The sequence below is a fragment of the Rhinoderma darwinii genome, chromosome 13, assembly GCF_050947455.1.
Source record: "Rhinoderma darwinii isolate aRhiDar2 chromosome 13, aRhiDar2.hap1, whole genome shotgun sequence".
Taxonomy (NCBI): Eukaryota; Metazoa; Chordata; class Amphibia; order Anura; family Rhinodermatidae; genus Rhinoderma; species Rhinoderma darwinii.
In genome coordinates, this window is record NC_134699.1 from 21,605,551 (window position 1) to 21,849,343 (window position 243,793).

Consider the following 243,793-nt stretch of genomic DNA (forward strand, 5'->3'; position numbering starts at 1 on the left):
CAGGCTCTGTCGGCTGGTTGTGTAGTGTCAGCCTCCTCTCTCTGCAGCCATAGCGGGTATATAGTGAAACTTTATCCTACAGCTCAGCCTCTCTGTCGGTACCTCCCACAGCTCCCCACCCCGTAACCAGCTAGACCTGCCACCCTCTATCTTAACCTTTCCACTGCCAGTCAGGGCACACAACACCGCCTGCTCGGTGACAATGCAGGGGTTAAAAGACAAGCTACAAAACCTACTGGCACCTCCAATAGTATAATAGAGACTATGTCGCTTATACATTATACATCAACCCTCTTGAAGGAATGACACCATCTCTGTCAGTACAAGGGTTAAATGCACGGCTTTAACCCTTCTATATCTCCAGATCTGGAGTGTTTGTTATGGAACAGTCAATATTCAAGTAACCCTTTCAATGGCGACTAATTATCTACATGAATCGAACCGGCCTGCAGAAGCCGTAAACAGTGAGATTAATGGCCTTTGTCTTGTTTTGTAATCATTAGTCTGTTTCGTCAAGTCCTGGCAACCCAGTGACTCTATTAATTTCAGTCCCCCCTCACCCACCATGCCATTATGTAAAGCTGGAGAAAGACATTTTGTATTAAAATAAGATATATTTTTAATAATCTCTGTACAGCGCCGTGGAATATGTTGGTGCTATATAAGAAATGGGTAGTAAATAAATACAATTCATTTTTAAGCGGTTTATGTTCTACTGAACATCCCCGACCTGTTCAGAACTCATCAGATTGCCTAACTGAAGGGCTTTTTGAATGGGGCGATTATTGTGTAAAATATTGTAGGATCGGGTAAAAGTTTGCAATCCTTGCCCAGTGTAAACGTGTTCAGCGATTACACGATCAGCGAGATACTGCTTACTTGATCAAATCTTTACGTCATATCTCCTCGTGTAAACCGGAATCTGCTAGTAGTTCGCGGACGAGACAGGAGGAAAGACAAAAAAGCGATCTGAGTTATGAAAAAAGATTTGATTATAAATGCATGTCTTCCCAATGTTAATGACTCGCCATATCGTTAGTAACAATTTAGCTCCACGTGTAAAAAGACCTATAGTCCTAACATAGACACTATGCGGATTATAGGCCATAAACATAAGAGGACCAACAAAAGTCCTTGAAAGCCACCAACCAGACAAGTTCCTAGAAGTGCAGAAACATAGAAGCCGCTGGTTTATAATCAGTAGCAAAGTTCACTGCATATTTAATAAAACCTCATAAAGATCAGGCAGGTAAATTGACCTGCATGTAACTGGTGATGGGGGCCTGAAGGTACAAACAAGAAGGTTAATACAAATGGGTTAATGCTGCTGGACAAAAGCTGCATAGAGAAAGACAAGTATGGGAGGGTATAAGGCAAGCATGGGGTAACGTGGAACGTTGGCTGCTGACGGATTGTGTTTCTGCCTCTGTGGCATCACTTTACAGCTATCCATAGACAGTAGATAACTGCAGGCAGATCTCACGTTAATGGGGGAATCATCCTATTTTACGGTCAGCCATAAGATCTTTTATGCTGGCCAAGGTATGGAAGAATGGTCAGCCAACTCAAGGTATGGAAAAATGGTCAGCCAACTCAAGGTATGGAAGAATGGTCAGCCAACTCAAGGTATGGAAGAATGGTCAGCCAACTCAAGGTATGGAAAAATGGTCAGCCAACTCAAGGTATGGAAAAATGGTCAGCCAACTCAAGGTATGGAAGAATGGTCAGCCAACTCAAGGTATGGAAAAATGGTCAGCCAACTCAAGGTATGGAAAAATGGTCAGCCAACTCAAGGTATGGAAGAATGGTCAGCCAACTCAAGGTATGGAAGAATGGTCAGCCAACTCAAGGTATGGAAGAATGGTCAGCCAACTCAAGGTATGGAAGAATGGTCAGCCAACTCAAGGTATGGAAAAATGGTCAGCCAACTCAAGGTATGGAAGAATGGTCAGCCAACTCAAGGTATGGAAGAATGGTCAGCCAACTCTTGGTCTGGACAGTAACTTTTAGGGTAGGGTCACACGGAGTGGCCGCTATCAAAGGTGCCCATATGCAATTTTACCGCAAATCGGCACGGTTTTTAAATTGATTGTTATCAGGTGCACAATTTTTCCACTAATCAGACGTTTTACCTCCACATCCGCACAGCCATTAACATTAAAACTGCTGTTTAGCTGCAAAATCATGCAGCCATTATCTATTTGAAAACCGTGCCAATTTGCGGAAAAACCACATCCCGGCGTGGTTTTCGTGGCCGCAGCTCCGTGTAGCCCTACCCTCAGTTATTGGTACAGTCTGACAACCCAAAATTGCAGGTGACTTCAATAGACTAATATGGGCAATTATAGCGATTGACTCATTTGTGCAACACTAAAGCTTAAGGCACACTAAAGTATTACACATTCGCGTTATACGGCAGCCATAACATGGTTTTCTACTATATCTCTAATTTATAGTGTGGCATGCTCCAATGCATGCTGTATTAGAGAGCTATTGCTTCAGGGAGGCACCAAATGGACCCGTAGACACTTTGTGTGCAGTTATACAGGGTCCCTGCACATGGCTTTGTTGTGTGCATGAGCCTTAAAGTGACTTGAGTTGCATTAATAGCATGCAGATGTAGCATTTCATCTAAAAAAAAATAAAACCAAAAACAAAACATGTGAATCCAAGACTGTTCTATTTCTGTGTTACTGTAGCTTTAAGGAGACCTTCTATTAAGATCTGGCACATAGATGAATATCTGCTCTGATCCTTCCCATCCTCACCTGTTACACAGACAGGGCAGGTATGTGGGCAGGCCCAGGGGCCCAATCAGCCAATTGGTCTGGTTGGCAAGTAGCCAAGTCCTGCCCATCCAGACATGGTTCAGATGTAAGAACTCAACCAGCTCATAGGAAGCGGAGCATACGAACAATACATCTATATACAAAGTCAAACAGAATTATGGAGCTGACAGAAGATCCGTCTTTCGCAATCAGAGATGAGCTCTTGCTCTATATTTTACATGGTTATCATCAGTCATTGGAAACAAAGTTATGTATATGACGACATTTTCAAAGAAACAAAACTGATTACTGTGATAAAAACATCAGTACTTATATAAACTTCAAATTATGAAAAAAAAATTCAGACGTTTCACATTTATAGCTCAATCAGGGACAACTAATACGGCCTCCATTACAGCTTTTACTGGGGTTATCAACCAGCTTTACAAGATTCCTGAACGGCAAATTGACCTAGTATGAAGTAGTATGTCCTACGCTCCTATATTTCTGCTTAGTGCGACCGATTAGCCATTTAGAAGTCTGGGAAAGCTGGGTGACAACACCTCTTGGCTGTAATGGTAGCTATATTGGTGGTCATCCAGCTTTCTTTTCCAACTTTAGCTTGTTACCACTAATGCACAAGTCGTTCATGTGCCTTGCTGCAAAAAAATGTTTGTACTATAGATAAATAAATGCTACCCGAGAAACATTTGAAACATGTCCTAAATCTGATAAGATCAATGAAACAGTCATCTATCAGTCTTAATAACACATAATGATAATATTTAAAAGGGGCATTGCCAGCAGATGACATCTATCATCTACCCACTGGATAGATGATAAATGATAGATTAGTTGTGGTCCAACTGCTGGGACCCTAACGATCACTAGAGTGGGAGATCCCAGTATGCCCAACGCACCCACAGTGAGGAGGGGTTTGCATGTCATGACTGTCTAGCATGTGCGCTGCTGCCCCATACAATTGGGAGTTACGGAAATAGCCGCTGCACTGGAATACCCATTTAACAAATGTTTTCCAGTCATATCATTAAAGGAGTTTTCAGAGGATAAAAAAAAACTAACTTCTAAATATATTATATTCTTGAGACTTTTATAATCTCTCTCTCTCTATACATATATATATATTCTTACCTTTAGAGTTCTTCACTGTTCTGTCGCTGCTACTGTTTGGGCCCCCCCTCTACAACAGATCACCTGAGTGGGTTGACCAGTCATGGCCCACTGTAGTGACGTCACTATGGTTGACATCATGGTTAGCCAGCCCACCCATCTGACGGTCAGCAATCTTGAGTGCAAGCAGATGCAGTGTGGATAAAACCTGTAGTGGCGATAAAATGGTGACAAATTCCATCATTGATTGACTCTAGGTAGGGACGGGATGTCCCCTTGGAGACAGGAACCAGAGTAGGAGCATTCTCTGTATGTTGGAACTATACCAAAAAGGCCTCATGCACACCACAAAGTTGCACAGACCTATATACGGCGGCACAGAAGCCGTATAGTGCCTTAATGAGAGGCATTGCTTCTAGGAAAGAATACCTCCATCATACGCCATGCGATAGAACTCTTTTTTTTCACAGATTCTGTATGAAATCAGAGGCTTACGTAGGTACCGTATGGGAAAACAGATTTCTATGGGTGCTGTATAACGGACAGGTTCCTTTTACATGAAACCTAATGTGAAATATTACAGGGGTTCTTCAGGAAAATCCTTAGAATAGGAGATCAATGTTTGATCAAGCTGGAGTCTGACCTTGAAGACCCCGGCTGAACGGCACAAGTTCCCCTTCAGGCGAGCCGCAGTGCCTGTGTAAACAATGAAGGGAACAGGACCTCCACCTATCAACCATTGATGGCCTATGGTAAGGATAGTCCACCAATGTTTACATCCTGAAGAAATCAGCCAAATGATCTGTCCATCTATGGAAGCATTTCAGGCAATTTAAGGATAAGGTTGTCAGCTAAATGGTTCCTTGTGCTACTGCTGCTACATCCGCCAGAGACACCCTCTTACAATTCGACCCGTGAAAAGATGCTTGCTGCTGAAATTCAATGGAATTCTTTGTTAAAGACATTAGGAACAAGTGGTAAATCCCATATTAGAAACAATGTCTTCAAGAGCAGTCTCGATAGAACAATTGTAGTGGTAAAAATAAAGAAAATACTCTTCACTTTAATTCTACGAGGGCTCTTAGGAATGAAGTATGAACTAAGATAGCCTTTGCCGAAGACCACTTGTAGAAAATTGAAGACATCACAAGACTCAGAGTCACATATATTTTAATCTGATATTACTGTGGAGATGTCCTATCAGATCTTACAGTAGATGAGAAGAGTACAAGACTCCTTAAATAAGAGGTCAGAAGAGGCTTAGATCAAAGCAGGTCCTACAAAATGTCCTGTAACAAATATAATGAGAACATACGCTAGGAGGATTGTCTTTTATGGGCTACTTTACTGCGTCGATCTCTTCTCCACCAGGTTCCAGTAGCACAAACGTGTTACCTTCTGAATAATAACTTAAGGGGATAAGCAAGGTCATTCAATGTATAAAATATGGCATATAGACAGGCAAGCTTCCTTAAGGGAGAGAAATTACTCATTCAAAATTTATTAAGCCATCTTGGTGTTCGAGCTGACAAATGACTACCGCCTATCTCCGTTCTTCACACAAAATCTTGTTTTATACAAAAATCTTCACTTAAAAAATGTAAATACCTTCCAGAGAACTCAATAAATATCTTCAGATTGATGGAATAGGAGGTCAATCCAAAAAGATTAAAGCATCAATTTTGTGGATAAATAGGATGGTAGACTCCCAAACAGGATGGGTGGCTGCAAAATAACTCTTGTATTACTATTATTTCTCACTGTCTAACAGGAAAAATCCAACCTGACTAGTTTATTATCACTTCAACATGAACCCCCACCCCATAGATAAGGTCATCGGTGGATCCCAATGACTTCCACAAAGCCCGCTGACAAATATCTAACGTCAATAGCCAAAAATCTGCAATCATTGACAAATGATATCATTAACAAAAACTATACGGATAGGCTCTTTGGCTTCTTATGAAATATTGTCTTTAGTGTGTATTTCTGAAATAGGGGAATTGGATTGTGACATTGGGGACTTGGACTGACGAGCATGATGACAGCTTCTGCAGAATATGTTGGCGCTATGTCAGCAACTGGAAAAAAATAAATACCAAAAAGTAATAAGCAGAAACTGCCCCAAGAACCGCTATTACCGCCGTCTATGAGCTAGAACTAAGAGCCGCTACAGCTCTGCCGGACCTGGTCCGTTCTTGTAGGACATGGTCTGCCATTCATATGAATAGCTGGCATGTAATACTACAGTTCCCTTGCAGCAGTCAATATAGGGTTAGATACTTCCCCGCCGGCAATAACAGCTGATCACCAGGGATTTCGAGGGCCGGACCAATGTGATCAGCTGTCTTTAGAGAATTACTATTTTTGTATTTTGCTCAGCATATTGCATCAGTGCTAAAACTACGATGAAGAAAAAGTGTAATGAAACGATTTGCACTTTTTCCGTGTTTTGATCCACTCCCGCTTTTGGCTTACAAATACTGAAGCAAAATACTGACGTGTGAAAGTAGCCAAATATTCCAGCTAGCCATACACTCAAATTTGCCAAAATGGCAAATGTAGACCATTTTCTAACGAGTAAACCCGACAAACACCAACCAAAGGCAGATAGTTGTGAAAAAGTATATCCGATGAATGGGATTTTGGGTGCAGCCATCGACATACTTGGAAAGTCGTTCATGAAAAAATACAGATGTGCACCCCATCAATAGAAGCTCAGGGCCCAGGTGACATATCAAGGTAGAGATCGATCTGCCAATTGTAGGCGATTTATTGTTTTAACTTGATATCGTCGCCCACCGAACGACAACCTTCACAGACTAACTGTGAATGACAAGTCATCCAGAAACGGGCGCTGTGAAACCTGTAGTGGAAGGCTAGCTTTACATTTAGCTATTACCTTTAGGCAACTTTATCAGCACTATCACCATACCAAAATGTTTTGGAACATGTTGATTGTTGGCCTACGATACGGCTGGCAATCCGTATATCTCCCAATATGCTTTCAAATTAGTCAATCAGTCGTACAGACTAGCTTACTACTATAAGCAGTGAAAAAGTGCGCTCAAAGCCAGCCATGAAAATCTGCTGTTTATACTGCTATCATAAATAACAAGTACTTAATATGGGCCCTAGGAGGTATCTGCCAGTAATCCTTCTCCAGTCCTACTACATGTGCAAACATTTTAGGAAAAGTAGCAGGATTTAGGCAGCTCTTATTCCTGGCTGGGAGGCAGCTTGCTGCATAAGTAACCTCCCCCACTTCTTTGTATGCAATGGATGCCTGGAAAGGTAAGCCACTTATATGCTCTCTATGTCCAAAGATGCACAGACCAAAATAAAATGAACCACTGTTCTCTCTGCTAGATTTCTACAAGACTGCTTATTTCAGGAAATTGCAGACTTTATCTCACTCCAATGCAATCCTGATATCCTTATACTAGAACATAAAATAAACATTATTAAAATGTCAGGGGAAGATACCAGTTCATTTTAGTACTGGGTTTACCTACAAAGGAAATGGCTATAAATCTAGCCCATTGAATCAATATATGGAACGACAATTACGGCATACTCTACCAGTAATAAAAAAAATAGCCATTCAACACCAGTAGGTAGATATCAGACAACACGGGAAAACTTTGCTCATTCATTACAATGTTTATACCAGCATGTTTTATTTTATTAATCACAGATTTTTTTTTACTTGAAAGGACAAAATATCCGCTCGGCTTATAAAGAATAGATAAAAGATTTCTACAGATAGAGCTTTAGTAACCCTCTAGGCCGTGATAGATTGGCAGCACATAAATCTCCCTACCCCTCTTCAGCGCACACAATATATGTCTAGAGGGTGTGAGCTCTTGGCAGATCTTCTCTCAAGTGACCACAGAATAGACCAGTGACCCATAAAAAGACATCAATACTTTTCTCACTTTAGTTGCCAATTCTGGGTTCTATAAAATCTACCGTTCTGGCTTCCCCATTAATTTCATGTATCTGCTGCCACTGGAAATGAAATATTATGGTGAATTAGTGACATTTCAGTACATATGAATCGTTTGACATTGTAAAATGCTTCCTTATTGTCGGGTTATTGCAGGTAACAAAAGAAACAAGTATAATAGATCGGTCAAAGCAGCAATTATTTTAAAGGAATTCTTTCATCATTATTGTCGCGGGTTTGGTGCTCTATATCGTTGGCAAACAGCTAAATTTGCAGGGGTGACTTGCAGTTGGCGGCTCATTTTCCCTGCATTGGCCGCTACAGGGAAAATGTAGTATTACATGCGGCCATTCAAATTAATGGCTGTCCATATAATACATGGATGGACCAAGTCGATCAAAGGGAAAGGCACTTTTGCTCATATAAGAGGGTCCTGAGAGGGGAATCACCTTCTATGACATCTATATGCCCTAATACTGAATATGAAAAGGCGTGGTTCAAAACCTTTTAGGCTGGATTTTCGCACTGCAGTTCTTTGCAACGATTTCGGCTTAGCCTTACTCTTCTAGAAGTTTCAAAGTTGAATGACGGAAACAGGTACCGGTGGCGGTTATTTTCTCAAAAAATGTTGGTAAAATGTTTTAGAATTTTGGCTCAGAGATACAACCTAAAGTAGTCCAGGACTGAACTCGGTTATTGCCCCTGTATAAACATGATTCCCAATTTCTTATACCTTAACTATGGCATCTTTGTGCAGTGTTAGTCTCGGGTGCTCTCTAAGAGCACTCCTTTAGGCCAGGATCACACATACAATTTTGATGGAGTTTTTGGCTCAGTATTTTGAGTCAAAACCAGTAGTGGATCCAAAAGGAAGGAAAGCTATAAAGAAAAGATGGATGCATCTCCTTTCTTTTGTGTCCACTTCTGTGTTTGGCACAAAAAAAAAAAAAGAGCCAAAAACTGCCTATAAACTGTGTGTGTGATCCTGGCCTTAACTATGGGCACGACTGACAGCCACACTGCCTATGTATATTAGCTAAACATTGCGGTGACATTTATAAAAATTCTGGTCTGTCATTCGGTGACAGCTCTAGAGTACAATGCCTCTCCACCTTCTGTCTGCTTGTGATTCAGCGTAGGGCAGAGCTTCCCATAGAACTGTTTCCTCCGCTTCCTGCACAACCCTTGGATATAGAGGCCTCTTCTTGTATAAATATCACATCTATTTGCATCTTTTCTTTCTTTTTGTTGGTGAAGGGATGTGTTTGTTTTGGGTTAGAGCCAGAGAGACACACACCAAAAAAACCCTCAGAACTAGAAAAATCCAGCTACATATTTAAACGGAAATGACCCAGAATGCCTTGCTTGGCAGACCGATGATATCAAGGGAGGGAGAAGCAAAAGAATAAAGATCCCTGACAGCACAAAAGAACTTATCGCTACTATACACCGTGCATTCCTATACGCTGTACAACGCAAGGACGAATCGCAACACTCCAATGTATTTCTCTAGAAAAATAACAAATGTATTCTAATTTTTGCATTGTGATTCTGTTCTTTAATATTTTGCTTATCTTTTTTTTTTTTTTTTCATGCGTCACTGTTGTTACTGTAGCAAATTACCATTTTGTATTCTTAGCAGCCTTAGGATAGGTTTGTGGTATGTTGCATTTGTATTTAGGGGATGGATCCTAAAAGGAGGTAAACGTCCCATTTGCATACAGAACCTCAATGAAATTTGCCAAATTGCCAAATTCAAGTTTTTTTTCCCCGACCTTTTATTTCCGTGTAAGCAAAAATAATTAACGAACATTCCACTGTTAGTAGATTTGGTTGGAGTATAGAAGTCAGGAATTATCAATGAACATTTACAGATGGAGTCTCAAAGTCAAATTTCCCAAAAAAGCCTCCAATAGCAAAACATATAGACAGGGAAACGGCCTGTCCTCATCCATGTATTTGTTTTTTCGTAGGGGAGTAGAACGATTAGAACAATAATGAAGACATGAAACAAGTTGGTTTTGTAACAGTTCAAGAGATAGGACAGAAACCCAAAAGGAATAAAGAGACCCTTACTGCTCATCTACTAAAGTGGTGTCCTTAGCCAGAACGAGAGGTGAAGACTTGGGTGGAAATGCCAACAGGAGTATATTCCGGTGAGCCTAAGCTCTGATACAAAAATGGGCACCTAACACAACAGGGCCGCCAAGGTCAACCAGATGAAAACCATTTATAAGTGACTTTGGAGCCAATCACTTGCTACTAGGATCTATAATTTATCGGTTGATTCACAAATAACCCAGTAGACCTCATTGATAAGTCCTGTGCTGTGTGTGCAATGATAAAGTTTACAATCCAGTGAGAAATGGTCATACACATGGAAGGTGGGCTAAAGAAACCCTAGCCTGACTCCTGGGAAGGCCCACAGGATGGCTGACCAACCTATCGGGAAATCTTTTGGGGTGGCCATTGAAAACAAAAGAATAATGCAGATATCAGCCAAGTAGAGGAGAGGAGGCCTGCCTAAGAGACCTGGATCGTGATTCAGGTGAATATGGAATCTGCCCAAGAGAAAGGAAAAAGTCTGCAAATGAGTGGAGCAGAGCGCCCGGTGGAGTGTTAGGGTACGTTCACATGGAGCTTTTTGCCGCGGAAAAAAACGCTCGCGGGAAAAAGAAACGACATGACCTTTCTTCGGGCGTTTCCATCCCTGACCTCCCATTGTCATCAATAGGAGGCAGAAAAAGCATTTTTTGCTGCGTTTTTTTGCCCACGACGCTCAATGGCCACCGTCGAAAAAACGCGGCAAAAAACGCGGCAAACAGCGTGCAGGCAGCTCGAAACCTGCCTCAAAATGCCTTCAGGAATTTTCAGGCAGATTTTTCACCTGCAAAAAACTCTGTCTGAAGAGGGCCTTAGAGTAGTTTCCACATTTTTTGTTTCCTGTGTTAAAACATGGGAAATCAGACGTCACTACAGATGAGAAACTGCATCGTGGGCGAACTCTTCTTTCTGAATGCCAATGTAATGTGGAGTCTATTGTTAGGAGTCATTCACATCATTGAGGGTAACTAAAAAAAACTACTGGGCTGTGTATGCGTGGAACAAGCAAGAAAATATCTGGCTCCGTTCCTACTGAAGTCAAAAGATGTGGATCTCATGGAAATAGGATCACTATAGTTTGCATGATGTAGGACAGGTGTTTTATATATTCTATCATTAGCATGTTCATTCTGGCTATGGATCAATTCATATTATTATTGTAATAAATTGCATTATTGGAATGATATTGAAAATTGTTCCCATAGTTTCTTTGCACCAAAATTCATGGACAGTTGCTGAATAATGGCTGTGATGAGAGGAATATCTTCCGGTCAAAAACTATTTTGAAGCCCTTCCGATACATATTTCAGTCGATGGAAGAAATTCTCATCAATTTGGTACCATAGATGTAACAGGTACTGCACCCACTGCTTGTTACTGGTCAGTTTGGTAGAAAATTCCTGGTCCGTGACATCTTAAGAAGTTTGGTGTCTTGCACAGATTAATCTGGAATCTCTCAAGACCAGAAGAGAGGAAGACTGATCATAGATAATCAATAATAACATCACTAACTAAACATGTGAAAGTGCCAGTAACAGATTTATAGCCCATGCATATTACCGTATTACAGCTCTGTACAACCTCTGTACTGTTATTACGGTCTAGCCTTAGGGCTAGTTCACACAGAGTATTTTTGCGCCGTTTTGGACGTGGAAACCGCGTCGGAAACCGTGCCAAAAAACGCCCTTTATTTTGAGTTGTCCTCTTGGAGGTCCACATTACAGGTGAATTTTATATATGGGTGAATATTATATATTATTCTATAACTATTCAATAATCCATCACCTCTCATATCCTGTTCATTCTATTTTTTTGCCTTTCATACAGCTTGGATATCACCTCCCTTGCAGATACAGTCCATATTCTATAAAGAGGATTGCCAGCTCTCCGGACAAGTCTGTTTTAATAAATACTTTCATTACTAATGAAATAAGAATGCTAGCTCACTATTTCTTAAAAACTCTACGCTGTCCCGCTCCTGGTATTTCTCCTCGAAATGTATAAGTAAATTAACAACTGGGCATTACTATTGCCCTTGTCAATAGGATGTGTCCTTACATAGTTTGACACTGTTAAAGTATGTAGGGACACAAGCCATCGACAAGTGGAATGGTAACACCCAGTTGTCAATGTATTCATTTCCAGGAGGAATAACAGAGGAACGTCACAACACAGAGTTTTAAGAAACAGTGATCTGATATTGTAATTTCATGTGGATTGCAAGTATTTAATAAAACAGACATATCAGGAGAGCTGGTGGGTCCTCTTTAACCATTTTTCCTGAAACCGCCTCCATGTTGTTTTATTACCCACCAGGGCGGAGTTAGTGGCAGATGAAGCTGCCATCATTAAGAAAATAACAGTGAGGGATGGTAAGGCATCCTATTGTCCTATTTTTTTCACGCTTCACGCATCCCTCCAGTCCTCTAGTCTATGGGGGATGCCCGATATCACATCCCGCAGCGCAGAGCACGGATGCACCTCGTCCGAGATGCACAACGCCCGTGTGAATCCGGCCTTAGTTGTATGTTTGAGAGCAGATATGGCTGATCTATAGTTAGTTGAAAGATGTGAAACTCACCAACCTCGATCCAACATCAAAATGGCAACACCCAGATCATGAGGTCATTTTTCTTACAAAGGAAGTATTTTTGTTGGTAAAGGAAAATGTATCTATCATACTACCAAAAACCACACTGGTATCCCGAAAAAGTCACCCAGCGATGTATCTTACTTATTGCATGCTATAAGCAAAAAATGATCTTTCGATTTCGGTCCTCATAATACATATTGTTTTAAGGGTGCCCTAAAATCCCACAAAATAAGAATGCTTTGTGTGAATAGAAATTAATTTTTTTCCATTCACTCAGATAACTGGCTAGTTCATGGTCAACTAAAAGATGCAATAAACAAAAGAAAAAAAAAAAAAAGACAACGCAACAAACCCATGTCACACTCGCAACCAAGGCAGGTAAATTGAATAAAATGATGAGAAACAAAATCCTTCAGGGATAAATGTAAGTGCTTGTTTATAAGGACAGATAGAATACGCTCCCAGGGCCAATGCCTTCATGTGCCTGCAGTTCACGTGCTGAAAACACTGGAACATTTTTTGTCTGACTCAATGGCACAGAGAAAAGTGAACCCGGTGGCCGCAGTACTCTTATTTTTAGGCCGGGTTCCCATGTAGCTTAAACGCTGGGGAATTTCTGCAACTGAATCCTGCGAGGAAATTCTGCAGCATTTACTGTAGCAGCAACATAAATGAGAATTAGAAAGTCTCATGCTCACGCTAACGGAGCCTCCGACGCAGATGTGAACATAGCCTTACCAGCGTTTTTGAGATTCCGCTGCAGAAAATCTGCAGCGTATCCTGTGTGGGAACATGCCCTTAGGCCCTATTCACACAGAGCATTTTGCAGGGAGGAACAATTTTAACCTGCCTGCACTTTCTTTTGGCGTTTTTTACCCGCAGCCATTGAGCACCACAAAAAACGCCTTTCTGTCTCCTATTGATTTCAATGGGAGGTCAGAGGCAGAAGGACATGCCGCTTTTTTTTTTCTGCAAGCGGCTAAAAGAGACCGCCTCCAATTGAAATCAATGGGAGGTTATTTCAGACGTCTTTTGGGGCTGATTCAGATACGGCTTTCCTGTGTCAAAATCAGCGCCAAAAAACTCAGTGTGAACTGGGCCTTAGAGAGCTCTGCCTGTATTATGCTCTAGTCACAGAAGTTTCAGTGCTTAAAATGCAATAATTTGGCTGCTGTAGAAACAAAATGTCAGATTACCTGATTTTTTGGGGAAACAGTAGACCTACACAAGCATTTCTGGTGTTTTACCAGCCTGTGGTTGATACTTCTAAAAATATAATTAATTGTTGGCAGATATAGATCTGACCAAAGGGTGACCATAGGGTCACATTTTAAGAGCTTTAAGATGTGGGTAATTTTATAATATATCGTTATTGGGGCCAGAACTCTTTATATATTTTTCTGATATAGACATCTCTGCAGCCGCCACTAGGGGGAGCTTATCGAAGACAGCTCTCTTTGAAGAAAAGAAAAAAATTTATAGTTCATTCTCAATTAGTCATACTGGTTTTAGCTATAAAAAAACAAACAAAAAGAAAAGAGGTGATCACGCTGGATATCCACTCTTGTATATTACAGAAGTGACACAATTTAACGCCACCAGTGGAACACCCAAAAAATATTTTTTGTTTTGTCTAAAAAGTTGGACATACCCCTAACCTTCAGAATTATTTTAATGCACCTGGATCTCCCTTTTCCAAGATATAAAAGGGAGCAATGTGCCTGTGCCTTTCAATTTAGCGGGGTACATCACTTATATATTACTGTTATTGCCTCATACAATGTATGACACCCTCAAATCATGACTGCATAAGTTGAAAGGATAGAGGGTCGGGTTCATCACCCCTTCTCAGGGGGAAATGCCCAACTGATTTATTTTTTATGGTATTTCTTTAAAAAATATATTAACATTTGTGATCGTTAATCACTCCTCTACAGTAGGACCGTCCGTCTTTTAGGTTAAGAGTCTATTTAAAATGGCAATTGGGAAAAGCTGAAATGAGCTAAAGAGAGCAGCTGTGTAACTGGCGGTAAAGTGGTTAATTCTCTGTTGCCATAAATCGGATGTTTTTATTCCTCTTAAATGCTGTAATTATCACCCAGTGCCGCAAAGCTTCAATTTTAAGCAATTAGGGCCAACTGAGTCATATCAACACCAGTTTATTCCTATGTGCTGAATAATTACTTGATACCTACTTAGAGGTAATAATGCTTATTCAGTGTTTGCCCCTAGGGAATGTGGATTTCCCAGTGCACGTGCCAGAGGTGGAGCTTTGTGTTCCTGGTGCATTATGGGATGTGTAGTTAATTGAGTGTTTAAGTTGAGTTCAGCTGGATGTCGCTGTAGATGTGCGTTGAAAAGAAAAGTTTGATTCAAAATGAATTCACTCCAGCCATTATAGATCAAGTTCCTCTGTCATCTGCATTTGCTTAAGTGAATTTGAGCAGTATTTTTTATTTCTGATCATTTATTTTGATAGACTAATAGTTCTCTTGGTGCCCAAAGTAAGGAGTTTCATAATCACCCTTGGTTGCTGAAGTTCAACATGATAGCGGCCTTATGGACAGTCATAAAATAAATTGCCCCCTGTTGCCTCTATTCACCCTGGTCCCAATATAAACAAAATAAGCACTCGATCTACATACCTATGTAGAAGCAGCTCTGCAGAAATAAGGGCCTGTTCACATCTACGTTGGAGGTTCCGCTAAGGGCCTCCATCACAGATCCGGCCGAAAAAAAACACCAAACCATAGCAATGCAGCATGGTGCGCTATTGTTTCCAGTATAACGACCAGCAGCCTGACGGAAACCCGACAGAACTCATTCAAGTCAATGGTTTACGTAGAGTGCCGATGGTGTCCGTCATACACCGGTACCGATGCACCCGATATTTTCGTTGTTCCGCTCTTCTGACGGAGCAGAGCGACGAAACCACCAATGTAGGTGTAAACCGGGTCTAAGCCCAAGCAGAAGAGCAAAGAAGTCACGTCTGTAGATCACACGACCACTTAATTCTGCGCAGACACATCTACATAGACGTGGAGACTGGGCGTCTGCTTTGTTTCGATCAGAACCAAGTTGACGGGGTAATACGAATAAGAAGAATAATTTCTGGAAAAACGCATTAGTGAATTAAATATCTACCTATTTTTGCTCCATTACCTATATAATGGTCACCCCCTTTAACACACGCCGTGTGTGTAATATAACATGTGGGATGTGTGTAACATACATACCAGTTTCAGATCTTTATGCAACATAAAAACGAAATATTTATTTGTATAGTGAGATTGTTCTATGTAGCAAGGCACCACTGGTCTTATGTGGATAGGCGGCCTGTAGCCCCCCATGTATTGGGACCTAGCTGCAATTGCAAACACCGCAATCTCTATATTTCTGAGAGATGGCTGAGCGAAGGATAGCATGTGGGTGCAATAATCTACACATATTCAGGTGTTACAATGATTCTAGTAATTTCTTTGAAAAGACTATAACATCACAGTCTATAAACCAGGGTGACGGCTCTGATCTGCCTGACACATTACTGAAGAACAAATAAACATTTTGTCTACGTTACCAGAATATGTTTTAGACTAATCAGGAACTCACTGAGCGATGGGAGAAACTTAGATTCTCTCACTGATTGACTGCCAGGGAGAGGTATCCTGAGTGTGACCCGGTGACAGACAAACAGCTACATGAAAGTAAATATGGCTGAGAAAAAGTACCAGTCAGACAGCTACTTTCTGACCCAGGCAGGAGAAGTCTGTAGAACAACCAGCTGAACTTACAAGAGAAAGCCGGCACACATTTACTACACATAAGGATTCAGGAGCACAGTCAGGTTTTCACTTTTGGCTAGAAGTATGCTTTATTAACCATTGTAAATGGCTTTCGAATAAAGTCCTTCTGCTTAATGTCTCACTTACCTTAGAATGTAAGCTCTAGGGAGCAGCGTCCTCGGAAACGGTTCTGCTCTTAGTTATTGTATTTTGAAACTTGATATGTTCGGATCGTCATCCTGATTATACATTAGTCCTGAGCGTCTGGCTTCTAATTAAAAACACACAGCGAGCAACCAAAATGTAATATTTGATCTCTGTTGTATCCCGATCCTTCACTGGCAATAGAATTACAAGAAAAAGAAATTCATTACATCTATGGCAATATAAATCAAAAACAACAGTTAGCCGCAGATCAAGTCAGTTTTCTTACTACAAACAATAACAGGTTATCACATAGACTTACTGGCATAAAAGACTCAAAGTACAGCGGGATTTTAAAAGAGCCCTTTCAACAAAAAAAATCACAGGTAAATACATGACCTTGTGGTCTTCTATTAAGCTGCCTCTTATCAAAAAAGACCTAGGAGCTCTCCTGACATGTCTAGTGTAGCAAATACTTGTATTCCCCATAAAATAACAATTTGGTATCATCTTGTCTTAAAACGCTGCATTATGCCATTCCTCTGTTATTCCTCCTGGAAATTTATGGGGGGGGGGGAAATTGGACGATGGGGTGATACCATTCCCCTTGTCAATTGAGTGTTTTCTTGACACTGTCCAATCAGTGCGGACACAAAGACAGATGCAAGTTATGAAGTGATACATTAAATGCTCCCTTATTGTTGCTTGACTAGGTAGATCTGCCATCAGGACTTTAGCAAAGCTGGGTGACAACCGATGTAATGGTCGCCATATAAGCCGTTACCCATCTCTCCTGGAAACAGAACTGCTGAATAGGATGTTCTAACGCTTTACAGAAAAGAAAAACGCAAGAATTTTTTTATTTTCAAGAGGAATGGTCTTTAAAGGGGTTATGTGGGGACCAAAATGTATTAGGCATCTATTCACGGCAGTATGTTCGTACACTCGCTAATATACATTCCGGTCCCCGATGCGCTGATTCTGAAATTTTCATAGCGCTGCCGGGGGATCAGAAGTCTAGTTTCTTTAGTTGACTTCTTTGATGACGATACGACTATTCGTCATGTGACCAGCACCGCTGTAATCCATGTGCAAGCAATAGCAGTAGTACAGCGATTACTTAGAGTACAGCGGGGCCAGTCACGTGACGAAAAGTCGTATCGTCATCAAAGAAAACTGTGCAACTAGACTTCCGGTCCCCCGGCAGTGCTCTAAAAATCTGTGAAAATCTCAGAATCAGCGCGGCGGGGGACCGGAATGTATATTAGCAAGTGTCCTCACATACTGCAGTGAGTACACCGCTAATAATTTTTGGTCCCCACATAACCCCTTCAAATTGATCCGTGGCTAAATAGTAGTTGTCAGCGGAGTTAAGAAAACAAGAGCCTGTTAATACTCAATTATCCAGCAATACAACTGAGGCATGAGGTACCTTATGTCTCTTACCTCAGTCACATTGCCGGTTCTTTGTGAATATGTCTGCTTCCGCTGTGTGTAAAAAGGTTAGAATGGGTTAGATAAACTGTTTTCTCATTGGTACATCTATGTATTTATCCCCAAATTCCTAGGCAGCGAGGAGGTGCAGGCGGTGAAGAATGCAGGAGGATATGATTACTGCGCCCCTAAAACTGAGAACTGTAGGATTGAAAATCCCCTTGAAGCAGCTGAGGGATATTACTGGTACTGTAGCAGGACAGCTGACACACAAATCTGATAATCCAACACCCCCCCCCCCCAATCTATATCAAGATGGTAGTCTTATGTTACAAAAAGCGCTGTGGCAAATGATAGGCCTTCACCCCAGTAATAGGTCAGATTAGAGCAGAGACTGCGTATTGTACTAACCTGCCTATACAGTTACATACGTCTGCGTTTGATTCCCATTCTAAAAAAAAAAAAAAGTATACAGTGCAGAATTATTTTTCGAGGGATGCCTTTGTATTAAAAAGCTATCAGACACGTGCCAAGAGGACATACCTTTGGCAAATAAAGTCTATAGGCATACCAGCCTATACATTAGGAGAAATCGGATTGTGAACAGAGCCTAAGGGTCTATTCAAACGGCATTTGGGACATCTATTTGACATATACGTCTGGGAATACTCCCAATATATACGTATACCAGCTTGGCAGGCCCATAGGTCTGTGGACATGTTCACATTTTAAACGTTGTAGAGTCATTTTTTAGATGTTGGATAAGTCCCTTATTATCATGAACATTCAACGTCATTCCAAAAGCGCAGGGGGATAAGCAGCTGCCAGACTCTACTGGCAACACCTATCTGTGGGCAGAACATAAAATTAGACAGGGTTTCCCCCTTCAGTACCTATAGACAGTAGATATTCAGTTAGATTATCACAATTGGCAGGATATGAAAACCAAAAGCGAGCCATGCGGATTAAATAAAACACACCTGGCACAGGGTCAATCAGAGGTAGGCGAATGATCCCCTCAAAAACATGCAGCATTTTACAATTCATACATGGATTAGCTTTCAGCTTGGTAAAAATTGGCCATTTTGCCCAATTTCTATCTAATACCTATGGCCAGCTTAGGCATTTTCTCAACAAATAGGTACAAAGAAAGGGTCTGTTGACATCTGTGTCGGAGTCTCCATGACAGAACCCATCAAAGTCAATGGGTTCAGTCAGGCGCCGTTGCTTTCCATCATATGACGAACCTGGTGCTTCCCTTATTTACGTTGCTCTGCTCCTATAACAGTGCAGAACAATTTGAAATAGCGACGCAAGTGTGAACAGAGCCTAACTGAAATATGGGAATGAAATATGTTTAAGCCAATCAGAGAGAAGACATCTTTTATTTCATCTCCGCGTGTTACTGCTGCTAGGGACATCTTTTATTTGCATAAAAGCTTCGGTCTTGCCGTCTCTTCATGAAAGCCTGGAACCTGATATATGTCCCCTAAATGCATGGCTGAGTCTATCTAGCCATCTACATAGTGAATATTTCCCCACGTGCTTAGACTGACTAATCAATGGACCAGTCACAAATCCTCATGTTTCCTAACTATTCATTGTGGATGGCTGGAAGGATAACAATCTCGGAGGTTCATCTCATTGAGAGCCGCACTCCATGAAGATGGCAGCAAAGTGATTCATTTCTAGCCGCACATATAACTGTAGGCCATTCTAATGACAGATTGGTTTTTAGGGAATAGTATATGTGGGAATGGTGAAAGCTAAAGAAGCATAAGCTCAGGCAAAGGGGAATAAAACAAGTGGCATACTGATTTTATACCAGCTTAGCATAGTGTTCAGGTTCCTATAAAGAAGTGATATTACTGCGGCATGAGGTAAAATGAGTGGCCGTACAAGTGGACGCGGTAACAGAAGCCATATTGGCTGTAATCAATGTAAGAGTGGTCACACATGGTGTAACAGTACAGCACAAACTCTGCAACAGTTATTCGCAAATTCCGAAAAGGAATTACTGATGTGTATTTTGTGGCGTATTTGTGTTGCAGATTTTGGTACGGAATTTTACATAGCATTGAAACCTATGATGAGATTCTGCATCCAAAATTCGCAAAACATGCAAAAAACTGTAAATTGAAACCATGTACTGTTATGGGTGGAAACAAAATCCGCATAACAGTACATGGTGTAAATTTCCGCTTCGAAAATGACGGCATGTGTTTTTGCACCCTAATAAGGCTGGGGCTACATAGACTTTTCTTACATCTTGCTTTCGACCTGCGTCATTCTACTTGATATTCTGTTGTAAAACCGCCGCATGAAAATCTCAAGAACGTTACATGTACCTGCGACCCTTCCTAGAAATTCTTCCTATAAAGTGCAGCTGCCGCTCGGTGCAGCCCCGGCCTAAACAGCTGTGAAAAGCTCGATCATCACATTTACCGTCTTTTATGAGCGGCACCATCTACACTTACGGCTTTTCCTAGGTTCAGATGTTGCGTCACATGCTCTTTCCTAGAAACAAAGCTGCAATAACTTGTGTCACAACGGTTACAGTACAGCTGCTTTTTATTTGCACACATTTCCCCAGACATGTCCTCCTTCTCCCCCATCATTCACACTCTCCTCTACCCTTCAGATTGATTCATGTCTCAGTGCCCCCCCCCTTTCTATTCAATTTCCCCCCTCCCTTCCAGCTGCTCTCCCCTGGAATGCTGCAGATTGATTCATTTTTCAGATAAGCCCTCTGTCTACCCCCATGTCTCCACCTCCTTCCCCAATCACTCACAGCTCGCCCTCCTCTGTATTGCTAGATCTCCCCTTCTACCCCTTTATCTCCTCTCCCTCCCGTCAGTGATTCCTCTTCACAAATGCCTCCCGCATTCCCCATGTTGTAACCTCCATGGAATGTTTAAACTGGTTGCAGATGTGTTCCCACTCTTCCTGCCTGGCCATAGGTTTAACCCTTGCGGCCCCTGGACAGACTACGTACACCGTCAGTCCACGCCAGGCACGAGCATAACTATATCTGCAACATTTAACCTCCTCCATAAGAAATACCTATAGGGCATCTCCTCCAAGGGCACGGTGGGCATCCATACACACTGGCCCGATGCGGGTTAAATCCCAATGTGATACCAGTAAAGCAGCATGTGCCTTGTTGAAATTGATATCAACATAAACACTTGCAAATATTCATGTTGGAATCAGATGTTTTAAATGGGGGATTTCAAAGCTTTCCTTTCTCAGTAGAAAGCGCAGTGGGATACTCCTCATGGGGCGTGCATATTAGGGCGGCGTCATTAACAGGGGTTAGCCTATGCTTCCTGTAGGGACAAATAAAGTGTGTTTTGGGATGTGTAGTACAACTTCTGGCACACATGCGGAATCCCTTTCTCATCCTCGTTGTTACACGCTAAGGACACGTCCCGTCCAGATGTAGTGGAGTGTGCCTGGTGTCTGCGCAGCACAGGTTAACCCTTAACAATCCAAGACACTGCTATGGGGGGTACGCAACAAATACACAATATGAGTATATTAAGTCACAAATATAAAAAACATAGATAGATAGATATATATATATATATATATAAAACTTGCTGCATGTTGTACCACTGCCTATAAATCCGGAGTAGTTGGATTATTAGTTTTAAGAAAGATCTACAGAAATTCTTTATAAAAATGACAGAAAAAAAATCTGTAAAAAAATAAAAGATGTTAAAATTGTTTTGAGCAAAGATAGCCCTTAGGCTGGATTCACACGAGTGTTGCGTTTTTCCGCGCGCGCAAACAACGCGGCGCTTTGCGCGCGCAAAAACCATTTGACAGCTGCGTGTGTCATCCGTGTCTGATGCGCGGCTGCGTGATTTTCGCGCAGCCGCCATCATAGAGATGAGGCTAGTCGACTCCCGTCACTGTCCAAGGTGCTGAAAGAGCTAACTCTTTCAGCACCCTCGACAGTGAATGCCGAACACAATATCGAAAAACCTGTTGAAAAAAAGAAAAAGTTCGTACTTACCGAGAACTTCCCGGCCGTTGCCTTGGTGACGCGCCTCTCGACATCGGGCCCCACCTCCCTGGATGACGCGCCAGTCAATGTGACCGCTGCAGCCTGTGCTTGGCCTGTGATTGGCTGGAGCTGTCACTTGGCCTGAATTGTCATCCCGGGAGGTCAGACTGGAGGAAGACGCCGGGAGTTATCGGTAAGTCAGAACTTCGTTTTTTTTTTACAGGTTCATGTTTATTGGGATCGGAAGTCACTGTCCATGGTGCTGAAACAGTTTAACTCTTTCTGCACCATGGACAGTGACTATCTCCTGACGTCGTGTACGATAATTTTTTTGCCGGGTTTGGCCAAATCGAGTTCGGCCGAACCCGGTGAAGTTCGGTTCGCTTGTCCGGCTTCGCTAATCGCAAAGACACTCCGTTTGGATGTTCGGAAACAGAAAAGCACGTGGTGCTTTTCTGTTTACATTCACCCTTTTGACAGCTGTTGCGCAAACACGCAGTTCGCACGGAAGTGCTTGCGTGTGCCCTGCGTTGTTTTCTCGCACCCATTGACTTCAATGGGTGCGTGATGCGTTGAAAACGCTGAATCAACGGACATGTCGTGAGTTTTTTGCAACGGAGCAACGCTGCGCAAAAAACGCTGCCATGTCTGCACGGCCCCATTGACTAATATAGCTACGGGCAACGCACGTGAAAATCACGCGCGTTGCACGCGCGTATTTTACGTTCGTCTGAATAAAGCCTTAGACACAACTATTCCCAACCCAACCATAAATGATGAATGCTGATAGTCGCACTGCAAAAAAAACAAACAAAAACTTTTTTTTAATCGACCCATGTGAAGGAATATATCCTAATTTCTGTGGTGCTGAAGTGATTCCAATCGCAAGTTAGGTCCGGAACAAATAAAGGACGGCTGCGGCCTGAAAAAGCACAGTGGGGGTAATGGTAACAACATTAAGGGTACGCTCCAACGGCATTCCAAACAGTATCCCATACACACACATAAATTTACCTGCGGTGTGGGTTATAAATCCAGCCGAGAGGCTGCGCATTTGTTGCAGAATTTTCCCTCCCACGGAGTTAAATTTTGCAACAAATAAATTCCACAGGTTAAAAAAAAAAAAGAAAGCATAGACTCACCTTTTCTGCCGCGGTCAGGAAACTGCGCTGGTTGGCCGTTTTCCATATGGGACTATTTGGAAGAATATTGGCACCAAATGAATGCAACATTTGGTGTGAATGTTCGGCAGGATTTCCCTGCAGGTTCTGCATTGGATACACTGAAGTCTTTTCCGAGGCGTATCGGACCCGTGGGAGTATACCCTAAAGGTTAGTGTCCCACGGTGTCATGAAGTTGCCCTTGTGATAGTACAGATAGGGGGGTCCCCCTGTACATATTATTCACTAGGGCCACAAAGCTTCAAGCAGCACTTCTGGCAACTAGTCTTTCTCCAACCTGACCCATGGGACTACCTTGCAACAATTACTAAAAGATTAAATATTTTAAAGTGAATATCCACCTTTTTATACCATGTTTTTTTTTTCACCATTCCTTCCATAATAAAAAAATATATGAAAGTCAAATAATAAATGTTAAGTACCCCAAAATAGTGCCAAAAAAACTACAACCGTCCCACAAAAAAAGGCTACGTTGATTGAAACGTGACCAAAAACGTCTGAAAATACGGAGCTGTTTTCAAGGGAAAACAGCCCTTGATTTTCAGACATTTTTGAGCAACTCGCGTTTTTCGCGGCGTTTTTGGAGCTGTTTTCATTGGAGTCTATGAGAAAACGGCTCCAAAAACGTCCCAAGAAGTGTCCTGCACTTCTTTTGACAAGGCTGTAATTTTACGCGCCGTCTTTTGACAGCGACGCGTAAAATGACACGATGTACTATGCCGACGACCTAAGACCCATTGAAAGTAATGGGCAGATGTTTGCCGACGTATTGGAGCCGTTTTTTCAGACGTAAATCGAGGCGTAATAAAACGCCTCCATTACGTCTGAAAATAGGTCGTGTGAACCCAGCCTTAACGTTTTTATTCACAAAAGTAGTACATAAAAAAAACAAAAACTATATTAATTTAGTATTGATGTAATCATACCAACCCATAGAATAAAGATAACATTATTTATACTGCATGGCGTGAAGGAAAGATGCAAAAACAATGGCGGCATTGCTGGGTCTTTCTTCCCATTCCCAAAATTATTTTTTATAAAAGTTACTGAATTATATGTACCCCACTTTTATTGGTGCCAATAAAACTTACAACTTGTCCTGCAAAAAACAAGCCATCACACAGCTTTATCCATGAAAAATGTAAAAAGTTATAGCTCCTAAAAAGCATTGATGGGAAAAAAAAAAAAAGCACTCGAGCCTTAAGGCCCAAAATAGGCAAAATTCACACATATTTCCCATTCATTTTGAAACTATTTCTGGTTTTGGCTCAAATATATGCATCAAAATCTGCAACAAATATACGACATGTGAATCCAGCCTTAAAAGCCACAGTCAATAGCGATGGCTGCATCTATGCCGTTAGAAAGAGGGGTAAACCCCTCGGCCCCCCATAATGCGATTGCAGGGTGCTGATGGCTGTCATGGCAGTCTGGGGGCCTAATGAAGGCCCCAGGTCTGCGATCTTGATCCTCCTATTAAGGCATGCCTAATAAAATTATTATTTATTTATTTTTTTTTAGAAAAAAAACCTTCTCCAATTTTTCCTCTAAAGTGATGTAAAAAAAATAAATAAAGAAAAACAAATGGTATCGCCGCACCTGTAAAAAGTTCAAACTATTACAACATAACATTATTTATCCTGCACGGTGAATGTCGTAAAAAAATAAAATAATAAATGACACCAGAATTGCAGTTTTTTTTAAATCACCGTTAACAAAAAAATAGAATAAAAAGCACCCTCAAATGGTACCATTAAAAGTCCGCTAAAAAACAAAACCCTCACACAGCTCCATTGATAAAAAATACGATTATGGGTCTCAGAATACAGCGACATTTTTTTTTTTTTTTACGGCACGGACAGGCAGCGGAGTTTCATCCGCGGGCCGTCTGCAATCACGGACCGTGCACACAAAATATGTGCATTCATTTCAATGAGCCCGGGCCACAATTCCGGATCGTATAATGACATGTCCTATTTTTTTGGGTTCCAGGCTCCGAGCAATGCACGAACAGTGGAAACCACAGCCGTGTGCATTGGCCCATAGGTTAGCATGTGTACTATCTGTAATACTACGGTCGTGCGCATTGGTATCTCCGTAACTGTATCTACCAGCAAAATAAAAGTTAACATGTAATTTTTACCACACTGAACCTTGTAAAAGAAAACCCAAAAAACAATGGAGGAATTGCTTTTCTTTTTCCCTTTCCACCGCACAAAGAATTTTATATTCAGTGTCTTAGTACATTATATTGTACAAACGGTGCCAATGAGGGCTCTTGGAATGCAGGGAGAAAAAAAAATGAAAAAGGAAGATGGCTGCGGCTAGAAGGGGTTAAAGAACTGACAGAGGAAACAGTTGTACAGGTCAGAAGCGGAGTTTTGCTTACATGTGCTTTCCTTGTCCATATATCTTGTACATGGTCACCTGTCGTTATCCCATTAGCGATCCTCCTTTTGTTACCCTGGGATATAACACAATATATCAAAAATATGCTGAGCACAAAGTGGAACAAACCCATTGTATCCCAGCGTTATAAAAATAAAAAACTCTGCCTGATGATATAAAGACGCGTCTAAAAACGCAAAACAAAAAGCACTGTTTTAGTGAAGTTGAATAATATTGAGTTCTAATACAATGATGTTGGGGTTCTTTCACACTTCCATCAGAGAGGATCGAAAGATTCAACGGGAAGCAACGGTTCCGTTAGAATTACCATTGATTTCGATGGTAATTATTTTTGTTTCAATTGCTTTTCGTTTGTCTCCGTTCTCTAGGTTTCTGTTTTTTTTTCACGGAAACAACATTTCTGCAGACTGCACTTTTACTTCCGTCCAAAAAAACGGCAAACGAAAAGCAACTGAAACAAAAGTACCATTGAAATCAATGGTAATTCTTACGGAACCGTTGCTCTCCGTTTAATCTTTCGATCCTCTCTGAATCTGACGGAATGGTAAATGTATGCTAACGGTCGTGTGAAAGAAGCCTTAGGGCATGCCCACACGTAACGGAATTGCTGCATTACTGTTAAAACTAAGACTAAAACTCAGATGTGGAAAAAACGCACCATTTCCTGAGGTTTTTACTACAGAAAATGGCACGGATTTTGATGTTTTTTTTCAATGCTGTGACAGATGGTGACATCTCCTCTGAAAAACACAGCAATTCAGTTCACTTTCCGCAGCAGGAATTGACATGCTGCGGTACGAAAAATACGCACTGCAGGTGAATTTCTGCTCAGAAATTTTACGCAGCGTGTGGATGAGATTTGTTAAATCTCACCAACTTTGCTGCTACTATGCCCTGCTTTCCGACCGCATTTCCAGACGGAAAATATGCAGCAATTCTGTTGCTTGTGGACAAGCCCTTATATGGGAAGGTGTATTATCTGTACCCATTTGTATATATATCTCCTATCTCCATAGATTCTGGTTTCCTATCCATGAGCAGTATTTCTGTCTCACTCTGTCCCCTCCTTCAGCGTGCATCACACAGCTGGAGGGTCAGTCAGTGCACCTCCAACATCAGCATGCTATCTATGCACGTCATAGAAAATTGTCTATGTGCTGGGGCAGCTGCTTTGTAAAATTCAATCAACAGAGTCAAGGATAGATACAGAGTGTCTTACCATTGCCACAGCAATCATACGGAAAGTAGAGAATTAATAACATGAGTCAGATTGACTTAGAGTAACTAAACTTTTTCTTTTTTTTACATAAATCAATAGTACAAGCGAATATAAGAAAGTTTGTATACCCCCACAACTGTTCACGCTCAGAATTAACTGATAAAATATACACACACACACACACACACACACACACACACACAGAGACCAGGTTACAGCTGCTACCCATAGAAGTCTATCGAGAGGGGAGGAGGGAGAACGAGATGTTGCTACTTCTAGTGTTATATCTCACTCCAGTGCTGGATTCACAGCTAAACTGCTAATTTCTGCTGTATGATGTCCTCCATGTGGTTTTTAAATATGTGTGTGATAGATAGAGATAGGGGAGCAGGATCTCATGGCAGACATGATAGCAGCAAGTCTTCTCCCCATCTTGAGCTGTTCAGGGAAAACGGACAATTAGAAAGAGAGCCTGCAGAGGGGAAAAATTGCTGTCAAATGCCATATTCATGTAATAGATACAGTGAAGGAAATAAGTATTTGATCCCTTGCTGATTTTGTAAGTTTGCCCACTGTCAAAGTCATGAACAGTCTAGAATTTTTAGGCTAGGTTAATTTTACCAGTGAGAGATCGATTATATATAAAAAAAAAAAAGAAAATCACATGGTCAAAATTATATATATTTATTTGCATTGTGCACAGAGAAATAAGTATTTGATCCCCTACCAACCATTAAGAGTTCAGCCTCCTCCAGACCAGTTACACGCTCCAAATCAACTTGGTGCCTGCATTAAAGACAGCTGTCTTACATGGTCACCTGTATATAAGACTCCTGTCCACAGACTCAATTAATCAGTCTGACTCTAACCACTACAACATGGGCAAGACCAAAGAGCTTTCTAAGGATGTCAGGGACAAGATCATAGACCTGCACAAAACCATAAGTAAGACGCTGGGTGAGAAGGAGACAACTGTTGGTGCAATAGTAAGAAAATGGAAGACATACAAAATGACTGTCAATCGACATCGATCTGGGGCTCCATGCAAAATCTCACCTCGTGGGGTATCCTTGATCCTGAGGAAGGTGAGAGCTCAGCCGAAAACTACACGGGGGGAACTTGTTAATGATCTCAAGGCAGCTGGGACCACAGTCACCAAGAAAACCATTGGTAACACATTACGCCGTAATGGATTAAAATCCTGCAGTGCCCGCAAGGTCCCCCTGCTCAAGAAGGCACATGTACAGGCCCGTCTGAAGTTTGCAAATGAACATCTGGATGATTCTGAGAGTGATTGGGAGAAGGTGCTGTGGTCAGATGAGACTAAAATTGAGCTCTTTGGCATTAACTCAACTCGCCGTGTTTGGAGGAAGAGAAATGCTGCCTATGACCCAAAGAACACCGTCCCCACTGTCAAGCATGGAGGTGGAAACATTATGTTTTGGGGGTGTTTCTCTGCTAAGGGCACAGGACTACTTCACCGCATCAATGGGAGAATGGATGGAGCCATGTACCGTCAAATCCTGAGTGACAACCTCCTTCCCTCCACCAGGACATTAAAAATGGCTTGTGGCTGGGTCTTCCAGCACGACAATGACCCGAAATATACAGCCAAGGCAACAAAGGAGTGGCTCAAAAAGAAGCACATTAAGGTCATGGAGTGGCTTAGCCAGTCTCCAGACCTTAATCCCATCGAAAACTTATGGAGGGAGCTGAAGATCCGAGTTGCCAAGCGACAGCCTCGAAATCATAATGATTTACAGATGATCTGCAAAGAGGAGTGGGCCAAAATTCCATCTAACATGTGTGCAAACCTCATCATCAACTACAAAAAACGTCTGACTGCTCTGCTTGCCAACAAGGGTTTTGCCACCAAGTATTAAGTCTTGTTTGCCAAAGGGATCAAATACTTATTTCTCTGTACACAATGCAAATAAATATATATAATTTTGACAATGTGATTTTCAGTTTTTTTTTTTTAATATATAATCTATCTCTCACTGGTAAAATTAACCTAGCCTAAAAATTCTAGACTGTTCATGTCTTTGACAGTGGGCAAACTTACAAAATCAGCAAGGGATCAAATACTTATTTCCTTCACTGTATAGTATTATTTCTCATTTACACATACACACATCTTATTGTGAAGTCACCCAAAAGGTTAGATATGCTTTAACACAGGGGTCTCAAGAACGCGGGCCGCATGTGGCCCCTAAGGCTGTCATCTGTGGCCCACAGTCGCTAGTATAGGCTCTGCTCCGGGACTCTGTGGGATACCCTGACATCGCTGTCCATATATGGACAGTGTTGTCAGGGTCTTCCCCAAAGCAGAGTCCCGGGCAGAGCGCTAGCATAGCGCTGTGGAATCCCCTGACATTGCTGTCCACATATGTACAGCGATGTCTAGGGCTTCACCAGAGATGGACAGTGATGTCAGGAGCACAGCTGGAGTCCCAGTAGGAGCGCTACTAGCGGTCTGCCAGGGACCCCAGGTCTGGGGTTGCCCCTAACATCTCTGTCCATATATGAACAGTGATGTCAGAAGCAGAGCTGGAATCCCAGGCAGAATGCTAGAAGCGGCTCTGCTCCGGGACTCCAGCTCTCGGCAAGCCCCTGACATCACTGTCCATATATGGACAGTGATGTCAGTGGCTTCCCCAGAGTTTCGGAGCAGAGTGTATACTAGTGCTCCGCTCTGGGATTGCCCCTGACATCACATTCTGGTCCAGGAGGATCTCCTGACGTCACTGTGTATGGAGTGACGACAGGGGCTGCTCCAGCGGAGGAATCCCTGGCCAAAGCATCGGCAACGCTGTGGCTAGGGATTCCACTTCCAGAGGGAGCCCTGATGGCGCTATCTACTGGGGGTGTGTGGCAGCATCTGCAGTGGGTACTGTGGCAGGATCTGCAGAGGGCACTGTGGCAGCATCCACAGAGGCCATTGTGGTATTATCTATAGAGGGCACTGTGGCATTATCTACGGGTGGGTGGCATTATCTGCAGAGGGCACTGTGGCATTATCTACAGAGGGCTCTGTGGCATTATCTAAGGAGGGGCTGCCCAATCGTGCCATTTGTGTTTGCTAAACGCTGCCAACTGAGCCGCCGGAATACATTTAGCAACACAAACTGTAAAACGATATTACTATAAACTATATATACTGTATTGTTGAAATAAGCACGTGGAGAAATCTCACAAATTTCCGTTAAGTTTAAACCTAGAGGTATTATTATAGTAATGTAATGTAGTATTATAGTAGTTCAAATAAGTAATTGATTAACAATAATTTTGTATTGTATCAAATTTGAAAGTAATGCGGCCCGTCAACTTCCAATTTTTTCTATATGTGGCCCACTTACCTGGCCAAGTTTGAGACCCCTGCTTTAACAAAAGCAAAGTAAAGATAACCTATAAAGGAGCAGGCACGACCACAATCTCTATGTGTATTATTGGTATAAATGCAGTACAGTGTTTAGAGAAACGTCGCTTTATATCGGCACTCATGTCAATTAAAGGAGACAGTACTGTTGAAAAAAGAAAACATTTCTTGGGGGTATCCAAGTGTTAATAAGCCAATTTGACCCAAATGCATAATTTGAACATTGTAAGCAACCTGCTGTTGATGGATGTTCCCAGATTACAAGATACTTTGTCATTGGAAACACTATTGTGCTGGCTTCTAAAGGATATTGGGAAAACTCCAAAATTGACGACTGTCACCAAGTCAAGGATTTTGAATAGTTAGGGTATGTTCACACGCTTAACAAAAAACGTCTGAAAATTCGGAGCCGTTTTCAAGGGAAAACAGCCCCTGATTTTCAGCCGTTTTTTGCGGCGTATTATACGGCCGTTTTTGGAGCTGTTTTTCTATTAAGTCAATGAAAAACGGCTCAAAAAGTGACATGCACTTCTTTTTACGCTCCGTTATTTGAAAATGAGGCGTAAAATAACGCCCCGTCGGAACAGAACGCCGTATTTCCCATTGAAATCAATGGGCAGGTGCTTGTAGGCGTTCTGCTTCCGATTTTTCTGCCGTTTTTTGGGACGTTTACGGCCCGAAACACAGCTGAAAATAGCCCATGTGAACATACCCTTAAGGCCTTATTCACACGGACGTGTCCGTTTTGCGCGCGCAAAAGCGCAGTGTGGCATCTGTATATGGTGCGTGACTGCGTGATTTGACACTGACATTATGACACTGTTTTTAGGTTTACAAACAGAAAAGCACGAGGTGCTTTTCTGAATTCATTCATTCATTCTTTTTACTATTGTAGCGCGAATCACGCGCGGCACCCGGAAGTGCTTCCGTGTGTCAAGCGCGATTTGCACGCACCCATTGAATTCAATGGGTGCGTGCTGCGCGAAACACGGGAAAGTATAGGACATGTCGTGAGTTTTACGCAGCGCACAGACACTGCGTGAAAATCACTGACAGTCTGAACGGCCCCATTCACTTAAATAGGTCCGTGCGAAGCGCGTGAAAATCACGTGCGTAGCACGGACGTATAACACATTCGTGTGAATAAGGCCTAAGGATGACTGCAAATTTTAGAAGTTTCACTGTTATGCATGATTTGCAGATCATAATCAGATACAATTAAAATAGAAAAAAAAATAACGAAATAAAGTAACTTTGCAAATACGGTTTTACTTATCTTGTATCACTTCAGTTACAGTATGTATTATACAGTAATATCACCCAGCGTAGCATTTGAATACGGATCTCTATATTCACTGCTTTTCCATTGTCTATATAACGCTAGATTATTTCATTACAATGGCACATGTCAAGGGTTAGTATATTAGGCAGCAAGTGAACAGCCAGTTGTTGAAATCGATGTGTAGGAAGCAGGAGAAATGGGCAAGCGACTTTGACAAGGGCCAAATTTGATGGCTAGGCTACTGGGTCAGAGCATCTCCAAAACAGGTTGTGCCTTGTAGGATGTTCCTCGTATGCAGTGGTTAGTGCCTACCTAAAGTGAACCAGTGGCAGGGTCACGAGTGCCCAAGGATCAATAATGCATGCAGAGCTCTTGTCTAATGGTATGTTCACAAGAAAAACGGTTGTAAAAAAACAGAGCGGTTTTCAAGGAAAAACAGGCTCTGATTTTCAGCCGTCTTTAAATGTGTTTTTGGAGCTGTTTTTCTATTGACACAATGAAAAACGGCTCAAGAAGTGACATGCACTTCTTTTTACAGGGCGTTTTTTTTATTTTATAACTTTTTTTTAAAACAGTCGTGCAAAAAACGCCCCGTCGGAATGAAACGCCGTTTTTCCCATTGAAATCAATGGGCAGATGTTTGGAGGTGTTCAGCTTCCGTTTTTGGCCCAAAATAAACCAGGTGAACATACCCTTACCAGTCTGGTCCAATCAATCAGAAGAGCCAATATAGCACAAATTGCTGAAAAAGTTAATGCTGGCTATGATAAAGGCGTCAGAATATATGGTGCATTGCAGCTTGCTGCGTTTGGGGCAGCATAGCCCCAGACATGTCAGAGTGCCCATGCTGACCCCTGTCCGCCACCAAAAGTGCCTAAAACGGGGCTATAAGCATCAGAACTGAACCATGGAAGGTGGTGGCCTGGAATGATGAATCACGTTTTCTTCTACATCATGTGGACGGCCAGGTGCGTCTTTTAGCTGGGGAAGAGATGGCACCAGGATGCACTATGGGAAGAAGACAAACTGGCGGAGGCCGGGTGATGGTCTGGGCAATGTTCTGCTGGGAAACCTTGGGTCCTGGCTTTCATGTGAATGTTACATAGACATGACTCACCTACCTAAACATTGCTTAGACCACGTATCCCCTAATGGCTGTGACCTTTTTCCGCAGGATAATGCCCCTGCCACACTGCAAATATTGTTCAGGATTGGTTTGAAGATCATGACAAAGATTTCAAGGTGTTGACTTGCCTCCATATTCCCCAGATCTCAATCCAATTGACCACGTGGGATGTGCTGGAAAAACAAGTCCGATCCGTGGAGGCCCCACCTCACAACTTACACGACTTAAAGGATCTGCTGCTAACGTCTTGGTGCCGGATAGCACAGGAACCTTCAGAGATCTTGTAGAGTCCATGTCTCAAGGGATCAGAGCTTTTTTTGGTGGCACAAGGGGGACCAACACAACATTAGGACGGTGGTTTTAATGTTACGGCTGATCGGTGTATGTAAACTGCAGAATGGTTTTGAAAGGTTAGCCTTAAAATGAATTCATAGATGTATATGAGATTTTTACTACCTTGGTCAAAGTGCAGCTAGAAATATGCTCCCCCATAGATGAACTATTGTAAAGTGCAAAGTGCATCTCATTAGGAACAGCCCTTAAGGAGGTTATCACATGAATCCTTTTCATACCAAAAGTCCAGAAATGCTGTTAATATCAGAGTAGATTGCTTTGTTTCCTCGGATAAAAAAAATAAATCTTCTTCTCAAAGTCCTCCTTCGTGGTGCTGTTGCGGCTAATCTGTGCTGTTGAAGGAGGAACTCCGAGCCAAATCAGTGTTCTTCCCCCTCTGGCAACTGATAATTAAGTCCGTTCTTACTTTCCAAACCTGACAAGCGGAGGAGTCTTCTCAGCTATATTGCCATGTTACTGCAGAGACTTCTAGGACAAGCAGAAAGCTATTTCACTGTGAAAAGAGGATGACTATTCAGGCTCTGGGGAGAGTGACTGGGCATGCTCGATCACCAGTACTCAGCTCATTAGGTGAACGTGCAGATTGCTAAACACTTTGGACACCAGGTGGCACCATATTATGTAAGTAAATTTAATAAAACTCCTCAGCGGATAATTTTTTGAATGAGTTTAAATACAAAATGTACTTCTATTTTGGTGCTTTATTTAAAAAAAAAAAAAAAAACACCATTCTTTGTGGAATATCCCTTTAAAAAGTGGTAAAGAATTTAAACAACCTTAGGCCAAGTCACATCTGCGTTCAGTGTTTGTTGCTCTGCTCTAAGAAGCAGAATAAAAAAAAAAATACCAGAAGCTCGGGATCCGTTGCATGACAGAAACCATCAGCGACCGATGGAACCCATTGACTTTAAGGGGTAGCGTTGGGTCTCCATCATGGTTTCTGTCATTTTGCCATACACAGTAGCCCAGCGCAACAGAAACTGTGACAAAGGTCCCTAACAGAGCCTTCAACCCAGATGAGGACACCCCTTATACGGATATACCCCAACTCATTACTAGGAGTTATACATCAGATTAGAACAAGCAAAGACTTGGCCGCAATTCAACATAAAAAAATGTTTTGCTTCAATACTTCCCATGGGAAAACCATTCCAATCATAGCAAAGATCATCACAGTTTAACATTTGCTTTGCTCTAGATGGGAAATTTGCAGCAGATTTTTGTTCAACACTATAGTCAGTGTGCTATTTTCATACAGTTGCACTGGACTAATGTTGATCAGAACATTGGGTTCGTTACCAATTATCGTTATGTTCATTTTCTGCGAAATCCCACATTTTGCTGCCCCCCCCCCCCTCCCTCAACTAGATGGTCATGTTTTAGTGCACAGGATAATAGTGTTATATGCAGTAGTGACGTCATTGCCTGTGGATGCTGATCAGTGATTGTCGTTTATGTAGAGGAGTACACAGCAGTGATAGGAGTGACAGCCGAGTGCAGCTGACTATGTGTTTCCTGCCTTCTAGCTGGGAATCTGGCACTGGACGCACAAGCCTCAGATCTCTTTTTGGTCCAGTCCCCCCTTCACAATCTTTTCTTCCTCCCTTAGTCGTGTTCTTATTGGGCCCCCACCTCACACTTTCCACCCACGCCTGGCAATGGATTCACACACATGGAATGGCTGTTTAACCTATTTCCTTAATGGTTTATCCCAGTCTCCTGTGTTTTAAACTGGGACAGAGAGCGAAGGAGGGAGGGAGGGCGGTGGAAGAAGTCTCATACGTGTTTGCCTGTATATATACTTCCGTCTGTAGCAAGGTCTCTGCTTAGCAAGTCTCCGATTCCCATCCTTGTATACATCCAGTGTCGCTCTCCGTATACGCTACATATATACGTATGTAAACTCCATATGATGTGAATTGAAATTGATTGACTTACTATTTCGATTCTCAAACAAGTTTTTGTTGATATATGAAGAAATTAACGTAAATCAAAAACCCTGGTTTTCTTGTTCCACATTCACACACTCACTAAAATATATTGGGAGATCGGATAGAGAGAGTTATTCCATTCAGAAAAAAAGCATTTTAAAGCTAGCCATACATAATGCAGTCTCTTAGCCCAATGGGAATTCATATTTTCCTATTCACTCAGCCAACAAGCACAAAAACATCAGGAAAAGAACGCATTAAAAAAAAGCTGTGTGAATGTGCACGTAGACCAGCCCTTTACATATGCCCTATTAGTCCGCTCTGGCAGACTCAAGCAATTCATCTATTTCATGGACAACCATTCATCTGAATGAGCTCCAAGTAATCCCACTGCTGGGGAGGTCTGGCTGGCCACAGGGCCCCCCCTCCAAAATGAACTCTTTGCAGGAGGTTCTGGGAGCAGGTCCTGCAGTGATCAGCTGATCGCCGCAAAAGCTCACCTACAAAAGGGGTTGTCGGTGGTTAAACCTGTTTAACTACGAAATGTCTACCCAGATCTCGGAACCGGTTGCCAAAAAAAAGGGACAACAGCTACAGGCAGCCATTATCAGCGCCTTTTGTGATTGTCACTCCCCTTTATCCTCATCGGAGTCTTTAAAGGAAAAGACTGGGTTAGTCTTAGACCTATGGACAGAATACAGGTTGCAATAAACAGTAGCCTGTAATCTGCTAATGGATTTGCAGCTCAACAGAGAGAAATATCAAATTACCTGTAGCCCTCCTAAAGGAAGAGACTCCAATAGGAACATTATAATAGGGAAATATACTTCAATGTCTACAAATGGCAGCATAAAGTAGTGACAGACACGCTGATTTCAGTGGTCTGTCACTTATAAAATGTAAGTTCTCCAAAAGAGCTGAACGTTACTATATGCGGCGTTAGTCCGGCGCTGCAGCACTTCAGACCAATGATATTTATGCTCCCCCCGCCCTCCAGGCGATTATTAACACATTTTAACCTATTAATGTTCATAGGGAAATTCATGTCAATCAGCGGCCAGAGGGAGCGTGAATATTATTGGACTCATCACCTGCCGCAAAAATATTATGTAAGTTCTCCTAAACTACTACACAGTAATAGGTGACAGACTAACTTCATCCTCTTGAACCGTAAAATTTTACATGTAGAGAAATTGGGATTGTGCAGCAGCCATTTTTTTTTTTTTTGCAAAAGTGTCAGAGAACGGACAATCTACGGTCATTGTATCATGTTCAGACTAACGTGGCTGCACTTCCTGTTACTTTTGCAAAAATGGCCGCCGAAACAAAGCAGAAAAAGGTCAATATTTTGGTAAATAAAGATGATAAAATCTAGAAAACCCCGTCAAGACAACCCTTTGAATTTGGCAAAGCGATTAGCAGATTGACGCAGATTCAAAAACTGAGACTGGATACAAGATATTTCATGCTGGTCATTAAAATAAATGGTTGACCATCTAATACTGTATAGGGAAAGGCCGGGTCCGCCAGAGCCTCCGCTTACCAATTCAAATACATAATGAATGGATTGTCAAACATTAATGGGGTATTCCCCCCACCTTAGACTTTTATGGAATATCCATGGGATAGGCCATAAATATCTGATAGATGCGAATCCTAGCTCTGGAACTCACACCTATCCGGAGGATGGTGGTTACCTGACCTCTATCCCACCAGGTGAGGCGGCCGCTGCATTCAGGCAGAGAATGAATGGAAGCGGGCTCGACTGTTTCTATAACTCCCATAGGAATCAATGGAGAGAGCCGCGCACATGCACAGCCACCACTCCATTCATTCTCCATCTTGATGTGGCGGAACAAGGGTGGGGTGACCCCCGTTACCAAGATAGGTGCTTGTCCTATAGCTGGGACCTGCATCTATTAAACATCTATGGCATATCCTATGGATATGGCACAAATGTCTAAGGTGGGAAAACAAGGTTAATTTCTAAACACCGCTTTATGTAAACTGTGTCTAATATACATTAAACTATACTCCGATAAGCAATCCTGTCCAGTCCACTAATCCAGAATCGTATCGGTTTCAAGTGTATAAAGGCTTTGTTATTCTGTAACAATGCAATCAATACTGCAAATTCCAGTCCTGCCGTGCTACCAGCTGCAGTCTATGATAACCAGCAATCTGGTGCACAGTTATTGAGATAAAAGCAGAGCCAGCAGACCCGGGTGCCCACTTTCCATCGCATTATATTTGGAGAATGTCAACAGAGCCGTTTCTTAAACTTTGACTTCAGAAGATGTAATGATTTTCGACAGACTGTGGTCACCTGCCCCTACCCCCCCTTCTTCCTGCTAACCCACACCCACCCTGCAACTCACACCCCCGCTCAGCCCAGCCATGTGGAAGGTGAACCTGTCATACCGAGTCTGGATAAAGAGTCTGATGCTTATATAAGGCAAGGATGAATATCAGGACACTGCTGTAAACATTGCAAAGCCTGTAAGTATGAGATTGTGTGATACACATTGCTATACAGACCTAGAAGTATAAGAAGAGTTATTCAGAACAAGTTATTGCATGTATATAAAATCACATGTCAATAAACGATAAATAGTTATACAGCGACAACATATTCCTCAGTGGGAATGGGAATTATAATGACGTGACTGTAAATTCAGATTGATCCATCTTTTTAAGGGCATGAGGACGTCATAGAACAAGGGGTTCCCCGCTATGAGAAGAAGACATAGTGGCAGTCCTGGCCCATCGATGTATTTCATGAGCGGCCACTGCACAGTAAATGTATGGCTGGCCGCAACTTGCCCCAGCGGTAATAGGAAAATACACTTCTGGCCACTTTCACACGGCAGTATTATGCATCAGTTTTTGAAAGCCAAAACCAGGGATGGAAAATAAACAAAAAAAAGTACAATGGAAAGATTTGTACCTCGTGTTTTAGACCCACTTCTGGTTTTGGCTTACATATACTGATGCAAAATAATGCCATGTAAAAGGGGCCTATGGAGGAGCCTGCAGACATAGCTGGAGTGCCAATAAAAATAAAGGGGGTTTTACAATGAACGATTATCGGGCAGATGAGCGATCACAGAACGCTCGTTGCCGCTGATTGCCAAGTGTAAGCAGGGGAACGATCAGCAGATGAACGAGCAAATGATCGATCATCTGCTGGCCGTATCGTTTTAAAAAAGTGAAATATAATCGTTGGCGGCAGCACATATACTGTGTAAACAGGGAGACGTGCTGCCGACAAAGTATGGCGACGAGCGATCGGAGTAACGACCGCTTGTCACCATCCATAGCTCCGTGTGACAGGAGCAAATGCGTGCCGATCAACGATGTCTGGTTGATCGGCGCTCGCGGCACTGGCCGCTTATCGGCCGGTGTAAAAGGGCCTTAAGGCTCTGTTCATGCTCGCGTCGACGTTTCCATTTATAACAGAAAGACGACATGCAAGACAGACACCATTGACCTTGGGTTCCACCGAGGTGTCTGTTGTATTGACAGGAAAAGTAGCACTGCTCAAAGGCCCAAGAAGAGATGGTAAAAACAGTGGCATTGCTATAGTGGGTATAAATTTTACTATCTGTCCTAGGCCTCCGTCCATAGGCCCATTTGCCCCATAGGTGACCGCAGTACTGAAAATAGTAAGTAATGGTTGGGAGATCCCAGGAGCTTTAATCGTCTCTTATAAAATGACTTACCAGTCACGTGGAATAGTAAGCGGGGGCAATAAAGAAACTTATGTGGCATGAGGGGAGTTTACTGACCCAAAAGGGTTACATCTCAAGCTGCTCTTTCCTTCCCGCTAGGGTTGCCTGTTTAAAAGGTCAGGTAGAAGAGACAATAATAGTGTGTTGTTCAGTTCCAGGAGATGTTTGCAGAGTGATCAGGGAAAAGAGCAGGTGTGTGTGAAGAGCCCTGTACCTTGCTGACCCCCTCATTGCGCTCTGGCCCCCAAATATCTAGAACATGCTGTACTGTAGAGAAAGCGCTCGCCACCACTGCGTCCTTACCCATTCTCCCCCCTAACTGAGCGGTGCCCTCATACGACCGATTAAAGAGGAAGAAAATAAGTCTCTCTGATCCTGTGCTGTGGATACTGTGGGGGTGGGGGAATGGTGAGCTGGAAAAAATAAAAAAAGATACAGGGGAGACAAAAGGTGCGTGGGTGGGGTACGGAAGCCGGGTAATAACGGACACTAGAAACAAACAGCGGGTGAAGGAGAAATGAGAAGACAAATTCAGCATGGAGAGGAAGAGAGCAGCTGAGGTACACTCAGAGGAATGTTAAAAGCATTGGTAGGTTGAGTGCTTGGCAGGAGGGGCGAGTAGGGTCAGCGAGTTCTGCAGAATGAAGTGGCACTGCTACATGTTTGTCTCCATCAGTAAATGCACCGCTCTGCTTTCAGTAGTGGGTAATAAGTAAAGCTTGTTTACCAAAACATGAAGCGCGGACATGAAAATTAACCGTATAGGAGAATATGTCAGCCTGCCTTTATACATGCGGTCAGATAACCCGCTGAAAATTCCCATCAAACTTCAGTGGTGGCACTATAGAGTAAATCCATTTTGGACTCCTTAAAAGGAACGCTATAGTACTCAGCATATAAAAGTAAAACCTATATAAAGATCAGCTAATATCATCCACACCTATGTATGTAAATGTTTAAGGGACTGAACGACATATATGGGGATGAAGTAGTGACCACAAAAACATTCACATAGGGAATTTCGATTGTGAGCTCCAATGGGGGCAGTGAGTGAGGATAACCTCTGTGCAGCGCTGCAAAATATGTTGGCGCTATATAAGTAACAGAAATAAATGGGGGGGGGGGGATATTTTTTTGGACTTCCTGTTCGTAATCCTATTGAAGAACACTACCAGTCAGAAACAGGATATACTTTAGGTTCAGTGTACTTTTAACATTGCAGGACAACGAATATGTCAATGCAGAAAATCACTGGTGACCACCTTGTTCTGTGTCAGAAGTAGATCCAGGAGTCAGAAGTCAACCAAACTCTTCCCTATGTCCCAGCTTCCTGGACCTATGACTTGGGAGGGGGGGGGGGGGACGGGACGGGGGTATGGCTTGAATGAAAACTTGTTAACCTCACCGTTTTGGTCCTTGTTGGAGTTCGGTGCTTTAAAGTGACCCATACTACTTCTACTGTCTCGCTATGGGGTGGCCGTTCCCGTTTTCCAAGTGATGTCCACTGGAGCCTTAGTGCTTGTCTACATGGTCATTCTTCTAATGGGATATGCTGCAAATTACTTTAAATACAGCACTCTTTATTCTAACAGACCCAGTTACGGGCCTTTTACACTGACAGCTAAATTGCCTGTAACAAGCGGTTACGTGATAGCAAGTCAATCAGAGCACGTTTACTTACATACATACATTACAATAAATCGGGAGTTGTTTTTCTTGTCCGAAAATACAATCATCTCCCCCCTATGTTTACAAAGGAAGTGCTGACGAGAAATTTTTAGGTCAGCATAAAAAAATGCTATCAAGAACAAATTATTGTTCGATGCCCGAACATATTTACACTGGGCAAGGATTGTGAATGATCGTTCAGGTGATCATCAACCCCTGTAAAGGTCCCTTTAGTTAATGGGGCAATTAGAGGGTGATAACTGTCTGCCAAGCAATTTTTGCCTGGTTTTCTAATATCTATAGTAATCTTTGCAAGTAAATTGAAAAGGGCATTTGTACTTTTTGCCACCTCTCAATTTTGCCATATGAACAATTGGAAATGAAATCGGTGAATGGCCGGTGACAAACGCTGCTGCCACAGACATGCGTTCACAATCCATCCTTTGGTCCTGACGAAGATAACAAGTCTATTGACAATCACAGACATGAAAGCATGTTATTTCAATACAGAAAAGGAGATAAGCAGGTTCCGGACACTGATGATGCCGCTTCTCTGTAGGGGAAACAAAGGATTAGATGGGTTAAAATCTTACCTGTCTCATCCTGGTTTCCTCCAGCCACCAGGAAAACTCTTATGTCTATTGTTAGCTTCAAGCTAAGTGGCAATTATTTTCACCAAAACTTATAGAAGATCCAAACACGCTGGAAACTTCTGCGTTAAAGTCGCACACACAATTTTCCCCATAGCCGCAATCGCCTGCAACTCGCAGGGGATTTCTATTATTCAACATGGAGATTTTTTTTTTAATGAAACTTGCAATATCAGAAAAGGGAAACATGATGGTTAGTGACAAAAACTGTGCAAATTTGCATGCAAAGCAAGTGTAAAAAAAAAAACACACATGGGCAACTATTTTTTTCATTTTTAATTTACTTAAAATCTACCACCTTGCAGCCCTAGATACACCTCACATTTACCAGGACCGTATTAGCAATTAGTATGTTATATGTTTCACAGGATTTAAATTGTTTTCATTTCCAGTTCCACCACATCTTATCTGAAGATATTTGTGTTACCTCACACACATGCAGGCACTACATTATGCATTTGTTTGGGCAAGGGGTGGGCAGTCCCTCTTTGTGCCCCTTGATGAATGGGTCCCCATGTGTGACCTGTGGCCCTGCCTCACTAAATCTTCTCTTCCAAACATTCACCTTTACCAGATAAAGGACCAGTGAAAGGGGTGGGGGTCCTGGGCCTTACAAGATGATTTCTTATTGGGAGGAGCACATGTGGGGATATGTCTGGGAAAGCCATTTATCCCCCCCCTCCCTGAGGACCTCACAGAACTGCAAGACGTTAACCCCATCACAATCACAAAATGTAATCACATCCGCTACGTCCTAAGAATGCAGAAATACTGACAGCCATCTCTGTTACCTCCTAACATACGGCCACAAAATTGGGACCACTCAATGCACAGCCATCAAGACAAGTATTCCCCAAATTATAATTAATATATATATATTATCAAGACGTCTAGATCCTCCTAGCACACACATTACAGATGTTAAGACCCTCACATCTTCCCAATGTCAGATCAAGACCCTCGCATTTTCCAAATATAGATATTCCAGAACTTATGTGCTCCTAAGATCAAGATATCAAGAGCCTCATATCCTAATATGCAGATGTAAAGACTCTTATACATTCTTCCACAGCATCTGGCCATATACATGAGATAGGTGTCTTATGACAATCTAATGTGTATGAGGGCAGTCTGACAGACTAAGGGGGGAATCTACATGCTTTATCCATTGCTCCCCCAGGAGATAACTACTTCTAGAGGTGTGAGCCGCATTAACAGATTTCTAGGAGTATTGGCTCTGGGATTTCCCCAGCCCTATCCTAATACACAAACCATATGATTTCAATGGGAGGCGGAGGCGTGTTTTTTTCCCGCGAGCGGAAAAAACGGCTCACGGGAAAAAGGAACATGCCCTATCTTCGGGCTTTTACGTCTCTGACCTCCCATTGTATTCCGCTGCGTTTTTTGCCCGCGGCGCTCAACGGGCGCGGGCGAAAAACACAGCGAAAATCAGCGTGCAGGCAGCGCAAAATTTGCCTCAAAATTCCAAACGGAATTTTGAGGCAGATTTTCTGCCTGCAAAAAACTGTGTGAACCCAGCCTAATAGGGACTCGTAAGAACTCTGTGTGCCATCATACAGGATCCATGCACATAGCTACAGTATATAATATGCATGACGCCTTATACGCAGATATCAAGATGCATACTACTCCCATCCTCCTAACACACAGACAAGATACATACTCCTTCCATTCTCCTAATACACAGACATTAAGATACATCTCTCCCATCCTCCTTAGGGTCCTTTAGCACGTGAAGAAACTGGTAAGAACTAGCGCCGATCGACAATATAGCGACGCATTTATATGTAACAATAATTGTATGTTCTTTCATAACTTCGATTGCTTTTTCGATCTGCTAATGACTATAAGATGCCGGTTTACACAAGGAAATAGAACGCCGACAATCGATAATTTTTAGGCCATTGTAAAAATTAGATCGACGGCAAGCGAGAAATTTCTCGTTGGTCGTGCAATCCTGCAAACTTTTACACGATCATCGCCCGTGCAAAAGGCCCTTAATACGCAGACATCAAGATACATACCCCTCTCATGCTCTTGACGGACAGAACACAAACACAGATCTCATTTCTTTAACTTGCACACGGCAGACTATGTATTAGCTCCTCATAACATAGCACTACAATATCATAGCAAGGGGTTAATGAAAACGCCAGTGGCCTAAGACTTCTTGATAAAGAAAAAAAAAAAAAAAAGGGGAGCCTTTTATCCCCCCCCACCTCTGAAGTAATTTATATCAGTCAGAATCGCCTAAGCTGAAGCCCCATAAATCTTTATAAACTAACTTAAAGCAGACAATAAGCAGCTCCCCCCTCTCTCACTTCTGTGCTGTGATTAATGGGGAGAAACCCCCCCAGTCCCTGCCACAGACACACATTCCTCACTCCCTATACTAACAGCGCTAGACTGTGCCTTTAAAGGGCCAGCTTCCTGTGTGCAAACACCAGCACATATGAAGAGGGTTCTTTTATTTTTCCCCGCAAAACACTTTTCTCTTCCAAAAAGGTGAATCAGCCTCCTCTCATTTTTCCTTTCTTTAAAACAATATTATTTTCATTTCATTGTCTTTTTTCTGGAGCAAACAAGTCTGAAAATGAAATAATAAAAAAACATAAACAAAATATTTAATGTCTATGTTATGTCTAGTGCATAAAAAAAGGAAACGCGCATGAGATCAAAGCAATGGCAATTGCCGGGTTCTATGGTAACCTAAGTTCGGTTTAGTAGAACCGTGGGAAGTCCAGTTATTGGGAGTCATAAATACGGACGCTAAAATGCTTCAGTGTTACAACCATCTGCCTTACTCTAAGGGTATGTGCACACGACCTCTTCTCAGGCGTAATGGAGGTGTTTTGTGCCTCGAATTACGTCTGAAAAGACGGCTCCAATACGTCGGCAAACATCTGCCCATTGCCTGCAGTGGGTCTTACGATGTTCTGTGCAGACGGGCTGTCATTTTACGCATCGCTGTCAAAAGACGGCACGTAAAATTACGGCCGCGTCAAAGAAGTGCAGGAAACTTCTTGGGACGTAATTGGAGCCGTTTTTCATTGACTCCAATGAAGAACAGCTTCAATTACGTCCATAAGACGCAGCGAAAAACGCGAGGACTTGTAAAAACGTCTGAAATTCAGGAGCTGTTTTCACCTGAAAACCGCTCCGTAATTTCAGACGTATTTTCCGTTGTCATGTTCACATACCCTAACTCTTGTTAAACTGCAGCATGCACATGAAGGGACTTGTACCCAGTATAATGTAAGTACAGTTCCCATAAGGGCACAGTCACATGTGGCGTATTTTGCCTTGAATTTCCACAGCGTAATGATATGTTGCGGAAGACCTTGAAGTGTAAGCCTAGAAGAAAAATATTCCGTAACGCAAACAATTCAGAAATTTGAGTTGCAGACATAGGATACCATTGTAAAGTATTCCACAGCGTATTTTTCCACTGCAGAAATTCAAGGTAAATATGTCATGTGTGATATCACCCTAAAAAGCCATGATGCCAGTGTGAACAGAACTTTACATACTTGACAGACTCAACTTATAATGGTTCTGCCAGGATTCCGTCTTTTTTTTTTCTAGTCTTCAAAGAGCGACGGAAACCTGATGGGAAAAAAATAAGGCAAGTGTGAACAGAATAACTAATCCGGTAACAATTGTCTTAAATAGGCCAAAGACAATGCTTGCAATAAAGACTGGTAGAGAGCGAGCACTGGGAAAGATTTACTAAGCAAAATGCGACAATTCTTTCGCAAATTGTGAAAAAGAAACAAAGAAAGAAAAGAAGTGTATTGATTAGATATGCGATCATTAAATGAGCATTAGGACTCCCCCTAAAGTCTAGAATTGCAGTCTCCCCACTACCGTCCAGACAGTGTGTTGGGTATTGCAACACAGCCCCCTTCAAGTGAATGGAGCGGTGTTTCCATTCTAGCACAGCGCTAGTTTTGGTGACTCTTCTTGGCACAGCTGACATGCATTTGCAGTCCATGTGTATGGGTAGATTAAACATCAGACGTACACAGTTGCAGAACTAAATATATATATATATACACACACACACACACACACACACACACACAGTCCTCAATGAATGACATCAAAAAGTAAATTTCAGTAGTTCAATTCAAAAAGTGAAACTCATTCTATAGATTCATTACACACAGAGTGATCTATTTCCAGCATTTTTTCTTTTAATGTTGATTATTATGAACAGTTAATGAAAACTAAAATTTAGTGTCTCAGAAAGTTAGAACATTATATAAGCCCAATTTCAAGAACAAATTTTACCGAAATGTTGGCCTACTGAAATGTACAGTATCTGCCCTCAATACTTTGTCGGGGCTGCGACTCTACATGAATTACTGCATCAATGTGGTGTGGCATGGTGGCGATCAGCCTGTGGCACTGCTGAGGTGTTCAGCTCGTCTACATTGTTGGGTCTGGTGTCTCATCTTCCTCTTGACAATACCCCATAGATTCTCTATGGGATTTAGGTCAGGTGAGTTTGCTGGCCAATCAAGCGCAGTGATACTGTGGTTATTACACCAGGTATTGGTACTTTTGGCAGTGTGGGCAGGTGCCAAGTCCTGCTGGAAAATGAAATCCGCATCTCCATAAAACTTGAGGAAGCATGAAGTGCTCGAAAATTTCCTGCTAGACGCTGCGCTGACTCTGGACTCGATATAACACAGTGGACCAACACCAGCAGATGACACGGCCCCCAAACCATCACTGACTGTGGAAACGTCACCCTGGACCACAAGACACTTGGATTGACGCCTCTCCACTCTTCCTCCAGACTCTGGGACCTTGATTTCCAAACGAAATGCAAAATTTACTTTCATCTGAAAACAGGACTTTGGACACTGAGCAGCATTGTTGGTCCACTGTGTTACATCAAGTCCAGAGTCAGCGCAGCGTCTACCGGGACATTTTCGAGCACTTCATGCTTCCCTCTGCTGACAAGCTTTATGGAGATGCTGATTTCATTTTCCAGCAGGACTTGGCACCTGCCTACACTGCCAAAAGTACCAATACCTGGTGTAATAACCACAGTACCACTGTTCATGATTGGCCAGCAAACTCGCCTGTCCTAAACCCCATAGAGAATCTATAGGGTATTGTCAAGAGGAAGATGAGACACCAGACCCAACAATGCAGACGAGCTGAAGGCCGATATCAAAGCAACCTGGGCTTCCATAACACCTCAGCAGTGCCACAGGCTGATCGCCTCCATGCCACGCCGCATTGATGTAGTAATTCATGCAAAAGGAGCCCCGACCAAGTATTGAGGGCATATAATGTATATACTTTTCAGTAGGCCAACATTTTGGTATTAAAAATAATTTTTGAAATTGGGCTTATATAATATTCTAATTTTCGGAGACTACATTTTGGGGTTTTATTAACGGTTAAACATAATCAACATTAAAAGAAAAAAATTCTGGAGATAGATCACTGCGTGTAATGAATCAATATAATATACGAGTTTCACTTTTTGAATTACTGAAATAAATTTACACACACACACACACACACACACACTAAAGAAATCGGCAGCACTCCATAGTTCGTGTTAAGATCAGGCTTTATTACCCTCAGTGCAGCATTTCAGGTCCTTAAAACGGAGCCTCTCACGCCGTTGTGTGGAGCTGAAAAGTTGCACTGAGGGTAATAAAGTACCCCCTTCTCTTCACTTGAACTATGGAGTGCTGCCTATTTCTTTGGTAGATACAGTGCAGCAGAACATAGGACAGCTCACCATTTCGTCCTCAGTGGGCCCTGAGGTGGGCTTAACGCACAACGTTCTGTTTTCACAGCTGCAGTAAAGTGGGACCTTTTTATTATTTTGATTTCTGGGAGTTTTGGCTTATTCTGAAGATCCGTCTCACATAGTACACCCTTCCACCTCCTCCCTGCATCCCCCAAACAGAGCGGCCTGCTGCAATGTGTAACACGAGGCCGACTGGTGCACAGAGGATGGGGGCTGGGGGGGGGGGCAAAGGTAGCAAGAGTGATCAGGTGTATGGGTGGGGTCTTTAAAGAGGCTGTCACCAGATTTTGCAGCCCCTATCTGCTATTGCAGCAGATCGGCGCTGCAATGTAGATTACAGTAAAGTTTTTATTTTTAAAAAACGAGCATTTTTGGCCAAGTTATGACCATTTTCGTATTTATGCAAATGAGGCTTGCAAAAGTCCAAGTGGGTGTGTTGAAAAGTAAAAGTACAACTGGGCGTGTATTATGTGCGTACATCGGGGCGTGTTTACTACTATTACTAGCTGGGCGTTCTGACGAGAAGTATCATCCACTTCTCTTCACAACGCCCAGCTTCTGGCAGTGCAGCACTGTGACGTCACTCACAGGTCCTGCATCGTGTCGGCACCAGAGGCTACAGTTGATTCTGCAGCAGCATCAGCATTTGCAGGTAAGTAGCTACATGGACTTACCTGCAAACGCCGATGCTGCTGCAGAATCATCTGTAGCCTCTGGTGCCGACACGATGCAGGACCTGCGAGTGACGTCACAGCGTGATCTCTCGAGAACACGGCTGTGTCTGCACTGCCAGAAGCTGGGCGTTGTGAAGAGAAGTGGATGATACTTCTCATCAGAACGCCCAGCTAGTAAAAGTAGTAAACACGCCCCGATGTACGCACATAATACACGCCCAGTTCTACTTTTACTTTTCAACACGCCCAGTTGTACTTTTGCAAGCCTCATTTGCATAAATACTAAAATGGTCATAACTTGGCCAAAAATGCTCGTTTTTTAAAAATAAAAACGTTACTGTAATCTACATTGCAGCGCCGATCTGCTGCAATAGCAGATAGGGGCTGCAAAATCTGGTGACAGAGCCTCTTTAACTATTCCATTTCCAGAAGCAATGTGGCTCTCTAGCTATCCCCAGCATGCCCTGACCCCCCCAGACTGCTTTAGAATACCATGTTCTAAAATCTTAACATGTCTGATAAGGTTAGCGTAGGACAAACTCTCCACGTCAGTCTGTCTCAGACTCCTAAGGCAATATCACTATAAGAAGTTTTTTTTTTTTTTTACTAGATAATGTCACTTCTCTATGTTCTCTTTTTCCTGTATGAACCGTGCTGCCATGAAATGAATTGAGAGAAAAGGTCAATTTTTAACATGCCAAAGGACGTCACAAAATGCCAGGCGCCTGAACTACCCACGCACATCTCAGAGCCCACCCCTGTGCCAGCAGCTGCAGTAAAGAGATGCATGGTCCTCTACCTTTACTCTGACAATAAAGAGGGCATTTGACACTCTCCTATTCATACCCCGATAGAGCAGAGGGAAAAGTGAGCAGACAGCTCAGAAACAAACAGACCACAGACGGCAGGAAGAAAGAAGGGGGAACGGTAGAAAATAAAATCAGATAAAGGGAAGGCGACACTGATGGAAAAAGATCAATTCCAATTTTGGTAAATGACGGAGAAGATATTCAAGTACAAGTAAAGAGAGGGGGTGCCGAGGATGAGGGGAGAAAAATGCACCAGGGGGATAGAAAGATGAAAGAAAAGATTACTACAACTCCCCCGCCCTTCTCCAAACTACTGTCCTCATGTGCTCTCGATCACAATGCCTCGAGTAGGATGGCATAATGCGCAACAAAGGGGGGGGGGGGATTTCCCTAGCACCCGTGGGTGGCAGGCAATGGGTGCTGCATGTGATTATAACCCACCACTGGTAATAGGGACGTTTCTCTGACGTTGGTAGTTCCTTCTGTTTATTGCAAACCACAAAAAGCGGAAGTTGAAAGTGGGGAACCTGTGGTGTTAAAGGGAAATGGTCCTCTGGTCTAGAAACATTATTCATCATATCATTAGTCGACGGGAACAAACCTCTCACTACATAATTATATTTAGTTTATAATCTAGAGAGTAATGAGACACATGAGACCACGATCTAATCATAAATAAGGTTCTGTTAAAGAAACTCGAGACGTCCATTTTAGTAAATACTTTGAATTGTATTGAATTCTGGGAGTCCTCCTTCGGTTATTTCTCCTGGAAATGTAAGAATAGCTTGAAAACTGGGCGTAACCATTACCCATGTCAATAGGGTGTGTGTGACACTGACAGCACGGATTGGACAGGGTCAGTGTGTAGGGACACGCCTCTAAAACCTGGAATGGTAACAGCCAGTTGTTGATTTATTCGTACATTTCCAGGGGGAACAACAAAGGGTCGACAGAGTTTTATTTAAACAAGGTTCGAGAATTGTTATTTTAGGTGGAATGCAAGTATTTAGTAAACTTTTCACACATGCTTGATTTAGTGCTATGGTTAGTCATTATATTTTCTTTTCCAACATATTCTACGGCCCTGTTCAAATCTGCATGCGGGTTTCCATTGTTCTGCTCCATCAGGGGAGCAGAACAAGGGAATGCCAGATGCAACGGTTCCGTTGCAAGTCACCACCGGCGGAACCCATTGACTTTAACGGGTTCTGTCAGCTTTCCGTTAAGGTGCCCGTGGTTTTAACCGAAACAGCACAGCATGCAGCGCTATTGTTTCCAGTAACCTCTGCCGGATCTGTGACGGAGGCCCCTAACAAAGCCTCCAATGCAGGTGTGAACAGGACCTTTTTTCCTAGAAAGGTTTAAGAAAAACCGCAGAAGCCAAATGCAGTGAGGAGTGTTAGATACGGTAGTGGTGCAGCTCCCCATCCTTAGGCTTCATCACACCCTATGGCTACAGCACGGCTTTGTTCCATTATTCAACTTTTCTGTGTACACGATAATCCCATGACCCCATACGTATTGTACGTCTGTAGATCTGCCCATCTAATGTGTACGAGGGGCTTCGCACTTGTGCACATATAAGGGGAAATTAATTCAGACCTGTTCAATTTTACTGGCCAATTTTATTGTCTGGTAGCCACTCACACTTGATGAACTAAGGTTGATCCAGTACAGTCACAAAAAATAAAAATGCTTTTCTTTGCTACCACTAGGAGGCATCGTTGTCCAAGAGCCGAAGACATTGATGCCACATCTCTCGACCATATTTCTTCCTACATTTCAACAAAGTTCCTTTGCCTTTCTTTCCTGTCTACACATAGAATATATCTCTCCTCCTCCATAGCACGTGCAATTCCACAGCTGTCAGTCCAAATTATTTTCAGCCTGGTGTAGGAACGGTTGACACGAATGTGTATTTTGGACTGTAGGTGTGGGGGGGGGGGGGGGGGGGGGGGGGGGAGAGGGAGCATGAATAACTTGCCTCACACAGAGAAAGTATGTGTATTTTTATATCTGGCTACAAATAAGCATGTGCTCGTCACTGGAGTAGGCAGGACTGGAATATAGTGAATAGGCGCAAATATCTTGCCCAAAATGCTCACAATCTACTTAGTCATCCTAATTGACATATGCATGTAATATATGGGTATGCCCCATCACCTTCACACATCACCTTCATGGCACAGACATTATCGTTCTTTAAAATACCTAAATGCAGAAGAATTTCACCCACAGTGCATTTACACGGATGCAGTCAGAATCCATACATAGAGCATGATTGGCGATAAAACCAAGGTCATGAATTAGCAGCATGATGCAGTTAATCTAAGCAGCAAAACCAGAAATTTTTTTAGGGTGTATTTACATACGGCAGCTCTTCAGTGCACGGTTTTTACAGGGGAAATGTCAGACATATCACGAGTAAAAACCGTGTGGTTAAAAAAAGCATTGTAAAAACCAAGGCAATTTGAAGTAAAGCGCGTGCCGTTTTGGCGCGCATTCAAAATCCGTGACAAGTAAATACACTCTTAAGTCCCTAGCGGTCATTGAGGTAACGTGAGGTGGAACTGCAGTGAAACTCCCTTCCGGAAACAGTTAACTAACAAGTAATTAACTTTTACTTTACCCATACTACTTCCTTTACAAAGCGGAGCCCTTAACACACTGTGACAGCCCCCCTACTCTTTCAAGTGAGAAGAATCCTGCCAGAAGTTATAGTGATCGCAGCCATGAAGGATTCCCAGAAGCAGCACAGCTCATAATCCGAATCATTCCTGCTCTTAAAGTGACATTGTCATCAGCTCTTTGTCACATCGATTTCAGAAACTTGCAATCAGAGGTGGTAGTTGCAGCGTCAGACAGACAGAAGGCTTTTCGTGCGTCATACGGTTGCCTTAGCAACCAGACCACCTGACACGGCACCACCTGCAACTTGCAAATTTTGGTGGGGATGCAGCTAGGAGCTAGTGTCACTTTAATTGTATGAACAGAATTTTAGGGATCTGTCTGACAACAAGCTTGTAGTCTGTCTCCAATGGCAACCAGAAAAATTAAATACAGGCTAAAATCAAGGATCAGTACAGGATAAGTAATGCATGTACAAAAGTTACCTAAAGCGATTGTCCGGTTTCAGCAAATTAATGTTATTCCAGTATACTTTCTGTATTAATTTCTCACAATTTTCATAATCTCTGCTTGTTGTTATTCAGTAGGAACAAACATTGTTTACTTCCAGTGGATAGAATTCTATCCACGGTCATGTGATGGACACAGGTGCTGGGATCGTTACAGTATATGTGTATCACAGCTGTGTTTTCACCACATGACCGTGGACAGAATTGTATCCACTGGAAGTAAAACAACATGAATGTACCTATTGAAGAACAGCAAGCAGAGATCTTGAGAACAGTGAGGCACTAATACAGAAATTATATGGAAAATTGTATAACTAGTTATGTAAAAGGTAACATTACTTCGCAGAAACCAGACAACACCTAACTTTTTAGGTTTTAAATGAACCAAAAAACAGGGTTCCAGAGAGATATGCCAGCGTGAATTTGCTAAATGGGTATGAAATGCTTGACAAATTTTATGAATTAGAAATCTTATAAAAATCTGCCTGCCCTTCTTAATAGCTCTACCTCCGTGGATCAACCCTTCGCGAGTCCGGCCCATGTGTGAGTCTAGTTTCGTCCTTCCATCCACTGTTAATCCAACGTTTCCCACCATTCATGTGTGATTCTTGCACTTTTAAGAAAGAATTCGGGCCCTAAAATTTTTGTACAATCAAATTTTGTTCGTCACCATTCTTCATGCTTCCCAAACCCCCAGGAAATCATGACCGTCAGGTGCCAGATTAAAGAAATCTTTCAGTCTAATGGCAGCTGCTTGTTCCCACAAACAGTGTACCAGCAATTCTATCCCGAAATCACCCCCTGGGAGGAGGATCAGTTTATCTGTGTCTCTGTGTGTGACCTATTTTTGGTTGGAGATGCAGACTCTTATGAAACAAGTGCAGTCAGCCTAGAAAGGGGGTCCTGTAAGGGGGTGGGGGAACTGCAGGTATGTTTAACCCTTCAGTTTCTGCACAGATGCAGCCAAAAGAGCTGCAATTAAGATATGTGGATAGTAAACGATGGTTATTGGCAAATTCACCAATGGTTCTCCAGCGCTACCTTATCTCCTTTTGCTGTGGAACTAAATACGATCTATTGTTCCCTGTGATCAGCCAATTTAAAGCTATTGACAGCTAATTGTTGTGTTTTGCAATTGGATTATATTATATTACACCCAGTAGCATAGCGTACTGTTCATTAAAGCGATTGTCTCATCATACTCCTTGGTGGCATATCACTAGGCTATGCCACCAATGTCCGATTGGCATGGGTTTGAGCACGGTGACCTTGCCGATTCCTAGAACAAAAGTGGCAAGTGCTACATCGTCCTGCTCAAACTATCCGGGGTGGCCACATGAATAGTCAATGGCTTTGTGTGCATTATTGGAGATTACTCTATACAACTCCACGCTCAGACCTCAACCAATCGAACGTTTATTACTTATCCTACAGATTACGCTGAACTACACACGCCCAGGTATTCCCTCCTAAATTGAATCAAGATAATACCGGGACATGTAGTTCCTCACAAACGTAAACCAGTTTGTAAAAAGCCGGCATTTTAAAGGGAAATTTAGAAAAACTGGGTAGATCCAAAAGGGATCATGTTTCAGCAAACCATAACCATAAAAACTCATTTCAGCTCTTTACCTTATGTTCTCCCACATCAGCTCCTGCCAACACGCTTTAAGAGGGGAAAAAAAATAAAGTTACAAGAGGCAAGGCTATCCAAATGAACAAGACAATCATGTACAGACATTTAACGTTTTAGATCATGCTGAAATCTTGCCCTCACCCACTGGCATGATAGGAGCCAGCTAAGCAAGAAGACTGACACTCTGCTATTCTGAGCGGTCTCTTACAACAGCTGGATTGCTCATTCCCACAGGGTTGGCAATGAGATGCAGCAGGAAAGCAAGGCTGGGTTCACACGAGCACATTAACATCCGTAATGGACGGACGTATTTCGGGCGGAAGTCCCGGACCTAACTCAGTACAGGGAGCCGGGCTCCTAGCATCAGTTATGTACGACGCTAGGAGTCCCTGCCTCTCTGCAGGACAACTGTCCCGTACTGTAATCATGTTTTCAGTACGGGACAGTAGTTCCACGGAGAGGCTGGGACTCCTAGCATCGTACATAACTATGATGCTAGGAGCCCGGCTCCCTGCACTGAGTTCGGTCCGGGACTTCCGCCCGAAATACGTCCGTCCATTACGGACGTTAATGTGCTCGTGTGAACCCAGCCTAAGACTTTACCCTGGGACATGGATTAGCGTAGTAGAGATCCCCAGTGTTGCTGTTTAGGGAACAACATTTTTAAAGCAGGACTTTATCGCCACCATCTGGTCACATATGAGTACTACAACAGCTTTATGACTTGGTAGTCTTACATTGCTTGTTTACATTATGAGCTATGAACTTGTAGTTAGACTTGTGCTTTACTTATACTGTATAGTTAACACATAGCCCTCCATTTTCTCAATTCGGTGGTGTAAAGAAAGTATACATTTTCTTGATGCAATGCATAGAAGGCACTGGATTAGGCTCCGTTCACATGACGTTTGTGAAATACCTTTGGGGTACGCGCTGGGAGAGCTCCCAGCACACACGCCGAACATATTCATAGGCCCCCAACTATCCGGCGTATGCCAAGAGGATGCATCGGCTCGAAGAGTGCAAAAATTAGCTTGGATAGACTATAAACATGCAAAATAGTGATGACTATACATCTAGGTTTAGAAGCCAAGGCAAATTAAATTTGATAAACGGCTTAGTGGCCTCATTCATCAAGCCAAGATAGTGTCTTGGATCTTTCAGGCCAATTGCCAAAACGATTCTACAGTAACATTGTAAATACATAAATTGTCTTGTACAGGTACTGAGTTATAGATCATATAGTCAAGAGCTCCATTCAGAATTCTGCAGGCTTCAGAGTAGGAATTACCAAGCACCCCCTGCTTGTTCAGTGTCTGCACAGAGCTTGTCGGCTGATTTGCATTCTGTATAGTAATATTTACACCACTGTACAGTAGTCTCATGTGGCAAGAAGCTAACTACCCCCCCCCCCCATCATAGATGCTAAGCGGTCAGAGGCATGTCTGTTGGCAAGCTTGCGGACTGTCTCCAATAACAAATCAGCGAAATTATGAGTGCACATCTGGGCTATAATACAGGTTAACTCACAATCCGTACTAGTTAACTATAGAACACGTACTATATATATATATATATATATATATATATAGTAAATCAGAAGTGTCAAGTTTCTTGCAAGACTGCGAACAGGAAGTGCAGCCATATGGTTTGACACCTTTCAATTTAGAATTTGCAGAAACAGATGGTAAACCCTAATTTTGAAAGCATGTTTAATCAATAACAGAGTTTTACCAGCTGTCCATGCAGCTAAATCAGGTCCTCTTCCCATCACATTTTTCCTTCTGTCGGAAATACACATATACCTCGGACAACAAATAGGTGTATTGTGTGATCTGTTTCCACCCCCCCCCTAGTGCTCCCTGAAGCGCTCTGCCCAGGGAAGCTGCAGACCTCAGTGACATCAGGAAAATGGCACACTCGCCAGGTAGAGAACTACCTGATGCTCTTCCCATGACTCCGACCTTAGGAAAGTTCCCCGATTTATACGTTTAACCTGTGACTGATGCCATACAGGTATACTAACATTAGTCAAACAGAGGCGAAAAGGAGACTATTAGCCTCCCCCTCGGGCTAATGGAGCCTTATAAAACAGATGATCAAACCCATTTTTTTTTTTTTTTTTAAAGGGCCACATTTATAAAAACCTGTCTACATGACCTCTTACCAACCAAATAAGAGCTCAGCTAAACAAAGTAAATAAATAAAAAAAGCTGATTGGTTGACTATGGTGATAAAGCCCAAATTTGGCTATGGTGATGATCCAATTGGTTTACAGCTTCAAAAATGTTTTACGTTTTTGTGGGGTTAATCATTACTACTATAAAAACAAAACATTTGACAATAAAAAAATATATTTGCATTTTGGCCGTTAATGTAAACACCTCAATATTGGAGAGATCGTTCATCTGATCAGGGAGAAAGGATCTTATACCTCTATAACTTAAGCTGTTGCTTGCAGTTGTCATCTGATTGATATTATAAAGGTCTCATGCACATGGCCGTGTTACAGCTCTGTACAACCTCAAATGTACTGAGCTGTAATATGGCGTCCACGTGGCTGTACTGTATCTCTATACGTCTCGGATTTCATAAGGAGGTTTCTGTATAAATCCAAAGTAAAAAAATTCCCCTAGAAGTGTTGTAGTACACGGTCAGGCGAAGCAACATATGGGGGGCACATACAATGCCCTGTTCATGAGGCGATAAGCAGGAACTAGGGCACTATGGAGAAACCAAACAGGATATTTGTATGTATAAAGTTATATGTTCAAGGAGCAGAAAGACTGTTATAAAGGGAAACAGACACTTGAAATTTTCATAGTTTATTAAAAGATGACAAATAGAAATCGTAAATGCAGACTTGCCTCTGTAAAACCAGGACGTACCTCATAGTTACTAAAACACGGATCAACATCTGCCACATGACGCAGCAAACCATCATAACAGATATTAACAGTATTTCTGTACTAATTAAAACAATATGTACAAGTTTAGATACAATTTGTGTCACAGTTTAGTAAAACGGTTGAATAAAAATAGCAACAGCGCCACATCCCATAAAAGAAAAAAAATGAAGTAATTTGCTGGGGATACAAAAAATAAAATCTCATAAAACCCCTTCAAAGCACAGCGTGGCAGTTTCCGTAACGCCTATAGTATATAATGAAGAGATAAATGTGCACATGTGGCCCCACATCTATCAGACATTTAGGGCATTATTCTTCGGATATGTTTAAGTTGGGAGTACCCCTTTAAGGTTCAGTTTAAAAAAATATATATAACTTAGCATTTTACACATAAATGATCAATAATTCAGTATGGTCTTAGTAGCTAATAATGGAGGAGATGTGCTTAAAAGGCTTCATTGTTCATGTGATTGTGTATGGTTATACTTTGTACTGTTTGGGATTTTGTTTTTTAAAAAAAACCCTAAAAAAAACCTTCATAAATAGATGCAACTAAAATGTCTGTTTAAGAAAACAAAGTATATTGAAAAAAAAAAATAGATTTAAATCCCTGCACGTAAGACGTTTCCTATTAAAACCTTGTCCTTGAACGCGTGCTCTATGTCATGCTCCTCGATCTTCAAAGAAACCTGAAAAAGCAAAAAAACAGGCAGGATTTAACCAATATGGAAAGAAATAAAGTCAACAAAAACGTAATCTGCACAATCCTTAGGCTGGGTTCACGCGGCCACATTAACGTCAAGTCCTGGACCGAACACACTGCAGGGAGCCGGGCTCCTAGCATCATAGTTATGTACAATGCTAGGAGTCCCTGCCTCTCCGTGGAACTGCTGTCCTGTGCTGAAAACATGATTACAGTACGGGACAGTTGTCCTGCAGTGAGGCAGGGACTCCTAGCATTGTACATAACTATGATGCTAGGAGCCCGGATCCCTGCACTTAGTTCGGTCCGGAACTTCCGGCCAAAATACGTCCGTCCATTACGGACGTTAATGTGGTCGTGTGAACCCAGCCTAGCAGATCACCTTACATGCAAAAACAACGTGGAAGGAGTACACACAACAACCACATCGGACATTCACTCACCTTTGTGAGGCGAGCTTCCTTAGCTTTCTTGAGAGCCAAAATCCCTCTAGTTTCCAGAAGCTGGCATAAGGACAGGCATTCTGACTGGCCAACTATGGTCATTTGCTGTTTTCGGCATACCTTGCTGTAAGTCTCATAAAGCTGGAAAAAAAAATAAAAAAAAAATAGTCTGGATAAGTGCAAACTGAAAAATATTAATAGGGGAGTAGGAGTAGTAATAGTACAATAAAAGAAACAACTGCTTTATGGGGAATTAAGGTTGTAAACTCACTTTGCCCATGGTCACCTCCTTGTTTTTGCTCTGTTTGGTGAGCAGCAAGAGGGAGCATACTACAAATTTCTGCTGCAGAGGAAATGTCTCGCTCCCTCCGCTGCTTGCTGACATTTTGTCTCCATATACATCAGAGATGACGCGAGAGATGTGCGGCAGGCTGACTTTCTTTGGCACAGGAGCACACCGCGCTTCTTTAGCTGGTGAAGCGGCTAGAACGCAAGAAAATGTGAAGCTACATCAAAGTTAGAAGAATCAGCCAAAAGCAGTGAAAAGAATAAATTCTAATAATTCTATTAGAGGACAAAGCAATAAAACGTCTCTGGAGCACCATTCATCCCAGATTGCAGTTTTACAGCGACACCCATGCAGATGACAAGATTGTCACAAAACAAGAGGAGGAACTGGGCAGGATACAAGCAGCTGTCAAATCCTGTCCAGCTACCATGCTGCACGCACTGCGAGGGGAGATAACCATCTACTTACATTCAGATCGTGGCTTCAGGACCGTCTGGCTCCTCACATCCGACTCCACTATTTCTACAGCGCGTCTGCAAGTCGGAAATACACACTTAACGAATATATACACAGTTTTTTTTGAGCCAGACAAAAGGAGTCCACCTCGGTCTTTAGATCAAATAACTGAGCCAAAAACTGCATCAAAACTGAAGTCATTTTTATTTTTTTTAAACCGCGTATAACCGCCAAGCGTGCGTCCAAACAAGCGAAGAAAACGGTAATTACCTGCAGATGTCCAAAGCTTTCCGAGCATCTCCAGAAACTGCCGACACTTTTCTAGCACAAAACTGAATTGCTGCATTATCCAGAACGGCGTCACCAGAGATCTGCATAAAAATAAAAGTGGCGTCTTAAATAACTAAATCACCTTTCAGAACGAGAGAGATAAAGGGGTTCGAGAAACAGTAGTGATCGATATTCAGACAAGTCTCCAATTAGTGAACCACATAAGGGCTCACCGACCAAGCAAATTTTTAATTTTTTTAACATGGCCGGATTAGTACTCCCTGAATTCACGTCATAGTAACTGACAAACAGCAGAGCACAGGGCTTGGCTGTTTCCCTCAGCTTCAGAATTAGATGGAGCAGCACGGCACAAGCTCAATCTCCGCTCTATTCGAACGCCACCTAGCAGCAGTCTTGCAGCTTGGGGGGGGGGGGGGGGACGGGACCAGGGTACCTCATTCTGGCCATTGGTGTGGCTCCCAGCGGTCAGACCCCCACTGATCTCGCATTCTTCACTTATCCAGTGGATAGGTGAAAAAAGCTAAAGGTTGGAATACCCCTTTAACTGCCAAAAGCTTAATCTGATGCTGAATGAATAAAAATTTGGAGGAAAGAAGAGTACACAGGCCGTATAGATTATTGCAAATCTATTCTGCAATCACTCTTCTTCAAAGTAGGAAACTTAAGGGGTATCGATCACAAGACCCCCAAACTCAGAGAGAACTTTATCCTGCCAAAGAATCAAATTTCCACTAAGGCCAAGGGCTGGGAGATTATGGCCTTAAATCGAAATCACGATTAATTTAACATGTAACCTCGATTACAATTAATGAACGATTTAGGCCACACTTTTCTCATACCACACCCGCTATTTGCATGCTACACCATTGAACTTATATTTCACTCGAGCCTGCTGTATACTACTGTATATAATATACCCCCTGACAATGCCCCCATAGCGTTCATCACACCATATAATGCACCATAGCTGCCCCAATATACCACCCCTGCAGCTGCCTCCACACAGTATAATGCCCTCCACACAGTATAATGGCCCTATAGCTGCCCTCCACACATTATAATGCCCCTATAGCTGCCCTCCACACATTATAATGCCCCTATAGCTGCCCTCCACACATTATAATGCCTGGGAAAATGAAAAATAATTGAAAACCGAAATGCACAAGAGGACGTTGATTAATTGTGCTGAATTTTAGTTTGTTACTTTTCGATTTAATTGCCCAGCCCTATTCATACAACAGGGATTGTTGGGCATGTGATGGACGTTTGATTAACGGCCGTCACACGGCTGCATTAAAAATGAATGCACGTATATGGGGCTATCCATATGGTCGTTCTTTTAACAGACCGTGTGAACGGCTTGGGAAAAAATAAGACGTATTATTTTTGCCTGTTTTCCCAGCTCCCTTAAGTCTGAGGGATTCGTGAAAACAGGTCACGCACAAGTGCAAATAGGCCGTGAAAAACTACCAATTTGACACTCGGTCGTCTGAATAAAGCCTTACTGAACGGTTAGCCAAAAAAGGTTTGACAAAGTCAAGGGTAATAGAGCACCATAATATTTGAAAAGGTTTTGTGTTAGAAGAAAGTGTGGCACATTCATAGCACACGTCAGGCATCCTTCTCATGGCCACGGTTCGTATGAATGCCAAAGACGGGACCAAATCTGGTCAGAAGAAAACATTTCTGGCACAAAACCAACCCATATGAATGAAGCCTCTACAAGATGCCGCCGTTGTGCGTTTCTTACCTGTGTAAGACGGTCCTGCAGGATTGTGGCTATCTGGTCTTTTGTATATGGAGAGAAATTGAGTAATTGTGGCTTGCACTGTGGCCGTGCCTGCAGCCTAGGCAGAATGCGGTCTGTTAAGTCCAAGGCATTTGCAATCCCTGGAAAAACATTACACATGATCAAACTTTAGTTTTAATGAAAAAACAAAAAACCCTGTTTGCAAGCCACATGAGGACAAAGCTTAAAATAAACTACTTACCAATAAGAACAATTCTAGAGTTAGCCAGCCAGGGCCATTCAAACACTTTGTATAAGACATCATGTCCTTTGCTGTCCAGGTGATCCATCTCATCCAACACCAGAAGGCTGCAAAAGGAAGAAACATGAAATCAGAAACCCATTTTGCAACACCTTTAGGGCTTATTTAGACAAACGTGTAATACGTCCGTGCAACGCGTGTGATTTTCACTCGCCTCGCACGGACCTATGTTAGTCTATGGGGCCGTGCAGACTGTCCGTGAGTTTCACACAGCGTGTCCTCTGCATAAAACTCACGACATGTCCTTAATTTGTGCGTTTTTCGCGGATCACGCACCCATTGAAGTAGCATACCCAACAGCAGTAAAAAGGATGAATGAAAACAGAAAAGCACCACGTGCTTTTGTTTACAAATATACAGAGTGTCATAATAATGGCGGCTGCGCGAAAATCACGCAGCCGCGCATCATACGCTGCTTACACGGAGCTGTTATGGACCTTTTGCGCTCGCAAAACGCACACGCTCGTGTGAATCCGGCCTTATATGCACAGAAAACTAAATAGCAGCTAGATACAGCTAGGACTATAACAAGATCCAGTGCGGTTTACCAAATTAGATCAGCAGCATTTGGGAATAATGATTGAGCCAGGAAACGGACTGTCCTGTAGGAGACAGATAATTAACAGGAGGCAGATATAATCGGAATACGTACATCATTGATCCCTTTGAGGTGACCAGCTTTTCTAGTTGCCGGACTACATCTTTCCCAGGTATTGAAGACTTTCCATTTCCAGAGATCTCTTCTGCTATGGCAGGGAAGATGGCTTGGGAGCTGCGTAGGGACATGCAATTAATGTAAACAGTCGTGCAGTCTTCCAGAAGCTCCTGAAATATAAAAACCACCCAAAAAAAAAAAAATCAGAATGCATCTATTACAAATTTACACACACAAAAATATAAAAATATTCTACAGGCGAATGCCAAAACATGCGTGTCCAAACCTTGTTCTCCTGTATTAGCTTGTTTAAGCAGGCAGTTTTCCCTGTTCCTGGAGCTCCAGAGATGTATAGGCTGCCTGGTTTCTCTGAGGATACATGGGCCTTCAAAAAGGAAAGGATGGCTGCAGTTTCCTTCTCGCGTGCCAGCAGACGTTTAGGCACAGCCGTGTTAAGAGCGCACTTCACCCGCTGATAACATGATGCTGTAAAAATGAAAAAACAGAACATTAATATCTTACTGAAGTTTGCAGCAATGCAACCTGGAATAGTGATTGACTCAGCACCAGCAATGGCATCACCATATTGCTTAAAGAGGATTTGTCACTAGGTCATAATTTGAACTGGTTATCTGACCTGGATAGCGATGTCTCCCTGATTCCAGCGCAGTTTTTTTCCTGGACACCCCTGTTCCAGAGATCTGGCCCACTGTAATGTTGGCTCCCTATATGCTAATTTACTGTAGTTAGCCAAGAGGGCGTGCACTATCCTCAAGCCGCCTCACGCTGATTGGTCATCAGGGGTAGGGAAGCTAGCTCCAACCAGTCGGCTAACTACAGCAAATTAGCTTATAGGGAGCCAACGCAACAGTGGGCCACATTTCTGGAACGCGGGGTCCAGTATAAAAAGAAAACCCGCTGCAATCAGGGAGACAGCGTTATTTAGGTCAGATAACCAGTTCAACTTATATGACCTACTGAAGAGGCCCTCTTTAGGCAAATGATAGCATGGTCGTCCTGAGTGGAAGTTCTACCAATTGCAAACGGGAGAGGGCAGAGAACACCATCTTTACTTTTTGCATGAGCCTGGAATAAATCAATCAATTTTAACACTACCACAAATATTAATTAAAAAAGGAGTCTGTCACCACTTTTATCCCCCCCTCCCAAACCCCCCAAAACTAGGAAAACTAAGTTGTAATCGCTCACGCGCTGTATGCGGAGATGTGAAGTGTCCGCCGGTGAGGGATGTGTCCTGGTTTCTCAACTGTAAACTCTCCCACATTTAAAATGTAGATATTTTCCAGAAATAAAATAAATAACCTTGCACAGTGAGTATTTATAGAGCACCATTAATAAACAATTTTGCATTGTAAGTCTTTAAGCAAACTGCTACTGAATAACCACATACGATGACCGAATTAATGACATAAGTATACCCAAGATGAAACTCACCTTCCTGCTTGAACAGGCAAGTACCCACACCCTTCCTCTCATGTAACCCACGTTGGGCTGAGCTGGTTGGGGTTTCTTGACCACTTTTATGAGGAGATAGCACAACAGTGTATTGCGTCTTCTTGGTGGGCGACAAAGGAGTTGCGGCAGCCTGGTTGTCCTCAAAAATAAGTCGCCTTCCCTTGGCTGGACTAAGTGGACCATCATTCTCACTGCGGCTTTGTTTAGGTGGGGAACATCTAAGAGTCTGAGGGATGTTACAAAGGTTATCGTCACCTAATAAGAAAAAAAAGGAAGAAGCGTAAGATGCTGGTTTGTAAAGGAACAATCTACACAAACGGTCCCAACATGTGGCTCTCCAGCTGTTACAAGACTAACTCTTTGTATGCTGGGGAGCTACAGGTTGGGGACGACGGATCTTTTCCATCGGCAGAATAAAAGTTTTTTACCTAGCCTCTTCCGTGGGCTGAGTGGCAACTCCTTGGAAGCAGGTGACAGCGTCGCGGTTGCTACAGTTTCTGATTTAGAACGAACACGCAGTCCTGCTTTAGCTGGAGTTTTAGCTGTTTTTGTCTTGGGGAACTGAATGGAGCTTTGAAACTGGGATCGTGTGCTTGGCATGGCTAAAAAAAAAAGTTTTTTTATAAAAATTGAGGATATACATTTTTTCACAGAAATTGACAAATCACCTGACGAGGAGGGAACAAACGAACAAGTGCGCAATGCACAGAATTAAAGACGCAGACCGATGGCTCTTTCCAGAAGATTTGACCAGAAGACCTTTAATTACTCGAGGCAACACGTACAAAAGGACACTTATTTTCAGATATGCAATATTTATGATATACAGGTTAAATGTGTAATGTGCAGATAAAATAGAGATAGACAACGTGGCTCTACAGCTGCCAAGTCACAGGTTGCCAATATAAGTCTGGAATCAACAGTGATGCTTTGTATTTGACGGTACATTCCCGAGGCCGCGCTACTGTAATGAGCCCAGTTTTCTCATTAACAAGCTTCTGGGAAGCTCCCGATTAAGACATCAACAGGGAGCAGTTATAGTTTAATGAATGAGACAGGCAGGGCAGCATGCAGGTTAACAAGTTTAATCAGTATTTAGCCAAAAACCAGGCGGCAAGGCTTAACCCTTCCAGCATCACCCAGGCACAACTGGAAACGTTATTTTTATTATTTAAAAAAATTAATTTCAGCACCAAATTCTGCATTTAAATACATTCTAAAATCAGTGGTTTTTGGAAAGAAAGCTCCGGTTGAGAAAATATAAGAGAATCTGATAATTAGAAACTCTACAAAAACCATCAGAATCTGCGCAAGCAAATTAAAGGTTCAAATGGCCATATAAGGGCTCGTCCACACACTCCGAAATTACCGCATTTTTTCCGGACGGAATTTCGGCCAGAATGTACGCAGCAGCAGCGGCATAGTGGAGGAGATATAACAAATCTTATCCACATGCTGCACAATATTTTTTGGACCGCAGAACGTCAATACCTGCTATGGAAAGTGTGCAGAATTGCTGCGTTTTTCAAGAGAGGTCTGCATCTCCTAACACTGGAAAAAACGCAGCCATTTACTGCCGCAAAAAATGCAGGAAATGATGCGTTTTTGCCGCAGCGGAAAGACTGACTTTCAACCGAATTGCTGCAGAAATTTTCTGCAGCCATTCCGTTGTGTGTGGACAAGCCCTATTAGTAAATCAAAAGAGCCGTAGCCAAAGTTTGATACATGGCAATATCTCTGCTTATTACCAGTTTTATTGCAACGGCCATTTCTACAGAGACAAGATGAAGTGCCGCCATACCGGTCCTTACGTTTGAATCACCTTCTCTTCAAAACTATCACTTTGTTATGATAAAACATGGGAACAGATTGAAATCAGGACATTAGTTCCAGAAAAGCCAAATTAAAAAGTGAACCAATAACACCGGCTGCTGCTTCCGATTTAGGCCCCTTTCACATCTGCGTTGGAGCTGCCGTCACAGGCCCGATCAAAAATCCCAGACAAAAAGGGGAGCATGCTGCGCTTTTTATCCGGTAAAATGACTGACACCATGCCGGAATCCATTAATGTAATGGGTTCCATCGGGGGCGCGGATGGTGTCTGTCATGCAACGAATACGGTGCTTTCTGTATTATTTTATCATATGGCCATTTAGATGTTTTGAGTGGAGGTGCTCTTTTAGGCTGGGGCTCAGTGACAGGTCGACCTCAATGGTTTGCAATGCAATCTTATTTGATATGTAGATTGTTTCACGACTGCATGAGGTCACATGTACACACGCAACGTGATGCTCCCCGATAAACCTATGTTAGAGATATCATCGCACTGCGTTCTAATGTGAATACGATTGTGCGATTATTGAGTGGAGCAATGGCCTAAGGACCAATACATGGGGTAAGTAAGATTGTGTTTATGGATTTAGGTCTACTATAGGGAGCGTTTTTAATGCCTCTGTCCACAGTAGACAAGAATCACGAGCACAGGTAACATCGGACTCAATCGTCTGAAGTGGTTTAAGTCGGTAATACACAGGACGCCGCATCACCAATACGGCGGCGGCCGCCGACCTTGTCTTGAAGCGCGATGTCACCACGAGGGTCCAAAGCTTCGTTCCTCTGCAGTAAAGGGAAATGATTTGACAACATGTTGAGAGTTTCTAAAGATCCAGAAGCTCCTTTTGACAATTTAAAGGGTTATTTCCATCTTACAAAGTGATTGCATATCGCTTAGATAACTGTGACCAATGTTTTTCCCTGCACAGCGGCGACCGGGCCACATGGTTATATTTCCATGAACACGAGCGCTGATCAACAAGATAGCTCGTTGATCGGCGCTGGTTTGCTCCTCCCACAAAGAACTATGATCAGTAACGTATGGTAACAAGCGCTCGTTACTATGATCGACAGCCCTCATACATTTCCATCATGTCAGCAGCACGTCTGTTCACACAGGGAGATGCGCTGCCGACTACAACATTTAGTGCAGCATAAACCTGCAGATCAGTGCTAAATCAGCACGGCATAACCCTCATTCTCAGCGTGGTCCGAGAAGATGGACCCCCACCGATCATAAAGTGACGGCATATCCTACCAACATACCATCACTTTATAAGATGTGAATAAACCCTTTAAGCCTTCAGAGTCCCTTTGGTTCCATATAACAGACAGTACGGCTCGGTGAGATTATGTGTATTATCCACTTGAAGCCTCTGTAACAAGGTACGCATTGGAATTCGCACGGATCCTATATGAATTAGTAAGGGGAAAAAAACAAACATGAAAAACCTATGTGCCATCACCCATAGCAGACTATAGGCATAATATCATGGATCAGCACAACATGGATATACAGTACAGCCGTGTGAACGAGACCTAAAGTGCAGATATGTCATTGTGATCAAATCTTCAGACACTTGAAGATGCACAAACCCCATGTGTCCTGCAGAAAAGTCCGCTGATCACTATCCGGGAGGGGGGAGGGGTAGGAGGTGCTAATAGTCACTAGCACAGCCATGTAACACATATGAGGCACAATATAAAAAAGGTCACCAAATGAAAAAAAAAAAGCAAAATATCACTGCATTTGCGTCAACTTCTGTATACAAGAGAGAAGTGTAAAAATAACTTCGATAAGGGCATTGCACATTTTATGCATTCCCCATACATTTGTCGTTTACAGAGACTTAATGCATAAGGAAATTAGATTAATAGGAAAACACCGCGATCCCGGTGGCCCAATAGACAACTGAAACCGTGACTACAGCCACATAGGTATGTTATACAATACATTGAATGCAACCGGCTGGTGTTTTGCAGGGAGAGCGCTTCTCTCAAACATAAAAGAATTACAGAATAAAACATATACATAAAATACAGCAAACACTTACCGTAATATGTTTGACCCAACTAGTCCTAGACGAATGACCTGACGATAAACCCACACCGACCGCCAGCTGCAGAATGAACTCAGCGCGCCAAACTCTAGAACCTGGTTGCAGAGCGCGCTCAGAATCTGGCGCCAAGCTTTCTGATTGGACAACGTTCTAGTCTAGTAATGGAATGATTGGTTGCTTGATAGTGACGAGAGTTTGCTGTTCTCCCGGAGACCGGCGTCAACATCCCGCCTACTATAAACCAATGAGATGGTTGTAGTGGGCGGATCTAATGACGCGTTGGTTTTGCTTCTACCAATAAAAATCCGTTATTAACATGTCGCAGGGGCAGCGAGCGGACATTTGTTTGGTGGTGGTAGGAGAATTATCGACTTTCTATCTAGACAAACAATCCACAAAGCTTTTCACGTGTAAACGCCGCATATTTGCGTCAGTGTACGTGTGCACAATACGTGGCCAGCAATGGGAGTAATGTTATGCTATAAGACATGGATGTTATGTCGGTTTACGGTTACTAATGTTTAGCATTGTAAGATGACGTGTGGCAGTGAGGACACCGGCTAAAATGCATTTGTATTTCACCACCCTCCTCCCCCACAGGCGTACATTGTAGAAGTACCTAGTTTCTCATGTTCCCGCCTCTTTCAATGCCCCCATAATTGTGCCAGGCACACTGCCCAAGCCCCACAGGTGCCGGTGTTAAAAAAAAAAAATTCTATAAGTGCCACCGTTTCCTGTGAGGCAATGTATTCTCCCCAACACCTCTGCCCACTATACATAGAAGAGGCACAGTATGGGCCTATGTGCATATTACACGTAGAACGGGCACACGCATAAGTCCTAGGGCCACATTCAGATAGCCGTAATACAACTATATGGGGGCTCGGGATGGAAACCAGCTGTATCCCCAGCCCACCTTATGAACAGAATACATGGCCAAGCATTCATTTATATTTTTATAGCAGGTTGTCACCTCGCACAACAAAATATAGGGCATTGAATTACAACATGCCCGATCCACGTCTCCTGCCACAGCTGCCATTGGGTAAATAGTTGTGATCTGCCAACATAAGCGTTAGGCCGGGTTCCCACACAACGTAAATGCTGCGGAATTTCCGCAAAAGAATTCTGTACGAAAATTCTGCAGCATTTACAGCAGCAGTAAAACGGATGAGATTGTGCAGGTGTCAGGCCCACACTGCGGAAATAAATCGCGGAAATGTCGTGGGGAAAATATTTTGTGGGGCACCTTCCACATCATGTCAGTTTACGCTGCGTATTCTGCGCGGAGAGGCTGCGTGCTTGGCTCATAGACTTCAATGGGGAGATTAAACTCCACACTAAAAATCGCATCTTGTGTCGTGTTGTTTTTTTGTACAGTGATTCCACAGCGGAAACGGAACTGCTGGAAATCTGCCGGATTCGTAAAAATCACGCGTGTCCGTCCTGGAACCTGCAGTACATGCCGCCCCAAAAATCGAACGTCGTAGGAGTTTTTCGCACAGACTATCCCCTGCGGAAGAAACCCGGTCATAGTTACTCCCTCCCTCCCGACATCCGTTCCGGACTCCCTGCATGACGTTGCAGACCATGTGACGCTGCTGTGGTCACATGGAATGCCACGTTATCTGAGGAGGCCGGAGTGCAGGAATAAGGAGGGCGTTTCGGGTATGATTTTATTTTTCCTGTAGTTGCGATTTTTTGCGGCATAATCACGGCGAATACGCCGCAAAAGTCGCAACACTTGGCTTTATGTTGCGGGCTTTGCATCCCCATTGAATTAAAAATGGAAAATCTGCAACGGAAAATCAACAAAAACACAGCATAAATTGACACGGCGCGGAATTAAATTCCGCATCGCAGTTCAATTTAACGTTTACACTGCGGTTTTTTTCCCGCAGTGCCCTAGCCATTTTTTTTTTTAAGAGTTGAGGATCAGATTAAATTCTGACCTGCGAGAACAGGAAAGCCTTTCCTGATCTCATAAACCGAAATCCAATCCTGTCCTTGGCTGTAAATATATCGCTAACGCAGAGTCGTAGTAGGCCTACGTCCATGACTACTAAGGCCCGGTTCCCATGTAGCGCAAACGCTGCGGAATTTCCACAACTGAATTCTGTGCGAAAATTCCGCAGCGTTTACAGTAGCAGCAAAGTGGATGAGATTTTCTAAATCTTCCCGCGTTTAGATGCTGCTGCGCATTTTCTATATAACATTCGCCATTATTGATCATTTCTATACACATCTCAAGTAAAGGTGAAACATTCCAATAAGAGATAATACATTATTTTATATAGATATATTTATATTTTAGTATTTTTCAACCGTTTTCTCGTAGTACTATTTTACAACATACAAAATAGACTTCAGTATCTATAAGTTTGGATTATTTCAGAGTAAAATATACATTAGAAAAGAATAAGTACCAAATTTGCTCAATGTTTACCCTTTTCTTGCCAATAGAGGAAGCAAAGCATTGCGGGCTAGAGCAGTGCATCCTGGGAGATGTATGCTCGCCACTCTAGGCTTCACAGTAGTGGAGTGTGCATACTATTGATGCTTTGCAGACCACCGCTATGTGTCCCATTAGCGGTCTTACAGGTGGAGTAGTGTATAAGTAAGGGGGGTCTCAGCTCGTGCCTCCATCACAGTTCACCGACTTGGCTCTTCAGGACATTTTCACTTTAGGCTACAGTTATAAGAATTTTTTTAAAGGCTCTAGAGCATTATTAAAAGAGTTTTCCATGATTACTTGGTCCCTATGAAAATTTACCTCAAATAAATTTCCAGCTGCCCCAAAATATGGAATAATTTAGCATTAAGAGTATCGTACGCTTGTAACGGAAGCAGGTACATTTAAAGGGGTATTCAAAGTTTTATCATTGATCCTTAGGATGGGCCATCAATGTGTAATCTGCGTGGGTACACCCAAAGATCAGCGTCACAGCCCATTTATTGTACGGACCAGTGATAGCCCCAAGGGCCAGCCCTTCACACATTGATAGCCTGTCCCAAACCCATTTCCGAAGCCATTTCTACGTTTGCCACTTAGACCAACCTGGCCTATCTGATGCATTTAGCATAGTAAAGGCCCTTTAACACGGTCTAATGATCGGGAAAACAAGCGTTCGTATGAATGCGCATTCCCAATCATTACCCTGTGTAACACAATATCATCATTCTCAGCACCACATCTCCCTATGTAAGCAGGGAGACGTGCTGCCGACATGATGGAAACGCATTGGGACGAGCGATCATAATAACGATCACTCGTCGCCATACATTACTGATCATAGCGCCTTGTGAAAGCCGATCAACAAGCTGTCTTGTCAAAAGGTGCTCGTTTTTACGGCCAAAATTGGCTAGAGTAAGAGGACCCTTACCCTATACATTCATAGTAAGGCTGGGTTCACACGAGCATGTTACGTCCGTAATGGACGGAACGTATTTCGTCCGCTAATCCCAGACCGAACACACTGCAGGGAGCCGGGCTCCTAGCATCATAGTTATGTACGATGCTAAGAGTCCCTGCCTCGCTGCCGGACAACTGTCCCGTACTGTAATCATGTTTTCAGTACGGGACAGTAGTTCCATGGAGAGGCAGGGACTCCTAGCATCGTACATAACTATGATGCTAGGAGCCCGGCTCCCTGCAGTGTGTTCGGTCCGGGTCTTCCGGCCGAAATACGTTCCGTCCATTACGGACGTAACATGCTCGTGTGAATCCAGCCTAAGTATGTATAGGAAGTGTTGCCACATTCCCAATGATTGTACGGACCTATGCTGGATACATCCATGGTGGATCAGGTATTATTATGGCCATTTTACTCAAACAGGGTTATCTAATCTGTCAACACTTGGCATAAGAGACCATTTAGGAAATCACCCCAGTATAAAATCTATCCATGTGCCTGATATTATTGAATTACTTTAGCATGAGCAATCTTAATACATTAAATTGCAGTTCCCTTTACACTAGTGGTTTTCCATAAAGTCCTCTTATGGTGGAAGTGCAAAGAACGGACACCCTTGTGATAAAACCTTCCTCAAATAACCACAGATGGAGTAGACACTGAGATAAAGCAGAGATTGGACCTGCAGCTGTATACCACTAGTGAAGATATTCCACGAGCAGAGCCCACGTACACCAATCACTGGCCCAAACTGTGAACCCCTGATATAAGGCAAATGAATCCCCACAAACCCAAGCAGCATTGGGGGTGTTGGCAGCCATAAACATGCCGCAGCTTAGTGTTGCCAATATCTCTATACACAGATGATGAACGTGCCGCAACAGAAAATGACAGTGAATGTCCCTACACAATGCACTGTATAACAATGCAGAATATCTCTGCACTGGCGCTATATGTGCTTTTCTAACTACACGCTAAAAACGTCCAATACCCAGAGGGTGGTCCATTATAAACCTTAGTATTGTCATAGCTCGTCTACACATAACCAGAGAGGAAACCGGTAACCAGAGTGCGCTTCTGATATATACGGCTGGCAAGGGATTAATACTACAGTCATGGTTATTTCAATATTGGAAAGCATAGAGAAAAGTCAGGTAGGGTATTTAGGATCTAGGCATAAAACATAGGGTACGACCAAAGTTAAAGGTGGGGGGAGGGGGTTCCAGTGACCTAAAAATAAAAAACACCACTTATGAATAACCCTCCTCTCATCATCTGCATAGACAGTGAAGTGCATAACTACCAAAAAAAATAAAAAAATACCGTTCCCATCACCGTATTAAACACAAACCACCTCCGCTAAAACAAGTCACACTTCAGAGACTCTTTGTAATCCGGTTCGCCGTCCTCGGTCTCCGTGCATGCATCTTCTCCAGCCATGTTGCCGAAGATTGCGGTATGCATCAAACACGGTCCCAGTTTCCAAGCTTTAACCGTTCGAGGTCAACAACCCAAGTCCGAACTCCATTGCCCTGACCTCGCAGCAGCCTGGAAATGGTTGTGCCAGGTCTATTGGGTAACAGTTACAAGGTGCATTCTGTGGAGTAGGAGGCCTGGGCAGCGCTGGGCAGCTTGTCATCCAGGGAATTCTTATTCGATAGGTTATGTAATCCTATAGTATTTAACAAGTGTTTTCCCTTATAGTGTCTACATTAAGGAGTTTTTACTTACCCCGAAAAACCTACAAATGTATTAAACTATTCAGTTTCTCATGGCATTAGCAAAGTTAACCATATTTTAAGTCTGACAAATATAGAATGGAAGGATCATAAGTTTCTTGATTAGACCCAGGCGTTGGAACCGTACAATGCCCCCTCCCGTGCAAGGTATGGAGAGGGCGGTGTCGGTGGCAAGGATGTGGAATGCATAGACAGGTAGCAGGGGGTCACCCAGCTCCTTTTTGTTCACAAATGTTGTCATGCGGGAGCGACCCACCCCACCCTGTATAGGTGGGTGGAGAGGAGTTGGGCTGGGGTGAAGAGTCCAGGCAGCAGAGGCTGGCAACATCTTCTCACCTCGGAATAGGTGGCAAAGGAGGAGCCCCGCGGTTTACTAGAAGACAAAAGGTAAAACTTGTCAAAATAAATCTTCAAGAATACACACTTGACTGGTTTTAAAAACCCATTTTCAAACTCTTGAGGAATTCTGTATTAATGGGGCCGTTTAGGACGTTCATATTTTACCCAGAGTAGCAAACAGCTGCAAAATTTGACTATCACTCTGGAGTACCCAGCAGGTTTATGCATTACGCAGCCGGACCAGATTTAAAGGGGATTTCCAGTCCCAAAAAAAAAACAAAAAAAAAACAAAAAAAAAAAAAAAAAAAAAAAAAAAAAAAATCGATGGCCTATCCTCAGGATAGGCCATCAGTAGCTGATCGGTTAGGCTGGGTTCACACGACCACTTTAACGTCCGTAATCGACGGACGTATTTCGGGCGGAAGTCCCGGACCGAACTCAGTGCAGGGAGCCGGGCTCCTAGCATCATAGTTATGTACAATGCTAAGAGTCCCTGCCTCTCTGCAGGACAACTGTCCCGTACTGTAATCATGTTTTCAGTACTGGACAGTAGTTTCACGGAGAGGCAGGGACTCCTAGCATCGTACATAACTATGATGCTAGGAGCCCAGCTCCCTGCACTGAGTTCGGTCCGGGACTTCCGCCCGAAATACGTCCGTCGATTACGGACGTTAAAGTGGTCGTGTGAACCCAGCCTTAGGGTCAGATTCCCGGGACCCCCGCCGACGAGCGCTGCACCCCCTTCAAAACAGCTGATCGCCAGGGGTCCCGGGAGTCGGACCCCGACCCGTCCGCTATCGATGGCCTATCCTGAGGATAGGTCATCAATTTTTAGGAACCGGAAAACCTCTTTAAATTGGAACGGTGTAATACTTAATTTGCCCTGCAGGTCATTTGAGAACCTACTGCTGGGTTCCCCCAAAGCCCAACATAGACAACCCCTTAAGCAGGCCACACATTGTTCTGATGATCAGGTCATATACGGAATTCTCTTTCCTGCTTAGCGTTCAGAAAACGCATGGTATTTAGTGCTTTTCTGTCATTTTTTTTTAAACTGCATCATGCACTATGCATTTTATTTCGTTTTTTCCCTCAATTAAAGGCAAACAATTGCAGCAGGAAAAAGGTATGTAAAGAAAACTCAATACCAGTTCTTGGAACTTATATATTTGATATCAGAACTTCGGCTGGCCATACACTTTAGCTGTCATTCGGCTGACATCTATTCCTTCCGACTCCCCCATACTCGTACACGCTCGGCTAAAACTAATAACTAACATCCTTCTCTCCCCAACATCTGTCGTCGGGGTAGAGCCAGGACATATGATGGTAGGCTGGTCCCGCCGAAAATCAGCGAGTTCGGTCGAAGTACATCTAATGCGTATGGCCACCATTAGTAATTTCGTTGCTTTGCTCCTCACATTACACAAACCCTCTCTCACTCCGGCGTAGTTTCACATGTCATAAAGTACACAATTACTGTAAGAAGCGCGTCACGTGAATGTGCGTCTCATGTTTCTACTACTTTGCACACACATTTGCACTCTGTTGGGTAAACTACAAACAAAGTGGACTGTCCAAAGTTTGTTCGCGACCGAGAATTACCTCTGTTTGTTTTACTGGGGTAGACTTTTTGGAAGGGTCTGTAGTCCTCTGGAGCAGGAAACTCATCCACCGAATGGAAGGAATATTTTGATTCAAAGTCGTCTACAAACAAAACAATTTACAAATAACTGGTAAATATAGAGGACATACATAATAGAAGAGAAGAGTTTAGCTGCTCACAGTACATGAAACAAGGGTGAGTTTCCAAAGTTGCTCGACCAATCACAACCAGTTAACCGGACAGGTGGAACAACAGAGATCAACATCGATACCACGTATGTTGCAGTATAAGCTGGTTTGATTGATGGGTACAGTGTATTAACAGGAATTTTGCATTGCATTTTGTAGGACGGAAGTGGCCGCCAACCATTAGCATTGACCCTTTAAGGCTCTATTCACACGACCGGGTCCGAGTGTCAGCCGATAAAAACGTCCATTTTGGTCTATTTTTCTCAGCCGTTTTGAATCCGTTTAGTTTCCGTTCCAGGCTGTGTTTTCGTTTTTAACGGACGATTTTGACCCGTTTTTTTTTTCCCTGTCCGTTTTAAAAAACAGATGAATTTCATTTGTAAATTTTCTGCCACACACTTCCCTCTGTATTTAATGCCACAGACCCCCCCCCCCCTTTGTAGGTAGTGCCACACAGACACCTCCCTTGTAGGTAGTGCCAGACCCCCCCCCCCCCATCGTAGGTAGTGCCAGACCCCCCCCCCCATCGCAGGTAGTGCCACAGACCCCCCCCCCTCGCAGGTAGTGCCACAGACCCCCCCCCCCTCACAGGTAGTGCCACACAGACCCCCCCCTCGCAGGTAGTGCCACACAGACCCCCCCCCCCTCGCAGGTAGTGCCACACAGAACCCCCCCCCTCGCAGGTAGTGCCACACAGACCCCCCCTCGCAGGTAGTGCCACACAGAACCCCCCCCCTCGCAGGTAGTGCCACACAGAACCCCCCCCCCTCGCAGGTAGTGCCACACAGAACCCCCCCCCCTCGCAGGTAGTGCCACACAGAACCCCCCCCCTCGCAGGTAGTGCCACACAGACCCCCCCTCCTCGCAGGTAGTGCCACACAAACCCCCCCCCTCGCAGGTAGTGCCACACAGAACCCCCCCCCTCGCAGGTAGTGCCACACAAACCCCCTCTCGCAGGTAGTGCCACACAAACCCCCCCCCCCCTTTGCAGGTAGTGCCACACAGACCCCCCCCCTTGTAAGTAGTGGCACACAGCCCCCTCTTGTAAGTAGTGTCACACAGTCGTCCCCCCTTGTAAGTAGTGCCACACAGACCCCCTGTAGGTACATGACAGTGAAGTCAGGGAATTCTCCTGGAGCGGAATCACCAGCCACAGCTTCGGCCGAAGCTGTGGCCGGGGATTAGGGATTCAGCTCCTACAGGGAGCATCAAAATACCCTCCTCCTCTTCCTCACATGCACTTCGCACTGTGTGGAGAAGAGCGCGAGTGTCAGAACGCACAGCCGTCACGCTGATCACACCCAAGTGACAGCCGTGCTTTACACGGCCCCATAGACTTCTTTGGGAGCCGTGCGGCCGGGAGAACGGCCCAAAATAGGGCATGTTCCATTTTTTGACAGCCCGGATTACCGGGCCGTCAAAAAAATCGGCCATGTGAATAGCCCCATTTGGGGGCTATTGTTCCTACTGCGGCCGTTCAAAGAACGCCTGCCACACGGCCGAGAATCCATGTTGTGTGAATAGGGCCCAAGTACCCTCCCCTCCGTCCAAGAGCAAAAAAAATTTTTTTTTTCTGGTGTCAGTCATATGAGGGCTTTATTTCTTTTTGCAGGACAAGTTGTAGTTTAATGGATCCATTGAGTACATTTATATGGTACATTCAAAATTTATTTTGTAGGGTTGAATGAAAATAAAATAGCAATTCCTCTATTGTTTTTTGTGCTTTGTTTTTATGGTATTTACCGTGCGGTAAAAAGGACTTGTTAACTTTCTTCTGCGGCTCAATACGATTACGGCGAAACCAAATGTAGATCGTTGTTTTTTTATGTTTTACTACTTAAACAAAATAAGACCTATTTGTTAAAAAAATAATCTGAGACTTATCACTTATTTTTCCATCAATGAAGCGGTGTGAGGACTTGTTCTTTGTGGGGCGAGCTGTAGGTTTTATTGGTACCATTTTAGATGCATATGACTTTCTGATCACTTAATTTCTTTTTTTTGGGTGGCGAGATTACCAAAAAACAACAATGGTAGTGTATTCTTTTTTTTTTACATTTTTTTATGTCGTTCACCGTGCGGGATGAAGAACGTATTTTATTATCTCGGATGGTTATGAATGTGGCAATATCAATTGTTTATTTCTTATGGAGTCCATTATTTGATTCAAAATATGGGACTTTAACGGTTAATATTTTTTGTATATTGTTATTTTCCATTTTTAGTTTCACTAGGGGACCTAAACATTGCTTGACCGCAGGTACAACACGATGCAATACTTGTGCATTGCAGTATATAGTGCATTTATCGGTCTCCTACTTAGCCCGACCATGGCAGACCTGGGGGTCTTCACTAGGCACCCCGACTGCCATGACAATCCATCGGCACCCCATTGTTGTCGGGGCAATGGGATGAAAGAGGGGGCTCCTAACAGCTTCGATGCCGAGGTCTCTATTGACCCACGATCTAAATGATGAATTTGCCGGCATTATACTATAACGTACATGTACATCATGGGAGGTTAACAAGTTAATGCAAGGAAAATAAAGGAAAGTTTATTTTTTTTTACTAGTTTGATAAAACCGAGGGGGGGGGGGTTGAGGTGACTGGCAGAGATATTGGGGGACACATTTAAAAACTGGTGCAAAGGATTAGTAAAGTAGATGCCCATTGCCAACCAATGAGATTCCACCTCATTGTTTACAGGTAATTTGGAAAATAAAAGAAGCAACCACCAAATTTTCCTTTGCACCAGTTTAGATACATCTCCTCCATTGTCTCCTTTCAGATGTTCATTTGCAGTACACAAGGCCGGGAATGACTTATCACTGCCCCCATATTGATAAAAAGGTATGGAATTTAAGATCATGGCATACCCCCCCCCCCCCCAATCATTATTCACATTTACGGCATTTTCATCACTGCCAATACTGTAGATAGAATATCTATGTGCACAGCTCCCTCTGCTGGTTGCTGTGTTTCTAGCACAACTACAAATTAAATTGGCTTCATATAGGAGTTACAATAAAGTGCAGGGCGTGATATGTCATTGTCAATCAAAGCAAGAGCCCCTAAGCTGCAAGCAGCCATGCAATCGCCTTACACTGTCATGGTCAACCTGGTCCTATAATGTTTTTCGTCATGTAGGCAGAGGCATAGATATTTCATATAAAACGTCAAAAGTTTTTCCCTGCGCAGCGGTGCCCCCGACCTGCAGCACAGACCTATTCATTTCATTACCCAAGAAATATGACATTCCTTTCATTGAAGAGTCATAATTCAAAGAAATGTTATATGTTGCATGTCACAGATAATAAAGACATGCATTTCAAATGTCAAGCACAGTGGAATGTACTTATGGGAAACAACAGTAAATAGTGTTGGGGTGAAAGATATAAAGGGGACAAGACGAGAACATACCGGATCAAGACCAGGTTATACCAGACACACAAACATTACATATCACAGTAGGCCGGTGTAAGAATACAGCTGGTGCCAGTCTTAAAGGTGTATTGTCATCTTGAACATTTATGGGATATCTTTAGGATATGCCATAAACGTCCGACAGATGTAGGGCCCATCTCTGGGACCCGAAACGCTCCCTAGAACGGGGCTCCCTGACCCACATCCTACCTTGTCAGGATCCTGCTGCTCCTTGGCCACTGTCTGATGAGGTGGTCAGGATTATGTTAACAGCCAAGCTCACTGAGCAACGCTGTTTCCATGGTTCCCAAGTTCCAGAAACGACGTAGCTCGCCGGGGTGTGCCGTTACCGAAACTTCCATTCACTTCTATGCAAGTTACAGAAATTTTCCGTACGTCCGACCACCGTGTCAGACAGTGGCTAGGGAGCATGGGGCACCGGAGAAGAATATGCCATAATTGTCCAAGATGGAAAAACGCCTTTAAGTTGAGATATTAGGGGGTGTTTTCTTACACTAGAAGGTGAGACATGAACTCCATCCAAACAGCAATTAGAGCTGATCTTACCTGCGAATGACCTTCCCACAGAAATCGATTCTCTGTGTCCATTCCTAACAGGGGGTGGTGGTGGTGGAGGTCCAGAAGGAGTTCGAGACGGAGGAGGGGGTGGCTTAGCCCGGTTCGGTGTTGTATCACTTGTGCCATGCATTCGGTAAGGAGGGGGAGGCGGAGGTGCATCACGGCCACCATTACGTATTATGGGAGGCGGTGGAGGTGGAGCTGCAAGATGAGGACGTATTAGTAATCAGAAAATTAAAAAGCAACATTAAATCCATAAAAGTTCTTAACACGAAAAGGAATACAACCACTACAATAAAAATAAAAGCCAAGTAATGCCTGCAGTGCCTCACCTGCTCCCCTAGAAGGTGGGTCTCTTGCTGGGGGTGGTGGTCTGTTACCACCTGGAGAAAGATTTGCTGAAGGTGGTGGTGGAGGAGCCAGTCCTCGCACCGGTGCAGCCTGCTTCCGATGGAGAGAGTTGTGCCGCTGTGGTAGTTCTGGAGGTGGCTCATTAATGGGGCTAGGTGGTCCATTCACAGAAGGAGGGGGTTGCCTATAAGGTGGCGGTGGAGGAGGCTGTCCCTGAGAATTAGGGGTCCGCATGTTGACAGGAGAGGGAGGAGGCTTTACTGGAGGAGCAGCAGGGGCCCGATGCCCGGGGGTTGGCGGTAAGGGTTTATCCCTACTGTAGGGTTTGGCGTTCTGAGCAGGAGACGGTGCTGCGCTAGCATGACGTCGCCCAGGAGGTGGTGGAGGAGGGGCAGAGGAACTGTGCTTCATTCCAGGACTAGTGGTATTAGGGGGGCGCGTAAGATCTGGTAAGGACGGCCTGTGTGCTCGTCCCATTTCCGGAGGGGAAGAACGGTTACTGCTGCTGTCAGAATCATCCTGGGGTCTCCCTCCTGAAACTGGGGGACGGGGAGCAGCTGATCTGGTTGATGAACCCTGAAGAGGAGACCGACCAGATGGGCTTTCTGAGGAATATAAAAATCATTCATTGCTAAGTATACAGCGACACTACATTCAAAAAGTAGAAAATAGTAGAGACAAATGTTGAAGACTTTGAGCCAGTCAGACTAGACATTAATAGTGCACCTGAGCTATCCTTGGTCCCCACTGGCCTCAGTCTGGGAACGCCTCCCTGGAATAGGCCTCCCTTTGGTTGCATTGCTCCTCCGCCACTTGGCCCAAACCCAGGACCACCACCACCGCTTGAACCTTTAGATTCTGCAAAACACAAAATTATATTATAGTCAAAAGACAGAAATTGTATCCGGTTGAATAATACCCAACTGGCATGACATCTTCCTATGGCAATAAACACAATCAGTCCCTACTCGTGCACCCACCAACACCTGCTCTGTCTGAACCTCTGAAATATTGAGGAAAGGATTTCAGGGCAGAATAGAACTATTCAGCCCTGACAAAAGTGACCGTCACACGGGACACCGGCTTTAATATATCCACATGAATAGGCAAAAGGTCATGCATCTTTCAATGGGGGGGATTTTAAGAACGACTTTATGCCAGTTTTCTAACAGTAACAAAATTATCGCGCATGCCATATTTACACAATTCGCCCAAAGATCGGGCAAGACACTTCTTTTTCCCGCTAGTGAAAGAAATCATCCAGAAAAATCAGTGGAATCCGCAACAAAAATTATGCCGTGTGAACAGGGCCTAAGACTGGCGTATGAATTGCTAGTATTAGTAAATCTGCCCCATCATTTCTGTAATATTAGTTGCATGAAGAAAAGTACAAAGTTCATTTCATTGTATTACTTCAAACACAGACCATTCACATCAGTCAACATTTATATAGAAGGGGAGTGCCTTGATATTACATGAATATTTCCTGGACTTGAAGTTCATTACATACATGTCACAGACACATACTTTCCAACACTGGGGCACTCCGGTCATTCACCGTGCCGGCCTTCTTTAGTCTTGCTCCCTTACAGATATCGGTGAGAAGAGCCCCCCGTCCTCTCTGCTCATCACGGGAAAGCTTAGGGGCCTCAGTGTTAGCCTGTGGTCAAAGAACAAATGTTGTATGGAGTCAGCAGTAACCAAACTATCCTCATATTCTGGATGACAACAAGCCACTTGCCTCATATTAAGGGGACAGGGCATGCAGGGAGTTGTAGTGTCACAACAGTTGGAGTGCCAAAGGTTGCTGACCCCTGCGCTAGCAGCTTGCCCTGCAATACCTAGACTGGCAAGTATGGGGACATTTTCACAGAAAAGCAGCATGTGGCACAATCCACCTTTGACAACCCTATTATAAAGCTTCATTAGCGGACAGAAAAAGAGGCGCAAGTTACATCTAAAAATTGGGTTAGACAAGCTCCCAACAACCAACGGTGGATACACCCCCCCCCCCCTCTGGACCTCTGCCCCAATTATAAATAGGCCTTAATGGAACTACAGAGGTTTTCGGAGAGTAGTAGAGGATTATGAAATACACTGCGGTCCTGGATATTAACGTAATGCCGGTCATCAATATTTTCCCACTTTGCTGCCAACACTTACCTGGGAAAAGGTAGGAGGTGGAGGAGGTCCCGGTGGGGGTGGCGGAGGGATAGGCATCTTTCTTGATGATATAAACGACTCTCCGCTGGCTCCTGCAACCAGCCCCTAATATGGGGTGGGGACCACACGAATCCTGTATTGAAGAAGCAGTAGACTCATTAGACCAGCCTGCTGTGGATAGAAGCACCCGGAGCCATTCATTTCTTTGGAGCCATGAACACGACCGTTATGGTCACGGATCCGTGTAGGGGCTACAAAAACTCAGGACAAGTAATTTTACAGTCCGGATTTGCAACTTGATAAACTGGTGACATCAATTTTTTTTGTTGCCAATCCGTGAATACCGACCAATGGACCACAACGGATCCGTGGTACTGCAGCCCACAAAACCACTACGGTCATGTGTATTAAAATTCAACAACTCTGTATTTACCTTTCACACTCTGGTCTGCCCACCGCTACCGGTCCCCACAAGTCTCGACCACTCGCGCTTAGAATTAGGTAGGATGATGTAGCCATTGTGGTCACATGACATGAAACGTCACGACTCCATGTTCCACACAACGAGTAATGGAGACCGGCAGCAGGGGAGAGGAGACGAATTTAATACAATTATATTATTACAGTTTGTTTCTTTTGTATGTTGGGCACACACAAATCCCAGAAAATCACTAACATTGCTGCAGTCATTACCCTACGTTCACCAGAATTGTAAACAGGAAATGGAGCAGAGAATAAAAATGAAAATTCCTTCCCGACAAGCTCCTTGAACTTTAGCATATGTGACCACAAGATATCTGTGAAGTCAGGGAAACCGTAATATACATATAACCCAAAATCATCATATGTCCTATAGGACATGCTGTGCTTATACACCTACTTGGGACCCCAAAAAGATGGACAGAATCCACAGCACTGGACCAAGTGTGGGTGCACGCCTCAACAGGACCTGGTCCACAGTCCCTTGGAGTAGGCACTACCAATAGACCGAGAGGCAGCACTTCCAAAATAAGAATGGCTTTGCTTAATAAAGTTAATAAACACAGCCATTTTTATTTTGGAAGTGCTGCCTCTCGGTCTATTGTTTGTGCCCACTTGGGACCCCATCTATTAGCTACTGCTTTGTTAACAGCAACACTTGGCTGCCGAGGACTCCAGACATCTTCTGAACAGTGGATAGAAAATTTATTTAAAGAGGACCTGTCATCTCTCCTGACAGGTCCATTTTAGTAAATACTTGTATCCTTCGTAAAATAACAAATCTGAAGCAGAATTTTGCATTGTACAGTTCCTCTGCTATTCCTCCTAGAAATGGACTAAACTGACAGTAGGGCTGGGCGATTGAATCAAATTAATTCGATTAATTTGCCCTCAAGGACTCTCACAATTATGTTTAACAGAATGGTAGAATCGATTCTTTAGCGGCGCCGTCGTGCCAAGCTGCAAGGGGAAGCTCCGCCCCGCCCAGTTCTGTCCCTGCTTCCCCATGAAACTGCTGTGCTGTACTGAACAAAATGACACAGTACGGAACAGTAGTTCCGCGGGGAAGCAGAGACTCCTAGTACATAGCCACACTGCCCTGTTGATACTGCCCCGCTGTAGATAGCATCCCCTTGCAGATCGCACCACCACCCCCCCTTGTACATCGCAACACAACCCACCCTTATAGATCGTGCCACTGTAGCTCCCACTAGGAGCTGAATCCCTGGCCAAAGTGTCGGCAACCTCTGACCAGAGATTCAGCTCCTAGTGGCAGCTACAGCGGCGCGATCTACAAGGGGTGGGGAAGCACTCTACAAGGAAGGCGGGTGGTGAAGCGATTTGCACGGGGAGGGGGGGGATCTACATGTGGGGGTGCTAGATATAAGGGTGGGGGGTAGTGCTGCGATCTACAAGGTGGGGTACGATCTACGTGGGGGTGCTATCTGCAAGGGGGTGTGGCACTGTCTACATAGGCATTGTGGCAAAATATTAGGGGGTGGCACTACGTGGGCACTCACTACATGTGGGCACGGTGTCACTATATGTGGGCACGGTGTCACTATATGTGGGCACGGTGTCACAGCTTAGTATTGTAACACATGAATGCAGTTACGCACGGTCAGCATGTTGTGATGCGGCAGGCACAGCACTAATGAACGCCGACACTGAAGACAGAGAACATGGCGGGCGCATTGCAAAAGACCCCCATGTTCTCTGCTTCAGGGCCGCCGCTCATTAGTGCAGCGCTGAATGTGTGCACTTGTTGTCAGGAGTGGGACAATGGCTGTATTACACAGCCTTAGCCCCGCTCTAACGGTAGAGATCAGAGAAACTTCTCATCTCTGCCGCTATTCCCTTGAATCATTGTTGAGCGCAGCATTCAAGGGGAAAATTAAAAAAAAGGGGGGATGCCCCTTGGTTTGCATCAAAGGGAATCCCTGTGATGGACATACCATATATGGGCAGACAGCTCAGGGTCGTCTGAAGGACCCCAGGGCTGTCTGACCATTTCCTGTTAGGGTATGTATATATATATATATATATATATATATATATATATACATACATACATACATACATACATACATACATACATACACACACACCAGTACATTAAAGTTTAAAAATAAAAAAAACTACAAAAAAATAATGTTGAATAAAATGACTACTTTTTTTTTTTTTTTTTTTAAATACAATTTTTTTTACAATAAACATTAAATTAAAAGTCTCAAAAGATAAAAAATACACATTCGGTATCGTCGCGACCGTAATAACCTGCACAACAAATTTATAGCGTCCTTTATGATGTTTACGCTGTAAATAAAATAAAAACCTGCTTTCTTTCACTTATTAATGTGAGGCACGAGATATTATGAACTTATTATCTCCATGTGCTTCACATTAATAGTCATTAACCCCATCATGTACCTCACACATTAACCTAATGTTGTCCATTATGACTGAGAAACATGATGGGGTTAAATACTATTAGCGAGAGGAACATGGGGGTTCAAAATTCATCACACGGTAACGAAGTCCAAATTCTGGTATTGTGACAACCCTACTTCAGAGTTATTTCATGAGGAAGTCAAGTATTTACTATAATAGACAGGTTAGGAGAGGTGACGGGTAATGCAGCCCCTCTTTAAGTGGGTGCATTGAAATGCCTTATATTTCTAGCAGCTATTAGTCTGACTCGGGAGGGGGGGGGATTATGGGCACCCACAGTCTGAGCTGGTGAATTTCCCGGTAATGATAGAGTTAGGCTCCATGCACACAAACGTAAAAAACGGCCGTAATAACGGCACGTTTTTACGGGCCCATGGACTTCTATTGGCCACGGGTACCTCCCCGTATGGTTACGGGAAGGTGCCCATGCCGTTGAAAAATATAGAACATGTCCTATTTCAGGCCGTAATTATGGCACGGGCTGGCCCATAGAAGTCTATGGGGCTCCCGTAATTACAGGTGACTACGTGTGTGCACCCGTAATTACGGGAGCGTTGCTAGGCGACGTCAGTAAATAGTCACTGTCCAGGGTGCTGAAAGAGTTGAACTATCGGCAGTAACTCTTTCAGCACCCTGGACAGTGACTGCCGATCACACTATAGATCAACCTCTTAAAAAAAAAAAAAGAAGAAGACGTTCATACTTACCCAGAACTCCCTGCTTCTTCCTCCAGTCCGGCCTCCTGGGATGATGTTTCAGCCCATGTGACCGCTGCAGCCAATCACAGGCCAATCGCTGGCTGCAGCGGTCACATGGACTGCCGCGTCATCCAGGGAGGTCGGACTGGATGTCAAGAGAGGGACATGTCACCAAGACAACGGCCGGGTAAGTATGAATTTCTTTTACTTTTTCTGCGGAAAGGGCTGCCCCTTCTCTTTATCCTGCACTGATAGAGAGAAGGGCTGCCGATTACTGCAGTGTAATTTTGCGAAAACGTGCCCGTAAATACGGGTGCAATATGGGTCGAATACGTGTGACCAAGGACCCGTATTTACGTCAGTATTTACGGGAGGACAAAAATAAGTTAGTGTGCATGAGGCCTTAGGGTATGTTCACACTATGGAGCTGTTTTCAGGCGAAAACAGCTCCTGATTTTCAGACTTTTTGTACAACTCACGTTTTTTGCAGCGTATTTTACGGCCGTTATTGGAGCTGTTTTTCAATGGAGTCTTTTAAAAACGGCTCCAAAAACGTCCCAAGAAGTGATATGCACTTTTTTGCGGGCATCTTTTGACAGCAACACGTAAAATTACACCTCGTGTGAACAGAACACCGTAAAACCCATAAAAATGCATGTATTTCTATGGGGTTATTCACACGACTGTTTTTGTCAACGGACCCGTCGAACGGTCCTTGAAAAAAATAAGACATTCTATTTTTGCCCGTTTTCACGGATCCCTCAATACACTCAAGTCTATGAGGGATCCGTGAAAAAGGGGTCCTGCATGGATGCAAATCAGCTGTAAAAACTGCCTTTTTTCACGGCCTCAACAGCAAAAGATGCTCTTTACAGCAGAAATTGCCAAATGCAGCTGCAGGCAGACGAAACGATGGCCAATGCCTGCACGGATTTGCCGGTAACACTGTGAATCCGACACGAATACCTACATGATCAGCAGATCCGCACGAGGATTAGCCCAATTGTAATTCAATTGTACTAATTCTCAGAAGTTTTTTGTGCGAAATCCACAGAAATAAAAAATCATTTTGACACAATTGTGATTTAAATGACTGTACGGTCACATTTCACCCTCTTCTATGTATTTCTAGTTACGAATATAAACAAGGTGGGAGAGGAATACGTGCAAATAAGTTAGTAGACTGTAAAAAGGGGGTGGATATAGGGCCTCACCTTAAACACACAGCAACGAGATCAGGAACATGGTCTGAAAGCAGAGAACAAATGAAAGGATTAAAAGAGACATCTAAAAAGGTGACAATGACAAAAAAGGGTTTCCTATAGTACATATGGGACGTATTCACATGACAAAACTTGTGACCAAGGGAAGAATTAATAAAGTTTACATAACGGTCTAATCATTTCTACAACATTACCTACAATACCGTTTGTCACCAGAACCTTCGAAGAAGCTGGAAATTGAAAGTTTAGCGCTAGAAGACCATTTTCCAGTAGCCCCTACTTAGAAGGGTCAGTCCGACTATCACTACTTTTCTAAATGCGAACCCATTGGCAACCCGCTTATCAATGCAAGTCCAGCTGCTAAAACATCAGCGACGGGCCGATATTACCGGGAAAGCTGCAGGCGGCCGCAAATAAAAGGCGAAATGTAGTAATACGCAGCGCCTAATCATATCAATAGGCAACATGTAATACGTGGTCAGACCAAGTCCTGCAGAGAAGAAGCCATTTGCAGCAACAGGTTCCATCGGGTTTCCGTCATGGTGTCTGTCGTTTTACCAGACAAAATAGCGCAGCATGCGGCTCGATTTGGTCCGGCATTTTTCATCGGATCTGCGACTGAGATGTGAACGGAGCTTAACCCTGTGTTTTGGGGTATTTCTCCATTCCTCTACAGATTTGAGGCCCGGACGAAGCAGGGATGGGTATCGGACCATACATTAGGGGCGCATGCGCGCTTTCAGGTAGGGCCAGTTTTCGGCGGTGGGCGAAGAAAGAGAAACAAACGAGACTGCCGGATTATTACCAAAAAAGGCGCAAAATGTTTGCAGACCGTTAATTACAGTCGGAGGAGGGGATAACGCCAATGAACTTTTGACAGCAGCGGTCCGCGAGGGGTGAGTAGAGTTCAATAGGAGAAATGATGGTCACAGGTTCCCTTTAAACAAGGAACTGCCGCCTAAAGGCCCCTTTACAGGGCCAACGATCAGGCAAACGATCTTTCTTCGGCTAAAAAAAACGGTCGCTTGTTGGCAGCACATCTCCCCGCGTAAACATGCGCTGCCGATATGATGAAAAAGTATGGGGACGGACATTCCGATTTGCGATCATTGCTCTGATTAAACAGAGCTAAACGACCATCAATCGACATGCCGCATGGCAGATCGCACTTGTTTAACGGGCAGAATATTGTGGCTGTCGCGGTTATTAGGAGGTGCATGTACCGTAGCCGTCACCGTTAACAGTGGGTTGGACACATTATTGGCACCATTGTTTGGGAATGAAGGAGACGCCATAGCTGCCTCCGTTAACGGGAATATTATTTATCTTTATTTAAAGAAAACTCTTTGAAAATACTTTCAAAGTAATAAAAAAACATTGCAAATATATAAATCACAATATTTAGCTCCTCTATCGCGATGGTCATAAAATTGTGACATCCGTGTGGTCATCTTCCTGGAGGTGGCAGCTACCCATCACTGTGCCAGGACACTTTTACATTACAGATGCCATTACAATCTAGGTGCCCGGTGCACATACCACACTATGATTTCACCATGTGAGTATCACACACTGGACCTATACACAGGTAATGTCATCATGCCAGTCATTGTGGTCATACTACACATACCAGGCTACCTAACTGTGACCTCCATCTCTCCACCTTTCCTGCCTTCTGATCTCCTCATTCAGGAAATGATGAAAATAAATTCCACAAATCTGTATCAGTCGGGGAAGAATCGCACATCGCTGTGGTTTTGCGATGCGGCTCCCAGCCCAATCGCTAGTACAGGTAAAGCACATGCAAACCGAGCCGCACAGGCCGAAAACCGCTGCAACTCGTGGAAATATCGATGTGTCTTCATCACACGACCAGCGCAGATTTTTATCCCCAGAAGTAAACAACAAACGTTCCTTTTGAAAGGACAGCAAGCAGAGATCTTGAAAACAGTAAGAAAACACATTGAAACCAAGACGGACCAAAAAAAAAAAACGCATCGCAAAACAGCAACAATTTGTGGAAAACTCGCTGGGAGTCTTCATCACCTGAACCGAATGTTATCCCCTGGGAGTAAATAACGAACGTTCCTATTGAATGATAGCAAGCAGAGATCTTGAAAACAGTAAGACATTGAAGCAGAAAACATATTGGAAGATTGTATAACTTTTAATTCTACAAATAACATTTATTTGCGGAAAGCGAACAACTTCTTTAAGCACTCATGGGATCTCAGGATGAATCTATGGCATAACTACATGTTCAGGACTTTAGGAAACTTGTGGGATCGGTATAGACATCTATATTGTCACCCAGAAAAAAAGCAGATGTGACTAATAAAGGGCTAAACAGACTTGTTTTTTTTTTGTTTTTTTTAAACAGGGTTGCAGAAACAGCGCCACCTTTCTTCATGGGCTGTGTCTGGCATTGCAACTCAACCATATTAACTTGAATGAGGCTGAGCGGCAATACCACCCACAACCCAACAACCTGACATAGGAGGAGAACTCGAGAACTTATATTTACTGGTGGGTTGTTTTTTTAGGTTAGAATGTGCTTTAAATATAGATGCATTAGTATGGGTTTGTCCCGGGGCAGCGGCAGATCTAGACAGCAGTTCTGCAGATATAGCCTCGATTTTTCTGGATATTCCACATTTTTAAAGGTTTTGTACTGGCCTTCCAGTAAGGTATGCAGCGGAGCTATGTAGTCACACCCCGGGGCTCCTGCTCCCCTATCATAATTTACTAGAAAGCTGGGTGAGGCAGCACAAACATGATTTATAACCAAAAACGGTCTTTATCTAACCCAGTGGTCTGCAACGAGCAGCTCTCCGGCAACCACAACTCCCAGCATGCCCTAACACAATGCCATTACAGTTAAAGGAATTGTCCAACTTAGAAAACCCATCTAACTTATTAGGGAATTCTAAGAGAATAGTGCTCCCCTATTCAGGATCCTCATCTCTGAAGAGCGTCTCTGGCTCTGGAGGACCTGTCCTGTCCTGCATTACACAGACAACACATTGATGTGAATGGGCACTGCGTAATACTTAATTTCCCCTGTGGTGGCGCTGAAGGGAAATTGAATACTTACGGACAGCTGATCGCTAGGGGTCCCAGCAGGGGGAAACTTTGTGATCTGTTTATTGAGAACCCCTTTTAGGAACTCTTTACCCCTCTATAGAACGGAAGTTGCAACAAAGGTTTTTCCCAAAATGGGATACGACCATCATGTCAGCTGCATGTTTTCATTGCTATTGTGGCATGACCGAAGTGAGCCGCAGTGACTAATGCATTCCTATGGCAGTCACCTGATTTCAGGTGTCACCATTTTACCTGGTCACAACATTCGGCACGCTGACTATTGCTGACGGCTCATAGAGCGGAGACTGTATTTTCCATGACTGGTTGTCCCCCTGGATTTCTCAACCTTTTAAAGGGGGATTCCATCCTTAGTCACCTTCTGCCATGTCTCTATCATTGGCTGACATTCATTACCCTGGACCACCAAAAAATTCCCAGAAGGGTGGGTGGCGGTATAACATGTTTGGGGCTGTTCACATCAGCTGCAACACAGACACCGCCGGCGGCCGACGGAAACCCAATGACTATTTTGTTGCGTCCGGTTAGCATCGGGGTGTCAGGAGATATAGCGGGAACAATAGCGCAGCATACAGATCTATTGTTTTTGGTAATTTCTGCCAAATCTGCGACGGAGGCCCCTAATGGAGCCTTCAACTCAGACGTGAACAGCCCAACAGGATAAGTCAAAATGGTTTTTTTTCGGCTTTGCATCTCTATTTTAATTTATTATTTTTTATTCCTTTGCATTTTCAAGGTCTCTGCTTGCTGTCAGCGAACAGGAACTTTTATCTACATCGAAAAGCTAATACTTCTCACAGCTGATTGTTTGCTACAATTGTATCTAGTCTTAGCAATTCTCTGCACTAAACAGCCTGGACTCCAGACTGATTGAGCTCCGTGTCAGATTCTGCGCCAAAACTCGCATAAAATCCCATGCCAATTTGTATCCAATGCATGTGAATGGGCTTTCCACAACCTTGTTCACCTTACAGAAAATTTCTGCACAGATTTTTGTTCACACCGAAAAAAAAGAAGAATCGGACTAAAAAATAAGTAGGTTGCCATTTATTGCCATGGATTCTCAAGCGGATCTGCAAAGCAGAAATTTGAGTGACGCCTCTAAGATACACGACAGATCCAATGCCGACATGTGAACGGGGTTATATCTTCACCTGCGATGTTGCATTGAACCAAACTATCAGACAGTAGAGATTTGTGCTTCTGCACTGCACGTAATTATAGTAAACGTGGCCGCGTTGCGACCCTCAGGTTGCCATGACTGCGATCCCACAGAGAATTGTCTAGACTGGATGCTATGGTAGACTAAGCCTGTAGGGTTTTTTTTTTAAGCCTCTGGATGTAAACAAAAATATTCCAATTCACTGACCGCAAGCAGAGATCTTGAAAATTACAGACTTGAAAAAGTATATTAGACAGTTGCGTAACATTTCACTATAAAGAAAGGTATACAAAGATAAAATGCGAAACCCCTCGTTTAGGTGAAATACCCCTTTACGTTGGACATACGCCAGCTCAAACCTATTAGCGCACGGCGACGACGACACGAGGATTTCAACCAATGGAAAAAACGATTGCAGGGATTTTTCTAATAATAAACCTTAAGGAAATATTGTAACGGCTGATAACAGGGAACAATACTGTATTGCAAGGCAGAATACAAATGCACACAATTTAATGCAATGGTCTGCAACCAGTCACTGTTTATCTGTGAAAAACTACAACTCCCAGCATGCCCTGGAGAGCCACAGATTGCAGACCACTGATATAAAGTTTATTATATGTTGGAAGGGCTTGTAGATATTCTTATCACTTCCTTGTTAATAAATAAGACGGCAACAGACGGCTCATGAGTGGAACTACAAGTCCAAGCACAACACCCCCAGGCTGTAGTTGCCAGGCGATGCTGGGACTTGTAGTTTCACAACACTCGTAAAGCACCAGGCTGTCAGTGACTGCAGTAATAGTGACATATGACATGTAGGTGTCGTGATTACAAGGAAGGCGCTGCTTGTCACCCACAATGTGTATGCACAGAGCCTGGACACGTCCCACACTCCAAGTCACTGCACTGCTGCTTTAAAAACCTCTTCTCTCCCACAGGACGCCCGACAACAGCGCTGCGGGTCTCTGAAGTGCAGTGCTCAGCCCTCTTACCCTCTCTCCGCTGCTCCCTCCGGCTTCCGGTCTCCCCGGTCTCCGACAACCCGGAAATACAACCAACAGCTCCTTCCACTAGCACAAAATGGAGTCACCGCAGGGGGCGTGGCGACAAGCTGAATGACGCCATTACGTCGCACGTTTGCGGGGGAAAGAGTACGGCCATGTTGGAAAGGTCAGCGTTGTGATACCAAGCAGCTGCCATGTTAAGAAGGTCAATTGTGCTGCCATGGTGAGGAGGACACAGCAAAAGTGAGAATACGTGAAACATATGATGTTACTGTTCTACATTGTGTAGAAAGTTAATAGGGAAAATGACATTTGTGACGTACTAGCATTTGGCAACAGTCTATAGCTATACAAAGGCTATGGGGCCCCCATTTATTAATAGAGTCATGAAAACAACACATAAAGGACAAATGAGACGCTTATGATATTCCAATTTCTTCAAATTGTTCAAAATGGCGCACGCTGCATAATGCCTGCGGCGTAACTCATGACATACTAGACATACTCAAACGTGTCTTCGGGTGCCACGTCCTGAGGACCGGCCTGCGGTATTAACATGTAATGACAGAGCAAATTTTTCAGTTTGTCGCATTTCAAAAGCCGCGACTTTTTTATTTGTTCTGTAGACGGCCATGTAAGGGCTTGTCTTGGCGGGACAAGTTGTATTTTTAATGGCGCCATTTTGTGGTATATATAATTTACGGATTACGTTTTATTAACTTTTTTTGGGGGGTAATGGAAAAAAACCTGAAATTTTATGATTTCTTTTTGCGTTCAAAATGTACGACGTTTACCGCGTCGTATAAATGACATAAGTATTCTGTGGGTCGTTACGATTACGGCGATACCAAATTTGTATTGCTTTTTCTGTAAAATGATTGAGTTTTTTTGTGTCGCCATATTATTATGTCCACATGTAACGGAATTGCTGCGTATTTTCCATCCGGACTTGCGGGAGGAAAACACGCAGCAGAATACAGTAGCGGCAAAGCGGGTGTGAATGAGCAAATGTCACCCTCACGCTGCGAAAAATGTCAGTCCTGAAATTGACCTGCGGTGCGTATTTTTCGTTCCGTAGCATGTCATTTCCTGCTGCGGAAAGTGGACTGAATTTATCAGTTTTTCAGAGGAGATGTCACCGTCTGTCATCATCTCACAGACCTGAAAAAAAACGCACTATATTCTGCGGTAAAAAACGCAAATGGTGTGATTTTTTTCTGCAGCCATTACGTGTGGACAGGCCCTAAGAGCAATAACTTTTTTTATTTTTCCACTAACGGAGCTGTATAAGGGTATGTTCACACACACACTAATTACGGACGTAACTCTGGCGTTTTTGCCCCGAATTACGTCCGAAAAATGCGGCTTGAAAGTGTTGACAAACATCTGCCCATTGAAAGCAATGGGCTGACGTTTGTCTGTTCACACGAGGCGTATATTTACGTGCCGCTGTCAAATGACGGTGCGTAAATGGACGCCCGCGTCAAAGAAGTGACCTGTCACTTCTTGGGGTGTAATTTGAGCCGTTATTCATTGACTCCAATGAAAAGCAGCGCCAATTACGGCCGTAATGGACGCGGCGTTCAAAGCGCCTGCACATGCCGTTACGGCTGAAATTACGGGGATGTTTCCTCCTGAAAACATCCCCGTAATTTCAGCCGTTACGGACGTTGTCGTGTGAACATACCCTAAGGGGTTATTATTGGCGGGACAACTTAATGTTTGTATTGGTAGCATTTTGGGGTACGTATGACTTTTTGAACGCTTCTAATTTGTGATTAAACTGGCGGGATTAAGGCTGGGTTCGCACGACCTATTTTCAGGCGTAAACGAGGCGTATTATGCCTCGTTTTACGCCTGAAAATAGGGCTACAATACGTCGTCAAACATCTGCCCATTCATTTGAATGGATTTGCCGACGTACTGTGCAGACGACCTGTAATTTACGCGTCGTCGTTTGACAGCTGTCCAACGACGACGCGTAAATTGACTGCCTCGGCAAAGAAGTGCAGGACACTTCTTTGCAATGTAATTTGAGCCGTTCTTCATTGAACTCAATGAAGAGCAGCTCAAAATTTACGAGCGTCACAGACGCCTCGCATAATACGAGGAGGAGCATTTTCTCCTGAAAACAGTCTGTCATTTCAGCCGTAAAAGCCTCTCATCGTGTGCACATACCCTGAAGGTAACGTCGATCCCGCCCGTTAGATTATGAGCCAGACACCCGCTCTAGCTGGCACGGGACAGCCGGGCCTATAACACAGTGCTGTAAAAGGCGGCACTGTTGGATAAATACCCTAATGATCGCCATGAAAAAGCATATGAGTGGTCACATCCGACGGAGTAAGTTACGGCGGGCGGCACACGCAGTAGGACAAAGCCACAGTGGACTCCATGTGCAGCGCCTCCTGCACACCGCTTAGACCTGATGCTCACAACCGTATAATGAATCCGTATCATACAGATCCCAAATACAGCCCTAATAGCCTGCTATAGGCCCATACTGTATCTCTGCATCTCCACCTCTATATGGAATCCATGATTGACAATTCTGCAGCCTTCAGAGCAGAAATCTACTAAATTCCCTCCAATGACTGCACAATGTTTTTTCACCAGATCATCCTTTTTCCCTGTCACAATCTTTACAAATCTTAAAGCGTCCACTCTTCTTATTCAGTGCGAGCGCTTCTTGTCATTAGACGCCATATTGCAAGGAGAGCTCCTAATAAATACAGAAACCAAGCAAAGTATTAGGATTTTTATTTTTTGCAGGCTACGGGAGGCGACGGAAGGATCTGCCAGCTGTGGAGCAATGTAGCTTAATGAAGTATATTCCAGATTTACTAAAGCAAGTTTTACTTGGTTTTATACATTGCCTCCTATGAGATGTATGTGCACACGAGCATATTCGCTGCAGATTTTCGCAATGGATTTCATTCTGGAAAATCCGCAGCGTCTTACAGTAGCCGCAAAGTCAATAAGATTTCCACAACTTTTATCCAGACGCTGCGTAAAAAAATATGCAGAAAAGAAGTGCGGAAATTGCCATGCGGTCAATTTCTCTTACAGGAACGCTGCGGAATTTCCGCACAGAAAATGAGGTTGGAAATTCTGCAGCTAATCCGCCCTATGTACTCATACCCTTAGAAACGACATAGTGACGTCCATCTCTCACAGCTCTACTCGCAGCATCACTACCATCTGTTTGGCTATTTCAATCCTGCAATATATGTGTTCATTGTTATATACAGTCAGCTGGACCAGTCCTGAACAGTCCCGTCACCACTGTATTGCAGCATACCCATGTACCAGTCCCTCACAATGGGTATGTGTAATGGGTACATTTTCCCCTAAATCGAATTCTTGCAGCGTTGCTGATTACCCCTGGCGAGATGTTGCTGATCAGCAGAACGTCCTCGGCGTTCTCTGTACGGTAGCGGCAGCTTTATGTGTGAAGTTCTCTACTTCCTGCTGCTCATCCATATTTAAGATGGCCTCCCCTGCAGTTTTATGGCAATTAGCTGTATAATCTGCTTTCTCTGTTCCTCGCCATGCGTGTTTTTCCTCCTAACATGTCCCCAGAGGCTGTCGAACTGAAATGTAGACTCACAGGAGATTTGAGCCTTCTGGTTCAGTGAAACCCTCAGTGTGAGAGATATGAATAGTAAAGGAGATGATCTGTAAGGCCGGCGGCACGCATGTGTGACAAGGGGGGAGATTTGAGGGGTTAGGTTCTCTTTTTTTTTTTTGTGTACAATTGATCCAAACGGATTGGAAAACAAATGATAATTTCAAGTTTTTAAACGCAATATTGATAGTGTCGGTGGCACTCTGAGTAGATGTCGGGTGCTGTCAGTAGGGTTTCCACCCCGTAAATCATAAGAAGATAAACTTGAGCACTCCTATTCGTTTTTTAAATGCGTTTTTTTAATCTGTAAAACATAAAGGAAAAATAAAAAATCTTGACCCTCTTGAAAAAAAAACTAAAAATTACATTTTCCTTTCTTAAGTCAATGGTGACCAACATAAATATACTTCTTGATCAATTTTCCATGACGTGAGAAAAAAAACAGACCTCCAAACCAATATATTACTCGCTCATCTGTAATATGGCCACATTTTAGGGGGATACTCCCAACTTAGGCTATGTTCACGCGGAGTATTTTGGGGGAGGAATATCTGCCTCAAAATTCCGTTTGGAACTTTGAGGCAGATATTCCTCTCCCTGCACGCCGATTTTCGCGCCGTTTTTCGCCCGCGACCATTGAGCGCCGCGGGCATAAAACAGCGAGAAATACGCTTTCTCCTGCCTCCCATTGAAGTCAATGGGAGGTCAGAGGCGGAAGCGCCCGAAGATAGGGCATGTCGCTTCTTTTTCCCGCGAGGCAGTTTTACTGCTCGCGGGAAAAAGACGCCGACGCCTCCCATTGAAATCAATGGGAGGCGTTCTCGGGCCGTTTTTGCCGAGTTTTGCGACGCGGTTTCCGCGTCAAAAAACTCGGCAAAATACCCCGTGTGAACATAGCCTTAGACATTTATGGCATATCCACAAGATATCCCATAAATGTCTGATAGATGCGGGTCCTACACCTATATTGGGATTGGGGGTCATCTGACCCTGTTTCGCCTGGTGCGGCGGGCGCAAGGTGCCGATTCAGACAAGGACTTGTGGAAATATGATCGTACGGAAACAGCCCTGCAGCATTTGCTCTACTTTTTCTATTACTCCCATTTAACAAATTGGAGATAGCTGCACGCAAGCACAAGTCCCCACCAGGTAAAACAGGGTTCGTGGGTGACTCCTGTTCTTGATCTATATCAAGAGCTGGGACCCGCATCTATCAGACACAGAGGTAACACCCCCAGAAAACAGTTGATTTTGCTGGGAGAAGTTGGTGTTGGCAACTCCTCTCCCCTGCAGTAGCAGTAGTATTACATAAGGCCATTGAAATAAATGGCCGTCCATGTAATACATTGACAGACCATGTCTGCCAGAGTGAGACCCACTACTTATTAGGCTGGGTTCATACGACCTATTTTCAGACGTAAACGAGGCGTATTATGCCTCGATTTACGCCTGAAAATACGGCTACAATACGTCGGCAAACATCTGCCCATTCATTTCAATGGGTTTGCCGACATACTGTGCCGACGACCTGTCATTTACGCGTCGTCGTTTGAAAGCTGTCAAAGGACGAAGTGTAAAATGACTGCCTCGTCAAAGAAGTGCAGGGCACTTCTTTGAAACGTAATTTGAGCCGTTTTTCATTGAAGTCAATGAAGAGCAGCTCAAGATTACGGGCGTCAAAGAAGCCTCGCATAATATGAGGAGGAGCTTTTACGTCTGAAATGACGCAGCTGTTTTCTCCTGAAAACAGTCTGTCTTTTCAGATGTAAAAGCCACTTATAGTGTGCACATACCCTTAGTGTCTCTTCTCGGGGACCACCCTCTATTATATCCAAGTGCTCTAATAGGACATATGGAAAGGGTTTTTTGAGATGAGACAGCTCTTTAATTATGGTCACACAATAAGGCTGGGTTCACACGAGCATGTTCGGTCCGTAATGGACGGAACGTATTTCGGCCGCAAGTCTCGGACCGAACACACTGTAGGGAGCCGGGCTCCTAGCATCATAATTATGTACCACGCTAGGAGTCCCTGACTCTCCATGGAACTACTGTCCCGTACTGAAAACATGATTACAGTACGGGACAGTAGTTCCACGGAGAGTCAGGGACTCCTAGCGTCGTACATAACTATGATGCTAGGAGCCCGGCTCCCTGCAGTGTGTTCGGTCCGGGACTTGCGGCCGAAATACGTTCCGTCCATTATGGACCGAACATGCTCGTGTGAATCCAGCCTTCGGGAGATATATCAAAACTGGTGCAGAGGAAAAGTGGAGTAGTTGCTGTTACGATTAGGCCAGATTCAGACGAACGTGTGCGTTTTGCACGCGCAAAAGGCACTTGACAGCTCCGTGTGCCCTGTTCATATGGATGCGCGGCTGCGTGCTTTTCGCGCAGCCGGCATCATTATGACATCCCGTTTGGATGTTTGTAAACAGAAAAGCACGTGGTGCTTTTCTGTTTACATTCATTCTTTTACTGCAGTTGCGCGAATAACGCGTGTCCCACGGAAGTGCTTCCGTGGGGCATGCGTGATTTTCACGCACCCATTGACTTCAATGGGTGCGTGATGCGCGAAAAGCGCAGAGATATAGAACTTGTCGCGCTTTTTACGCAGCGGACAAACGCTGCACAAAAAACACGGACTGTCTGTACTGGCCCATAGACTTCTATTGGTCTGTGCGTGGCGCGTGAAAACAACGCAGGCTGCATGGACGCAAATCACGTTCGTGTGAATCCGCCCTTAGCAGCAGGAATGCTGCTAATTAATTCTATTATCTCTGTGTTTTGACATTTCTAGGCAAAGTTTTTGGTCTCAGTTTGGATTTGTTCATCATTCAGCTTTACCTGGTTAATTAGGGAGGATTGCTTTTCTTGGGCTTATATATACTTCAGACCTGGATTACTCAGGTGCTGGTTATACTGTTTCTGGCATGTGCCAAACTCTTTCCATATTCTAGTTGGTGACTTTGTTCTTGTCTATGTGTTTGTTTGTACTATGGGACCTGTTGGTCCTCTGAGAGATCTAGTTTTGTATAGTGGTTTTATTTGTATCCAGGGATCAGTAGTTCCACTAATGTGTTTGCCTTTCCTGTGCGTTTGGCCTGCTGCCAAGCTGTTGTCTGTGGGATAGTATTTAGATGGGGTCAGTGAGTGCTGTTAATTCTTGTCCACTGTCTGTTCATCTGTTTACTGCTTGCATGCTATTCATCTGCCATCCACTCTATTTATGCATCTTCTACTGCCTTCAGTATTCGGTTCTGGTCATCCACTGGTGAGTTACTTGTGCCTTCTGTGAGCTGTCAGTGTTGATGCGTGCTGGTGTTGCGGTCTTGAGCACCACTAGCAGCGTAACAACCCATTGCAACCAATTAGGTTGCTGCTTTCATTTCCCAAAGGTCCTCTGAAAAATAAGAGGAGGAATCTGATTGGTTGCCATGGGAAACTACTCCACTTTTCCTTTGCACCAGTCTTGATGCATCTCTTCCATTATGTCTGGAGTAATCTTATAAATTCACAGGTTATGGTGTGCATTGGTCCTACATATAACAATACATCAAACATTGCTGGTAATGGGTGCTAACCCTTTAAATGGATGCACATTATTATCTGTATTTGTTTTATTGTACGTCTTTGGAATCCTTTTCCTATTGTGGCATGCATTCTTGGGTTTGAATTTGACCAGGCAGCGTGGGAAAAAAAACCCAGAAGCCAGTAATCTGCAAGTGATTTTGTCTTCTGCAGAACCTTATGGACCATGTTGTGGCTGGGCTTTGTTACGGTTTCAGGACCTGGGCCCATAAAGTGATCATCTTGTTCTGGGCTAGTGCAACTCGGGAATGAGGGCACCATCTCCATCTTATTTCGTCACACAAAATCATAAATGTCATTGACTTCCTGTACAATTGTCCTTAGCATTTACATTTTGTGTTCTCAAGATAGAAATAGTGAGGTACTGAAAAGAGTGAATATGTTGGTGCTATATAAATAAAGGGAGAATGACTTAAAGGGGGTTTTCCAGAATCCTAAATTATCATCTATCCACAGAACCCCCACCGATCGTGAGAACGGGGGTCCCTAACCCCCAGATCCTCCTCGCTGCACCCGCTCCATTCAATGTCTATAAGAATGACGGAAGGTGCTGAGTGCTGTACTCGGTTGTTTCCGTCATTCCCATAGACATTGAAGTGTATTGAGGAGGTGCAGTGAGAAGGATCTGGGACCTCCATTCTCACAATAGGCGATAATTTAGGATTCTGTGAAATTCCTTTAATGAAGAATTTCTTAACTTGCCTTTGATTGCGAGAACTTGGCTACATTTCCAGGAAATAACATACTTCTTGTTTACCCTTATCCACAAGGAAGTGAATTTCTGAATTTGTTTTTTTTATTTATTCATAGACTCGCAGACTTAATAAAAAAAAAAATGAAAAAAACACTAATCGGTAGTGATGATTTTTTATTTTCTCTTGTCTAGACCCCTGTTTGCGTCATTCTCACTGGTAGAGAGTGCTGGATAAACTTGCTCCAGTGGTGATCTCCGTTGTTACCCTCCAGCTGGCGGAACGGCAGGGGCCACTTATTCGGTTCAGTTCTGTCATGGTTACATTGTACCTGTAGGGAAACGTTGAGTGGTCCGCTGTGCAATTCTACCTGGTCAAAAAAAATAAAAACCTTTTCCTGACGTGTCTGATTTAGTAAATACTGATATTCCCTGTGACATAACAACTCTGGGGCATCTTTGCTTCGGACTCTGCATTGAGCTGTTCCTCTGTTATTCCTCCATAAAATGTATGAAACAGTTGACATCTGGGCGTTACCATTCTTCTTATCAATAGGGTGTGTCCCTACATAGATTGATATTGTCAGAACTGATTAGAGTATGTATGGATACACCTTATTGACAAGGGCAAGGGTAACAACTGATTGACAATTAATTCATACATTTCCGGAAGGAATAACGGAAACGGCACAAAGCAGAGTTATTTTATGGGAAATACAAGTATTTATTGAGAAAGAGATTTGATCCATCATATTCGACAAGATGTTTTTTTACGTGGCGCGTAAAAAAACGCCCCGTAAAAAGAAGTGCATGTCATTTCTTCAGCCGTTTTTGGAGTCGTTTTTCATTGTGTTAATAGACAGAATAGCTCCAAAAACGGCCGCAAAAAACGTTTGATGCTTTAAAAACGGCTGAAAGTCAGGGGCTGTTTTCCCTTGAAAACAGCTCTGTATTTTACAGCCGATTTTACTTAAGCGTGTGAACATACCCTCCGTCTATAGGACCGCAGCCAGCACTAGCATTGAGATTTTTTAAGCCAAAACCCAAAAGGAAAAATCAATAGAGAATTGGTGGAAAAACTAAAATATTACTTTTATCAGATATGTCATAAAAAATATAGCGGCATTCAAGGTGCACTGTGACAGTTGTGCAATAGTGGACTATGCTATTGATTCCGTCATAACGACGGAATCCTTGCACAACCGAGACAAACGGAAACCATTGGCACCAGATCCGTCACCATTGAAATCAATGGTGACGGAAACCTATGGTTTCCGTTTGCGTCAGTCAGGGCTCTATTCTGACGGAAACCTCAGACGGAACGTCAGAATAGAGCCCGAACGGATATGTGAACGAAGCCTAACACTGACTCACTGTTTAGATATGTAGTCAAGGCAGATAATATGATATGCTGCAAAGTGTAGCTCCAATCATCAAGAACAACACGCTATAAGATTATGCTGCAGATATTATAGGCGGCTAATCTAGATTGTTTTCACAATGTTCCATTGGTACAATAAATATATTCTTTTCAAGAACTAGTAGTATTGCGCTAGATGTATGTAGATGAAAACACTGTAACCTTTTTGTCTATAAAACATTCCCTTGTAGAGTAAATGAAAATAGACAAATTGAAATGAACGGTAGTGAGTGAGCAATACAGTAAAAAAGACTGCAGATTACCGTAGATACTCAAAAGTCTACCATTTCCTTCAATTAGATACATTGTATGCACAATGTTAGTAAGGCCCCATGCACACGACCGTATCCGCAAATACTGACAGTAAATACGGTTCCGTATTGCTTTTATAGTCATCAGCAACGTACCCATTTCTCCTGAATGGTATCCGCAAATACTGTCCGTATTACATCCGTATATACGGATCCGCAAAAAAAGAGGGCTGGTTGATGGGAAATCCCCTTTGTGTCGCTTAGCAACACTTCTGTATTTGCGGATGGCTATCCGTATTTGCAGACGCACCTCCGTAGCCATCCGCAATTTTGGCTTCCCCCATAGACTTCTATGGAGGAGTCCGTGCCGCAATTGTGGACCAAGAACAGACATAATCCCCGGCACAGTTCTGCGGAACGGACATTTATCCGTAGCGATACGGAAAGGTGTCCGCGTTCAATTAAAGTGAATGGGTACGTTTTTGCGGACCGCAATTACGGTCCGCAAAAACGGAGGTTTTTTTTACGGTCGTGTGCATGGGGCTTAACTAATGTAAACATTTAAACTCTACGCGTTTCTCCCTTCACTACATGAGGCCCCATGCACACGACCGTGCCCGCAATCACGGCCCGCGATTGTGGGCACGGCCGGCCGCTGACTGACAGCCGCATTTTCGGGCCGTGCTCCCATACAAAGTATGGGAGCACGGCCCGCAAAATGCGAAAGAACGGACATGTTCCATAATTCCCGGAACATTTCCACGGCACTGACACCGTTCCGTAGTGCTACGGAAAGGTGTCAGTGTTCAATGAAAGTGAATGGCTCCGTTTTTGCGGACCGCAATTGCGGTCCGCAAAAACGGAGGTTTTTTACGGTCGTGTGTATGGGGCCTGAGAGAGGGATCATCAGGAGTATGTGATGCTGAGATAGAATATAGTTTACAGCTAGATGCTCATTGATGCGGCAGGAACGCCAGCTAGAAGAGCATTAGACCCCATTCCACCCGCCACACATCCCCTTCAGCCACGTTATCAGGTTTCTGATTGGCCTGACGGATCGTGGGTGTGTGTAATGCATGACGTGGCTAAGCTCAGAATAAAAAAATATATATTTTAGTTTTTCCACCAATTCTCCAGTGATTTTTTTTTTTTCAATTTTTAGTGGATACATCTTATTGATTCTTCAGTGATATAGAAAACCCAAAGGGGCATGGTTCTCTGGAGAGTTCTGGGGGTTCTTTTATTCTAGCAATCATGGTCTGAGAGCGATAGATTATCTATGTAAAATTCAAAAAAATAGCATATAATGTTCCTTTAATGTCTAAAACAAAACTCCTGTGAGGAAATCATCAAATATCCTGTGTGGTAGTTGCCAAGGGAGAGATCTGTCCAGACTCCAGTTTCCCCAGATTGATGATACTGCAATAGAAGATGAGCCAGAGACTGAGTAAATCCCAGGCATCCACTTCACTATATGTCTGTGCAGGAGAGCCTCTTTGATGGGGGGAATGGATTGAGAATCAGATTTGATTTGATTTTTTTTGCTTTGTAGACAAATGAATCAGATTTATCCATTACCCTGTTAGAAACTTTTTTTTCTTGCCTTGGATTTTCACTGCATATCTTACCCTTTGCAATGCAAAGTTGAGTAACTTTGTAAATACATTGCATTAAATATCATGGTTGAATTGAGTTACAGCCTGTATTAAAGCCCAGAGCTGTATTCACTTTCCTGCTGGTCGTCACTGGAAATCGTCAACAAGCTTGTTGACAGACACGCCCCTAACAGCTTAGCTGAGCTCCCATAATGTGGTGGGACAGACAGGTTTTTCCATACATCAGATTTTAAGTCGTACATTATACCATGGCCTAGGTTGTCCCACATTGTGGCATCATTGCTTTCTACTGATTGGGGTATCGGTCAGTATTTCACCCTGTAAAACGAGCTTAACCGGATAAAATGGTCTAAAGATGTATACACCAAGCTCATATACACATCCTAGCATAAAACGCATAGCCTAAGCAACACATAGGCACATAAGAAAAACATAAATTGACCACAAAGCATGTTGTAAACGCAGTTTAATGGCTGAGTGCTTTCTCTATATGGCCTTTCCAGTGTTTCTACCCTGGGTCTCTTTGCCCATTTAAGTGCTAAATTTCTGCAGTTTGCCATAATCTTAAAATAAACAGATATAAAACATTTATACAGCTCCTCTCAGTACAAAAACCTTTACACGAACTCCAACATCATACATGAACCCGTCCAGACGAGCTCTAACCTGATCACGCTATACAGCTTGCAAGGTACATACATGCCTTTGGGCTTCATAAGTGCACAGGTGTCTACGTAGACTTAGGGTATGTGCACACACACTAATTACGTCCGTAATTGACGGACGTATTTCGGCCGCAAGTCCCGGACCGAACACAGTGCAGGGAGCCGGGCTCCTAGCATCATAGTTATGTACGATGCTAGGAGTCCCTGCCTCTCTGCAGGACAACTGTCCCGTACTGTAATCATGTTTTCAGTACGGGACAGTTGTCCGGCAGCGAGGCAGGGACTCCTAGCATCGTACATAAGTATGATGCTAGGAGCCCGGCTCCCTGCACTGTGGTCGGTCCGGTACTTGAGGCCGAAATACGTCCGTCAATTACGGACGTAATTAGTGTGTGTGCACATACCCTTACATGAACATGAATACTTGCACACGTTACACCTATATACATATATAGGTCTATATGTACAACAGTGGGTGTATGCATGCTTACATCGGCTTATCTCACGATATTGCTACGTCTAGAAAAGGGTCAATATCCATTGCAACCAGTTGCACCATTTTATTCAATAACCTCGTTGGATGTGCGCTATTTATATTAGTTGTGACATGGATCAACAGATAACTGGGATTATACTTTCAGGAGGAAAGTAAAATTATCTGTAGGTCTATGGCCAGCTTGAACCTTACCTACAATGCCAGCATCCGTATATTCTAAAAAATGAGGGCTACTTTTCAGCCAGTGGCTGCATCTGTTGGGAAACTACAACCCCAGCATAGTTAGAGCATGCTGGAAGTTATAGTTCCCCAACAGCTACAGAGCCACAGGTTGGTGACCACTGGCCTAGTGTTTAGCAGATGAAAGTTGGCTTTAAGGCCTACAAAAATGGCTCCCTGCGTTTTAAGTAAGGTATAGGTACACTTTTAATTATGTAATTATGCCGAATAAAACAATGTATGAGTGTTTAAGGGTGATATTCACGCTATGATATCTTCAGCAGGGATAAGGTTTTGGTCATAACGCCCATGCCATACATTCATTTTGGCAGCTCTTGACCATGTACCTCAGGGAAAAATGGGGGTAGACACAAGCACTTGTCACTGATTAAAGAAAAACTCCACCCAAAAACGATTAAAAAAAATAGATTTGACCAGAGTTTATAGGGATATCCTACCCCACAAAGTCGTTCACCTCATAGATTTCCAGCTGTAGGGATTATTAGGGATGACGTCTTCATTTGAGAGATCTCCTGCAGTGGCCATACAAAACCTACTCCTCGCTCCACAGAGTCGGCCATATACACTACAGGTTTTGGACAGCCAAAAAGGCAGATTTGGACCATTTTCATCTGACCGCCAGCATCTTTTCCTCACACGAACGAGCGTGAGAGACATCGACCAAAGAAAGATCTCTGTGGAGAAGTTGATCCGCCATGTTGGATTTTTTTTTCAGTCGTTGTCGGTAGTCTTATAAAGTCCTTCACTCCAAACGACAGATTTGCATCCCATCAATAGAAGCCCAGACAAGTCCACAGATCAAGGCAGATATCAATCACCCGTTTGTCATGTTAATTTATGGAGTTGTCGCCCAGATTGACAACTTTCACAGACGTGTAAAATCCCTATTGTATGGCCAGCTTCAGTGACCAAGAACTGTTTTGAGTCGGGGAAACCAAGTTTTCTTGTCATTTCCAGTCAGCTAATATGGCTACCGTGGAGAGCTCTTAATATGGCCGCCGCAGTGAGGCAATGTACAGCCTTGCTTATATCGTGGGTTATTAATCATTTTTGAGTGGAGTTATCCTTTAACTCTCCCTTACCCTTGTCCACGTTCTGACTTTCTCCAGATGTCATATCCTCGTGTACTGCCACATATATATATTTATATTACACACACATTTGTGAAGCGCGTATTTTAGCTGCACAGGACAGCAAATCTCTATCATTTAAATATACCCACTATACACCCGAAATACAACACATACTATATACAGCGAGATTTGTATGTTCCCATGAATACTTATGTACATAAACTTGTAACCCATGGAATGTCAAATGCAAATTATATATATATAATGTGTGTGTGTATGTATTTATATATAATTATTACCCTTCTGATTCCCCCAATAAGAAAATAGCACAAAGTAGATTGTACATGTCATCTTCTTACAAAAATATCTCATGGTCTATAACCAATTGTATGACACCCATTCTTCTGTCTGCAGTCCTAGCAGTATGGCGGGGTGTTAGAGGTCCCCCTTATTAGTGCATAAAAGCAGAGGCGGATACTTATGTCCATTACTGACCAGACCCATGCAGCAAAACCTATATAATGTCTTCAGTAGCATTTGCAATTCTCACAATTTATCCTCACATAGCTATATCTGTATTCCTTTTCCGAGTACCAAGCATACAGAGCCCCGTCGTGCCATACATTTTCTGATAAGCATACAGTGCTCCGGTCACTGCGCATTGGGTTCCAGTTTGTAGGACAGCTCAAAAAGCAAGTTCTGATTGTCGATGACTTGGAACTGGCGCACATAAGCTTTGTTCTGCAAGTGCGTCGGGGAGACATCTATATCCAGCCCTACAGCGAGATTAGAGGTAAAATTAGAAGTACAATTAAAATGAGGACTACCAACAGTGGATGTCAAGGATCAGAAAAAAAAATCAACAAAAGTGCAATACCTAGTTTTACCACATGGTGGAGCCAAAATAATTTACCGGTATATCTATATATTAATTGTGGACTAGGAATAAGATGTGTAGCCAAAATCTGATGGATTTGACCACTATGACTATTTATACATAGCGGTTAACTTTTTCCTACAGACTATAATAGACAGTGAGCACGCATAGGCAGCCACCTCTACGGTGCAAAAAGAAGACACTCATGGTAAATGTTAATGTGCAGCCTATGGATGCGACCACATCTGTGGCCCCTATATTACCCAAATCCCAATGCTCTTATCCTATAATAAATATAGTAACCTTGGCTAATCAATTAAATGGTAACAATATGGATGTGTAAAAAGTTGTATAATGGATCAAATAAATGTTATGTTTTTCCATGTCATTCAGGCGTCAGGGCAGTTGCACGTGACATCGCCGAACTGCATAGTCCCCCAACTCCTTATAGCCGCGCTATGTAGAAAACTGGACACTGGTGCCGGAAAACCCAGCGCTTTTACCAGGTAAGTACATTTTTGTATGTCACGCTGCAGTGTGTTCTGTGTGTTAGGGCACGTTCACACGTGGCGGAATTGATGTGGAATTCTCTAGCGGACGTTTTTTACATTTGTTTCAATAAATTTTTAGGCAAGTTAGTTCAGACGTTGTGGGAAAACTCCGCCGCGGACCTTAGGCGGCAGTGTGGCATTTTCCCTCCGCAGCATGCACTGTCTGCTGCGGAGAAGAAGCGGAATTTCACTGCGGATTTCAGCCTTTGCAATGCAAAAACTGAAATTTGTGGCAAGTCCGCTGTCTTTTCTGCAACATCTGAATTACCTGTCAAATATGCAAATGTTGGTGCAGATTCGTTGCGTAATTGCCCCAAATCTGCACCAACATTTGCAGCCGAAAAACTCTGCCACGTGTGAACATGCCCGTAAATACACAACCAAGCGAATCTGAAGCGCTGGAGATCTTAAGTCATTATATTTCCGATTGATATACCCAGTTAGTGTGTACACAGCTCCGACACCAAGGTGCAAAATGATTTCACACGTTAATATAACCCTTTCACGCACGTACTCATTTGGCTGCTCCGGTATTTCCGCACAGTCCTCACTTTCTCTGCTATAGCGTGCTGTGAAGTGAAGAGAGAACAGTCACCATGACAACCCCACACTCCCGTATCATTAAAACAAATGTTCTGTTACTTGTACGTGATATTTTTCCAAGTGAAAATCTTGTTTCGGCAGGATATTTTTAGGGTAAGATTCTCAGAGGATCCTAGTCTATAGCAAATCTTATTCTGCTGCCTGGATTCTCTCAGGGGACACACAGAGCCTATAGAAGAGAGGCCGATCTCTCAACCATAGGCACGACCGCCGCATTTTTTGCCATAATACTGCCAAATTGGAAGCAATAAAGGGCAGGTTATTGTAGTGGACCTCACCATTTTCTCCACGTTTACAAGTCCATCGTTGAACGTTTTGCTTCCCTCATGTAAAAACGTAAGATCTGTGGGAGAAGAAACGAGGGTCAAAGACAGAAGGGACAACTACATAAAATATTACTAGAGGAAGGCATGATGATATTAAGCTATACTCTCCCTAGCGTCATGGTTGCCGTTTGTAAAGGGAGCCGAGACTTTGTAACAGATCCATCATATGATGAGCCAAACGGTCACCGGCAGACTCCATTGACTTCTAGTGGGGCACATCAGGGTATTGTCAAGGTTTCTGCAATTTTGGCGGCAAGAATAGCGATGTAGGCTGCGCTATTCTTGCTATCAAAAGTGACGGAAACCCTGATGAAGGCCCTGAACGCATAGGTGAGCATAGGGTAGCAGTTTTAGCCGATGCTATGGGGCTCAGCAAATAAGGGGCCTCATCTCACAGTTACATGTTACACCCCTGTAAAGAGCTTTAACACCCTAAAATTAAAAGAAACCGCAAATATAGGTCCTTGAATTTTCCGTTTCTGTCCATCCAGCTTTCCCAGGCCTCTGAATGGCAAGTCTGCCTAGTTATGTAGCAACAAAGGATTGGGATATGTATCACTTTATTAGCTGCGATTGCAGAGAGAACTGCTGTGTAATTGATCATTTTCTCGATAGTATTTACACAGCCCCCAATGAAATCATCGAGTCTCCATTCTTTTCAGTGGACGCCGGTGCTCCTCAAGATCTGAGAGCCGCACTTGATGCGCAAAAAAGGAAAACCACAAAGTGAAAGGATGGAGACGAAGACATCTACAGAATTTTCAGGAACTTGAAGTAGGTTTAATTATATGTGGCTTTTACATCTGCTTACCTTTCAAGATAAGGGGGATAAATGGGATTACAGGGGGTCGCATACGAGACACCATCTCACGATATGACTTGTGATTCCTGCAAGGGTCCTAGGGAAGGAGGATAGGGGTATTAATGGATTGCAGACAACCTCTCAAATAGGAGCGTAGTTACTGACATAACCGATGCATTTTGTAGATAAGTTATCCAGACGCTTCCCATTAAATTGAATGGCTAAAAAGCAAAATCCTGCGGTTTTATACGTCATTGCAAAGTTTATTTCCCTATACTTCAGTATGAAAGAAAAGCAATACATCAGAATAATATCATTGAAACTTTGCGAATCAATACTTTTCTATTCTAAAACGCTGTGGAAAGACGACCGCCATATGGTTAACATTATTAGTCATATGTGCAAAACGGCTAAATCTCAAACAATATGTTTACTTACATGAACAATTAAAATGGCTATTCAGGACAACCCATGTACAGAGGAAATGCCATATTAAAGCATATGGACCTCAAAGAGTAGGGTCCTCATCTTGGGACAGCCTGTACAAGCCGGAGCAAAGAGCCGCGGAAAAGTGTAGCGATGTATTACATGGTAACCCTTTCATATCAGTGGTGCGGCACTGTGGAGCATGCTGGAAGTTGTAGTCTCTCTGCAGCTGATCGCAAGGGATTTCAGCAATAAGAATGCTAGTGATAAACTCTGCGTTGGAGAAGCTCATTTATAAAAGTGGGTTGTCCTTTGGGGTCACCAGGGCCAGCAGGCAAATCAGTTGGGTCACGATTATAGGGGCAGGTGCTGCTCTATTCATTGCAAAGTATAGATACAGCAATGATATACCTCACCCTACTGGTAAGAATATGAATAGGAAATCTCATTTTCAAATAATTTGTGTGTGTGTGTGTGTGTGTGTGTGTGTGTGTGTGTGTGTGTGTGTGTATATATATATATTCTAGATAGACCAAAGCCATCCGCTACAAGATACGCAATACACACTTCCAAAACTACTGTAATGTAGGGAGCCTTCTCCGGCAGTGGGGCCTATTAGTCAATTACAATGGAGTTCCCCTTTAGAAATGCTTTGATCTAACAGATGCAAAGATAAACGTCCACCGGATAAAGCCTAAAAGTCTTGTCCAATAGCCAAAAAACTTGTCTGTAACTCACTGTTAAATTTTCAAACTTGCGAAAGAGATGCTTAAACTTTCCAGGTAATTTCTAGGAAAGAAAAATAATTTATTAATACACATTTAGCATACAAAGTCAATAAATGAAAGAAGGCGAGTGAATGTATTTAAAGATTCATTACATCTATCCGGGATACTTGTGATTATTAAATGAAGAAGACGACCAATTAGAAGGTCTCTATCCTAAAAACTTCCCTTGAACGCATGTAGACGTATACTTGGGATTGAATATAAATAATAGGCAATAGAGGATCTCCCGGGTGAAAGCAATTTGTCCTACGCCTATTGGACTCTCGGGGCAGGTAGACACTTCCATTGTAGAAGTATGTAGGAAAGTAGTTGCCGGGGTCAACAAAACACTATACTGGACTACCTCCTGGTTGTATTCCCAACCAATAACCAATATCCTCAGAACAAATTCCGCTTTTGTTGAACGGGATCCAGATTTGTATAAAGGACATATATAATGCCATATACAGGGCAAAGAAAATAGTGTAGGGGCCTTCAGAAAAAGTAATTTTCCTTATAGTAACCCGTAATGAGGACAAGGATACCAAGGCAATGGCCTTATGGCTCAATTAGAATAACCATCATTTACATGATAGATACCAATAAATGATGACACAGAATAAAATGTTCCCAATCTACTGAACCCCCAAACATAGATGGCTAATTTTGATATAAGTGCCCAATGTTGCCCTTTTTGGTGTTACTTTTGTACCTGATGTATGATTTGTGAGTATTTTGATTGCGTTGTGCCTGTCCTACAACGGTCATACTACTGAGAAGCTCCTCTTACCTCCCATGTCACACGTAGGCGGCTCACAGCACCATTGTCCAAACCCATGACTATAGCAAAAAAGGAGAGGAGGTCCTGGTTCTGTTTACAACTGTGGAGAGTCCAAAGAGAGTTCATGAAAGGAGTGTGTAAATATACATAGCGTTTGCTAGAAGGTTCAGCAAATATACAGCAGGATTAGAGATCTTTGGTGGCACAGTGGTGACGTGATAGAGATGACTAGTCATGACCTTCTCCAAAGTGGCCACGCTGGCGCCCTACTACATGTGCCGAGGTGGAATAAGTGCCATGACAATAATTGCGTAATTCTTCTATATGGACTATCTCGTTATTTACTTAAATACTTCATTTCCATAGTGGATATACAGTAGCTTTCAGAAAATGTACTGTCCTCACACATGGTGGGACACTGGTAAGGTGGTGAACTCATACACTGGAGACGAAGAGCTTCCAGCTGCAATTACAGTAGGACAGATATATATATATATACATACAGATGAAAGGTGGTAATCTGGGAACAGATAGAGGGCAAGGAACACACTTACATGGCTGCTGTTTTGATGAACTTCTTGAGGAGTTGAGTGCGTCTTGCTGGTGCCTCACAGAGCAGAGTCTGAGTACTGACCCAGTGCTGTACCTCACTACACCGCTGTAAGAGTAGCTCCAGATTCGCTGTCTCCCTGCGTCCTCTCTCCACGTGGAACACGTAATCCACAAACTCCAGCTGTGGAGACATAACAGTTTTTAATGCTAAGGCCTTCTGCTACGTGAAGGATATGTTCACCTTTGCCACAATGATCTTTATAGCTCCAATGATTTTATAACATGATTAAAAAATGACATCCTTTTTGTGTCCTATGCATCACCGTAGTAAAAGACTACAAACAAATTCTGTGTAGTCTGATCCTGTAGTCGTACTACTCCCATCCATCGCTCCCCTACTCTACCAAACCTACCAAATGTAAGATGTAGGGGGGAGTTGAATAACTTCTGCTTTGCTTATTCTGTTGTTCAGTTTTATGACCTATAGAGTTCTATAACTTTTTCTACTCCGTTCACATCCAAAGTTGAAATAAACATTATTTGGCTAGGTGACCTACCATCATAGCACAGATTCATTTTTAATTGTGCTACCATAGTGCACTTCTTCATGGTAAAAGGAAAACAGTAGAAGTCCAAATTTAGCTTTAGATGTGAATGGAGAAGAAACCCCACAATAAAGTCTGTACAATATGTTATTCAACTACTTATTCTTAGAATTGCACTTTGAAATTATTCAGAAGTGGCGTTTCCTTTTAAGAACATGGCAAAGATGAACATGGAGTCTCGTTGAGGGAGGCGGCAGCATGAACATGTAGGTGATCACGATCACACTTTTTTTTTTTTTTTTCCGTCCTTGGGTAACATTACCAGCAGGTTATTTTGTGATAAATGTCTTATTTAATACTAGTGATTGTTCAGAAACTGATTTTTTTTATTTGCAACAAACCAAAATAACCGTAGTACTCCCCGCTGTGAAACAATATGGTGTCTGACTAAATCACTCTCTAATACGCTGAGTTACCAGTGCCCCCTCCCAGCATCTTCCAGAAATTCAGCATTATATGCACCGCTAAACTACAAATTATAGGTCTCAGTTAATTTTCCATAGTGTTTGTTGTTTTCTAAATTTCTTAACCCCTTAGTAACCTGAAATGTTCTTAATGACCAGATTTAACTTTTTCCCCTTTTGCTTCTCTGCTTTACAACAGCCATAACTTTTTTTTTCTTTTTCTTCATTGACGTGTCTGTATAATCCGGCAGAAATGGGTTTTGTTTTTTTTTGCGCAGTTTCGGAGTACAAAAAACGTACTGTGTAAATTATGCAATTTTATTTTTGCTGCGTAAATATAGGAAAAAGCAATTTTATGCATTGTTTTTTTTTTTATACCGTCCATGTTTCATGCTGAATAACCTGTTAAATTAATTCTTCAGCTTGTTACGGACGCGTAGAAATCTAATATGTGTAGGTTTTTTTGTAATGTATGGGCGATAAAGTATATTTTATTCTTAGTAATGACTTTTTGGGGGGGGTTTCTTTATTATTATCTTTTTGTTACAATTTAATCGCATGAGGGGATAACTTAGGCCTCATGCACACGAACGTGCTTTTGCGGCCGCAATTCCCCCGAAAATCCATGGGAGAATTGCGGCCTCATTCATCCCTATGGGACCATGCACACGACCGTGGTTTTCACGGTCCGTGCATGGCCCAGGAGCCCGCACCGCAGAAGGAACTAGCATGTCTTATTACGTCTGTGTTCTGCGTAATTAAAAATAATGGCCGCGGCCATGTGCACGGCCCGCAATTTGCGGGCGGCTCGCAGCTGTCACTCCGAGGCCGGCCGACCCGAAAAACAAGGCTGTGTGCATGAGGCTTTACTGAACAGACAGCTCTGGGGTCCTTTTAGGTCGCCATGGATGACAGCAGAGGGTTACCCCAGTCTCCAAGCGTCAACAGGTTTCTGGTAATGCGATCGAAGAGGGGAGTCCCTTTGATCATGCTAATTGTCTGAACGGTGGAGGCCCCACCGCTGGAACCCCCACTGATCGCCAGAATGGAGGTCCAAAACCCCTATTCCTCCTCACTGCCCAACCGCAGTAAGGATAACATTGTATAGAGTGGCGGTCAAGCACGCGAGCTGCCGCTTCATTTAAAGTCAATGGGAATGACGGAAGCAGCAGAGTACTTTTTTCGGCTGTTTCCATCAGTCCCATAGACATTGAATGGAGTACCAAGCGCATTCTCGATCGCCGTTCCATTCAAGCTCATTCTTACTGCGGGGCTAAAGTGGGGAGGAACGGGGAGTTCGGGGACCCCCATTCTCGCAACCAGTGGGGTTTTAACAGTGAGGCCCCCATCTATCAGACTTATCACATACCTTGTGGATAGACGATAATTGTCCATTCTGGTACAATCACTTTCTGGAGGCAGAAAATAAAAAACACTAGGAACAGGTTAGTCTCCTCTACAATACCCTGTTACTAGTTTAATACGGACGTTCTGGTGACAGACTCCCTTTAAGCCACTTGAAAGATTATATTAAATCATTGCTTAAATAACACCATTAGAATCCTTCCCTTTACATAAAGGGGTTTTCCAAATCTAACTTGCTAAGAGGAACTATAAATTTCATGTTGCGTATAGCAGAAGCGGCCAGCAGAGTACAGACACTATTTACAGCAGCCTGAACTTTCTGCGCTCACAGATCAAGATCTGCTGACAGGTGTTTCATCACTTGTGTATGCTGTACAGGCTGTCATAAACAGCAGCTGTATTCTGCTGGCGGCTCCTGTAGGGCTGTCAGAGAGGAAATGTTAGCTCTCCTGACATGTCTGTTTTAGTAAACACAGTGGTCCCTGAAGTTATAATATTCGTTCCTGGTCGACCGTTGTAAGTTAAAAACATTGTAAGTTGAGACCATAACTATGGAAAATTAACAATTGATTCCAAAGCCCCCAAATTCTCAACTAAAAATAAGATAAAATTAAAAATAAGCCGATAACGAATATCCATAAAGTAACTCCATATAAAAGTCAGAAAGCGGTTCTGGATTTTGTAAGTGATTTACATAAAACAGGAGTTTCTGCTGAGTCGTGCAGTACACCGTGTACCAGAAAAACGCCCTCACCTGGTGTCCAAAGGAGCAGCTCATCCTGGCAAGTAAAGAGAAGTTTAGGACATGTAGTACCATAGAGAGGCGCTACGAGGCAGCCAATTAGTACTTACAGTAATCCAGGTGTTTTACCATTAAAATGCCCATGCTGATTGGCTGAATGTTCCAGCCAGTCCCATGTGCCGCAGATGGGCAATGTCTGTGGCATTGAACGTAGTTTAGACACAATGGCCCAGGGGGGATCATGTTAATAATTTTGTAACCTATGACCACTGTTCTTGCATTCCCCATAAATTATCAATTCTGGAGATCTTTTCTTCGAACTCTGCACTGTGCCATTCCTCTGTTATTCCTCTTGGAAATGTATGAGCAAATTGACTACTAGGCATTACCGTTCCCCTTGTCACTGGGGTGTGTCCCTAAACCCTCTTGCACTGTCCAATCAGTGCTGACAGTGGCAGACTATGTAGAGACACATCCTAGGGGGAATGATATCACCCAGTTGTCAATTTATTCACACATTTCCAGGAGAAATAACAGAGGAACCACACAATGCAGAGTTCTACGAAAATATGCTCCAGAATTGTTATTTTATGGGGAATAGAAGTATTTACTAAAACAGACAAGTCAGGACTCAGGAGAGATAACAGATTCTCTGGTGCATCGCTTGCATTTAGAATAGTCCTTTATTGGGCTAGTGCTTTGCATAGTCATTTACTCTATAATTTGTAAAGCTGTCACCAAGTCTCATTGTCTATATGTAGCTAAAATGTATGGAATAAATACATAGAATGTAATTTGACGGTGATTTTTAAAAGGGTCCAGGAATCAGAGCGTTGTGTGGTATCGACTTCTTCATGGGAAGATACATCAGCGTACCAGATGACACTTTCATCAATAACCCATCTTCCTTGAGGCCATGAAGACTCAATAACCACACGACCAGGCTTATTTAATAAGGGAAGCTAAATGCCGTGTGCAGACGTGTCCCATCTTTGCTCTTTTGCAGCGTTTGCAAGATCTCTTCCATTTCCATTTAAAAATAATGCATGTGACCACCAGACCACAACTGCGCTGTGTGAACTGCTGTGACATTAATAGGGCATTTACACATTCTTACTGCACCAAAACAGAGAAAGTGACACCTTGCACACAGGCTTATTACATTTCATACAAGTCTGCTCCTGTCCTCTTCATTCCATCTCTACAATATATTATCAGTGAGACCTGGGCGGACAAGAAGCTTTTATTAATAGGTCAGGGTGATAGGAGAATACACACATATAATGACCACAGTCAATCTCCGGTAAATATAAGTTCTTGGGTTGTCTTCCGTCAGGCATATTGTCCTGGAGACATTGTGACTGATACTGGATGGCATACTGTGACTAGCACTGTATGGTGGGACACACTTTGGCTGGCACTGTATGGGAATATATGTAGCTGGCACGCACTATATAGGAGAACATTGAGGGTGGCAAGGTGTGAAGGCCGACACTTTACGGGGTTGAAATAAAAATAAGTCTCCTGCATTGAGAGCCTGCGTTCCGTTTTCTCAAATGCACAGTGATTCCAGCCCAGGTCAGAATGTGATCATGTGGGCGGCGCTGGACCCGAAAATGACGTGATGCACGAATCGGTAAGTATTTCTGAACACAGCACCCCACTGAAACAACAAAGTACAAATGGAGGGGGAACTAAAAAAAAAAGAAAAAAGTGGAGTGCTCCTTTAATAGAGGTCTAGGAAATCCAAGGTGACTTCTAATATTTTAATAGATGTTGTAGAACCTTATTTTGAAGAACTGGCTCATTTTAATCATTCAGTGATTTACAATGACCCTATCCATTCCTTTTCAAAATGAGGTTCTGCAGCAGCCGAGTGGTGTGTAACATGGGATAATGTACCCCCTACTATAAATAATGAAAGGGGTTGTTCCAGAGTCAAAAATTATTACCCCACGGCTAGAACACCCACCGATAGCGAGAACGGGTGTCTCAAATCCCCCGTTCCTCCTCACTGCTATTGAGCATTCGCAGTGCCGCTCCATCCAAAGTCTATGGGAATGACTGATACAGCCGAGTACAGTACTGTTTCCGTCATTCTCATGGACATTGAACAAAGAGGCGGGCGCATGCTCGACCGCCGCTCCATTCAATGTCCTGCTCACTGCGGTCGAGTAGATGTCAGGGTATGTTTACACACAAGTAAAAACAGCTGAAAATTACGGATCTGTTTTCAGGGGAAAACACCCTCTGATTTTCAGGCGTTTTTGGAGCTGTTTATCCATTGATAGGCTATGTTCACACGGAGTATTTTGGGGGAGGAATATCTGCCTCAAAGCTCCAAACGGAATTTTGAGGCAGATATTCCTCCGCCAAAATACTCCGTGTGAATAGCAATGATCGCGCCGTTTTTCGCCCGCGGCCATTGAGCGCCGCGGGCAGAAAACACGCTTTCTCCTGCCTCCCATTGAAGTCAATGGGAGGTCGGAGGCGGAAGCGCCCGAAGATAGGGCATGTCGCTTCTTTTTCCCGCGAGGCAGTTTTACTGCTCGCGGGAAAAAGACGCCGACGCCTCCCATTGAAATCAATGGGAGGCGTTCTCGGGCCGTTTCTGCCGAGTTTTGCGACGCGGTTTCCGCGTCAAAAAACTCGGCAAAAGACCCCGTGTGAACATAGCCATACAATGGAAAAACTGCTCCAAAAATGGTTCAAGAAGTGACATGCTCCTTCTTTTTACGGGGCGTCTTTTTACGCACCGCTTTTTGAAACAGCGGCATAAAAAAAGCCTCGTCTGAACTAAATGCAGTTTTTCCCATTGAATTCAATGGGCAGATGTTTGTGGGCGTTTAGCTATCGTTTTTCTAGGCGTATTTCGAGGCGTTTATGCCCCCGAAATATGCCTGAAAATTCTCTGTGTGAACATACCCTTGCCGTGTGTTGTCAGACAAACTCTCACCCTAAAATAACCCAGCAATGTGTTCAGTTCTGCACAAGACTTGGCTCCTGAGGCAATAATGTCACAAGACTATATCAACTGCAAACCAGTCATTACAACGAACTGCCAAAATGTTAGCCGTGCCCCTCCCCATGTCATAAGCGTGTTGTTCCCTGGATTCCCACCTGCCTAGGGGCCTGTTATCTATACAGCCCCCGCCATGTCTGAGGTCCACCTGCCTCCGTCTCAGATAGTTACCTCCCTGTGACCTGCTCTTCTTTTATCTGTTCTGCTAACACCTGCTTATATAACCCTTGCATCAGTGTTATCTCTATATACTTCTTTATACAAGATGATCATACACGGGGCAATGTGCACCCCTAATCCAACACGGCTTACAATATTTTTCCAGATTGAGATACTTAATTGTCTGTGAAGGGGCATGCACAAAAAGATATCTGAAACCATGGTAAATATTTTCCGAGAATTGAAAATCTCAAGTGTTTGCATTTCTGCACATGTATTTTCTTGTCCAGTAGTTTTAAAAAAAAGGGGTTGTATGGGATTAGAAAAACATGGCTGCGTGTTATATATCTCTTGACATAGCCATAAATTAAAGACCTCCTTCACATAAGGCTTTTGCTTTGCATTTTATGGCAATTTTTACATGCATTTTTGGTGTCGTTTTTGAAGTTCTATTAAGAAGCCTATGGAGAAAAACGCCAGAAACGCTAAAAAAAAAACACCATATCTACAGCAGTGTTTTGATGACAAAGCCACTGAACCAAAAACACTATGCCAGAAACAAAAATGTTGGTAGACTTTTTCATATTTCACTATAGAAACCAAAGTTAAAGTTCCTAACTTAGGCTTCATTCACATCGGAGTCGGAGTTCCGTTCATGGGTTCCATCAGACCTTTCTGTCAAGGGAACCCATGAATGGAAACCATAGCCTTCCGTTTGAATTACCATTGATTTCAATGGTAATGCTTCTGTTGCAAATGGTTTCCGTTTGTCTCCGTTCCGTAAGGTTTCAGTTTTTCCGTTTAGTCGACCCATGGACAGAACCCCGACGCAGAGGTGACCGAAGGCTTAGATGTGATCGATATTAGGTGGATCCTGTGTGTCAGAGACGTGCAGGACCCGCTCTACGCCGCGCTGTCAGTTCAGCTGAGAACAATACAGATTCTAAGTACACAGGATACATAGAAGCTGTGTCGTAAAAAGTAAAAAACTTTTTTAACCCCTTTAGGACGCAGCCTGTTTTGGCCTAATGGACACATAATTTTTTCAAATATGACGTGTTGCTTTATGTGGTAATAACTTTGGAATGCTTTTACCTATCTAAGGAAAAATTTGGTCGATAAATTCAATATTTATTTGTGAAAAAGTAAACATTTTTGCAAAAATTTGCATTTTTCTACATTTAAATGTATCTGCTTGTAAGACAGGCAGTTATACCACACAAAATAGTTACTAGTTAACATTTCCCATATGTCTTCTTTATGTTTGCATAGTTTTTTTCACGTCCTTTTATATTTTTCTAGGACGTTACAAGGTGTAGTACTTTAGCAGCAATTTCTCACATTTTCAAGAAAATTTCAAAAGGCAATTTTTTCAGGGACCAGTTCAGTTCTGAAGAGGTTCTGAGGGCCTTATATATTAGAAAGTCCCCATAAATTACCCCATTTTGAAAACTGCACCCCTCAAAGTATTCAAAACAGAATTCCGAAAGTACTTTAACCCTTTAGGCGTTTCACAGGAATGAAAGCAAAGTAGAGGTGAAATTTACAAATACATTTTTTTTTGCCGAAATTCATTAGTAATAAAAAAAATAATTCTGTAACGCAGAAGGTTTTACCATAACGTTTTTTTATTTTTCAGTCAAAAAAAGCTATGCAAGGGCTTGTTTTTTGTGGGACGGGTGTTTTTTTTTATTGGTACTATTTTGGGGTAAATGCGACTTTTTGATCACTTTTTATTCTATGTCTTGGGAGGGGTGGTGACCAAAAAATAGCGATGCTTGCATAGTTTTTAGTTTATTTTTTTTGCGGTGTTCACCGTGCGGCAAAAATAACATTATAGTTTTATAGTCTGGGTCGTTACGAACGTGGAGATATCAAATATGTGTACTTTTATTTTAACGTTTTCGTTTTTTTTCCTATAATAAAGGATTTATTATAGGGAAAAAAGCAGTGCTTGTTTGTTTTTTTAACTTATAACTTTTATTTTTTCATTTTTTTAATAACTTTTTTTTTTTTACTACTTTTTTACCTGCAGCTCTGATCGCTGCTAGAATACATTACACTACCTAGTGTAATGTATTGCAATTGTCAGTGTGACGTCACAGCCACTCTGACAGTAAGCCTAGGAGGACCAGACAGAGGCACAGAGGCTGGTCCCTATAAGCTTCCATACATGGCAGACCCAGAGGCTGTTGTCTGGCCTCCGGTTGCCCATGACCACCATCAGCAACCCCCACGGTTGCATGGGGGTTGCCGATGTGCTACAAACCCCCTAAATGTGGCGATCGGAATCGATTGTCGCATTTAAGGGGTTAATTACCAATATCAGTGGCGATGAGCCGCTGATCGGCAACAGTGGAGTGTCAGCTGTTTGGGACAGCTGACCTCCCGGTTCCCGATGCACACTGTCACCGACAGTGTGCATCGGGAACGACAAAGGGACTTCTTGTCACTCCGACAGGAAGCCTAACAGGACCACACAAAATTTATGAATGGGGAAGAGGGGGAAGGTAGACCTCCAGCTCACCGTTTAGTTGTGTCTGAGTGCAGACAGCGCCCGGATTCCCGCGCGGCCAGCGGTAAACAGGAAGAAAAAAGGAACTCCTGTTCCAATTTTATTGGTATAACAAAGATAAAAATAATAGAACTATATGGAGTAGTTCTGTGGCAGAGTATGCATGCCATGAATAAGGACACAGACGTGTCAGAAACGCGTAGGCACATTTGAACAGGGCTTACTGCTATCCTTCACCTAACATTCATTCCTGTACTCTGCCACAGAACTACTCCATATAGTTCTATTATTTTTATCTTTGTTATACCAATAAAATTGGAACAGGAGTTCCTTTTTAACGCACACCCAGCGCTGGATCTTGGTTCTGTTTTTTCTTCCTAACAGGACCAGTCGGAGGCTGGTCATGATAGGCTTCCGTCCATGGCAGACATTGAGCCTATTGTATGCCCTCTGGTTGCCATGCCAACCATCGGCAAGCCCCGGGATTTCAGAGTGGAGTCTGCCGATGTGCTGGAAACCCCTAAAATGCGGCGATCGCAACTGATCGCCACATTTAGGGGGTTAATTGACAAAATCAGCGGCAAAGGACCGCTGGCCAGCAAGAGTGGAGTGTCGGCTGTCGGAGACAGCTGACCTCCCGGTTACAGGTGCACACTGTCGCTGACAGTGTGCACCGGCAACGACTCCGTAACTATACGTCCTCGTGCGGGAAGTAACCTCCCACGACGATGTATTAGTGGTGCGGCTTGGTGTTAATAAGTCAATTTGAAAATCGCTTCAAAACACATTGATTTAATTTCAAACCCCCCCAAAAAAATCCTTCCAAAGGTGTACATAGTCTTTAATAGAAACTGCACTGAAAACTGAATTCCCCCAAGGCCTCCAAATATTTTTGCCAAACACTGACAGGAAGCTGGTTTGTGGTAACAACTGCTGATATTGCAACCATTGGAAAGAGCAGTGAGGCATGCGGCTGGGACTTAGGAAGGGTTTACAGACTAGGATTCTGCATGCAACCTATTTAGCCTTGAAAAAAGAAGACTAAGGGGGGACATGATTAACTTATATAAATATATTAATGGCACATACAAAAAATATGGTGAAATCCTGTTCCTTGTAAAACCCCCTCAAAAAACAAGGGGGCACTCCCTCCGTCTGGAGAAAAAAAGGTTCAAGCTGCAGAGGCGACAAGGCTTCTTTACAGTAAGAACGGTGAATTTATGGAATAGCCTACCGCAGGAGCTGGTCACAGCAGGGACAGTAGATGGCTTTAAAAAAGGGTTAGATAATTTCCTAGAACAAAAAAATATTAGCTCCTATGTGTAGAAATTTTTCCTTCCCTTTTCCCTTCCCTTGGTTGAACTTGATGGACATGTGTCTTTTTTCAGCCGTACTAACTATGTAACTATGTAACTATATGTAACCTGATTAATTCCGACCGCGCATTTAATGACAATCAATGGGGGTAAATGACCTGAAGCAATTATTCTTCATTGATGATAGTCGCTATCATTCTAATTAAAATTACTTTGACATGTTGAGGGACGGTTTTAAACCAGGAAAACGCACACACGCACTCTTTTGATGCAATTTTTGGTGCAGTTTCTTTTTTTTAGCTAAAGTCCGTAGTGGATCGAAAAGGAAGGAAAGGTCTAATGAAAATACTAATATTTCTACTTTCTTTTGTGTTCCCTCCTGTTTGGGTTTGGCTTATAAAAACTGAGCCAAAAACTGCATCAAAGCTGTGTGCATGATATTGGCCTTATAGAAAATGGGGTCCTGGACAACAAGCAAAGTAGGGACCGTATTGCCATTTTCAGACCTTTCATAATTTCGGCTTGTAAAACTACAACCATACCGTGCAAAGAAAAGACTGCCAACTATAGCCCATATAGGCCCAAATAATGTGCAGTATTCAAATAATACTCCCTTAAAGTGCAAAAATAATACTATCACAGTTTCCACATAATACTACATTTTGAATTCACAAATAATACCATCATACACCCCTAAGAGTGGGTTGTTTTAGTTTGTTCCTGGGAGTTCTTCTCTTTGGGGGCCCCTAGTAAATGGCAAGTGCCCAGCTTGCCACCCCGAAAAACTAGCCCTGGACATTTTAAAAATTTGTGTTGATAGGCAACCCAAACTGTGGTCGTTCCCATATTGTAACATCCTCATTTTCTGATAATGACTAGCTAAGACCACTCCAAAATATATAGCGAAGACTTCGTTCATTGGAAAAGACAATGTTTGGAAGATATGGATAGACGCAATCACAGAAATCATGAACAGGCCATTAAGAAACATGAAGGCCAAAGCAGAAGATTGGACTTTCTGGAGAAACAATGGTCTTTAGGAGGCACAACCAACTTGGCAGTATCTTTCAGATTCTCGAATGGATATAGCCCTTGCTAAGCATCAACATGAGTATGTTCTGCCCCATGGTTAGTAACTAAAGATGCAGCACATGGGTGACTAAGCTGGTTCTCTGCAATCTCTTTCCTGGAAAGGCCTGGAGGAAAATTGGCTTACCTCATGTACACAGCTGAAGAGCTCCCAGTGAAAAGCACTGAGGTGATTGGCAAGATCTTCTGCCTCAATCCGATGAATATGAGAATCTTCTGGTGGCAACTGAACCTCTTCTGGTAAAGGAACCTAAAGGACAAAGGCATTTTGACATTTTATTATATTATATTTTCTAGCTTGTTCACATGCCATCGAAGATTTGCAGCGCCACGCCGCATTCAAGCCTGTACTGCGCATAAATCTTGGAGGTCTGAAGATTTTATTTCAGGTCACCTTTGCCTTTAGGTCACCAACTAGTACATCATGTTACAGAACATGTTCCAAGACTTGCTACCTAGTACAATTATGATAACTGATGTTGGTCTACACCCAATCTTTATTATATAACAAATCTTACGGTGCCCGGGTTGTTACCCATTAATGCATATACCGGTTATGAAAGTTGTCCTTACCAAAGAGCGCAGCTCATCTCGATTGCACGCAAATAGGTGGCTGTTTATACCCAGTGTGGTAAAGATACAACCATCATCCGGCTTCAGGAGAACCTTGTCTGAGAAGAGAGAGAGGAAGACTAAGAAGAGGGAGAGTCCAAAACACCAGCCCTTCCAAAGGTGGCTGACACTTTATGCAATTACCTATTGTAGCCCAAGTGCGATCAGGAACGTTTTTAACTTGGTTCTGAAATTTATACCAATTTTCTGCCCATAGTGGCTGGTAGACCGCCATTCCTATCTAATGCTGTATTTGGGAATACAAGTGACAAACACTCCACGCACCATAAAATAGCATATAAATGTTTGTAAATGTAACGTAACTTTGGAAATTTATGGAAATTATGATATTAACTGCAAATCTGGGCCTATTTAGGGTCACGTCCCAAAGATAGCTTACACTGTATATACTTGTATATTATAGCAGAAACATTTTAAATGTTGTATGTGATGTTCACATTGAACATCTGTTCTCAGCAATGCAGTTAGGAGGAGGGGGTGTTAAAAAAACAAACAAACTAAAAAACGAACAATCACACTTCATGATTTAAAGCAACGTATATGGAGTATACCATGTAGTGTGAGTTTTCGGTGGTCTTATTTGCACAGGGTTTTTGCTTTTTCACATGGGAACATTTCCTATTTTTTCAAAAACCTGTTTTAAGCAAGGTTCAAGAAAATCACACTGAAAACTACATTTTTAAAAAAAAAATTTGTATATTGCAGCCAAAACTATCACAGAACGGCGCACCTAGAGCGTGCAATTTAAAAGACTGCAGAATACTCAAGCCATTTTACCATTGCACAAAGCGCATTTATTTTTTATCTATTTTTAATACAGACCTGCCCATTGTAATTATTCACCAGGGACTCTTTCAATCTCTGACTCCCTTATGAATATTTTTATAGTAGTGCCGTTTCCTAGGCAGCAGCCTGAATAGGTTTGGTCTTTAGCAAAACATGTGGCGGCAGGTGACAACATCCAAGCTCTTGTGGAGCATTGGCACTCACGTTGAGTAGAATGGCACATGTTTGAACACGCTAACAGCACATTCGTCACATCTGACAAGAAGAAAAGAATGGCAGCCAAGACACAATGCTGGATTGTGGATTCTTTATATCTTTGTACTAGGATCGTTTTGGTAGGACCAAAGATTTTCCCAGCAGTGTGGCATTGGGGCATATTTATTAATACTGGCATACGGTTTGGTAGTTTGTCAGTTTGTCCATATATTTAAATGTAGTGTGCGCCAAATTCATCAACCTGACGCACAAAATGTTAATAAAGGACATTTTCTGAGCTGTGGCAGGTAGTTGACTGTCCCCAAAAGAGTGGATAAGTCGCATTGCAAGCCACACCTTTTGCAAAGTGGCAGAAAAAAAATGGTCTGGGACTTTGTAAAGATGCCGTTTAGCATGAACACCCTTTATTAATGGAACTGCGTCAGAAAACCATTGTGTCTTACGTGTGGTTACTGTAGCAAAAATAGCAGCAAAAATTCCCCGTGTGAATCCGTCCGAAGGTTAAATCGCTTTTTAGAAGTAGAACTTATGGCAGTGTTTACAGGTGAAGTTTGGATTCCTCTGCTTGTCATTTTGACAGATGAAGAATGGGAATAGGCTTTGGTTATCGGCTATGCATACTGTAATTTTAGCTTGTAGGTGTAAGGATTACATGTGACCCATCGCCTGATAAGTACGGGTGAATGTTATAGCAGCGACCTCTCCCTTATACACAAAAGAGTTAACGTCCCCTTTATTTCACAAAAGAAGAGCACAAAGACCTACTCAGGCAGCCCCTTCAACTCTCTGTGACACATTGACACTCACAAGCATTGACAGGTTTCCCCTCAGATACGGAGGTTGTAGCAGTACTCCCTCCGCCTCCACAGCACGCACACACACACACACACGCATATACCCAGGCAGCGCTGAGCTCCAAACATGCATGATCACGCCGTGGCAGCCCCCCCCCCTATCACTCCACACACATTCAATCACGTGCACACATAGTGACAGGATCTCACCAGCAGCGACAGACTCCTACTCCAGAGATGCTCCCAACCCCCATTATCTTTCCTCCGCTTTCTTACTCCTACTACATTTTAGTTATTAAATCGCTATTAGAAATACATTTAAAATCTGCGTCGAAATAGAGGATAGCAATATAAATTCTCCATCACATGCCCAAAAAAATACCTTGGGGCCACATTGGCTCATTTGTCTACCATATCTGCCCCCTGCGCTCCACTCTTAGACAGGGTCACTGGGAATATATCACTACAAAATATTGGCAATTTTCCTGCCACATACAGCAATCTTCACTCCCAATTGACCCACACAAGATGACCAATTTTTATAGATAAATATATGACAAACCTACACACAGAGCACACCATCCGCAAGAAAACTCACCACCGGCGCTGGTAACTGCAACCAAGATAAGAGGCTCCTCTCTCTGGCCTTGCTCCTCCGAATACTGCAGTTTCTCTGAAACTGAGGTGAGGATGTCCGAAACTGATGCTGAGAGACGACTCCGAATGGTAACATATGAATGGTCGGGCATGTAGACCCTGCAGAAGACTGGTAGCAGAGAAAATGAGATTATTACAGTAAGGAAGGAGGTGGGTATAAATGTTTAACACACAGTAGGCTGGTGCCAGGCAAGCAGTCCATGAAATTAGAATATTTTGACTCTGATTTCCGTAAGACAACGCTACTATATTTTTTCCTATTTGTGATAGTAGTCTGCCAGCAATTCAACTCATAGTCTGCCAAACACTCATTTATGAGTCTTGGGTCTTCATATGTTCTGCTATGGGCATTCATGATCTGTATGCGTTTCAACGTGTACGTGCCAGTCTTTAAAATCATGTGTTTTGGAAATTGGTGGACACTATTTCAAAAAATTATAACCAGATTATTTAGAGGATTTGGAACAAGTTCATTTAATAACAAATCTTGTCCGTGTGAACCAGACCAGGTCCAGAGAGTCCATCCCAAGACCTTCTAGTGATCCCACATTAAAGGTGCTGGCAGAGTCATAACTAGGTTTTTCTCCCTGGCTCAAAAATTCAGTTTGCTACCTGTACTGTACCTAAATACTTATTGGCGCCCCACACTGACATCCAAATCCTGGGGCACATGCCCTGCCAGCACCCCTATAGCTAAATACTTGTGTGCCAGTTTTACGCACAAGAAAGTCTGGAGCTTACTTCTCCAGTCCTTGCCCAGTAACAGTGGTGACAGTAAGAACTCCTGAATCACAGGGTCAAATGCTTTATTATTCCTTGTAACCTTATGATAGATCCTCTGTAAATGTCCTTTTACATATTCTAACTTACAAAAGAAAATGCACATATACAGGAGACCACATTTAGTGGTGGGTAATTCTCGTCTATTCACATAGAGAAAAATACTACATCAAAGCAGGACACACCCTTATAAATGTGCCCTCTCTGCGCTTTTATATCACTTACGTAAATTGAACACTTCTTTTTACTCTTAAATATAAAGAGATGGTGGGTCTAGTCTACACTTGTCACCCTCAATAAAACCTGACTCCATCTAGACCTGCAACTTCTATGCTATATCCTGATTACTAAGTACAAGTAATGTCTTCTGTGGGTCATAAAAGACCATTGCAGTGTAGTCTGGCTATCTGCCAAAGGGTGACACTGATGAAGCCAATGGATGGGGCATAGAATTAATAGGCCTCTAAAAGCATTCTGCTTTTCCTTCCCTGAGATGACGTAAAAGGTAATAAAGTGGCCATAACTCCCTGTTTTATAGGAATAAGCCTGAAATACTACACTGCATAGGCTAAAGTCTTGTTACATTAAGCAGCCATAGCAGGCATGTCCGATATAGACACTCAATTACAGTTGGCAGATCCCGCTGACTTCATTATGATCTGTTTAACAATCTATGGAGGTCTCTAGACAATACAAGGATCCAACAGGTTGGATTTTTACCTCTCATACCCTTTGCTTCCCCAGAGATTTCTGCCAGCTGCTTATCCGTCCCTCCTTTGAGAGACCATATGCGTTCACCAGAGCAAGACATCCTTATTAATGGAGGAGTCTGGGTTGACCCGCAACTATCAAAGGTCTATGGTCAGCTTTAGAGGCTTGATTTTAGCGACAATGTCCAATGAGTGTTAAGAATAGGAAACTTACTCTCATCAGAGCCCCTGAATGCCACCCGAGGCTGCAAGCAGGAGTCAATCCGGCGGAAATGTCTGAAAAGAGGCTTGACTTGTTTAGAGCAAGGAGTGGCACTGCCATCTGTGAGCCTGAATGCAGAAGACGAGATATTATGAGGGACATTTGAGTGGACTTTCCTATATTTTACAAATATACTGTAGACCTACATTAACTTCTATTGTGATGTATCCTATAAGGTATTAATGAGGTTCTATGAGAATCTATAACTTAGGCTAAAATATTGGAACACTAAAAGGTGCTCATATTTGGTCCCTGAGTACTGATCTCCGGGATAGCAACTGCTGGAGGGCTGGCAGCGCACCTCATGTCACGTCCATAAGGCTGCTCCATGCGTGGGCTGCACACATTGCGACCTATGTACATATTTGATGCCCAGGACAAGACATAAGTAAACCAACAACCCCCCAACAGAATTGATCCCCAAGACCTGCAACCAGGAACCGAATTTGAAGAGAGTTTATGTATTTAGAAGTGTTGGTGCTCTGTTATCTTAGCCTTAGGGCTCAGGCACTAAACTGTATTACGGCTCAATTTTGTACAGATTAGTAATCGGGTTCTCATAGAGGCGCTACTGTAGTATTCCTATTAGATGCCATATGTATGGAAGTGTTTTCCCCTAGAGGCATTGGAAAAATGTTACAATTTCCATGAAAAATCAAATATAAAACAGAAAAGAAACTATGAAAATGAAGTAAGAGAATAATAAGAATTGTGAGCACTATCATCATAGTACCACTTGGTAGTTCAAAACTAGAGACTGAAATTTGTGCATCCCCCAAAGAAGGATGTGGAAAAAATACCGGGACGGCGATCCATCGCTAACTCTGAGGATTTTAACCGTGAACAATAGCACGGCATGCTGCTTCTTCTTCCCTGTTTAAATCCCGAAAGCTAGTAGCCTCCATCGTTTCCAGAATTGGAACCATTGTTGTCTATGGAGGATATAAGCCATAACCTGCACATTATATCATTAGTTAGTGCTACAATACCTACCAGTATGTGTGAACAGGGCCAAAAAAATGACTTCTTTACATTATCTAAAGGCCTACAATAGAGTACTATGACCGTATAAATTACTCTAGTCAGATATTGCGTATTAAAGTGAAGGAATTAGAGGCGTAAGGGAATGGGTACATGTATTATCAATGAGGAGACTGTAAAATTAGACAATTTTGAGACATAAAACCGTAATAAGAGTGATTTATTTTACCTGAGTTCAGCCGTCTCCACCAATCGATGCAGCCGGATGACATTCCCCTCGAGCTGAGGAATGTTCGGAGCATCCCGCATCACCAGGACATAGAAATCCTGCAGGAAATCAAAGCATTATTCCGGAGGAAGCCATGGGAGATGTTTTTCAAATTTCTAATTCTTCATTCATTCCAGAGTTAAATTCTCCTTGACCTGTAATCCAGTGTGAGCTCTTGACCTATAATCCCATGTGTATATGTGTATGTATTTAGCAGGTGCATTTGACCATGAGACTCCAATTACACAAATGATTGACCCTTTAACCTAGTTCTGTCAAACTGATGTCTTGTCAGTCGCATACACCCGCCTGCCTTTTGGAGGAATCTGAATTCCATACAGACCCCATTGTTTTGAACGGATTTCTGTCCCTTAACAAAATGCATAGTCTGGCTCCCAATTATGTTTTGTGAAGGTTTTGTTTAAAACGTGGGTAGGAAACTCACAAATTGAATACAATTGTCTATAAATACCCATGAAGTAATTTAAATATATCTCTGTGAGTTTTCGCTTCGTTATGGTGACACAGGGACACTAACTGTGGTTAAGGAAAGCACCAAATATAATGGCACCTGAGTATTTAATAAGTGTACGGTACTTGTGATATTTGGTTCAATATCTCGCGATCAAGGCACAGGGAGGTACAGTATGATCCTATAACGGGCTGTAGGCACAGAACTTTACAACACAGATTCATACTTGTGTCATATTTTTTTGTTTAAATGGAAACCATGGCATTGCCAGATTTGTTCTATGACTGATACCAATGGCACGCAGACCTTATTTATTTATAATAAGGCCAATTTGGTTCCATCGAGGGGTCTGTCATTTTGATGGAAAAAATCTGATGGTTCAGATCTGACGGTACTGTCGATGGACCGTCTAACAGCAGTGTGATCAGTGCCTGACCTGTACCCTTATGTACAGCAATGTGTCCGTGTGCCCTTTTATACAGTTGGGTCCAGAATTATTTGGACAGCGACATAATCTTCATGATTTGGGCTCTGCTGCCACCACATTGGATTTTTAATGGGACAACTGAGATGCAATTGAAGTGTAGACTTTCAGGTTAATTCAAGGGGTTGAACAAAAATATCCTGTGAAACATTTAGGAATTGCAACCATTTTTCTACGCAGCCTCATTTCAGGGGCTCAAAAGCAATTGGACAAATTAACATTACCAGAAATAAAATGTCTTTTTTTTGTTGAATACTTTGTAGAGAATCATTTGCAGGCAATGACTGCCTGAAGTCTGGAACCCATGGACATCACCAAACACTGAGTTTCCTCCTTTGCGATGCTTTGCCCGGCATTTACTGCAGCTTCTTCAGTTGCTGCCTGTTTGTGGGTCTTTCTGCCTTAAGTTTTGTCTTAAGCAAGTGAAATGCAGCTCGATCGGGTTGAGATCTGGTGATTGACTCGGCCATTGCAGAATATTCCACTTCTTTGCCTTAAAAAAACCTCCTGGGTTGCTTTTGCAGTATGTTTTGGGTAATTGTCCATCTGTACTGTGAAGTGACGTCCGATCAACCTTCCTGCATTTGGTTGAATCTGAGCAGAAAGTATATCCCTGAACACTTCAGAATTCATCCGGCTGCTTCTGTCTTCAGTCACATCATCAATAAACACTAGTGACCCAGTGCCAGTGGCAGCCATGCATGCCCATGTCATCACCCTGCCTCCACCATGCCATCACACTGCCTCCACCATGCCATCACCCTGCCTCCACCATGTTTTACAGAGGATGTGCTTTGGATCATGAGCCGTTCCAAGCCTTCTCCATACGTTCTTCCTCCCATCATTCTGGTACAGGTTGATCTTAGTTTCATGCTGTTCCCGAACTGGGCGGCTTCTTTACATGTTGTTTGGCAAAGTCTAATCTGGCCATTCTATTTTTGAGGCTGATTAATGGTTTGCACCTTGTGGTGAACCGTCTGTATTTGCCCTCATGAAGTCTTCCCTTTATGGTAGACTTCGATACTGATACACCTACTTCCAGGAGAGAGTTCTTCACTTGGGTAGATGTTGTGAAGGGTTTTTTCTTCACCATGGAAAGGATTCTGCGATTATCCACCACTGTAGTCTTCCGTGGATATCCAGGCCTTTTGGTGTTCACGAGATCACCAGTGCACTCTTTTTTTATTTTTTTTTCAGGAATGTATCAAACTGTTGATTTGGCCACTCCTAACATTTGTGCGATCTCTCTGATGGATTTCTTCATTTTTTTCAGCCTAACGATGGTCTATTTCACTTGCATTGGGAGCTCCTTTGACCTCATGTTGTGGGTTCACAGCAACAGCTTCCAAATGCCGCACCTGGAATCAACTCCAGACCTTTTTACCTGCTTAATTGATGATGGATTAACAAGGGAATAGCCCATGCAGCCCATTAAATGGCTTTTGAGATAATTGTCCAATTACCTTTGGTCCCTGGAAAAAGAGGCAGCTACATATTAAAGAGCTGTATTTCCTAAACTCTTCCTCAAATTAGGATGTGAATACCCTCAAATTAAAGCTGAGAGTCTGCACTTTAAGCCCATATTGATTATATAACTGCATATTCAATATGTTTTGGTAAACAGCTAAAATGCCAAAACTTGTCACTGTCCAAATATTTCTGGACCTAACTGTATATAGCTCTTTATAACCTGTGCCCTCATGTTTGGTCTCTGGTATGTGTGCCCCATGTTTTGCAGTGTGTAGCCTATGCCTATGTATCTGGAACCATTTGTCTTCACCAATATCTTTTTCCTGTGGTCTTCTCTAACCTTGATAAGCTGAAATGTCTTCTCCTCTTCTTGTAGAGAATCCTTGTATGTGTCCAGCAGATGAAGAAGAGCGCAGAGCACAGCTTGTTTCTTTTGCACAGCATCACTTCCTTCCCATGTTGGAGAGGTATGACGACTACAGCCGCAGAAAGTGTCATTGTTAAGAAACGTTATGCCAAACATAAGCGGTAACTTGGAGAAATGTTTACGAGTCCATACACTTGACATAGTACCTGCATTACTCGTGAAGAGGCTTCAAATGAAATTCTTCCTTGTCGTGGTCTATGTCTTAAGGTTCTAAAAACTGAATTGAACCCCATACATTTGGCCTGAACCATAACATAAGTGTCTTGTTGGAACGATCAACTGCATTCCTGTACTTTGATATATTCTAGTCTTGCAAAGTCAGCTGTAGCCCCATTATGATAGTATAGTGTATGACGACTTGCAGCAGACCAAGCTGGAGATACTCCCTTCTGCCCGCTCAACCAAACACTTGGCAGCAAAGCTTTGATACACCTTTAATGCCTTGCCCTACCAGACCAGAAGAGGGAATATCCTGCCTGCATGGACCAGCACTGGTCACCTGCTAAATTTCTTTGTTTAGTCTAATGGTCATTGTTTTCTAGTGCAGACCATTATGAAATGTTTTCTTTCTTTGCTGATACATACTGGTGCCAGTGTAAAAGCTACACTATTTCTTCAGCTTCTGAAAAAGATGGTTTCTTCTAAATGGTATTGTAGCTCAGGCCTGTTCAAGTGTCAACCAGACACAGCCCATGAACAAGTCGTGCTGTTTTTGGAAAACAAAGCAGACCCTTTTTCTAATCCTGGGCAACTCCTTTAAACACAATAATGCAACGTTCTGGTGCCAGGCAGTACATGTTAGGTGCCCCACAATGAAAAAATTACCTGTGAATATGTCTGTAAGAGCTGAATGAGAACCAATAAGGCCGTCGTTGCAGCTCCTTCATTATTGTCACTCGGCTTGTCAACCCTGAAAGGCAAAGCTGTGAAGCTATGTAGTCATATAGGCGAGAAAAGGATTTATCCCTTAAAGAAACCCATGTGTCAACCCTCTGTGGGACCTGTAATTGAGACTAATATGGATTGGTCGTCACTGAGCTTCCCGAGATGAAATTTCAATGATCTATATTTATTGCCAATTTATTACTTTTGTAATATGTAGGTGCTGAGAAAGGAAACATCCATCCAAGATGCACATCTTTTTTTTGATGCTTTAGGGACCTGGGAAATGACCCACCAGTCCTGAAACGCGCATAGCATTCAAGCACATAGCCATAATACACACAGGCATATAGTCCTCACCATATAAACATTACAACTCTAATGTAAAGACAAACACTGGAAGGATATTACTGTTGTAACTGGACCAGGAGCTCTTCTGTCGGAATAAATAAGGTGTGGGTCAGTATAAAATCATCCAGTGCTAATTCTGATGGAAGAGAAAAAAGAAAAGAACGTGAGCGTTATTGATGCAATCCCCGTGCAGTCTAACACATAGTTGGCACTGTCCTAATACCCTGATCTATCACATTCTCTGATCACCAGTTATGAAACACAAATATGTACCTGTAGTGTGTGCCCTGGCATGTCATAGTCTGTAAAACCCGGCACACCCAATGATAACATGCACAATAATGTGCTACCTGATCTGTCATTATAAATACTATAGCCATGCACATAAACATCAGTAGATGCAGAATACTTATATTTCTACATTACATAACAACGCAGCACTGTGTGATCCTGTCCTAATAATCTACAATCAGGAGATCCATGTACATTATATAGAAACGAACACTGTGTGATCCTGTCCTAATAATCTACAATCAGGAGATCCATGTACATTATATAGAAACCAGCACTGTGTGATCCTGTCCTGATAATCTACAATCAGGAGATCCATGTACATTATATAGAAACGAACACTGTGTGATCCTGTCCTAATAATCTACAATCAGGAGATCCATGTACATTATATAGAAACCAGCACTGTGTGATCCTGTCCTGATAATCTACAGTCAGATCACTGTAAATTATATAGAAACCAGCACTGTGTGATCCTGTCCTGATAATCTACTGTCAGGAGATGCTGTACATTATATAGAAACAAGCACTGTGTGATCCTGTCCTGATAATCTACTGTTAAGAAATCACATTATATCGAGGCCATGCACAAGTGTTCTAATTTGGGGAACTATACGGCACCATATCCACAGAATATATATATTTATTTTTGACTGGAAAAGGTTAATTTTTGTCTCTCTTATGTGTTTCTGGGAGAGCAAACACAGTGACAGTCCTTACTGCCCACGCACCTCGTTAGTAAGAGAGTAGGACAGGCCCGCAGTACTCTGCCTCACATTCTGCACCACTTAGGGCCTTAATAATAGCTCAACATTGCAAGTGGCAACATGAAAATGGGGGGTAAACCATATAATTTAACCTGTACAATAAATACCAGTTCATTTCTAGTAAACAAACCAGTCTAAATATGCCAGTTCTATAACTTATTCATGCATGTATTAATAGGGGGAGGGGCACTCGTTATGGAGTCCTGTATTTCAGCACCGTGTATTGACATGCAGCCATTTCTCAGTACATCAGAGTTCAGTTTTCACAGGAATAGTCAATTTGGTTGATTTGCTGATTGAAATGATGGGGGTGGGAATGTGGGGGGGAGGGGATGTACATGGGAACTGCAAGTCTTATTTCAACCTGCTGTGCAATCTGTTCTAAGAGATGCTGTGAATACGTAGAGATGTCAAGCTCTGTACTACGAGAGAGAGATTTCCAGTCTTTCACCCAGACTTAAACTTGAAAAAGGTCCCCCACAATCCTCCAGAGAAAAAATACTGAAGTAGAACTGGACTTTCATAAAATACAACTTTTACTGTTATTCCATCTTAAAAATGTGTTGCCTAATATTCACACGTACAAAAATACAATTAGAAATAGAGGTAATTCTGATATTCCATAACACAATTTGATGTATCATCCAGACTTATAAGATGTACTATTATGGAAGAACCCAACCGTTAATACTGTAAAAAAAACATTTAGGGTTTTCAAAAAGAATAAAGCTCCACTTTTTATATATGTATCCCACTTGTCTCCTTGCACAAAGATTCTAGAGCCTTAGGGGTCATTGCCCCCCTACCCGTTTTGTTGTCTGGTGCAATCGACTCCTCCAAACAAGGGGACCAGGGAACCTCTTTTTTTTATTTTTTTATTACATTACATTTTATCCTCCCGACGTGTTTCTTTAGGGCCCAAATTCATCAGGGGAGCTTGGCCATGCAGCCATCACCCACAGTCCGTAGGGGCTGATAAATCTCCTGGAGCTATAACTGTCATTTAGTAACCCTGCAGAAGCAAGGAAAATGTATGGCCCATGTGTTGCCCAGGTTGGAGAGAACACCTTTTCCCAGCATCTGACGTCATCACTATGTGGTGATTCCATATCCTATTTATACAGGTGTCCCTCCCCTCTATAATCACACCTCACGTGACGTCCAAGGGCATGTAATGCCAGGGATGTGCTGATTCGCTGCCATGGATTGTGATCTGAGACTCCTCCTATTATGGGAGTCCCAGGTCCAATCCCTGGGCTGCACACCACAACCTACCCCTCTACTAGGAGGAGTCTCCGATTACAAGATGGGAAAACCCCTTTAAGCCTCATCCAGATGGCAGCTCTATGTGCAGTAATTTGTATGGCCGCACAGGGTGTGTCCTGTGTTTCCGCAATCCATTAGGTTCGGTATATGAGAGCGATTCTCCTCTAACAGCAATGCACTTAGGGCAGGATATCGCCGTAATATGACAAGCGATAGAGCGTGCCACAGTGTTTTTTCTGTTGGACTTGTATGTAATCGGACAAAAAAAACCAAAAAAAAAACCTCGCTATGCCTCAAATCAGAGACCTATGCAAGTAAGGCCCCATGCACCTCTGAGGGTGCCCTATTACAGCTATGTACAAAACAGAGCTTAATACGGCCTTGGGCATGAGGCATTAGCCATATATGTGAAATGCTGGTCCGTTCCCAACTAATGAACTTACACCAATATTAGGAAACTGCATAATAAGTAGTTCCCTGTTAATCTGTTATTAAAGAGGACCTGTCACCTCTCTTCAGTAAATACTTGCATTGCCCATGAAATAACAAACCTAAAAATATTTTATTAGAACTCTGTTATGCTGTTCCTCAGTTACTACTCCTAGAATTTTATGAATAAATCGACACCTGGGTGTTACCACTCTCCTTGTCGGGGAGGGGGTTTCCCTACAGTCTGGCACTATCAGCACTCACACCTAGATGTCAATTTATACATAACATTTTTTGAAGGAATAACAAAGTAACAATAAAAACGCATGCGGCTTTCAGATGCGATCTTAACTGCACCTCAACCGCAACGTCTGAATACACCCTTAAACCTTGATCCTTGCTGGATCTTCAAATTACAACCACCGGAACAGTCTGTGGGAGTTTGGAGAGGGAAAGTAGTCAGAGCAAATCTCAGTTTATAAGTTTTGCCTGGAATTTTCCTTAAAATCTTTATACTTTGCAACAACCAGAAATATGATATAATCAGAAATCTCTTCACCTGCCTCATCCTATATCCACTCGTACCTCTGAGCATATCAGGGATAAGGTGAAGGGCGATCACTTATGAACAGTAAGGTTATGGTCCCATGTAGCGTCATCTGCAAACCATGGGCACATGCAGCCGGTGGGGTTTCCAAATAGAGTGTTATAAACTGCACGATTTTTTAAGTAAACCGCTATTTTACCAGCAAAACAGTGCAGTCTATTAACAATCAATCTTAGTGGCCACCCGTTTTTGCGGTTAAGGGGGTTTTCCCATGAAAGACATTTATGACATATCCACAGCTCTGTGTTGCGGCTGAACCAGCTGAAAATCCGACCATGAAAAAGGTTATATGGTCGTGAGTTACGAAAACAGCGTAACTCGCTGAGCTACGCTGTTTCCGTAAGTCCCATGGAACTGAATTGTAGTTACGGAAGTAGCGTAGCTCGCATGCTACGCTGCTTCCGTATCTGACATTAACTACTATGGGAATTACGGAAACAGTGTAGTTCAGTGAGTTACACTGTTTTCGTAACTCGCGACCATATAACCAGGAAGTGGCCGGGAGGCAGAGAGTGCAGAGAAAGCTAGAACAGGGTTTAGGGGGCCCCCTTCTAGAGATCCCACCCGCATCTATCCGACATTTGTGACATACCCTGAGGATATGTCATAAATGTCTTATGGGAAAACCCCTTTTTTAGGCCCTGTTCACACTGAGTTTTTTGACGAGTTTTTTGGGGCAGAAACCACGCCAAAATACTCCTCAAAAACCGCCCGAAAATGCCTCCCATTGATTTCAATGGGAGGCAGACGAGTTTTTTTACCACGAGTAAAAAAAACTCGTCGTGGTAAAAAGAAGCAACATGACCCATCTTTGAGGCGGTTTCCGATGAGTCAGAAAAGGCTTCTTTCACACAGGTTTTTTTTTGGCAGCATGTTTTTGTTATTATTTTTAAAAACGCATCTAAAAACACCAGCTATTTTTTATTTACAATACGTGTGCTTTTTTTTTTTTTTTTTAAATAGTGTGTTTTAGTACCTGCGTTTTTCACATTGCAAATCTGGTGATTCAATGATCATGTAATGCAAAGATTCCTCTTGGCAACACATGCTTTATTGCGGGGGGGGGGGGGGGGGGCGACACCCAAAAAAAAAGCAAAACACATTGACACGTGTGTATTTTGTATCAGACCAAAAACGCCAGGAAAAATGTGTAATTCCTAAAAAGGCGGTGCGTGAAGGCACCCTTAAACTGCTGTTTACAAATCATGCGGCCAACAACAATCTGTTTGAAACCCTGCGCACCGTATGCGGCCATGGGTTTCGGATGCCGCTACCTGGGTCCGTACCCTAAGGCACTGTCAAGATCAGGTAAAACAATTTAAAAGCAGAGTTACGTAAGCCACAGCTTACATAGGCAGGCATCAATCCTATCATTTCTTACTTATCCAGGTCTGGTTACTGAGCTTAGCATCTGTGTTTTAATCAGGCCTAAAAATATCACTCTTAACCCTCCATATTAACCAGAAGTACTGATATCCGCATGCTTAACCAGTCAAGACATCGTCTAAAGATCACAGCATCTGCAGTAACGCCTTGATAAGGTTTCGCCATTGTAAAATGAAGATCGTTTGCCATTTTAAGAATTTCTGACCGTTTCTTGAGATTGCAAGAGAAAAAAAGTGGGGCATGCTCTACTGCATGCGGTGTTACACAGGTCTTCTCTCCAAGAAGTAGTTCTTAACCCCTTAAGGACGCAGCCTAGTTTGGGCCTTAAGGCTCAGAGCCCATTTTTCAAATCTGACATATTTCACTTTATGTGGTAATAACGTCGGAATGCTTAAACCTATCCAAGCGATTCTGAGATTGTTTTCTCGTGACACTTTGGGCTTCATGTTCGTGGTAAAATTTGGTCGATATATTCAGTCTTTATTTGTGAAAAATTGCAAAATTTAGAGAAAATTTACAAAAAATAGCATTTTTCAGAATTTAAATGCATCTGCTTGAAAAACAGACGGTTATACCACCCAAAATAGTTACTAGTTCACATTTCCCATATGTCTACTTTAGATTGGCATCGTTTTTTGAACATTATTTTATTTTTCTTGGACGTTACAAGGTTTAGAACATAAACAGCAATTTCTCATATTCTTAAGAAAATTTCAAAAGCCTTTTTTTGAAGGTGCCAGTTCAGTTCTGAAGTGGATTTGAGGGGCCTATGTATTAGAAACCCCCATAAAACACCCCATTTTAAAAACTAGACCCCTCAAAGTATTCAAAACAGCATATAGAAAGTTTTTTAACCCTTCAGGCATTTCACAGGAATTAAAGCAAAGTGGAAATGAAATTTGCAAATTTCATTTTTTCTGCTGAATTTCAATTTTATTCAATTTTTTTTTAGTAACAGAGAAGGTTTTACCAGAGAAACACTACTAAATATGTATTGTCCAGATTCTGCAGTTTTTAGAAATGTCCCACATGTGGCCCTACTGCGCTCGTGGACTAAAACACAAGCCCTAGAAGCAAAGAAGCACCTAGTGCATTTTGAGGCCTCTTTTTTATTAGAATATATTTTAGGCAGCATGCCAGGTTTGAAGAGGCGTTGAGGTATCAAAACAATGGAAACCCACCAGAAGTGACCCCATTTTGGAAATTACACCCCTCAAGGAATTCATTTATGGTTTTTGTTATCATTTTGACCGCACAGTTTTTTCACAGCACCTATTTGAATTGGGCTGTGAAATGAAAAAAATGATATTTTTTCCAATAAAATGTCATTTTTGATCAAATTTTCTTATTTTCACAGGGAACAACATACCCCATTTTGTTGCCCAATTTGTCCTTAGTGCGGCAATACCCCATTTGTGGTGATAAACTGCCGTTTGGGCCCATGGGAGGGCTCAGAAGGAAAGGAGCGCTATGTGTTTGTTGGAGTCCAGATTTTGCTGGATTGGTTTTCGGGTGCCATGTCGCATTTGCAGAGCCCCAGAGGTATCAAAGCAATGGAAACCCACCCGAAGTGACCCCATTTTGGAAACTACACCCCTCAAGGAATTCATTTATGGTTTTTGTTATCATTTTGACCGCACAGGTTTTTCACAGCACCTATTTGAATTGGGCTGTGAAATGAAACAAATGATATTTTTTCCAATAAGATGTCATTTTTGATCAAAATTTCTTATTTTCACAGGGAACAACATACCCCATTTTGTTGCCCAATTTGTCCTTAGTGCGGCAATACCCCATTTGTGGTGATAAACTGCCGTTTGGGCCCATGGGAGGGCTCAGACGGAAAGGAGCGCTATGTGTTTGTTGGAGTCCAGATTTTGCTGGATTGGTTTTCGGGTGCCATGTTGCATTTGCAGAGCCCCAGAGGTATCAAAGCAATGGAAACCCACCAGAAGTGACCCCATTTTGGAAACTACACCCCTCAAGGAATTCATTTATGGTTTTTGTTATCATTTTGACCGCACAGTTTTTTCACAGCACCTATTTGAATTGGGCTGTGAAATGAAAAAAATGATATTTTTTCCAATAAGATGTCATTTTTGATCAAAATTTCTTATTTTCACAAGGAACAACATACCCCATTTTGTTGCCCAATTTGTCCTTAGTGCGGCAATACCCCATTTGTGGTGATAAACTGCCCTTTGGGCCCATGGGAGGGCTCAGAAGGAAAGGACCACCATTTGGCCTACTGGAGCTTTTCTGGTGCTAAGTCATGTATGCAGAAGCCCCTGAGGTACCAGTACAGTTGAAACCCCCGAGAAGTGACCCCATTTTAAAAACTACACCCCTTAAGACATTCATCTAGAGGTGTAGTGAGCATTTTGACCCCACAGGTACTGTGTAAAAGATAATGCGCAGCAGATGGTGCAGTGTGAGATTTGCAATTTTATATATGTATATGCCATTTCAGTGTCCAATATAGTGTGCCCAGCATGCGCCACCGGAGATATACACCCCTTAAATTGTAATGTGGGTTCTCCTGGGTACGACAATACCCTACATGTGGCTGTTATCAGCTGCCTGGGCATACGGCAGGGCTCAGGAGGGAAAGATGAGGGGGGTAAGCTGTGCGGAGTGCATCAGGGTAAATTAAAAATCAAGGGATGTATGATACATTTTAAAACAATCTTTTATACAGAGCCCTGGTTTTTCGGGACACGTGTCACATTGGTATATTGTGTTCTTCCTTATCCCCCTCTTATAGCAGACTCTGCACCTCTTTTGACTCTTTCCCTTTCCACCGGTTTGGGGACCTTCTCCTGGAAAGTGTTGCCCTGGTACGATGCGTGTGGCCTCGCTTCCAGAAGTACTGGGTGCCCCCCCTTCCTGGTCCCTAAAGATTAGATCTTGAAATTCCAGGAAAGTTCCCCTCTGGCCTGCACATCGACGTAGCACGTACGCATTGTACAATGCCATCTGTATGATGTGCCCGGCCAGCTTCTTATACCACACCGCATGGCGCTGTAGGGCTTCAGGACTTGATTTGACAAGTCCATCCCTCCCATGTACCTATTGTAGTCCAGGATGCAGTCTGGTTTGGGGGTGGCCTTTCCTTCATATATCCTAAACCTGTAGGTATACCCTGATGCACTCTCACAGCTTATACATCTTCACGCCATACCTTGCCCTCTTACCTGGCAGGTACTGGCGGAATTGAACCCTCCCTTTAAAATGTACCAGGGACTCATCAATAGAAATACACTTCTCGGGGGTGTATGCTTGGGAAAACCGGGCACTGGAACGGTCTAATAGGGGTCTCCGTTTATACAAACGGTCAAAACTGGGGTCATCTCGGAGTGGGCACGGCTCATTATCAGTATAATGTAAGAAGCGAAGTATTGCCTAATTTATTTATTTTTTTAGGTTCCAGTTCATTTCTGAAGTTGCTTTGAGGGGCCCATATATTAGAAACCCCTATCAAACACCCCATTTTAGAAACTAGACCCCTCAAAGTATTCACAACAGCATTTAGAAAGTTTATGAACCCTTTAGGTGTTTCACAGAAATTTAGAGCAAAGTAGAGGTGAAATTTACTCTTTTTATACCATTTTTTTTATAACACAAAAGGATTTATCAGTGAAACGCAACTCAATACTTATTGCCCAGATTCTGCAGTTTAGAGAAATATCCCACATGTGGCCCTCGGGCGGTAATGGACTGAAGCACCGGCCTCCGAAGCAAAGGAGCACCTAGCGGATTTTGAGCCCTCTTTTTTATTAGGCACCATGTCCGGTTTGAAGAGGTCTTGTGGTGCCAAAACATTGGAAACCCCCCAAAAGTGACCCCAATTTGGAAACTAGACCCCTTGAGGAATCCATTGTAGTTTTCTTGGGGTGCATGCGGCTTTTTGATCAGTTTTTATTCCATTTTTAGGTGGCGTGGTGACTAATAAACAGCAATTCTACTATTGTTTTTGTATACTTTTTTTTTTACAGCGTTCACCGTGCGCTATAAATGACATATTCACTTTATTCTGCGGGGCGATACGATCACGGCGATACCAGATGTTTATAGTTTTTTTTTATGTCTTATGGCGTTTGCACAATAAAATACGTTTTGTAAACAATCATTCACTTTTTGTGTTACCTTATTCTAAGAGCCAGAACGTTTTTATTTTTCAATCAATAAAGGCGTGCGAGGACTTTTTTTTTGCGTAACGAACTGTATTTTCCATCAGTACCATTTTTAGGTACATGCGACTTTTTGATCTCTTTTTATTCCATTTTTTTGGGAGGTGAAGTGACCAAACAATTGTGATTGTGGTACGGTTTATTAATATTTTTTTTTACGGCGTTCACCGTGCGGGATAAATAACAAAATAATTTTGTAGCTCAGGCCGTTACGGACGCGGCGATACCAATCATGTATAGTTTATTTGTTTGTTTATATATTTTTATTAATAATAAAGGACTGATAAGGGAAAAAGTGGGACTTTTACTTTTATTACTTTTAAAACTTTTATTTTCTTATTTTTACACATCTTTTTTTAACTTTTTTTTTACTTTATTACTTTGTCCCACTAGGGGACATGAGGGCAGGAGGCTCTGATCGCTATTCTAATACACTGCACTACATGCGTAGTGCAGTGTATTAGAACTGTCAGCTACTCACTGACAGCAAGCATAGTGGGTCCTGACGTTGTCAGGACCCACTAGGCTTCCGTCTATGGCATAGCCGGACGCCATTGTTTGGTGTCCGGTTGCCATAGTCACCATCGCCGGCCGCTATCGCGTAGCAGGCCGGCGATGGCAGCTTAACCCCTAAAAAGCCGCGATCTCTATAGAACGCGGCTTTTAAGGGGTTAATCAGCGGGGACACAGCGATCGGTCCCCGCTGTAGGAGCTGTGACAGCTGCTGAACAAGACAGCAGTGTCACAGCTCCTGTATGTGTCGGGAGGACGGCCGAAACGGCCGTTACTCCCGAGACGTACTATTACGGCATGGAGCGCGAACGATACAGCTGCCATGACGTAATAGTACGTCAAGGAGCGGGAAGGGGTTAAAGAAGGCACATGGCGTATCTATGTCTCTGTGATTCAGACCCGTATGGACTCCGTATGGACTCCGTATCCCGCTGTACGTGGAATTAAAACGCCCCATGGCATAACCGTGTGCATAGGCCCTTAGGCCACATTCACACGAGCGTGTCCAATTTGCGTGCGTAAAAAATGCAGTGTATTTCCAGCGTCTCATGTCCATGTGCCATCAGTGTGCTTTGCGTGTGGCATGCGTTTTTCACATCTGTGCAAGCACTTTTTCATTTTTTTTATTTCTCTGCATGTCTTTGTAACTGATGGGTGAAACACGGACAGCACACGGATGTCGTCCGTGTACTGTCCGTGGTTTTCACGCACCCATAGACTTCAATGGGCAAAAACGCAGCAATACAGGACATGCAGTGAGTTTCGCGCAACGGACACTCGCTGTGTGAAAACTCACGCGTTTCTGAATAGCCCCATTGAAATGAATAAGTCTGTGTGCTGTCCGTTATTAAAATGGACAGCACATGGACAAGTATTACGCTTGTCTGAATGAGCCCTTAGGGTGTATTCAGACGTGGTGTAGTTAAAAGCGCATAAAAAAAAAACGTATGCTATTTGGTGCTTATTACGATGCTAAACAGAAAGAAAGGTATAAAGAAAAGACTGATCTATCGCGTATTTTTTGTGTCCACTCCTCTGTTTGGTACAAAAAACTGCATAAAAAATGTGGGGGGAATATATTAAAACTGACGTTTTAGACTAAAACCAATCTTAGACTAGTTCGCGTCGGCAGAACATGCACCAGATTTTGTCCGTTCAACAGTTTCTGGCAGGAATGATAATAAATCTGCGGTTCGGTAGGAGGCCACGTTCCCTTCAGCTAACCTTAACACCCTTTTTTTGCTGATTTTGTAAAGTAGTGAGAAAAGTAATAGTTCACAAATTTCAGAGGAACTATGTCATGCACCAACATTTTTGTGCGTGTGATCCTGGTTTAAGGACTTAGAGCCTGTTCACATTTGCATTGGAGGCTCCTTTAGGGGCCTCCGTCACAAATTTGGCCCAATATACCAGAAACCATAGCGCAGCATGCAGCACCATCGTTTCCGGTTATACCAGGGACACCCTGACGGAAACCTGATAGAACCCATTAAAGTCAATAGATTCCATCGGGTGCTGATTATGTCCGTTGCACAACGGAGCCGACTCTTCCAGTATTTTAATTCTGCAATTTCAAATCCGCAGCATGCTAATTCTTTTCAATGCAGATGGAGTGAAATCTGCGGTGAATCTGTACCAAAATCCACACAACACATTCAGAATTTGCTACGGAAATTCTGAAACAAATGTGCCATGTGTGTGCGCACTCACACGCTATATCTCCCTCATGCTTTAAACTGCAGCTATTCCTTTACAGATTATGTGCTGTACATAGGCCCGACTTTACCAGTAAGTTCACAGGAAATTTATTTCCACTAAAGCAATGGTAGTATAATTCTAAACTGCAACCAACTAGACCCCCAGAAAAAAAAATGTTATCCGGTAACTGCCCCACATATACTGAGACAAATGAGACCCCAATGAGGGGGGGAATCCTTGCTACAAAGGCCATTACTAGTATGGTCATGCTACTAAGACTATGTTCACATTAGCGTCATGGATTCTGTTTATAGCGCTAGGACGTTAGACCTCATTAACTTTTTAATTTTTTTACGCCAAGAATAGCGCTGCATTATTCTTCTTGCAGTCAATAATGACGAAGACCCCGACAAAACCCAACCAACACTAGTGTGAATAGAGCTTAAAAACGCCCGTGATCGGTTCTCAATTTTTTTTTATTCTACTTTATGAAAGAGAATAATTTGCTTTTCTTGGAAGTGTAATTGCTGACGTGTGATTTTTTTTTTTTTTTATATAGCATGATGGCGCTACAGGAAATTGCCAATGAGAACCATTCACACCAGCCAATTCTCAGATGATAAGCGATTATTATAAGTAGAATTTTACCCATGGAAATGCCAAGAGCCGTCATTTCCGACTAATTGCAATGTCATTCATTGGTCTGAAAATCTGTTATTCATAGATAAAAAAAATTTCTTTCTTGCCTGGCAATCGTTCTCCAGTAGCGAAAATGACTACCAGCTTTTTTGTGTCATTTAGCATAATGCACATTTTCCTATGATTTTCTCGACACAGAAAAAAAAATACTCTACCAGTTAGGACATTGGGTAGCGCACAAAGTCTCTACGGGTTCATATTAAAGACTTGTAGGCACTGTTATGCCATATGATGCCTACGTAAGGCACCTTTATATCCATAATATGGCATGCATTGGAGTGTATTGTGGCCCATAACAAAATATGCCAATGTTCTACAAAAAAGCGTAAGAGCACAGTTGCTATCTTACAATATAAAAACTACAATTATTTTTTTATTATGATCAGGCTCCACAGTACACGTGTTGCTATGTATGTTAATACTTAATAAAATACATTTCTAATTAATGTAATTATCTGCAGTCCTGAGAGCAACCAGTTTAGTTAGATAAATGGGTGTCACGCAAATTGAAATTTGCAGCTGACATTGGTTACAGAAGAATGGGTGAAGCCTGCTACAGCCCAGCATCCTTAGGACTTATTCACACATTGCAGATTCGGTCAGCATTTTGCATCAGTATTTTGAAGCCAAAACCTGGACTGGATCCTAAACAGAAAGATTTAGGCTAGGCTTACATGGTGACTTTGGTTGCAGTATTGCCCTGCCTGCTTCGCAGGTAAAGAAAGTCAATATGGCCACTACACGACAGTCGCAAGAAATCCAGCAGGTTTGGATTTTTTGCGTCTGTCGTGTTGTGGTTGCACAACCAGCGTGTCGTAACGCGCCCACATTGACTTTCATTACCTTCACCATTTTTTCAGCAGTATCCACCAACATGTATGGAAGCTGCCAGAACCATCCAGTGTCCATTTTCACTTAGAGGGCCTGAGTGGCTCCTAAAGTCTACAGTAGTTTGTCCATCCTCGCATTAGTCCAAGCTGAATATTTATTCCAATGGTGGCATCAAAGGTGATAACTGTTGGCAGAACAACGCTCATCCAGCAGTCATCTAATATATATGTTGTCTCGACATTAACCAATCACGGTCGATGTGTCGCGCTGCCTGCATCACAGGTGATAAAAGTCAATGTGGTGGCTTTGCGACCCACGAGCGCTACACAATAGTTGCAAGAAACCAGCGGGTTTGGAGTCCTTGCGACTATAAGGTCGTGGCAATTAGCGGGTCACAAAGCAACCACTTTCACTAGACACAGTGGTCTTTGGCTGTGCGACTTGTGCCGTGGCCAAAGTCGCCGTGTTTCCCTAGCCAGACATGAATAGAGAGCAAAAGAATGGACCTCATTTGTCAAAACGGTCTAACAGAAAAACTAGCCTTGTTGACCATAGCAACCAATCAGATCTCAGCTTTCATTTCTTAAAATGTTCTGGAAAAATGAAAGCTGCACTGTGATTGGTTGCTATGGGCAACAAGGCTGTTTTTTTTCTCTTAATTTGGATAAATCTGCCATGCAACTGAAAAGAAGTACAACATAAGTAGAAACAACTATTCAAGATTTTTTTGTGTGGAGCGTTGTCCAAAAGAGGAGTTCTCCTTTTAAGCATCACCAGTCTAGCCATATAGCCACAACACCCTTAGGGTATGTTCACACGCTAGACTAAAATCGGCTGTAAAATTCGGAGCGGTTTTCAAGGGAAAACAGCCTCTGATTTTAAGCCGTTTTTTACGCATCAGGCATTTCTTTGTGTTTTTTTTAACGGCCGTTTTTGGAGTTGTTTTTCAATCGAGCCAATGAAAAACGGCTCCAAAAATGGCTCAAGAAGTCACATGCACTTCTTTTTTACGCGCCGTTTTTAAAAATGGCTGCGTAAACAAAGCCCCATGGGAGCGGAACGCTGTTTTTCCCGGTGAAATCAATGGGCAGATTTCTGGAGGCGTTCAGCCTCTGTAACGTTGGCGTTTTTCGGGCCGTTTGTGGCCCGAAAAACAGCTGAAAACTAGCTGCGTGAACATACCCTTAGACTGAGCAACATCCCTAACCTAACAATCATCCTCGTAACTTCGCATGTACTCTAATGTGGCATCTGTAGACCCCAAATATCATGAGAGCAATTTCACTTTGTTGCAGTATGTTCTGCAGTGACAGGGGAGCTTGAGCTGGTACCAGCGCCAACGTGGAAACTTGGACTTTTTGACGTCGGATATTCAGTGCATTGGTCCTTTCAGATGTTGGTTTTTTAAGACCGTGCACAGTGACATATTGGTTAGGTCATAGCGATTCGCACTACCACCATGCAGCATTGACTCTATGGGTTGGCATGGGTTTGGCCAGTGCAACATCTGCATGGACCTTGTATGTCCTCCATGTATTTTTATGAGATTTCTCTGCATACTCCAGTTTCCTCCCACCCATTAAAATCATACTAATAGGTAAATTGGCTTCCTATGAAATTGCGGTAACATGGCATCCATGCACTCACTGTGTTAAGTACACCACACACTTATTCACAAGGCTTATACCTTCGTGTAAGACCCAAGACGCATGGACTATAGAACACGTATTGCTAGTTTCTATGAAACTTGTCACATACCTGTTTGTGACACCGAACATGAGTCAGAAAAACAAGACAATCACTATATTATTACATGTTTACTAATCTTGTGTGTGTCAATATTTCAGTTCTAGAAATTGCATCAATTGTACTATACAGAATAATACTAGGCATCACCAACACCACAAGCACCATAAGATCTATATATATATATATATATATATACATACACCGCTTCCCAGCCTTAACCCTTTACCTACCAGCTGCATCGCTCAGTCTAGGTGCAGTGAGTAACTGGTCCAGTACCCTGCCCAAGAGGGCCTCTGGAGTATCCGGGGCGAGAAGCGGTCCAGGGGGGGTAAGGGTCCATCCAACAGACCCTGGCGGTGGTGTCAGAGGCTCCGAAGGTGACAGTTCATCAGACGAGAAGGAGAGTGGTGAGCGTAGTCCATCAGGCAGCTCCAAGCAGTCATGAGAAGGTTGTGGAGCACCAGATGGGTCTTCTTCAACTTTTTCCCCACTAGAGGAATCTCCTGGGGTATCCCGCAGAAATGAGGGCAAAATTTTGGATACGCTCTGCCTACGGTGTAGATGTCTGGGACCTGATAGATGGGAGCTCTGCTTCTTTAAGAATTTCTCCAAAGGCTTCATGGTTTGAGGGTGCAAATGGATGGGAATGGAAAGATAGGGGGCAGAGCCCCCCCAAACAAATAAGGCACTAGTAGACAGAAGGCTTACCGGGCACCATGAAACAAAATATGAATATGCTTGAAACGCTACCAACAAAAATAGGGTCTTTTTAGCAATAAAATGAAGTAGCTTAAAAACAAGATTCTGGATGTAGGAAAAATGTCCACTCGGTTAACTCGATGCACATTTAAGGGATATCCTGGTGATAAAATGAAATACTATTATCCAAAAATAACTTGATTATTAAAATATATAAAAAAATAAGAGATGGATGGGAGGATGTAGAACAGAGACTTGAGATACCCTCCAAAAACAGAGCAAGGTCAGGACCCAGCAATGGTCAAAGGAAGGGCCCCATATGTATCGGTACAAGACATGTAAGGGCCAGTAATCTAAAGTGAGCGCAATGATATGAATGAATAACAAATAAAATGGGAATGTGATGCGGTGCAAGTGTCAGTCCCTGGAGGGTTGTAGGCAGGGGATTGCCCTCTCTCTCTTACCCACTGCCCATGTCTGCAGTCAGCAGGTGCCAGACGCTCTCCGCACTGTAAGATAGACAGCACCTGTCTCTGCTGCTGTCTCTGCACCGGTCTCCAGCTGTCTCAGCTTGCAGGGTCCATGCACAATGTTTTCTGTAGTCTCAGCAATGATGATGCCCAGTCCTTCACCTGGCAGCTCTTCTGCAGCCTTGTGCCCAGTGCCCCTCTCCTCTTCCTCAGACTGTCTCCCCTCTTTCCTTGCCCCCTCCTCCTTTGTTCCCCCCTCTGCTTTTCTTTGCTTCTTCCCTGTCTTCCCACAGGAGGGAGGGGGAGAGAAGTAGAGGGAGGGGGTGTTAGGGGGGGATGCTTAATTAAAAGCTGTGATCCTGACCGCACAGAAGCCTTGTGTGTGAGGAGGCATGTGCTGTGTTATGTGTAATATTCAATGTTAGATGTCCCCTCCCTCCTTATTCTATGTGTATTGAGTGGGCAATAGGGGGGCGTGTGCTGCACCCTAGCTTATGAGGAGGGTCTGCCTGTAATGGGGAGGAGGGTCCCACAATAATAAGAGGTCCCTGGATGTGTGTGAGGGGGAGGCAGGGACAGTCACTCTGTGCATGCGTGTGTCCCTCCCCTCCCTGCTGCCCTCATCTCTCCCCTCCCTTAATATTTACCTGTCTCTCTTCTTCTTCAACTTGCTCTTATGCACTTCACACACTGCACCCTATAGAGGCAGCTGTATCTCTAACCTCACACCTCATAAAAATGCACCACCTCCTGTATAGAAACAGAGGTACCCCCAAATACAATAAACCCAACCTCACACCTTATAAAAAATGCACCTTTTTCTCAATAAAACCCCCAAATGCACATCCGTGTTCTAGATCACATCAACTTTACACTACATGCATCGCACCCTAAATAAGGAGGTCCACTCAGCCTCACACCTCAAATTTCACATGCCTTCTCCTCTATAGAAAAAGGTTTTCACCCAACCTCACATACTTCACCCACCCCCTCAGTGGTCCCTGCATCCGTTCCCCAACACCTCTATAGACAGAGATACCTGTACCTCACACCTCATTCAATATATATTTCCTGTCACCTGTCTGTACCTGCACACCGCCATGTTACTATATAATTTTTCATTTCACTCTAATACCATCAAACTTTATACTGTTATTCTATGTAATTCCATTGACTACGGTATTATTCTACCTATAGCTTTACTCCAGGAGCCTAGTCCTTTAGCCTGATGCCCCCTCCTCCAGTTCTGCGTTACACTCTTCTATAGCACTGTGTCTTGTCAAATTGTTTACCCCAGGTCACCTCCATACATCGCTCTCCTGGTTTCCTTCTTCCCTGAAATGACAACCTCCCCTCCCCCTATCCTAAGTCCAGGTACGGGGTGTGAGTCACCCATGTTCTGCACGCCCAGCTGCCACCTCATGTTCTGTATACTGTGTGCATTTGGAAAGAAAGGAGGAGTTACAGGGGAGGTTATATGGAGTAATAGGAGGAGATCTAGGAAGATGTTATATGGAGTAATAGGAGGATATATAGGAGAGGTTATATGGAGTAATAGGAGGAGATATAGGGGAGGGTATATGGAGTAATAGGAGGAGATATAGGAGCGGTTATATGGAGTAATAGGAAGAGATATAGGGAGAGGTTATATGGAGTAATAGGAGGAGATATAGGAGAGGTTATATGGAGTAATAGGAGGAGATATAGGAGAGGTTATATGGAGTAATAGGAGGAGATATAGGAGAGGTTATATGGAGTAATAGGAGGAGATCTAGGAAGATGTTATATGGAGTAATAGGAGGATATATAGCAGAGGTTATATGGAGTAATAGGAGGAGATATAGGGGAGGGTATATGGAGTAATAGGAGGAGATATAGGAGCGGTTATATGGAGTAATAGGAAGAGATATAGGGAGAGGTTATATGGAGTAATAGGAGGAGATATAGGAGAGGTTATATGGAGTAATAGGAGGAGATATAGGAGAGGTTATATGGAGTAATAGGAGGAGATATAGGAGAGGTTATATGGAGTAATAGGAGGAGATATAGGAGAGGTTATATGGAGTAATAGCAGGAGATATAGCAGAGGTTATATGGAGTAATAGGAGGAGATATAGGAGAGGTTATATGGAGTAATAGGAGGAGATATAGGAGAGGTTATATGGAGTAATAGGAGATATAGGGAGAGGTTATATGGAGTAATAGGAGGAGATATAGGAGAGGTTATATGGAGTAATAGGAGGAGATATAGGAGAGGTTATATGGAGTAATAGGAGGAGATCTAGGAAGATGTTATATGGAGTAATAGGAGGATATATAGGAGAGGTTATATGGAGTAATAGGAGGAGATATAGGAGAGGTTATATGGAGTAATAGGAGGAGATATAGGAGGAGATATAGGAGAGGTTATATGGAGTAATAGGAGGAGATATAGGAGAGGTTATATGGAGTAATAGGAGGAGATATAGGAGAGGTTATATGGAGTAATAGGAGGAGATATAGGAGAGGTTATATGGAGTAATAGGAGGAGATATAGGGAGAGGTTATATGGAGTAATAGGAGGAGATATAGGAGAGGTTATATGGAGTAATAGGAGGAGATATAGGAGAGGTTATATGGAGTAATAGGAGGAGATCTAGGAAGATGTTATATGGAGTAATAGGAGGATATATAGGAGAGGTTATATGGAGTAATAGGAGGAGATATAGGGGAGGTTATATGGAGTAATAGGAGGAGATATAGGAGCGGTTATATGGAGTAATAGGAGGAGATATATGGAGAGGTTATATGGAGTAATAGGAGGAGATATACGGAGAGGTTATATGGAGTAATAGGAGGAGATATACGGAGAGGTTATATGAAGTAATAGTAGATATAGGGGAGGTTATATGGAGTAATACAAGAATATAGGGAGAGGTTATATGGAGTAATAGGAGGTGATATAGGGAGAGGTTATATGGAATGATAGGAGGAGATACAGGGAGAGGTTATATGAAGTAATAGGATATAGGGACAGGTTATATGGAGTAATAGGAGGAGCTCTCTGCAGCACTGAACCCTCACGGACTATAAGAAATACCTGTGTGCGCACAACGTGCATCCGGAAATCGAGAACTACTCTATTTCCAGGGTTTCCTTATGTCCTGTAAACAGATGCTTCAATAAGTCCTTACAGTCATAATAAATTCTGTGGCGCTATCCCATTTACTATTTACTTTTTTGGATGGGGGGGGGGGGGTCTGTCAGTGATACATAAAAAAAAATCTGCAGCATTCAACTGCCCAGGTTATGTCTCTCCTGGTGTAAAATAAAACGGCTACATTTCTTTGTTAAACATTCATTGTGTCAGCAGATCATGTTTCATCCTCTATGGACATCCATCCAAGAGAGTCTCTAGTCTGCAAAATAAGAGGGAATGGAGGAGTGTTCTTTGGCTGCGATTGACTTCCAGGGAGAACTAAGACAGGGTCAGTGACAAAATAAGTAGACCCATGAGAGATAATATGGCTAATAGGAGGAAAGGGTCAGGCAGCTACTTTCTATCTCCTAGGAGTAATAGGAGGAGATATAGGGAGGGGTTATATGGTGTAATAGGAGGAGATATTACACCATATAACCTCTACATATATCTCCTCCTATTACTCCATATAACATCTCCATATATCTCCTCCTATTACTCCATATAACCTCCCCTGTATCTCCTCCTATTACTCCATATAACCTGTCCCTATATCTCCTCCTATTACTCCATATAACCTCTACATATATCTCCTCCTATTACTCCATATAACCTCTACATATATCTCCTCCTATTACTCCATATAACCTGTCCCTATATCCCCTCCTATTACTCCATATAACCTCTCCTATATCTCCTCCTATTACTTCATATAACCTCTCCTATATCTCCTCCTATTACTCCATATAACCTCTCCCTATATCTCCTCCTATTACTTCATATAACCTCTCCCTGTATCTCCTCCTATCATTCCATATAACCTCTCCCTATATCTCCTCCTATTACTCCATATAACCTCCCCTATATCTCCTCCTATTACACCATATAACCCCTCCCTATATCTCCTCCTATTACTCCTAGGAGATAGAAAGTAGCTGCCTGACCCTTTCCTCCTATTAGCCATATTATCTCTCATGGGTCTACTTATTTTGTCACTGACCCTGTCTTAGTTCTCCCTGGAAGTCAATCGCAGCCAAAGAACACTCCTCCATTCCCTCTTATTTTGCAGACTAGAGACTCTCTTGGATGGATGTCCATAGAGGATGAAACATGATCTGCTGACACAATGAATGTTTAACAAAGAAATGTAGCCGTTTTATTTTACACCAGGAGAGACATAACCTGGGCAGTTGAATGCTGCAGATTTTTTTTTATGTATCACTGACAGACCCTCCCCCCCCCCCCCATCCAAAAAAGTAAATAGTAAATGGGATAGCGCCACAGAATTTATTATGACTGTAAGGACTTATTGAAGCATCTGTTTACAGGACATAAGGAAACCCTGGAAATAGAGTAGTTCTCGATTTCCGGATGCACGTTGTGCGCACACAGGTATTTCTTATAGTCCGTGAGGGTTCAGTGCTGCAGAGAGCAGTGCGCGCATTTCTACACATACATTCTGTATTATATTTGTATAGATACCATACAAGCTGAAACAAGCACTTTGGATCTTCAGCTAAGAGGAAATATAGGACGATTAACCCTTCCCTTGCCAGGTGAGCCACAGTATCCTTTGTAGACTTCTAGTCTGGCAAACACTGGCCCTGTGCATCTTGGGTAAACCCAGCCTACACCTACGCGCCCAGATCCTCTCCATACACAAACCATGTTTACCACTCCCTGCCTTTCCCGCCACTATAATAACTATTCACAGATAGGCCAACGCCCGCACAAGGAGAGGTTTGAACTCCAGGTAAACATGTTGTGTTGGAACAGCACATCGGGATATGCAGGCCTCAACCTGCTCCAGCTGCTTAACTTACACCTTGTACTCCTCAAGATGAAGACGGGCATAAAGCGCCTCTTATCTCCTCCTTTATTCGGCTACACTTGTGAATGGCAGACCACTGTCTTCTATAAAGTTTCCTTGGAATGCGATATATTCAGAGAGCAAATTTTGTACCCGTGTGAGCAAAGACCATGAAAAATCTTTTTGCAATTAAAGCTTGAAAGAAAAATTGGGCATGTTGCATGTTAACCGGTCCGATCTTTTGTTCTCCTCAAAATAAGTGTCACATGCTATGCGTGGCAGCCGCTTATCCCCTTCTGTATTGAAATAACTTGTTCATTTGACTATTCTGAGATCAGTGTTTATAGAGGTTTTCTGTTTGCCAAATAGTTCTCTTATGTCTTTGGACACATTGGGTGAAGTGTTTGACCACGGTTAAGGCAATGGGAAAAAATTTTGTTTTTTGGGAATGTAAGGAGTCATAAGGGCTGTAGGATGTATATAGTCTCTTATATGCATTGTGGGTCTCTGATTTTATACACAGATATTTTTTCCACATGAAATCCATGTAGCGACTGCAGGTGGACAATTTTATATATGTGTGTGTGTATATATATATATATATATATATATATATATATATATATATATATATATATATATATACATATAATATATTTCCTGATTGTCCTTGGCAGCACAATACATATGGGTTTTAGTCCCCTAGGTACAATTAAGCAAAGACATGTTAATTAGCAATAAGCATTAAGAAATTAAGGACTTCCCCTATAAGTATGTACTGGTAACCGGGCCCCAGCGTATTTTTTCTTTCTCTCAAGGATCAGTTCAGAGACAGTTCACTATCCTACCACTGAGGAAAAGATTTATTTCGGGCTGTATACAGGGCTGCGTCTCTGTCCCTCAGTCACGAAGGTGTACCAAGATGGCAGACATCTTCTTGGTACACGGTGACGGGGCACCTTACCTTATCCTGGTAACGGTAGCAGGGGAGGAGGACCCCCTGTTTGAGCATCCTTTGTTCGTCTAGGTCCGAGGTGGATTTCCGGACCGACGCCCCCCCCCCCAGCTCTCCCGGTACCTGGAAGTGCTGCTCGGCGTTACAGAGGCACGGATGGGGGCGGAAGTGATGTCAACTTGGCCCCGCCCCCTGAATGTGACGCGCTGATGCAGCGGGCTCATGATGCCGGCGTCTCGTTGGAAAGATTGCGCGCTCGGCCTCTGGACAGCCCTCTGCTTGCTAAGATGTCTGCCAGAAGAGAAGGTAGGAAAAGGAACCACAAATCCAGGCACAGACTTTGCAGGGAATGCCTCCAGCCTCCGCCTGATGATAATGTGTCAGATCTATGTGTATCGTGCGCCACCCCAGTCGCCTCCCCTCCCAGGGAGGATTCTAGGGGATTTATGCAATGGTTCATACAACAGTTATCTGCAGTTTTTGAAGATGTTAAATCATCACACCATACTAAAAGGGCCAGAAGCTCTTCCTCTCCACCTCCTCAATACCAGGAGGATTCCTCCTCAGCAGGAGGTTTAGATTCAGAGCTGGTCTCTGACTCCCTTCAGAAATCTCCCCCCAGACCACTTTGTCCTCAACAGGCATCACAATCAGATAGTCCATCAGCTTCTACAGGTCTATCTTCAGATAGCAGCCCTGGAAGATGTCCCAGTCTCAGAAAAAGGGCAAGGAGTTTACTCCAGAGTGTTCCCGGTGCCCAAATCAGACGGCAGTTGGAGACTGGTAATAGACCTGACCTTCCTCAATCAATATCTGGTGAGGAGAACCTTCAAGATGGAGACTATGCGGTCGGTGATGAACCTTCTGGAAAGGAACGATGTTCTGGCAACAATCGACCTTACGGACGCATACTTGCATGTCGCTATTCTGGCCTTGCACAAAAAGTTCCTCCGACTGGTGGTCCAGACGCAGGGCGGAATACAACACTTCCAGTTTACCTGCCTACCCTTCGGGATTTCGTTGGCACCCCGTGTGTTCACGAAAATTGTTGTGGTCCTAACAGCAGCGCTGAGGCTGAAAGGGATATGTGTGGTCCCTTACTTGGACGACTGGCTAATAAAAGCGCCATCAAAATCCCTTCTCCAAGAGCAGCTCCAAACCACATTGGAGTTTCTTCACCTTCACGAGGTCCTGGTGAACTTCAGAAAGTCACAGCTCTCACCATCACAGAATCTGAAATTCTTAGGATTCATGGTGAATTCCCGGTCGATGACAGTCAAGTTGTCTCCAGAGAGGATTACTGCAATTTGGGGTTCAATAGAACGCCTTATTTGCCATCCGGATATATTGGTTCAAGGAGCCATGAACATCCTCGGTCTAATGACCTCATCCATAGATGTGGTCCCCTGGGACAAAGCCCACATGAGATGATTACAGCTCGACATCCTCAGTTCCTGGGACAAAAATTTCAGAAATCTGGATGCTCTCTTCAAAGTCTCCAATTTCACCCTTCAAGACCTCAACTGGTGGTTAATCCCGGACACTCTCCGGTCCGGCAAATCCCTTGTTCCCCCACCACAGAAACTCCTCACAATGGATGCCTCCTTCTGGGGCTGGGGTGCCCATGTAGATCACCTATGGGTTCAGAACAGATGGAGTCAGAAAGAGGTGTCACTATCCTCCAACATGAAGGAACTCAAAGCAGTGAGATTGTCGCTAATGTCCTTTCAATCTCATCTGGGAAATACCCAGATCCTGGTCCAGTCGGTCAAACCTAGCAACTGTTTTCTATATATATATATGTATATATATATATATATATATAAACAAGCAAGGAGGAACGAGGAGTTCCTCAATGTCGGCCGAATGCAGACGACTTGAGTTGGGCAGAACAACATTCTTTAGGAATTTCAGCAGTTCACATCAAGGGCTCCTTGAACCACACTGCAGATTTCCTCAGACGCAATATCCTCCATCCGGTGGAGTGGAGTCTCAACCGTCAGGTTTTCAACAGCTTAGCTGCCACATGGGGAATGCCAGACTTTGATGTGATGGCATCGGACGAGAACAACAAAGTCCTCGGCTTCTGTTCTCTATACCACATCCGCCATGCAGTAGCATTGGATGGCCTTTGTCAGTTGGAGAGAAAAAATAATATACATCATTCCTCCCCTAACCTTAATACCCAGAGTATTGAGAAAAGTTCGGGATGAAAAAGTGGAAGCCATTGCAATCCTGCCATTTTGGCCCCGCAGACCCTGGTTCTCCCTAGCGTGTTCTCTCGGAAGGCAGGTTCCTGAAACTACCGGTTTCACCGGACCTTCTGTCCCAGAAAGGGGTGTATCACCTGAATCTTCGCAGTCTACATTTCACGGCCTGGAGACTGACCGGGAGAATCTGACAGAAATGGGGCTCTCATCTGAAGTCATTAACACTTTGCTGTCAGCCAGACGTCCCTCAATGGTCAAAGTTTGGACCCTGTTTACCTCCGGGTGCCCTAAGAATTCAGCAAACACAGTTTCTCTGAATACTATCCTGCAATTTCTTCAGGAGGGCTTCAATAAAGTGTTGAAGCTAAATACCCTTAAAGAGGCTCTGTCACCAGATTTTGCAACCCCTATCTCCTATTGCAGCAGATCGGCGCTGCAATGTAGATAAGAGTAACGTTGTTTTTTTTTTTTAAAAACGAGCATTTTTGGCCAAGTTATGACCATTTTTATATTTATGTAAATGAGGCTTTCTAAAGTACAACTGGGCGTGTTTAAAGTAAAAGTACAACTGGGCGTGTATTATGTGCGTACATCGGGGCGTTTTTACTTCTTTTACTAGCTGGGCGTTGTGTATAGAAGTGTCATCCACTTCTCTTCACAACGCCCAGCTTCTGGCAGTGCAGACACAGCGTGTTCTCGAGAGATCACGCTGTGACGTCACTCACTTCCTGCCCCATGTCCTGCCCAGCTAGTAAAAGAAGTAAACACGCCCATATGTAACACACATAATACACGCCCAGTTGTACTTTTACTTTAAACACGCCCAGTTGTACTTTAGAAAGCCTCATTTACATAAATATAAAAATGGTCATAACTTGGCCAAAAATGCTCGTTTTTAAAAAAAAAAAAGTCGTTATCTACATTGCAGCGCCGATCTGCTGCAATAGGAGATAGGGGTTGCAAAATCTGGTGACAAAGCCTCTTTAAGGTGCAGTTCACGGCAATCAATGCCCAATTGAAAAATTGTTTCTCCAACCAACAGTTGGTGGAGACCTTCTTCAAGGCTTTAAGAAACCTTAGCCAGTCTCTCAGGTACCCTCTCCTTCCTGGGACCTTTCAATAGTGGTGTCGGCTCTAACAAAGCCACCGTTTCAACCCATGCAAGAGTCGTCCATCAGATTTCTCTCCTTCAAGGCCTTCTTCCTGGTGGCAATCACGTTGGCCAGGCACATAAGCTGGGAGATTGTATTCTACTATGTACCATGCCTGGGTTCTTGCCTAAAGTTCCTTCCTTTAGGAATATAAATCAAGAGATATTATTGCCAGTTCTTTTCCCTCATCCTGAAGGTGAAGATCAGCAAAATTGGCATACATGACGTGAGAAGAGCAGTTCTCACCTATATTCAAAGGACAAAGGCTTTTAGGAACGCAGAAAATCTGTTCATTCCACATGCTGGTCCTAATAACGGGCAAAAAACATGTAAAGCCACGCTAGCCAGGTGGATTAGGTCAACTATTGAAAAATGCTATCATCTCAGTGACCTTCAATCTCCTCTGCAGATCAGGGCACATTCCACACGCTCTACAGCTACCTCATGGACAAAAATCGGGCATATTCCTCTGGATCAAATCTGCAGGGCTGCTACGTGGACATCCACGTCAACCTTTGTCAAGCACTACAGGCTCCACTCACTGGCATCAGAGGGTTCTCTATTTGGCAAAAGACTGCTTGAAATGGCGTCTGCTATCCCGCCCATATAGCTATTGCTTGGCAAGTCCCATATGTGTTGTGCTGCCAAGGACAATCAGGAAAATGAAAATGTACTCACCGAAATTTTTATTTCCTGGAGTCCGTAGGCAGCACAAGCTTCCCCCCCCTGGCAGGACTTAAGACTATTGCTTCGTAAAAATGCACTGGGGCCCGGTTACCGGTACATACTTATAGGGGAAGTCCTTAATTGCTTATTGCTAATTAACCTGTCTCTGCTTAATTGTACCTAGGGGACCAAAACCCATATGTGTTGTGCTGCCTACGGACTCCAGGAAATTAAAAATGTTGGCGAGTACATTTTCGTGTTATATATATATATATATATATATATATATAAATAATTGTGCATTAGTGTGATTGGTGTATCTTCCTAAATACATTTTATTAAAAATTATTTTTACTTTGAGATACAGCTGCTTTGTATCCTGTATACAAAGCAGGTGTATCGTTCGCGAAGACCTGAATCTGTCAGGTCCGCGGGACTGACATTTTCAGTGTCAGCGGGTCCTGTGTGTCTCTGATCTACCTGTATTCGATCAATCTAAGTTATGAACTTAGATGTGATCGGTAAGGGCTTGTCCACACGTAACGGAATTGCTGCGTATTTTCTGTCCGGAATTGCAGATGGAAAATACGCTGCAGAATACAGTAGCAGCATAATGGGGGAGAATTAACAAATCTCATCCACACGCTGTGTAAAATTTCCAACCAGAAATTGACCTGCGTTGCGTATTTTTCGTACCGCAGCATGTCAGTTCCTGCTGCGGAAAGTGGAATGAATTGCTGCGTTTTTCAGAGGAGATATCACCATCTCCCAACATTGAGCAAAAACGCAGCAAAATACGCACCATTTTCTGCAGTAAAAAAATGCAGGAAATGGTGCGGTGTTTCCGCAGCGCAAATCCTGCTAGTTTCTGCGGAATTGCTTCAGAATTTTTTTGCAGTATTTCCGTTGCGTGTGGACATGCACTAATGGCTCGATCATGTGTCAGAGACACGCAGGACCAGGAATGTATACGTATTAAGGGTTAAATGACAAATGTATATTAGGACATTTCTCATCAGGTAATTTTCTAATATTTAAGTTAAAGCAGCCCCAAAAGTGGAATCCTGTAGTTCTTCCTGTTCTTTGCTCAGTGGCTTCTATATCTAGGTACTATTAGGATATGTGCACACGTAGTGTTTTCAGGCGTATTTTGGGGCGTCTCCAAACATCTGCCCATTGATTTCAATGGGAAATAAGACTCTCTGTTCCGACAGGGCATTTTTTTACGCCTCGTTTTCCAAAAACGGCATGTAAAAAGACGCCTGCATGTCACTTCTTGAGACGTTCTTGGAGCCGTTTTGCATTGAACCTATTGAAAAAAACATTTCAAAAACGGCCATGAAAAACACGAGGTTTGCTTAAAAAACGTCTGAGAATCAGAAGCAGTTTTCCCTTGAAAACAGCTCCTTATTTTCAGACGTTTTTTTTGCTAAGCATGTGCACATGGTGGTAGCAGTGCTCCCATACATTGCATCACATAGATCAGTAGGAACAGCCTAACAAATGGCGCCCTCTAGTGTTGCGCAAAAGGCACAAACAACAGAGCATCTAGGTCAGTCCTAAAAAAAATCATTTTACATATTAATAGGCAAATGTAACCGTATAATCACGGGCATTACTATAGCCGTAGCAGCTGCCATGGGGCCCAGAGGTTGAGCTTTTTGTAGTAGATAATAAGTTGGTGGCTTTCTGCTATCTAGCACTACTACTTGGGCTCTCTGATATATTTGGCTCTATTATCCATACCTTTAATGATTGCTACTTTTATATGGCTGTTTCTATTTCCTGTTATTGGGTGGTAGGAGCCCTTTGAATTCTAGTTACGCCCCTGACTATGTACCATTCTTCGTTATAGTCACATCCTGACTTGCAGTTTATACTGTCTGAAAACACATGGACTTTTCCTTTTAATTATTTTCCTTCTTGTGGCTTTGTGACACATGGAATATGAACAACAGATGGATCCGTTTCTTTGGGTGGGGAAGGTTTCTTCGATTTTTAAATAAGTTGCTTTTCTGTTTGGAGTGTTTAGAAACAGTGGCCGAATCCTGGAAACCTGAAGCTGTCCCTGTATATGGAGTGATGATCAGAACCATGTATCATTAAAGCACCAAGAGTGTGTGTATATATGTATATGTATATATATATATATATATATATATATATATATATATATATATATATATATATATATAGCATGCATATACCATGGAAGCTTGTAGCGGCACAGAGTCCCTGTAGTTCCGTATTCCTGACGTTTAGGCGCTCCATGTGCCGATGTATGTTCTCTGTGTGAAGCAGATTATATTATAAATATTACATTTATATGTGACTGTTTCCAAAACTAAAATCATTAAAGGGCATGCGACATATAGAAGTCCATAGTGGTGGGGGTCCCCTGCCAGAGCAGAGATCTAATATAAAATTTTCCCTGCCCCGCCGATAGCAGCTGTTTACCAGGGTATCCGCTCTAGTGGCCAGTATGAGAACTGCAGTATTTTAAGTTATTTTTTTGGATAATCACATTAAAAAAAACACCATCGAATACGTAAAAAATTGATTAAATTAATATGTAATTTTCTGATGTTACACTCCCTTCCCGGCGGTCTATACACATTAGTTGGATTAGTGTCAGGAACTGTGCAGCACAAGCCAAACTTCTTTATTTTATTTGATGTCAGAACAGTACACTCTCATATTGTCCTTATTAAGTTATACTTTTCTTCTGCCAGGTTCAGAAGTACCAGTTACCATGGCAATGCAGAGAAAACTAGCATTTGGGAGAGTGGGTGAGTGCGTAGGTGGCAGACTTCCCGGAAGCCAGTATTACGATTAGTCCAGCAGCTGCGGATGGTGAGTGACATAAAGCACTCTGGGACATTATGGCAGCAGCCAACCATTCACGTTGTACCTTTAATACACCTGTCATGTATCTGAAAATGGGGGAAATCATTAACCCCTGAAGAAAAATACGCTTTTATGACTTAACCTATGGTTTTATTTTTAAAAAGGTGGGACCTCAACCCGCGCTGTCCATGTACATCACTCCTGTGGCTGTAGGTATGTGTCGCTTGTTACGTGGCTACGTCATGCAACGGCTCCAGTGCTTTACGTGTACAATGCTCACTTAGGACATCGCATTACTCACGACCATATTTTTTTTACATACAGTTGCAGAGTTTGTGGAGAGGGACAGAGGAGTATATACGTACAAAAAATTCATATTCCTAAAGAAACCCCTTTTAAAGGCCTCCTTCACTCACAGAATTTTCTGGCAATTTAAAATGAATCAAAAAACACTCTCGTTCTTAAAATGGAAAGTGTTTTAAAGCATTTTTAATGGCGGCTTTTTATTTAGTGTTATCTTGTACTTGCGCTTTTGAAGTCCTATAGAGAAGCCTATGGGAAAAATGCCAGGAAAAAACGCTATACCCAGAACATGCTGCATTTGGAAAAAGACACCACTGACCACAAAATTGCTTTAAAAAAAACTCGCCACAAACCAAAACGCAGTCCTTTGTAGTGCATTTGATATTTCACTATAGACTTTAACGTACGATCTGGCCGCAGGAAAACCACCATGAAAATGCAGCAAAACACTGTGTGTGAATCCAGCCTAAATGGAACGTTTCATGTATTTCATTTTAGTTAATTGGTATCAATGAATGGAAGACCTAATTCACACGAGCGTATTTCACGTCCATGTTACACGCGTGAAAATAACGCACGTCACACGGACCTATGCAAGTCAATGGGGCCATTCAGAGTCAGTGTTTTTTGCGCAGCGTGTGTCCGTTGCGTGAAACTCCCTGCATGTCCTATACTTGTGCATTTTTTGCACATCACGCACCCATTGAAGTCTATGGGTGCGTGAAAATCACGGATAGCACACGGACGCACATCCATGTGCTGTGCGTGATTCACAAAACAGTTGCTAAAGGAATGATTTTGAAAAAGAAAAACACCTCCTTCAGTTTATTTTGCGGATGTGAAACGCGTGACATACTGACATACGCGCGTAAAAAACGCACACGTACCATACTCGAATGTCACACGGAACTGCAATGCAGGAAAAACGCTGCGTTTTTTTTTACACGCGCAAAATGGACACATTTGTGTGAATAAGGCCTAAAAGGGAGAAATAGTGGAAATGTATTCAGGAAACTTCACCCAAAAAGTGGAGTACATGGCCTGCAGCAAATTTATTATGAAAAATTTCTAGAAAGTGCGGCTGAGAGTTGTGAAATGCTCCAAATTTAATCAGGGTGCGTTCACACTCTATTGTGATTTTCCAAATAAGGCAGCAAAGCGCTGCAATAAAACTGCGACATGAGGGCTCATTCAGACATATTTTTTTTCTTTTTAAGAGCGAGGCCCCCTGTTATGCTATTGGTTACAGGAAAGCTGTGGAAACGTAACACGTACCTCTAGTTATGTATATCGAGATGGCAAAAAAAAAAAAAAGGTAGACAGGAGAGCAGGTAACCATACGAAGATAGAAACCTTTCCTGGAAAGCCTCTATTATTGCGGTTTCATATGCATCAGTACCGCCTGATCTGCCCACTATGCTACCACTTAGAAATGAGAGCGGAGACGTGGCGGCAAACATAACTGGAGGTACAGGAATTACCCTTAACTTGTTTGCCCTATTACTGGGACAATCCGGCTCATGTTGGTTGCTGAATATACAGTCTCCAAATATATTAACGTAAGTCACCTCTAGCCAACCAAATGTGAACCTGCATTTACCGAATACAACACAAACATATTTCTTGTAATCACATTTTACAACTTTTGTATTTTTGCTTCTTTTGGGAAATGCAACGTTTATACGCGGTGTTATGCCCAATGCAAGGTCTGAGGGGGGCGGTGCATGACGGAGAACATCATAGACAATCTGTGTCATGCACCGCCCCTTTAGGCCCTGTACTACCATAAGAGTATCAGTCTGTCCACCGTGGTCCTTTAAAGTTTCTATATTTCTTAAATGTGTGATGTTTGAGCAGATCTCTTCATACTGCAGCCGTGACTATGTCTGTCAATTGGCCAAAATATTCAGAGAAAACATTCTACGGGCTTATTCAGATGAACGGGATATACGTCCGTGCAACGCACTTGATTTTCACTCGCCTCGCACGGACCTATATTAGTCTATGGGGCCGTGCAGACAGTCCGTGATTTTTACGCAACGTGTGTCCGCTGCATAAAACTCACAACATGTCCTAGATTTGTGCGTTTTTCGTGCATCACGCACCCATTGAAGTCAATGGGTGCATGAAAATCACGCGCAGCACACGGAAGCACTTGCGTGGGACGCGCGTGATTCGTGCAACAGCAGTGAAAAGTATGAATGAAAACGGAAAAGCACCACGTGCTTTTCTGTTTACAAACATCCAAACAGAGTGTCATAATGATGGCGGCTGCGCGAAAATCACGCGGCCGCGCATCATATAGTGATGACACACGGAGCTGTTAAGTGCCTTCTGCGCACGCAAAACGCTGCGTTTTGCGCATGCAAAAAACGTGCACGCTCGTGTGAATCCAGCCTAAAGCTCATCCATGTAGAGGTTGAATGGGTGATCTACGGACACCCGTATACCAGAGAATAATCACAACCACACCTCGATTTTTGGCATTGATGACTTGCAACCCTTATGTACGCCGAGTGATATGAGCACCATTTTCCCATAAGCAAATGTGTATGATGGGTTTATTTATTCTTCAAAAATGAAAAATTTATTCAGACTATAGCTGTGAGGGCAAAAACAAGCTCGGCCTAGCATGGCTCCGACCAGAGATTATTGAACACTATAGCATCTGACCTGCATGCAGCTAAACTAGTGAAGTATAGAGTCTACCTGAAATGACCTGTAGCCTGTATGAATCTGCTTATTTGAGACTAAACTAATAGACTATGTATTGCCTGGTCTAGGGTATGAGTGGGCAGAACAGGACACATGAATCCAAAAAGCACAAAAGAATATCTCAGTGTCAGGCACCTCCCCCTCAGACCTTGCACGCCGTAGGCCTGGAGTATTCCTCTAAAATTGAAATTAGCAACAATAACGTAGAAGTTTTGTGACAACTTGTTCTATCCAGGAAAATATCTAGGAAACACTTTCAAGATGAATTTTTAATATAGCCATTAAATTCAACACTTTTTTTTTTTTTTTTAGCAGCAGTTTCACTTGCGCTCTTTCCAAATAAAAAAAGCTGTACAAAGACAGAAGGAATTTAGGCACGCAGCAAAATGAAAAAAAAAAAAAAAAAATCAACTTTCCTTACATATATCCAAACAAGTAACAATATACATTTAATGGTCTATCAACATACCAAAAATTACATATTTATATTGGTGAGCGGTGCAAGATTGTGTAGAACAGCTCAAAGTTATAATAAAATGTGAGCAATCCCTCAGTTTGAGATTTCTTCAGTAAAAGAAAAAGAAAATACTGTTCTATAATCCAGGACACTCTTCTTGGTAAAGGAAGATTTTATAACAGGAGCTCAAGAGCTGCTCCTCTCTTTCAAGTGTCTGTTTTCCTGAAAGAAAGTATTTGAAGATTATAATAAATTATATATATATATATATATATATATATTTATTTTATAACATTTTAATATCTATCACGCATACTGGGAAAAAAGTCTGCAGGCCGTTTAGTGCATTCTGTGGGTCTGCCAGAGATTTCACCCGATGCAAAGGGTGAAATCTGCGACCGAAACACTACGTTGTAGAGTATCAGAATTCTGCATCAAAACTTAGAAGGGATTTTTTTTTTTTTTAAATAAAGAAAAGTCTGTTTTTTGCAACTTTCTAAATAATTCTTTACTTTGAGATACAGCTGCTTTGTATTCTGTATCGTACGCGGAGACCTGAATCAGTCAGTTCAGCGGCACGGACTGGTTGTGACAGAGGGTCCTGCGTGCGATCCACCGGTTATCGATCACATCTAAGTTATGAACGGATACATGTTTCAGCACTAGATACAGCTGCTCCGTATACAGTATACAAAGCAGCTGTATCTCAAAAAGTAATTTTTTTTTTTAAAATAAAGTAGTCTTTACAAAGTTGCACCAATCACTGATAAGGATAAGCTGGTTGCTGCAGATCCAGCTTCAGAAACCCTTGCTGATCAGCTATTACCACCAGAAAAAGCTGCAGCCACCCATACAGTTCATGCCAGTCATTCAAATGAATGGCGCACTATCATGGACATGGGCCGACCAGGTCTGCGAGAGCTGCTATTTGTTAGCAGGTCTACTCTGGCTCATTCATTGAGGGCTTTTAGGTGTATGACCCCATCTATGATAACCATATGAACTAATAAAAGTTAGTGTCCTAGTGAGACAACACATTTAACGGTCTTCTGTCCTTAAAATAGGTCACTCACATTTTGTAATATACTCCTTATAATTTTGCTGTACCCATTTTTACACAGCATCATCTTAATAGACTAAGTTCCAACGCTATGCCACAGCATCCGTCATTTTGGAAGCAGATGAGGGTCAGAGCCTCCCAAAACTTCACAATGGTCTTCTAACATTGGTATAATTCCCCTTTAAGAAACCACAAAACTGGGATCTGAAACGCTAGAACTTCTGGACAATATTGTCTCATTTTACTGAAATGCCTAGATATAGATGGCATCAAATGGATGCCAATCATAAACTGTCAATACATACTCCGCCATATACATCTCCAGTTTTGTAATACTCTTAACTGTGAGCTAAGAATGGGCATCTCTCTGAAATCTTACCTCCGGCGGTGGTGGTTTTATAGTGACTGGTTGTGACGTGCGCCTTGGTGGTGAAGGTTTCGGCTGTACTTGTTGCTGTACGGGGTTATAATAAGTTACTCCTCCATACACTTGGGGCTGGGCCTAGAGGATTAAAAAACAAAACACTAATATTAATAAAAAGTCAACTATGTTTTCGTAATAGGTTTGAATAATACAAACGAATATATTACAGCAAGTAGAAGATCTTACCGGTGTATTGGGGTATAAATGAGGCGGTGGTGGAGGAAGGGGTCCTGGGGGATACGGGTAAGTTGGGTTTCCAAAATTAATGACACTGGGGGGGGCAGCGAAGTAGGGAGGAGGCAACAACTGCTGAGGAGGGGGCTGTCCAGGGGGGATAGAAACTGGACCAGGGTAAATGTTTGGGGTTGGCATCGGAGCAGCAGACTGGTGCGGGTGCAAACCTGAAATAGATAGCAGACAATATTAATCCATAAAACTGTGGCAAACACAAAGCAATGTCCTGTATCGTCAGTGGCTCTGTCCCTACCTCATGCTTATACAATGCAGCTCTGTGCCCTCAGGTTTGCTGCGGTGTAAAGGCACAAGCCCACCAGAAAGTCAGTGCACGCGAAGAAGAATTATCTCGCCGAAAGGATATAATGATAAACTACAACTAAACCACCCGTGAGAAAAACACCAGCAGCAGCCACTGCACATGTACAGATCAAAGGGAGGCTCAATAGGCGGAGGCGTAGGAATAGTCTGGTGCTCAACTTTACACATGCTGCATTTTAACTGGCTGAACGGGAAATGTTATTTCTATGGGTGTAGGGAGTAGAGTTTAGTGGGGCTGCGCTGCAGTACCGCGCACAACCATACAGACAAGCATAGCCTAAGGATCGGCCCGCCAATGTTTTTGTTCTGGAAAACTTCTTTAACAGTTAGTGTCCAGCCTAAATGACCAAGCAATTTTTTTTTTTTGCTTTTCCATCGTCGCATTTAAAGAGCTATAACTTTTTTATTTTTCCGACGACATAGCTGTATGAGAATTTTTTTTTGCGCGATTAGTTGTATTTTTTAATGCCACCATTTTGGGGTACATATTTTTTGACTAACTTTTGGATTTCTTTGGGTGGGGGGGGGGATAGAAAAAAAACCAACAAATTCCACCGTTCTATATGTTTTACATTTACGACAGTTACCGTGCGGCGTAAATATGTTCCCTTTATTCTATGGGTTGGTAGGATTAAGACAATACCACGTGTGTAGGTATTTTATGTTTTACTACTTTTGCACAATAAAAACACTTTTGAACTAAAATTATTTGTTTTTGCATCGTTGCTTCCCAAGAGTCATAACTTTTTTATTTTTCCATCAATTTAGTTATACGTGGGCTTGTTTATTGCAGGACGAGACTGTTTTCATTTTTACATGGGACTTAATTAACTTTTATTGCTCCTTTTTTTGGGGGGCAACGGGAAAAAACAGCAATTCAGCCGTAGTTTTTTGTGTTTTGCTTTTTTTTACGGCGTTCACCTTGCAGTTTGTTACACTTTTACTAAATATAAACACTTAAAAAAACAACTTATTTTTTCAGTCCCACTAGGGGACTTCACTATGCGATCTTTTGATCGCTGCTATAAACTGACAGGCAATCTATTTTAATACAGCCCCTTGGCATGGCCTAATAGGCATATAAGCCTATTAGGACTTTGTTAGGCCCCCCCCGGCTGCCATGACACTCCATCAGAGGCTGTATTTGCAAGCTGCTGATGGGTGAGAGAGGGAGCTCCCTCCCTCTGTAAACTATTTAAATGCTGCGGTCGCTATTGACCGCAGCATTTAAGGGGTTAAACTACCACGATCGGCGTAAACTTCGATCACTACCATTGGAGAAGGAGACCGGCTGTCATCAAACACCTGAGCACCCGCTCCAGCCTGCACGGGACACTTGTGCAGGACTTGGTCTACGCTGCCGTGAAAAGGCGTATTGGTGGTCACGAAGGCGTTAAGTGTTAACCCCTTTGTAGGTGACATTACTAGTAACAAATATTGCAACACATATAGGCCAGTCTAAGAAGAAAAAAATATATATAGTTTCAGTGTCCCTGTTGCCCATCGCAATCAAAACCTGCTCTGGAGAAACAAATGATAGAATCGGTTTGGTTGCTCAAGACCACACAGACCTCAACAGCATGCGTTTTTTACAGCGAATTGGCGCAGTTTTGCAATGTTGTTTCTGCAGGTGTTTAACAGGTTAGTTGTAAAATCCAAAAGGTAAAAAATGAGCAGTGCTAAAATAACAACAATGTCATACATCGTATTGGCCCCTTCGTGTAGAGTGAATCTTCACATTTAAAACTTAATAAAGACGTTTTAAAGCCAAAGATTGCTTCCTTGCTCCACGTTTCAGGCATCAACGAAAACTCGACAGCTGTCTGCTGCCACCACACGGTCTAACAAAGGAAGCTGATGGCACAATCAACATCTTTATTTTCCACATTTTGGACGTTTTTCAAAGGCCCCCGGAGGAAAGCTTGACACGCTGAAACGTGAGTCGGCGAGGACGCCAGGTAGCCAGTATTAAAGCACGCATGGGTAAGCAGCTAGTACTACGTAATTTTGGTTTTATTTCAAACTAACATTTCTTACCCTGATAGCGACTACGATTTATATCTGTACCCCTTGTACTAATATGTTCGGCTGTACTGGGTCTGGTCAGTAACAGTTTTTGTATTTTCAAATGATATTCACTCAGTTTTCATTTAGGTTTGGTGTTTTTTTCAAGAAGTGTAGCTTTACTTTAAGCTCCCACTGAAAACTTAGATCTGCAGCTAATGAAAAAAAAAAAAAAAAGAAGTCCAAATGTTGAGATTGGAGGTACCTGGGTGAGGAAGGTGCATTTCTTGCTGTACAATCATCCCCGGAGGCGGAATAGAAGTAGGACTTTCTGTATGAGTGTATATTGGTCCTTGGAACTGGACTGTAAAGAAATAAACGAAAACAAAAAAAAATATATAAATTTACAGATATGTAAAACACAAGTGGAGAGAAATTGTAATAACGCATGAGGACGCTCACGTGGATCGTAGTAATGTCCTTCCATAAGGCTGATGTGCATGGGAGCAGGTTCAGGCACCGGTCTCTGACGCTGAGAGGAATACCTCTTAACCCGTCCACTTTGAACACCCTAGAAGACAATTACAGTTGATACGGATAAACGCAAAACATTTTGAGTGCAATAAAAATAAAGTAAAAACAAGTCAAGACCACTTCATGGCACATGACAGACCTACTGATAAGGACAGACCTCCCTAATGGTATTATCACTTGTCAAATTCATGTGAAAATATTGAGATTTACCCATTAACTTCTATAAAGAAAGAAAATGCAGCAGCGATGAAAACCGTAAGCAATAGTTTGCTTGAGATGTACACCGTAGTTCCAGTACAGATGAGACCTGGCATCGATACTAGAGAGGTGTGAAGAGCCAAGAGGCCCGAGATGGTCCCAGGATCTTTCCTTAACCCCTTAAGGACGCAGCCTAGTTTTGGCCTTAAGGCTCAGAGCCCATTTTTCAAATCTGACATATTTCACTTTATGTGGTAATAACGTCGGAATGCTTAAACCTATCCAAGCGATTCTGAGATTGTTTTCTCGTGACACATTGGGCTTCATGTTCGTGGTAAAATTTGGTCGATATATTCAGTGTTTATTGGTGAAAAATTGCAAAATGTAGAGAAAATTTTGAAAAAATTGCATTTTTCAGAATTTAAATGCATCTGCTTGTAAAACAGACGGTTATACCACCCAAAATAGTTACTAGTTCACATTTCCCATATGTCTACTTTAGATTGGCATCGTTTTTTGAACATTCTTTTATTTTTCTTGGACGTTACAAGGCTTAGAACATAAACAGCAATTTCTCATATTTTTAAGAACATTTCAAAAGCCTTTTTTTTAAGGTACCTCTTGAGTTCTGAAGTGGCTTTGTGGGGCCTATGTATTAGAAACCCTGATAAAACACCCCATTTTAAAAACTAGACCCCTCAAAGTATTCAAAACAGCAGTTATAAAGTTTTTTTAACCCTTCAGGCATTTCACAGGAATTAAAGCAAAGTGGAGGTGAAATTTGCAAATTTCATTTTTCTTGCTGAATTTCAATTTTATTCATTTTTTTTTCTGTAACACAGAAGTTTTTACCAGAGAAACACTACTAAATATGTATTGTCCAGATTCTGCAGTTTTTAGAAATGTCCCACATGTGGCCCTATTGCGCTCGTGGACTAAAACACAAGCCCTAGAAGCAAAGAAGCACCTAGTGCATTTTGAGTCCTCTTTTTTATTTAGAATATATTTTAGGCAGCATGCCAGGTTTGAAGAGGTGTTGAGGTGCCAAAACAGTAGGAATCCCCCAATAGTGACCCCATTTTGGAAACTACACCCCTCAAGGAATTCATTTAGGGTTGTTGTTACCATTTTGATCGCACAGTTTTTTCACAGCACGTATTTGAATTGGGCTCTGAAATGAAAAAAATGTCATTTTTTCCAATAAAATGTCATTTGTGGTCAAAATTTATTATTTTCACAGGGAACAAAATACCCCATTTTGTTGCCCAATTTGTCCTTAGTGTGGCAATACCCCATTTGTGGTGATAAACTGCCGTTTGGGCCCATGGGAGGGCTCAGAAGGAAAGGAGCGCTATATGTTTGTTGGAGTCCAGATTTTGTTGGATTGGTTTTCGGGTGCCATGTCGCATTTGCAGAGCCTCAGAGGTATCAAAGCAATGGAAACCCACCAAAAGTGACCCCAATTTGGAAACTACACCCCTCAAGGAATTCATTTATGGTTGTTGTTAGCATTTTGACCACACAGTTTTTTCACAGCACCTATTTCAATTGGGCTGTGACATTAAAAAAATGACATTATTTCCAATAAGATGTAATTTTTTACCAAAATTTCTTATTTTCACAAGAAACAAAATACTCAATTTTGTTGCCCAATTTGTCATGAGTGCGGAAATACCCCATTTGTGGTGATAAACTGCTGTTTGGGCCCATGGGAGGGCTCAGAAGGAAAGGAGCGCTGTGTGTTCTTTGGAGTGCAGATTTAGCTGGATTGGTTTTCGGGTGCCATGTCGCATTTGCAGAGCCCCAGAGGTATCAAAGCAATAGAAACCCACCACAAATGACCCCATTTTGGAAACTACACCCCTCAAGGAATTCATTTATGGGTGTTGTGACCATTTTGACCCCATAGTTTTTTCACAGAACTTATTTGAATTGGGCTGGGAATGAAAACAAAATTATTTTTGTCAAATAATATGTAGTTTTGGCTGAAAATTTCTTATTTTCACAAGAAACAAAATACCCCATTCTGTTGCGCAATTTGTTCTGAGTGCCGCAATACCCCATTTGTTGTGATAAACTGCCGTTTGGGCCCATGGGAGGGCTCAGAAGGAAAGGACCACCATTTGGCCTACTCGGGATTTTCTAGTGCGAAGTCATGTATGCAGAAGCCCCTGAGGTACCAGTACAGTTGAAACCCGCAAGAAGTGACCCCGTTTTAAAAACTACACCCTTAAGGCAGTCATCTAGAGGTGTAGTGAGCATTTTGACCGGAGACCTACACCCCATAAACTGTAATGTGGGTTCTCCCGGGTATGGCAATACCCTACATGTGGCTGTTATCAGCTGCCTGGGCACACAGCAGGGCTCAGAGGGGAAAGACGAGGGGGGATAAGCTGTGCGGAGTGCATCAGGGTAAGTAAAATTGGGGTAAATTATAAACCAAGGGATGTATGATAAATTTTAAAACACTTTCATACAGAGCTCTGGTTATTCGGGACACGTGTCACATTGATATATTGTGTCCTCCCTTATCCCCCTCTTATAGCAGACTTTGCACCTCTTTTGACTTTTTCCCTTCTTGCCAGTTTGGGGAACTTCTCCTGGAAAGTGTTGCCCTGGTACGATGCGTGTGGCCCCACATCCAGAAGTACTGGGTGCCCCCCCTTCTTGGTCCCTAAAGATTAGGTTCTTGATAATCACCTCTTGAAATTCCAGGAAAGTTCCCGTCTGGCCTGCACATCGACGTAGCATGTACGCATTGTACAATGCCATCTGTATGATGTGCCCGGCCAGCTTCTTATACCACACCGCATGCTGCTGTAGGGCTTCAGGGCTTGATCTTACAAGTCCATCCCTCCCATGTACCTATTGTAGTCCAGGATGCAGTCTGGTTTGGGGGTGGCCTTTCCTTCATATATCCTAAACCTGTAGGTATACCCTGATGCACTCTCGCACAGCTCATACATCTTCACGCCATACCTTGCCCTCTTACCCGGCAGGTACTCGCGGAATTGAACCCTCCCTTTAAAATGTACCAGGGACTCATCAATAGAAATACACTTATCGGGGGTGAATGCTTGGGAAAACCAGGCATTGGAACGGTCTAATAGGGGTCTCCGTTTATATAAACGGTCAAAACTGGGGTCATCTCGGGGTGGGCACGGCTCATTATCAGTATAATGTAAGAAGCGAAGTATTGCCTCATTTATTTATTTTTTTAGGTTCCAGTTCAGTTCTGAAGTTGCTTTGAGGGGCCCATATATTAGAAACCCCTATCAAATACCCCATTTTAGAAACTAGACCCCTCAAAGTATTCACAACAGCATTTAGAAAGTTTATGAACCCTTTAGGTGTTTCACAAAAATTTAGAGCAAAGTAGAGGTGAAATTTACATTTTTTTTTTTGTCAGAAAATCCTCTTTATACCATTTTTTTTATAACACAAAAGGATTTGTCAGTGAAACGCAACTTAATACTTATTGCCCAGATTCTGCAGTCTTGTGAAATATCCCACATGTGGCCGTAGTGCGGTAATGGACTGAAGCGCCGGCCTCCGAAGCAAAGGAGCACCTAGAGGATTTTGAGGCCTCTTTTTTTTAGGCACCATGTCCGGTTTGAAGAGGTCTTGTGGTGCCAAAACATTGGGAACCCCCCAAAAGTGACCCCAATTTGGAAACTAGACCCCTTGAGGAATCCATTGCAGTTTTCTTGGGGTGCATGCGGCATTTTGATCAGTTTTTATTCTATTTTTAGGTGGCGTGGTGACTAAAAAACAGCAATTGTACTATTTTTTTTTTTTTCGTTTTTTTTTACAGCGTTCACCGTGCGCTATAAATGACATATTCACTTTATTCTGCGGGGCGATACGATTACGGCGATACCAGATGTTTATAGTTTTTTTTATGTCTTATGGCGTTTTCACAATAAAATACGTTTTGTAAACAATCATTCACTTTTTGTGTTACCTTATTCTAAGAGCCATAACGTTTTTATTTTTCAATCAATCAAGCCGTGCGAGGACTTATTTTTTGCGTAACGAACTGTAGTTTCGATCAATACCATTTTTAGGTACATGCGACTTTTTGATCTCTTTTTATTCCATTTTTTGGGAGGTGAAGTGACCAAACAATTGTGATTGTGGTACGGTTTATTATTATTTTATTTCACGGCGTTCACCGTGCGGGATAAATAATGAAATAATTTTGTAGTTCAGGCCGTTACGGACGCGGCGATACCAATTATGTATAGTTTATTTGTTTGTTTATATATTTTTATTAATAATAAAGGACTGATAAGGGAAAAGGGGGGATTTTTACTTTTAAATCTTTTATTTTCTTATTTTTACACATCTTTTTTTAACTTTTTTTTAACTTTATTACTTTGTCCCACTAGGGGACATGAGGGCAGGAGGCCCTGATCGCTATTCTAATACACTGCACTACATGCGTAGTGCAGTGTATTAGAACTGTCAGCTACTCACTGACAGCAAGCATAGTGGGTCCTGACGTTGTCAGGACCCACTAGGCTTCCGTCTATGGCATAGCCGGACGCCATTGTTTGGTGTCCGGTTGCCATAGTCACCATCGCTGGCCGCTATCGCGTAGCAGGCCGGCGATGGCAGCTTAACCCCTAAAAAGCCGCGATCTCTATAGAACGCGGCTTTTAAGGGGTTAATCAGCGGGGACACAGCGATCGGTCCCCGCTGTAGGAGCTGTGACAGCTGCTGAACAAGACAGCAGCGTCACAGCTCCTGTATGTGTCGGGAGGACGGCCGAAACGGCCGTTACTCCCGAGACGTACTATTACGGCATGGAGCGCGAACGATACAGCTGCCATGACGTAATAGTACGTCAAGGAGCGGGAAGGGGTTAAACAGCAATGTAATGCAGCTGCAGGGGTAATATCAGTTAATATGCCTGAACATAGTCTACATCTATCAATATGACATCTCAGAATATAGAGATCACCTCCTAGATGTTGTAGTTACATTGGGTAAAAATGGCCAGGTTTGATGCATCCTAAATCTAAATATTGATTTATATCTGCTGTATGTGAACGTGGTTTCTATGGATTAAAATAAAGCAAGCCTTGAAATGATCCAGGCCGTACTCACCATTCCTTCCATGCGATTGTACTGGGGAGGCCCACCTGCCATGTGCATATGATTTGGAATACCTGGCAAAGAGTCAAATGACAAATACTCAGTTTATTTAGCTACCCAAACTGACAAGAGTCACAATGTGATGTATTGTAATGTTTCTGGCAATACCCTAAAGGGACTTTATTACAATTATTTACATTATTTGCAACCTCCCTCCCTCCAAAACACAATGTACTATGCACATAGCAGAACAGAGACTTCAGAGGACTGTTCACCATGCAGACAGCAATTCCTCTCGGTTGCTTTGCTCTACTGCTAGCTGCTAAGAAACATAACCGCAACGTGCAGGTGGCACCGCACCGTAGGAACAAGATCAGCTATAATGGATGCAAAAGAGCCATTGAGGGTTGTGTAGAAGTTCTATGCCGACCACCCATGCTCGCTCCCGAGGCAGCTTCTCTAAACATATAGGAGTATATCAAGCAATGGAGAAACTGGTCCCAGCTTTTCAAGGTGTCATTTTTATGGGAAACATAAAAATCGTGTCATACGTAAAAACTAGTGCAGAAAAAGTAATATAGTCAATCAGTTTTCTGTAATATCACAGCACTTAAAGTTGACGTATAAACAAGTTGTATAAAAACAATGCAGGAAACCACCTTACCACGTGCAGAAATGTATGCGGACTGTCCAGGACTCCAGTTTTGATCGGAAATGTTGACCTGTGACATGTCATGTTCCAGTCCTGTCACGCTGCCCTCTACAGGAGGCTCCCAGCCACTAGGTTTCACTACAGGTATTGGAGGGGAGGGCTCTGGAACCACTTCAGCAGGTATTTGGGGTAGAGGGGGAGGTGGTAAGTCTGGGAATGTAGTGTCATCTATGCTCTTTCCGGCTTCTCCCCCTTTAATCCGACTCCTCCTAGCTCTGGAATAGGACTTTTTCTCCACAGGTCGATCTGGAGGTGGCGGTGATGGATCGGCTGCTTGTTTCTCAGTCGTTAGTTCAGCTTTGTTATGCTCTTCCGTGAAATTTTCGCTGGGCTGTGGAGGAGCCTGCTCTGTGCTTCTTCCTCTATAACCACCATAGTCTTGCCTTCTCTCTGAAGTAGAATGTGGGGCAGCGCCATCATCTGGAGGGAAGCAGGAAGGTCTATTCTCTTTGTATCCACCTGACCGAGGATAGGTCCTATTAGGGGGAGCTCTGCTGTTATTGGGAGTACTGCGATTGTTGTAGGTTCTTGGCGGAGGGGCAGAATTAGACTCTTGGTAACGATTTAAAGGTCTGTTTGGCTTCTCATCTTGGTCTTCCCTCGGAGGACTGCTGTACCTAAGAAGATGATTAAACACAGAGTTATGAGGGCAAAAAGTACTAAAGCGGCAGGTCCACACTGCCTAACCAATACAGTAGCATTACAAAACACATTTGTCTTGACAGCCATCTTTCGCCCCTGCAGTGCTCATGGTGCATTATCATTAAAAGGGGTTATCCGGGCAGGGGGCAGTTGTTATACGGATTACCTATCCACAGGTGGATCGGTGGAGGTCCGACACCCGGACCCTGCACCAATCAGCAGTTCCAGCTGCCTCCAGGCACCAGTGTTGAAAGCAGATAGCTCCTGTCAAAGTATAGTGGCCGTGCCGCTATACAGTGTATGAAGCCATCTGCTTCAGACACCAGCCACTGCATAATATCTGGTATTCGGAGGCAGCCGGAACAGCTGATTAGTGCAGGGTCCGGGTGTCAGACCCCCACCGATCATTTATTGATGACCTATCCAGTAAGTAGGTCACCATTTTGAAAAACCACCCTATGCCCAGACAACCCCTTTAAGTCCCATCAGTCTTCCAGCAGTATAGCGAGTGACACTACTGGTCTCCACAGTTGCATGGAGATTCAGGGGTGTCATCCGTGTACTGCAGCACCTGTTACTTACCAACAGGTCAACCATTAGCAGAGTGCAAGAAAAAAATAATATTAAGAGGACTCCCAATTTTATTATCACACTGGAAAATGTATTAACGTTAAACAGCCTAGTTTTCTCACAAACATACCTCGGCTTTCTTGGTCGGCGTGGGTGAAACTCCTCCGGGTTTTTATTAGACCGGATATCATAACCGTACATAGCTATTAGTTCATCTCTAGACTTTGGAGCTTGCTCATCTTCCCGAAACCTATCATGTTCCCACCGACCTTCATCCTTCCACAATTTGCGAGGATGGCGACCCTTTGGCCTGAAATAAAGAATGACATTTGCGCTGTTGATTTTTCAACTGGACTTTGAGAAAAAAATATAGTCAATAAAAAACATAAAATAGGATAAATGCCCAATTATCTGATCGGTGTTCTCTCACCTGACTTCCTCATCATTCGTGTGTCCACGCAGGTCATGTTCAAAGAAGAGTCCCTTACGAGGAATATAGGCTGGATTCTTTCGGTCTTCGTCATCATCGAGCCGTTTCGGCGATTTCTTGGTAGTTTTGTTCTCGTCTTGCTCTATGCTCTCCTACGAATAGGATATAGACAAGACAATGACAAACAAGGTCATAAAATAGAGCAAGCAATGTAAGGGGGACAAAAAAATATATATATATTTTGCACACAAACATGGCATTTGTTATTTTTACCTGTCCATCGCCACTTTGCCGCTCCCCTGTCACTGCTCCCTTAGACTTCGGTTTTTCCTCTTTTGGAGCGGGTGTCTCAGTGGCATTATCTTCCGCTTTTAATGTCGTTTTAAGGGCATCATCCTCACTGTAACGCGCCTCTTCCGGCTGTGTAGGAAGATACTATTTTTTGAATTTAGTAACCTGTCCAAGTAAACTTAATCTTCCTACATAGCATAACACATTTCTTAAAAGGGAAACTGCAGACAAATAAATTCTCCATCCTATTTCTTATACGCTCAGACACATTTTTAAATAAAAGCCAGACAGCGGTTGACCGTAATATGATGTAGCTCAGCTAAACTGGATGTATTGCTGTCAAGTTTGCCGTTTTCAATAACCATGAGCAGCTCTGGACTATAAGGGTAGGGGACACAGCGTAAACACTGAATTTCCCTCAACAGATTTCATTGCAGAAAATCAGCAACGTATTACAGCAGAGATGAACAAATCTCATTCACACACTGCAGAAAAAAATCAGCCGAGAAACAGTTCATAAAATGACTTGCGGTGCGGTTTTTAAATCTGTAGCATGTGAATTTATGTTGTGGAACCGCTGCTCTTCTGTTGCAGGTTTTCCACATTGAATTCAATAGGAGGTAAAACCTGCAACAAATAGATAAATGTTGCGATTTTTGCAATGGAAAAGCTGCGATTCCGCTGCAAAAAAAAAATAAAAAATCAAACCAGAAAATTCAAACTTTTTTTAGATTCCAAAATAATAAAAAGGTTCATACTTACCCCCAGCTGTTGTCATAGCGACTCAATCCTCTGGATAACGTTTCATCCTATATGACCGCTGCAGCCAATTAAAGGCTGCAGAAGTCACATGGACTGCAGCGTTATCCCAGGAGACCCTTGTTGTACTCAGAGCAGTGGGACGCGTTGCTATGACAACGGAGAACGTGGTAAGTATGAACTTTTTTTTTTCTAGCACTATCTCTGCAGCAGAGATTCTGCCCGAAATACTGCACCACAATTTGGTGCTGTTTTTCGGGCGAAACTCCCTGCGGCTTCCAAGACGGATGCGCTGTGTACTATTACGTAGCGTCTTCACTTACCCTAAGGATGCAGTCACTCCTGGCATAATTGCTATGTTAAACTTTACAATGTAATCCTATGGGAAAAATATTCGATAACGCAAGCAATTAAGAAATCCAATTTGCGGAATATTTTTCCATATGATTACATTGTAAAGTTTCACGTTGCAGAAATACAAGAAAAATATGCCTTGTGTGACTGTACCCTGATACAGGCTGAAACTATCTGGGCGAGATAAGTAAAGTAAAGTATTTACAAAGTTACATGTGGATTAAAGGCGATGTACATCTTTGAATTTTTTAGTTTTCTTTAATAAAAGTGTCGGTGTGTTTTGTGAAACTGTCTAAATACTTTATAAAAAATTATTTTTACTTTTTAAGATACAGCTGCTTTGTATCCTGTATAAGCAGCAGCTGTATCTTGCGCTGAGATCTGTACACAGGATCCACCGGTTATCGATCACATTTAAGTTATGAACTTCGATGTGATCGGTAACAGCTCGATCCTGCGTGTCAGGGACACACAGGACCCGGATACAGGTTTCAGCGCTAGATACAGCTGCTTTTTATACTGGATACACAGCAGCTGTATCTCAAAAAGTACAAATAATTTTTAATAAAGTATTGAGAGTTGCACAAAACACACTGACATTTTTATTTAATATATATATATATATATTGTGAGGGTTTAGCATCAGGAGAGGTTGGTACAGCGGTTTCTTAGTAGCCAGAGACAGGGACACCGTGCATTAAAGTTCATAAACAGGGCTTTGCCTGTGTTTTATTCTTGTCAAAGAAACAGCCTCTTGTACAACAAGGCAAAATACTAAATAAATCCTGCTCGTCTGAGCACTAACTAAACAAGATATTATCTAACTATACCAAGTGCCTTCCTACCAGGCGCTGGACACAAAGTAACACAGGTCTTTACTCACATAGAATACAGGCTACTCCAGACTTAGGGTATGTGCACACGTGAACTGTCTTTTACGTCTGAAAAGACAGACTGTTTTCAGGAGAAAACAACTGCGTCGTTTCAGACGTAAAAGCTCCTCCTCGCAATTTGCGAGGCGTCTGTGACGCTCGTAAATCTTGAGCTGCTCTTCATTGACAATGAAGAACGGCTCAAATTACGTTGCATAGAAGTGCCCTGCACTTCTTTGCCGAGGCAGTCAATTTACGCGTCGTCGTCTGACAGCTGTCAAACGACGACGCGTAAATTACAGGTCGTCTGCACAGTACGTCGGCAAACCCATTGAAATGAATGGGCAGATGTTTGCCGACGTATTGGAGCCCTATTTTCAGGCGTAAATCGAGGCCTAATACGCCTCGTTTACGCCTGAAAATAGGTCTTGTGAACCCAGCCTCAGTAGTCTCCGGTCTGAGTCAGGGTTGAGACTCACACACTGTGTCTGCACCTTTTTATACACAGGCTGCAGGTGCAGCTAATTGAGCAGCAGCCTTGTCCTACAAACAAACAGAGATGGACTAGGGATTGGGGAACCCGCCCTGCTCTTCCCCAATCCAACTCCAGGCCCTTTTTCCGGCTTTTCCTTAAGCCGAGATTGTAAAGCTAGAGCTTTCTATTGCAAAAAATACTCATTCCCGGGAGCCTAGGATACATATGACAGGATTCTAGGGGAAATGTACCTTCCCTCAATGACTTTACCTGTCACTGTCTCACAATATATATATATATATATATTTTATAGGTGTACATAACCTTTTAAATCTAAATAGAAACTGCAATATGGTGACCAAAGGTGGAGATGCCCTTTAAATGTGAACTTTGATAAGGCATCAATGTGTTCACAATCCCTCCCATGGGATGTAGACTGCTCTCTATACCTGTTCATCGCTCCTTGTTTCACATACAATGCTTACTTCAGATTCCTCAGCGCTCTCGTAGTCTGACAGCACAGCTGTAAGTCAAAGAGATAAAAAAAAAAAATGATAGAAGTAAAACTAATAAAAGCAATAGAACATTCAAAAATCACTCTATAGAGTTTATCTGGTCCCAATCATTAATGCTCATGCTGGGCTGAGTCTCAATAGAAATGCAGCTGCAGGACTTGATGGCAGAAATGCCAAGCTCTACTACACAAAGAGGCAATCACAGAAGATAAATGAACTCTTGTTCAGTCATGCAATCACTGCCTGGTCCTATCATGAGCCCCTCGGTGAGCCAAAGTGGAGCAAGAAAAAACCCCAAAACCAAACCAAAGTTAACCCCTTACTGACCAGGCCACTGACCAAGGATTATTTTTTGTTTTTTCACTGTTGCATTTTAAGAGTCGTAACTTTTATTTTATTCCGTCGACATAGCTGTATAAGGGCTTGTTTTTTGCGAGACGAGTTGTAATTTTTAATTGCACTATTTTTGGTTGCATATAATATATTGATTAACATTTATTAACTTTATTTTAGGAAAAAAATTGAAAACAAACAGCTATTCCAGCATTGTTTTTTACGTTAAATTTACGCCGTTCACTATGCAGCATAAACAAACAGGTTACCTTTATTCTATGGGTCGGCACGATTACGGGGATACCAAATATGTTAAGGTTTTATGTTTTCAAACGTTTGCAAAATAAAAACCCTTTTAAAAAAAAATTACTTGTTTTTACATCGTCGCATTCCAAGAGCCGTAGCTTTTTTATTTTTCCGTCGATTTAGACATACGTGGGCTTGTTTTTTGCGGGACAATGTGTAGTTTTTATTGGTAGTATTTTGGGGTACATGGGACTTAACTTATTTTATCTTTTTATGTTAGGAATGGGAGAAAAAAGGAATTTTGCAGTTTTCTTTGGACGCAGTTCACCCGACAGTTTAATGAATGTGTTAACTTTATTGTTTGAGTCGTTACGATCGAGGCGATACTATAGGTGTGTGTGGCTTTTTTTAAAAAAAAATTTACACTTTTACTAAATAAAACCACTTCTTGGGGGAATTTTAGGTTTACTGTAATAATTTTTTTTTCCCCCCATAAACCTTATTTAAGTTTCTTTTTTTTTTGTCCCACTAGGGGACTTCACCATGCGATCTGCTGATCGCTTATATAATGCTTTCGTATACTTAGTATACCAAAGCATTATTGCCTGTCAGTGTAAAACTCTCTGGCATGGCCTAATAGGCAGTTGCTGAAGGCAGACCTGGGGGCCTTTGTTAGGCCCCCAGCTGCCATGCAAACCCAACAGCGCCCCACGATTTCTTTGCAGGGGCGCCGATGGGGTGTCAGAGGGAGCTCCCTCCCTCTGTCAAGCATATTAGATGCCGCTATTGACAGCGGCAGCTAATGGGTTAAACTGCCAAAAATCGGAGCGCGCTTCAATTCCGGCAGTTGGGGCAGGAGCCAGGCTGTGTATAACAGCCATGCTCCTGCCGCAGATCGCGTGCGTACGCTGGCAGTACCCACGCGATCAGAGCGACAGATATAGCAGTCGCTATGCGGGAACTAACACCTGCTTGCGACGGATATATCCGTCGCTCGTCAATCTAACATGATTTCATCTATTTTGTTTAAGGAGACAGGTCATACAAGTTAGGTGGGGGTCCAACCGCTTCCACCATTGCAAAGAACAAGAGGCCCCAAATTCCAGTTTTTGGCCAAACGGCAGAACAAGCATGCACCGTCGCTCCCTATAGAGATGAATGGGAGCGCCAGAAACAGCTGAGGGCAGATGCCAACACGCCCGTTCATTTGTATAGAAAGCAACGCGGCGTGTTTGTCCTGCTCTGGGGCCAATAACGGAACATAGGGCTCGTTATTTTCGGCAATGGTTGAAGTCACAGAGGTCAGACCCTCAACTAACTTATACGTATGACCTATCTCATTGACGGGCCATAAAAGTAAAAAACAGTGTCAGGGCACAGGGAGTTTCAAGTTCGCTGTCACCATTTTCTTCTCATCCTGTAATCTATCTTGTTTTAATAATGTCAGCTGAAATCTGATCTAGTGGACCGCAGAGAATGTAGCCTATGTATGTATCTGAACAGACAAACAAGCAGCCCAGATGAGTATTTTACATTTATATAGGAGCATCACTTAAAAGGGTTGCCCTACTAAGGAATTCTGAGGTAATAGGGGGGTCCCCTGTTCAGAATCCTCATCTCTTGGCCAGGGCAAAGGACATCTCTCGCTCTGGAGGACCTGTCCTTTCCTGCATTACACAAACAACCTATTGACTTAAATGGACACTGCGTAATGCTTAATTTGCTCTGTGGTGGCGCTGCAGAGATATTCAACACTTACTGCTAGGCTTCCCTATAGATTACAGCTGATCGCTGGGGGTCCCAGCAGGGGTACACTTTGTGATCATCTTTTTCTAACAAGTAGGGATTGTCCAAAGCAGAGAACCCCTTGACGACCCATGCCATGATATAACAGCACAGGCAGGAGTCTGCAGAGGACCCGTGCTGGACTATTAACGGCGATCAGTCACTGTGCCCGCGCGATTAGAAACTGGACCACAGCTGCAGTACACAGCCCTGGTCTTGAACTAGGGACGGATCTGTCGTTTAACCTATTGTATGCCGCAATCAAAGCATATTAAATTAAAAGTGCACAGCCTAGTGTATTTACATATATGCCACCAAATTATGTAAATTCATAAATAATTATTAGAACTCCCATTACGACATTTAAAAATGTAAATGAAGGATAACTAAAAACGAAACAAAAACATGTAAACAATATTTTTACATATAATACATTTTATTATATCAGTGTTACAAAGCAATAAATAATATACACTTTGGCTATCACTTTTTTTCTCTTTAGGAAATTATGTAGTACCATAAGGGAAATTATATACATGTGTTGGGGGGATTTTTTTTTCCGCTTTTTGGGCTGTTGGACAAACTCTTAAAAAAAAAAAATTTGTTAGGTTCTTAATGCCAAAAATGGCCGGGTCTTCAAGGGGTTAAATACAAAAAAAAAACACTGGAAAAAGGTTAAATTCACAACTGACATGGACACTTACCATCTCCTATGCCGTCTTCACTTTCCTGCAGAACCAAAAAAAAGTAATTATTAGATGTTATTCCTCATTATCAATACATATAATATACCCCGAATATAAAGAGAATCCGCCCTAAAATAAATCACCATAACAAGCACCAAAACCCCTTTCAAATTTGGAACTGGCAGCTCATTAACCTCCATGGATGGCATCAACGGTTTTACACTTTGCAATGAGATTTGCTTCAAATCCACGACGTGTGAACTCAGCCTTAAAGTCTACATATAAAGTTATGTAACTTTGTAAAAACCTTATGTTGATATAAAGTGGTACAAGAAGTTTTATTGGTTCTGACAGAAAGGGAAATTCTGAATCTTGCTGGACTACTGTTACCGGACAGCAGTGCATTGTGGGAGCTCAGATGACAGTTATACACTTAGAACAGAGCGGTTAGGTCACATGTCAGACAGCGGAATGGGACCGTACCAGTGGAGATACGGTGCGCCAGTATTAATATGTTTCACCAATGTATCCACCAATGAACAGTGTTTACTAAACATATCAGTCCAAAGTCTCGTGTGTGTGTGTGTGTGTATATGTATATATATATATATATATATATATATATATATATATATGAGACACATACACAACACACACACTAGTCCTCAATTATATCAGAAAGTTAATTTATTTCAGTAGTTAAATTCAAAAAGTGAAACTCGTATATTATATTGATTCATTACACACACTGATCTATTTCCAGAATTTTTTTCTTTTAATGTTGATGTTTAACAGTTAATAAAACCCCAAAGTTTAATCTCAGAAAATTAGAATATTATATAAGCCCAATTTCAAAAATTATTTTTAATACTAAAATGTTGGACTACTGAAAAGTATGTACAGTATCTGCCCTCAATACTTGGTCGGGGCTGCGACTCTGCACAAATTACTGCATCAATGTGGCGTGGCATGGGGGCGATCAGCCTGTGGCACAGCTGAGGTATTATGGAAGCCCAGGTTTCTTTGATAGGGGCCTTCAGCTCGTCTGTATTGTTAGGTCTGGGGTCTCTCATCTTCCTCTTGACAATACCCTATAGATTCTCTATGGGGTTTAGATCAGGCGAGTTTTCTGGCCAATCAAGCGCAGTGATACTGTTGTTATTACACCAGGTATTGGTACTTTTGGCAGTGTGGGCAGGTGCCAAGTCCTGCTGGAAAATGAAGTCACCATCTCCATAAAGCTTGTCAGCAGAGGGAAGCATGAAGTGCTCGAAAATTTCCTGCTAGACGCTGCGCTGACTCTGTACTAGAGATAACACAGTGGACCAACACCAGCAGATGACATGGCCCCCAAACCATCACTGACTGTGGAAACTTCACACCGGACCGCAAGATACTTGGATTGATGCCTCTCCACTCTTCCTCCAGACTCCGGGACCTGGATTTCCAAATGAAATGCAAAATTTACTTTCATTTGAAAACAGGACTTTGGACCACTGAGCAGCAGACCAGTCCTTTTTCTCCTTGGCCCAGGTAAGACGCTTCTGAGGTTGTCTCTGGGTCATGAGTGGCTTGACACAAGGCATGCAACACTTGTAGCCCATGTCCTGGATACGTCTGTGTGTGGTGGCTCTTGAAGCACTGATTCCAGCCGCAGTCCGCTCCTTATGAATCTCCCCCAGATTCTTGAATGGCCTTTTCTTGACAATCCTTACGAGGCTGCGGTTATCCCTGTTGCTTGAGCACCTTTTTTCTTCCTCTCAACTCTCCATTAATACGCTTGGATACAGCATTCGGTGTACAGCCAGCTTCTTTAGTAATGTCTTTTTGCAGCTTCCCCTCCTTGTGGAGGGTGTCAATGACAGTCTACTGGACAACTGTCACGTCCGCATCTTCCCCATGATTGTTTAGCTACTGAACCAGACGGTTGGACCCTTTAAAGGCTTAGGAAACCTTTGCAGGTGTTTTGTGTTGATTCGCTGATTAGAGTGACAACTTTTACCCAATATTCTAAGTTTCTGAGAGACTAAATTTTGAGTTTTCATTAACTGTTTGCCATAATCATCAACATTAGAAGAAAAAAAAATGCTGGAAATAGATCACTCTGCGAGTAATGAATCTATATATAATATGAGCTTCACTTTCTGAATTGAATTACTGAAATAAATTAACTTTTTGATGATATTCTAATTCATTGAGAAGGAGTAGTGTATATAAAAAAAAATTATTCCACCAATTTGTTGAGCAGGGTTGATGTGATTTTTATACTACAATGTTATCACATCATTTAAATGAAAAGGGGACTAATCCTTTTTTGAGACACACAAAACTATGGTGTAGATTTGCTCTCCGATCGCCGCGGGTCACAGATTTTTAGTCTCTTCAGTTCTAGGGATTACGTGAAGACATGTAGATATAGGGATGAGTGACGTAGGACTATGCACATCTGAACTTTTAATGTGTGTTCTGCATCTCAGGCTCTACTTCTAGCTAGAACCATCCATTTTTATGCTAAATATCTATGCTTTGATGCAAAATTGCATGAAGGCGTCCGAGTAAAAAGGTGGGAGGCGTTGTCCAATGCGCCAGGTGTATACTTTCACTAAATAAGTGGGTACTGGGGTATAATAGGGCTTAGTTTTTTTAATTTTATAATTCAGGTTTTGGTTTTTTTCATGCATCTCAAGTGTAAAAAAGGGTCCTGGCAGCGAAAGGGTTAAAAATCCAAGTGTCCTTTTACGCCGACATTGACGCGTTTCAGGTTGTACCGTCCAGGAATTGTAAACAGGATATCGGACAGCAGGTTTAGGCTAGCAGCGAGCTACATCATAGCCACAGTTGTTGGCGGACATGAAGTAGCATACGCTGCACGGCTGACCACTGTACCGGTTGCTCGCCCGGCGTGCACGGGCCAGGATATAGCGCGACAGACGCTCCCCATTGACACCAATGCAAAATTTCCATAGAAAAGATGCACTGGACAAATTGCACAAAAGCTGCATTATGTGCAGGGCAGAAAATACAATTCTGAGGTAAATGGGGGGATATCAATAATACTAATAATGTGCATTACTCTATCCATCACTGCACACATATACAAGTAACGCACAGCACTGCTCTGCCATCTGCCCCATGATACCCCTCCATGATGAGCCGGCCTGCTATACTCACACACTCAGACTCCTTCCCATCTCTGGCCGCCTCCCCTCTCCTGTTGCCCAGCTCCCGGCCTTCGGTTCTGCTAGGCTGTTCTATCCGCTCTGCGGGGCCAATGCTCTCAGTCCCAGACTCTCCCTCTTCCTCCTCTTCACTATCCTGGGATGCACGTCTCCTCCGCCGGCTTCTGTCCGCCATGTCGGTAAGAAGAGAATCGGCGGGGTTGTGGAAGAAGAACTACATTTCCCGGTGTACAATGCGCTACACGGAACGTTCCATAGGCACGAAGAGGAAAATACTACACTTCCCGGCGTCCAATGCGGAGGAAATCTCGCTGTATAACGCGATATGAGAGCAGCTCTTCCATAATGCATTGCGGGAATGTAGCTGTGTGTTCGTAGTGTTGACGTATCTCTGTAGGGGGTTAGGTGAGGTGCTGGTGCTTCCATCTTATTTTGTTTTTTTAGTGTGTTGCTATAGTAATGTCTTTGGATGCAGTGTGTGAACACGTGAGGGACGCCATTTTGTAGGTTGTATAAGGAGTGCGGCCAAGCAATATAGCCAACCAGTCTCCATGCCACAGGTGCAGGGGTGAGCAACCTTCGGCACTCCAGCTGCTGTGAAACTAAAACTCCCAGCATGCCCTGGCCGCCTAAGGCTTTATTATTGCAGCAAAAGGAAGCCAGGGAATGTTGGGAATTGTAGTTTCACAGCAGCTGTAGTTCCCACGGTTGACAACATTAGGCTGCATTAAAGGGGTTCTCTACCTTCGAGTAAGTAACAGCATGGCTGGTTCTACAATAATAAAAGTAGTAAGAGGTGCTTTTTTAAATTTTCCAACCGGTCGGGTTTCCCAGCGGGTAAGGCTCCTGGAAAATAGCTGATATTGTCAGAGGGCTCCTTAAACCTAAAGTGTAGTATTAGGATGCGCTTGCAAGTTCCGGCAGCAACAAGTGGACGAAACTAAGCCCACATGCCGTGGCCAATGGTTTCACGATTTCACCAGTAATACCACAGTTTCAATTGTGCATTTATTGGCCACTGCATGTTGGTGTGGTTTTGGCCGCCTGCGGTTGCCGCTATGTGGGAGACCGTACCCTTACATGGCAGACGTCTAAGTGATTGGTCTTCTATATAATATATCCCTGGGTGGGTCTACCAGAACGAGTGGCGGTATTTTATCAGCGGCGCTGGCTCATAAAATTGGGGTCATGAGCAGAGAACTCTATGTATGATGTCATATTTTCTAATAGACCCTATTATAAGGGTATGTTCACACGAGGGCGTCCGTTACGGCTGAAATTACGGGGATGTTTCGGCGCTATTGAGGCGCTATTTTCGGACGTAATTCGGGGCAAAAACGCCCGAATTACGTCCGTAAATAGGCCGCGCGAACATACCCTAAGGGGTTGTAGAGACGAAAGGACCCCTGTAAACTAGTTTTTATAAATCTTACCCAAGTATACGGGGGGGGAGGGGGTCACATATATTAATATTGTTGCTTGTATGGTTTGGAGCAATGGTTTATTTTCTTGTGGGTCCATTGCTCAAAATTTGATGCCTCTGTAAGACCTTGTGCACACTGTCTTATTAAGGTTCCCAATTTTGGAGTGCTGTAATAACAGCCTATGGGGGCCACCTGTACCTCCACATGCCTCTGATTTCATATAAAGCTTTTTTTCACTCTAATCCATACGCAATTTGACGGAAAAAAATAATTACACATGCAGTTCTTTTTGTTTTTTTTTTAGCCAAAGCCAAAGCTTCCAACAAGACGGAAAAGTATAAGGCCAGAATCACACACAGTTTTGATGCAGTTTTTGGCTCAGTTTTTCTAGCCAAATACAGAAATGCACACACAAAAAAGGAGATGCATCAGTCTTTTCGTAATACCTTTCTTTCCTTTTAATTATGTCACATGACCGGTCGATTCCTACAGTGTATGCTGCGTGGACTGGAAGTCGCTTTCACTATGCATTCCTATGAGACGCTCAATGTGTCTGGGATAGTTTGGCAACAAAGCACCCGGTTAGGTCGGATTCACACGAGCGTGTTCGGTGCGTGATATACGGACCATATGCTGGCAGTATTTCCCGGACCGAACACACTGCAGGGAGTCGGGCTCCTAGTGTCATAGTTATCTATGATATTAGGTGTCACTGCCTCGCTGTGGAACTAGTAGCGTACTGGAAACATGTTTTCAGTACGGGACAGTTGTCCTGCAGCGAGGCAGGGACTCCTAGCATCATACATAACTATGATGCTAGGAGCCCGACTCCCTGCAGTGTGTTCGGTCCGGGACTTGCGGCCCGAAATACGTCCGTCAATTACGGACGTAATTAGTGTGTGTGCACATACCCGTAGAGGATGACCTGCCCTACCTCTTACCAGGTGTACAGTACAAATAGGGCCACAATAAACAAATTCACTCGAGTGTCTCTGAAAAGTTTTCTTCACACTTGTGGTTTCCGTTTATAATAGAAACCGTGATCCGTTACCAGATTCATTTTTATAACCGATACCAACGGCGTCTGACAAACCCCTTTGCTTTACAATGGGGTTCGCTAGGTTACATGATGTGTCCAGCAGGGAGTGGGCTAATGTCTCACTGATACTTGGTGTTGTTGAGACACTTGTACATGTGTGACATGTGTAAAAGAAGAAAGAAAACAAATATAAAGTCCCCCAAAGGTCTGACCTTTGAGGGACAGACCATAATAATAAAAAAATAAAAGTAAAATAAAGTGCAAAAATTTTGAATAATATTACACATAAAACAGCCACCCCAAAAAAAACGTTCCCCCCGCCAATCATTGGCGTAACGCTAGCCCTGAGCCAATTACCCTAAAATAGACATGTAATATATTAACATTTACGGTAGACAATGCCGATCACAACTAAAAGGTGTATTTTTGGGTAAAACTATGATATTACCAGAAAAAAAATAGCTAAAGAGTACAAAAGCTTTTTTTTTTGACTATTTTCAAACTTTAATCGTAAAAATTCTAAAATAGAAAAAAGGATGTGTATAAAAATGATAAAAAAAGAAACCTGCATTGTCTACAATTAAAACATCGCAAAAATCACATCGCTAGTCCAACAAATAAAAAAGTTATAGCCGTTTAACTAACGAGTGCTAAAAAGGGCTAAACTGTGTCTTGTCCTGAATGATCAAAATAGCCCGGTCCTGAAGCGGTTAAGGTGGCCATACACATCAATGTATGTCGGCCGAATCCGATTTTGGTGGGACTAGGCGATCATCTAGCCTTAAGGGGGTTTTACACAGGACGGTTATCGGGTAGACGAGCATTCATATAACGCTCGTTGCCGATAGTTGCCCCGTGTAAACATGGGAACGATCAGCAGATGAACGAGCAAGCGCTCGATCATCTGCTGATCGTATAGTTTTAAAAAAGTGAAATATCATCGTTGTCGGCAGCACATCTCCTGTGTAAACAGGGAGATGTGCTGCCGACATGATAATAATATATGGGGACGAGTGATCGGAGTAACGACCGCTCGTCTCCATCCATAGCTCCGTGTGACAGGAGAAAACGAGCGCCGATCAACGATGTCTCATTGATCGGCGCTCGCTGCACCGGCCGATGTAAAAGGGTCTTTAGTGCAGTCACTTAGATTTATTGTATTACGTTAAAGCTGAGAGCAGGTACTCCAACTCCCAGCATGCTTTGTGGTACTCTGTCCTTATCGTGCAGGTCACAGACTCCTATGGTCATGAAGCCCCTCCCTCGGCAGTCACACATACCCATTGTGCTATTTTAGAAAACCGCAACGTCACAGGGGTTTTATATGATGGATTATCTCCTCTGAAGGTTCAGTCCACCCAATGCGTACAGGATAATAAAACCTGCTGCATCTCCTTGTATCTGTGCTTTTTTTTTTTAAACGTAACTCATTACAATGTTTTTGTTTTGCATATACAGATTGAAGACCCTACGTCCAGGATCACACACGCAGTTTTTGTTTTTTTAGCCAGACACAGCAGTGGATGCCAAAGAAAGGAGATGCATCAGTATTTTATTTATACCTTTATTTCCTTTTGGATCTACTTTTGGCTTTGGCTCAAGAAACTGCATCAAAACTGTGTGTGTGATCGTGGTCTTATAGAAAGCACACAGCCAATCCAGTCATTTGCGGCTGAGCTGCGTTCATCACGGAGAGTATGTAGAAGCTGATATGGTTACTGATCAATAATTGTCCGCAGTACCGTTTGGCGTCTTGCCACTAATAGAACTGCATTGTACAGAAGCCAAAATAGTGCCCTTTTTTATTTTTACCTGTTTGGGAAAGCATAGTCTGCTGTAGGTTTTTTTATACAGTGGAATAAAAAAGCATTTGGTGCAGTATGTGTTTTATTTTTTTTTACATGAAGGTATATACTGTATATATGATATACCATAGCATACGTCTGGAGATTTTCCTGGCTAATACATAGAGCGTAAAGGGAAAACGTCGGATGGCTGATCTACGGATTTTAAAGGGCATGTACACCATTTTATGTTTTATATATGTTTGTTACTTATATAGCGCCAACATATTCCACAGCGCTGTACAGCGGTTGTCCTCACTTCTGTTCCTATTCGGGCTCACAATCTAAATTCCCTATTGGTATGTTTTTGCTATCATTTATGTATAAGGGCTCATTCACACGAACGTGAATCTTGTCCGTGTGACAGCCGTTAAAACAAGTATTTCAATGGGGCCGTTCACACGACTGTTGTTTCAATGGAGCATGTGAACGGTCCGTTGAAAAATAGGATGTCCTATTTTCCTGCGTGTCACGCATTCCCTTCATAGACTGTGGTTTGTGGGGGATTCGTGACAACGCGTCCCGCACGGGTCCAACTCGGACCTGGAATACGGAAGTTTTTGACGTCCAAGGCGGGCTACGTTCGTGTGAATGTGACCTTGTGCAGTGTGTATTTTTGCCTGTATGTGTATGAGGCACAATACAGAACCTTATTGTGCACAGTATTGAAAGCCCACATTGTTCCATGTGGAAACCATGTAGAGAACTGGGCCCAATATACGGCATCTGACGAAGCACACAAAAAAAACCTCTGTACACTGCTGGATATTTATATAGCAGTATGCATGCCCCAATTGGGATACATTAGTACTGTATATGCCGATCCCAAATACAGCGGTCTAAAGATGGGTCATTTTGTACATAAATTTCATTAGGCCAGGGCTCCACAGCGACTTTGGCCGCAACACATTCCATAAGTGCTCCCTGATAGGTGCAGGTCCCAATGTTTCTGCCCATTCCAACAATCAGGCTGATAAGTGCTCATCAGTCAATAGCGACGTACTAGTTATGGGTATTGACATACCCACTGCAGGAAAAGCCGGGGGTTCCAGACCCTGACAGATGTCTCACAGGCAGTGGTTATTGGTGTGAAGATTACACAAGCATGCTCTGTGCAGAAATCAAGTGAGCAGATGTAAGCTCTGAAGCCAGCAGAATTATAAATGCAGCTCTGGATTCTAATCAAGATCAGTACAGGGTAAGGGCGGATTTACACGAACGTGTAATACATCCGTGCAACGCGCGGGTTTTTCACGCGCGTCACATGGACCTATGCTAGTCTATGGGGCCGTGCAGACTGTCAGTGATTTTTGCGCAGCGGGAGTACCCTGCATAAAACTCACAACAGGTCCTATATTTCTGCGTTTTTCGTGCATTGACGTCAATGGGTGCGTGAAAATCACGCGCACCACACGGAAGCACTTCTGTGTGACGCTCATGATTCGCTCAACAGCAGTCAAAAGTATGTTTGCAAACAGAAAAGCACCACGTGCTTTTCTGTTTATAAATATCCAGTGTCATAATGGTCATAATGGTTTTACTACAAAACCATGGCAGAAATCAGAGGGTCAGCCTCGGGTTTCTTCCGCAGATTTTTTACCAATTCCACTGTTGTGTGAACATAGCCATCGTACTAGGAAGTGTGTTTACTGCCTACATTTTATTTTATTGGGAGGGGGGGGGGGGTCTGACAGAACATACATAGAAAAATATGATCGCTTTCTATACTCATGCAAACTAAATTGAGTTAAAGTTAGGGTTTGTCTCCATTTGTTGGTGACGTAGCACAAAGCTGCATCTATAAAATAAACCTGTGAGAAGTGTCCATTTCTCTAAAAACATGTACAACTTGGCGAAGGGCATGAAAAAAACAAAAACGAAATATGCTGTAAACCGAGCGTAACTGGGTCCTGAACGCAACATGTCGAGGCTGTCCTGCATTTGAGGTACATAACACATTCACAAGACTAAGGCCCCATGCACACGAACGTGTTTTTGCGGCCGCAATTCCCCCGAAAATCCACGGGAGAATTGCGGCCCCATTCTTTTCTATGGGGCCATGCACACGACCGTAGTTTTTACGGTCCGTGCATGGCCCGGGAACCCGCACCGCAGAAAGAACGGGCATGTCCTATTACGGACATCTTCTGCAGTCCGGGCTCATTGAAACCAATGACGGCGGCCATGTGCATGTCGTACGATTTGCGGGCGGCCCGCGGCTGACAGTCCGCATCCGGCCGACCCGAAAATCACGGCCGTGCACACGGCTACGGTCGTGTGCATGAGGCCTAAGGTCCATGTTACACCAGTTTATCCCCTGCGTTTATTTACGGCAAGAAATACGGATGTAAGAGGGACCAAAAGTACGCCTGTGTGAATGGACCCTAAGACAGCGACAGGCATATATTGCTTTAGTGATAGAGATGTAGGAGTTAAAACCCCCGGCAATCAGCCGTCATCACCAGGGGAAGATTATCATCCAGCCAAACGTTTCCCCCTCCAACGAATGGCCCACTATGTAATACATGGACCGGTCTGCTGAAGAGGCCATTTTTAGTGGCTCTTCACTATTGCCCATAGGGGATGGATCCCGAGCAGGGGTTTCCCCTATAACATCCATATGCCTTGATAGACATCTTTTTCTACACCCAAAGACACCTCGAAGAACTGAAATCATTGATTAGCACTGAAAATAAGAGAATATAACTATAATACAAGACAAAACTCTTACAAGGGAAATATTCCCCAAAACAAGTTTTCCAGTTTTATTGTTTCTTTTAAAAAATAAAATAAAAGGGGAAAGAAATAAAAACTTGATTCTCAATGCTCAAAAAACATAACAAGCCTGTAACATATCCCACAGCCCTCCCAAAAACACTGGTGATCGAACCTGGAAAATACTCAACTTTAATCTCCCCAAGCTTTATTTACAAAGACGAAAAAAAAAAGGACAATTTTTCCCAAGACATTACTCATTTTAAAATATTTACACTGAAACAAAATATTTTACACATTAGAAAAAAAAAATAAAAAATGAACTGTGAGAAAGGTGAAGAGTTTGTGAAAATGTAAACTGTTTTTGCACTGTGACATATAGTTCAGGCACCACCCCGATATCAATGCAATGCAGGCCCCGCTGGCAAAGAACGCAATGTCACGTTTCCTTTCACAGTGCTTGAACTTTTTGCTCTCGTCTTGCAGATGGGAGACAGTCAAGGTCATCTCTTTCTTGAGGAACGGACGATTTTTAGCTTTTCATGAGGTAAAAAATGTTTCAGATAATTTGCCTATTACATATTGAAGACAAAAATGCGGATAGGAGCTTGTACCGTCTTGGCTTGTGGGCCAAGAAATTTACTACTTCTGCCGGTAGACATTTTGTAAGACATTGAAGCGTGGAAGAAGCCATTTTGTACTATGAGCTTGCATGTCAACTTTACAGTATGGAACCATTTATTTCCCTAGTTTCAAGGAAAAGGACCTCCCTGATGTGATTTATGACACGCTTGATTGACCGGTCATTAAAAAAAAAAAAAAGTGACTGATTAGTACAAAATGGCTGCTTCCACTTCATGCGCACGACATGCAAAGCACTTTTGACCGCTCTAGACCATCTAATTCATTTGACTTGAAATGACAGGAAACCAAAAAGGTGGAAATGCACTGAAAGACAGATTGGCGACATTTCCTACTACTCTATACATATAAAGCATGAGAGACAAGCAGTCAGAACATATGCAAGGGATAACAGGTAGAGGGCGCTATTCTATAAAGGGACAGCAGGTCAGTAGGCACAGTACTGCAAGGAGCAGAGACAGGCAAATGGATGATACAAGTAGTAATAGGAATACCAATCTGATTCTGGACTGTATTTGATGGGATAAGGACACATGTTATGCATACTAGAAAGACTTCGTTACATTATAGAGACTATATAGAAGGTCCGCCATAACAGAAGTCTTTCTGTTAATGCTGTAGCTGTTTGTTTTGAGGTGGCGAACGTTAGGATTAGACAGTGTTCAACGTGGGTGTGAAACAAAGAGGTCGGAGACTTAGGGTATGTGCACACACACTAATTACGTCCGTAATTGACGGACGTATTTCGGCCGCAAGTCCCGGACCGAACACAGTGCAGGGAGCCGGGCTCCTAGCATCATACTTATGTACGACGCTAGGAGTCCCTGCCTCGCTGCAGGACAACTGTCCCGTACTGAAAACATGATTACAGTACGGGACAGTTGTCCCGCAGCGAGGCAGGGACTCCAAGCATCGTACATAACTATGATGCTAGGAGCCCGGCTCCCTGCAGTGTGTTCGGTCCACTACTTGCAGCCGAAATACGTCCGTCAATTACGGACGTAATTAGTGTGTGTGCACATACCCTTAATGTTGTAAATATTAATTCCACTTATGTCTTAGTCATGGAACAGCTTAAAAGGGGTTTTTCCAAAATCATAAATTATCACCTATCCGCAGGATAGGTGATAATATTCGGATCGCTGGGACCCCCACCAATCGAGACAATGAGGGTCCTGAACCTCCAGATCCTCCTCACTGCTTGATTGCAGTGAGGGCATTGAATGGAGTGGCGGTTAAGCATGCACGCTGCCGCTCCATTCAATGTCCATGGAAATGACAGAAACAGGCAAGTACAGAGCTCGTCTGTTTCAGACGTAGACCGTGAGGGTATGTGCACACGTAGTGACCAAAAACGTCTGAAAATCCAGAGCTGTTTTCAAGGGAAAACAGACCCTGCTTTTCAGACGTTTTTTGACCAACTCGCATTTTTCGCGGCGTTAATCGCGCCGTTTTCTACGTCCGTTTTTGGAGCGGTTTTCATTGGAGTCTATGAGGCTGTATTTTTACGCGTCGTCGTTTGACAGCTGTCAAACGACGACGCGTAAATAACAGGTCGTCTGCACAGTACGTCGGCAAACACATTCAAATGAATGGGCAGATGTTTGCCGACGTATTGGAGCCGTATTTTCAGACGTAAAACGAGGCATAATACGCCTCGTTTACGTCTGAAAATAGGTCGTGTGAACCCAGCCTGACAGGCGCATGCTCGTCTGGAGGGTTCAGTGAGGAGGATCTGTGAGTTCGGGATCCCCGTTCTCACGATTGGTGATTATTCATGATTTTGGGAAAACCCCTTTAGTGTACATCACCCACACCCCATACTATTGCTTCACCTAAGTCAATCGGAACATAAAACTATCAAATGATTTGGCATCATGTAAAAGGCAATTGGAGGTTTTAATGGATTGACTATTCCAGCATGTGGAGTCCCTTTTATGTCCATAGAATTCCTTTTGCCAATTGAAATATAGAACATTTAAACACAAACTGAAGAGCGAGGTTAGTAAAGCTTGACGTTGAAATGAAGGGGGGGGGGTGGACGACGACGTATGCTCTGCATATACCATGCAGTACGCACAATACAAATAAGCCACAAAGTCTATTAATGCAAACAAAACAATGACATCATGTCTGCTCCAGAAACATTTTGAAGAAATATTCGATTTGAAACTTGCTCAGAGACACCACTAAAAATGGGTAATCCGATTCTTTGAGTGAACAATTTCAAAGCCAGTGGGGTCTGATACACATTGGAGGCCACACTTGAGGTTAAAGAGAAAGGCAGCATAAACCCCTTGGATTTTGTATACATCAACTTGCAGTGCATTTTATTCAATATTTATAGGTTGTCACAAGACAAGGGGTCCCAGGCTATTTACGAGGCGTCCTATGTGGAGTCTGCTTTTTCTGCATTTCAATACGGCATCGACTCCGCTCATCCAGCCAGGGGAGCTCAAAACTCCTGTAGGGAAGAGTAAAACCAGTGTAAGCAAAAACTGCGGACACAATTCACAACAATCTCTATGAGGACAAAAAACAAACAGGAAATCCATCTTGGCCAGTAAACCGGGACATAACACCCCCCCCCCCTACCTTACATTGCCCGCCTGCATCTTATACATGCGAATATAAAGTATTGTCATTGTGACCGTTTCTTTTTATGAACTGAACGTGCTCTAACTTCAGAATATACTCACTTGTAAACTTCATCCCCAAGCACTGATTTCTGACCGCATCTGCATGCATACAAAAATAAGATGTGTATTGTTAATTAATGTGTACTTACTGTGGGGTAATTTTCGGCAAGGACCGTCCAAATGCCACAACAGGGAGGTAGGGGGTGATCATCACAGACTCCACTAGTGATAAAAAAAAAAAAAAGTTAACATTCAGCGTGGAGAAATGGTTAGCACATGACCGTCCCTTTAAGTCACCCTATATGGCCACTGAGGGAGACATAGCTCTCTCTGATCTTAGCAGTTGGAGACCCCAGGTCAGCGCAACCATGTTGTTTTTGGGTCTTCGCCCCAATCTAATAGTTTCTAAAAAACAAATGCATGGCTTAAACGCTACCTCCTAAGAGCAATGAAACCACAGGCCAATCCAGACCTACCATCATCGGGTTCGGGGAAAAAGGAGGTGACCTCTGGCTCACTCTCTTGATTCCCCTTTTTCTTGTACATCCTCAGCTGTAGTCGCTGCAGGATTCGCTGCTCACGAATCCTCTGAATGTCCCACCTATTGGAAGTGTATGACAGAATGAATGCAAGGCCACCAAGATGCCCCTGCCATATACTATGTGTGACATTCTATCATCCTTACCTTTTTCTTCTCTTTTCATCTAGCTCTAACTTGGCATGTCTCTTCGCAAACACGGCATCATCCAGATTCTAGAAAGAGAGCACAGGATGTGGAGGAGGTTTCCCAAATGTCATCTTAATCACAGCAATCCAAATTTCCTTCCGAGAGGTAAACATTTCTACTGCATATCACGCTTTCTAAAAAGTACTTGCTAGCAAAAGTGTATTTCAACCAGATTGCCTGTTAAAGTTAATGGGAGATGAATGGCACCAATGCACTAGGCAAAGGACAACAGACAGACCCGTTTAACTTGTTATGTGCCTGAATAAATACAACCAAGCAGATGCCACAACTCCTGTTCTGGGTACTGCAATTGAGCATGCCCTATATGCAAAATGTAGTGGCCCTCTCAGCTGAGTCGCCCATGCACCTACCCCTTTCTTACTTCGATGACATGAATTTGGCCACGTGGCCCAACATCAATCAGCTAAGGAGGTCACTCCATTTACATAGTTCAGCAGGACCACTCAGCGGATGCAGAAGCAACTGCTGGCTTGTTTTCACTAGACATCTAACCAAGTTTATCCCTGTATCAGATTACCTTTAAGCACATAGTAGGACTCTTAAAAAGCCCATTAAATACTATGTAAAGCCTTTTCTGCATGACAAATGATAACGTACATGCAGAAACAAGGGAACACTGTAGATGCTGGTGGTTTACCGCCAATAAGTAGCTTAATATGAAGACGGACTCTTCTCATACCTATGTAGAGCTTACCTCTGGTACGTCTGATGCATTCAAGTCCTGAAGAGGTTCTATTGAATGCTCTCTCCATGAAGGAACTGGAAAAATAATAATAATGCAAAGGGCACGTTTGAGACATCTATGCAATATAGATCACATACATGTAATCACTATACCCACTAAGTTATATTTCTTTCCCACAATGAAACAAAACTTTTTTGTGGTAAAGAATGGTATCGAGTTGCATCAATAAGATTTTCTGGCATTTTTCTCTTTCAGCCACTAGAGGCACTGTTTCCTTGCAGTCTGTCTAGTAATTCCATTCTAATAGACCAAGTAAGCAGTATGGCAGCAGGTTCCCTTCACATTGTGTTTTAGTCCTACGTTTAACAGGTACGCCACTGCGTAGCATCAGTCACAGGCCTCTGTTAAATGTATGCATCGGGAAGTTTCAGTGATGGAACTGTCCATATATGGACAGTTATTGCTGGAGCTTCCCGATGTAGCAGAGACTGCCTGCCCACTGCCAGCTCTATCCCCCGCAAGACCTTTACAGCCGGAGTCCCCGGCTGCTATCTCTGCCCGGGGAACATATGTCACTGGAGCTTCCCTGGGGTAGCCCCAGTGATGACAGTGGCCAGTTACATCACAGGCTACCCCAGGGCAGATCCAGTAACGAGGCTTTCCAAAGAAAAGATAGCAGCTGGGGACTCAGGCTGCTTTAAAGTTCTCGTAGTCACAGGGGATATAGAGCCGCCGTGTATGTAGTGTCTGGAGTCCCCGGTGAGAGCACCTCCAATGCCCTAGCCGGGGACTCCAGCATGTATCGCTGCTGGCATGATTGTCCATATATGGACAGTAACGTCAGGAGGCTCCCCAGGACCGGAATCCCTGACCAGAGCACATACATACATACTAGTCATTTTGTGGACCAATTTAGATAAAGAATGCTGCCTCTCAATTTCGAATCTCCTTGATATCACTCGACATGTCATGCCCAATATTTACTAAAGTGATTACTGAATCAATAAGCTACGTGTTGAGTACAGAAATAATACAGGATGAAAAACGGGAATGGCAGCGGTCATGGCAACAAGAATTCAACTTTCATTTTGTACACTAGGAAGTCGTCTCAATTGACAACATTAGGCTACGAGACTTTTGCTGCATTTTTTTTTGTAATGCAATTAAAAATATTGTGGCAAAAAAAGTCCTATGTAAATGCACCCTGTGACTAAGGAGAGCGGAGAGATAACCATAGATAGGGCTCCTCATTAAGGCTGCTTCAGAAGGACTGTGGTATGGACATTCAGCACCCCTGTCCAGGGAACTGTACAGCTGGTTCTCCGAGGACCCACCACTGTAACACTTTATGGGTATCTTACCGGGTTTCTTAGACAGAGCTGGTAAGGGTTAGATTTTGTAAGTGTATTGTCATCCATCCAATTCCTTAATTATATCCTGGTAGGTTTACCTAAGGTGAACTTACACTAGCAATAAACATTCATATTCTAAATTACGGACCTATTCTTAATCATCACAAGTTTAACACATGTCTAACGTGCTGCAAGCAAACGATCTATTAGAGGTTATTCACACAAACGGCATAATCGGCCGTGTGTCGGCTGTTTTATTTTTTTTTAGCAGCTGTCACACGGCTGTTTTAAAATCAATGTACTTCTATGGGTTTATTCACATGGACCGTGTGTGACCAGCCCGTAAAAAAATAAGACATGTCCTATTTTTGCCCATCTTCACAGATCCCTCAAAAGACGGAAGTCTGTGAGGGTTCTGTGAAATTAAGTCTCGCACGGCCGATTAGGTTGACCACTTACCTTTCTGTATTGCAAAACCACAACTCAAGAAATACATACAAGAGAAACTGGAGGATTGTATACAATGCTATTATCAGAAGTGCACACAGTACTGCAGGCGTTCTCTCTCTTACAGGGTGGGACTGATAACAGTATCGCGGAGAACTGCAGCTAGAGCTCTAAAAAGGTCTCCAAATCGTCCCTTGCAGTTTTGCTTAAATAGTAACTGCACTTTAACAAAACTTTTGATATGTCATTTATTGAGAAAGGTTGAACTTGATGGACCTGTGACTTTTTTCAACCTATGTCATAGTGACATATCAGAAGTTGTGGTCGGTGGGGTTCCGGGTGCGGAGACCTTCCACCATCGCTGAAATAAAGGAGCAGAAGTTTTTCGCTAGGCTGGACAGGATCAGACGTTCAATGTGTGCCCAGCCTCACGTTTACACCCTCAGTGGTATATATACACTTACTTAGTGACTTACCTGTATGGTCTTATTATAAATCCTGCTCAAGCACCCGCTGGTAAAGCCAAGTACAGCGCTAGTGCTATTAGACACTGCGGCCACGTGACGTCACTATGGAAGATATCACCCGCAGCTACACTGTTTACATGTGGCCCAGGGCAAAAGTTTAAATAGTACTATATTGGTACATTACTCAATTTAGTGGAGGCAATACATTTATGCGCAATGGCAGAGGAAAAATACCTTTAAACACCATTTTACTGGAGGGCAAAAGTGGAGCATAGGGTACGTCAAATTATGTGAAGTGATCCTGTGAATTCATCAGCAAACTACAGACTGACAATTTTTTTAAAGTCTGCAGTCTGTAAATGACAGAGAACAGCCTGTAGCTTGCGGATGGTCAACAGGAAAGATATAGGTGTAAAGGGAGATATAAGGAGGTTAATCTTAGGGAAAAGCTATTAAATCCCCTGCGGAAAGAGGAACTGCAGACAGGAGGAATATTTGGAGATTTCATCACAAACTGCCTATTGAGCCCGGAGTGGTCATATTAAAGCAGAAACCATACAAACAAGAGCCAACTGTTTTAGGGATAATAAAATCTGCTGATCCCAGTACCATCTCCATCCCTGTGTAATATCGGTAACTGGTAGAAACATGAGAGAATAGCCTCTTACTTGCCACACACTCCTCTTTCTTGGGAGAGGGCTCTCTCAGTGGGGAAGGAGGCGGCTGATGCCACCGACATAGATACATGTCCGTAGTGGCAAGGTAGGGCTGGGAGTCTATCTCGCCAGGGTTTGGTTCGCTGTCTTTTAATGATGATGCCGCAGAGCTGCTCCATGCAGACCTCAGGGGAGTATCCGCTGGAGATTGAGATTTTTCCGGTGTCTCTTTGCTGCGCAGCTCTCTCCGACAGCCCGTCTCAGACACTGAACCCCCAGGCTCTGCATCTTCTGCCTCTGTTGGCAACCTTGACATCTTGCCCTTCATCTTGGCAAGGTCAGAAGTAAGTCTCTTAACAGGAGTCCTGTGTTCTGCACTGCCAAAGGCAGATTTCCTACAAGGTAGAAAGAAAATCAGTAAGGCCGCTGAAAACCCTCAAAGCGTAAAACGACCTAGTTCAGGTCTCAAGTTAAACGGCTATGGATTAATACACAAAGATATACTGAGATCTTGCATGATACACTTGGAAGTTTTTGTTTTTTTTACATAAATCCCCTTTACGGTTAAGAGGCCAGTTCTCTGTTGTAAGGTGATGCGTTCCGCCTACAACAGGTTTCTGATAGAAACTAAAATCCACTGAGTCAAAGAGATGCTTTCTAAGAACACAACCTTCTCTAGACTATCCCATGACATTTTTTCAGGTCCCTACCTCACCCTGGGTAAAGACAATCCTCAAAAGAATCTTCCAGTTTCCTGTAAGTATTTATATGGCGTGGTCCTTCTTCCAGGCTAAAAACATTATGACACCTATAAAGGCTATTCTTACAGTGCTAGGACTCACTGGACCACAGGTTCCAGCAGATCCATCACAACAGTTTTCCACCAGTCCCCCTCCCCAACATCAGAATAGACTGAAGTGCAGAGAAAACAATGACAGGTAGTTACTTCTTTCCATAACAAGGTATTAAAAGACATTCTACACCTCAAAAGGGGTTGTCCATGTTCGGGCTGTCCTTTATACTGATGACCTATCCACAGGCACATATGCTGTGTACGGAGCCATCTGCTCCACAGGATAGGTCATCAGTATATTATCAGTAGGGGTCCAACTCCCAGACACGGCACCGATCAGCTGTTCCGGCTTCCTCTGGGCGCAGAAAGCTATGCAGTGGTCAGTGCCGGAAGCAGATGGCTCCGTGCACAGTATAGGGGCTGTGTTGTGTTACTGCAGCTCTGCTCCTATTCACTTGAATAGGAGCAGTACGGCCTCTATTCAGTGGTTGGAGCCCTCTGCTTCCAGCACTGACCACTGCATAGCTTCCTGCGCCCAGAGGAAGCCGGAACAGCTGATCGTTGCAGGGTCCGGGTGTTGGACCCCTACTGATGACCTATCCACAGGGTAGGTCATCAGTATAAAGAACAGCCCCAACCTGGACAACCCCTTTAATGCTGGATTCACACATGGCGTATAACATGCAGATTTGTTGCGGATTTCACCCTTTGCGAAATAAATTTATTTAAGCATTTCCACAGCTTCTCCTTGGCAACCTTCAGCCAATGCCTTCACTGCATTACTAATCTGCATGAGAACAACATAGAGGTCGATGGTGATGAAGTGCAATTTAGTCACATAGTGAATGGTAAAGCAGCGGCGGAGCAGTCGGTTACAGCCATGAAAGTATTCAACGTTATTGAAGGAGATTCTGCGAAGTTGGAGATTCCCTTTAACTTATTCACAATCCGACAAAAATATTTCATTCGCTAGATAGACTAAATATTTTATTTACCAGTTCTTGTACAGCTCTCTAATAAGAGTAATGGGGGGGGGGGGGGGTGATCGACTTCTACCAACCTTTTGTGTCCTTTTGCATTTCTGCCAAAGGAGAAGGGCTTTGGGGTAAGGCCTGGCAACTGAGGTGAGGCCTCTGGAGGAAACTCCCCACCCCCTGCGCTCTCTGGAAGGGGACCCTCCGGCATGTCGACGGCCGATTCACGGCTTTGAGACGTGCGCTGTTTTTCCTTCTCGCTGTCCTTTCTGACCAACTGCATGCGTCTTTCCATCCGCTCAATGCGGGCCAGGAGCTGGGAAAGAAGAAAAATATATCTTTATTGGGAGAATCATTGATAAGGAATAGATCAAAACAGTAACAAGACGGGAGAACGCGCACAAATCTCTCACACAGCATCATGTGGTTAATATTGGGGGCTTCAACTATGGAGGAAACTACTTTGATGCCGCAAAGGGTTAAGCGAGTTATGAATCACATTAAAGTTGAGCAGATGCTTGACCAGTTTTAAAATAAGGGGGAGGTAAGTCTGTAATGGGGGTGGAGAACGTAAAGAAGTGATAGGGAGGGATGGAGCAGAGACCGACATACACAGAGCGGCAGTCACATACAGTCTGCATTGCACCAAATCACTGTGTATGTGAAGTAATCCAGACACCAAGCACACGACAAGCCAGGACCAGACAGGTCACCATGCCTGGGGGAGCACTACAACATAACAGGGGGTACAATAAAAGATGAAGGGGAGATCATTGCAAAACAAAAAGGTTCTCTATTCAATTATATGCAGACAAGCAAACTCACTGCAGCAGCTTAACCCCTTACAAGACTGCATTCCTGGTCCCTGCAGATATCTAGCCATAGAAGGGTTAACGATGAGCTAAGGATCCACAGTCAATGGGGCCTACAGCAGACTGAAATGTAAGCTCCTATGGCAATGCAGGGGTTAAGGGGGCAGACCTTCCTCTTGCATATACAAGCTTCTGCAGATTTTCGGATTCAATTAACCATTACTGTGCCTAGCGCATCCTCAGTATTTTGCAGGTTAAAAAGGGGGGGGGGGGGATAAATGAATCTGGAGACTCCCTATGTTCTCAGCAAACCTTAAATCCATGGTATTCCATCCTCCTTTTCGTTGCCATGGCAGCCCATTTAAACCGCCCCCCCTCTAACTCCATGATGGTCTTGTGTGATTCTCATGAATGTGTATAGGGTGGAGGGAGGGCAGAGAGAAAAGGAAAAAAAAGGGGGGGTCTTGAAAGATGGTGAGGGAGGTGGCATTACCTCAGCCTGCATGGGTCCTTCCTATGGAGGGCTGGTGAGGCAGATTCCCCAGCATTACAGCACCAGCTCATGCAGCCACACTACATAGTCAATCTCCCCCTCACAAGCGTCCCTCTCTCCACAACAAGTTCCCTCTCTCTTCCAAAAAAAAAAACAAAAAACCTTAAAAACCCTCCCTCCAGTCTAGCCGCAAGACGCATACAGTATAGCAGAGCTGTCTTGCAGTGGGGAAAATAAAATATATACATTATATAGGTCTGACAGAGGAACTGGCAACAAATCCCCATATGCGTTATACTCAAATATTAACCATGCCGAACCTGAGTCGTGTTCACGATCAAGATGATAGACCAATGATGGAAAACAAAATCTATAGATAAATGTCAGGGACTGTACTGTATATGGGACTGTGGTGGAATATAAATGGGACTACATGATAATACTGAGGTGGATGAATGGCGGGGACAATTTGGAGTATAATGTAACAGGTTGTGTATGATGCAGTTATGGGGTGTATTATAGTAGATGTGACCCCCGCCTATCCCTACAGATCAGCAGAGTCCAGGAGATAAACCACTGAAAAGTATAAATCAAATGTTGATAAATAATATCCAAGATTATCCAGGAAGTCATACAATGATCTGGATTTAACTAGATTATCATACTATATAGTGTCATAGGAGAGATATTATAATTATATAATGTGCAGAACTTGTTTGTTCCTATGGCATCCAGTAACGAGTGACACTGACAGTACAATGCTGTGTATGACAGAAGTGCTAGCATTATATACACACATACATATATACACACACATACGAACGATACAAAGAAAATGTGTATATTGTATCTTTTAGTCGTGTGTTAGGACGTTATTTCTCCCTATAAACGACGGTGTGTGTGTATATATATATATATATATACACACACACACACACACGTGTGTAGTCTATTATGGAATGCCTATAGTGATATTAGAATATATAGGTGTGTGTGTATATATATATATATATATATATATATATATATATATATGCACACACACACCTCCATGCTTGACAGTACTAACAGGTGAATGCACAGTATGATATATATATCGAGCTCCGTGCAGCATTAGACAGTACATGATGATGATATATATTGTATATATGTGGTGTGTCAGTGGCTGCCCGCTCCTCAGTACAGCTTTACCCTGTATTACACGGTTATTCGCCCTCATCCACACAGGCCTCGTCCCCGGACTAAAGTTCCTCGTTTCCCCCTCTAGTAGAGTAGTTCCCCCGTCTTACCGTGTCCTTCTCGGCCCGGAGCTCCCCGATCTGCCGCTCCCGCTCCTGTATCCGGTGCTGCTGTTGCTCTATCAGGTCCAGTTGTAGGAGAACAATCTGTTTGAGACAAGCCCCGGCGCCCCCTCTCAACGGCGGTCTCCAGTGAGGACCCGGGGAAGTTGAGCTCGAGGCCGGGGCTTGGCCTTGCCCAGTGGCCGCCGTAGTAGCTGCCCCGGCCCCGGTCACCGCCGCCCCGGCAGCTCCCCCAGCCCCTTTATCAGCCAGGGCCCCCGCTTCGCAGGCGAGCTTGCCGCACGGATCACTTAGGCCGGCCTGAGTCTTCTTCAGCCTCCGCTCTCCAGGCTGCGGCCTACTCCGGCCCGCAAGCCCCGAGCTTTCCTGAGGCTCTTTCCCCGACAAGGGGTCGTCGTGCCTGGGGCGGCACACACTTGCTTTCATACTCATGACTCCTCCTCGGGCCCGGCATCCTCCTGCAGCCTCGAGTGAGGGGAGGAGGCCGAGGCCCCCGGGGCGCACTGAACAGAGAACCGAGGAGGAGGATGTACAATAAGATGGCGGCGGGTGCGGGGGGAGGGAAGCCTGAAAGTGTGGTGTATATACCGAGGAGAGGAGGGAGAGCCGGCTGCCCTACACCTACAATATACTATACTCAGGGGGCACGGCTACTCCACACTACCGCCATGTATAATAATATAATGTACAAGACTCCTGGTGAGACACTTTATATAATAATAATGATAACTAGCTGCAAATATAGACGACCAGCATCTTACAAGATGTCCTCACAGGAGCATAGGATTCTGCTATTCTATATAGATTCATGTATACTCTAACATTCCCCTACGTTTCTTTGGGTCAAAACCATAAGAGGTTTATAGCCGATTGTGTATTACTATTTTTTTCTATGTATCTGTAATATTGTCGTCGACAGAAACCTCCTCCAGAAGTTTATAATTGTTAGCGGGAGAGCAGGCGGTCTGGCTGCCTAGGCGACAGGTATTGTGGTGTCGCAAGGTAGATGAATCAACCGGTCCGCACACTCCGGTCATATATATATATATAATGTTCCCAGAAGTTTCTGTCAAACCCATGACAAGATGGTGTCCTTGTCAGACATCTGCCATTTTAAAAAAAAAATGGGTGCCACCAATAGTGTTGCTGACTGCGTCTCCCGCCAGAAGATTAGGGCTACGTGCACACGTTGCAGAATTAGATAAACGCAGGTAAAATCTGCTGCCCTTTTTTATGTTGAGGTTTTTAGGTGCATTTTTTACAAATTGACGCGGGAACAGGTGCGGATTATGTGCTGCAGATTTTGGTGCGTTTGTTTTTATAAACTTGTCACATACAATTCTGAGATGTAAACGCAAGATAAATTGACATGCTGCGGATTTTAAAATCTGCATAGCAGGACAATTTACACACAGAACAATTCTGCAATTACTCGAAATTTACTTTACTTTGCCGGTACTGTATTACAGATTTACCGCACTAATACAAATTGTGGGCATGTGGACTAAAAGTGACTGCGGCGGATGCCGCCGGCAAAGTTTTTCGAGGTACCCCATACCAAGCTATTTTTTAAGTTTTTCCATCGTCTCATTCAAAGAGCTATAACTTTTTTTTATTTTTGTGTCGACATAGCTGTATAAGGTCTTGTTTTTTGCGGGACAAGTTGTATTTTTTAATAGCACCATTTTGGGGTACATATCATTTATTGATTAACTTTTTTTGGGGTGGATAGAAAAAACCCCAGCATTTTCGACTCTTTTTTTTTTTTTGCGTCCCAAATTTACTTAGTTTACCGTGTAGTATAACACAATAACTCTATTCGGCGGGTTGTTACGATTGCAACGATACCAAATTTATATAGTTTTTTATGTTCTACTACTTTTACACAGTAAGGCCGGATTCACACGAGCGTGTTCAGTCCGTGATATACGGTCCGCAGGTCGGCCGCATTTCCCGGACTGAGCACACTGCAGGGAGCCGGGCTCCTAGCATCATCGTTATCTATGAGGCTGGTCCTCATAGGCTTGCATACATGGCAGACCCGGAGGCCGTTGCCTGACCTCCGGGTGCCATCACAAGCATCAGCAGCCCCCACAATTGCATGGGGGCTGCTGATGTGCTACAAACCCCCTAAATGTGGTGATCGCAATCGAGTACCACATTTATCTGCTTAATTGCCGAAATCAGCAGCGATGAGCCGCTGATCGGCAACACTGGAGTGTCAGCTGTCGGGGACAGCTGATCTCCTAGTTGCCGATGCACACCTTGTTGCCGACAGTGTGCATCGGGAACGACACAGTGACTTCCTGTCACTGACAGGAAGCCTATCAGGACCAGCCAAAGGTTGGTCCTGATGGGCTTTCGTCCATGGCAGACACGGAAGCCATTGTTTGTCTTCCGTTTGCCATACTAATTATCGTCAAACCCCGTGATTTCGGTCCTGGGTCTGCCGATATGCTAGAAACCCCTTAAATTCAGCGATTTGCAACGTTAATGCAACGACGTACAGTTACTCGTGCGGGTAGGAGTTAAAGAGCCATAACTTTTTTTATTTTTCCGCTGATTCAGCTGTATTAGGGTTTTTTTTTTTGCCGGATGACTTGTAGTTTATATTGGTACCATTTTGGAGTACATGCGACTTTTTGATCAGTTTTTATCCCAAAATTTTTTAAGGCAGGATGAACAGAAAACAGCAATTCTGGCATTGTTTTTTATTTTATTTTTACAGCGTTCGCCAAGCGGGTTAAATAATGTAAAAGCTTTATAGTTGGGGTCATTACGGAAGCGGCGATACCAAATACGTGTACGTTGTTTTTACTTTTTTTTTTTTATTATTATTATAAGATAGCATTTTGTCAGGGGAAAAAGTACGCTTTTCATTTTTTTTTACTTTGAATTTATATTTATTTATTATAAACTTTATTAAACTTTTTTTTAACTTTTTTATTATTCCGACTAGGGGACTTCACTATGTGATCATCTGATCGCTTTTTATAATACACTTCAATACTTCTGTATGCAGGTAACAGATGTGCAGAGGGCGGAGAAGATTTTTGTTTGCGGTTGCTATAAATGTACAGTGACTCTTTAGGTGTTGTACGATTGCCTCAGTAACTGTACTGCCCAGTGCGTCTTTCCATGCCCGTTGTGAGATGAATCGGGAGAACAATGTGATAGTGACACTTGAACTTTTCTTCTTTTTTTTTTTTAAATACAGCACAGTAGAGGTTAATGGATGGATTGATCTGAACGCGGCATGTGTAAATAAAGGGGAAGGTTGTTAAACGGATTTAAATATACTAAACTTATGGGTTTTGGGTTTTTCCTTTTACTGAAAAGGAACCCTCAATACATCATTTAAATACCCCACTTTTTTGCAGTGATGTGAGCAGAGCCTTTTGCATACCTCCCAACCATCCATTTTTTTGCGGGATTGTCCCTCTAATCGGATCCCCAAAGGGGTGAGCTTATATAAATATGCTTAAGATTGGGCATTTCTAGGAGGTTTTGTGGGTGCATCCGGTAGGATCAGATACTGGATTTATAAATGTCCCCTAAATGGGGAAAGACTAGGGGGTTTTATGGTTTGACCTTGAAATTCTACAGATAGACATTGGTTTTAAAAGTGAGGACCATATAAAATAATTTGCTCAGTTGGGTGCATACGAACTTGACCTCAACCATTGCATTTGGGATGACCTGGAACGTCCGCTATGAGCCTTGTTGCCCAACAATTGTGCCTGGTTTTCCTAATGCTCTTGGGACTGTATGGACAGCCATGTCCCAAAATCTAGTGAAAAGGTCCCCTAAGGCTGGATTCACACGAGCACATTACGTCCGTAATGGACAGAACGTATTTCGGCCGCAAGTCCCGGGCTGAACACACTGCAGGGAGCCGGGCTCCTAGCATCATAGTTATGTACGACGCTAGGAGTCCCTGCCTCGCTGCCGGACAACTGTCCCGTACTGAAAACATGTTTTCAGTACTGGACAGCAGTTCCACGGAGAGGCAGGGACTCCTAGCATTGTACATAACTATGATGCTAGGAGCCCGGCTCCCTGCAGTGTGTTCGGTCCGGGACTTGCAGCCGAAATACGTCCCGTCCATTACGGACGTAACATGCTCGTGTGAATCCAGCCTAAGAGTAATAGTCGCAAATGAAGGGTTATGTCATATTAATGCCCATGGTTTAAGACCATGGCAACATCTCAGTTCAACAAGCACATAAGGATGTTATGTTTGGTTTTTCCACCAATGACGTCATTCTTTAGACCTTTCCAGCCGACTCTTGGCATTGCGCATTGTAAACTCTGGATTCTATGCAACTGCTCAGCTATAGAAACTCATCCCATGAATCTTTCGATGAACACTTCTTGTACTGACGGAGCCTCCGGAGCGAAAGCGAGTTATGCAATGGAAGACAGACGACTTTGATGCAATACATTTCAGCACTCAGACGTCCTGTTCACGTGTCCATGTGTGGCCTGCTGTTTATAGTGCAGTTATTGTGAAACAGGAATGTCTTGGCCAGGTGGAAGACTTGCAGGGCAGAAACTTGACTGACTTGTTGAAAAGGTGGCATCCTATGTCCGTGCCATCTGCCTCTGAGCTCTTCGGTCCGTCCCATTCTATTCTAATGTTTGTTTATGGAGATTGCATGGCTGTATACTTGATTTTATACACCTGCTGGGTGCAGCTGAAATGGCCAAACCCACGTGTTAAAATTGGTGTCAACGTACTTATGGCCATTTATGTAGATGGATGGATAGATTGTAACCCAATGTTGTTTACTGAGGAATAGTCTGAAAAGGCAGGAAACTGTACAGCGGTACATGGAGTCCCCTGAAGCTCCGTAGTACGTGTGCTGCCATATGGTGCTTCATATGGTGGTGTATGTGAAAGGTAGTCTCCCCTACAAGGTTAGAATAGCCCTGCAATATGGCATCCGACGGAACATGACATGATTTTTTTGGGCATACTGAGGTATGGCAAAGTCTCTATGCACTTCTTTGGGCGCCCTACTACCACTCTGAGATACAGCCGTGTGTATGAAGCCTTAGGGTATGTTCACACGGTGGATTTCTGCTGCAGATTAGCCAGCAGATCCGCACACAGATTAGCTCCATTGTAGTTCAAGAAGCTAACCCACGGCTTTTCAGCTCGGAGTCCGCGGCAATAATGGGCATGCAGCAGAGTTTAAAATCATCCGTGCGTTCATTATTCCACATGGATATGTTCCGGAGCGTGTGAATGGGGTATTACGAGCGATATGTTAGCAGTTTCTGGCAGGATTTAGGTGCGGAATCTGGACCTTAATCCTGAACGTGTGATCATGGCCTTACTGCTGCATATGAAACGTTGTTAAAAACCTGAATTTTTTTGCTGATTATAAAATACATTTGGTTTTGCCTTCTGTGCAGTTGGCCTCAGACATAATCATATTTTACCTCATCTGAGCTGTCTTAGCGATATTTAGTACATTTATGTTACCAAGAAGGTCCAGTAGATGGAAATTTCTCACTCTGGAATATTTGTCGGACATGTTTTTAAAGTTTCGTGGAGCGTATAGCTGTAAATATACCGGGAGCCGTGCTGCTTCCTGCTACATGAAAATCGCGGCAAAATCGTGTGTTAAACGGAATGTTTTTCTGTGGTTTGTCATGTTTTTTTTTTCCTTGAACAGAAACCTACGAAAAAAATTAATAATCAAAGCTGATGGATCCATAATAGGAAAAGGTGGGTTTTTTCGTCTGGTCTGACACTATATGTGAATGGCAGCAGTTTAGCAAAAACAACACGGATTCTCTAAAACCACTGCATTTTTGTAATTTTTTTTTTACAATATTGTGGCATAACTGAGGCAAAAAAACACAAAAAAACAGCACCTGTGAATACGCCCTAATGTGTATGGCCAGGAAAACAAAAAGGCTGCGTTCACATTGTGCATTTTTTTGTTTCGTTTTAGAAGTGCTGGGAAGAAAAAGGCATCTAAAAAGTAAGTGATTTTTAATTACCCATGCGTTTTACAAACTGTTTTAGCTGTGACCCTACGACTAGTAAATTGAAAACCAGATTACAACTGAAATGCTTTGTAAAAATGCACGAGTGTTTAATAAACGCATGCGTTTTTCATATGCGGTTTTCTTTCCAGCATTTCAAAATCGCACAATGTGAACCCAGCCTTAGCCCAGTATTGGTTGTATTTTAATAATTGGTTGATTATTTAATTAACTGACTGATTTATTGCTTTGCAGTATATTTTGCTATTCCTGTTGAAAAAGTAAAGTGTGTCAGACCATTATAACCTGAAAGGAATCAGGAAAAACCCCAAATTCTTCCAGGTGGTAAGTTGCCAATGTGAAATAATTATCACTCCATATAATATCTTAGAATTGTACAAAACAGGGAGAGTGGGCTGAATTAGAGGGGGTACACTTAGTGGACCCCGCTGTTGTCTTGTGGTTTGTTTGCAATGTTGCCCTGCAGTACTGGGCCATGGACGTTGGTTCTCTTGTACACACTGGTTACCACTTTTGCCACCTGGATTACATTAAATCATGAGAGACCCTCAGCGATCAGTTGTTATTATTGCGTAACTATAGGGGGTCGTGAGGTATAAGTCACACCCGGATCCTGGTGCCTAAGGGGTCCCATAAGTCCCTCTGCCTCTTAACAATACGCCAGCATTATAAGGCCTTGCTCACACGGCGCTAAAAAAACGATGTGTAAAGCACTTTTTAAAGTACAGGCTCTTCTTGACGCGTTTTAGATGCTTTTTTTTTTGGGCGCATAATTAGGACTCCCATTGACTATGGGAATTAGGCGCGTTTTCAGGGCATTTTACGCGCCAAGAATTGACCTGACGCTTTTTTTTTACACTACGCGTTTTTTAAACATGCGAACATAACAAAAACGTGTCGTATGCGCTACAATGCGTTTTAACATTGATGTCAATGGGAGGCTTAAAGCATGCGTTTTTCGGCACGTAAAACATGGCACAAACACATCAAATACACGCCGTGTGAACAAGGCCTTAATACCACATGGTAGGTTGGGGCCCCTATTACAGATTGGGGCCCAGGATTATCATGTAAGGTCTCTGCTTGGCACTTGATGATTTGACGCAATGAAGTATAAGATTATATGGGGGGCCATGGAAATCAATGAGGCTGCTGTTTTAAGCATGGATGTGCCCCCTTATTACCTCTGCAAGGGTATATAGAAAGTGGCTATCCAAGACAACTCCGCTAAGTGTTCATTCACACGTTGCGATTGAGGTGCGATTAGAACTGCATCCAAAAACCGCACCCAAAAAAAGTGTTTTGGTGCAACTTCATTGAAAAACACATCAAATCGAGGTAAAAACAAATGTGGTTTTTAGAAGTTTTTTTGGGGGCAGTTCTAACCGCACCTCAATTGCAACGTGTGAATGGACCCTTACTATTGAATAAGTAGCCGAGCACATATATTTCTCTTACTTTCTAATATACAATAGGTTGATCTGTTTTAAAATCAGTATGTTCTATCTATTGCGTTTGTGCTGCAGTTTTACTCCAAAATGCAACAGAAAGAAACTGCGTATGAAAATCGTGATCAGATGAGATGAGAGCGTTCCTTCATACCCCACACTGCAGCACCCAGGCTCTAGATTAGGAAATAAGTGAAATTCTAGAACGCAGTTGGAGCAGATATTTGTTTACTACCCTATGATGCACAGAGAGTGAAGCAAATACAGCCGGCTGATGGATTGTGCTACAGATCAGACCTATTGGAAATGTACCATCGGTTGCTGCACCTTGACCTGACCTCACATTTTCAGTGTATGTGGACACGTGAGCGTGTATGTGCTAGAAGGTGTGGAAATATCCTGAGACACGAAGTAACAGGGAGGGGAAGGAAACCTGCTGGCAAGCAAACGGTAACATACAGTAATAGGTCCGACGTTACCTGCCAACATTTTACAATTACAGTATGTATATTTACACTCATAACAGTGACTGGGACTTGTATGGCAGCAGGTTCCTTGTTGGCCTCATACCATAAACTACGTGAGTGGTGTACTATTCAAACAACACTGCAAATGTAGTCCCACAATAACCACAGCTGTTTACTTTTATTTTTTTTTAAGGGGAAGTTATGATTGTGTCATAAATAAATGTTGCTACTTTGGTATGGTGAAATATCTTAATGTATTCATGGTGGCTCAGCTTAGAAGGCAATGACCCTACTTCAAAAGGTATATAACGGGACCACCAACTGACTGCCAATAATGTCGCATGTCCCCGTATATGATGATGCCGTCCTGTGTAGGGTTCACATCTCAGATTTATTCCACAGTTGTATTCAATATGCAGAAAATAGGGAGACAACGCTTCAGATAGAGCGGTTACAGGATCTGTCCTGTCCTGCATTACACAGACAATCCTTTGATGTGAATGGCCACTGTGTAATGCCTCATTTCCCCTGTGGTGGTGCTGCAGGGAAATTGAACACTTACTGCCAGGTTTCCCGACAGATTACAGCTAATCGCTTGGGGACCTTACAGGGGGATTCTTTGTGATCAGCTTATTGTCAAGAGACCCTTCTAACAAAGGGATTGTCCAAATTGGAGAACCCCTTTAAGTTGACTCTAGTCTTTGTGAATGGTTTATGGGTCTGATTTGAGGGAGTTTATTATGCAGTAGGAGGAGTAATCTCCCTAGCCTCCTCCATAAACATGCAGGCTTGGATCGGCTGAGCATGCATGTTTATCGCTATAGGAAATTGACAATAAGAGGCTGCCATGTGACTTGGGCCCTGCTTATCTTCCGAGGGTAAGGAAGGATCAGGCAATTATCTATTGTGTATGTCAGATTTATCTGCAATGAATGGATTAATCCGGTATAAGGGATCCTCGAGAAGGAAAACTTGGTGGCACAGGAATTGATCAACTGATGGGAAGAACCATATTATTGATGACCAACACAAGTGATGCAAAAACGTATCCACATGATGTTTATTCAAAGTATAAGACAGAAATACCAGTAAAGTTTTATCATTGTGCCTTTTGTGCTCTTAGTGAATAATAGGGCATTGCTTTTAGGACTTATTCACACAAACGTGTCCAATTTGAGTCCGCAAAAAATGTGGTGTTTTTCATGCGTACGACTGTCTGTGTTGCGTTAGTGTGGCTTCCACGTTTCTCCTCTCTAAGCACTTCCCGGTTTTACTTTTTTTTTTATCCCCTTTTTTCTTTAGCAACTGATGCGTGAAAAACTAACAGCTCACATATGTCGTCCATGTGCTGTCAGTGTTTCGTCACGCACCCATGGACTTCGATGGGCAAAAAACGGACCAGAATAGGACATGCGATGAAATTTCACGCAATGGATACACGCTTCGTGAAAAAACACGGATGTATGAATAACCCCATTGAATTGCATTGGTCAGTGTGCTGTCTGTTATTTAAATGGACAGCCCACGGACTTGAAATATGTTTGTGTGAATAAGGCCTAAGGGCCTGTTCACTTGTGTTTCCGTTGAGGGGTTTCCTTGGAGCTTTCCATCGGGGAACCCCTCAACGGAAAGGCAAATGAAAACCATAGCTTCCGTTTGCATCACCATTGATCTCAATGGTGACGGATACATTGCTAATTGCTTCCGTTTGTCACCGTTCCGTAAGGGTTCCGTTTTTTGATGGGATCAATAGCGCAGTCGACTAAAGAGTGAACTAAAGGTGACTCTTTCCTGCAGTGTTTGAACCTGTTATTTTTCTGAACTTCCCAATAACAAAGTCTAAACTTATGTTTATAGATCTGCCCTTTGCACTATTATTGTTTATTTACTCCACCCAAAGTCCAGTAAGGCAGTGCCACAAAATGCCAGTTTAATTGCCCCCGTAATTTCGAGTTGGAATTCATTTAGCTGTTTCAGACTCTTCTATAATCTGATAAAAATGTCATCAGCTTTGGCATCATCAAACAACAAATAAACACTTGTACTGTTTTTTTACTATTTACATTTTTGTTTACAAAGACTTTCTCCACGATTATTGACCTCCAGGATTGCTGGAAACCTTATCCAGTTGTTCTAAACTTGTCTGCTTCAGAAAGCCTTTTTTTGATAAGGGTTGTATATGGATATTTCTTCAAGTCATAAATGGTTGGTAAAGGCCCTTTTTTACACAGGCCAATTATAGGGCAAACGAGAGTTCATATAAAAGCCTATTCCCGATCATTGCCCTGTGTGAACGAGCGAGCACGGGGACGAGTGATCGCTCGTCCACATGCATTACTGTCATAGCTCAGCTGTCTCGTTAGTCGGCGCTCGTTTTTACGGCCAATAATTGTGTAAAAGGATCCTAAGCGATAATGATGTATTTGTAGCTTCCACCGTTGTCGTCTTCTGATTTTTTTATTTCTTTTTGCTTCTGTGGAATTGTGCATGATTGCCAGTTATCTCTGCCAAAGATTATATTTTATTCCCCCCACTGCATGAGATGAGGTTTGGGCGTTCTCATAGACATACGTAATGTGTGCTGGCATGTTTACCCTTTCCACTACTGATAGCGCCTACGATGGGTACATAACCGCCAAAACTGGACCATGAAGCAGTAGAAGAAGGTGGCCTGGTTTTGATAAATCACGTTTTCTTTTACATCGTGTTGATGGCTGGGTGTGTGCGTTGCTTACCTGTGGAGGAGATGGCATTATGATTACTATGGGAAAAAAGGCAAGTCGGTAGAGACATTGTGATGTTCTGGGCAATTTTCTGTTAGGCTCTTTTCAAATTTTACGTTTTTTCCTTCCGTGGCATAGGTCGTGAAGCATCCCTTACGTATAAATACAACGAAAGGCTGCAATGTATCCCGCTGTATAGGCACACAGTGGTATACTGCGCTTGAACCCCCTGGCATAGCTTAACTTGAAGCTTTGTTCACGGGAAAGCACCTGACGTCACTGTCCATATATAGACAGTAATGTCCGTAGCGTTACAATGTCAGAGTCCCCAGCCGACCCATCAGATGCGCTCTGGTCGGAGACTCCAGATACCACCCACATGGTGGCCCTATATCCCCCGCGACTGCAAAAACTTTAAAGCAGACAGATTTTCTGGCTGTAAAGTTCTTGCAGTCATGGGGATAGGGTTGCCGGGCAGGCAGGGCAGTCTTTGCTGCGTCGGGAAGCTCCAGCGATATTTGCCCCTATATGGACAGTTCTGTCACTGAAGCTTCCAAATTTTTGTTTGTGTTTGGTTTCTATGGAGACACATCGGTCTGCATAGGAACTATAGATACAAAACGGTATGATATTTGTAAACATCGCTAGTTTTAATTTTTTATTTTAGATGCATTGGAGTAATATGGTTCCAAAAGTTTACGATACAGGTGGCCTGTATTATGTGATCTGGGAGAGGAGATGGGCTGTTACAAGGTCTTGGAAGACACACACCGCTCTTCTCTCCATTCAAAGTAAATGTGCACTGTGGAAATCTGCAACGGTAAGTCTAGACTTTAATACCTTATCCCCAAAAATTTATTTATCTTTTAATATAGTCGCAATGCAAAGTATCCACATACCTATAACGCCACCAAAAGATTCCCAGTGTGTAGAGCACTGGCAGAGAAAGGATAATGGAAAGCCTTATCCACTTCCCCTCTGGGATCCGTTCCCACTTTTTAAAAAAAAAAACACAAAAATGAAAACTACATTAAAAATATAAACGTGAACACAGTCCGAAGCTGCCCATAGACATTAGATAATGGGATCTGGCATCTGTGGGGGCTGCCAGGTGCTCCCCGACTTCTGACGGTGGGAGGGGGGTAAAATTGAATCCACTAGGATGGATTTTCCGGGTTCACTACTTTTGCTTGCCGCGGTGATAGGTGGCACCAGAGATGACTGCCATTCACTTATTCCCCCTTCTCTATTGAGAGAACTTCTACCTTGTTTGTCCGTGAATGAATTAGGACTTCTAAGGAGTGCACCTGATAAACCCTATAGACTCCCCCCAAAGATTAACCTTCAGAATAACAACCGCATTGCACAAATTCTTGGCAAACATTTTATTGAACATACAAATACACAGCAAAGGGGTTCCTAACCCTATCGTGGCACTGCACTCCAGGAGCCAGGACCGTGCTCCCCACCTTTCATGGCTGCCTGAGCCAAAACCTGTACCAAGTGTCTGCCGCACAGCTTACCCTCCACCAGAGAGGTAACTGGCAGTGTATCTAGCGGAATCCTCGCTGTGGCCGCACTGTACCGCCAGCAATTCTGAGTGCGATGCCGCCATCTGAGGCTTAACAACCCCCCACATTTAAAAACTCTGTTACCACCCTGTAAGAACATTAACAAAACAACAACTGTACATTAGAAAAAACGGGACTGTGGTCTGTCTTTTGTGGTCTACTATTAACCTCACCTCTCCTACCTCCTCTTTTATCTTCTTACAGCTCCCCGCCTCCTACCTACCCCACCAACCGCATCTTTCTGTTTTCCTGCCATACTACCCCCACGTCACACCGATACAGGTGACCCCTATACAATGCCTTGCCTTCCTCCCCCTTAGACATCCCAACCCCACAGGTCATGAGGCCATTTTCCCAGCTTTAACCCCATGATAGGACTGCGTGGCCCCTTACGGTTTTTTGGTCGGGGCAACTTCCCTCGTCGCTCATTACTACTGACTTATGATTGTTCAGCTGCCCGTTATCCTATGTCTATGCCAGCTGGAGTGCCCATCTCTGTACATCTGCCATTGACCTCTATCCCACTGCACATTGTGAACACCGTTTTAATTTTCCAGCAGCTTAACATTCGCCTCATGTGCCGTTTAATACTTTTCTATCAATGTGCTTGTTGTAAGACGTCTTGCTGCTAATCGGTATTTACCCTTATGTGCCTTTTTTATTGGGATTTAGCTACTTCAAAACCCACATCCTTTTCCATGCCGCCTCCCCGTTCTTTTTATTTCCCACCCCCCTGTGTATTAGTCTTTAAATGATCGCTCTGGTCTCTTGCCCCTCCCAACGTGACGATGATCTGCTTCCCGCAAAGTGACTTTGAGCCGTCACCGTTCCCTCCTCGTGCCGCCTCCCCTTGCACATGTCTTTGCAGCAGGCTGTGCTGTGTGACGGGGCCGTGTCTCAGCGTGTCACATGCAGCAGCCATGTGACTCCTCCTAGTCACTCTCCCTTCTCTGCTGCCCTGGGAATGTTTTTTTTCGCTCCCTTTGACTCACATGTGTCTGTGAATGAAAACACTGCTGTTAAATAATAGACAGGATTTCTCTGGAGGCTAGAGTTTAACCATTCATTATCCACGCCGTCACCGCTGCTGCCCTTTCAAACCTATGATACACATCTGACAAATCACCAGTTCTAGAACAATTCATTTCTATATTGATTGACGCCTTATCCTATTAAGTACCGTGAGGTCATTGCCTTCCACATGGCTCAGGTTATACAATAGCGAATTGCCGTGTTATTATTGTACAGGGATCAAATTTTTTTGGCCGTGAACGGTTGGAAACGGAAAATTATTTTTACTTTTCTTTTGAAACCGATCTGAAAGGATTGAGCAATAGGTACAAAAGTGCGGTATTCTCATTAAAGTCAATGGAGAATGGATTGAACACGGATGCATTTGTAATGTTAGATCCAGATTTTATCATGACCTATTCATTCACCAGGCTGTGTGTTTTGGGCTGCTAAAAATTGGATTTGAATGGATAAATCCCCTATAAATGAATGGGAGCCGCCAACAGATGATTTATATATATATAGATAGGTGGTGTGTTCAAATGGCCGAGGTTGGAGCGGACACCCGCTGCTGTTGGCGCGGCCTCAGCTCCTTTACCTAGTGGCAAATTTTTTTTCTTACGTGAGTGGTGTAAACGCATCTAAAGTTGCATTTTTTTTTTTTGTTCAAATTACGACTTTTGGTGCATTTGTGTCTTTCCTATCCCCTATATTTTATTTAGATCTCTGTATCTCACAGGGTTCCAGTCACTTTGGTAAATTACATTTGGGGATCCCAGATAAATGCCACAGGCTATTGCCTAGCAAAGGTTGAGTACGTGTACGTTGAAGTTAGGCTGGATTCACACGAGCACATTACGTCCGTAATGGACGGAACGTATTTCGGCTGCAAGTCCCGGACCGAACACAGTGCAGGGAGCCGGGCTCCGAGCATCATAGTTATGTACAACGCTAGGAGTCCCTGCCTCTCCGTGGAACTACTGTCCCGTACTGAAAACATGATTACAGTATGGGACAGTTGTCCCGCAACGAGGCAGGGACTCCTAGCATCGTACATAAGTATGATGCTAGGAGCCCGGCTCCCTGCACTGTGTTCGGTCCGGGACTTGCGGCCGAAATACGTTCCATCCATTACGGACGTAACATGGTCGCGTGAACCCAGCCTTATCATTGCTCCCTTTTATAAAGAAGAGGATATTCCGCATGTCTTTTATCATCATCCTCTTACTGCCTATAAATCTAGTAGAAAGAGGGAGACATCGTGAGAAAGCCGCTGATGTGAAGTCCATGATTCCTGAAATTTCCATTGTACCAAACATAAAGAAACTACTGATGTTCCAGCTGAATGTGCAGACCTGCAGTCTACTGACCTACATTATTCTACAGGATGTGTGATTGATGTTATCCCAGGCAGCAAAGATTCTGAAGAAGACGTCTTACACTAATTATTGCTAAATTTAACATGTAGCGGATTCCTGACCGGGAGAAACTGCTGCTGTCTACTTAGCATAAAGAATATTACTGGAGCTCCATTTTCTTCTTTTCCATAGGGAACAATGCACTACGTAGGAAGCAAAAACACACAACATGGTCACAACAGGAATAGTGATATATTCCAATATCTCGTATCTTTCACTGGATACACATGTACAGGTAGATGAGGTTTCCATGTGCCAAGACATTCTTACTGTGTCAAATCTGCTGTTCATTGCTGCACATGTATGCTGAGATCATCGCGTGATTCACTGTCACCCAAGAATATTTTTAAAGCTGGTCCAAACATTTTTCAGACTCGCACCATTCTTTATTTTAATGGCATGTACATAACTTATTGTTGACAATGTTGGACTGTTAGCGGAGAACTTCAGTCCCCTTCTGTTTTACATTGTATTTGGCATGTAGTGTGGAGTGGGTGGGCAAACAGTGGTGAATTATATCACAAGCCTCTGCCCACCTGCTCTATAAACGAGTCTATCCTGGCATCTAATATTAGTACTTAGAGGCAGCTTCATATGCAAGAAGAACGACTCTGCGGCCCCGTGGAAAGGAATGAAGCAGTGGTCGAGCATGCGCAGTACCGCTTCATTCCTATGGGGCTCCCAGGAGCGGCAAGGTAAGCCAGTTCTCGTGATCGGTGGGGGTCCTAGTGGTCGGACCCCCACTATCACATATTTATCACTTCTCCTGTGGATAGGTGATAAATAATTATTATGGAAAACCCCTTAAAGCATGTCAAAACCATGCGACACCCCAGTCTCCCGCCCAACCCTGGTTCCTTGCCTACCGGATGGTGTGATGCGGAGGTGCATCCTTCGTCAAGTGTGGATATTGACCTTTAAAGCCGTAAAGCAATCTTGACTTCGCTTCAGATTAATTCTCTTCCCTGTGTCCAGTAGGGGGCACAATTAGACACCCGTCACCATGACTACCTTTTTATATGGTCCGTTTCTGAGAAAGCTGGGTGACTACCATTATGTCCAACGTTAAGAGTTCCAACAGCGGTTGTTACTAGGGTTGCTACCAGTCCAGTAAACCACCGTCCCAGCCAGTATTTTACACGAGTATCCAGTAAAATGATTTTGTTTTTTTTACTGACAATAGTATGTGCCGGTAATTTTGTATAGTAAGACAGTGCATTTGCAGTTAGATTACTTACTATTTGGATTGGATACTTCTCCTTTGCCAGGCGGCCCAGTCCCAGAATTGTCAGCAGCATTGGGACTAGGTTGGCGACGGCAGGAGATCGCAGCGGACAATGCAGCGAGACAGAGAAACTCACAATCTGCAGTCGGACATGTGCACACAGCATTCCTGCCTAGATAGCGCTGAGGGTCCAGAGCATGGACGATACCGACTAAGTTACAGGGGGGTCATTGTCTGTCTGAGACCCCTACACCTAAGTGGCAAATCACATTCTGTGTTAAGCCACAGCCCAAAACCACACCCTCTTTTAACCCATGTTGGGGTGTATTTACATGAGCCGATTTGGCGATCATCAATTTTATCTTGAAGTTAAAATGGAAGTATAGAATAGAAGACAAAATGGAGGAGTTAAAGGGTAAGTAAATGTTCGACAAACATCTAACGTCATAGTGACATCTCAGAAGTTTTGATTGGTGGAGGTCCGAGCACTGAGAACCCACCAATCGCTAAAACGAAGAGGCAGAACTTCTCGTGTGAGGGCTCAGCCGCTTCGTTTCTGGTCGGCTTTTTCCGGAAAGCCGATGTATCGGAGTATGGGATCATAGACCTTCTATTGAGCCTGTACTCGGATACATTGATTTCCAGAAAAAGCCGAACAGAAACGAAGCGGCTGAGCGCTCACACGATCACTTCTGCGGCTTCCTTTTAGCGATTGGTGGGGGTCTCCTTGCTCGGACCCCCACCAATCAAAACTTCTGACATGTCAGAAGTTTGTCGAGACATTTAGTTACCCTTTAATGTCTTTCACAAACCGCCACGTGTTAATGCACCCTGAACCTGGCCAGTATTTTTTGGTGGAAACCCTAGTTGTTACCCAGGCTTTTCGAGCGTCCTCAATGGCAAATCTCCCTATTTATACACGAATACATCTTACGCTCCCATATGGCGGCAGATAAGTTTGTGATGCAATCTGAAATATGTTAGCTGTGAGGAGTGAGGAAAACTTCTATACACCGCTGCCGTATAAATAGGTAAAACCCCCCCATGTAGGAGCTGCACCGGAGGCCATGTTGGTTGTATAATGCTGATTAAGAGGGAATACAATGACTAATTTACAGTACATTCACACACTTCCTATGACCGAGCCAACCGTACTTCTAGCTATGGTGTAATTATAGTATTATTGCATCGTTACCGCCAATAACAAGGCAAGCATATGTGATGTGATATAGTATGTAAAGTTGGAAGTCAAAAGCGCCAACTTCTACCGACCCTGATTCCCCAATAAACAGACACGCCTGGATTGGTATAATGTTTGGAATGGGAAGGTCAAGTAGAACTGTCCTTATTCGAGTTCCTGCACATGCGGATTTGGGTAAAATCCTACATTGCCCCATGTCACATGGATGTGTGCAGTGGTCCAGGCAGCTGAGCTATAACGCCCATACTGGCATCCTGCCTGCTCTGGTTACCCAGAGATTAGCAATGGAGCCATGGTCTGATTTTGTGGCACAGATTATGTGCCAGCTCGCACATGGCAGAGGACGAGCTGATGCGTGACAGGAGTTTTTTTCTTTATTACTGCAGTTTGTACATTTATGTGTGTGATCTATATGCGGCGACATTCCTGCCCCAGCACAGTAGCGCTACCCTGTGTGCCACCTATATGCTGCGCTTCTACAGACAAGTCTTCATCTGCCCTTCAGATTTCCCTGCGCACATGAAGCTGTGGATTTGTACATGTGAGGGCTGCGCCTAAAGCGTTAACACTGCAGGGAACACGTGCTGAACTGTCAGTGAATCAGTTACATGGCCGAGGACACCCGCCGCCTGCCGGTCACAATACACGCGTGACTGTCTCCGCTAATCCTGGCTGAGCCGTGCTGCAGTCAAATAGCAGGACATACAGGAAAGAGGGCTTAACCCATTATGTATCAGTAACACTGCGACAGATGAATGACCTGTGGGCTGCTGTCTGCCATGCACGTGTATATCATGGAGATGAGGGAGATCCATATTCGGTGGATTCATAGATAAATATGAGGCAGGGGTGTAGCTATAGGGGGTGCAGAGGTAGCAGTCTCTCCCGGGAGCCTGAGGGGGCCGCATAAGAAGACACCAGTATTATAAATAGCACATGGTAGGTGGGGGCCTGTTACAGATTTTGCTTATATGACAGAGAGATGGAGATTAGATATAAGAAAGATATAAGATAGATAAACAGACAAATAGGTATGAGAAAAACAGATGACAGACAGATAGAATTGAAATATATATAGGCAGAAAGATATGAGATGATCTATATGAGACAGATATGAGATACAGATATAAGATGATCTATATGAGACAGATATAAGATGATCTATATGAGACAGATATGAGATGATCTATATGAGACAGATATGAGATACAGATATAAGATGATCTATATGAGACAGATATAAGATGATCTATATGAGACAGATATGAGATGATCTATATGAGACATGAGATGATCTATATGAGACAGATATGAGATGATCTATATGAGATGGCTATGAGAGAGAGTGAGAAAAACTGATAGCTATGAGACAGAGACACAGATATTAGATAGATAGAGACAGATATGAGAGGTAGATATGAGATAAATAGATGATAGATATGAGAGATAGCTAGATAGATAGACATGAGACATTCAGATATGAGATTGATATGAGACAGATATATTTTATATATAGAAGAAAATGAAATGCTGAGAAGCAGTGGATGATGTAATCAGGACGGGAGGACACGCCATGATTATAGCGGTGGTGAGGGCAGGCGCAGACGGAAACGTGCAGAGGATGTTCTCAGACACGGGCTGTCTGCCTCACATACAAATTAGGACAGCTGCTCGCAGCCCCTTTGGGAACACTGTCAGTTTGTAATATTGAGAGAAAAATGTGTGGGGGCTTTTTTTTCTATAGACTACCAAAGCTTCAGACTATAATACAGCTCCCCAGCTTACCCAAATCATTACAAGGTGCCACATTACCAAGCTGGCATGAGGTCACTATGCTCCAATGAACACTGCCAATTTTCCTGGTGCTCAGCGCTGTTTATGCAGTACAGTGCCTAGATAGCATAGGGCTTCAATGCATCCTATGAAGTAATTCTGCACCTAAGAGCAGATCTCTGGGGCGACTGGGACCCACGCCTATATCTAGAACGGGACAACCTAAACCCCGTTCTTCCGATCTGTGATGCGGCTAATGCGTGTGATTTTCGACCTTGAAGAAGAAAACAGCGTAGTTCGCTGAGCTACGCTGTTTCCGTAACTCCCATAGTAGTGAATGGCAGTTACGTAAGCAGCGTAGCATGCAAGCTAGGCAGTTTCCGTAACTACCATTCAGTTGTACGGGACTTATAGAAACAGCGTAGCTCAGCGGGATACGCTGTTTTTGTAACTCAAGACCATATAACCTTTTTTATGGTCAGAATTCACCTCATTCAGACGCAACACAGAGCGGTAGAACGGAGTTTAGGGGTCCCCGTTCTAGAGATAGGTGCGGGTCCCAGGTGTGGGACCCGCATCTATCTGACATTTATGACATATAATGTGGAGATGTCATAAATGTCCCTGCTGGGAAAACCCCTTTAACCATTTATCGGATCATCAATAACTTCAAGAAGAGAGGTTTGATTGCTGTGAAGAAAGCTTCAGGGAGCCCAAGAAAGTCCAGCAAGTGCCAGGACCGTCTCCTAAAGAGGATTAAGCTACGGGATCGGTTCTACACCAGTGCAGAGCGTGCCCAGGAATGGCAGCAGGCAGGTGTCAGTGCATCTGCACGCACAGTGAGGTGAAGGCTTATGGAGGCTGGCCTGATGTTAAGGAGGGCAGCAAAGAAGCCACTTCTCTCCAGGAAAAACATTGAGGACAGTCTTCTGCAGGAAGTACCGGGACTGGACTGCAGAGGACTGGGGTAAAGTTATTTTCTCTGATGAAGCCCCCTTCAAACTGTTTGGGACATTTGGAAGAATGATTGTCCAGAGAAGAAAGGGTGGGCGCTACCATGAGTTCTGCGTCATGCCAACAGTAAAGCATCCTAAAAACCATTCATGTGGGGGCTCGCTTTTCATCCAAGGGAGAGGGCTCAAAACTTTGCCTAAGAACACTACCATGAATAAAGAATGGTATCTAAGCATCCTCTAAGAGCAACTTCTCCCAACCACTCAGGAGCAACTTCTCCCAACCACCCAGGAGCAACTTCTCCCAACCACCCAGGAGCAACTTCTCCCAACCACCCAGGAGCAACTTCTCCCAACCATCCAGGAGAAACTTCTCCCAACCACCCAGGAGCAACTTCTCCCAACCATCCAGGAGAAACTTCTCCCAACCATCCAGGAGCAATTTGGTGATGAACAATGCTGTTTCCAGCATGATGGACCATGTTACAAGGCAAAAGTGAGAACTAAGGAGCTCGGTCAACAAAACTTTGACATTATGGGTGCATGGCCAGAAAACTCCCCAGATCTCAATCCCATTGAGACCCTGTGGTCACTCCTAAAAAAGTGGGTGGACGAAAAAAAAAACCACAGAAATTGTGATAGACTCCAAGCATTGATTAGGTAAGAATTGGTAATCAGTCAGGATTTGGCCCAGAAGCTGACATCCAGCATGGCGGAGCAAATTTCCGAAGTCTTGAAAAAGAAGGGTCAACACTGTAAATATTGAGTCTTTGCATAAACTTGATGTATTTGTCAATAAAAGTTTAAAATGAAATGTTTATAATTGTACTTCAGTAACCATAGAAACGTCTGACTAAAAGATCTAAAAACCCTGAAGCAGAAAACTTTGTGAAAACCAAAATCTGTGTCGGTCTCAAAACTGTTCTCAGATGTGTTATCTATGGTGATCCGGCTCTAACAAGTGGTACAGAAAGTTGGTTTAGACGTAATCCGTTAAAGGGGTTTTCCACCTTCTCACAACTGATGACCTATCCACCGGATAGGTCATCAGTATATCATTGGCGCGGGTCCAGCACCCGGACCCCGCACCGTTACCGCTCCAGTGGCCTGCGGGCATCGGTTGTTATGGCACGTAATGTGATGTACAGAGCCGGAAGCAGTTGGCTCCGTACATAGCATAGCGACCGTGCTGTAGAAGCTCGGCCGCTATTCCGTGGCCGGAGACAACTGCTTCCGGCATGTAAGTCCAGTGCACGGAGGCACCGTACCAGCTGATCTTTGCAGGGTTGGACCCCCACAGATCATGTACATATGACTTATCCGGGGGATAGGTCATCAGTTGTCAGAAGGTGGAAACCCTCTTTTAATGAACTACTTGGCTTATCTAGATATTACTGACACCGTTCTCTTGTATAATATTTGTGCAATATCTTTAGTAAGAATAAGAAGCATAAAGTACTGTACAGTGTGGAGAAGAATGGTTAATAAATGAAGGTGATGGGGGGGATGAACAAGACCATATGCACTTTAAATGAGCTTTACTGTTCGGAGTTGTGCCTAAAATTATCATCTTGCCTCCTGTTGTTTGGCTTTCTTTCCATGTAAAAATAATAAAAATGTTCTTGCTTTATATTTGCTTTGTCCAGATAGTCTTTATAAAGAAAGAAAAAATATCACGTCTTTGTAATTTGATTGTGTCATTTATTTTTCTACTTAATTTATATTGAGGTTTCTTCGCCCCTTAAAGAAACGCTGTGGAGACATGATGTCCCCTTCTGCCATTCTTTAACAAGAAATATACATTAAAAAAAAAGCCCGTCAGCGGCTGACGCTCAACAGGGCAATGCATTTCTATTTTAAAAGGATGCCTCGCCTTGTGAACCTGCACTGGTGAAAGGCCTTCAAGGAAGAGATCCCTCCTAAATTTTTAGCAGTGAACTTTACCAGTGCACTACTTCTGCTGTCAAGAGCTGGCTGCAAATTCTTCCAAAGATGACATGTTCTTATTCCTGCTGGAAGTGACGATTACTGCTCGTGGTCTGGTGCTTAAGCTGCACCCTAAACAGTGAGTGTCTTCTGTGCAGACCCTGGTTCAAATTCTAATGTGTGGCCTTGTCTAAAAGGTAACTCTCCTGGGTGGTGTTTATAGTGGTGTGGAGGCAGCGCAGTGAGATTGTTGCTGCATAAGAAAGTTACTTATATGAAGAAAGTTACTTATGCAGCTGCATTTATATAGTAGATTATTGCAGATTTCAGCAATATACTCATCACTCAAACAGGTATCATAATCCATCACTCCATAGGTGGCACTTTGGAAAAGGGGGAGCAGCCCAAGGTCACCAGGAGGACAATATGAGGATTAGAACCCACATTGTACAGAAGTGATCCCTGCACTCATCTCCGATCACGCCAGCTGGACAGCAGCTACATGACAGCACATTTTTCACCTTTCTAAAAAAATAAAAAGGGGTTTTCGAACTTTCAACAAGAGAAACTTTAGATCACATTGCAGTATGACAGCGCCGTGGATTGGGGCTTACGTGCTTAGAGCAGGTTTGCTATGGATTTAGCCCACGTTCCTGGGTTTGAGTCTTGCTGCGTGCCACTTGTGTGGTAGATTGCATTCCCATAACTTATACAACCTTGCTGCCTGTGATTTAAGGTAACAATGTTTTTCCAACAATTTTATCAAGCAGCTGATGCCCAACGGGGCAATGTATTTCTCTTTTAAAAGAATCCCTCAACTTGTGAACCTGCGCTGGTGAAAGGCTGGAGACACAAGTAGGAGATCCTGGGGATAGAACCCTCATGTTCCTTCCTCGAATTTATCAGCAGAGAACTTTACCAGCGCCCTACCTCTGTTGTTGATTGCCAGGTGCAAATTCTTCCAAAGAAGACCTGTTCTTATTCCTGCTGGAAGTGACGATTACATTTGGTCTTATGAGGACAATAAGAAAGCCCAGAGGTATCAACCTGAGCTGGTGGCCTAGTGCTTAAGCTGCACCCTAAACAGTGTGTGTCTTCTCTGCAGACCCTGGTTCAAATCCTGATGTGTGGCCTTGTCTAAAAGGGTACCTGAATGTGTTCTGGTAGTTGGGGGTCATTACTCCACAAGTGTGACTTACTGGGTTGTCTTTATAGTGGTGTGGAGGCAGCGCAGTAAGTATGTTGTGGCTTAAGAAAGATACTTATGCAGCTGTCTCTTTTGAGACAGCTGCATTTATATAGTAGGTTATTGCATATTACGGCAATATACTCATCACTCAAACAGGTATCATAATCCAACTCTCCATAGGTAACACTTTGGGCAAGGGGGAAGCAGCCCAAGGCTACCAGGAGAACAACATGGGTATTAGAACCCACATTGTATAGAAGTGATCCCTGCGCTCAACTCAGATCACGCAAGCTGTGAGCTAGCTGCACGGCAGCTTTACAAGGACACATTTTCCACATCTTTTAAAAATGGGTAATCGGACCTTCAACAAGAAAAACTTTAGATCACATTGGGGGAGGGTGGGGCAGCATGACAGTTTGATGGCTTGGGGCTTAAGTGCCTCGGCCTGATTTGCTATGGAGTTAGCCCATGTTCCAAGGTTCAAAGCATCCTGCATGCTGCTTGTGTGGTGGATGGTGGTCTCCTCACTTATACAAGTTTGTTGTTTGTTGCTTGGTGAAGTTTTTCCAACAATTTTGGCAAGCGGCTGACGCTCAACAGGGCAATGCATTTCTCCTTTAAAAGGATGCCTCGCCTTGTGAACCTACACTGGTGAAAGACTTTCAAAACTGAGACACAAGGAGGAAAACCTGGGGATAGAACCAACACATCCCTGACACTTCTAATTTATCAGCAGAAAACATTACCAGTAAGCTACCTCTGCTGTCAAGAGCCAGCCACAAACTCTTCCAAAGATGACATGTTCTTATTCCTGCTCTAATTAATGAATTAATTTGGTCTTATAGGAACAATAAGAAAGCCCAGAGATGTCAACCTGAGCTGGTGGTCTGGTCCTTGAGTGGCACCCTAAACAGTGAGTGTCTTCTGTGCAGACCCTGGTTCAAATACTGATGTGTGGCCTTGTCATACTGCAAAAGTGTTCCTCACTGGGTTGTCCTAACAGTAGTGTGGAGGCAGTGCAGTAGGTATGTTGCTGCTTATATTAAGAAAGATACTTATGCAACTGTCTCTTTTGAGACAGCTGAATTTATATAGTAGGTTATTGCAATATACTCATCACTCAAACAGGTATCATAATCCATCTCTCTATAGGTGGCACTTTGGGAAAGGGGGAAGCAGCCCAAGGTCACCAGGAGAACAACATGGGGATTAGAACCCACATTGTATAGAAGTGATCCCTGCATTCAACTTGTATCACACAAGCTGCGAGATAGCTGCACGGCAGCTTTACAAGGACTCATTTTTAACCTCTTTTAAAAACGGGTAATCAGACCTACAACAAGAAAAACATTAGATCACATTGAGGAGGGCAGCAGCATGATGGTGGGGTGGCTTAGCTGGGTTTACTATGGAATTAACCCATTTCCCTAGGTTCAAAGCATCCTGCATGCTGCTTGTGTGGTGGAAGGCGGTCTCCTCACTTATACAAGTTTGTTGCTTGCGCTTGGTGATGTTTTTACAACAATTTTGACAAGCGGCTGATGCTCAACAGAGCAATGCATTTTACTTTAAAGGGATGCCTCACCTTGTGAACCTGCACTGGCAAAAGGCTGGAAAGACAAGGAGGAGACACAAGTTGAAGATCCTGGGGATAGAACCCATATGTTCTCAACTCTAATTTATCAGCAGAGAACTTTACCAGCGCACAACTTCTGCTGTAAAGAGCTAGATGCAAATTCTTCCAAAGATGACCTGTTCTTCTTCATGCTGGAAGTAACGTTGACATTTGGTCTTATGGGGACAATAAGAAAGCTGAGCTATCAACCTGAGCTGATGGTCTAGTGTTTAAGTAGAGTTGTTAAGTGTCTTCTATGTAGGCTCTGGTTCAAATCCTGATGTGTGTCCTTGTCTAAAAGGGTACCTGAATGTGTTGTTGCATGTAGGGTCAAATCTCCTAAAGTGTGCCTTACTGGGTTGTCCTTATAGTGGTGTGGAGGCAGTGCAATAAGTATGTTGCTGCATAAGAAAGTTACTTATACAGCTGACACTTTTTCGAGAAAACCTATACTTAGAAAAAAAATGCAATAATCTCCCCATCACTCAAACAGACATCATAACCCATTACTGGCACCTTGGGAAAGCAACCCAAGAGGACAACATGGGGATTAGAACCCACATTGCATATAAGTGATTCCCACACTCAACTCAGAGCACACAAGCTGTGAGCCAGCTGGACAGCAGGTACACAACAGCACATTTATCACCTCTTTAAAATAATTAAAAGGGGGTTTTCGAACTTTCAACAAAAGAAACTTTAGATCACATTGAGGTATGACAGTGCCATGGCTTGGGGCTTTAGTGCTTAGACCAGGTTTGCTATGGATTTAGCCCACGTTCCTGGGTTTGAGTCTTGCTGCATGCTGCTTGTGTGTTACAAGACGTTCTCACTTATACTATCTTGCCGCCTGTGCATAGAGGTGACAATGTTTTTCCAACGTTTTTGACAAGCAGCCGACACCCAAAAGGGCAATGCATTTCTCTTTGAAAATAATCCCTCGCCTTGTGAACCTGCACGGGTGAAAGGCTGGAGACACGAGGAGGAGACACAAGGAGAAGACACAAGGAGAAGATCCTGGGAAAAGAACCTGCATGTTCCTGACACTAATTTATCAGCAGAGAACTTTAACCTCAGTTGCCGAGAGCCAGCTGCAAATTCTTCTAAAGATGACAAGTTCTTCTTCATGCTGAACGTGACGTTGACATATTGTCCCCATAAGAAAGCTGAGATATCAACCTGAGCTGGTGCTTAAATAGTGTCTAAACAGTAAGTGTTTTCTGTGCAGACTCTGGTTCAAATGCTGATGTGTGGCCTTGTCTAAAAGGGAACCTGGGTGTGTTTTTGCATGTAGGGTCATTACTCGTAAAGTATGCCTTACTGGGTTGTCCTTATAGTGGTGTGGAGGCAGCGCAGTAAGTATATTGCTGCATAAGAAAGTTACTTATGCAGGTGTCTCTTTTGAGACAGCTGTATTTAAATAGTAGATTATTGCATATTATGGTAATATACTCATCACTCAAAGAGGTATCATAATCCATTCATGGCACTTTGGGAAAGGGGGAGCTACCAAGGGTCACCAGGAGGACAACATGGGGGTTAGCACCCACATTGTACCGAAGTGATTCCTGCGCTCAAATCAGATCATGCAAGCTGTGAGCTAGCTGCACGGCAGCCTTACCAGGAAACATTTTTCAACTCTTTTAAAAACAGGTAATCGGACCTTCAACAAGAAAAACCTTGAATGACATTGGGACACGACAGCACGATGGCTTGGGAGTTAACTGTGTTTAAGGCTGGAGATCCTGGAGATAGAACTCACATGGTCCTCTCACCTCAAATTTATTAGCAGAGATCTTTATCAGTGCACTACCTCTGCCTTCAACTGTGGGCAACAAATTCTTCCAAAGATGGCATGTCCTTATTTCTGCTGGAAGTGACGTTTACATTTGATCTTATGGGGACAATAAGAAAGCTCAGAGATCAGCCTGAGCTGGTGTTCTGGTGCTTAAACAGTGTCTTCTGTGCGGACCCTGGTTCAAACCCTGATGTGCGGCCCTGTCAGAGAGGATACCTCGCTGGGTGGAGGTGGTGTAGTGGTGAGGTTGCTGCATAAGAAAGTTACTTATGCGGCTGAACCAGTTCTCTTTTACAGAACATTATTGCAGATTTCAGCAATATACTCATCACTCAACAATCATCATGTTCCGTCACCCCGTAGGTGTTGCACTATAGGGAAGGGGGAAAGCTGAATGTTGAGCACATAAGCTGTGAGCTCGCTGCTCCACCGGAACGCATTTTCACCTCATAAAAAAGCGCATCTGACATTCAACAGAAATCACTTTGGTCCAAATCGACCGACGTGCGCTGTGTGCTGTGACGGGGGGGTTTTAGATAAGAGTGTGTTGGCTTCTAGGGCTTGTGTGCCAGGGCTGCTTTTTTTGTCTCAGTCCGGCCCTGGCCACAGCTATATGTTTCCTTACTTGCAGAATATCCACAGATGAGGAATACAGAGAATCATGGGGCATAAGTAAGGTTACGTAAGGTCATTGCGTCCTCATAACAACGCACCCTTAAAACTGCTAGCCACAATTCCTCCATAACATTGCACGCCATTGTCCAACAACCGTGCCAGGACCCGGAAGTGAGTGCCGGCGTCTCCCTGGAGGGAGATGTCGCCGGGAACACAGATGTCCTTGGCCGGGGCCGTCAGAGGATAAGTCTGAGCGACGGCCCTGGGCCATAGACGTTACACTAGTGACTAGGAATCTTGTCTCAACATGTCTGATAAACCTTTGGACTGGTGGAACAGATTTTGATTGCTCTGAAAAAAAAAAACCCACAAAACAATATCACAGACCTGAATATTTTTTGGGTTTTCAGGGATTTTAAAATGACTGGCCTATGCTTAGAATAGGCCATCAGTATTAGATCGGTGGGGCCGATAAGCTGTGTGGCGCATGTTTACATGAACTTGATTTTTCATTCCTACTTGCACACACCATTACTTTTGTAGCAGCTCTGAAAAACTTTGCAGCCGTGTTCCATTCAAGTGAATGGGACAGTGCTGCAATACCTTGCGCAGCTGCTACAAAAGTAATGGTGTGTGCAAGTAGGAATGAAAAATCAAATGTAAACAATGAAGAGGCTGCGGCGCTCTTGCAAGCTAATCGGCAGGGCTGCCGAGAGTCGGATCCACATAGATCTTGATTGCCTACCCTAAGGATAAGCCATCAGTAAAAAAATTCTGGCAAACCCTTTTAACAGAGATTTCTTCTGTCCACCCTAAGAACACTATTTTATTTATTTATATCTAAATCATTTGTTTAATTTCTTCATAATTTCTATAAAATTTGGATCTCCATTTTTCTAATCCATTTCTCCAAATCCCCTGCATAGAGTTGAATGACAAAATTCTGGCTTCTTGTAGCCACCACTAGAGGGAACTTGCTGCATACTGTTTTTACATTGAACTGAATGATAATAAACTATGCAGCAAGCTCCCCCTGGTGGTTGCTGCAGGCAGACAAAATTTTAGCATTCAATTCTATGTTGATAAAGGTGATTTGTAGCTCTTGATTAGAAGATTAAAGCTCTGACCTCTACAGATATATGTAATGAAATTAATGGGCACAGGACGTAAGACCTAAAAAAGACGGTGTTAAAATGCGGATATTAACTTGAAATTAGTACAGTTTCCCTTAAACAGTCACGAGATCCATTTGGCACCGCTTATCTCACTCCCTCCTTTGAGGCTGAGGCACATGAGCATGTTATTGGGACTGTCAGCCGCCTGATTTTGCATATAAGTCTGCTACATATTCGTACGTCAATGTCATCAGCCGGTAGACTTCTTCATGGAGAAAAGTCAATGTGCCCCAGCAGCGGCTTCATTCACACGCTGCGTATTTAGTGCAGAAAGAATATAGTACAATACCAACCCCAGTGTGCAGATTGTAAATACTGCCTCGGCATGTCCCATCTGTTGTGTAAAGGCAGGGGAGTCCATTCCTTCTAGATTTTATTGGGGTTCACAGCAGTTATATTTTATGATAGGAAACCCCCTTTAAGAAAACTTAGTCGTGTTCATATACCACTTGTAGAGTCAGTCGGGGCAATAAAGTCACTGCCCTGGTTCTGATCACCTGGGTTTATGTCATGGGTGTACGTCTGCAGGGGTGTCTACGGCTCGGTCCATAGACCGCACGTGCAAATGCAATTGTATCTAAATGGTATCTCCCTAGCGCTAAAATGACAACGCGCACTCTGGTTCTGTATAAATGAAGAAAGTTTTCGTGTTTCAAAAGGGAAAAAACCAACAACAAAAAAAGACCATTCCCACTAGCCCCCCCCTCTTCCTCCTCCCCTGACCGCAGAGCCAGCCGCGCCTGCGCACTACGAGTCTGCTGAAGAAAGTGTGTCAATGGGGCACGAGGCTCTCCCAGGGGTCACGTGGTACTTGCTTCAATGCAACGTGCCGGGCCTGGGGAGGACAAGCGCTAGTGCGCAGGCGCAGTAATGCAGTGAGGAGAGTCGGGCTATGGTAAAGCAGAGTGGGAGCTGTGAGGGAGAGCAGTGCAGAGCAGTAGGGCGGAGAGATAGGACGTGCGTCGAGCTGCTTACCGGCATTACTACAGACAGACTAAACAGCTGCAGCGCTATTACTTGTTCCGACAGGAGACTCTTCGTTAAGGTGCAGCATCTGGAGCGGCTTTATTTTTACACATCGCCGGACGCTTTCTTAAAGGGCATTGTCTGCTCTTAGGCTCTCTGGCATTTTACATTGGTAGAATCAGTGGCATTCTGCCTCCTGCACAGCTGATTGGCACTTGCAGGTAGTGGTATTGCAGGTTTGCAGCACTGCAGGGTGCCAGTCCTTCACTGCCACTCAGGACTTTGCAGAGCGCTTCCAGCACTCCTCTAATATAGGACACAATCGGAGGAGCACACATATATCCTATATATCTCCTATATATAGTGGAGACGAGGCTTCCTCTTCTCACCAATGCAGCAGCTGCTGGCAACATTGGCTACAATTTCTCCATGTGAAAGGAATTACTACAGTGGATCTCTGCAGCCAGGGGGTATATAAAGGACACGGGACTGCAGTGTAATAGTAGACGTCGTGCTGGGAACCTCAACCATGACCACTCCGGAATGCAGCAACACCGGTATGTATGCCCCTACTGGGCACCTCCGTGCCCGCTATCATGTGCCAGGCTGCTTGTTACTTCATTAGATTTTACCATTTCATTTTAGAATCTACTGTTTTGGGAAACAATGATTGTTCCAGTAATAACTAATTTTTTTTTAAAAATTTTTTGGGGGGGGGGGCGGGGTGCAACAAACGTTATTAGATCTGTCATGAAATGCTAAGGTTGTTGCTGAAAATCGGAATTATTAATGTCATCCTGCGATGTTTACTAAAATAATGCAATTTATATAAATATATGTATGATGGCGAATGTAGGGGAATATTAAAATATCGATCTGTGTGTGTATATGTATATATATATTTGTGTTTGGAGTATTACGGGGGATCGTATGTGTTTGATCTATAAAATGACAAACGGAAGCGTTATTATTGAAAAGTCCGTTCTAATGTACATATCTGTGGGAAAGAGCGTGAATGGGAGGAGATTCTGGCCTGCGGAGCTTGCAGTCACATGGAATGGGTAAAGTAGGTCACCCGTGCTGTGTGTGTGAGCCAGAACCTCCCAGTGGCTTCACGTGTTCTCCCGCCCTAGCCATGTGCACAGTGTTTTCATTCCTGCTTCTCCCCCTCTGCCCCCTAATTGGACAGCTATGGGAACGCCTAACCACCCATCTGATGAGCTAACTGGTTCCCATGGCACTCCCTCTGGCGGGACCAGATCCTGGGCGCCCTTAACCCCCCCCTGATAGATTGATCTCGTGTTCAGATAGAGAGATATATATATATATATATATATATATATATATATATATATGTGTGTGTGTGTGTTTTGGAAATGCGGGGTTGGAAATCAGTTTGTTTCCTTGTGTTGCCAGACTACAGTTCCTAGCATGTGTGGCATGATGAGTGGAGTTGTCCTCTTGCCGGGGTTAATGGTGCTGTGATTAGTAGACATGACCCAACCCCCACTGTAGTTTTTGTCTGTTTTACGGATGAGTCTAAATATTTCTATTACTGTATCTGCTTTCACTAATAACCGCAGGCAATTACAATGCTATTTGTTGTGCAAATGAATTGCTCAGACTTGCACGTGTACGGCTCATGACTAATGTGCTGCTCATGTCAGACTTCCTGTGGAATGAGCCCAGGCAGTGAATAGGTTAAATAGATTTGGGATGCATGCTGTGTAGGAGGGTGTTGACTTTGAATTGGCTGCTGGCACGTTTGTGGGCGTTACTCTAGAATCCATGTGCACTGCGGACCTGTGGAGCGTGTGAACATGTGGAGTGTGTGCGTGAGGCTGGAGCAGATGAGTAACACGACTCCAAGAGAGGGGGAGGTGAAGGGAGAGGGGAGCACAGCCAAGATGGGACAGGTGACAAAGGAAGGGATATAAATCCGGGATCAACAATGATGAGACCTGGGATCACGTTGTGTGTGTTTAATATGCAGTTTTTTTGTTTTGGTAGATAAACTTCCATGTCCTTCAATGGGAGTTTATTAACCAAACATAAAAACGCATGTTAAAAACACAACAAAAAGGCACCGTGTGAACCCAGCTGGAGTTTTGGGAGATATCCGGCCAATGCAAAACAACGTCCTTTTTGACCTCCGAAGAGACAGAATTATGTCAGCAATGCTAAATATAGAAGAACTGTGAGTGGGAGAGAAGCTTATACAATAAACTCTTCCCATGTGTACAGAATATAATACATCCAGACATGAGAATATCCTCGAGAGACTAATCTGACCATACAGCGTTGTGAAGGATCCCATTACTGTTCCACTAATGCTCATCTGATTTCAGGAGATTTAATATAGACGTTCTAGACATTTCTTGAGGATGTACAGGACATATGACAGTAGATGACAAGCTGTCAGGGTTGGCCAACTAGCTTGTTCTTTGTGTTACCCGTTAGGTCCAGACTGGTTTTGGTGTCATTGTTCTCTGTATTTTTGATATCGGATATAGCGGGGTGACTAGAGGGCCTATCAGATGAAAGGTGAATGGATGATTACTGCCCCAGAACATATGAGAATGTATTGTCCATTACACCTCCACAATGGCCATATGTATAGAATTCTCCTTTCACATGAGCTTTTCTATTATGGACAATCTCCAACAATGCTCCTCTTACGGTGGCAGTCCGACAACAGGAGTGACAACTGCTGCTCAGTGGTTGTCACTTCTCCTCCCCTTTCCTAAAGAACAGTGGAAACCAGCAAAGTTATTAGTGTCACCTACCTGTTACCAAGCAACAGCCTAAACATATTGAATGTTGGGAGTTTCCCTTCAACTTTCGTATTTTAAACCAGGGAACCGCAACCTATAGCACTCCAGTTGAAACTACAAATTCCATGCCTGTCAGGGCATGCTGGGAGTTATAGTTTCACAATAGCTGCATAGCCACAGGTTGGAGACCACTGGAAATAATAATAAAATAAAAAAAACCTCTGGATACTTATTATCCTCTGAGACAGTTCACATACATGCGGCATAAAGGGAGGATATTATCGTGAATCTATCACATAAATAGTTCGGCGTATATCACTGACTGCTCCCTGACATTGGCACACTGCCATAGTCTCTAGAAAAACATTACATGTCACCAGTGAATATTTATTAGTTTTTCTAAATTCAAGTCTATGCAAACAAAACTGACAAAGTGACAATGTTCCACTGCGATCATCACCAGTGTGTTTATAAATGTCAGCTGTCATCTGAGTTCTTGGACAGCGGGTGTAGAAAACAGTTCCTGTGATTGTTTTTCTCTCTGCATGCATTACCCATAATGCTAAGTGGTGCCTGCAGTGCAGTGTCAGATGCTCCACCTTGTGTCAGACTTTAAATGGACACTAACTGTTTAAACAATTTATGCTAATCTAATAGTATAGCTGATAGATAAATCTATCTATACTTTGTAATTTACTTACTATTAAAATGTTTTTATTCATACAAATTCAGTGTGAAGTTACTGCCACTAGGTGTCTCCCTTCCTGTAATCTGCTGTCCAACCCCTGTTGTCAAGCAAAATCCAGAATTAGTTGCAGAGGAGAGGGACTGCAGGAAGTGGGAGTGTGTCTCTTCACTGCATGCCCATAGAAGTCTATAGAGAGGGAAAGAGTGGCACAGGACCACTGCCAGTACAAGTTTATGGAGCGGGAAAAACAGGAGGGAGCGAGCAGTGAGACAGCTGCTGATAAATGTTAGGGTAAGTTCACATGGTGGATTTTGTGTGGTGGGTCACAGCTGCCAGCAGGAAGATTCCTCCTCCCATTGACTTCAATGGGAGGTTCGAGCGCAATCTGCCTTTAGATTGGGCAGGACGCTTCTTTTTCCCGCTAGCTGAAAAAATCAGCTGGGGGGGGGGAGAAGCGTCTGACCCCCATTGAAATGAATAGAAGGCAGAATTTTGCAGTGAAGTCCTCCGCAAAAAAAATCTGCCATGTGAACAGGGTCTTATGTACCCCAGCTACACTGCTTATTACTGCTGTATAATCTCCTCCATGCTGTTACAGCTTCTATGTACATGTGATGGATACAGAAAGTGAGAATTCTGCTCCCCCTGTGCAGGGTATAGAAGATCTGATAGCAGTTAGGCTTCGCACACTAGCTCAGAGAAAGGGAGAAATGCAGAATAAAAGTCCTCTAATGGCCAGAAATAGTGCTAATCCTCGTGCACACGACTGCTTATTCTGAAATGTTACATACACTTTAACGCTTTATTAGCCATGATGCTGGTAATCTTGTAGAAAGTAACACGTCATATCACAAGGAAAGGCAACTTATTCTTGCGCCTGCATATTTTAGAAAGTAATTCGGGTACCAGAACTATATAACTATAAATGTTAGTTTTCTTTAGGAGCCACCGAGACCCGACCAGGAGCCAGTTTGAATTGGTGGGCCAGCAATGAGACCCTTCATAGATATCAATAGAAAACAAAAACAAGAGAGCCTCCATTATTAGATTTCTGGGTGGACATGATGAGGTTGTTCTATTTCATTTGGCGACTTGGACACGATGGAAATTGTATTGGGGGGGGGGGGGGGTTAATGCTGGTACTATGTCTGGGGATGCACTTGCTTAATATAATATATGTATATATATATCTCTTCTTAATAAATTTGTTTCCTAATTCCATTGTTTTTCTCATCAGGTGGAGTTATAAGTTATGTTGGCTCCAGCGGCTCCTCCCCAAGCCGGACCAGCCCCGTATCTCTGTACAACGAATGCTCAACTGGAAGCCCACAGAGTGGAGCCCCTCACTACCCGTCCTACCTGCCACCATCCCCTTCCCACTCTTACAGTGCCAGCTCCTCTGGCTCAGGAGGGGAGACCTCTCCTCGCTCATCTTATGGCCTGGCTTCATCTCCCGGAGGACTCCACGTGGCACTTGATGATGGCAGCAGGGTGTCGCCAAGCAAAACTTCCAGCAACATAACAAGTAAGAGAAACCATAATTCCCCAGTGGCATTGTGTATGTGTAACATGACTTCAGTATGCATTGACCTAATGACTGGAAGCTTTTTTACATTTTCATGTTTGTTTTCTATTTTTATTTGCAGAGCTGAATGGAATGGTCTTGCTATGTAAAGTTTGTGGGGATGTAGCCTCAGGTTTCCATTATGGAGTACACGCTTGTGAGGGCTGCAAGGTGAGTACAACATATTAACGGAATAACACTAATACGTGGGAGGCATAGGATATTGTATGCGGAGTTTGCCTGTTTCGGTGAAATTCCCAGATAACAAATTCCTGTCTTATAAAGGATGAATGGTTTCTAGATACATTTTGAAGTCTGTTTTTAATCGGAGCAGTTGTAGGTGAATCCCTGTTATATAATAGACTGTTAGTGGTTGCTAGGTGAATCCCTGCGTTTTGATTCCCGGTTGCTAGGTGAAGCCCTGCGTTTTGATTCCCGGTTGCTAGGTGAATCCCTGCGTTTTGATTCCCGGTTAGTGGTTGCTAGGTGAAGCCCTGCGTTTTGTTTCCCGGTTAGTGGTTGCTAGGTGAATCCCTGCGTTTTGATTCCCTGTTAGTGGTTGCTAGGTGAATTCCTCCATTTTGATTCCCGGTTAGTGGTTGCTAGGTGAATCCCTGCATTTTGATTCCCGGTTAGTGGTTGCTAGGTGAATCCCTGCATTTTGATTCCCGGTTAGTGGTTGCTAGGTGAATCCCTGCATTTTGATTCCCGGTTAGTGGTTGCTAGGTGAATCCCTGCATTTTGATTCCCGGTTAGTGGTTGCTAGGTGAATCCCTGCATTTTGATTCCCGGTTAGTGGTTGCTAGGTGAATCCCTGCATTTTGATTCCCGGTTAGTGGTTGCTAGGTGAATCCCTGCATTTTGATTCCCGGTTAGTGGTGGTTGCTAGGTGAATTCCTGCATTTTGATTCCCGGTTAGTGGTGGTTGCTAGGTGAATTCCTGCATTTTGATTCCCGGTTAGTGGTGGTTGCTAGGTGAATTCCTGCATTTTGATTCCCGGTTAGTGGTTGCGAGGTGAATCCCTGTGTTTTGATCCCGGTGAGAGGTTGCTAGGTGAATCCCTGTGGTTTGATCCCGGTTAGTGGTTGCTAGGTGAATCCCTGCATTTTGATTCCCGGTTAGTGGTTGCTAGGTGAATCCCTGCATTTTGGATTCCCGGTTAGTGGTTGCTAGGGGAATCCCTGTGGTTTGATTCCCGGTTAGTGGTTGCTAGGTGAATCCCTGTGGTTTGATCCCGGTTAGTGGTTGCTAGGTGAATCCCTGTGGTTTGATCCCGGTTAGTGGTTGCTAGGTGAATCCCTGTGGTTTGATTCCCGGTTAGTGGTTGCTAGGTGAATCCCTGTGGTTTGATCCCGGTTAGTGGTTGCTAGGTGAATCCCTGTGGTTTGATCCCGGTTAGTGGTTGCTAGGTGAATCCCTGTGGTTTGATCCCGGTTAGTGGTTGCTAGGTGAATCCCTGTGGTTTGATCCCGGTTAGTGGTTGCTGGCCATCTCATGGTCTGTCTCTTGCTGAATCCTTGTCACATTGTAGCAGGTTGTGGCTTCTAAGTGATTTCTGGCCTTTTGTTGGATTATTTGGGTAGCTTCACTGGAGACTGTTACATCTGTAGATGTTTCTTGTCTTACCTGACAAGTACATTGATCCCTACAATCATACATCTCGCTGGTGGCATTAAACTATGGATGTGTAATGTATGCATGTTTGCTCATGGCTGTTTTTAGGACCTTGTATTTTTCTATCCTTGATATATGAGGAATCCCTCGATTAATCACTTGTGTCCCTTCTCTTGAAGGGTTTTTTCCGGCGCAGCATCCAGCAGAATATTCAGTACAAGAAATGTTTGAAGAATGAGACCTGTTCCATTGTGCGTATCAACAGAAACCGATGCCAGCAGTGCCGCTTCCGGAAGTGTCTCGCAGTGGGCATGTCCAGAGATGGTAAGTTCCTTCATCCAGCATCATGAGATCGCACGTCTCTCGTTGACTGCGCTTCCGCTACTTACATATTAACACTTGGATTTTTTTCTTTCTAGCTGTGAGGTTTGGTCGCATCCCAAAAAGAGAGAAACAGCGAATGTTGGCAGAGATGCATAGTGCAATGAGTCACATCGCTGGGGGCCACTTTGGGCGGAGGAGCCCGATTCCACTTCAGCCACAACAACTTCGACCTTCGTCTCCACCCCACATGGCCCCAGCTTCCTGTCCTTCACCTATCTCCGAACCCTATCCCCAATACCCACAACAACTGACTCCTCCACGCTCTCCCAGTCCAGAACGTGTTGATGATGTTATTGGTCAGGTGACCCAGGCTCATCGACAGATATTTGTCTATGCCAATGAAAAAGTGAACAGAAAGTTGACATCATGGGATAACCCTCATGAGAACCAACCATCAAGTTGCTGGATGCAGGACAGTGGAGAGCCCAGAGGAAACCGCAGTGTTCACTTGGTAAGACGTCTGTGTGTTTCTCATGCAGCATAAAATCTTCCAAAATATTGTTTATATGATTACCAGGCTTTCTTTATAAACTTATAGAACCGGTCTGAAAAGATGTCCCTTTTTCTCTCCAGGCGTGTCCTATGAGTGCTCTACCCTGTGGAGGACCACCCCGCTCTATGCAGGACGTCTGGGAGGATTTCTCTCTTAGCTTTACACCAGCTGTGCGGGAGGTGGTGGAATTTGCACGTCATATTCCAGGCTTTCAAGAGTTAACTCAGCAAGATCAAGTCACCCTGCTAAAGGCAGGTACATTTGAGGTGAGTTGTAAGCAAGTCACTGGCTTCAGTATTTTCTTGGCTTCACTCTCGCTAGCAGGATTGCCTGTTTGCTTTCCCTGTGTCTCACATCGTGTCCACCTCTGTTCCCCTTACAGGTCCTCATGGTACGATTCGCCTCCTTGTTTGATGTTCGGGAGCGCTCCCTGCGTTTTCTCAGCGGAGCTACATACTCTCTGCCAGAGCTTCAAGCCATGGGGATGGGGGAGCTTCTTAGCTCAATGTTTGACTTCAGTGAAAAGTTGGCATCTCTTAACCTGAGCCAGGAGGAACTGGGGATCTTCACTGCACTTGTCCTCGTTTCTGCAGGTCAGTACTTTCTCTAAGCTGGACAGGAAGTTATGAATGGAATCCAAAAAGTTTAAGAACACAGATGTTACAGTACCTCATGTGAATAATGTGGTAATATAAAATACCATTCACTATAATGGCACAATAGGCTGTTGTGGTAATTTACCACAGTAGGAAAACCTTGGCAATTACACAGGGTGTGAACATACACGTAGCCTTCCTGGCACCATAATTAATATATATGTGGCAGCTGAATATTTGGGGGGTGTTTATAGTCCTCAAACCTGAATCCCCTCTTAACTCAATAGGCTGTTTGAAAATGGGTTTTCTAAATCAGACGACTCCTTTAACCCCATAACGACTGTCTTTTTTTCATGATGGGCGGTCCAGATCCAGAATCTACAGCGACGTCTTTTGGCGCAATAGAAAAGGCTGATGTGCACTCATACTCTAAAAAGCAGCAGTTACTAACTGCTCATGCACTTAGAAAAGCTAAGTGAATACAGCTGGGATTGGAAGCAACGCCGACCCCAGCAGTTTGATCATGCCGCAGTCACGGACCGCGGCGATCAAATAGGGGCTCTCTCCTTTGAATAAGTTACCTGGTTTCTTTGATCAGAGACTGGGGGAGCCCTCTGCAGTCAGCCATGGGGACCTAGAAAGGACCCAAGGCCTGTCTGCTCAGTATGCCTGCAGTTAGGGCACACTGTCCTACAGGAGTACGCTAATACATAAGTAAAAAATAAAGAAATGTGAAAGTCATTAGCATAAAACATTTTATTGTCCATACATTAAATAAACCTACACATTAGGCATCTACACAACTTTCATAACCTTAATTAATTTAACATGTTATTTAATATGAAACATTTATAGGATAGAATTTTTTTTCATATTTACGGCACAAAAAGAAATGACATAACACTAATTTTTTTTTTCTACCCCTAAACTTCACCTGAAAAAAATAAATAATCTCAGGCACGTCAGTGAAAAAATAAAGTTATGGCTGCAGAAAGGCAATAATGAAAATATTTAGCTGCTCATTATGGGTTAATGTGATGGGACATTATGATGCTGCCATGGTTTCAAGTTTATACATAACCAAAACTTTCGGGTTAAGGCCCCGTTCACAATTTATTTACTATGTTTACCATGTATAGGTCAGGAAAAGCTCCTGACTTATGCCTATTATGGCACTTGTTTAACGTACCCATCCACCTTTTTTTAGGATGCTGTTGGATGGAATTGCGTACTCAAATACGCTATTCATATATATATATATATATATATATATATATATAAAATCTACAAACGTGTACCAGCTTAATGGAGGCCACAAGGACAATTGTATGTCAGTATTCCCACTGTATAAACTAAAGGGGAGATTTACTGTGGTGTTTTCATATGCCAGTCAAAGTAAGGTAGGTTAGCGTAAGATGCGCTTACTATTTTAAGAGGCGCGCACTTCTTAATAAATTGGACATATCTGGCTGTCCATGTGGCAGAAGGGGTATCTTCGCTGATTGAGTTGGTGTAGATTTCCGCTAGCTTCTGGTGTAATTTATAACAAATATGTCGGGCTGCGGAAGGCCCTTCCCACTTTTACTAAGCTTTTTTGCAATTTTTCCCCACAAATAGATTTTGTGGCATTTGTGCCTTTTTAAGTCAGAAAACTGACAGAACTATTTCTAAATTGCCCATAAATGTACTGGAAAAAACATTGTGAACAGAACCTTACGTGTAAAGAGCATTTGAAAATGCCAGTATTTTACCACTAGGATGAAGGGTGAGAGTTTGACAGCAGGACACAACCTCTCAAATATCCATAATGAAAGTGTAACATTATTATTCATTCTATTTTTCTGCATCACTTTTTAATACTTCTTCTTTGTGCGCAGACCGATCTGGGATGGAGAACGCTTCCTTAGTGGAGCAGCTGCAGGAGACTCTGATACGCGCTCTTCGCTCTCTCATCCTGAAAAACAGTCCAAACGACATTTCCCGTTTCACAAAACTACTACTACGGCTACCTGATTTGCGCACCCTTAACAGCATGCACTCTGAAAAACTGCTGTCATTCCGTGTCGAGACACACTGAACTTAATGGCATTTGCATGGACGCTAACAAAAGCCTTCTCCTGATTGCATCATAGACTGTCACTTCCTGAGGAAGAACTGATGATAGCCATCGTATGAAGGGAGAAATGGTTGTTGGAAAATACCCATTGACTATGACGTTAACCTCTGTTGTGACTGATGTCATTGGATAGTCAAACTACCACTGGCATGCCTAGAATGGGGTCTGAGGCACAGAACCTGCAGTGCCACGTGTATATTTATACATACATATATACATGTGTAAATATGTTACTGTCATACAGTGTCAACCATTGTGTAAATATTTGTGTATATCAGAAGTTGTGCAAAATATAAATATTTTATGACACCCTTCACCTGTGTGTTGCACCCTCTATCATACCGTATATCAGATAGGAACGTGCAGTGTACAGCTCTATGGTATAAGCATACTGTTATACTGAACCAGGAGGTCAGAGCGTATTCACAGCTGTACTATCCAGCCAATTTCATTAGATGTTTATCCTGCTGGGACCTGGCCAAAAGCACAGCTGTGAGTTCACCTGTCAGGTGCATAGGAACCCTCTACTTCACAGCCTAGTGACATCATGCACGTGACTTACTGGAGTAGTGCTCCAAGTATACGGTACATATATGCAAATTCTGTGTACATACAGTATACATTGTATTTATATTTTGTAACCATTTATATCTGAAGTGCAACATTGATCTGTAAATAAAATGAGTTTAATCAGTCATCGCTTTGGCACTTAACATTTGAAGTGCATACACTTCCTTTATTCCAGAATCTGATAAACCAGCACAGGACTGCTATATACTGATTCTGGTCTTGAGAAATTCCTATTAGAATTAATTTACTAAATTAAAGTCTCAAATGGCACAAAAAATTGCTGTAAAAGCTGTGATTTGGGCCGTCTCTGCTGCTTATTGCACTTTTCTAAAAAGTGGGTGGAGCTTGGTGGAAGGGGAATGGGCCAACTGGCCTGACAAACTCATAACTTACGCCAGAAGCTGGCAGCATTTCTGCACCTGCTCATAGCTGGCGTAATTTTACATTCTCGTGCAAGGGCGGCCAGAGAAGTACCTGATTTTTTTTTTTTTTTTAAGATGCGTGCGCTTTTTTAATTA

The 243,793-nt window shown here is 43.1% G+C and overlaps 7 protein-coding genes and 1 long non-coding RNA gene across 18 annotated transcripts in view; 2 read left to right on the forward strand and 6 right to left on the reverse strand.

The window, feature by feature from the left end:
* The window catches only part of RARA (retinoic acid receptor alpha), a 117,513-nt gene extending 100,849 nt beyond the window's left edge, over positions 1–16,664 (reverse strand). Inside the window, exon 1 of one of the 2 annotated variants that reach the window (XM_075845947.1) lies at positions 16,474–16,664. The gene's annotated coding sequence lies outside the window, so the exon portion shown is untranslated. Of the gene's footprint in view, positions 50–16,473 lie in introns of those variants that run through there. The other variant, XM_075845946.1, reaches the window with a different exon arrangement.
* A 39,047-nt stretch (positions 16,665–55,711) lies between these two features.
* Positions 55,712–66,234, reverse strand: CDC6 (cell division cycle 6). The gene is made up of 12 exons (XM_075845945.1): positions 66,063–66,234; positions 62,604–62,777; positions 62,155–62,430; positions 60,986–61,185; positions 60,697–60,869; positions 59,985–60,091; positions 59,744–59,883; positions 57,973–58,073; positions 57,715–57,779; positions 57,229–57,440; positions 56,958–57,098; positions 55,712–56,500 (listed from the first exon to the last, which is right to left on the reverse strand). Exons 2-12 carry the CDS (start codon positions 62,773–62,775, stop codon positions 56,414–56,416), a joined length of 1,674 nt encoding a protein of 557 aa, XP_075702060.1. The 5' UTR covers positions 62,776–62,777; positions 66,063–66,234; the 3' UTR covers positions 55,712–56,413.
* Positions 66,235–69,741: 3,507 nt separating this feature from the next.
* WIPF2 (WAS/WASL interacting protein family member 2) lies at positions 69,742–90,067 on the reverse strand. The gene is made up of 9 exons (XM_075846378.1): positions 89,981–90,067; positions 84,713–84,746; positions 79,870–80,002; positions 79,234–79,366; positions 78,433–78,564; positions 77,688–78,311; positions 77,344–77,556; positions 73,165–73,266; positions 69,742–71,593 (listed from the first exon to the last, which is right to left on the reverse strand). Exons 3-9 carry the CDS (start codon positions 79,924–79,926, stop codon positions 71,553–71,555), a joined length of 1,302 nt encoding a protein of 433 aa, XP_075702493.1. The 5' UTR covers positions 79,927–80,002; positions 84,713–84,746; positions 89,981–90,067; the 3' UTR covers positions 69,742–71,552.
* On the forward strand, positions 89,929–179,097 carry LOC142666360 (uncharacterized). 2 transcript variants are annotated; one of them, XR_012851669.1, is made up of 7 exons: positions 89,929–90,235; positions 104,934–105,046; positions 106,683–106,794; positions 129,455–129,545; positions 159,036–159,156; positions 159,315–159,363; positions 178,980–179,097. It is a non-coding gene; the product is annotated as an uncharacterized LOC142666360 (long non-coding RNA). The 2 variants fall into 2 exon arrangements; XR_012851668.1 differs by lacking the exon at positions 178,980–179,097 and adding an exon at positions 166,463–167,631.
* On the reverse strand, positions 102,214–146,964 carry RAPGEFL1 (Rap guanine nucleotide exchange factor like 1). Of its 2 annotated transcripts, XM_075846370.1 has the most exons (16): positions 146,328–146,964; positions 145,395–146,023; positions 130,796–130,874; positions 129,419–129,569; positions 126,614–126,711; positions 125,356–125,471; positions 123,593–123,760; positions 121,139–121,236; positions 120,693–120,815; positions 109,351–109,529; positions 108,806–108,896; positions 107,987–108,037; positions 106,832–106,919; positions 105,973–106,037; positions 105,606–105,660; positions 102,214–104,439 (listed from the first exon to the last, which is right to left on the reverse strand). In XM_075846370.1, exons 2-16 carry the CDS (start codon positions 145,783–145,785, stop codon positions 104,315–104,317), a joined length of 1,878 nt encoding a protein of 625 aa, XP_075702485.1. In that variant the 5' UTR covers positions 145,786–146,023; positions 146,328–146,964; the 3' UTR covers positions 102,214–104,314. The 2 variants fall into 2 exon arrangements, with proteins under 2 accessions (XP_075702485.1, XP_075702484.1); XM_075846369.1 differs by having other exon boundaries at positions 145,395–146,964.
* On the reverse strand, positions 162,423–184,646 carry CASC3 (CASC3 exon junction complex subunit). 3 transcript variants are annotated; one of them, XM_075846366.1, is made up of 13 exons: positions 184,342–184,646; positions 181,189–181,213; positions 178,055–178,128; positions 175,128–175,289; positions 174,855–175,006; positions 174,555–174,734; positions 173,165–173,829; positions 172,513–172,574; positions 167,131–167,239; positions 166,934–167,032; positions 164,296–164,510; positions 164,065–164,187; positions 162,423–162,847 (listed from the first exon to the last, which is right to left on the reverse strand). In XM_075846366.1, the coding sequence occupies exons 1-13, from the start codon at positions 184,522–184,524 to the stop codon at positions 162,812–162,814; spliced, it is 2,085 nt and encodes a 694-aa protein (XP_075702481.1). In that variant the 5' UTR covers positions 184,525–184,646; the 3' UTR covers positions 162,423–162,811. The 3 variants fall into 3 exon arrangements, with proteins under 3 accessions (XP_075702481.1, XP_075702483.1, XP_075702482.1); XM_075846368.1 differs by having other exon boundaries at positions 175,128–175,274; positions 178,091–178,128; positions 184,342–184,645; XM_075846367.1 differs by having other exon boundaries at positions 175,128–175,274; positions 184,342–184,645.
* A 56-nt stretch (positions 184,647–184,702) lies between these two features.
* NR1D1 (nuclear receptor subfamily 1 group D member 1) lies at positions 184,703–243,402 on the forward strand. 6 transcript variants are annotated; one of them, XM_075846373.1, is made up of 11 exons: positions 184,703–184,754; positions 195,361–195,484; positions 209,636–209,725; positions 214,707–214,859; positions 237,175–237,462; positions 237,584–237,672; positions 239,296–239,440; positions 239,536–239,951; positions 240,074–240,259; positions 240,376–240,586; positions 242,467–243,402. In XM_075846373.1, exons 4-11 carry the CDS (start codon positions 214,835–214,837, stop codon positions 242,664–242,666), a joined length of 1,560 nt encoding a protein of 519 aa, XP_075702488.1. In that variant the 5' UTR covers positions 184,703–184,754; positions 195,361–195,484; positions 209,636–209,725; positions 214,707–214,834; the 3' UTR covers positions 242,667–243,402. The 6 variants fall into 6 exon arrangements, with proteins under 6 accessions (XP_075702488.1, XP_075702487.1, XP_075702490.1 ...); XM_075846372.1 differs by lacking the exon at positions 184,703–184,754 and adding an exon at positions 191,821–191,918; XM_075846374.1 differs by lacking the exons at positions 184,703–184,754; positions 195,361–195,484 and adding exons at positions 203,492–204,079; positions 209,065–209,117.
* Positions 194,316–204,072, reverse strand: MSL1 (MSL complex subunit 1). Its single transcript, XM_075846377.1, has 8 exons — positions 203,369–204,072; positions 200,861–201,090; positions 199,020–199,402; positions 196,095–196,159; positions 195,338–195,405; positions 195,129–195,253; positions 194,802–194,874; positions 194,316–194,477 (listed from the first exon to the last, which is right to left on the reverse strand). Exons 1-8 carry the CDS (start codon positions 203,810–203,812, stop codon positions 194,387–194,389), a joined length of 1,479 nt encoding a protein of 492 aa, XP_075702492.1. The 5' UTR covers positions 203,813–204,072; the 3' UTR covers positions 194,316–194,386.
* Positions 243,403–243,793: the final 391 nt, after the last annotated feature.

Bases quoted from the DNA above. Each gene is read 5' to 3' on its own strand.
- CASC3 (XM_075846366.1), bottom strand. From the start codon at position 184,524: ATGGCGGACAGAAGCCGGCGGAGGAGACGTGCATCCCAGGATAGTGAA. The intron at 181,214-184,341 runs GTGAGTATAGCA...TTGGTTCTGCAG, and splicing joins ATGGGAAGGAGTCTGAGTGT to GAAAGTGAAGACGGCATAGG. The intron at 167,033-167,130 runs GTGAGCGTCCTC...ATTTCTTTACAG, and splicing joins AGGACATTACTACGATCCAC to TCCAGTTCCAAGGACCAATA.
- WIPF2 (XM_075846378.1), bottom strand. From the start codon at position 79,926: ATGCCTATCCCTCCGCCACCCCCACCGGGACCTCCTCCACCTCCTACC. The intron at 78,565-79,233 runs GTATGTGTCTGT...TGTGTTTTGCAG, and splicing joins GAGTGCCCCAGTGTTGGAAA to AATCTAAAGGTTCAAGCGGT. The intron at 77,557-77,687 runs GTGAGGCACTGC...CTCATCTTGCAG, and splicing joins CCCACCTTCTAGGGGAGCAG to CTCCACCTCCACCGCCTCCC.
- RAPGEFL1 (XM_075846370.1), bottom strand. From the start codon at position 145,785: ATGAAGCCTTTGGAGAAATTCTTAAAGAAGCAGAGCTCCCATCTATCA. The intron at 125,472-126,613 runs GTAAAATAAATC...TTCTGCATTCAG, and splicing joins GTGGAGACGGCTGAACTCAG to GCTCACAGATGGCAGTGCCA. The intron at 123,761-125,355 runs GTAAGTTTCCTA...CTCTGCTACCAG, and splicing joins ATTCAGGGGCTCTGATGAGA to TCTTCTGCAGGGTCTACATG.
- NR1D1 (XM_075846371.1), top strand. From the start codon at position 233,005: ATGACCACTCCGGAATGCAGCAACACCG. The intron at 233,033-237,174 runs GTATGTATGCCC...TTTTCTCATCAG, and splicing joins TCCGGAATGCAGCAACACCG to GTGGAGTTATAAGTTATGTT. The intron at 239,952-240,073 runs GTAAGACGTCTG...TTTTCTCTCCAG, and splicing joins GAAACCGCAGTGTTCACTTG to GCGTGTCCTATGAGTGCTCT.
- CDC6 (XM_075845945.1), bottom strand. From the start codon at position 62,775: ATGCCAAGCACACGATCCCAGTTTCAAAGCTCCATTCAGTTCCCCAAG. The intron at 59,884-59,984 runs GTAAGTAGTTTA...ATGTTTTTCCAG, and splicing joins CTCTAGAATTGTTCTTATTG to GGATTGCAAATGCCTTGGAC. The intron at 57,780-57,972 runs GTAATTACCGTT...TCCGACTTGCAG, and splicing joins AAAGCTTTGGACATCTGCAG to ACGCGCTGTAGAAATAGTGG.
- MSL1 (XM_075846377.1), bottom strand. From the start codon at position 203,812: ATGAGTATGAAAGCAAGTGTGTGCCGCCCCAGGCACGACGACCCCTTG. The intron at 196,160-199,019 runs GTAAGAGGCTAT...TTATTTTTCCAG, and splicing joins GAAAGAGGAGTGTGTGGCAA to TTCCTTCATGGAGAGAGCAT. The intron at 194,478-194,801 runs GTAAGTACACAT...TCTTCCCTACAG, and splicing joins TTGCCGAAAATTACCCCACA to GAGTTTTGAGCTCCCCTGGC.